The following is a 214,197-nucleotide window of genomic DNA, read 5'->3' on the forward strand; positions in this document are numbered from 1 at the left end:
TCCATCCATCCATCCATCCATCCATCCATCCATCCATCTATCTATCTATCTATCTATCTATCTATCTATCTATCTATCTATCTATCTATAGTAGGCCATCCATCCATCCATCCATCCATCCATCCATCCATCCATCCATCCATCCATCCATCCATCCATCCATCCATCCATCCATCCATCCATCCATCCATCCATCTATCTATCTATCTATCTATCTATCTATCTATCTATCTATCTATCTATCTATCTATCTATCTATCTATCTATCTATCGTAGGCTATCCATCCATCCATCTATCTAATCTCTGTCCGTCCATCCAGTGCCCTGACATTTTATCCTACCCATCAGATTATGCTACCAACACTGTATTCGAATGGTTCTGAGGTTGGCGTTAGGGATAAGGTAGGTTAGGGCAATATTACAGCTTCATATTCACTATTCCACATTAAAATTAACACTGTTAGCAAAATCTGATGGGTAGCATATTTTGTCATCAAAATGTGCTACCTACTTTTTCAATGGGAGGCAGGACAATTTGACAAGGTAGGACAAATCAACAGAACACTGTCCGTCCATCCATCCATCCATCCATCCATCTAGTATTTTAGATATCAATTTTCACTTTTGTTGGTTTCCCGTCACTGATAAACTGAGAATATCATAAGCTTTTTCTTACTATTGTTTTGTTTTTATAGGTTTAGCCTTGCAAAATTAAAAACTTGACCACTGGGGTACCCCTTGATGGCATGTTCAAAATGTCAATGATCTTTAAATCTATTGTCTGAGTGACATAGAGGTCCATGGGAAGCAGGACCTCCACTCCAGAGGGACAGAATTCAAAAGGTCACATATGGTTTGGAGACTGAAGTGTGATGAGAACTGCTGCAGGGTGCATGCGTGTGTATGACCGAGGGAAGTGAGGGTGTGTGAGAGGTTGGGGTTGAATGGGGATTATGGGAGTGTATTTGTTTGTATGCGAGAGTGTGTGCGCACAGTCACATCCCCAGTGTTTCCCCAGAGAGCAGAAGGAGGCAGCCCTAACCCAGCCTCTCCCCCATTAAGCACAGGAAGCAGCCCATGTGTGAGCCATCAAAGGCCCTGTGGTGACACCCAGAGCCTGGGACGAGGTGCTGTGGCTGGGGACAGAGAGATGCAGTTGAGGCTGAAGGATTATGGAGGCCAGGGGGTCAAAACAACCTCTTTGAGAAAGTTTCAGTTTCCCATAACTAAGCTGAGAATCAGCGGTTTCCACACGTATGCGTCTATGTGGTGTACGTCATCAAATGAAAGACTGAAGCCTACAGAGACACTGGTCAATATTAGAGTAATTAAGCTTGTCCAATCATGTTTTATTGTTTATCTAAGCACTACTGGAAAATGCATTTTAAGCCAAACGTTGTGTTATGGGACATGGAAGCTACTTTCTGGCTGGTCTACACTGGTTCAAACAGCTCATTGGCTGATGGATACTAGAAGACCATTTTGGAACTTTTGTCAAAAAAAGCAGGACCCTTGTTTAACACCTTTGTATAAACCAGTTACTAACCTGCTAAGGCTATTATTGCCAGGATCAACTAACATCACCCAACAAATGCTTTGACCACATAGATCACCTTAAACCAGATAATGGGCTTCAATAGATTAGCTTAATTGAATCATCTTGAATCAGCCCAAATCCGTTGACAAACTGCTCCAACCAGCAATTTGACCAACTTGGAGAAGCTACAAATGAACTTGAACCAGCAAATGACGACCTCCAACAAACTCATAACTGCTAATAAATGACCAACCTGGACAAGCTGAGGTTCACACTGAACCAGCTAGTGGCCAGCATGACCAGATTAAGCTAGCTATTGACCTGCTAAGACTAGATAATAACCAGCTTCAAACAGCAAACATCCAACTTCAACCATCTAATAACCAGTATGACCAAACTAATGACCAACTTCAACCAGATTAAGACCTGCTCAAATCAGTTAATGAGTTAATGGTCAGTTAGCCAGCTTCTATAAGCTCAAATCAGCTAACAACCAGCTCAAACCAGTTATTGACTAGCTTGGAGAAGCTGAAAATGAACTTAAAACAGCTAATGACCTCCCCAAACAAACTCTTAACCAGTTTCAACCAACAAATGAACAACCTGGACAAGCTGAAATCCATGCTGAACCAGCAAATAACCATCTTGAGTTGGATGTCCAGCTTCAACCACTTAATACCCAGCATGACCAAACTAATGACCAGCTTCTACCAGATTAAGACCGGCTTGAATGAGTTAATGGACAGTTAGCCAACTTCAATAAGCTGAAATCAGCTAATAACCAGCTTAAACCAGTTATTGACCAGCTTGGAGAAGTTGAAAATGAACTTGAAACAGCTAATGACCTCCTCAAAAAACTCCTATCCAATTTCAACCAACAAATGACCAGTCTGGACAAGCTGAAGTCCATACTGAACCAGCTAATAACCAGCTTGAGTTGGAAGTCCTGCTTCAACCACTTAATACCCAGCATGGCCAAACAAATGACCAGCTTCAATCAGATAAAGACCTGCTTAATCAGGTAATGATCAGCTTGGATCAGCTAATTACATGGCTAATGAAAACATCATAACCAACTCAAACCAACCAATGGCCCACAAGACAAGTAGAGGGTTAGATTGAACTAGATTGACTAGATTTGAAAGCTACCAATTTATTATAGACTTTCCAACAGGTTTGACATTTTAAAAACGAGTTTCTTAGAAGACTCATAGCTCTGTCATTCAGTGTGTTGAGAATCATAACCTTCAGTGACATTGATTCAGTGACTGAGACCCTGGGAAACCTTTATGACACAAAAAATGAAATGAATCTTTGAAGTCCTGACCAAACAAACATTCACGTCTTTCCCTCTGTTGTTGGAAATCCTCAAATCGCTAGTGAAATCAAAGACAGAAATCAAACGTCCCATGTAGCATTTGAGTTTGTGTTGTCACTTGGCTCAGTGTTCAGGGTTCACTAAGGTGGTTAGAAAAGCACAGGAAGTCTTCTACACGTCCCAAACATCATGTGTATATAGTCAATAATTTAACATAAATACAGAGAGACAGATGAAGAGCAAAGATGAGAAAGTAACAGCTGAAAAAGTGGGAGCATGAAAGTGCACACGTACCGCCATTACATAAACAATCTCTCCCTTTCGCTCTCTGTAAACTGTCACAGTATAATCGTGAGGTGCTTTCACATAAACAGCTCTACAATAAACAGACCCGACCGAAATATTAGTTCAAACAATGATTAAAGGGACAATTCACCCAAAAGATTCTGTAATTATTTACTCGTCCTCCACTTGCTCTGAACCTGCTAGAATTTCTTTCTCTTGTTGAACACAGAAGAAGACATTTTGAAGATTGTTGGAAAGCAGCAGCCATTGACTTCCATAGTAGCTATATTTTGTTCTTACTTTGAATGTCAATGGCTACCTGTCTCCAACATTCAACAGAATAATAAATGGTGGCTAAATTAAATGTATTTTTTATCCCTATAAACACTTGCACTGCACTTGCAAACCTTCATTTCTTCTATTGTGTGCATGTTAGCATTATGCTAAATTGTAGCATTTCCCCTCAGACAGCCCTTAATCCATTTGTTTTTGATTTGAATATGTATAGTGACTATGGTACTGGTGAGACAAGATGGCTGAAAAAGAGAGACTAAAAATGGAAAGCACTACACATATTTTTATCTAAGCACTTGATCATTGAAACTAGCAGCTTTACCACCCAAGTGCACTTAAAAATGTTCACAGCAAGGGCTTTATGTTTGTGAGCGGGACTTTCTTAATATAGGCTAGAAAACAGCCAATATGTAGTTAAACAGCTTGAACTCGAACTTGAACTAACTACATTTTTAAATAAGATGTTATATTAAGTTTGCTATTAGTTTTTCTCAGTCGCTTTTGCATTTCTTCCATCACGATTTACATTTGCACAACAGTTAATGCATTTCCCAAAACAGTTAGTCATTTGTGCACATCAATGATCATAGTGGCAGTTTCTCATTCCTTTCAACAAATTGCAAATGCTTTTGGACATGCATCAATTGCTTTCATACAACTCTGCTGTTTTATGACAATATCATTTGCTTATGTCATGTCAGTCAAAATTAATTAAACTTGTGAATGCTGAATAGTCATTCCATATAAAACTAATAGTCCTCATTTCATTACTTGAGTCATTGCATACACAAATGTTGAACTAGTTGTCAAAATCTGTCAAGCAAATTTGATTAAAAAAATTGAATCATTTTTTTCTGAAAATATCTTTTAAATTAAACAATTTCATGAAGGATTTACAGACCTGTGTATGTTGTTGGTTCAGTTCCAATATGTACTGCAATATTGTTTACAGTTGTGCACAGCTCTACCCAAAGTTTATGTTTGTTTTAAATAAGGGCGTATGTATTCTTTTGCACAATGCTCTGAATAAATTAGAATTGTAAAAAGCAAATGCAGTAAAAATGTGAAACATACATATTCAGTGTCTTGTACTTAGTTACCTCACTAACTTTACTGTAGTTCAAATGGCTGTGCCAATAGTATAGTGCTGTCTTGATCATTTTCAGGAAGTGTTCTTGATGACACTGACACTTTCATTGACATGAATCCTGCTATTGAGGAATGAGCTATCCATTTTGTGCAAGTGACAGGCTTTTGCAGGTTATCAACTGGGTTTTGCAGTCTAATTGTTTTGAGAAATGCATTAACTCTTGTGCAAATGTAAATAGTGTTGTGAGAAATGCACCAAAGCGACTAAGAAAAACTTTAAAAGTCTGCATTGCTGACATTTTTAAATGGCGTTACGCTGTCACCTAGTGGTTTGACAGTCAAAGTACACGTACGTTGCTTGTAATTTTTTATGTTACGAATACATTTCTAACAATATTTCCAATCTGTGTTAGTTTCGTATTGGAATGAATTTTATAATTAATTTTGTTTTGTATTAAAGTGTAGGATACATTTTAATTTTGCCATCATTCCATAAACTGTTTAACTTAAAAAAAAAAATAGTTTGGAGGGTGAAGATTTCTGTATGGTTAATAAGAAAAATAAAGCTTACATACTCACCCCAGTATATTTCAACAAATTACTTAATCGCATTTACTTGAAGATGTAATAATGATAATAATTACTATAAAATAAAAATATTATATTACTATAATCTAGTCTCAAAAATCATAAAGTGAGGTGGGTCAGATTCTGAGTCTTATAATCGGTTATGACTAACCTAAAATTTACCACTACTGTAGGTGACAGTTTTGATTTCACAAAAAGACTGACAACAAACACATTTGTTAGAGGTCTAGTGTCCTTGCTTAATTAAACTTGAGTGTAATGCTCTATTTTTATTGGTATAGGCAGCATATTAAATAACGTACAATGTTTTAATATTCATTTAATTGTCTGGAAAGCAGATGTTTTGAGCATTAATGTATAAGGAAACTGAAATGGAAACAAATTCATTTAAACACTTTTGTAACAGTCCCTTTATGTGTTTAGCAGATGTTTGATATCTCCCTGCCTGTACTCTCAGAAATAATGAAAGATGTCATTGTTGTCATCTTTTTTTTTTAAGTACACCTTCTTACTTCTTATCTACTACTATGTACACTTTAGGTGATCATAGCCTACTGTGCAGTTCTAAGTGTGCTCCATGCAGGTAAGTGGGCTTGACAAACCACCTGTAGGATACACTCTTTCCTCTCTATGCACCAGGCACTTTAATAAAAACACTTTTATGTTCTGTACATTTGTTTGTACAGCTACAATTTTTATGTTTAATATTTTGTTCTGTTTTAGCTATATTCTTCATATCTAACGTTTTAAATATTTTAAAATTGGTCTTGTTTTCTATAGCTATAGCTTCTATTTCTATATCTAAAATCATCTGTGAATCTTATTTTTTATTTACTTATTTTTTTGTTTTTTTTAGAACACAGGCATTTGCATAAGCATTTCACTGCATTTCGTACTGTCTATGTGACAAATAAAATGAGATTTTAAAGATGTAGCCCACCTTAAAACAGATTCAGCAAATATGCTTCCTGTAATGGTCGTGGTTGTGTTTTAACTGCACTTTGATCAGTCTGTACTTCAGTCAGATTGACAAATAAATAAACAGAGAGAGAGGGAGAGAGATAACCTGTGCTGCAGTGGACTGTGTGGATTAGATGTGCTCTAAAATTGAGGTATGGTATTTAAACTTAGTTGTGTTATTTGTTATTATAAAGATTTTTTTAAAGCCTTAGGAGTTAAATAATCTGTATATCTTATTGACACTAATCTGTCAGTATAGTACAATTATGAATTAAATATCAGTTTGGGCAATATTTATTACATTTTATGTTTTGAAAAAATTATCCGTCATATTGTCTGCATCAAATTCTGACCCTATCACCCAAATGTTGCAGCAATAACAGGCATGCTTTTTACAGGAGTGGCACAAACGTGATCTTCGGCTGCTGTAGTCTATGCCTGATGTGGAAAAAAGTGCTGGGCCTTGCTTGTATATTAATTTCATATAAATTACTGCACTCTGTGTCATATTTACTGCTCTTAAAATGTCTGTGTACAGATTCAATGCAGAAAACAAAATCAGAGCATAGGTTATCATACTTGGTCTTTGAATCATGTTTAAAAATTCACTAAAGAGAAATTTAAAGAATGCAACAATATTTAATGTGTTCCTCATCATTTTTATAGTTTAAAAAAAAAAAAAAAAAACGTATTCCAATTTTGGTTCTTGCAACACATTTCAAAAAAAGTTGGAGCAGTAAAGCATTTACCACTTTGTAATGTTGCCATTCCTTTTCACAACACTGAAATGATGTCTAGTAACTGTAGACACCAAGTGATGAAGTGTTTCACGTGAAATTTTGTCCCATAATACTTCCTGCAAACATGTCTTAACGTGGGCAAGAGTATGGAATCTTTCTTGATGCATTTTGCGCTACAAAATTAAATTAAATTCAATTCACCTTTATTTCTGTAGCGCTTTTACAATGTAGATTGTGTCAAAACAGCTTCACATAGAAGATTATAGTCAATTGAAACAGTGTCAGTTCAGTTTTCAGAGTTTAAGTTCAGTTTAGCTCAGTTCAGTGTGTTTTAATATTCAATACTGAGAGTCCAAACACTGAGGAGCAAATCCATCGATGTGCAGCTCTACAGATCCCGAACCATGCAAGCCAGTGACAACAGCGGCGAGGAAAAAACTTTTCGGCGAAAGTGAAGAATTAAAAAACCTCGAGAGAAACCAGGCTCAATTGTGCAGGACCATTTCTCCTCTGGCCAAACGTCTTGTGCAATGTTGCAGTCTAGGCGCTGAAGGCTGGAAAATGCTGGACGTCAGCAAAGACTCGTCTGTCCCTGGAGCGTCACAGGAATCAGTCACATGCTCTCCACTCCTCCAAGATCACCACAGCAGCTGCTCAGGAAACGGCCTGGTCCAGGATTATGGAAACCTTGGGATCATCACGTCACTGGTCTTGGATCGCATCAGTAGCGCTGCATAGTCTCCGGGGGCCTCGGGATGAGTATCCCCAGGTGGAAATAGAGAATAATTAGTGTAGCTGCTGTTCATAGTGTATATAAACGAGATGCAAAAACCTGCGTGCAGCACATTCATGCGTCATACTGCTATGTGATGCATTGAGTGTATGCTTTACTAAAAATATAGGTCTTTAATCTAGTTTTGAACTGCGAGAGTGTGTCTGAACCTCGGACATTATCAGGAAGAAAATATGTCACATTCTCTACTGAAGACTTGTTGGGACTGCAGACATGTCAGTCAAGTACCTGTATCCTCTTCTTTGAAGCCAGGACTTTGTAATGTGTGCAGAATGTGGTTTTGCGTTGTCTTGTTGAAATATGGATGGAATCAATGGAAAAGAAGGCAGCATATTGTTCTCCAAAATCTCTATAAACTTTTCAGCATTAATGGTGCTTCACAAAAGTGCAAGTTACCTTCGCCAAGGGTACTGACACAACCCTATACCATGTTAGATGCTGGCTTTTGGACTTGTTGCTGGTAACAGTCTGGATGATTCTTTTCTTCTTTGGTCTGGAGCCTACGCAGTCCATTTATTCCAAAAAATACCTTAAATACTGATTCATCTGACCACAGTACACGTTTCCCCTGTGTGATGGTCCATCCCAGATGCTTCCGAGCCCAGAGAAGTCGACTGCACTTCTGGACACTGTTAACATAGGGATTCCTTTTGGCACAGTACAGATTTAACTGCCATTTGTGGATGTAACTACGTATTATGGTACAGCCTATGTGGTGATATCGCTTATAGATGAATGAGGATTCTTGATGCAGTGCTGCCTGAAGAATCAGAGATCACGGTTGTTCAGGTCCTTCTCTTTTACACACTGACTTTTCTCCAGATTTCTTGAAACTTTTAATTACATTATGCACTGTTGAAGGTGAAATATCCAAAGGTCTTACCATCTTTCTTTGGGGATTTTTTAAACATTTCAATAATTTTCTTATGTATTTGTTGGCAAACTGGCAATCCTCGGCCCATCTTTGTTTCTAAATGACTAGACTTTTCTTGGATGCTGCTTTTGTACCCATATATAATTACAGTCACCTGTTGACATCACCTATTTCAAATTGCATCGTTATTTAATCAATTTACCTGATTACCAGCCATAAATTTCTTATGTCCCATTTTTTTTTTGCAATGTGTTGTAGGTCTGAATGACAGGAAAGGATGTATATTTACAAATGAAATGAAGTTGACCGGACAAAATATGAAATATTTGATGTTCATATTGTCTGTAATGAAAACAACTTTTTCTGAACTTTTTCTGTGATTCGCAATCTTTCCCACTCTAAATGCAGAAGCTTTTTGCTTGCTGATAGTTTTTGTGAAATTACCAACAATTGCTTGAAATTAGATGCCAACTTGGAGGTAAAATGACTACTACATTGTGTAAATGATCCAAGACGCACTCTGGGAGAATAACTGATGTGTCTCTGACTGTGAGTTCTGACTAAAATATACATTGGTGATACCCTAGAGCCAATGAGAGAGCAAGAAATTTCGGTAATCCCAACTATCCTTATGGTTCAGCAATGACTTTCTGCTCTTCTCTTATGTGCTTATATGTCTTGTTTTTCTCTTTCTTTCTTTTCAAAAGATGAAGTGGACGTTGCTGGCAGCTTTGTCTCTACTGCTGTGTTTTGGCTCATCTTGCTGTGATGATGCTCAAGAACAGTTCTTGTCTCCTACTATCATCAATAATGTGGTCCAGGACCCTCAAACCGGCCGAATCTACCTTGGAGCTGTCAATGGGATCTTTCAGCTGAACCATAATCTACAGGAGGAGAGCAGAGCAGACACAGGCCCTAAGAAAGACAACCCACAATGCGCTCCACCGATCACTGCGCAGTGCACCGATGCGAAGGAAATGGACAACATTAACAAACTCCTTCTGGTTAACTCGGCCAATGGCACCTTGATTGTTTGTGGAAGCCTTTTCAGGGGCATCTGCTCTTTGGTAAACCTCAACAATGTGAATAAACCGGTGTACTACAGTGACACCAAAGGAGAGAAGACTTACGTTGCAAGCACTGAGGAATTGGTCACTGTGGTGGGGGTCATTTCTTATTTTACGGACACTAATACTAATGCTAACCTCAGTGTGTTTCTAGTGGGAAAGGGCTATGGAAGTTCGGACAGCTCAAAGCTCATTAGCACTCGGTTGCTGGAGGAACATGGAGAAATGGATGTTTTTGAGAACATGGTTGAAGCTTCCACTATTCAAACGAGTCCGTTTATCCATCGGTACCACCATGATTTTCGCTACATGTTTAAAGATAATGGCTACATCTACTTTCTGTTCTCCCGCACTCCTGGCACTAGCGACAGCAGGAAGATTACGTTTATAGCACGACTTTGCGAGAATGACCATCATTATTATTCTTACACAGAACTTCAACTCAGCTGTACCATTAGCACTGAACAACAAGAGAACACATTCAACAAAGTCCAAGCAGCGTATCTGGCTAAACCTGGAAAGGTTTTGGCTCAGAATATCGCCTCATCAAATTCAAATGATAAGGTTCTGTTTGGAGTTTTCAGTGCAGATAAGGAGGATGGGCGGTCAGCATTGTGCATGTACCCTCTTAGCAGCATTAATGCCAGGTTTGAGGAGGTGATTGAGTCCTGCTACACAGGAGAGGTTCTGGAGGATGACAAACCAAAAACTGTTTATTCACCCTACAACTCCAAGAATGAAGCCATCTGCAAGACCAAAAGAGATGTGAGTTGTGGATTTTCTTCAGCTCTGCTTCTATGATTTGTGTTTTTATAGCTAGTCTGATTCTGGTGTCTTTTTGCCCAACAGAAGAATATGGCTAAGACATATACATGTGGTGCAGAGTTCCTGCCCTCTCCACTAGCCAGTAAACCTGAGTATGCTTTAGCCGTCAAGCCCATCTACACCAGCAATGACATGCTGACAGCTGTAGCTGTGGCGGTGGAGAACGAACACACTGTGGCATTCTTGGGAACCAGTGGAGCAGATGTCTTAAAGGTGAGGTTATTGCAGGGTTTGGTATTTACATTTTCTTTTTCACAGGGCCCTTGAGGTTTGACTGGCTGTGGTGGTCTGTTTTAGTTGTTGATGATTTGGGCTGGTAACCAAAAGGTTGTTCATTCAGACCCATAAATGGGTTTAAACTTGAGGAGTACTGAACTCCAACTCCATATGAAACAGTGTTTTCCTGCAAGTCCCTTCAGATAAAAGTCTTTTTCCTTGCAGGTGCATCTTGACCCAAACCACACTGACTTTTACAACAGAATTCCAGGGGAACGTGCAGATGGTGCGGTGAACAAAAACCTCTTATTTGATACAAGTTTGGATCACCTCTACATCACCACTGGCAAAAAGGTTTGTTTATGAACACAACCACAATGTATAGATCATGTTAAGTCAACAGGGAAACCTGTTTTGGCTAACCAAACTCAAAGAATTTTTTTCAATGCAAATGATATGTTGCTGCGTTCCTAGCCCTTCTAAATCATTTGCTGACAACACTTTTTGGGGGCAACTTTTTGAGCAATGCTGCCAGCCAATACTGCAGAGTGATGTTGCTTGGCTACTGTCCTTTTGACAGTGGTCAAAAAACTGTATCTGGATACACTTGCCCTGTGTCTAACTCAGTTACCCATTGATGGTATTGCTCAACATTGCTGTAGTCTAAAAGTTGCCAAGAGTATCATCACCAATAATCTTTGTTAATGACAACAATTATAACATTTAATGTCTTTTGCTTCTTAACGGAATCCACACTTGCTTCCTCCATTTTTTTGTAGATCTCCAAAATGCCAGTGCAGGCCTGTGAGAAGAAAAAAGACTGTCGCTCATGTTTGTCCCAACGGGACCCATATTGTGGCTGGTGTGTTGAGGAGTGCCGGTAAGTCTGTTAGAATGATTTTTGTGCCAATCAAATCACTCACTATTCTCCAGGACTGGACAACTAATAACACACTTCAGCAGAGTTGGATATTTCTACTGTCAAATAAACTCAAACCCATGGTCCCCATGGGTCATGTGACTTCTATTAGACTATTTTTTAAGAACTGGACATTGTTTAGAGATCTCATTTTGAAATAGTTCATTCTCAAAAATACTGAAACATCTAGGTATTGTGTGTTAAATTGTTGTGAGTGCTATGCCCTGCTGAACGGAGCACGGCTCATTGCTTATGTTTGTCTGCTTTTCTCTTACAGTTGTACCAGGAAAAAGAATTGTCACAAAGGTGAAGGACAGAATGTCTGGTTGTGGGGTTTAGATCAAACATGTCCCATCAATATCTGCATTGCAAAATGAATCTCCAAATGGGACGAGCACCCCTCCTATACTGGGAGGGACTTAAAAAGCAAGTAGGCTGTACTATAAATAGGTGGAACCTTGCAGTATTACTCAATTGCTATGTTTGAATATGCCAGTAGTTACTCAAAGCACTTTTTTACAGATATATAATTTAGGAGTATGTCCAGCAGCAATCCATACTTATTTTAAGTGCTTTATTTTTTTCTTTTCTTTTTTACATACTTTTAATTGTTAATAGATGAGACATACAGTACAAAAATCTGCAGAGTCCACAGTATTGAGAACAACTGATGTAGTGTGGAAGAAAAGATCTAGAGAGGATGATATTACATTGGAAAGACAAGAAAGGAAATGTATTTTGCTTTAGTGCCACCTGGCAGATGAGTTGGTGCCTCTCAAGAAGTAGTAAATGTAATAAAGACATGTAAATCAGAAAAGTGTAGAGGTTTTACCAGAACAGAAGACCTCTGAGTTGATGCCATGGAGTGTTCGTCCATTTGCTGAGCAAATAAAAAATTGCTGAAAAAATTATTATGGTCTATTTATTTACTATGATTTTGTATATTGAGTAATGGATTGCAAGATCTTGGAAGACACATTGCAGATCTGATGATAAAAACAAACTAAACATTTATCCCATAACTTGGATTACTTTTTGGAAAAAAAAAACAAAAAGAAAACTGTATTGCATAATGATATTTAGACTGAATTTTTTTTTTTTTTTTATCTGAGAAAGCTCACACATTACAGTCATGGTGCCGCCAACTGTGATTGTGAACCAGTTAAAATGCCTATTAAGTTTAAATATCAAAATCCCCTGGATGCTGGTACAGCCTTGATACGCCAACCCCTTTGGAGCTGGTTCCAACCTCTATTAGCTCTATAATTACACATATTTTAAGATAACAATGCAGGCCTTTAGCCACCCTGGTGAAAGGGGTCATCCTTTTTTCTAAAATATTTACCTTTTTGCAGTTATATACCTCATTTTTTATTTGATTATGAAAATAAAATACATTTTAAGCACTATTTTTACCTGGATTAGCTTGTCTGATGGTCATCATAACCACACATTTTGATGTACCAAAAATATTTCCTAGATTTAGAATAAAGAAATATCAAAAATTAATCATTTTTAAAATACAAATACATTACATCAAATATCACTAGAAAAATGTCTGTTTTAAATTAAAAACAAGCCTATTGTCATTTATTAAGCACATTGTAAATAACACTGGCCAGCACATTCAACTTTCCTCAGTGAGAAATTGGCCATTTGAATAATAACAATAAAAAAATACAATAATGTAGAGCTTCACAATTTTTCTAGCCTCTCTTGTAAAAAGTACATTTGAAAATTCTTGGATAACAACAATTGTATTCAAGTTAATTGTAATTCGATTGGTTTTCAATGGGTTGTTTTCACTATTTATGATGGAAAAGCAGTCAAAATAGGATAAATGAGCTTATGTATGGGACAAATTCTGGACCTTTGTCAGTGAGGGGTGGGTCTTTCGAATCACCCGAACCCCCCTGGCTACTGGCCTGCAATGTGTGACATTTTAATCAGAGCAGCCCATGTTTTCATCACTCTGAATTCTGTAATTCTAATGGCAAGGAATCACAGATCTCATAGAATTAGCAGTTTACACATTGCAATTACAAGTTACTGTATATGAGGGTGTGAATTCTGTTCACTAGTCAAAATGTCCTAATTATGGTAATGTTATAGCAACATTTAATAACAGAGGTTGAAAAAACAATCAAAACTTTAAATTCAGCTACAACGATTGGGATAAAAGCGACTTCTATGATCACAGAGTTGAGTAAAACAACAAAAATAAAAGCAAGACTCTCCTGAAAAAAAATTGGAAATGGTATATTGTTTGTCTGTTGATCTCTGTTCTTTTGATTTCCATTGGTGTCATTTTTAAATGAAAATATAGTGCCACCTATTGGTAATAAACTTTGTAGTTTATTACTACAAATTAATTTATAAATTAATAAGAATGTATGCAAAAAAGTAAATAATAATAATGATATATCTAATTATAATAGTTATAGAATATATAGTTAAGCTCTGCTTACAGAGTGATGGAAACGCCAAGGTCACTTTTAATTATACTAGAGCTAAAACAAGAACGGAAGTTTCAAAAACACAATTATTTGCTCACATTTCTCCACCAAAACCAATGTTCTTGTTAGCTGGTTATTCAGCGTACCATAGCCGAGGCAATTTGTTATCCTGGGGACAGTAGCACAAAACCATTATGAAAAAATGTGTTATTTCCAACTTCTGAAGGTTATCTGGAAGAGCATTGCCCCAATTACAATTTCAGAACTTCCTATTGCATTTTTCCGCTCTGTGAAGCCTATTATTTGATGCCAACCAGCCGTAAAACCACAGAAATGAATGAATCTGATGGAATCACATACTGATGTAATAGATTATAAAATCAGGTTTTAATCATTCGAACAAACAAAAGCTGTTTGTGTGATTGCGTGTGTGTTGATGTGTGCGTTTGCACCACTCGCAATTAATCAATCAAAGCAGAATTATTGAAAGCTAAGAATGGATGTGGCTCTTGAAAGGACTGTACAGTAATGATTGGAATAATGTTGTCTGAATATTTGTATTGTTTGCATCGGGAATAATCTGGGAATGTGATCAAGAATACTGGACACTTTGGCACAGTGTATTCATCATAGGGCCACTCTCATTCTTCATTAGCAGCTTCATTAGTGTTTGCACATCTCTGATCACCAGTAATCGGGTTGATAATGAGAACCGTTATTTCACAAGCTCAAGTTGGCGGCAGTAAGAATTAAGGATTGTTTTGACTTTGTTATATATTTTTAATAAACATATCTTAACACAGTATTGATGTAGGCCCTCTTGAGAAGCAAAATTAGGTAAGACTGACTAATTGGTTTAAAGAAATCTTAACCGGCTGGCAATTTTTACATTTACATTTATAGGGTGTAAGTTTACATATAAGTAATATATTTTTTGAAATATTATTTTTCTAAAATTGTATTATCCTTTTATTGCATTAATTATTTACATTAAAACATCCAAGGGGTGTCACGGTGGTGCAGTGGGTAGCACAATCCCCTCAAGAAGGTCGCATGTTTGAGCCCTGCCTGGGTCAGATGGCATTTCTGTTTGGAATTTGCATGTTCTCCCCATGTTTGCGTGGGTTTCCAGGTGCTCTGGTTTCTCCCACAGTCCAAAGACATGTGGTATAGGTTAATTGCACATAGTGTAAATTGGCATAGACTAAATTGACCATAGTGTATGTGCGAATGCATGAGTGTATGGGTGTTTCCCAGTGTTGGGTTGCGGCTGGAAGAGCATCCGCTGCGTGAAACATGAGCTGAAAAAGTTGGTGGTTCATTCCGCTGTGGCAGATTGAGCCTATTAAAAGGGGTGGGGGTTTTTTCTCAAAAAGTGGAGCTTTTTGCAGTTATTCTCCTTAATTTCTATTAAATTGCGAGGTTCAAATGCTGCATTTTAGTGACATTTTAAGCAGTAATTTTTGCTGCATTAGCTTGTTGGATTGTGATCATAACCACACTTTTTGATTGCAACAAAAATATTTCCTACATTTTTGTCAAAGTGCTTACCATACTATTTTTCCACAAAGTGTTTATTTAGAAATGTGGTTTTAAGTTATTACAGTTTTATAAATATTATGAGATTAAAAATGTTCATTAAAATTTTTGAATAAAGAGGTATGAAAAAATCCTTATTTTTAAAATACAAATTTATTATCATGCATCATAAAAAACCCCAATTAGGAATATGTTGAAACCTATTAAAAACCAACTAAAACACATTAAAAACTGTAGCCTGTAGGTAAATAACAAACTGGCCAGCTCATTTCCTCAGTCAAAATTTGTAAATTTGAATAATTAAAAATTTAATTTGTCTCAACTCTCTGAGTTGAGAGTTATTACAGTTTTATATATAATGTAAAGAGATTAGAATTTCAGAAATATGAAAATATACTTATTTTGAAATGCTAAGTTATTATCATCCATCATAAAAAACAAACAACAAAAAAGTGGGAATTTGTTAAAACTTGTTTTAAATTAGAAACTGTAGCCTATAGGCAAATAACAAACTGTCCGGCTCATTTCCTTAGTCAAAATTTGTCCATTTAAATATTAAAAGTCTTCTTCTATCTTTTATTGGTTATTGTTATTGTCTTCTTCTATTGCTTATTTTCACAATTTATGATGGCATACTGTCAAAAATGGGACAAATGAGCTCATATAGACCATTTCAATGTAGCGATGTCATTGGCTCATGAACATTTCCTGCTGGTTACCAAACAATTTTATAACTGTAAAAATTTAATCATATCTAAATGTTAAAACAGCTACCATAACATTATTTAGCAATATGTGGACCTTTTCGGATTCTTGGAAGATATGGAAATTCAAAATGTAATACAGGAAATACATTAAGACCATTGTTATCGTTTACATCCCTCAAAATGGTCCATAGGGGCCAAATTCTGGACTTTGTCAGAAGGAGGAGGGTCTTTCGAACCCCACGGACCATCCCCTGACAGGCCTGGTGCTACAACTGCAGTATATATTCTATTAATTTATATAGTTTTTAAAAAATGATTATGAATTTGATATTTTTAAACTCAGAATTGAACAAATTTTACCCTTGATTCGTTCCCTAAAGAGGCCTCGTCATGTGGCAGGGGTGCAGGATTCTGGGTGATGATCCCCAGGACTGGAGGGACTGATGGCGAGAGCACCAGATGGCTCATTAGTGGAACTGCACCAAACTGGCACTGCAGGGAATACCGGATACCATCCACCGAGCTACACCAACATCTCCTGACGACAAATTATTCGAGTATATGAAATTTATAAACAGCCCCACAGGCTTGTGCATGAACTACTCTCTCAGTCTCTACCACACACACACACAGGACCATGTCAGTCACACAAGCACATAAACACACACCTTTTTGATTAGAGCTCCGTCTATGCAATAACTCATATTGACAGCCACCCGACCAACTTGGCGCGGTGCAACAGGGAAGCAAATCTAATCATCGCGCGCGCGCTAAAAATAACTCCTTTATTTCTCGCTACCGCTCACTTTTGTTCATGTTTATCTCCCCCTCCCACTTCACGGCTCCTTCTGTTTGCTGTCTCACGGCATATTGTCTTCTTCTGCCAACTGACAGCGCAACTGTTTCTCCTCATCTGTCTTTGCCGCCATTCTGGATCAAGTGCCAACTTCAGCTGCTCACCGACGGATGCTGGTAACGTCTGTTTCTTGTTCCTCGAATGTTATTGTCACTGATTATGTAAAATGGTACTTTATGGGACTGAATGTCTCATGGTGAGGGTTAAATAGCTTAAAAGTTCCCCTGAGATTATTGACTTTATTTGGGGTTGAAAATAATATTTAAACAGTAGAGGGCGCCACATGAATGTGTTGGTATACAACACAGTTCAAAAAATTAACCATGGTTTACTTGTTATATACACTCTTAACTACAAAGAATCAGGTATATTTAAAGTGTTGTCATCACAGACTAAGCTTTTTTTTTGTTCCCCAAAGAAATATTTATTTTAAAAGTTCTTCAAATAACATTTTTATACTATGCGATATATGCGATACTAAGTTCCAATATATAGAAACTTTCATTGAATTAAAAGTTTTCAAGAATGATAAAAGTTCTTCATTAAACCATCAATGGCAATAAACAATCTCCAGTTGTAAGAGTGTAGATTAAATGTATCCATTTTCTTCAGTTTTAGCAATATGTTGATATATTTTCCAAATTTATCTTATGGCAAGTGACTCAGTGAATTAGGCTTTATATAGGCTTTATATGAGTAACTTCTATTAAAATGTAAACAACAGGCTTCTAGATTATCCACCTCGAAGTTCAACCATCAAATATTAAAAGAAAATTAAAATTAGCAATATTAAATATTAAAATTAATAAATTATTTTCAGCTGGCCAAAGCCTAACCCCACAGATTCCAGAAAACCCACATTAAAAAAAATACTATAGTAATTTATAATAAATACTAAAGTGTTTTCGAACCATTAAGTACTTGAATTAATATGTTGTGATAATTCAGTTGCTATGATAATACATCAACTATAGTAATTCATTTATTTATTCATTCATCTATTAATTTTACTTCGGCTTAGTCCCTTTATCAGGGATTACCACAGCAGAATGAACCACCAACTTATCCAGCATATGTTTTATGCAGCGGATGCCCTTACAACTACAAACCAGTATCGGGAAACACCCATACACTCTCATATCACACACATACATACATTACGGCCAATTTAGCTTATTCAATTCACCTATGCCACATGTCTTTGAACTTGTAGGGGAATCCGGAGTGCCCGGAGGAAACCCACGCGAACACAGGGAGAACATGCAAAAACTTCACACAAAAACATCAACTGACCCAGCCGGGCTCGAACCAGCAACCTTCTTGCTGTGAGGTGACATTGCTAACTGCTGAATCACTGTGCCACCACAACTTTAAACAAATGACTTAATAATACTGTAGTGTTCTATGACTACAAGGTATATTTTATTACAAAACACCACAGTTTACTGTAGTAAAAACTAAAGTATACTACTGTATATATGACAGTTTAGTAGTTCACTAGTTAAACTACAGTATGCTGTAGGTTTCATTAACAAAGTGTTGTAAGAACTATAATATATAATACACTTTTATTATAACATGGTTTAAAAACACTATAGTATTTATTATAAACTACTATAGTATTTTTTAATGTGGAAAGTTATTCCACAGGATGTATTGTCAGAAGCCACGATATTTATTTTGTTTTACAGTATTATACCTGATATAAAAAAAAACACGCTAATTTTTACTGAGGACCACTGTTTCACTTGAAACCTTTATTCAATATTTCACACTTAGATATTGCTTGATGCTAATAGCAATAGATAATTGAGCCCAGGGCTCCCGCCTGGTCAATAAGCACATAAGGGGGTCCAAGATCAGGTAGGTCTCGAGGGCTCCCCCTGGTAAATGGAGAGGGAGATGGAGTGGAAGGGGGGATTCTTCCCAAAATTAAGATAAGGTATAGGGCGAAACCTGTCTATTTATTGAAAGCTTGAATCAATTGCTGATTACAGATGAGAGGCCAGCCTTGATCAATCATACACTGTAAAAAATAAATCCGTAAAGTTTACGGTAAAAAACAGCAGCTGTGGTTGCCAGTACTTTACCGTTAAAAATACGGTACAAACCGTAAAAGTAATTTCTCATTTTTACAGTGAACTACCGTATTTCATTAATTTAGAGGTAATATGTCTGTATTTTGAATTAACAACATCTACACATCTTTTGTTACACAGTTAGACAAGTTAACAGCCATATGCAGGTGGTGATGAATAAGTTACATAATGAACGAATTCTTTTCACAAATAACTTTTCCCACAAGCAGAAAAGTGCATTAGTATATAGAAGGTGCTCCATTTAGAAGGTGTGTCATTCACACAGATGCACCAGTATGGTATCATGCATAAAATGAAAGTCATGAAATAAACATTGTTTATCAACATTAGATGTAGCATAAATCTCTAATGTACATCACTGATGGGGAAACAACTAAAAAGATCCATAGTAATGTCAAAAAAAGCATAAAAAGTGATGTGCCATACAGGGTATTCTGGAAAAGTCAATTTACGGTTATTCGCAGTATATATTAAGGAAACATACCGTTAACCAGGTTATGGATTTTTACAGTAGCATTTTTACAGTTTTTTTTACCGTTAAAATCACGGCCATTATTAACAGTGTATCACATGCTCCTCTCGAAATTTGTTTGTAAAACTTCACTTCATGTTCTACTGAAGAAGGCGACAAAAAAACAAAACAAAAAAACCCCAGCTACACATTGAATGACCTGAGGGTGTGTAAATTAACAGAAAATTTTCATTTCAGGTTGAATTACCCCTTTAACAGCCAATCTTTACTTCAAAAAAGCCTCTATAAAAAGAGTCAAATTGTCTACAAAAACGGCATGTGAGTCAAAATCAATATCCGTCATTCATATCAGCAGTGCTCAAAACGTGACCAGTGAAGTACAAAACGACCCGTTCCGCTTGTCCTCTCTTGTTTCTGATGATTCACTCATCTATTTCCAATCATTTAGCGAAAGAAGTGTGACAGTTCCACTCGGAGCATCAGAAAAATCAGGGATATTTGGGACAAAACAGGAACAATGCTTGCAGATGACAGCCGGGCACAATGCCATCTCATTTCTCCTGACAGCTATCATTATTTTCCCATATTTTTTTCTTTTCATCTCTGCGCATGTTATATTTCTCACGTTTTGCTCATTTCTGCATTTTTACATATTTGAACGAAGCATTTTAGGGGCGAAGGAGAGCGAATAAATGAAAAAAAAAAGCATCTCTGTCCCTACAGGCCTCGGGGCAAAGACCGCACTCTTTTCCTTCAGACAGACTCATTTCCATAGTCATGAATTATTCAAATCATTCAGCTTTGACACTCAGTCCAACTACAACACACACACTTTCACTGCAATAACACACACCGGGGTCCAAAACAACATTTTTTAAAGAGACACCGCATTAATGATGTTGCTGGTGTTATCCAGACTGTCCTCTAAAGGGGAAGCTTCAAACACACCGTGAGAGCTCGGCGACCTGTGGATGACAAGAGAATTTGGGGGGTTTATGAAGGTCAAGCTGTTGAATATTGTAGCTCTAATCGTGGATGGTTTGTAAAAGCTTTTGAAGGTTTAACCGTCAGGAGTTGAGATGGTGGAAGTTTTATAAATCGATTGCTTTAATTAGTTTTGCAGTATTTTGGACGCAGTTTTTTTTTCATTCATAGTTTTATTTTAAGGTTTTTTAAGTACAACAATACAAACATACTACATTGTCTCAGAATATATACACTTTGCAGGTAAATATAATATGAATTGCCATACATGTGGGTTCAGCTGTTAGAGATACAAAATGTAGTGTATGTAGTCATCAGGTAGTGTGCCAGTCAGTTTTTATGAGGGTGCTGGATTTGGATTGAGCACATTTCAGGTCTAAATATCTGAGAAAGGGTTCCCAGGTAGCAAAAAGTTTACCGTTAGAATTGGACCTCATAAATCGGAGCCTTTCCAAGTGGATAACGGAGGCCATATGCATTAACCAGATTCGGAGGTAAAGGAGATTTCCAGTCTTTTAGTATTAGCCGCTTGGCCACAGTCATGCCTAGAGTGAGTGCTTGTTGGAGATGTTTTGGAAGAGTGAGGAAGTGTTCTGAAATACCAAAAATAACAAGCTCTGTGTCTGGTTGGAGGGATACATTATAGGCCTTGGAGAATAAATCAAAAATGTTTGTCCAAAAATCGAACAAAGAGGGGCAAAACCAAAACACATGAGCTGTGGTGTCCTCTGTAATTTTACACTTGTCACACATAAGTGAAATAGAGGAAACAGTTTTGTGTAATTTGGTTTTGGTATAGGGCAGGCGATGAATGACTTTGAACTTTATTAACTGTGCCTACTGTTTACCGAAGAGGACTGTACTGCAGTTAGGCACTTATCCCATTGTTCTTCTGATATCTTAGTTCCAAGTTCACCCCTTCAAGCCAGTTTAAATTTCTCATTAGAAATTGAGACAACATTTTCATTTATACAGTTAAAGTCAAAATTATTAGCCCTCCTGTGAATTTTATTAAATTTTTCTCAAATATTTCCCAAATTATGTTCAACAAAGCAAGTTTTTCTATATTCAATATTTTTTCTTCTTATTTGTTTCATTTTGGCTACAATCAAAGCAGTTTAGATTTTTTTAAACCATTCTAAGGTCTATATTAGCCCCCTTAAGCAATTTTTTTTTTTTGATTGTCTACCACGGTGTTTCCCAACCCTGTTCCTGGAGGCACACCAACAGGATGTCTCCCTTTTCTGACCCATTAACTTCAGGTGTTGGAGACTCTTCTGATGTTATGATAAGTTGATTCAGGTGTGTTTGATTTGGAAGAGGTTGAAAATGTGTACTGTTGGTGTGCCTTCAGGAACAGGGTTGGGAAACACTGGTCTACCAAACAAACAATTGTTATACAATGATTTGCCTAATTATCCTAGCTTGCCAAGTTAACCTAATTAAGCTTGTTAAGCCTTTAAATTGCAGTTTAAGCTGAATACTAGTGGCTTGAAAAATATCTAGTAAAATATTATGTCATCATGACAAAGATTAAATAAATCTGTTATTAGAAATGAGTTATTAAAACTATTATGTTTAGGAATGTGTTTCTAAATCTTCTTTCCATTAAACAGATTTTAGGGAAAACATACAGGCTGTATATTAATAATAAATGTATAATAATTCTGACTTCAGCTGTATATTGGATTTTTTTTTCTTTTTACAATACCAGTTCTGTCTACAGCCAGTTCTGTCTATTTTGAAGCTTTTTTGTGCGGCTCTTGTGTATTTATGCTTGGGCAATATTCCATGCAAATTTAGCACATCAATAAAGTACTTTGAATACAAGTGGTATTTTTTTTTTTTTTTTGGTTTATTTATTTTTTTTTTTTGACAATTTTTTTCAGATTAGTATTATTTGTATTCATATTTATTGTAATTTTTGCTTAGTTGATCATTTTACTAACATTAGAGCTTATTAGCCCCCTTTGATTTTTTTTTTCTTTTTTAAATATTTTTCAAATGATGTTTAAGAGCAAGGAAATTTTCACAGTATGTCTGATAATATTTTTTCTTCTAGAAAAAGTCTTATTTGTTTTATTTTGGCTAGAATAAAAGCAGTTTTTAAATTTTTTCATGATGTTAGTTAACCTTAGTTAACCTAATTAACCTAGTTAAGCCTTTAAACGTCACTTTAAGCTGTATAGAAGTGTCTTGAAAAATATCTAGTCAAATATTATTTACTGTCATCATGGCAAAGATAAAATAAATCAGTTATTAGAAATGAGTTATTAAAACTATTATGTTTAGAAATGTGTTGAAAAAATCTCTCCGTTAAACAGAAATTAGGGAAAAAATGAACAGGGGGGCTAATAATTCAGGGGGGCTAATAATTCTGACTTCAACTGTAAATTGCAGTTATTATTTTATTCACAATGCTAGCGTTTTGTTTATTTTTTTGTTGTTTTTTGTTATATTATATTTTCTTTCTCTTTTTTGTTACTATTTTATTTATTTATTTTGTATGAATTGATGCTTTGAGAATATTGAATGCAAAGTATTTATCATTTTGTGATTACATATTTATATTTACATACAGTATTGCTATTTTATTTTATTTTATTTTCATTCATTCATTTTCCTTCGGCTTAGTGCCTTTATTCATCAGGGGTCAGCACAGTGGGATGAACCGCCAGAATATGTTTTACACAGCAGATGCCCTTCCAGCTGCAACCAAGTACTGGGAAAAATTGATACACACTCATTCAAACACATATGCACTACGGCCAATTTAGTTTATTCAATTTACCTATAGCGCATGTCTTTTGATTGTGGGGGAAACCAACACAGGGAAAACATGCAAACTCCACAAAAAAATGCAAACTTTTTGTGCCACAGTGTCGCATTTAATTTAATTTAATTTAATTTAATTTAATTTAATTTAATTTAATTTAATTTTATTTTATTTTATTTTATTTTATTTTATTTTATTTTATTTTATTCATTGAATTGTCTTTATTTATTTTTGGAAAGATTTGTGAAACTGTTATTATTATAAACCTGTATTATTCACAATTCTCATATACTCAACCAAATATTAATCTTCAAAACGGGCAGCCGTAAAAATCAAAAACACTGGAATAATAATGAAAGAGGTGGGCTTAAGTATATTGTCGCAACACTATTTTCCAAGTCCATCCTTAATATCTGTCCTTTGATTATGATTTACAATTGGTCTGGCCTTAATCTCAGTCTCAGCATGAGCCAGATTACGGCAAATCTGTGATTTACTGTAGGAGGGAGAGGAAAAGATCAGTCCTTTATTCCAGCTCAGGCTTCGCAGCAGGGGCCCACGGGGGGCCTTAAGGGTGTTTGAAGCAAGGTTAAAGCAAACCACTATTTCTGAATCCCACTTCCACCCTGGAAAAATGCAGTTTCAAGCATTTTATTCTAGGCCGTAAAGGCAGGATGGATCTAGGATCTGCCAATGAAAGAGAAACTTCAAACAAACCGGGGGCTAAACAAAAAAGTTTTATCTGCAAAAATGTCTCATCACTATCAGAGATGAAAAAGTAGAGACGAATCCTACTCCAGACTCAGCAGCCATGAAAGAGGCAACACACACACACACACACACACACACACACACAGAAAGAAAAAAAATTTATTTGGGTTTCCTGAAAATGTATTGTTTTATACTTTATTATGTTAATTTATCATGTCATAATTTTTGTGTATTTATTTAAATATAGCCATACTATAAAACATTACACCAATTAAATTAACTTGCGGTTATTGTATTATTATGATTATTATTATTATTATTATTAATAAATTAAAAATAATAAAATAAATAATAATACAATAAGGCGACATGGTGACGCAGTAGGTAGTGCTGTTGCCTTACAGCAAGAAGGTTGCTGGATCGAGCCTCGGCTGGGTCGGTTGGTGTTTCTGTGTGGAGTTTGCATGTTCTCCCTGCGTTCACGTGGGTTTCCTCCGGGTGCTCCGGTTTCCACCATGCACAGTCCAAAGACATGTGGTACAGGTGAATTGGGTAGGCTAAATTGTGCGTAGTGTATGAGTGTGGGTGAGTGTGTATGGATGTTTCCCAGAGATGGGTTGCAGCTGGAAGGGCATCTGCTGCGTAAAACATGTGATGGATAAGTTGGCGGTTCATTCCGCTATGGTGACCCCGGATTAATAAAGGGACTAAGACGAAAAGAAAATGAATGAATAAATAATAAAAGTAATAATAATTGTATTTTTTATTGTAGTTTTTACACATTAACTTTACTAAAACTGAATTTTCAACATATTTTATTCATTCATTTTCTTTTCGGCTTAGTCCCTTTATTATTCAGAGGTTGCCACAGTGGAATGAACCACCAACTTATCCAGCATATGTTTAACACAGCGGATGCCCTTCCAGCTGAGATATTTTATTTGTACTATAAAAATAATATTTATTTATTTATTTATTTATTTATTTATTTATTATTATTTTATCATTGGATTGGATAATATAACATGCAATTTCACGCCCCCCAAAAAACTTGAATGTAAATTGAGAGAGAGAGAGAGAGAGAGAGAGAGAGAGAGAGAGAGAGAGAGAGAGAGAGAGAGACCACCAGTGTAATAGAAAGAGCGCGCGTGAAGGCGAGAGCGCGCTCGAGTGCTCCCCCTGGTCAGTCGGGCAGGTCCAGATGAGTCCAGTGTCCTCAAACATCAGCCGCGGGCTCTTCTGCTCCTCCGAAATCCCTCAAAAACTCACACAGGTACCCGTGAACATCCACACTTCACGCGCACCTGGCGGCTTTCTGAAGCTCAGCCTATAGGGCGTGGAAAAAAGACAGGAATTGTTTTCGACGATTGGATTCCCAACATCGCCCATAGTTCCTCGGATTTCCCTTAACAAAGTGAACTGCCTCCCCGGCTTTTCTCAAGGAATACGCTTTTATTTTTTCCTCCTGCTTCGGCGATCTTGTTTTTGGGAGACGAATAATGTAAAGCTTCATCGCGATCGGACTCTTGCAGTTTAAAGGACAAGAAATCTTGATCCGCCGTCGCGAGTTGTTTCTCGGAAAGGTAAGTGTGGAACTTTCGGTTTGTTTTAAGATGCGTGGTTTACATTTCTCCGTCGCAAGTGTTTGTAAACGTTTGAAACTAACATATAAACGCCTCGTTTTCTTTAGTCTCGCGCTTTTCTCGATCACACTTTTGCTGTTATCGCTACAATTGTGACATTCTTTCAAATTAAAGCAGATTGAAGCAGTGATTTGTGAAAAGTGGACTCACGGGCATCGCGTTTAAAGCTTTGCTACGCTTATAACAAACAATCGTAGAGTGTTATTGATGTGCAACTTTTGTAAGGCATTGTTTCAGGTATCAGTTGATTGCTTAAATATGTAAATAAGCGATAAATCACGAGTGGGAGTCGCGAGAATGTGCAAAGATAAACGAAGTCGATTAAATCGTTTACCCGAATGTACCGCGTGGGTAAAATGCTACTGACATTATTTACCATGGTGTTTACATGGTCATAATACATACTATTATGCTTTTGGATTGTCAGAAAAACATGATACTTTTTTTTGCCAGTGTCATGTTGGCTTCTGTGCAGGGTTTATGAACCAGATTTGCCTCCAATTCCTTGAGGTCTTGCAGAAACAGGATTTTCGGGTTTTACACATGTTTGCATGTTGTTGATAACTCAAACTGTTTTCCTTCTCTGTTTGCTTTTTGTAGCAGGATGTTTGCTCCTAACACACTGTGCTGATGCCAGACATATGCTGTCTTAAAGAGCTAGTTCACCCAAAAAATAGCCTTTAGGTCATCTATGCTGTGGTTGATGTTTATCATCATAAGTAGGGCAGAAGACCCTTAGAATGCAGTTTGAGAGTCAAAAATCTAATTCATACCAATCACTTATGATAATACACATGCGACTACAATTCAAGAGGACTAATTGCAGATTATGTTTGCAAATATTGGTAGTTTCACTTTATAAGACATGTATTGTCATGCCATGGGTATTAAAGTGCCCCGAATATGAATTATGATAAGCCATAGCTTCGTTTTGGGAGTCCCCTACAACAGGTATCCATGCAACATAATAAAACACTTTCATTGTCTTATAATAGGCATTGGTCTTTAATATTCGAGCATTTTAAGCACACTTGCAGGCAATGTTTTGTTTAGATGTCAAAGCAAAATGGCTGATGATTCGTGTGCATGACATATTATCGACTCTATCGAATTTTGAGAGTCAATGACTTTCTACACAGTACACTTCCAGATTTAAACCTCAGCTGGTTGAAAAGGAAATTTTCCAAAATCCATCATATGGACACTTTTTATTTTGTTGTCTAGTTGACTTTCATTTTCAACGAATTTCCAATTAAAACCTTTTAATATGTTCTGCTGACGAAAAAAGTAAACTACATTTTGAATAGAATATCTTGCACAATCCTGCCAAAGATGGTCTTTAGGGATGTAAAACCAGGTTTAATGATGGGATGTTGTGTTCGATTGTCCGTGAACCGTTTGTCACAGCCTGTGTGTGTGTGTGTGTGTGTGTGTGTGTATGTAAAGCTATCTCTGTTCCTGTCGTCGTCATCTGAAGAGTTTCACTTACATTCATTTCGTTTTCTCCTGGCTTGTTTATTCTTCCAATTACACCCAGCTCTCATATTATACAAGCTGTTGTGATAAAATCAACTGTAATGAGGTAATCAAATTTCCCTCTCCTCTGTAATAGGATGGCTGCGTTGTTGTTTATATCGCGTTGAAGTTTAGTGCTGGCAAATGTTACACGACTAATCATCATTTTGAATGTTTGTTTATATGTTAAAGCATTACTAAACTGCTGTATCTTTTACTGGAAGTTTCAAGTGCATGTCTCTAGATTGGCAGCAATGCTCAAAAGCTCACCTGGATGGTTATTTCAGATAGAGAAAGCGACGCCAGATGGCATTTAGTACTAATGCACAATGTTTCTTGGAAATTTCTTCATTTATTTTTTGTGCATAAAGAGGTTAGTTCACCCCAAAATGAAAGTTTAATTGTCCAAGCCCATGAGAAATCTTTGAAACACAGATGGCAATGTATTAAATCAAATCTGAAAGCTTTCTGTTCTACACTCAGAAGAGATAAAAGTAAATATCCATGTGAATCAACCAGTTTAATCAAAGAGTTCTGAAGAGACAGGGTAGCATTATAAGATGAACATAATTCAGGATTTATTTAGTTTTGAGTTAATAGACGTTCATCAGAGGGGGAAAAAAAGTCTTAGATTTGATTTGAAAAATCATTCATGAAAACAAACGGAAGTCTTGTGTGTTTGGACCAACGTGAGGGTGAGTAAATGATGACAGATTTTTCATTTTGGGGTGAGCTAACACATTTAATCCACTTTAATCCTCACTATCTTATCCTAAACCCTAGGTATACCAATGATGTGAAAAAATATTATCAGGAGTGATTTGTGATTGCATTAGTTTTTAAGTTCTTGCACTGATTTGATGACTATAATTAGGCGAATATTAGCTCAGTTGAAGGGTATTATTAACAATTAACTTTCTATTAGCCTGACTTCTTAGGGTGTCACATTAAAATAAAGTCAAGTAGTAACTACACTGTAAAAAAAAAAAGCGTATATTAGCTGTTTTACGTATTTTGTGATTCATATTTTTATTTTTCCCCATTTATTTATGCTTTTGAGTTGCATTATGGTATCATGATCATTCTTCCAGCAATTCTTAACCTTGAAAAGTTCAAAAAAGTGACTTATTAATATTTTTAATACTTTAAAGCAATGTATTGTCTGTATTGGTGTTGTATTTTAATGTACAAAACCCAGTAATAAACTTCCAGTACATTTTTCTGTTATTTATTTATTTATTTATTTTATTTTTCCATTAAATTATATTATTTTAAACGACTAAAATGTCAATAAAAGTCACTTTGTTAAACTGTACAGTTGAATTTCAGCATCAAAAGTTGACAAAAGTCGACTAAGCAGAGATTAAAGACCCATAATGCAATACACAACCATAAATAAATGGAAAACACTTAAAATACGGAAACAGTAAATAAACAGATATTTTTTACAGTGTACTTTGTGGAAAAATCTAGAAACTGAAGCCAGTTTATTATCAAATTGGTTGTTATTCATAATGGAATACACATAAATGGGCACAAAACTTAGTTCGGATTCCTTCCTATGAGAGTGACCGGGCTGCTTGAGCAGGAAGTCATCCGGCCCCCTCAAGGTTAAAGGTCAATGGTCAAAAACAGAGAGAGTGAGTGCGCTCTTTTACCCCCTCTTTCTTCCTCGATTCTTCATCTTCTATGAGCAATGACTGTGTTTATTTGTGTTTCTTGATGAGGAACACGCATGCAGTACACAGTGGCCTCATTCATGCACTTTCCGAGGATTTTTAGTGTTTGTATTTGTAGACTTCACATTCTGTAAGTCTTGATTAAAGAATTATGATAATCATGTGAAACTCTCTCTCTGTCTTCCTGTTTTGAGTTGCTGACTTGTGTCTCAACAGGTTCTTTGGTTGGCGATATCAGAGTGTTGATTGTTATACTAGTGATAGTGCTGAATAATTGGTGTTTGTGTGTGATTTCTGTTGGCTGTGTGTAGTACAGTATGACTCTGTGTTTGTGGTTTCGTTGTTCTTGTTCATCCTGCGCTGGGCCTCTTGTAGAAGCCCATCTGTGGTCTTGATGTTCACTCAGTCACTCTCACTTCCTGCGCAGCCCACTCATTTATGAGCTAATCACAATGGCCTTTCTCTCTGTCATTTTGTTATTATGATATACTGTATCGGTGCTGGATTTACAGAAGAAGAAATATTAGTTGTTGTATATTTTCTGTAGTTATTAATTTCCTGTACACTGTAAAAAGTGATTCGTTACTTAAAGCAATTAAACCAACTGCCTTAAAAGCAACAAATTAACATTATATATTACCAGCTTTTCTTTATCTAGCAAAATGACATACAGTAAAATAAATCTGCTCTTCCGGATCCAGTGTGTCTTCTAAATTCAATACAGGCTATAATTGGAGATTTTATAGACCTAATAAAGCACTAAATATGTAATATTGTGATAATTACAGTAATTATGCTTTGTGCTCTGTGTATGTGTGTGAATGCAAGAGTTGCGGTTGGAACGGTATTCACTGCGTAAAACATATGCTAGATAAGTTGATGGTTCATTTGGCTGTGGCAGCCCCTGATTAATAAAGGGACTAAGCCGAAAATAAATTGAATGAATGAACATAAAACAATTACGTTTTCCCAAAAAATCTCCAGAATTGTGTTGATACAGCTCATTTTAAATCAGAAGTTTAAACAAGCAGCGAAATAATTTGAGTGCAACAGTGATTTAATATAAAGCTTTTAGATATTGCTTGACGCTATTATTTGCTCTCGGGAGAGAACCCTGAGCTCGGAGATAGTTGAGCCCAGGGCTCCCACCTGGTCAATAAGCTATAAGGGGGTCTGAGATCAGGTAGGTCTTGAGAGCTCCTCCTGGTAAAGAAGAAAAAGGAGGAGATGGGGTGGAAGGAGGGATTCATCCAAAACAAAGATAAGGTAGTTGGGCGAAATCTGTCTATTTATTGAAGGCTTGAATCAATCTGATTGGATTATTGCTGATTACAGATAAGAGACCAGCTGCAATCAATCACATCACGTGCTCCTCTTCGAAATGAGTTTGTAAAACTTCACTGCATGCTTTTTTATTTTAATTCTTTTAAATGTTAGTCTTAAGGATATCTATAGAAATATTTGAAGGGAAATGTTTGAAAAGCTCTTCTAGAAAAAGTTTTAGAATATTTATCATCAATCACACTAAAAGACTGTAAAAAACTTTTCAGTGTTGTTATTTTATTTATAATTTTGTTTACAATGAATGTTTATTAAGAAACCGATATGATTGCATGTTATATGTTGTATGTTTAGTATAGGTTTTGCCATGAATATAGCAAATGTTGCTGATATGACATTAAAACGAATGAATGAATAAATAAGGATATCTAAAAGCTAATGTGGTTCAAAAACAGAATACATTTAAAAGACAGAATTTGCGTTTAAAAGACCATTGTATTTACTATACAAACATCCAAATATTTCCAGGAGGCATGAGTATATAATTATTTCCAATATAGCATCGGTATAAGTTTCTGACGGTATAATAACCTTGGATAAAAATATCACGGATTCATGGTATTGTGATTACTGCTCTAAAATAAGTTTTTTTTAAATGTCTGGGTTAAAAAAAATTGCCCCCGTTGAACAAAATACATTTTATTTTAGGAAACACAGATTTCTTTACAAACGCATTAAAAACATCTTACATATACCTTAGGAATGGTTTAACAGAAAATTCTAAAACCTTGACTTTTCCAAACCGTGGTAAACCTTGAAACCGGTTATAGTCCCATGCCTAATTTCGAGTGAACATGTTGTTTTTTGGGTGAGCTATTTGTAAGTTTATACCTTTTTAAAATCATTTGAATGATTCATGAACAAAGCATTTAGGCTGGTTTTGTGAACTGATCGACCGTTTAATTGAAAAGATCTGACTCCGAGCAATGAACTCTCAATAAGACCTCAAATATGGTTCATGCCTGGGTTATAGTGACCTTTTCTGTGTTATTTAATGCAGAATATTTTTTAAAGGTCAATTTTAATTGTAAATTGAGTCTTTGTTATCATCTGACACAGAAACAGCTCATGTACTTGAATCACATTTCAAAATATAAACACACACACAATGATAATAATATGAATCTAGAGGTAAGGTCAGTTAACCTTTGCAATTGTGTATGCCCCAGAACAGCCTTTTGCAAGTTGCCCTTCTCTGTCAGCTTTTTTTTTTCCCCACGCAATTGAAGAAAGCATCTTGTCAGTTTGAGAAAAGCACTTGAGCTCCTCATATACGGTGACGCTAATGGATTTCTATGGGCGCTAATTTAGGCCTATGTCACGCTAATGGATCTGCACTAGTAGGTTGTGTTGAGAATAATGAAAAAGCCACACAAAGGCTGATGTCTATCGAGAAGCCGTTGCTTCACCGCAATATGCAACCTCGATTTCTCTCTCTCCACTTTTATTTAATTCCGAATGTGGCTTTCGGGCATCATATTTAATTATTGGGAATGAGGTGGAGAGGAAGTGTTAGATGGAGACATGTCAGGGCATGTTATGGTGTCCCAACAGCTCGCGTCTTCAGGGGTTAAAGAAGGCAGATTTGGTTTCTCACATATCTTTTCCGCATTATCATGGGACAAAGGTTATGTTTATTTCAGACTTCCGTTTACACTGTTGGCCTGGCGGTTTCATGTTCATCGTGAGAGATATTATGTTGGAGGATCATGGGAATTTATGCTTTCGCTTCTCTTAAATGTAGTTTATATGCGGTCTCATGCTTCAGCGGTCATTGATTTGTGTATGGATAACCGCACAGGTGTCCTTCCCTACTGAGAAGACATAGATCTGCTTTTATTTTTTTTGGAAAGAGTTCTACTCTTTTTCGCTCTGAGTTAGTGCTCGATCAATATGAGATTTTCAACAGCTGATACCCAGAAAGTACTGCAGCTGATTTAATGCTAATACAGTACACGGGCAAATGGGACAATATAGGTGCCATATAGATGGCTTGCATGCATTTTATTGGTCTTTTATTTGGATGGATGTCAGCTGGTGTTTGATATTTAATCCAATCCAAATTGTATGCAAAATAAATCTGAAGGAGCATTGCATAGTCTTCATCATATTAACAATTCAATAAAATGTATCTTTTTTTATATCGTATGCTGCTTATTTTCTCTTAATGTACTTTAAATTCTGCTGTGTCTCACCAAATCTTATTTCTATTCAAGTCGATTCTGGTCAACAACAATCCCAACTCAACATTGCAGATCTTGCTATGTGACTATTGTGGATGCATGCATTGCAATATCGATGCTCAAACAATATATTGTGGGTTCTTAATTTTAATGTTTGAATGTTTAAATCTAACATTATAATTTGTACAACCTGCATTTATTTTTAGTCTCATTTTTTTAATATAAATGAATCAGTTATTTACTCATAAAACTTTTTTCAAAAACTTCATTTTTGAAGAATTATTCAGTGGCTCATTTTTGATGACAAAAACCTATTGGTTAAACAATGTAATTACTGCCTGTCAGGTTAAATACATATAATGGCGATTTTAATCTTTACCATAAACATCAGTGGTTCTATTTAAGCTATAAACCGTCATCACGGTACTTCTGCGTTATTGGACTGTTTGTAAAATAAAGACTTAATCTCTCTTTAGATTATTTGCATTTTTCAAACACTGATTTGAATGCAGCGATTCCAGTAATTAATAAACGTATGCAAATAATTTATAATTTATGTTGCGTGGGTGTTGAGATCCCGATCTTTTAATCATTAATCGTGCTTACGCTGAATGCAGTAAAGCAGGCTAAACAAGTAATGACAGAAAACACCTTTAATAACCTAAGATACCCACCACATCTCGAATAACCTAGCAAAACTTCTTCCATCATTATTATATTTTACAGGCAAGCCTAAATGCTTTCATATATGTGATTCAAATGATGCGAGAGGCGATCTCTCTGTGATCCTTACAAATTTAGTAAAGCAGGGCTTGCAAAATCTGGTAGCCCGATGTCCCGGGGCTATTGTTTTTTTTTCGGGCTGCCCGGTGGGCCAGTGGGAGAAAAAAATATATTTTAGTACCTTTACATTCTATCACAAAGTGGATAATGTTGTTTGTGCTGTGCGGCTGACACAGCAGCAGTAAACCCAATTGATAATAAAGGAGAAAAGCCACAATATTATCAACTACCTCCCAAATAATGCAGTGTTTTTGTCAGTTTAATCGCTTGTTCTGTACTGAATGCGTGGCACCGAAACACACAAACACTCGTCACTCACTCAGAAATCGCACTGACATAAGATTCAGATACAGAAATCGCCTAAGATATTTTAATAGCAGAAAGAGCTAAGTTTTAAATGTAATGCGAGATGTTGAAAGTGCATGCTAGAGCGCTCGCCGATCAAGCACACGTGCTTAAGAAAGACCGAATACACGTTATAAGTATTTTCTGTTTGGGCTACTTTTTATATTCAAACTACCAAAGCTGAAAAGTGCCTGCACAAAGGGCTATCGGGAATTTCGAAATTTTGCAAGCCCTGTAACGTAAAGAAAAATGTATTAATCTGTGGGTCACGTGTGTTCTGAACGAATCACGAATCAACCGTGATCCGTTACACCCCTAAAGTATATGGTATTTTTATATATCATTAACTCTAATGTCTTACAGGCTTACATAAATGCCTATGGTACCTAACCTTACATCCTAAAGTAAATTTTTAGACTACAAAAATCCATGGAAGGAAAGAAAAGTCGAGCTTTCTGCACTCTGTGTTAAGGTCAGACTCCTCAACACCTCTGTTTTGTTTGTGCTAGTTTCTGACAAACTGGATCTGCATATGGCCCTCAATACAATGACTCAATGAACAGGCATGCCTGCGTTTTTTCAATATACCAATACTTGTCACATCCGTAAGTGTGACTTTGGCATGTGTACGAGGGGAGCCATTGTGTCTAAATTTAGTTGATCATTTTAATTAGTAACTCTGTATCAGCGTCACGAAGAGGGAGATTGAGATTGAGTGAATTGTCACAGTAATGTTTCTGGTCTATTTCAGGGTTCACATGGAACGGCCTTTTTGCTTTTAAACGCTTTGTTTAGGAGACTGTCACCAACCACAGATCCATTAGCTGGCCTTGTGTGGTGTTTTGGCAGGTGTGTACATTTCTGTCAAACTGGGAAAAGTGTATGTGTGAGTGTGTGGCCAAACATGTGGGTGGTGTCAGCAGGTGTCAAAGAGTGTATGCGGTGAGATCACACTTCTTCTTCTGAGTGACAGCTGTAAATCTCCTGAGGACACACACACACACGCATATGATGCCACTTCCCCCAAATCTCCTACCGGGTCTCACAACACATATGGAGCCCCCCTGCGAACATGGCAACCTGTCGTCCTGTCTGGCTGTCTCTCTTTTTTCATAGATAATGTCGGACAAAAGCTCATAATGAACCCAAGTGGCCATTAAGATGATTGATTGCCGCATTCATTCATCTATTCACCACCTTTGTTGCCCTAGAAAAGTGTATTTAACACCGTGATCTGTAGCTCGAAAAGATGATACTGATATAATCATGATCACTATTATAGGGCTGTTATAGGCATTATAGTAGAATTTCAAAGTAAAATTGATTTGCTTTTGTCATTTATTTTACTCACACTTGTGTTGTTAAAAACCCAGACTTTTGTCTATCTTCGGAACAAAAAAATAATCTGAGATGGAGAAAGAAAAAGATAAATCTATATCAGAGTTGTAGACTTATTTTAAGGTGGAAAAAAGCAGTAAATTGTTAGGTGCACCTCCCTTTTTTCAGTTTGTACTGTTGGGTTCTTGTCAAATGCAAACAGGCTCACAATGTGCTGTTTTGTTAAATTCCCAAGGCTATAATCCAGGGCTTCAGACTAACATTTATGAGAAGTTCCAAGTTCTACAGATGGTGGCACCAGCACATACTACTACTACTACTACTGCGACTATTATAACAAATGTTGTATTAGAAGTGCAGAGTAGCAGGAAAGTGAGATGCGGATGCAGATGTTATTTGATTTTTATTAACAAAAACATTGCCATCTGATAAAATTGTAGCTACTTTATCTTTAATGTTTTTTGTAGCTCATCAAACACTGTAAAAAATCCATAAGTTAGCAGTTTTCCATATTTTGTGATAAATGTTTTAAATTTTTCCCCATTAATTTATGCTTTTGAATTGTATTATGGGACCTTGATCTTGTTTCCAATAACTTATAGCCTTGAAATGTTTGAAAAAATGACTTATGAACAGTTTTTTTTGTTTAAAGTGATATATTTACTGGGTTGGTATATTAAGCTGTAAATACATTGTAATAAACTGCCAGTACATTTTTTTTGTTTTGTTATACACACAATTCTTTATACATTATATATTCTTATACATTATATTATTTCTAACTACTAGCTCACTTTTGTTAACTGTACAGTTGAATTTTCAACATCAAAAGACGACAGAGCACAGACCAACGTCCCATAATGCAATACACAACCGTCAAATAAACAAAAAACACAAAATATGGAAACTGTTAGGAATATATATGTGTAGCATATATCTGCCATAGTAACAAAGTCCATCTAAAATGTTCTATTGTATTTGCTATGAAAGAATGTTTAGTATCTGAACAACAAGGAATATGACTGAATGCCAGAATTGTTGCAATTATATCCCAGTACTCAATATTAATATGATGCAAAAAATATCACATTTCTCCCTTGTGGCTGAAACTAGTGGCATTGTTTGTTTCCGCATTTGGTATATTCATGTTTCGATGCATAATAAAATGGCAATGCTCCAAAGTTTTTTAGCGGTGCCAACACAAACCCCTTACTGGCAGGAAAAATGGTTGCAAAATATTAATCTAACATTTAGGTTAAAAGAGACATTTTGTTTTTATTTCATTTTTTTATTGAACAGGTTGAATTTGAATAGATTTTAATTATTATTTATTGAAAGATCGTACCAAAATACAATAACGTAATGAACATTATGTTTCCTTCTTACTCTTTTTGCCATATAAACACCAAGTTCCAACCAACAAGGCAGCTTTTTTTGATGAAAAAAAAAGGCATTTACACATTTCAAGATCTGATGCTAGACATTATTACCTTGAGGTTACCGTGGTGAAGGCAGTTCCCTGCCGAAACGCGTAGGCTTTTTAAGATTTAACCATGTGAATAAAGGCTTTTTAAAATTTTCACTTTTCTTCAAGTGCCTTGGACTGATTTCTGTTGTTGTTTTGATGTATCCCTTACCCAAAAAGCACCGACCATTTATTTGAGTTACCCCCTTGAGCGCTTTTTGTTAGTTTTTTTTTGGATTATTACAAAGGTTTTTATGATAATAATACAAAATTTTTACAGTTATATTCCATTTTACCAAAACAAACCACACAGGATAACCAGAGATGCAAAATTAAAAAAAATAAAAATAAAAAAATTATATATATATATATATATATATATATATATATATATATATATATATATATATATATATATATATATATATATATATATATATATATATATATATATATATATATATATAAAATATACATTTTTATTTACAGTTACATTTTTCGGGGTGAATTGACTTCTAATTGAAGGACCAACATCATTAGATTACATTCAAAATATTGTCAAGGATATGCAAATGTCCAGACAAAACTTTTGATTGACGTGAGGGCTTGTAAAAGATGACAGAATCACTTCGGGGTTAACTAACCCTTTAAAGTTTATCATTTGCCCGGTAATAAAATGTCCCTATCGCTTTTTGTACTCAGTCGGTGAGCTCCTCGGGGTCAGGTTACGCTTCTATGAACGCCAAATCTCTTTCAGCCCGAAACATGAGGACTTTGACCCTGGTTTTACAACGTTACACAATCCTAACAAAAGTCCATTGACTGCGCAGTTATTGAACAAGGTGCTTGTCCTCACAGACTCGCTCTGTTTCAGGAAGCCTTCAAGATTGAAACTATTGCTGTTTTGAAGACCCTCCAACCGAGTTCTCCCTTCCAGCTTGCTTTCCATTCAGCGTCCTGAAAAAAAAACAAAACAAAAACAAGGACATGTTCTCCTCGCTGTCTGCCAGGAGACAGAGAGAGGTGGCAGCATCCATTCAGCTCTGCCCTAATGTCAGTCAAGTGCTTCTCATTTGCAGAACTTCAAAGCTTTTCTGCATTTAGCTCCGTCTGATTTTGGATGATGAATGCGATTGTGTAACAGTGCGACTGGATGAACCGCACAGGAACCCAACAGGAGCCGCAGCCGTGCAAAAATGGCACGCACGGTTTATATAAACACATCTCATGTAGGTCTAAATCTTGAATACACACAAACATTTGGAAGCGTCCCATGGTCTTCGGCTCCGGCCAAAAATGAGGCCCATGTGAACTGACGTGTGGCTGATTCACAGGGGCATTTGTATATAGCTTTTCCAGTTTTATGAAGTCGTTTTTAAACATCGGCGGATGAATTTGTGCTGCATCATTTTGGTCTCAAAATGGTATCTTTTAGGATTTTGCCAGAGTTTAATGTTTAGCCAGAGTTTAGTGCAGATTAATTTGACATTATACATGATTTGTTTGTGATACTGTGCTTGGAGAGTTTTTCTTAGAGTTATGATGCTGAAATTGCCACATGTAATGTTGTAGCAAAGTCCCTTTAAGGCAAGTCATTTTACTCGGTCGCCATCTTTGTAGTGCCTCTTGGACTGGAATCACCAATGTAAGTAAACAACAACTGTCCCATAAACTTTGTTTCTAAATGTTGGAATCAAACAAAATCAGCTTTTTTTTTTTCAGGTTGCCAAAGCTAATGCGCATGCGCACTCGAAAGGAACAAGATCACGACTCTACTTCATTTATGGCCGTGTTACACATTATCATCCTCTGAATAATGCTTCGTCAGATTGCGCTGGTCTTCACAAGTAATTCACAACTTGGTCTTGATGGCAGATCTCTTCCAGAAATGACAGAGACTTGTTTACAAGTTTGTGGGTGTTTGAGTAGTTGCTGTCATGGATGTGCGTTTGATAGGACGGACTGTACCTCACATTCATTTCATACAGATTACAAAACCAAAAACTTTTGTTTTTAAGTGTACTGTCTCAGAAATAAAGGTACGTGAGCTGTCACTGGGGTGGTACCTTTTCAAAAGGTACAAATTTGTAGCTAAAAGTTGCATGATAATACCTCGAGGGTACTTAAAGTACAAAAGTGTTCATCTTAAAAATTTTAGGTACTAATACATACTTTTGAGGTACCAATATGGACCCTTTAAGTACAAATGTGTACCTTTTGAAAAGGTACCACCCCAGTGACAGCTCGCGTACCTTTAATTCTGAGAGTTGGTTCGTTTATAAGTACAGATTCCAAGCTTTATGTGGATATATTTCATATGTCTGTGAAGCAAATATTCTCTGAGATTCCAGTGCGTTTGTTAATTACAAAAACTATCATAAAAGCATGTCAGAGAAACGTCAGTCTATAACGATCGATGATTGGCTCCTGTACTAGTAGGCGGGGCTTCATTTACCATTTTGACCGTTTCAGATTTCTAAACTATACAAGTGATATGTCTTGTGTATTTTTTAGTCTTTGGTTGGAGTTATAAACCGAGATTGATTTATCTGTCTGCCATGATAATTTGCATTTATTTTTTTTATGATTTCTTTCATCAGTTATTTTCATAATTTTTAAATTCCATCATTTATTTTATTATTCATTTGTATTTTAAAGTTTATTGTTAATTTCCATAATAAAAAAAATACTTTCATTTTTTTCAACTTTATATATTATAATGTTGTCTTTTATTTCATTATATTTAAATTAGCTTCTTTTGTCATTTATTTTCATCATTTTTATTTTTTCCTAAAGAATGTAAATGATTTCTTTCACCATTTTCAGAAAATTTCTATTCATTTTATTTTGTTATTTTACTATTTTGACATCTGTTTTCCCAATGTTTTCAGAATTTATCATTATTATCATGGTTTGCCACATTATTAAGAAATATTTTGTATATCTTCATACAGAATATAATATTTCTTGTTGTTTATTTCCAATAGTTTTTTAACAAATTATTCATGACTTTTTCCATTTTTTTGCGTCAGTTGCTTTTGTAAATTGTATTCTTGTCATATGTATCATTTTTCATAATTTGCGCATAATTATATAATTTATCCTAAAAATAAGTACTATATTTTCAACACACAAATAAAAGTCTGGTGTCTTCTATATTATAGTGACCCTACAACTTTTTTTGTATACTTTTATTTATCATTTTGCTGGTGTGTGTTAACATTTAAAGCGTTTTTCTTTTTTGTACCCTCATGAAAAAGCTGCTTAAAGACCTGTTAGTTGGCCTTTTGTGTGTGTGATATGTACCGGTGAATTGCTCCTCGATAACATTGACACAGCAGGATTTAATTCCTCCACGGGCATCAGCGGTGCTGCTGTTAATCCTCAAACAGTCCAATTTCCTCACACTGAGCTTTAATTTTAATTATCATCTTTAAAATACTGCTAATATTTCGCCCTGCTGTGCTGCGCCAATAGCCCTGAGCTGTAGGATATTTCCTCTTCCCTTTTTTCTTGGGATCAGTAATATTAATAACTGAAACGGGCTGCTCGGAGCGTGATGATACGTGCGTTTGAATGGAAAAGTTTACATTTTTTTGGTTTTGTTGACTGCGAGAGACGCTAATAACTCCAAGCATGGAATGACTGGATTAGTGTTTGTTTAAGTGTCTTCTCACATGTTTATCTTGGGGAATGTGGGGGAAGAAGCGCACATGAATAACAGCTGGAGACGAAGGTCATTTAAACCTTAGCTGTCAGATCGTGAAGTATTGAGGAGATTGAGTCACAGCAGGCCTGAATGTCATGGTCACAGATGATTTTTATCTCTGCGTGCCGACGGAAGGGAAACTCCTGACTGGAATGTTCTTTCAACATTCTGGAAGTTTGGGAAAGAGATGAAATAAGGCAGCAGTTAGCGTGAGTCATCTTCTCAACTTTATTTCTAAAGCACTTTCAAAGAACTAATCACAATAGGTATCAAAGTGCTGTACATAAAAGTGCAAACTACATACACACATACAATTTACAACACATGATTAAAAGCTAATGAAAAAATGTGATTTCAATGAGATTTGTAATGTCTCCAAAGTAGATGTTCTTAAGGACCATGGTAAATCTTTTGCAAAGTAGGAGCTGTCATGGAAAAAGCGCAATCACTTCGACATTTCAAGCATGATTGTGGAACTTTCAGCCATTGTTGATTCTTAGAGTGAAGAGATGTCAAGAGTTGATTTAAGCTAATTAGGTCAGAAATAGGGCTGCACAATATATAGCGAATCCGCAATAGTCACATCGCAGGATCTATAATGTGGAGTCAGGATTATAGTTAACCAGGTATTATTGTGGAGTAATTTTAGTTTAACCATAAAAAAAGTGAAAGTTTTATCAGTTGTCTGTGTTTTTAAACATTTTAAGTGAGTTTAAAGCATGTGGGCACAAGGGATTATTGCATTTTGTAGCTTTAAAATTAAAATAATTGTAATTTTATTAATAAAATAAATTATTTGATTTAATTATTTCTGGAGTCAGATCTGAGTTTCAGTAGTCATGTCAAAGCAGTAAGTAAATCAGCATACTATCATCTCAAAAACATTATAGATGCTTTGTTTCCAGTGAGGACTTAGAGAAACTTGTTCATGCTTTTATCACCAGCAGGGTGGATTACTCATCTACTCATCTCAGGGTGGCACTCATCTACAAAATCATCCCATTCAATATAAATGTATTAATTGTTTAAAAATAGAGCTATTTAAGTTATTTGGTGAAATATTGCAATTTAAATCGCAGAAAAGAAATCTATCGCAATGTACATTTTTTTTCTCTCTGACTGGTCTTCTCGACTATTGCTTATCATTCCCTGAATTGTTAAGCTCGTCTTATGTGACTATTAAATAAGTGGTAAATTGAAAGTACAGGTGAATTTTGTGCAATTGTAGTGAGCATAGTGTTCATTTTAAGTCCTTTGTTTATTAGAAAATAATAAGGAACCCCAAAAAAGCTGGGATGTTGAAACACACTTAATGCATGTATGTTCATCTTTCTACGGCAAGCCTTAATGGGCAAAATACATTATACACACACACACACACACTCAACTACGACATTCAAAGTAAAGCCATTTACAGACAATTACAGTGTTCTGTATGGGGAATTGCACATGGTGCGCTGTATACAGGATAGACGACTCAGACAGTAGTGAATGAAGTCTAGTTGTTAAGTTAATGTCATGGCACACACACAGAGGAACATATACGTCAGTCTGCACAGACTACAAAACATCTCCATTTGAATTGTACATTGAATTTGAAGAACCTGTTTGACAGACTTCATGTTAGAAGGCTTTCTTGAGCTGTCAGATGCAGCTTTTTGGCTGGCCGAGCTATAGTAAACAAAAGGGTATTGGTTATTTCTTTTTAAAACAGGAGGGGCTACTCTGTCTCTGCCTGGCTTTTGTGTTTCAATTGAAATTGCGTCACACATTGAACAAAACTGTGCATTCCAAGACACTTCAAGAGACATTTAAGACTGACTAATCTTTAATAAGAGAAGGCATCAGCTGTAGTCAACATTAAAATTGTTTAGCTTTACACACATCCTTATTTTGAAGCTTTATCGATTATCTATAAACTTTTAAAATGGAGATGGGTAGAGCGAGATGTAGCACTGCTAACTTGGGAAGTGAACGACTTGTTAACTGATTGACCTCCACTTGCCTCTAGTTGCATTTAATGGCCAGTAAATCACCCCATGCTCCCTGCAGAGTGACCTAGCACAGTTATGGACTTCCAGGAGTGTGTGATAAGTATGTGGTGCAGTGTTCATTTTGACACATCAATGCTGCACACACACAGAGCGCGCGGGTCAGAAATGATAGCGCGGGCCACAAAGTAACTTGCTTTCAGCACGTTCGGTGAATAAAATCTAAAAATAATTTGTGTATGTGGGGCAAAGATGAAAAGGGTATTTTAAGTGTCAGAATAAGCGTCAAATACATGGTTGAATTTTTTTGGCCCGCACACTAGGATGTATTCTGATCCAAAAACTGACTTTCATCCCTTTTTAACATCATTTATTGAAGTTGCCATTTTAAAATGTCATGCAGTTATCAAAAAAGTATAAATAAATAAGGCATGCTTAGTTTAAAAATCATTTAAAATAGTAAATTTAAGCATCATTGTGCAGCCTTAAAATGCTAAATGATATTTTAAATTACTTTTTACATTTTACATTTTGACACTTTAAAACATTTTTTTGTATGATCATATTGATCAAAATAAGCATTCTGTTTTAATTTTTACATAATTTTTTCAAGATTTAAGATAAGCCTTTTGTGTCTTCAGAATGTGTCTGTAAAGTTTCAGCTCAAAACACCCATCAGATTATTTATTATACCTTTTTGAACATTGGGATTTTCTGCTCTGAACACACTCTAGCCTTTTTTGCTGCCTGTGCCTTTAACGCAGGTTCTCCCGGCCCACCGTTCCCACGTGCCCATCAGAGTGTGCCTCAATCTCCGCCTCAGCTGCATCATATAAACAGCACAGTGACAATCATGAAGGAAGCAGATCTCATGTAACGTTTGTGAGAAATACTACAGTAAGAACATTCCCAATGATTATTTGATGTATTTGTTGTGGAGTTAATTTAAGCCTTTCTGCAATGATGAGCTGAACAGTTTTTTTTAATCCAGATTGATTTGCACACGTACTGTCTTGTTGATTTGATTATACTACAGAGACCTATTAATACGCGTCTGTCAATCAGTTCGGTGGGCGGGGAAACCACACTCCTATGTCACGTTGCGGTTGGCCTCAAAATAGAAGGGGTTTGGATCTTCTTTTAACGTCAGGAAAATAAAAAAAAGAGACTTATTGTGTTTATATCACCCCAATATGACTGTGGATGCACTATACCTACACACAGTTCTGTCCAAACAGCTTCCAAAAGATGATTTTCATCATAGGTGGCCTTTAAAGTAGCACTTGCATTTAATATGCTGTAATAAATGCCGTTTGGACATTTTATTTTATGTGCACACAAAAATGGAGGTCTAATCTTTCTATATATAATTTTTTTTGGATATACCTTAGCAACTGCAGATAGTATATCCTGCATAGAGATGTCTATGTCAATTCCTTGATGTCTTTATTCACTATGCACAAATCTGGCTCGCTCTTCAAATCCAATCTGTCATCTGACTTATTGCATGGTCATTATGCAAGTGATGAAATCTGTTGGTTGAGACAGCGCAATTAATATCTGATGGATTTTCATTAGTTGCTCTGGTAATGATGTAAGTGTCGTCATACTGCCAAGAGACTTTCTTACAGCAACTGAGGGCTTTATGTGTATGACGTTACATGTTCTGTCCTAGATGAAGTGTAAAACACTACTTGAAAACCTCATTCTTCATTCACTGAGACTCTTTTCAAAGTACTGAAGATATTAATTGAATCTCAAACCACATACGGATGTATCTTGGATCCGATTTTAATGGATTTGAGTGCCAAAAAAATGAACAGCAATGGCAGTAAATGAAATTCGTGTCTTATTATATGGTTAGATAAATGATAGCACATGTCTTTACAGCAAGCCACATGATTGTATATTGTTTAACGGTATAATTTGAGTTCGTAGCACGTAGCAACGGTACAGGATGGGTTACGTGCGCAAGTTTAATACTTAGGTTTGTGGTTTGTTCAAATCCCTTATCCTGTATATGAGTAGCATTAGCAGTGATGCGTTGGTTTCGATCTCTGCCCTCTAGAGCTCTCAATCTACTCTGGCATTTCCAAGTTGAGCTAGGTGGGAAATTTTGTTCTTAACACACACACACACATACAGTACACTGTCTGTTTCCCATCAGCTCCAGAGATCGAGTCAGCAGATAACGTACAGGGTGTGAGAAAGAGAAATACGAGTATATGCGTAAAATGGAGAGTTAACCAATTTCACGTATAGATGCTCATACATAAACAGCATAATTCTGTTGCGTGAATGCGTTTGGCGTATGTTAGCATGTGTTGGAGTCTCTGTTTCAGCTCACGAGCTTAATTTCCTGTGCCCTGGCTCACTGCCCGCCCGATGTTGGCTGGGTGCCTTTCGCCTTCCTTCTTTCCCTCTCCTCTGCTCTCTGTTATTCCCTTTCTCTTTCTCTTCGCTTAGTTCCAGCTCTGACCACAGCAGCTTTCCCAGAATTCCCTGACAGCGTCCCGGCGTTCATCAAAGTGGCCTACTGCATCAGGATCTGGCTATTAAACAGAAACAAATGTCACAGTCCTGCTCTCGAAGGCCTGACCTCATCTCTTCCTTCTCACATACACGAAGACGAGATACAGTATGACTGACTCATTCAGCAAAAACCCAGCAACGGTTTGTTTGTACATACAAAGCTTGACCTCCTACTTCATTACACATCATTAAAAGTGCTTATGATAGTCTTTCTCTAGTTCTCTGATAGTTTCCTTATTTTGCATTCCTTCCTTATCAGGGTTTTCTCCATTGCACTGTTTGTACCTCATGCCACTTGTGTGGTAAAACACTTTGCTAGTTTTGGCTGCCCTTTCTAAATCGTTCCTGCATTCAGTGTAGCTTGGACACAGGAATAATGCTTCGTTGTTGAAGAAACCACACGTTCTGTCATTTTAATGACCAAAATAGCTCAAGAAATGTCAGATTTGTTTTTTCTTTTTGGAATCTTTACACTACACAAGTATGTCAATTTGATTATTTATTCTGCTCATGTGTTGATGAGGAACTATTGCATGCTTTTAGCATTGGTCTTCATCCAACTGTTTTTTATCACTGGTTATTTTTGTCGTTTGGTCATAAAAAGAGCCTATTGTTGTGACCGTTTGTACAGAATCTTGATGAGGAGGTTACTTAGCCTTTCAGTATTTTCCCATTCAAACTATGAACTGGTTTATTGTTGACGACATAAGACAAAGGCCCTATTCACACCTGGTATTCGGGCTGCACGATATTGGAAAAATTTGGGATTGCAGCATTTTATTTTTCTGTGATTTTTAAATATTGCAATATGAATACAGTTTCACAAGATGCTTGAATAGCTCTACTTGACAGTTTTATGGGGAGTCTAACAGTATTCGAGTACAGAAATCGAACAGATCACAATGCAAAAAATGCTTTTCTTTATTTGTCCCATTTCTAGTCCAAATATCTAAATCAGAGGTGCCCAAACCTTTTTATTAAGGGCCAAAAACCAAACTTGATTGAAGCTAGTGGGTCGAAGGTAAATAAAATTGCCATGGGTAAATTCCTGATTTATTTAAGTATAGTTAAAAATAACTAGAAAAATTGCTTGATATTAACTAATACAGTATTTTTTTGAATTTTATAATAAACTTACAGTAAAAACAAAACAATCTCATTTATAACAATTACTCAAGTTTTTGTCTTGACTTGCTTGCCAATGTCTTCTGCATAGTCCTTTATCTGTTGTATGACAGTATATTTAAAAAAATCTGCGGTGAAAGGGAACTCGTACTAACAAAAAAATGTTATGTCAAATTAGAAATGATGATATGTTAAAGGCATTCGCCCCAACCCGCTCCATCATTCTGACTAAGTTGGCATGGTGGGCCAAATCAAAGGTTACAATGGGCCAACTTCAGTCCACAGGGCCCTAGTTTTGGCATCTCTGATCTAAATGCTTAGATCAAGTTAAAAAAATTTTGTTTCACCTTCAGAAGAAAGAAGTCAGAATTAAGGGTTTTTCTTTAAAAACTAAGCAAAATTATCTGCCAATGGGGTGAGTAAAGTCTTATTTTCATTATGACACGTAGATATTTGGACTAGAAACGAGACAAAAACTTGATGTAAGAAAAAACTTTTTGGGGGGGATAAATTGTGTAAATATTGTACAACTAATCTTTGTTATACCTCCAAACATCATTATTTGAACCCAAATATTTTACACTCTCTTGAAATGCTCAGTCATAGTCCTTACAACACATGCTAATTATAAACTTTCGCTCTATTATGGTTAAACTTAACAGTGACTTTACAAGTTAGATGTGTTCTGTAGCTCCTAATCAAATATAATTCAGACTCAACATTGCAAATCTTGCAGTGTGAATATTTCGAATACGCACGTTGCAATATCAATGCTGAAACGATATATTGTCTAGCCCTACCTTGTATTAAGATGCGTTTAGATTTGGTTTTCTACAGAATATTAACACAAGTGATCACGAGTCCGATTTAAACAAATGTTAGTAATTCAATTCATCTTTATTTCTATAGCGCTTTTACAATGTAGATTGTGTCAAAGCAGCTTAACATAGATGTTCTAGTAAATTGAAACCGTGCCAGTCCAGTTTTCAAAGTTCAGTTTAGTTCAGTGTGGTTTAAATTTCACTGCCGGAAGTCCAAACACTGAACAGCCAATCCATCGATGCACAGCTCCAGAGATCAAGCAAGCCATTGGTAACAGTGGCGAGGAACAAACTTCACCAATTGTCGAAAGTGAAGGAAAAAACCTTGAGAGAAACCAGGCTTAGTTGGTCACGAACATATTTCCTCTGGCCAAACCTTTTTTTGCAGAGCTGCAGTCTATATGCAGTCTTTGCATCTCAGCTGGCCGCCTTTCAGTTTTAACATGCATTTTCAGTGATCAGATCAGTGTAAAGGGGGCAAAGTAACCTGCTTAAATTGTAAAATACTGGTATTTTAAGATTTTTAAGCCTTAGTTAGACTTTGCAACCGAATAGTCAACAATATTACACAAGCATTTTACATGCGTCAAAAGTGTCTTGCACAGTAACTCAGGGCCTTGCCAAATGTTTGATTAGTTATCCATCATTTTATAGCCTGCTTTTTCTAACAAAAGACATCTGGCTTAATTGAAGATGGCACTCTGAACGCAAAGTAACAAAAGAACGTGTGTTTAACTCGTAAACAGGACTGTCTCCATCCATTAGCAAAGCATTCACGTCTTCCCTATAGAGCATGTTTCCATCTATAAAGTGTTCACTAGTTGGAATGTCTCATATTTCCCCACCCCCTCTCTCTGGTTCTCTCTCTGCGCTCTTTCTTCTCAGCATGCTGTCTCACTAGTAGGCCTTAAAGAGCTGAGCTGACTGTAAATTCCTCAGTTTAACGCATGTAATTAGTTGCACAGTCCAAGTAACGGAAAGTACCTCACATATCAGAGCGTGAGGTTTTGCTTTTATTTTTGGACATCATAGCGGATTGATGCTGCAGTTACTGTGACCTGGGATCAGGGCCGGCGGATCTAAAGCATCTCTCATCTTCCAAACCGCCTTCAGCAGAGACATCCCTCAGATGTCAAACAAACTGACAGCTACTCGGGATTATTCGACAAACAGCCAAACAACAATCGCTAGGACTCGTGCTCGAATGCGTAAACAATAAAACGAGATGGTGTGTTGCCTTTGCATTGCCATTCCTCCTTTTCCGCCTGAGCGTTGACTAAGCGCTTGAACGACCTCTGGATCATCGGCTGTTATCAGGCAGTGGCCGCTGTGCATTCCTGGGAGATAAGAGCTCCAGCCGGCTTGTGTCAACACCAAGTGTGTGTGCAACTGTGTCCGCGACCGCTTCTATTCGTTTGTAGCATGGCCTACTTACCCTTCCTGTGTAATGAATGCGGCAGTCACATCAAGCCCAGCAAGAAAACAGACCTGTTTCTGTACAGTCTCATCTCTCAGGGCTGATGGGAGATTATTATAAGGAGTGTTTCGGAGCAACTCAGGGCCCAGATCTGGAATTATGCATGAGGGTCGGCAAACCGGTTGCCCTCTGAGCCAGTTTTAATCAATTATGGAACCACTCTGTGTGTGTGTGTGTGTGTGTGTTATGAATCGTCAGACCCTATGCTCTCTTGGGACACGCACAGATACTCTTGCTTCACAGATTGGACCCCATGGCTCTTTCATAACCCTTCTGTCTTGTGATCAATAATGTAATTCAGTGTGTTTGGTATGAGTCGGAATCCAATCTTACCTGCTCCGGACCGGCTTAACAAGGTTCTGCTGTGGTGTCCTTGAGCCATGATGTCGGTGTGGGACAAATGGAGTGGGATTGGGAGAACCACAGCAGGCCAGAGTCTCATTAATACTTGAGTAGTAGGTGGTAATAGTTGCAGGCTTTGTGATATGACAAATCGAGTAAGGACAATCATCCAAAACACATATATGCTTGAGTCTTCTTAATGCATTTTACATTACTTTTTTTTCAAGTGTAGTCAGTTTTAAAGCAGAGCTTGGGTGATGCCCAACACTTTTTTAATGCTTTTTTTATTATATTAATGCGATGTTTGTAAGTGGGGAAGAACTAGAACAATTAATTCTGAATTGCTTTAGTTTTAAGTAGCCTAGGTTAGGTTACTTACTGTATGTTACTGTTAAAACAGATAGCTGGATAGACAGATGCATAGATGGATGGATGGATGGATGTATGGATTGATGGATGGATGGATTGATGGAAAGATGCATGGATAAATATATTGATAGATGGATGGATGTATGGATGGATGGATTGATATATAGATGGATTGATGGAAATATGGATGGATGGATATATTGATGGATGGATATATTGATATATGGATGAATATATGGATGGATGGATGGATGTATAGATGGATAGATGTGTATATATAGATGGATGGATGGATGGATGGATATACAGATGCATGCATATAAATGGATGGATATATGGATGGATGGATATATGTAGAGATGGATGACTATATGGATGGATGTGACTGAAGCCACACAAATAAGAGGGTCTATTCAAACTGCATAATTCGATGGTGAAAATTTGGTCCAGCTTTGTCAACACACTTTTAGATTCCCACTCTTGCACATTTCTGCTGTGTGATTGGCTCTAAGATCAATATAGTGTAAAAAGTCCAGAGCTTATCACCGTTATTGACATAAACTTTATTACGATTTGATATAATATTGTTTATCTGCCCAGCCCTACTATGAGGTATCTTTTAAAATTTGATTATTCAGTTACTATATAATTGAATACAGATCGACTAGGGAATCATCCCAATCAATCTAAAATTATAATTCTTTCCAAATAGTTATTCAACAAATCTAGTGAAATTGTATAGCTATCGCAATATATATCGCAGATTAGAAAAAATAGCGCAATGTAAAATTTTTCCAATATCTTGCAGCCCTATTAAGTTATACTCTGGAAAATGGATGTTGGAGAGAAAGGTTGTTCCAGGAACATGTACTGCTTACCTCTGCCATTTGGCTTTATGTGGTTTTTGAGATGCTGTGCAGTGCATTGTGGGAAGAAAAAGACGATGCTGCCTTACCGTCTCTGCTTCTCATGTTCTCACACTGTGACATAAGTAATATGCAGTTAGTCTCAACTATATTAGCTCAGAGTGTCTCTCTCTCTCTCTCCCCATCTCTAGAATTGCTGAGATAAGAGCATCTGCAGGTACGAGGTGTGTGTGTGTGTGTGTGGAGGGCGAGAGTGCTGGAGTGATTAGAGGCTGATGTACCCTGTCTGTTCCATTATACACACTGACCTCACACACAACCACACACACATACAATCACACGCACGCACGCACTCACGCACACACACTCAAATCAATTCTCCTCACACCAACTGGAGCCTTAACCGGATTTGTGATGATGGTGTCTGTCTCATCACACCACACCACTTCTCCGCTTGAGTTCTTTCCTAGTGCCTTTCAAAACCTTCATCAGCGTCGTCATCCTCCTCCGACCTGTAACAACGCTTTGGTCAGACCTACGAAGATTCAGCCCAGGCTCAAAAAAAGTACATGCCTGTGGAGAAACGTTTGCAAAAATAATCACATGTTTCTCATTGAATGTTGCATGTTACTATTGTCATGATAACACAATTATGACTTCTATATATACCTTTTTTTCAAAAAATTACAATACTGATACTGAATCAATACTGATAGGCAAGGCAAGTTTATTTATATAGCACATTTCATACACCATGATAATTCACTGTTTACACTGTCAGGTCTTGATGCCCAATTTCAATTTGTTTTCTATATTGGATTGTTTTTGCCTTTCCATTTACACGTTCTTTTAATTGTGACCCATATCTGATTTACAGCTACTAAATACCATCATGGTAACACACGACACTAAAGCAATTCAATAAACTTTATCAACATTAGCTGTAATATAAAACTCTAATGTACATCACTGGTGAGGGGAAAAAAAAAAACTACAGTAATTCCAGCAAAATAACATAACATGTGAAGTGTCATGCATGGAATCCCCAGAAAGTCAGTTTATGTTTTTTACTGTACAGCAATATTAAGGAAACTTACTGTTAATCCTAATACTGTTACCACAAGGAACCATAAGTCTTCATTATTGATAATCTGCCCTGTAATTAGAGTGTGCGTGAAAGGATGTTTTACTGCCTCTAGTGTTCATTTCTCCTGAAAACTGCTGCAAATTGTTTGCCTGGGAAGAGTTTGTTTTTGGAGAAAAATTTGGCATGTTTTTCTAGGGAGCCTGAGTCGCAGAGATTAGTCTCCTTTACTCAGTGCTGTTTTTATAAGTTTTTACCATAAATTTTTCCCTCCATTTTTTAAAGAAACTCCCTAGACTGCCAGACACGTTTAAATTTCTCCTGCACTCAAGAAATTAAATTATTATATATATTTTTGTGAACCTGGAACCAGTGGGCAGTGAGATTAGTCTCCACGCTTGTCAGATCTGTCAGCTTTCAGACTTCTCTATTAGGAAAAGTTCTAGAGCTCTCAGCAGGATTTCTAGCTCCACCTCCCTCTGGCTCCACCTTTGACCTCTCTGTCTCTCCTCATTGATTTGATAGTCACAATTGTGGTGTGTTCATTCTGTAATTGCAGGGCTTGTCTTTTTTCTCTCTCCGAATAGCGTGGAAGGTCGTCTTATAGACCTGCGAGGAATGCGATCAGCTCGGATCACTCCCACATGCTATTGTACGCTTGACGCGTAGCAGTCGGGTCATGAAGAGGAACACAGGCAGAGAGGTGTGTTTTGGGGCAGTGAGCTTCTTTTCAATGGCATGCGTTCACTGGCTGCATTCCACAGTCGCACTTGTCATTTCCTGCAATTATGCTTCTTTAGAGAGAGGCTGCATTTCACAGGTTTTAACTCTCCTCTTCAGTGTCATTGAAGCTTTATGCACTCAAACATGCACCTTCAGCGGCTCCGTCTCTCTCATTAATGCCAGCCGGTTCTCTTTTTATATATTCACACTCATGCACTTTAGTCTTTCATGTTCAGTTATGAACTCGTTATTCATTTTCTGACGCTCTTAGTGTAAAGATGTTCAGGAATTTTAATGAAAATAAAATTGCCTATAAACCTATATAAAAGTTAACTGTATGTTACCTTATTACGCATTAATGTTCAGACCTTTGGGTTTGGTTATGTTTATGCATTTATTTGATCCAAAATACAGCAGAAATTTGAAATGGGAAATATTTTTCATGTCTCAATTTTGGGTTAACTTTCTAAACAAATTTCATGGCTTTTTTCATGGCTTTAAACACAGTTGTATGGCAAAATAGTGTGAATATAGCAAGCCTGCAGTGGTAAAAATTTATAAGTTACATTTTTTATAATCACACTTCATAAAAACAGTCTGCAGAAACACTTTGATTGACATTCTCCCTTTGTACGTGTCATCAGAATTGGAAAGCCCCGCCCATTAGTGTTGATCTCTCCCTCATTAGAATAAACAGACCTAAATGAGAAGCAGCCGTCCACCATTAAACAGTTTTCACACCAGTTAGCATGCACGAATAAATCGTGTTATTGGTGTGCAAATAGACACGTGAACATTTTGAGTGTACTCACTTCATTTGTGCATCAAAATCGTCAAATTCGCTTCATTCGCTCGTCAAATTAGTTTCATTCGCATGTCAAATTTGCTTCATTCATGTGTCAAATTTGCTTCATTCGCAGGTAAATTCACTTCATTTGCACGTCAAATTTACTTAATTCACAGCTCAAATTTGCTTCATTCGCGCCTCAAATTTGCTTCATTGTATCGTCAAATTTACTTTACAACAGACGTGGATTCGCATCATGGGCAAGGCTACTTTCTGCCACTCTAGCTTCATTGCTAAATGGCTAACATGGATTTTATTGAAAGGGCAGCTGTGTTTATGTGCTTTAGGAAGGCTGAAAAACAGCTTAGATTCCTTCGCCGTTGTGTCTGAGTCCACTAGATCCTAGTTGCGTCTTTGCATTGACCTAACATGTAAATCACTCGCGCTTGATGCTTCATCCGTGTCTTGTGTGAACGCAGCAATTGAGTTTTCACACCTCCTGAAGCTAATGTCAGCGACTAAGGAGATTATAAATGTGGTTTTGACCATCGTCTGAGCCACTTCTTCTTTTACATTTTCAGTTTTTTTACAGAGATATCGTTAGTACTGTTTTGAATCTGGCGATATGCTGACTCATAGGGTGTCTATAGCGCCGCCCTCTTTTGAAAAGGGCACAATCTCATTTGAACTTAAAGCGACAGTCAACAAAATGGCACAATTTGAATCAAAACCTAAAAGCAGCATTTAATAGAGTTATTTGTGATGCATTTTGAGCTGAAACTTCACATACATACTCTAGGGATATCAGAGACTTATTTTACATCTTGTTAAAAGGGATATAGTAGGCCCCCTTTAAGAGTTGTGAGATGTTTCGTGAGAAAGGTTATTGCACTCATTTATACTGTAGTGGAATTTCGTATTTGTCTACAAAGAATTTCTGGATATTTTTATTATGCAGACTAGATTAAAAAAGAAAAAACATTGTGGGCCTATTATTATTTTTCTGTCTGCCTGTCTCTGTTGAGTTTAAGCAGCAGATGCAGTTTTGTAAACTGTGGAAAGAGTCTAAAAATGACTTTCCAGTAACCGAATGGCACGCCACGAGTGTTGCTTTTGTCTACTAAAAACGCTGCCAAATCCACCAGACATGACACTGGGTTCTGTGTTATGTTTGTATTATAACACCGATTCTGTATTATATTAGCGCTTGAATAGCAGATTATTGAAACAAACCACTGAGGGACTTGATATCAAGCACATTGTGTTCATTTCTGGCCTGGACAGACTGAAAACCGCACACAAAAAATGTCTACATTGTTTCTCTCCAAATGGAAATTCAATCTCTTCACTGTTTATCTTTCAAAGTTAACATTAAAGCACAATGGCTAGGAAAAGAGAAGTGTTTATTCCAGACGCAGGTATAAAATAAAGTCTATTTTATAGACACTAATGGCACTACTGGCACTAATGATGAAGTTGAGGATGGATGAACGCGTTCAGACAAATCAACACGGTTTTTGCGGGGTAAGACGGAGTGTGAGGTCTTCACCGTTCACCTGCAGAGCTAATCATGTGTCGCAATAACAAGACGTTCACAGCACACACACTTGAAGAGGCAGACGTGCTGAGTCCGGCCCTCTGTCAGATATTACTGTACATCTGATTGAGGCTGATTCATGTCAGTACCATTAATGACTTTGTGAATCATGTTTCCCCAGGGCTATGATAGCTTGCTTGATTGCACTCTAGAGTGTGTGTATGTGTGTGTGTGACTCTCTTTTTAAACAGGGATGTGGGTGGAAGCCATTAGCAGGTGTGACTATGCCTTACTGCTTTAATGGACCATCGAGAAACCAATGACAACCTGTTTTCTTTGTGTGCATGTATTTATGGATATTTTACCATTACCGGTGACGCTTTGAGATACAGCTCAATGGTCAATATATTTGCAGCACAAATGTTTATTGGATTTCTTTTCATTTTGGTTCTGATCATCCTCGTTTTCAGTTTTTTTTTTAAATAATGTTATTATTTGGATGATAGAAAGGCATAGCCAGGACACATTTCACACATAATTTGACAAAAATATTATAAAAAATAGTTTTTTATTTTTTATTTATATTATTTATTGCATATAAAATGTATATAAATAGGCTGTTAAATATAGAATAAATTCTATAAATTATAAATACAGTGCACAGCATGATTAAATACATCCCTTTTTAATATTTTTATTCTTTTCTCAGTAAATATATACATTATATTTTGGTGTATTTAGACAAAACAGCTTTAATAAACACCTAGAACCTAAAGTACGTTGTTGAACTGTAATGTTGGCTTGAGAAGGCCAATGTGACTGCGCTAGGACTGGGAGTTGGCAGGAAGCACAGTGGTTGCTAAGTGGTTGCTAGGCAGTTGCTAAAATGTTTGTGGCATTGCTAGGTGGTTGCTAAGCAGTTGCTAACATAAAGTGGGTTGCTAAATGTCAACCCTCATGTACATGTTTGATCAAACCCTAATACTAAGTAAGCATTATTAATAGCATGTAGCTAATCGTTATTAGCATTTAGCTAAGTATTGTTATCATGCGTAGTACACAGGAAGTCTCATTTTGCTAGCATGAGTCAATCGAGCCAATACACAGGTTCCTACGATGTTCTGATGTAGAGATAGCAACAAAACAGGCTAACCTAGCAACCATTTAAAATGATTCTATGTTGACAATTGACTGCTTAGTGATGATACATCAAAGCTTCTTGTCAAAATGAGTGATATAAATCAACCGCGAAGCCTCTGACAGTCATAAACTGGACTTAGACATTATGTAAAAATGGCTTGCCATATTTCAGTGAAAATATAATGCTTTAGATTTGTGAAAGTGATGCATGCAAAAATGGCTTGCCATATCAGTAAAAAAATGTCTTTTTGTAAAAATGACTTGCTACATCAGTAAAAAATGAACCTTTTGTAAAAATGGCTTGCTATATCAGTAAAAAGTATGGAGTTTATGGCTTGCCATATTTTGAGAAAAAAAATTCTTAAATTATTTATTGGAAAACTGTAAGTCTGATAAACCTGAAAAGATATAGCAACATCTTTTAACATATCTAACATATTTTTTATTCAAAAGCAAAAAGTCTGATTGGCATGAGGAGATCAATCTTGAATGTAGATGGCACATTTTGACCAAAATTTGGCCTAGGGGAGATACGTTGGGTTTCGAGGACAGAGTAGTATAACAATATGTGTATGTCTTCTCAAGCCAACATAATTATTTATATTCATTAAAATACGAGTTTGGTCACCTAACATCTTTAGGAATAGACAAACGACAGTTTCAACTATATTTTATTGTATTTTTTGGTTCTAAACATTATAAATAATACAATTACACTTGGCAAGGAGTGCAAACTAAAGTTGTGCAGATGCAAAACAGTATATAGTGCAAAAGTGACAGTGTCTTAATAATATACAGGGAGGTATTTTTTAATTTATTTAATTTTATTTAGGTAATTTAATTTATTTAGGTATTTATTTAATTTATTTATTTGTAAAAAAAGTTGTAAGAAATTCCTGAATTATGTTAATAATAATAATTAAAAAAATAATACGTATCCTCCATCATATTATCTGCACGGTTCATTTACTACACAAATGACATTTGCTCAGGAGTGCATGTGGTCACATGTTATTGTGACCTGAATTCACACTAACCTCCTCTGTCTCACAAACACACCCTTCACAAAAGACACTGGGCATGTTTCGCTGCTCCGTGCAACGATTTTTCGGCATTCGTGTCCCAGCATGCAGGCGCTCTCCATGTCCATTACACCAGCAGAACTGAGCTCCACACACTCATCTCTGCTTAACCGCCTCATTTTAATACTCTACCACCATGTGTCTGACAGCCAGAGGCCAAAACAATCTGTATTGTTATTTCAGAGAGGCTAAATGTTGTCTGCCAGCCATATTTAACCCTGAAGTGAGTGCACATGGTGTTTGTGTAGATGATAAACTAAATCTAAGGATTGAGAATTAAAGTTAGTGCAGTTGTATGGTAAAGAAACATAAACATCTGGCTAAGTAATAGGGTGAAGGCCAAGTAATATAATGCATTCATTTTGATTTCAATACATTTCGGTTTAGTTCAAGAACATTGGAGCTACATTAAAATTTAGTTTTTATAAAAAACTTCATGTGATGTAATACAATGTGGTCAATGATGTACTTTTACAGCAGATTCTAAAAGTAAAAACCTCTTTCATTTTCTCCATAAGAAAATTGATTTTAAACAATAACTAATAAACCTTTAGAGACAAATGCTGTACACAAATTCCACCAATCACAGAGTAAAACATGCTAAAATGCTTTCTGATTCAAAATAAAATTTGTAATGTTGGGAGTTTTCTCAAAGCTGGTTGGTTTGGTTAAAGACTTTGGTTCTAGAATGTTACGCTCATTCAATGCATTGACATTTTTGTAGAGTTGTCGAAAGTATCGACTCCAGTACCAAATGATACAAAATCTTTTAAAAACGTTATTTTCCTACTAGCGTTTGAGCACATTTTAGCACATTCTTAAACACTGCTGAATGGTAATTTAGTTCACACACTCAACCAATGTGACTGCAAACACGAACACAGATAGACGGACACTAGAGCATTTGAAAGCTGCGTTTATCAGCTTATCCGTCTATGAGCAAATCTATGATGGATCAGCTGATAGATGCGGCTTTCAAACGCTCCAGTGTCCATATATCATTATCCAACCATTGTTTTTTGTGTCTGAATCTTGTGCAAAGCCCTGTAAAAACTCAAGTTATAACAAGTTTAACTTGCTTCGCATTACCTTGTGTTTTTATTTTCAATTTATATTCACTTCCTTGCTTTGTTTTGGATTGGTGGAAAAGCATATTGTGAGTGAAAAGCCATTTAGGACTAGCAACATGTTTTACATCATGGTTTTTCATAGAATACATTCCCACAAGACCATTTTTATTTTGTGCAATTGCACTGTTTGCTAATTTTCATTTTAACCTGCAAATTATTAATAAAAAACCGACATTGTGGCAAAACATCACATTCAAATTAATTGATAAAATTTGAAAATAGCCCAGCATTAAAAAAATGTATTAAAGGGAAGTGTAAATGAACAGCTAAGGATATCTAGCCTTTCTTATGTGACTCAGTGTGTGTGTGTGTGTGTGTGTGTGTGCGCGTGTGTGTGTGTGTGTGTGTGTGTGTGTGTGTGTGTGTGTGTGTGTGTTTTCTTTCCTCCAATGCCTTGGCCTTAATTAGTTAGTGGCCGGCTCACAGCCCGGGACAGAATGTGAGATATTTAATAAGAGCCCAACAATGGAATGGCGCTTGTGGCAGGCAGCCGGCCAGGAGGCCAAATTATTGAAGTGGCTTTGCGAACTTGATTATGTAAATGAACTCAGAGTGTTCATGCGTGTGTGTGTGTGAGAGAGACTGGTTGGGGAGGAGGTGCAAGACAGGAGGCCAATGAAAAGTCTAATGCATTACACTGCATTTCTGAATCCAGTAAATTGAGTTTCGCCAGCACTGTAAGTCACTCTGCAAGATGTAATTTAATATTTGTCATAAATGATCAGGTGAACAACTGCCTTATGCCTTTACCACACTATAGCTAGTATTATTCACACACTATCCGCACTAAGGAGTATACAATCCAAAGAACAGTGTATTAAAAACTGTATGGTGCTAGGGTTATGCAACCTTTTTTTCCCTTCTAATGGAATTTTGAAGTGCCGAGCATGTTTTTCTTTAGGACTAATATTGCCCATAACCCCTGGGGCAACGGAATGGGAGGAGATTTTGATGAGGAATGCGAGACCATAACTGTTGCTGCTGTATTTAAAGTGCACCCGGCTACACTAACCAGATGTGAAACAAAACTAAATCAAACGATTCATATAATATTGCTAATATTCATTCAGTCAGTTTCTTCTTAGCTTAGTCCCTTTATTAATCTGGGATCGCAACAGCGGATTGAACAGCCAATTTATCCAGCGTATGTTTTACTCAGTGGATGCCCTTTCAGCTGCAACCCATCACTGGGAGAGATCCATACACACTCATTTACACACATACACTACGGACAATTAAGCTTACCCAATTCATCTATACCACATGTCTTTGGACTTGTGGGGGAAACCGGAGCACCCGGAGGAAACCCACGTGAAAACGGGAAGAACATGCAAATTCCACACAGAAATGGCAACTGACCCAGCCGAGGCTCGAACCAGCGACTTTCTTGCTGTGAGGCGATTGTGCTGACCACTGCGCCACCATGCTGCCCTATTCCTAATCTATAGTACATAATATTCTTAATATATAATGCTCTCATTAACGACCATTTACAGGACATTTGTCAATCAATTGGTTTATACATCTGCAGATTTGCAAATTTACATTTGTAGAGTGATTTTGAAACTAAATTGTGAAATATTACAATTTATTACATGTATAACAATATATTTATTACATAACAACAACAACAGCAGCAGTAATAATAATAATAATTATTATTATTAATATTATTGTTATTATTATTATTATTATTATTTTAATAATAATTTATCAAGCTCAGAAAGCCAGAAAATAGGATATTTTAGATTCATGCATTAGGCCTTAATATAATAAACCTGCCGCATTTTATGTTGTGTTTGTTATTTACCTTTTGATTATCATTAAAAACAACAACAAATTATATTGTGGCTATTAATATACTGATTATTAATGAAAGAACACACAGAAAAGATGCATCAAGAATCACTTTATAATCACATATAGATTTTAGAGGCTAGTGCATATTCATTTTTGAATTATTCTATGATGCTTCATAAAAAGGCAGTGTGTTTGGCTGGAAACTAATGCTACCAGATAGGAAATAATGAATAGCTCTGTGGTATTAAAACTGACTCTGGTGCACGATAAACAATCATACGTTTAATATATGAAGTGGAGCATGACCACACACTGTATCTCTTTTCAGAATCATGGTCTGCTGCATTTCCCTGTTGTCCTCAATCTCAGACAGATCAGATCATAGGCTAACAAGTAATAGTGTAGTGTCTGTAGACTAATGGCCTTTTCATAAGGTCACGTATTGAGGTATGCACATTTTTTGTCTCCACTCACCTGCTTGCTCTTGAAGGTCAGGTAAATGATAAATGGAGTGTTGACACGTTGGCAAAGCAACTAAAGCTGTGGATGATCACATGACCGTAGCTAGAGCGAATCAGAGTCCTTCATCCGCGTCTAATGCAAAGCATCTGTTTAATCAACAGTAGCTTCAGCTCTCAAAAGACCTTACTAAATAAGATATGCATGTACATGGTAACCTTGGTAAATATGAGCAAAAATAAATAAAATCATTTGTTGTTTAACTTTAAGTTCTTTGATTTTGAATTTCTTTCAGACTGTTTGTGATGATGAAGGTCATGTCAAATTGTAGTTTTGGGAACTTTTTTGTACCCGAGAATCATCTTCCAGATTATGCAGATTCTTGCAGATTTTGTTGGCCATGCAAATCATCTTCCTAACTGTTATCATTATCAGTGATCTAGCGGCTGCAGATCGCTGACGGACTACAAATCTGCCATTACATGGACTACAACTCCAAGTATGCACCACACACACCGGTTCCTGATCCAGTCTGATTACAAACTCGCACAGCTGAAGCTGCTTAAGCACTCATTACATAGACCATTTATACAGCACACACACACCGACATTGCTGAGTCTTGTTGTTACCTGTACACATTATGAAGTGTTACTCCTTGCCTTGTTTTTTGATGGTAGCCGCCTGGACCGACCTCTTTGCCTGTTTTTACTTCTGTTTTTGAATGTCTGCATAATACTGTTTGCTCCTGTGATCGACACTTGCCTGCATGACCATTGCTTGTATAAAAAATACTCTGCAATTGGATATTCACCTGCGTTGTCACATCCGTATTGTTACACTAACAGTGTTTTAGGAATGAAGGACACACAGCCTCTTCCAGGCTAATTCATAATAGCATGTATTGTGCAATTTCAGTGTTTTTGCTGTTTTCTTATAACCATTTTCCATTTCGTGAAGCTCAAAATCCTTTTGGCGCAAATTCAGAACTCTGTTCTTTTGGTTTTCCCCATTGTGATGAAAGTAAATGAGTTTGGCCTGTGTTTTACCTCATATTTATACCTCTGTGAAACAGGGGGTCATGGCTGAACAATTTCCTGTTCCTAGTCAAACAGGTGTGCTAAAAAATAAAGCAAAATGTCAATTTACCTCCAAAATATTTTGCTCATATTTATTCATGGAGGCGCCAATAATTTTGGCACACATATTTAACAAAGAAATATTTTTTTGTGGGATAAACCTACACTTTGTTTCCAGTTGGATTTTATTTGTTCATGTTTTGAGTAAAAGTTCATTTTTTTAACAGCTTCATTTGCTCTTATTTACCAACATTAGTAGAAGCAATGCAGAGGAAACTGTCGAGTTGAAAGCATGCCTTGATTTCTCCCTGCATGCGCTTGCTTGCCTGAGTGTATAATGTTGTTGAATTAAGCTCTTTGTGCCTGTGATGCATTTTTTTTGTTTATTAACAATAGCCGCTGAGTATATGAACCTCTTGAGCCACCGGATTCGCTAGCCAAACAATGACTGTGGATGAGCAGAAGGCTGAAAGAGGCCGTGATAGAGCAGAAACAGAAGTAAACACTGCAAGTATGGACTGTCCTGGATTACTGCCAAATCCACAAGTTCTGATAGCTTCCAGAAGAAATCTCCAGAATGCATTTACATGACCGGGAAATACTCACTGCAACCACAGCTATACACATACAGATCTAGATGCATCTTCATGTGTGTAAACAAGTGGGATTTACCTGTTAATTTACCATATTAGTCATGAACATGTGCCTTGTAGCTGGAGTGAACACCCGTCTTGGGTCAGTAGTAGGCAGCTAAATACTGGTGTAAATGGGATTTCATCCTACATTTTGAAGGTAGACTGCATGTTATCACATTAGACTAGTTGTTTTAATGGTAAGTCATGCTGAAGGATCGCCTACTTGCCTTTCAGTCATCCAATTTTACTCTTTTATTACAATAACATTATGAAAGTTGCTCATTCATTACTTGTTTATATATTAAAATATATGTATTTTTCAAATATAATTTATTCCTATGAAGGCAAAGCTGTTTTTTATTCTTGGAACCATTACTCTCTTGAGGGCCATTCAGGATTCTTTTCCGACTTACGCTAGTGTTAATTATAGAGGTGATTGACAAAATGATATTCTGAAAATGCCAGCAGTTGGCAGCAAGTAAGTGTATTACTAAACGAGTCTTTTATTTTACTGATTCATTTGAATCGATGATTCGTTTAGTAAGATTTGCTACTGAATGCATTGAATCTAGCCATTCGCAAATGACATGAGATCATCGTATTCAATATTACTGATATATAACGTTAACATATTCAGTGTAGGCCTAACATGCAACAGCTATAAATTGAAGTCGAGTCTGGTGGTCACCACAAATTGATTCGCTTCATGCTGTGCAATGTGACCGTTTTACCACGGATTATAAGAGCAAAATTTAACGGATGACATGCTAAGATGCCCAAGTATGATGACATTCTGAATATTTGTGCCTGTCTGTCAAGATAAAACCGCTTAAAACTTACTATGATGTTATTTTAATGACAAATGTCTAATAATGCTGCTATAACTATTTTATTTGATATAAAATAATAATTAATAATGAAGCTTCTTGAGTTTGTTCAGTAACGTTTTGATTGGTGGATTAAAAAAAAAAAATGCGATTGGCTAAACATAAATCCTCCAAAAAAAAAATGTGTACGAATCATGTCCTGCCTGGAAGGTCTCAAAAATACCGCACACAAATTCAAAGGACTCACATTCAGTGGTTCATAAATACATCTAACATAATTTATAAATGCATGAGGAAAGTAATCCAAGAACATTCAAAATAAGGCTTCCTGTTACAATATATGTATTTTTTTAAATGTAATTTATTGCTATGAAGGCCTTGGACCCATTACTTCTCTCTTGAGGGCCATTCAGGAATCTTTTCTGACTTATGCTAGTGTTAATTATTCATTTCTTTGAAGTATTCATTAAAAAAGAAAATCATCTTATGTATGCTTACATTTATTAAAGTATCATAGCATTCATGTTACGTTTGCGTCAGATCAGTTTGAGTCAATGCAGTGTTATTTGTACGATTTGTAGTTCCTGTCAGTGTAGAATGTTCAGTTTATATTATAATAACGACAAAGGCGTCTGGAATTTTTCTCGGTGTATAAGACAACTAATAGGACAACATTTGCTTGTATTTGTGTGTGTGTGTGTGTGTGTGTGTGTGTGCGTGTGTGTGTGTGTGTGTGTGTGTGTGTACTGTACATACATGCTATGGGATACTTAAGAATACTGAAGACTTCCAAATGATTAATAAATACTTTCCGTTTAATATTTATTTTAATTGTTGTTTTAACAATGTTTGAGCTTATGTTAAGTATATCAAACACTTGCAATAAGAATACAGTATAATTAAGAAATATTACACAAGCAAACATAAGCAGTTTTTTTTTTCATTTAATATCATTTTATTCCAGTCAGGATGCTTCCATAGAAGGACTTAAGTTTCTTGACCCACATTCATGCACCATTCCTGTACTTTCCCTGACCTTGCCTTCAAAATGACCCCTCGACTTGCTGGATACAAATACCAACTTTTAATTGGCTTTAGGGCAAGAGTCCTGGAGTTTGACTGACAGGGCTTTGAAGCGAATTTTCCTCTCTTAACACAGTGATTAATGCTTGGAAAAAACCACCATGCAGCACCTGGACATATCTGGTCTATCTGAGGTCCGGAAAGCAGAAAGAAAGGGCAAGTCAGAGAAAGGGATTGTGGAAAGTAGGACTTGGGAGAAAGAGAAGTGAAGGGAGATTGTGGGGAGTACAGAAAGAGGAAGTATATGAAAGAGGAAAGTGTGTGAGCGACCCAAATAAATAAATAAATAAAGTCTCTGGAGAATCTCAGTCAAGTCTTGTTTCTGTGAAAGAGAACTTGTGCCTTTGGGGAATTTGATTGACAGTTCCTGAAGACTGTCCGCGTATCTTTATCATGCTTGCAGACTGAACACAAGAATATACTTTGTTTTGTGACATCACTGCGCACCACGTGATTCGGTTGGTTATTAATAGGTTATGTAACAGGTTTTTTTCTCTGGCCAAAGATTTCTCAAGGCTGCTGACAACTTTTAGAAACTGCATATTTGGGATTTTTTAAATTAACTTTACATATATTTAGTGTAAATAATATTTCTTTTGTTGATATATTATTTATTTATTATATACAATATTGTTACATTCCCCTGCAGAACGTAATTTGGGGTTATAGTATTGGTGTGCATTTGTTAGTTTGTTAGTTGGCTGTGTCATTTTTACGCCTGTCTTACAAGTACAATCGGCATTGGAGGATCTGCATTTCGTGCTGATGATGTTAGTCGAATTAGTCGAAATCGAATCGCAATCGTGATTTGAAACGTTACGATTAGCTAATCGCAAGCGACTGCGATATGAATATATATTATTTCATTTCTCACACCCAGGGCAGATGCATGACTGCCATCTGTGTGTGTCACTTTCATTACGCCTAATCAGAATAGTGCAACAGAACTAAGCAGAACTCCCACAATAAAAAAAAACCAAACAAACAGGAAAGCACAAACGAGTGGGATGATGACGTCTGCCGCTTCAAAAGCATTATTAGACAAATTAATATCAAAGAAAATAAGCACGTCGGTATCATGGAAATATTTTGGTTTCAAAGTTCAAAAACGGGTCATTTGCAAGAGCTGTCGCAGAGTTGTTGCCAGCACAAGGAAATACAACAACCAGCACTTAAAAAATCCCCACAGGCGGCTATATGAGGAGTGTGATTGAAGCTTAACCAAAAAATCAAATCGTAAATCAAATCGAAATCAAAATAATCTGTCAAAAAAAAATCACAATTAGATATTTTCCCCAGATCGCACAGCCCTATTGGTCGCTAATGCTGGATTCATGCCACCAAATTGCTGGTCGGTGGAGTGTTTAAAAAGCTGGCCCAAACTGCAATGGCAATCTCTCTCCTTCTCTCTTGCACGCTTTCGCTTTCACTCTTTCTTTGATTTCTGTGGGTCTCTGTAAGGACAGTCTCTTTTGCTAGGTCTAGTCTGAGAGAATGCTCTCGTCTAAAATCTTTTGAGATTTCAATGTCAATGTGTTTGTTAGTGAACCAGTTAACTGATACACTTTTCAGTTGTTTCTTTCTCCGTCACGTTAGGGATGTGTGATTAATCGAAATCACAACACGATTTGAAACGTTGCAATTAGCTAATTGCAAGTGGCTACGATAAGAATTATATATGTATTATATAATTTCCCCCAGCCAGAGCAAATGAGTGACTGCCGTCTGTGTGTGACAGTCTTACCAGTCAATACTTTCAATCTGCTATATCTGAATTATGCAACTGAACTATACAAAACGTCCACAATAAAAAAACAAACAAACATGGACAAAAAGCGTAGACAAGTGGGATGATGCCGTTTGCTGTTTCAGAAGCATTAATAGACGGATTTCAAAGAAAAACATCAGTAATATGGAAATATTTGGTTTCAAAGTCACAGACACCGAACAAAAACTGGTCATTTGTAGGGGCTGTCATAGAATTGTCGCCACAACATGAGGAAATACAACAACCAACACCTAAAAATGCACCACGGGCTTTGAGGTGATATGAGGAGTATCTTGCTAAAAAGTCAACAAAGTATTGCCAGTGACACTCAATCTAGTAGCAGGCAACAGCAAAGTACAATTTCATAGTTGTGTCAGCCATGTTAGTTTGCTGAGTGTTCTATATTTTTATAAATATAATTTTTTTTGTTACTATAATAAGCTACAACTTGTTTACAGAAAGGTAAAGTTATTTTATTTGTGTTTACTGCTTGCTCTTAAAAAAAAAAGGAATATTTAAAAATAAATTTGAATAAATCAAATCGAAATCGCAATATCTGTCAAAAGAAAATCGCAACTAGATATTTTCCCCAAATCGCACAGCCTTAGGTCATGCACACACTAAACTATTATGTTATGTCAAAATACCCGTAGTTTAATATTAACATCTAAAAGGACGTAAGAATATATATTATTTTGCATGTACAACTATTTTAGTATTTGTAACTCGTTTTTGTCATTTCTTTTAATTTATAAATTTTATATTAATTAGATTTTTTTTGATTATTTGAAATTTATTTGGAATTTTTTATGCTTTTTTAAATTTTATATTTCAAAGAGTTCACCTCAACTAACCTTCCATCTAATTTGCCACTTAAAAATAAAGCTGATCCTTATTTGTCCCCTTTGTTGTCCTTGTAACCCAAGACGCACCGATTCAGTGACCTGACAAGAAGCCCAGAATGAACTCCAACCGCACACTTCCACCCAATAAAAAGTGCTAAAGCCTAAATCTCCTTCATACACAGCCAGTTCACACTCTCGGTGTCCAATGATCCTGCATTTGAGCTCATTAAGTTTCTTGGGGCCAATCGGAAATCAATGGAACCAAGCCATTGTGGACGAACTTTTTCTTTTAAGTCCAATTTATGTCCTCCTCTCTGAGTTTCCCAGACATCTCTCTCGCTTTCATAATGGAGGGAAAATGAGCACGTTCAGGTGCAGAAACCAAATGAACAAAGAGTTCCCTCCTGGAGCTGAAATACACACGTACGTTCGCTCGCTCTCATTAGCTCTCAGTGGCGCTTTTGTCTTTTAATCAATGCAGAGAACATAACTACAATTAGCAGCTTTCCCGTATCGATCCCAGCTGAATTAACCAGCGAGAATGGCAAGATGAAGAGTTCCTCACGGGTGTTCTCCATCATCTGCGTGCGTTGCTTGCGAATGTATTCGTGTTTGTGGATGCTGTTTGTCAAGTGAGCGGCGTACTGTAGTGCAAACTTATGAGTGTGCGTTGTCATCGGCGCGGCAAACACTTCATCAGAGAGACGTGGCTAAACAGTGATGAATGTGTGTATGCTCTCTGCTTTGCTTTGATTGAACGCCCCGCTCCAAAACAGGGGGCGCACGCACACCCGCACACTTTATGACAGTCGAGATGGAAAACTGCAGTTTGAGATGTAATGAGGAAATTCAGGGACAGACACGCACCCAAAGACCGCAGACCGGAGAGACGCTGTTGACTTAACTACAATTTTCAGAAGCGTGACAGACACACGTCTTCAAAGTGCTGCAACTTTTCCAGTAACAAGCTGCTTGGCTAAGCTAAACAGCACATCGGTGTTCTTGATTGCTAATGAATGAGTTGAAAGTGTAATCAAACATGCTTTATTAGAGTGTGTTTTCTTCATTTTGTTTAAATTATCACTTCATCAATTTTTCTTGGTAGAAAAAAAAAAAGTCTATTTTCACTCTTAGCAATGTAATGCTAACTTTAGTTTGATGCTGTTCATGCTAATTCATGTTACTGACATTGTTTTTATAATAGAATAATTTGTCTTCTAATGATTCAGACTATTATTCAGACTTATTTTTATTTAACATAGCTCTAGTAACCTCATTTTTGTTAGTAGCTGCAGCTAAAATGGTTTTAAATTAGTAAACTACTACTAGCTACTAACGAAAAGCAGCTTATTTACAAACTATGTAAAATAAAAATATGATGTGAAAAACAAATCTGAATCAGATAAATTATTTCAAAAAGCTACCAATGCTGCTAATGTCAATTAGCATAAACAGCATCAAGCTAAAGTTAGCATTTTATTGCTTAAATAGTCAAAATAGAAGAAAAGTTCAGTAAGCTCATTTTTGTTAGTAGGTAGCAAACTACTCATTTAAAACAGTTTTTAAAAAAATCACATTAGAATCAACTTTACCGGTTACAATCTATAGGCCACTCTTTATCACGTTTAACTTATTATAAACAAGCTGGCGGTTGTTTGATGTTAGATTATGCTAATTCGACATTCTTGTAGCTCTTAGTATTTGAATTATTTATCTGCCAATGATTTTAATATCCTGCCATAATTTATTGTAATATACTGCCATCTTACAAAGATTGAGTTATCTGCTAGTAGTTTAAAAAAAGACAAAAAAAGAAAAGGTACTTAAAAGTATATTCCCTGCTGAAAAAAACAGCGTATGCTAGTAAGGTATGTTTTGATGCTAGTATGCTGGTCTTGCTGATTTAAATGCTGTTTTTGCTGGTCTCAATGCACTGAAACCAGCAAGACCAGTACTGGGAAACATCCATACAAATACACTACGGCCAATTTAGTTTATTCAATTCACCTGTATCGCATGTTTTTGGACTGTAGGGGAAACCGGAGCACCCGGAGTAATCCCACAAGAACACAGGGAGAACAGGCAAACTCCACACAGAAACGGCAACTGTGCCAGCCGAGACTCGAACCAGCAACCTTCTTCTGTGAGGCGACAGTGCTAACCACTGAGCCACCGTGTCACCCATTTCTAAAATGCAACATTTAATTGTATTTGAAATGAGAAACTTAGCAAGATACAGCTTTAGTTTTCCCTGCACTGTACACAAGCCAGATACTTTGAGATGCTAATGCTGTATGTAACGCAGACAAACTCGCTTTGCTATCTGTACACGTACAACTGGCTCATGCAATACCCTCCAGTGTCATTGCTTTTTGTTCTTCCTCAAGTTCATAAAAACTGCATTTTTAATAAGTTGTTTGCACTTAGTGTTAGACACGACCGCACTGCTGTTTTTAATTAATAACCTCAGTCTTCCCAACCAAGTGGAACACAAACGACACTAACACACGCAGAGAGAAGGAAGATAGATGAACCCTGGGTTAGAGGCAAATACACTTCCTGTGGTTATGTTGAAGGTTTTATCTGTCTGAGAAGTTTTCACTTTTATCAGTCTATAATTCAGTCAGAGTGGCAGATAAATACAGAGAGAGACAGGAATGGAGATAACCAGCGCTGCGGCGAAGCATGTGGATGGGCTGTGCTCTAAAAATTGAGCCGTGATGGAAATAATTACAGTCAAAGAGATAAATGTGCTTTTGTCTTTTTCTGTTTGCTGATTTTGACTTTTAAAGGAACCTGTTGATGGACTTACCAACTTGTGAATGAATTGGAGATTATCAACATTACAGTTCTGGGTTAGTAGTACATTAGCCATTTAATTATTTTAATTCCAAATCTTAAATCTTGAAAATAACCCTTTATTTATTGTTTTCTATGTATATTTCTGCAAGTAATATAAAGGGCTCTATTTTAGCGATCTAGGTGCAAAGTCTAAAGCACATGGCACAAATGCATTAAGGGTGTGTCCGAATCCACTTGTGCTATTTTAAGGATGGAAAAATATGCTTTGCACCACTAACAGTGTTGTGCTTATTCTCTTAATAAGTTATAGATGTTTTGAACATAATATGCATTAAACTAATCCAAGTCTACATTTCCCTTTTAGAGTCAGTTGCATCACGCCATGGCGCATTTGCTATTAACATGGCGGACTTTGTAAGTGGAAAAACTGAACGCTTCACTAGCGAGAAAAAAGTTAAACAGAGCATCTGCAGCAAGCATAAAGAATTAGCCTCCACCATTTTGTCTCTTTACTTTTATTCTTTACTTCTTTACTTTCGTAGAGTAAGGAAACGGTGTTGTACGCACTCCACTAAAGACATCCATTAGCCTACGTATTTAATTTAGTTTATTAAGAGCAAATAAATAAACAATAATAACAAAGTGTGGGCAAAAAATTGTTATTATAGTGACTCATATAGTGACGCATACGTCTCCAAAACCCAAAGGGTGGGCAAATCTAAACTTGTTTTTTTTTAAACCAATTTTAATATGCCTATAATAAATAATACTGATAATAATAACAGCATTATACAAATGCAAGTTGTCATGAATAAACTGAAAAATCCCCCCTGAGATAAGGCCTGGAGGCAGTGGTTTTTATATTTATGTTGAAATGAATCATTTTTGTAACGTTTTAATCCTTAAATTTTTTTTTCAGATGTAAAGATATTTGTGTATTACTGTACATCCTCTGTGTATTAAGCAATGTATAAGTGTTTGGACCTGCATAGGCACATAACTAACGCGCTCTGTGCTGGACTTTAGACCAAAAAATATAACAAAACAATATTTGAAAGAGTAAAACTTGATAAAACACTGCATAATCTTTTATATAAAAGGAAATTTGATAAAACTGTGATAAAATGTGATTTAAAATGCAGTTAAAATACAGCAGAACTTTATTTCTGACATTTTCTGCTGGTAAATCAGCAAGTATCAGACAATTGCAAAAAAAAAAACAAAAAAAACAATTGCAAATGAAATACAGGCATCGGCATACACCAGGGTTTTCAGACCTGTCCTTGAGTGCATTATGGGTAATCTCTAGCCATTGAGTTTACATCAGTTGTACACTCGCTCATTATTGGAATGCATTATGGGATTGAATGAGTGCCCTCAGTAACATCCACTATGGTTTTGGACTTCTACAAATGCCTGTTCTCTCCAATAATTATACCCGATATAAGGCTGATGGGGGGGTTTGGGACACAACCGTAACTATGGACTTCAAACTGTGACCCCTATGTGGGGAGCTGTTCTAATGCTTCTGTGCGCTTGAATACTTGAAAGCAAACAGGAAGTGTGTCTGTGGAAATCTCTTAGGCCTTTTTGTCTCAACCTTTTGCCCCTGATCCTCAGGCAGTGGGGTGAATCTCATCCTCTCTGTACTTCTCAAATGAGACGGAGCTCTCTTGGTGGTTAATTGGGCAGGTTTTGCTCAAGGCTGCCTTATATGTGGCTTTCTGAGACACACACATTTGTTTTCTGTCATGGCAGGGACTCCATTGATTTTTCTACTGAGCTAATGGTATTTTTCTGGCTGCTGAGCATCACGAAAATCACTCCGCGTTTTCATGAAGACTTTGTTTAGTATGTTTATGAAGCTGCTTTCCTCATGGGGCCCATTGGCGAGCTTGATGATTTCGGATTTTACGATCGCTTTGGGGACGTTTAGACCTTTCGTTGAGGGCTAAATCTTGACACACGCACACACAGGCGTATTGAAAGAATAATGGGAAAATTGGTGTTTAAGATGCTCTGTTGATCTGCTGTCTAATAATGTTTTGGTTCTCAATAGTTGCTGCTCTATTGCAGGATGCATTCATACACTGTAAAAAACGTCAGCGATTTCAACATTAAAAAACTGTAAAAATGCTACAGTAAAAATTTAAAACCTTGTTCAATAGTGAGTTTCATTATTATATACAGTAAATAACCGTAGATTCACTTTTCCAGAATTCCCTGCATGAAACTTTACTTTTTATGCTTTTTTTTTTTTGACATTTCTATGGTTGTTTTTTCTCTTGAGTCAGAGTTTTATGTTACATCTAATCTTGATAAATAATGCTTATTGCGGTGTTTGTTATCATGAAGAAGTTTAGCAGTTGTGTAAATTACACTTAAGCGCCTTCTGTAAATTAGTGTGTGTCTCTGTTTGCGGGAAATGCTGGTTGTGAAGAGCACTGGTTCATCATATTACTTTCTCATCAATGCCTGCTTACGGTTGTGTTTTTGTATGTGTGACAAAGTTAAGTTATGATGTTAGTACTTTAAAACATTGGTGTATGACTTTTTTTTTAATGGTTAAATTCCAGCAACCACAGCTGCTGTTTTTTTTATCGTAAATTTGGAAAGTGTCATGGTTTGTGGTGGTTCCCCCCCCCTTTTCAAAAGTTCAGCCTTTTCCTAACCTGGGGTAATTTCTAGCAGAACATTTGCTTGTCATTTGATATGGATTGCATTCAATCCCACAAGCCTCTTTGTATGAGATGTGTTTCTGCATGTCTGCTTACATGTCTGTTTCCATCTTATCTTAAGCTTTGGAATATGAATATTTTGCCTGAGAAAAAGAGTTCTATGAATATAGTATAATATGGAACCCATATATTGCACCAAAACCAAAAGTTATAGTTACTTGTAGGATGTTATAGTGCTAGTAAATTATAGTGCTAGTAAGATGTACCTAATAAAGTGTATACGAGTGTATATGAATAACATATAAAATGTGAAGAAATTAAAGATTATTTATCAATGTTAAAAATAGTGATAACATACAACATTTTATGAACATTAGTATTAACAGTTTTGCAGATTTTGAAGTTTTGATGTTCTGACAATCAAAAACCACCATCATTTTCATTCTCTTCAAACGAAACGTGCTGAAAGCGAAGCATCTTGTTTATGTGAAATCAGTACTTGGATCAAGCTGACGTGGCCCTCTGAAGTCTTTATACTCCACCGAAATAGCAGAAACGTCAAACCTGGTCTGAGATCAGTGTTAAAGGGCAGCATCTTGCTCCAGCAGGCTGTCAGGCTTGTTGTTTTGGCCTGAGGGAAACACGATCAGCCGTTTGCTCTGCCGACATGCACTGCTCTACAATCTTGAAGCTGACAGCTCGTTTTCGCAAGCATTTACACACGTGTGGCTAGTTAAGCGTGGGACTTGAGCGGTTTTGTAAGATGAGAAACGTTGCCATAGCACCACTTCCTGATGCAAGCTCTCGGTAGCTGCTCTTTTCATGCCTTTTTAAGTTTAATTCTTGATGTTAATTCTCAAAAGAGCAATAATGTCGTCATTTCTCTCAATACTGAGTTAATGCATGTGCCTGGCGTGAGTCATCCGTTATTCCAAAGAACTACAAATTGTCTTCGTAAATTAGGCAATCAATCAATCCAGAAGAATCTTGAATTTGCTTAAAAGAAAATTATGTATGATTCCGCTGGAAAAAAAAAAGTCATAATATATGGAAGCAAAATGGGTTATGAATGCGGTTTCATGTTGACTTCAAAGAGAAGTTCATCCAAAAATAAAAGGAAATTGGCATAATTTATTCACCCTCATGTTGTTCCAGACCTATTTGACTTTGTATGACAAAAAAAGAGAGAGAAAAGAGAAATGTGCATCAGTTTTTTTTTTGTGTGTGTTTGTTTTGCATGCAAATACAATGGATGTGGATTTCAGCTTTGTAGTTTTAAACATACTGTACTAAAGCAAAATTTTTTTAAGTTGTTATTTTTTAATGTAATACTTAATATTCCATAAAGATGTACAGTAAGTAACTAAAGGGCACAGAATATATTGCTTCAAAAGATTTATATTTCAAACAAATGCTGTTTTTCTACATTTATTTGAATCCTGTAATAATCTTGGATATATCATGGAAGTTATTTTTATATTTTATCAATTTACTGGTTTTACTGTATTTTTGATAAAAAAAAAAAATGCAGCCTTAGTGAGCACAAGAGACTATAATCATTTTAAAATGCATTACCAACCCCAAACCTTTAAACTGTGCAGTATATTTTCCTATTTTTATTCTCAAGCTGCTGTTTTACATTTTAGAAGTGGATTAGATCAATTGTTTTGCATCATTTTGCATCATTTCATGGAATTTCATATCAGAAAGTCAGTCAAAATTTGTTTAGGGAGAGAGTTAATGGTTTTACATTCAATATTTTAATTAGTTATATTAACCAAATAGATTTGTGTTGGGACCAGATGATTTTGGTTTTACAAAACAAGACAAAAAAAAAATGACCACTTACCAAGAGTAAACACGTCAAACTTAATGAAACATTTGAGGGCTCATGGAATTATCTTAAAGGCAGAGAGGAATGCGCTGTCTTTGAAAGCTTGCGACATCATCTGGCACTTTCAGAGTGCATTTACATGGACACCAATACTCCGATTTTAATATGATTAAGACAATACTCTAATTAAGAGTCTACCATTTAAACAGTGATTTTTTTTGAATACCTTAAAGGACCTTAAAGGAGTCATGAAATGCGATGGTTTTTCTTTCCATTCGGCATGTGGTATCAAATTGCATTAAAATGAAAGTCTAAAGATTAAAAATGAAACATACGAAATTAGATGAGACTCTGGAGGGAACGCTAGATAGCGTGGTAATGCGACATTAATTGTTTTATGCTGAAACGTTCCTTCTAAAAGTCCTTTCTTGGTCTTATCCATATTTCTTTGCACGTTGAACACACGACAACCACAACGTCGACCACGACAGGAAATAAAAAAAAAAACTGCAAATGCGTTAATTGCGTTATTTTTTTTTTTTTTTTACATGTTATATATACTCACACATACACGCGCGCACGCACACACACACACACACACACACACACACACACACACACACACACACACACACACACAATTCCTTTGTTGTCCCAAAACAAATCGATTAAGTTAATTTTTTGTACAAATTTAACTGTTATACCCCCAAAAACCCAAGAATTGTGTTGAATCGGCTCATTTTAAATATTTAGATTGAACAAGCAGCAAAAATAACATTATTGAGTTTAAGCATGGAACGATAACCATTTTCAAGGTATACCATGGTTTGAAAAAGTCAAGGTTTTAAAACCGCCTGAAATTTTCTGCTATACTGTTCCTAAGGTAGTGGTAAGGTGGTTCCTAAGGTGTAGGATTTTTCTTTTTTTAATATTTAATTAATTTATTTTTTTATACTTTTCTTAGGGTTATTTAGGACAACAGTACCTCCAGCAGAAAAGATATCCAAAGATGCTATTTTAAATTGTAAAGAAATCTGTTTTTGAAACATATGAAGACAACAGAAGTCAAAGATTCATTTTAATTATTTACGTTTACTACTCTAATAATTATAACATTTTCTCAAAATATAATATATTGTGTTCAAAGGGGAAAAAAGTTTTAGTTTTTTACCCAAACATTTAAAAAGATTATATTTTAGAGGAGTTATCACAATACCGTGAAACCGTTAAACAGTGCTATTTTTTATCCAAGGTTATCATACTGCAGAATCTTATGTCGGTCCATGCCTAATTGATTGTCGAAAATAATTATACATATTATAATGTTTTAAATGATTTTAAACAATATACAAAAAGTTGTATAAAGAGCATATATTTGTGCAAATATGTTTTTAAGAAAATGTTTCCCTGGCTGTTGTTTATGTGTGTTTTAATAACTAATGTTTCACTGATATAAGAGCTTCTTTTAGCAATAAAACGTGCATTAAAGGTGAATTGGGAAGGCTAAATTGTCCGTAGTGTATGAGTTTGAGTAAGTGTGTATGGATGTTTCCAAGAGACGGGCTGCGGCTGGAAATGCATCCGCTGCATAAAACATGTGCTGGATAAGTTGGCGGTTCATTCCGCTTTGGCGACCCTGGATTAATAAAGGGACTAAGCTGAAAAGAAAATGAATGAATGAACACTTTTAGATCAAAAACTATTGAGTCCTAATTTAGGACTGACATTTGAATTGACATTTCACATTTTTTACGATTTGAATGAAAAATCGGCAAGTTAGCAGCTACTTTAGGCCTTAAGATATTCCGCGAGTACGTCTCCAGATCTACAAGTATCGAGAAACGTGCAGTGAAATGTCTGCGGCACTGCTGCTGTCTTTCAATACCTGAAAGTTCACTGTGTTCTTCCAGCATTATGGGATTGAGCTTCCCTATGTAGGTCAGGAAGAGTTTTGTCAGCCGATTTTTGCACGACTTCTTAAAAGCTCTTGTTTGCGAGCTTTGATTTTTATTTTTTTTACAGAAGCAGCAGGTAAACGGACTAGATCTGTTCCGCGCGCCTCCTGCAGTCTGTTTACTGGAGATTTAATAAAGAGTAATGGAGTGTAAGATGTAAGAAATGTGCTTTTGAAACGTTTCAATTTTAGTCTGTGCCAAGCCAATGATCTGCTAATGGAAGACGCTTTGATTTCCACACCTGAACCCTGTAATTCTGCTGTTTTGAAGAGTGCGAATATATGTGTGTGTGTGTGCGTGAGGTGTATTGTTAGTCTTATCCGAGGCATGGAGGTTTGATTAGACTGGTGTGCGCAGATGGGCTCTTCAGTGTGATTACAATGCTTTTCATTAGATTTCATCACGTCTCCTCTTTTTTTTCTCCTGTCTTTGACATCTCTTATCTTTCTCTTGATTAATCACGGGAGGTGGATGTGACTGCAGTCGAGAGGTAATTGCATCGCAGGTGTGTTGATATGGGGATGTTATGGATTTGTTGTTGATGTCGTTTTTTTTTTTGTTTGTTTGTTTTAGAGGTAGATTGTCAGAAATTCTCTGCTCTCATGACCGTCGCTGTTAGTTGTCTGATTCTGAATTTTTTGCTCTGCTGTGACTTCACTTGGACTACAGGTTTCCAGTGAGCTGTAGTTCACTCCCAAATTGTAATTTTATTTTATTTTACTTTAAAAGCCCATTAAATGAAAATAAACTAATCTTAGATGTTAGTTTTAAGGACATCTATATGTTGGTGTGCTCCAAAAGATTCACGTTTAGAAGATGTAAAACTGATATAAACCTGTTAAGCTTACAGTTTGTCACCTTCGTTTTTTTCATGTCACCTCTTCAGTTTCTCATCAAAGCTTGACCAATCAAATGCTCTCTAGTGTCTGACGTGTCCCGCCCCCTTCAAGACGCTTTGCTGTGGGCCACTCTACATCCCACCCTCTCTTAATTTTTCAGTTGACATTACGTCAAACATCAAATTAAATTGCACATTTCAAAGCACTTTACGGGACTTTTAATTTTGTTTTCTGTCACAGTGGAAATACTTTCTAAAAAATACATTTAGTTTGACCTGTCTTTGTTCTGTGGAACATGAAACATGATTTAAAAAAAGTTTTATTTAATTAATTTTTTCTAGTTTTCAGTCATTTAATTTCAGTAAATTTACATATTTATTCTTATTTTATTGACCGTAAATTGCCTTTTAATATTTTAAAAGAATATTTTAGTTTAATTTAGTTAAAAGTTAAGTATTTTCTAGTTTTAAGTGAGTAATTCTTTCCCACTTATTTATTCTTATTTAATTGACTGACTTTCCCATTTAGATAATAGTACAGTACTAATTAGGACTTTACAGTACTAAAATGTATAGTACCGTTATACAACATATATTTTAGCTTGAATTTTATTAAACTTGTTTGTTTTGTTTTATAAAACTTTTTTTTTTTAATTTTGAGAACAGACAAACCTCATTCACTCATATTTTTAATAGTTTCCTTTATTCATAAGACATATAGACGATTATTTACAACTTTCTTGTCTCTACAATGAACATCAGTGTGTGCAAACAGAATGTCTTAATGTCTTGCATTTAAAAAAACAACAACTACATTTTAGGCCTTAAAAAAATCTTACATTTACTGAAATAATGTGTTGTAGGCTGTAAGTAATTTTAAACCGGTATTAATTTTCTACTCAATCTGGCCGTCTACCATCCAATCATCAACAATCCATCTCAATAGAACTTTTGAACTCCATTTACCAATATGGTTAATTATATTCCTTACATTAAAATGTGTGTAAAAGTTTTCAATGTGTTTATACTGTAGCTACTAGGTGACATTGACCTGGACAGACTATTATGCATACATTTAGTTTATTATAGTTTTTAGAACTTGTATTTTTTGTAATTGGGCCTTATGTTAAAAAAAGTGCATGCATGCAACTAGAAATGGCTTGTTTTGACATACTATTTTTTTTAATTGGCTAAGAAATACCTTAATTAGACTTTTTTTTTTGGATGATGTAAAAAACAAAATCTGTAAAGTAAAATCTATTTAATTGGCCCAGTCGGGTCATTAGAAAAAAAAATCCTTTTAGCCCTGTATAAGTCTGAAATGTCATTCATAATGGTCTTAAAGTCTTAAATTTGGCTTGAAGCAACCTGCAGAAACCACACTGGCTTTTCCTCAATGGATATACATATTAAATAAATACCTTTACCTTTCCATTAACATCTAACTCCCATATTATAGTAAATCTAGAAGTGACCAATACGAATAATTCAAATACCTTTCGCTCCAAGCATATCCCACAACTTCGCTTCACTTCATCTAACAAATACATAATTGTTCACATATGCTTAAAAGACAGGATGAGCATTTTCTTCAAACCTTCTTAAAAAAACAGTTCTTTTGTCACCCGACTTCTCAGTATAATAAACACTGACAGTCTGCTTCCTATCGCATTATATGTCATTACAAATGCAGTAAGCGAGAACGGCAGAGCTATTAATGCTTCAATAGCCCTAACAAATAGAGCTCAGATCTGTGTGTTACAGCAACAATAAGAGAAAAGATCCTAATCGAACCGGAATCCGGCTTCAGATTTCATGATCTGCTTTGTTATTCATCGCAAATATGATTTCCATTGAGGCTTTTTTTTTTCTCCATGATTCTTGCCGGTCGGATTGTGTTTCTTGGCTGGTTTTCAGTATATTGTGGACCTGTGTGTTTGTAATGTAATTGTAATCTCTGTTCTTCATAAATGTCAGCGATTAAAACGGCTGCTGGAATTGTTTCATGGATCACTTGCTGCTTGATGACTCTAATCAGCTTTTTTCAGTTCATTAGGAGGTGGAAGAGTTTCAACTCTGGGCAATCGGTGGGAGATTCAGAGCCACTGAGTGTTCTCGAGACCCTGATTCTTGCTTTATCATGCTGCGGTCATTCAATTAAAATGTGTTAGTACAGTTCAGATGTGAAGAGCAGGTCTTATAGTCCAGTTCCAGTTTTGTAAATCCATCGGTTTGTTTGTTCATTTGTTTGTTTGTTCTGAATTAAATCTGAGATTTTTATAAAGACAGATCATCATTTTATTGAATGCTCATACAGTTGAGGTCAGAATTATTACCCTTTTTGAACTTTCTTTTCTTTTTAAATTATTTCCTCAAATGATTTGAGACACAGTATGTCTGATAATATTTTTTCTTCTGGAAAAAGTCTTATTTGTTTTATTTCGACTAGAAAAAAAGCAGTTTTTAATTTGTTAAAAACCATTTGAAGGTCAAAATTATTAGCCTCTTTAAGCTATATGTTTATTCGATAGTCTACAGAAGAAACCATAGTTATACAATAACTTGCCTAATTACCCTAACCTGCCTAGTTAACCTTATTAACTTAGTTAAGTTTTATTTTATTTTAAAGGAATGTAAAAATATTAGAAACCACAAATATAGGATTTGATTTTGTTTTTTGATTTTATTTCTATTAATTTTATGTGAAAATATTTCAAAATACTATACTTTATTATATTTTAATTTGAATTATGTGAAAAATATTACAAGCTTGGTTTTGTTTTAATGAACTGGATGGGGAAAATATTAGAAGTATATTAATAAATAAAAGTGTTCAAATGTTGATTTTCTTTCCTTTTAAATGTGAAAATATTGTAAATGAAAGATTTTTATTTTCATTTGAATTGTGTGACAAATGTTAGAGTTTTTAAAAACCATTGACTTAATTGGTTTGTGTTGGCACATAAAAGAATTGTGTGGAATCCAGATTTTTTTTTTTGCAGTTGCAGAATTTACAGTTTACAAAGTATTCATTTGAGTTTACAGAACGTTTGTTTTTATTTTCATTTGAATTAAATGTGAAATGTGAAATTAAATGTAAAAAATAGTAGGACGACATTAGCAAGTAACAATATTAAAGTGATAACACATTTGTCTATTTATTTATTTTGTTATATTATATTTTTTACTAAACATTTCAATTATTTTCACAATTCTACTGAAAGCAATAGAGCGCTCCTAATTCTGTTGAACTCAACAACATACCAATGTGGTTTCAATCGATTCAGAAACATTCTGTCTCTGACACTGATTTATTCTTAGTCAATCACTCATGAATCATTCAAGTGCTTATTGAATTAATCCAACTCAGTCACCCAAATGTAAGATACTTTAGTTTTGCATTTCCAAATACGTCCTTATGAGTCTCACTCCTAGTATTACATGGAAAAACATTAGTCAGATCTGATGCAAAAATGACAGTAAAGGTCAGAATTTGTATTCTATTCTTTACTGTTAACTGTCAAGTGTTTTTTTTTTTCTTTTAGCAGTGAACAGAAATATACATACATAGTTTTATTACGCTCAAAAAGTATTTATGTATTCTGATTGCATGTAAAATTTCCATTACATACTTGTAAAAGTCCAGTGAAATAAAATAATGCTTTTAAAACATTAGCATCAGTATTTTAGTCTTCAATGATATCTATAAACTATTGTGGTACAAAACAATGACAAAATGTGCCTTTAGAAGATATAAAACCATTATAAACATGTAAAGCTTGTAGTTTGTCACTTCCTAAATGAATTTACGTTTTTATTCATGTCACCTCTCTTCAAATCTTGACCAATCAAATGCTCTCTAGTAACTGATAGGCCCTACCTCCTTCTCATTTGCTTTTCATTTGTTGCGCTTGATTCAGCCATTCTCATTGGCAGAGTGGTGATGAAGTGAAACGCTATTGGTTGTTTATTTTTTAAAGGGGAGGAGCTACTATATGTCCCCCCTTTTTTTCGTGCTTCGGTTGGGATTATGCCAAACATATTAAAAATGTGCACGGGAACTTAAACGTTTTAATTAGAAACTTTGTGATTGATATTTGTTAGTTAAACATAAATTAAACTAATAAGAACAAGATGTATGCAATAATATTATCAATAAATCCAATATGTTTCTTATTAATTCGTCTATTGTGTGCAGTATGGAGCTGCATCAATTTTGCCCCCGAATATGATTAATTAATTTATTCATTCATTTTCTTTTCAGCTTAGTCCCTATTATTAATCCAGGGTCGCCACAGCAGAATGAACCGCCAACTTATCCAGCACATTTTTACGCAGCGGATGCCCTTCCAGCTGCAACCCATCTCTGGGAAACATCCATACACACTCATTCACACTCATACACTACGGACAATTTAGCCTATCAAATTCACCTGTACCGCATGTCTTTGGACTGTGAGGGAAACCGGAGCACCCGGAGGAAACCCACGCGAACGCAGGGAGAACATCCAAACACCACACAGAAATGCCTGACCCAGCCGAGGCTCGAAACAGTGACCCTCTTACTGTGAGGCAACAGCACTACCTACTGCGTCGCCCCAATTTTGCCCCCGAATATTAAGTAAATCAATCTCATAGAATTGAACTAATTGCATCTGGCTTTTTCTACAGTTAAATATATTTATACTATAATATAATATATTTAAACCAATTAAATCTAATAGTATTCAATTTTTAACAGATTTAGATTGATTCTAAGACATCTGACAACATGTATATTAAAAAGAGACATAATAAATAAACTCAACAGGTTACAAACAGTTAATGATGAACTTCATTGGGTTTTTTTTTTTTCTTTTCTGGTGTGTATATATGATATGATATTATATATGAGAAATAGAGCTGTGTCTGACCTTTACTTGCGCTCACCCATGATCTCTACATGCAACCTTTAAGTCAATCTCAGCTGAACGGAGATATTAAATTATGAAAATGATCTAATTATTGACTTGAGCTCTGCCCCCTTGTCTTTTTCATATTAATGAAAATGCTAAGTTGTGTCCTCAGCTCAGCGGGTGATGCTGATCTCAGCTGTCCTCAATCCACTTCCAGCAGTTTTAAACGGGAACGGAATCAATTACTAAAGAAAATAACCAGGTTTAAAGAGTTCATCCAAAACTGAAAATTCTCTCGTCATTCATTCATTTTGACTTTCTTTCTTCTGTTGAACACCAAAGGGTATTCTAAAAGATGTTGGAAACCATTGACTTCCATAGTTTTTGTTTTTCCTATCATAGAAGTCAAAGGTTACCAATTTCCAAGCATTCTTCAAAATATCTTCTTTTGTGTTCAACAGAATAAAGAAACTGAAAAAGTTTTGGATTACTCTTGAGGTAGAGTAATAATAAGTCTAAATATTTGGGTGATCTGTCCCTTTATCGTTGTTTTTTTTATAAGGGACTGCTATTTCCACTAAAATAAATCCATATACAAACTGAGAATGTAGTCTTACCATATTCTGTACACAACGATGGTCCATACAGATTACCATTTAACACCCATCTCTGAGTAAATACTTACAGGTCATAGATGAGCTAAATATCTGTGTAATCTTTGTGTCTCACTCTTTCACCCTCAAGCACAACAGAGACTCTCCTACCAAATGTTTCCGAAAAAAATCTGTAAGTTTGATATGTCCACCAAGCTAGGCAAGCTAAAGGTGTGTGTCGCTTGAGAGGGGAGACATTTAGAGCAAGAAAAACATGCGTTTAAATGTAATTTATGTATAACACAGTATTGCACTGTTTTTGAAATGAAATGAATATCATGTCATCACAAATTGTTAAATAAATTACCTTCTGTTGAATAAATGCTCTGAAATGGGAATATTTAAACGTCAGTTGTGAGTGATGATAACTGCGTTGCCACTCTCCGCCCGAGAGAGCCTGAGAGACAGGCTGCAAACACTATTTGCTCATCATCTTTGTGCACTGATGATGTTTACATTCATAAAAGGTCAGATAAGTTAGCGTTAACTTGCATGAATTTAATGTTTTAATATTTTAAATTGTCACGCTGTAATAAGCATGATCTAAAACTTAAATGATTGTAAGGTTCTTTCATTGCTAACTTTCATAAACATTAAATTTAACAATAACAAAGTTAAACACAATAATAGTATATTCTGACATAAGTTTTTAATAAGACTTCCAACATTGACTATTTTTGTCGGTGAAATATTGTTATGCGCCCTGTACGGAACACTATTTTAAATGTGTACGGAACACTGCTAACATCCATCATCTTCTGTACACATGCAAAGGCGGTACTTTTCTCCCCTCTTTTCTCAAAAACATATGAGTCAAAATTGCATTGTGCAGTAGGTATTCATCCGGAGAATGAATACACAAACATGATTATATGGCTTTCGATGACGGAGGAGTGGTCGTTTGAGTGCGCGGAAGAGCGAAAAGTGTACAAAACATGGTTAGTCTACGTTAGACAGGGTATCTGCGGGGTCTTAAAATGTCTTAAATTTTAAAAACAAAATTTTAGACCCTAAAAAGTCTTAAATTCGCTGAAACATTGTCTTGTAGGTGTTAAATCATTTCAAATGCGTCTTAATTTTCCAATGTCCATGTAAAGCTACCCAATCATGCCAACACTTGTATGCACTATACAGTCACCAACAATACATCTCCATAAAACTTTTAACAAAACTATTCAACTCTATTTAACAATATAGTTCCTCACAATAACATTTGTAATTTCTCCATGTATCTATAGACCATATGCGAGGAGGATGCTGATTTGGAAAGACTGTTGTACATTTAGTTTATTAGACTATTTAAAGCTTGTCAAAGAAAAGTATGCATGGCTTGCTTGTTTTGACACATTATTGAAGTATTATTCAAAGTAATTAGAATTTTTTTTAATGGGGCAAGTAAAAATCCTTACTGTTTAACCCTCTATAAGTCTGAAATTTCATTCATAATAGTGTTAAAATGTTTTTAAAAAAGTCTTAAATTTGACTTTGTGAAATCTGAAGATAGAAATGTTTGTTTATAATGGCTTTATTAACTTTTATTATAGTGTTGTTTCATGAATATAATAGAAAATTGATACCTTTGCATAGTAGACCTACTTGTGTTACTTTTTGATTTCTATGACATTATCAATGGTGCATAATTTAAATAAAACATTATTTCAGGTTACTAATTGATGTTTAAGTGAGCATTTTATTTTATGTTAATTGTGTAATTGTAATATGACCGTTTAAGTTAAGACCTGTGTAAATATTTTTATTATATTATATTTAAAATTTTTCATGTTAATGCTATTTTAAGTTTTTTAATAACAATGTTTATACATTTATTGGAATGATCTAATTTATTAATTATTATATTTAATGAATGCATTTCATTTTATTTAAATAAATTTTGTTTCATATATTTATTTTAGAGTATATTTGGCTTAATTGTTTATTTTTTAGTTTTTTAGTTAACAGTGTGTTTTAGAGAGCTAAGATATGCAGTAACACGTTTTGCTTTATTTTACTTGATTATCTGACATTTAGCTGATTTACAGTTAACACTTGATAATCAACTGCAAAAGAAAATACATAAATAATAGGTTGGCTAAATAGATTACAATGTTTTTAAAGTATGTTTTACAGGAAAATACTTATCTGTTCATTTCAAGGCTTAATTTATTTAATTACATTTTATTAGTAATTTCTGCAATTCATCTTTCTTTTCATTGAGCAGTTAGCTTAAATGTGTTTAGAATTTGCTCTGCATTAATATTTGTAGCCTTTTTTTTTATTCTCCATGATCAGGATGACCTTGCAGTTCTTCAACAAACTTGAGCTTTTTCTTTCAGAAGCTAATCTGACTCAAGTTTTGCAGTTTTTCCTGACACAGATTAGGGCAGTATATTATGTTGGCAAACCGGTTGTGGATCGCAGGGCATCTTTTAGCCCAGACGAAGTGCTTTTCATGCTCTGAGACAGCAGAAAAATTTCGGGACATTATCCGGGGCGATGTTGTGTGGTTACCAAAGTTCGCTCTTAACAAAGCATCTGTCCCATTTAAGTTGTACTTTCATTTCTCTTCTGGACATCTTACAAATCAATTAGTTTTTTCATCTTTTTATATTTAAATCTATTTGTATTTGTATCTTAATAGATTTCTGTAGTTATTTGTTACTTTGTGTATTTTTTATGTCAAAGTATTTTAAATGTGAAAATGAATTCAGTTCCTTTTTCTCGAGAATGCAACAGCATGCGACTAGTTTAGTTTCAAAAGATTGAGAAACACATGACACATATGAGCGGTTATTTTTATGAAATCACTTGTGCTATAAAAAGTGCCATAAACGGAAGCAATAAAAATGGCTCATCTTTCGGTTGAATGCAAGAACATGCCGCCAGTATCGTTACAAAAGAGTCAAAACACATGACTTGGAGATGTTATTTATTTTTACTTATTCATTGTTTTTTTTTTTTTTTTTTTTTTTTTTTTTTTAATAATACAGTTTGGAGTTCCTGTTTGAATTTTATTTTATTTTATATTTAATTACATTTTTTATTTGCATTTATTTTATTTTGATTTTATTTATTTATTTTTAACATTCCATGTTGGAACTCCTATTAGATTGTCATTTATTTATTCATTGTTTTTTTTTATAGTTTTTTTTTTAATAATACACTTTGGAATTTCCACGTTGAAATTTGTAACTTTTATTTAATTTTGATTTATTTTCTTCTACATTGGAATTCCTTTTGGATAATTTATTTATTTATTTTTATTTACACTTTGAAATTCCTGTTGGAATTTGTAACTTTATTGAATTTTCTTTTTTTTATTTATGTCCTTTTATTTATTTATTTTTTATTAAAACAATAACTTTGGAATTTATTCTATTCTATTCTATTCTATTTTATTCATCCATGTTGCAACACTTTGTGATTTTTAATTGGGACAATTCCATCCTGTTTCTGCTCTCCAGGGTTCAGGAGGGGCCCTTTATTAAAATCCAGCTAGTTTCTAGTCCTCCAGCTGCAGTCCTCCATGGAGACGAGACCAATATCCACAGAAACTAAAGGAAGAATTACAATTAAACGCGACATGAAACCCAGATGCACAAAAAAAATCTCCACCTCCACCTCCGCACACAGCTGTCTTTGGAGAACATGTCATTTGGGACTGTTTAATCTACACACCTACGTTCAATCACACACACCTATATCCCATTCACACGCGAGCACACATTTACAACAGCTAACGCTAACACTAAAAGGCTCGCTTTTGCGAAACAAATTGCTCTCCGCCCATGTACACCTGGCTGTCAGGTGCAATGTCGGAGTCATTCACAGGGAGACATTTGTATTCATTTGTGCGATGAGAAAAGCTCTATTATGAGTGAGGTGAATGAAGGAGGCTGCGTTTGACAGCTCGGGGTAATGACTAGCCTCAGCCCTCTTTCCTAGCGACAGGTTCATTACATTACCCCATGTCTCGAATCATCGTCTGATCTGCCATGTTGTAATAAAGATGAATATCTCCCCATTTCAATTTTGCCTCATAAATTGCACATGGAGCTGGAATGGCAGCTGTTTTTGCGTCTTTCTTTTTTTCCCCTTCGACATCGTGGCCTCTTTTGGTTCCAACAAAGACATTGAGCTGCCGGCGTTGAGGTATGACTATTTAAGCAGTTCTGGATTTGCATTGATGACGGTGGTAATGTGAATAGATTGACTTGTCTGAACAACTGCATATTGAGATGAAAACCAAATGGCGCATGTAGGAACCGGACGCTTTGCTTTGCGAGCTAAAGACCGGTTGTTATTGTTGGTGATTAAATTCTTGCTCTTTGAGGGAGATGTCTCTGTGTTTGTGTGTGTGTTCACTCCCTGTTTCAGCCTTCACAAACTTTTATAGCCAAGAAAGTGCCCTATTTGATGTTTGTAAATGTGTTACTATCTCAGATCTCTGTGCACCGGGGAAATGCTCTCTCTTTTTTTTGTTTAGTGGAAAAACGCTGTTAAATCTGACCTTTGCACTCCCTGCGGTCTTCGTCTTTCTGCTGTAGACGAGACAGACGTGGCCTGTCAAATCTCTGCCCTTTTTAAGAGTTCTTGAATTTGGTTGGGATGTGCAGGGTTTGCTTTGTTACAGCTGAAAATGATTGCGGTTTCTGTATAAATTTGATGGAATTAGGGTGAAAGGTGCATTAAAATGCATACCTCCATACATAAACTTGTTAAAATGTAACAAAATACACACTTAACCAGTCATCAAATGCAAGGAAATTAATAGCACGATGCTCAAAAAGGATAAAAAATGATCACAAAGACTGCTTAGAAGTTATATTATCATGTAATCTGACATTTTTTTGTGTTTTTTGTGAACAGCTCACAACAGAACTTTTTATAAAACAGTTCGGTCTGGTTCTCGAATCTGATTGGCTGATAGCCGTGCGATATCAGAGCTCTTTCAGCGTCTTCACTCTTGTGTATTACTCCACCCAAATAGAGTGACAGCAGGTCAATAAACTCACTACAGTTTGACAAATATTGCAGCTGTTGGACAACATAATGTACTTTTGAGGCTTTTTTTTAGGCAAGAATGTAGTTGTTTAGATTACAACTATGCAGTTTATTTATAAGGATAGTGCTTATTTAAATATTATAATTATAAAATAAATAAATATTTATAATTTCAGAGAGACAGTACATCGGCGGCAGAGCAGAGCAAAGGCGGTTGACAATGTCCATTCACAAGATGGCGACAGAGACCGCGTGATAAGCCCTTAGAGGAGAAAAACTCGTAGTTTCAAACTACAGCTGATCAAATCATTATAAAATTGGTGAGTGACATTCTAAGTCGATTTTTCTCTTTTGTTTGTTGTAGTGCTGTATTTGTACCATAGTAATTGTAGTGTATTGAGTGTGAGATAGGACTCTCATATCAGGAATGTGTGTATTTTGTGTTGACCACTCTTTGTATAACCCTCAGTTACTTTTTGGTTAGCCATCTGTTTGTTTCTAATGAGTCTCCAGTTTTCGTTACTGCAGACTAGTTCAGTAAACAGAAAGAAAGAAGAAATGCCCGCATGTGTTTAGTGTTTTTCCTTATCACAAACACAACAGTAACCTGGAATTGTTTGCTTTGCTTTGGCTTGTTTGGGATTGATTATTGTGATCCCCCGATTGCAACAGATAAATACTGGGAAATGTCTCTAGACTGATGGCATTTCATGTCGTTCAGCCTTATAATCTTAAAATATTAGCAAATTACCCGTTTTGTCATCACTTTAAACATTACGCTAGAGAATCATTCAAATACTAGCTCTAAAGTGACATTGGTGAATTAGCAACGGTTTCTGCTGTTCTGCTGCAGATGTGAAACTGAATGGTGGAGGAAAGTAGTCCCCCGAACAAAAACATTTTTAGACTCTCCATTTGATTTATATTTGATTTTGATTTATATTTACATACACTATTATGCCATCAAACTGTTGTATAAATGCAATATCACACGAGTATCAGTGCGATATGGCTGTTTATCGTCGCTGGTGGGACACTAAGGCACATGCCTCCCAGCAGTGTCGATATACACCCACATCGCACTGCTACTTGTGTGATATTGCTCATTTATCAGCATGGTTTGTCAATTTTAAAAAAGAAGAGAAGTGCTAAAATGCTAAAACATGCTAGCAGTGTAAACAAGTTAGCACTGTTAAGTCATGCTAGCAACTTTAAAACATTAGAAATATGCTAGCAATGTGTAAAACGTTAGAAGTGTTGAATTAAGTTACTATCTCTGAGAGGTGCAGAATTTATCTGTAGAATAAAACCTCATGGCCTGGTGATGAGGAGTGAAGGAAAGAGAGAAATGTGGTAAAACAGAGAAGTATGAACACATGTTAAGCATGCTGAAACAGAAGGACGAAGTAACATGTTAACATGTTAGCAGCTTATTAAAACGTGCTAGCTGAAACATTAGTTACATGCCAGCAGTGCGGAAAACAAGTTAGCTGTGTGCTAAGTCAGGTTAGAAACATGTAAACATGCATAAACCTTTTAACTTTGTTAGTTAGCAGTCTGTTAGCAATTTAGTTAACGTTTATAACTTTAAAGCTAGACTTTCTCAAGCAGACGTCAATGTTTTTGTAAAGACATTTCTTTATTAATGTGATTGTGAATTGGAAATTTGAATAAGAGCTCTCATTTGAAAGCTTTAAATACCCTCCAATAATGTAAAACATGCTTATATACAAAATTTAAATGAAGCAAGACAACATACAATTACTAAACTACTTACTTTAAACCCTTCATAATATTTACCCCATATACTTCCATTGTTAAAATATTACTGTATCTTGTTTATGGTAAATATAAATGCAGTTCTCAAAGGAAAACTGCATGAGTTGCAAACATTTGTGAATGCTAAATATCTTAACACTAGAAAAAGAAGAAGACTAATTGTTAAAAAGCTAGTCAACGACTCATCTCACCATTAATGGCTGATGTGGAAGAGTTTGAGAACTGAGTCTGAGAGCTCTTTTACTCATGTGTTGAGACTGGATCGTCCCGTCTCCTTGCCCCTCCTCTCCTGGCACCGAGACCCCAAACAGACCACAGAGGAATCTCAAACATCCTGAACACAACCAGATGTGTAACCTCAGCCCCCAGCCCTCGTCTTCCTTCCCTCATCTCTCTCTCTCCCCCTCTCCCACCCTCTCCCTCTCCCCTTCCTCCCAGTCAGTCTATTCCTCTTTTTTGGGCCTTGACCTTACAATTCTGGGCCTCTTATGAAAACAAACCATTGAGTCGTAGTGAAGCCTGTGGGTCACTGCCGCTTTAAGGCACTGAGATCTGGCTTGACCTCCAATCAGACACCCTGAATCTGTTTTCTGTTTAGTATGACTGTCTTTTTTCATCTTTTCTTTTTCCTGTTTCTTTTTTGATGTCCTAAAATTGCTGATCTTCGACCGATGAGCAAAATCGATGGATATTTTTTGCATTGATTTTGCAATTTTCATTAAACAATGTGGAATTGATGTACTGTAGTTAAATTGAGATACAAGTTTTGTTTTTACTGGCGGATGAAAGCAATTAGGTGCAGTACTAAAGAATGAGATCAATGGTGATCATGAAATTAGTCTCATTGATTTCATCAGTAACTCTGTAAAAAGCAATTCGTTGACTTAGTGACAAAACCTGTTGCTTTTAAAGAGATTAGTTAACTTTACTTAAAGTGAGTACACCAGCTGCCTTAAACTGATTAAGCAAATAAATTGCGCAAAATTAAAATAAGTCAACTTAATACTTTCTAGTTACAATGGTTTTTACTCACTTTTTAAAGTTACTAATCACTTTTTACACTGTATTGAATAAATATTAATAAAAAAATGTAAAAGGTTGCCAAAAAGTTTTTCCTTTTATGGATACAATCATTTTGCGAATATAGATGTTTATTTTATGCACCCAATGTTAATCTACGGCTTGGGCTGAAATCGTATACGTCCATACTATATAGTACGCTAAAAATAGTATGCGAGCAGAGCAGTATGTCCGAATTCATAGAATGTGTAAAGTACCTGGATGACCTAATACTTCCGGCAAGATTCTGAAGTGTGCATCCGATGCATGCTACGCTGTTCCATGACGCACTGCGAGAGAGTTCATAAATGGGAGTGAAGCGATGCAACTGACGCGGGTAGGTCACATGATCATGACAAGATGGTGGATGTAGTACGTCTGAGTTCCATTCATACTACTCGCGTTCATACTGTATAGAACATACTTTTCTAATGGTCGAGTAGTAAATTTCAAATTAAATTCAGTACCTACTGAGTAGTGGGCGATTTTGGACGCAGCCAGATAGATATTTTTTAATAATTGTTTAATTTGTAAGCAGTTTGGACCTATATAGTTTGATGCTATAACAATAATATAATAGTACTAAAATACTGAGCCATGTGTTATAATGTGTATAACTTTGAATCACATTTAGGATTGCAGTTGCACAATTGCTCAGATTGAAAAACAAGCTTCATTGCATTTTTAACTAAATAAAAGTTTTAAGGCTTCTGATTTTGGTTTTGAATGGTGGAGATGTGCGTTGAGTGACTCCTAAAGTCCTAAATAAGTTAGATTTATTAACCGATTTATTAACTAAATTATTTATTTATTTTTGGTACAATATTAATTTTGACATTCTCAATTAATTATGTATGTGACGCTGTAAAAAAGAAAATTACAAAAATTCATGACAGCATTTTTATTTTACTTATACTAAATTAGTTAATCAGGTATGACTGATTTAAGTTGAGACTATTTGCGCCCACAGATCTACCACTCACTGAAATTTTCTTATTTTTGAACCATTCTCTCTAAACCCTAAAGATGGCTGTGCATGAAAATCCCAGTAGATCAGCAGTTTCTGAAATATTCAGACCAGCCTGTCTGGCACCAACAACCATGCCACGTTCAAAGTTACTTAAATCACCTTTCTTCCCCATTCTGATGCTCAGTTGTAACTCCAGCAGATCATCTTGACTAGTCTACATGCCTAAATGCACTGAGTTGCTGCCATGCGATTGGCTGATTAGAAATTTGCTTTAATGAGCAGTTGGACTGGTGTACCTAATAAAGTGGCCATTTAATGTGTGTATACATTTAATTTTCTTTTTGGCTTCGTCACCACAGAATAAACTGCCATGTGTGTCTGTATGTATATCATATATTTAATAAATACAGATTTAATTAATTTTTTTATTTTTTACAGTGTGTACATAACATTGTTGAAATTGCAATTACAGTTTTATCATACAACATACCGTAAATATATCACTCTCTTATTACACACTTAAAATTTCTCAAAAAAAAAAGTTGCAACAACCTGAAACGAAGCATCCATATTTTTGAGTTGAGTCTTAATGTGAAACATGATGCTTAAAAATCAATATTTAATGACATGCTACTGAAATTGAACATGCAGGGGGAAAAGAGGCATATGAATGACCGTTCCAGTTCTGTGGCTCCTTCTGCACACTCGTATATTCTGTGTGGGTTGGAGCATGAGGTCTTTAGTCTGAGCCCAGAGCTTTAAAGCTGCCATAATACCCATCTGTAATCTCTCCGTTTGTTCTCTCCCTCTCTCTTCAGTTGTTTTATTTAGTTATATTTTTTTACTTGCTTTATTATCCTTCCCTCAATCTCTGCCTCTCTCACTGAAAAGCCAGCATGCATGTGTTATCGGGGGTTAGTTTCCGTTAATTAGGAGTCATGTGGTCATTGCTCTCTTTCCTTCACTTCTCACCAGGCCATGAGGCTTTATTCTGCGGATCATTTCTGCACTTCCTGTCCTCTCAGGCATGACAGGCTTTTTTCCTCTGAACATCCAGCTCACCAAAACCTTGACCTATTGATTTGAAGACATCTCAAAAAGGCCTCACACACAAAAAAAAAAGTAGCTTTGAGTGCAGAGGAGAGATGTGGGTTGTCGAAGGTGGATTTGGGGTTGCTGATGTTGATTTGATGTCGACATGCAGTCAGAAACTCAACTGCTGGCTGACAATGTAAAGAAGAAGAGCTAAAATAAGGATGGAAATATACAGGGATATTGAAGAATATAATGTAATGTAACATAATTTAATATAATATAATATAATATAATATAATATAATATAATATAATATAATAAAATAAAATAAAATAAAATAAAATAAAATAAATATAATATAATATAATATAATATAATATAATATAATTAAATATAATATAATTAAATATAATATAATATAATATAATAAATATATAATAATATAATATAATATAAAATAATAAAATAAATATATAATAATATAATATAATATAATATAATATAATATAATATAATATAATATAATATAATTAAATATAATATAATTAAATATAATATAATATAATATAATAAATATATAATAATATAATATAATATAAAATAATAAAATAAATATATAATAATATAATATAATATAATATAATATAATATAATATAATATAATATAATATAATATAATATAAAATATTAAAATAAATATATAATAATATAATATAATATAATAATACCTTTTTGCATCATAGGTTTTTTATGTTAATATATTATTAATATTTCCACAATTAATGCATTTATTTTATATTACCATCATAACACTAACTGAAGAGTTGAAGTGAAAATAATAATATATATTACAATTAATGTAGTGGGATATTAGTTATTATTTTAAATAATGTTTAATTGTATAATATAATATAATAATACCTTTTTGCATCATAGCTTGTTTTTTATATTAATATAATATTAAATTTCCGCAATAATGGGATATTATTATTTTACATCATAATATAATATAATATAATATAATATAATATAATATAATATAATATAATATAATATAATATAATATAATATAATATAATATAATAATACATTTTTGCATCATAGCTTGTTTTATTATATTATTTTCTATTAATATTTCCACAGTTAATGCATTTATTTTATATTACCATCAGAACACTAAGTAAAGAGTTGAAGTGAATATAATAAAATATAATAAAATTAACGTAACAGGATATTAATTATTATTTTACATAATGTTTAATTGTATAATATATTGTAATATATTATACCTTTTTATATTAATATAATATTAGTATTTCCACAGTTAATGCATTTATTTTAAAATATAATAAAATTATTGTAATGGGGTGTTAATTATTATTTTGCATAATATAATATAATATAATATAATATAATATAATATAATATAATATAATAATACCTTTTTACGTCATAACTTGTTTTGAATATTTTTTACATTATAATTTATTATATTATAATGGAAATATCTCTTTGACGACCAACTTTATATTGTTTGTTTTAAATATAACTATAATATGAATACTTCCATAGGTAATATCATATTCATGTCATCAGCATAACGCTAAGTGAAGAGTTGAAGTGAAAAGATATTTTTATATATTATACCTTTTTAGATATTTTTTGTTTTTTGTTTTATATTACCTAATATTACTATTTCCATAGTTAATGCATTAATTTTATATAACCATCATCTCACTTGAATGGTTGAAGTATAGATAATAAAATATAATACAGTTAATGTAATGGAATATTAATTATTATTTTACATCATAATGTTTTATAATATGATATGGCATAGTATATTAGCTAGCTTTTTACATCATAACTAGGTGTAAATATTTTTTTTATATTATAATTTATTGTATCATAATGGAAATATCTCCTTAATGACCAATTATATTATATTATATTATATTATATTATATTATATTATATTATATTATATTATATTATATTATATCATATTATATTATATTATATTATATTATATTATATTATATTATATTATATTATATTATAAAATTTACTGAAGTAGTTGCTGATAGTACTATATATGACATTTAAAATAAGAGTTTTTACTAGTGGTTTCAGGCTTTGACACCCTATATATTTTTCAAAAGTGAGTCTGTCATTGTCACACTCCTCAACAATTTCAGTATGTCTGTTATGGAGCTCTGTCGCTCTCACTCCCCTCTCCTCTCCCTCTTTCACTCAACTTCTTTCATGTTTGGAACATGAAAGTGAAGTCAAAATTAATTGGGTTTGGGTCTGACCGCCGCGTCGGGCCTGACTGACTGTCACCAACTCAAGCAATCTCCAGTACCCTTTAAAATATGCAAATACCTCTCGTTTCGTTGGACTCAACTGGTTAATATGTACACATTTTCAGTATAGTAAACTCCAGATTGTAAAGATATCAGCGCATATATAAAGATTTTTAGTTTGAGTTCAGTTTGAGTGTTAGATCTTCAATCTAAACCCCTCAAGATCTTATTTTAGATCTCTAATATTGTTCTTGGACACTTTTGGGAATGCTTTTCTCTTTGCTCTTGCCTCTCTCTTTCTCTGTGACAAGGCATGTGTGAATATTTCCGCACGTCGGTGACTCTGCTTGGCATAAGAGCCTCTGTCATGCCCAGCGGAGCGTAATGGCGTCTACTAGGCTTGTTGGTTATCGAGGCTCAGAGTGTTTGCAAGTGTGGGTGTTGGTGTAATACATGTGTTTGCGTATGGAAAGTACTGTTTACAGCTCTTCATTCACCCCCACCCACACAGGCTGACATTAGTTGCGTGTATAATTGCAAAAAAGTTGGTTAAAAAGGTCATTAGCGAGCTTAATGTTCATAAAAAGGTGCTTCACTTCATTTTTAATGCCCTTTTGTGTGGGATAGCAAATATATTAATGATCAAAGGTTCTGAAACCTAGTTAGCTGCCTACTTGGATGACATTTCTGCACACTAAAGCCATTTCAGATTATGTAGCCTCATAAAATATCAAATTTATGGCAGTATTAGGTGTTTTTAGGCAGATTAGACGACTTGTGTTCAGAAAATGATGTTGTTAGCTTAGCAAAATGCTAATCAGTTTGGAGTCTCTTGTACTCTTTGTGAAAGACGTTGTGAGTTGCTGCCTTTGTCAAGTGTTTGAAATCAGCGAAGTATGAGGAACATTTCATGTAGTGTTCTGTCATACTAGTTTGTAGTTTGTGTAGGCAGTAGACAGCAGAGTGGCTCATTAGTTTGTACTTGCACAGCACAAAAAGTAGAAGTGCGGTCTAATTAAAATGTCCATCTGAGAGTCAAATTCGTACTTCCGATTTTATTTAAGATTCAGTAATTATAATTATGCCTGTATAATCAAGAGTTACAAAAGCTTTCCCCCTTCAGGAAACAAGCAGTCACACCCTTCATTAGAGAAGAGTTTAATATCTAAAAAAACACTAACTGACTAACAATGCCATTGAATCTGTAGAGTGTTTTAGATGGGATGTGTTTTTCCATTCTCATTTGTGTGAAGTAATGTTTTTTCTTGTCTTGAACTTTAGTTCAGTTTCCAGTTAGCAAATGTAAATGTGCGTAAGCTCTGCTATAAGTGGAGAACTCTAATAGCATGTATAATCAGTATCCTAAGGGAAATGTTGCATTAAAAATGGCACTAACAATATAAAATATAATTTAATACATAATATAATGTAATATATAATATAATGTAATATATAATATAATATAATATAATATATAATGTAATGTAATGTATTCGTAACATAAATGTGTTATTAGTACTTCAATTACATTAACATTGTTACATTTTATAGATTATACTGTAGCTAATGCATGTTAATCACATATACCAGGGATTACCAATCTTGTTCCTGGAGGTCCGGTGCCCTGCAGGGTTTAGCTCCAACTTGCCTCAACACACCTGCCTGGGTGTTTCAAATATACCTAAGACATTGATTAGCTTGTTCAGGTGTGTTTGATTAGGGTTGGAGCTAAAATCTGCAGGACACTGGACCTCCAGGAACAAGTTTGGTGTTCCCCGACATATACTATCACATATACTATATTTTGGAATGCAGTATATTTATTCTTGTTAGTGTAAACAGTCCTCATGAAACAAACTAAACACGCTAGGGCTGCACAATGGATCGTTTCAGCATCGATATCGCAATGTGTGCATCGGCAATAGTTAAATCGCAGGTTTTGCAATGTTAAATCAGTATTATTGACCAGAATTTGGAAAACATTTGTGGGATTTTTGCAACATTAAACCATAAAGTTACCAAAACACTTATGTATGTGTGTTTTTATCATTTAATTCGGTTTAAAAATATTCAGACCTAAGAAATTTGGATTTTTAAATAAAGATTAGTTGCATTTATGTATATGATAAAAACTATGACATAGGTCTCTAACTGGATTCCTGGTGGCCCGCAGCTCTGCACAGTTTTGCTCCAACCCTAATAAAACACAGCTGATTCAACTAATCAAGGTGTTCAAGACTACTATTAAGCTGGTGCGAGTTGGAGGTGGTCGGAGCTAAACTATGCAGAGCTGCGGCCCTCCAGGAATTGAGTTTGAGACCACTGGAATATGGTGTTATTTTACATTTGATTATTAAATGTTGCTAGATTTTATGAAAATCATAAAGCACTGTATATTTTATTTGTACAGTATTGTTGCTTTATTTTTATGTTTGTGATTTGGTTTATAATGTTTTACATGGATACACTCTCAAAATCTCAGTCAAAATCACATTCAAAATCATCCCAATGTGTCAAAAATGATTAGTTCTTTCCAAATAGACATATTAATTTCAACTGGTCGCAATATATATCGTAGAAAAATACTAATTAATACTAAAGGTAAATTTGTTTAGAAATAAAATCACTTCACATTTTTCTGCTTCATTTTTTCTTTTGAAAGAAACATTTTAGGTACCATCCTAAAACGTTCCACAATCCTAGAGCGGTCTTTTTGTATTCAGTGACAACCTTCGGAATGATTTTAGATCAACTTCCCAATTTATTCCACTCCAACTTTTTAGTATGAGCAGAGCGCTGCACACTCCAGGCAGGAAATGAAGACAAGGATCATTTCCTTTCTGTGATATAGCATACTACACTCAGGGAACACATAAGGAGCCACTCTTTATTTCCACCAGTGTCTGCTGAACTCATTTTAAAGCCCCAGGCCGCTGTATTGTTTTCTGTCAGGTACCACAACTCCTCACTCAATTCAAATGTATTACATGCTGTTCGCCCTTGGGACTTGAAATATGACCAGTTAAAGATCCTTTTTAAAGGCCGTGCCTTCCAGTTCCAGACTAACTTCAGCGTCTGGCCTGAAATAGGGTTAGGCCAAGCGTCATTATGTTGCAGTCTGGACTCATAAACCCTGGAGAAGATCTCTAAGGAACTTCAGACTTAGTTCTGCCACTGATGCTCACTGAATCCAGGTCGGTTTAATGCAGAGAGCAGAGGGTCGGCCTTCCTAGAAGACTCTGTTCTGTTGCCCGAGGCTTTTCCTCCAGCTAGAGTTATTCAAGCATCTAGTACACGGGCTGTTGAAATACTGTGGGATTGTGTGGATTTGGTGGCAGAGCTTGTCTTGGTGCAAATGGAGCTTATTTCTTTGTTTAATCTGGTGTGATATTGCAATGCTATTAAAGCTTTGTTTGGATGGCAAAATTAAAACAACAGATGCTTAACAATGTGCTTAATGTAATTAGTGGAATTGCTAGGATTGGGAATCGTTTAGGTTTTTTTTAAATAGTGGTGTAAAATACTTCTAAATCGGTAATGTCTGAATTAATATGTTAGCTGTACAGTGTAGAAAAGCAATTTATAGTAAATAAGTACACTTTAAAACTCCAAAATTTAAGGTAACTCAAACCATTTATAAATAGCAATTTGTTTTATATTTAAACTGCCCCTCCTCAAGTCTCGAGGACATCAAAACGCATATCATTTCATGCACTTTAAATCTCAGGGACAGTTTCATCTCGGCTAAATTGTAAAAAGCTTGATTTTATAGTGCATTGAATTTGTTGATCCTACTTGAGGGAGCTGTCAGTAAACCCGCCCACATTTTTGACGTATGCTTTTATCATACAGAGACGGGGAGCCAAAATCTATACCCCAGGCTTCTCTAGAGTCAAATACAATAATCTCTTGTCTTTCATTTATGTTTCAGAAAAATGTCATACAAGTATATAAAGGGTATTAGATGAAAACAAAGTAGGCGGAATGATCAGAATTTTTAAGATGAGAATATTTTTCACTACCAAACCTCTACAATTCCAATAGGACTTTAACCACTTTAGAGGCTTCCCCTGAATCCCTACATACTGCTCCAACTGTGAGAACAGAAAAGTGTGCTTAGTGTACGTCATGTTTTTACTCCAGTTTTTTTTTTTGGCATTTGAAATGTAAATGTCCATGCAGTGGTGCAAAAAGGTATGTTGAGATTGTGGCAATATTTTATTACATATGTTTATGCGCATATCTGTTTGAAAGGCACTAACCTGCTACTGCTTTATCGCATTAATAAAAAAATCATATCTTTATTTTGCATTATACTTTAATACTTTAAATCTAAACCCTAAAGGTTAAAGAGATTAAATTATTTACTAAGCAGTACTTAATCCAGTTTACATTATTTTTACACCACTTTGAGCTTTAGTTCAACCTGAGCAACACCAAAGCTGATGAGCTAACAATGAAATAGATTTTACACCATGTTAAAATGCACTTTAATTAAAGTATTTTGAGGTTGAAATGCAAATAATGCTACCCGTACTAGTCATAATATATTTACTGCCGTTTTCCAGTGAGTCTACACTCACTGATGTCACTGATGTTTAGTTTGTACTGCAGCAGATTGTCTTGACCATGTCTACATGCCTAAATGCAACGAGTTGCTGCCATGTGATTGGCTGATTTTATATATATATATATATATATATATATATATATATATATATATATATATATATATATATATATATATATATATATATATATTTGTGTTAACAAGCAGTTTGACAGGTGTACCTAATAAAGTGGTCAGTAAGTGTATGTGTGTGTAAGTTATTACATATTATAGAACATTTTGGGTTGGATTATAATAATGACATCGGTGGCAAAAATAATATTAATTTATAAAATCACTCGTATTGAGAGTCTAAAAATATTTCTGTCTAGTTTGATAGCTTCTACAGAAATGCATCGTTAAGTGGGATTTTTCAGCTTTAGTCAAACCCTGCTTTTGGTGGATCTCAGGTTACGCTAATGAATACCTGGTTCTATATTTAAGGTGGATTATTCTGCGTTTGCTTTGTTCTGTTTGTCAACTATAAAAAAGAAAAAAAAAGTGGGATAAGGGTGTTCTCTGCAAATATCAAAGATTCATAGAGCTCGCGAGTAAACAGAGAGAGTTTCTGCCTGTTCTGTGTAAATGATCATTATGATGAAGGCTTGTTTCTGCACCACAGGAAAGCTCAGAGGGCATTACCACACCAGACATGATCATTCACCAAACACAATCTAAAATAGAGCTGGCAAGAAAACCATGCCACCTGTAAACCTTATTTTTATTTTTTTTGGTGGCAGATGGAACAGAACATAGTTTGTGGGAAAAGAGTACCAAGCCCTTCTGTTGCATATTGGCCATCTGTGAGTGTGTGTTTTTGGAGCATATGGGCTTACAGAGTAGACATTTCTGGAAAGTCACGCAGAGATCTGGTGAAACGACAGAGCGATTTTGTAAGACGTTAAGAGTTCAATGTGAAATCTATTATAGGCGGTGTTCTTTTAGTTTATGCAGCAGTTCTGAGTGTTTACTTTAAAAACTGAAAGGTCAGAGTTTGTATAACTTAACGTCACCACCCCCCCCAGATTGATTTGTTTCTTTTCATTCTGGAGCTCATTTCATATGTAATACTAAACAGCCCTAAAATATGACAGAAATGTTCTCATGGCCAGCCTAACTTGTTTACATACTCTACGCAGACATGGATCAGATTCTTTTGAAGCAAACTTACTGGGTTAATGGTCTCGAGGGCTGGTATGTGTTACAATTTTTCATTCGCATGCCTTTATTGATGTTGAAGATAGCCAAATAAACTGTCTAGTTGGAGTTTTGATCTAAAACTAATCAGCAAACAGCATTTCTGAGCTCTTAATTGCCTGTGGGAGGTTCATGCTAGCATATGATATCATTAAATGTTTGATGCCTCAGGAAATGTGACATTGCTCATTTATAAACAACTGTTTCATTGATTAAAACTTGCACAGTTACAAGAATAGGTTGCTGTTTCGGGTTTTTTTTTTTAGGTAATAATGCTAACGGGCTAATGCTAATGTTTTTTCCCCCCATAAATTGCTGCCCTAAAAACATATCCGCTTTATCAATGTAAAAATAAACAAGCTTAAAGACCGCTTCTGAATGCTGGTTTGTTTTAGCCAGTAGTCTAAACATGCCTACTCTCAAGTTTCAATCAATCAGTCCAATAAATGACTCCTTTCCAGCTCATTTCAAAGGTAAATTGAGTACCTGCTGATGGAATAGACTTTCTACGAGTTGTTGGTCTTCCTCCTACTTATGCATACCTGTCAAGCAAGACCGAGAGTGTGTGTTGGATCCCGATCAGGATCTTGAGATGATTCTTTCCAATGAAAATAAAATGCAGGAAATGAAAACACATCTGCTTCAAATTCCCACATCAACCAGCCTTAAAGGATCAGTTCACCTCCCAAAAATAAAAATCCAGACAGTATTTATTCACCCTTATAGCATGCTGTCTTTTTTTTTGTAGTGGAACATAAAAGTAGAGATTTTGAAGAATGTTCATGCAGCTCTTTTTTGCATTCGGGCATAAGAAACTGTGCTGTTGGTAACTCTAACAAATGAACAATGATTCATTTTATTGAATTGTTTAACAAACGAAGACTACGCAATACTTTTTTTACGTTTTATTATTCAATTACTGCATACTTGAATACAGTTTGATGACTCTGAAAAATGTAAATACTGTTCATTTAATTAGTATCGTTTTCTATATTAAACTTATCTTTGCTCATAGATTATTATATTTTATGCACTCCCCTACAGAATCATCCAAATAGTTATTCAACTCATCTAGTGAAATTGCATTCATATCGCAATATATATCGCAAAATAAAAAATATCGCAATATAACCACAGATACAGCAGCGTTTTAAAGCCGCTATTCATCAGCGGATCGCTCGTATGTCAGCTTATAGACAAACTGGCTCATCGACGTGACTTTGAAATGCTCCAGTGTCTCTGTATTTGTATTTACGCACAGTAAACAGCGGTGAGTTCGGTGAATTGATGACCTTCATGGCCAATCACAGTCATTTCTGTTGAGCATGTGAACACAATGGCAAATCAACGTTTTTTAAGAACGTGTTCAGTAACGCTGAAATGTCAGCGGGTAATGGACTGTTTAAAAACTTCAGTTTCAATTGGTACCGAATTCCAGTATCGTGACAACACCATCGCAAAGTTAGATGTTTCCAATATCATGCAGCCTACTAAACACCATAAAGTTGTGCCTCGATCTCTTAATTTCAAGTCTTTCTTTAGATCAGTGTTTATTTTCTGATACCTCAGAAACTTTATTTTTTAAATACTGCGCACAATATGTAGTTTCAGTATCAATATTGCAAGTTGGGATTATTAATCAGGAACCACAGCTCACAGAGTCACACCTCAAAGTGAAAGATTTTCATTTGGATATGCTTTTCTATGTACGATTAAACATTTAAACCATTCGGACATAAGACTTTATAAAGTGTGTATACCTTTAACGCATATTAATTAATTTATACAGTACAATGAAGACATACAGTGTTATTTTACATTTGATTATTCAGTTTGTGTATCTATAGACTCCACAGAAAACCTAGGCTATTGTATTCATTTAAGCTTGTAATTAGTTTCATATATTTTATCCAGATGCTCTCCCCTACAAAATCATCTCAATCAATGTAAAATTATGAATTGTTTACAAATAGTTACTTAAATCACCTTGTGACTTTATTAATATCACAATATATAAATATTGCATTTTTTTCACCAATATCAATATACAGTAAAGGACTATTCAGTTACCTTGAAATTTCAGAATGTACCCAGTAGACACTGATGTTGCATAAGATGTTATTATTAGGTTAGATTTAGGTCACCAGCATCTAAGGACAACATTATTTTGATGTCCAATAATGTCGTGAAATGACTTGGATATTTGGTTGATTTTTAGGTTGTGGCCAAAATCCAACATCGAGCCGACATCTTAAACCAACATGAAATACTGACATTTATTCGTCAGGTATGGCAACCAAAATCCAACAACGTCTGATAGACGTCATAGTGGTAACATCCACATAACATCAAGCTGTAACATCATTACACTTTGATGATTGGTTGATTTTAGGTTGGACGTTGAACATTAATGTCGGCCTGCCATTGAGTTCTGAGGTCAACCTGATTTTCATTTCCAACCAAAATGCACTGTCCCACGATGTTGGGTTACAAGTTCAATCTGACGTCACATTGACGTCCTGTGGCTTCTGGGTAGGTTGCTCTCTAATTTTAATCTGACTCGTTTGCTAAATTCCAAATGGGAGTTTCGTTTAGTGTTTTCCGCAGAAGACATTCATGCAGATTTTGACTGTTCTGTGGGCTGTTAACCTCAGGGAAGTGCAGAACTGAAACTCGAACTCGTATTTATAACTATGACTCATTTTGCGAAGTCTCTTAAAGCAATGTGAATGAAGACAGTTTAGTGTTCCTGAGAACATCCGAGTGCCGCTGAACATTCCAGAGATTGAAGGATAGTCGTAGAAATTTGGAAGGCGAAAAATAATGACAGATTCTTCTCTACAGCATATTTTTCCCTCTCTTTAACACAGCCTGCTTATGCCAGGGAAAGGTGCCAGCTGACATTTCTCCCTTACGTTTCATTCTCTCGTTTTCACAAGCATGGTGAGGAGAACATGTGTTTAACAGATAGTATGCGGCCTGCCATTGCATGACAGCAAAGCAGGGATGGTGGTTAGCGTGTGCTGTGAGCCATGGTTTGATGTCACTGCTTAAACAAAGCCAAAGATGCCTCACCTAGTCAATGCTGTCAGCTGCCGTTTCACAAGAAATGGATGGTGAAATGGTTTTTGCAGCCCTATAATTCCTTTTACACACGTATACACGCACACACACACTATTACTAACTCCTCTCTCTGTCAATTTTCAGTTTGTCGGTCTCTCCCATGAAATTAAATTGCTTTCTCTGCCACTGTGGAGCATTTCCATGGGTACCATCAAGCGTTTTATTTTGGGAATTGGTCTCTGAACATCCTCCAATAAGGCACCGTTCCTTATCCACATCTCCACACAAACGATATTGAAAAGTAGGATTTGCCGTCGGTGTTGGAGACGCTGACTCTCTCGGCATCGGTCACAGGTCTCGGGCTCGTTGTCCTCTTGTGTTAAACCGTGTCGAGTCGCCGGGTTCTGGGTTGTTGTTGCCATGGGAGCAGGTTTCCAAGCGATGCTGCCAGCTCTTTGCAGTGGGTGTGTGAGAAAGCGGGCATCATTGGAGTCAGGCCCGCTCTCTCATTTTTTTTTTTTTTCCCCTCAGTCTCTGATGGCATGTCTTGATATGAGTCTTTAATGCCCCAGTTCCCATATGCGTCTAGTTTACTTTCATATTCTACCATAGGAGTTGTGCCCTCACATATTCACACACACTCAAACTGCTCTCTGTGGATCAACAGTGCCTATTATTGATGTGTGTGTTGGGGTCCTTAGTCAGTAGAATGTTGTTTTATGATGTTCATTTCCAGAGTAAACATCAAACGTTTCTTTCCACTTTCCAGAAAAAGGATCTTGCTGGCGTGCCATTTATTTATTTATTTATTTATTTATTTTTATATGTATTTATTTATTTGTATAAGTATTTCATTCATTTTCTTTTCGGCTTAGTCCCTTTATTAATCTGGGGTCGCCACAGCGGAATGAACCGCCAACTTATCCAGCATATGTTTTACGCAGCGGATGCCCTTCCAGCTGCAACCCATCACTGGGAAACCCACACACACTTATTCACACACACACTCATACACTATGGACAAATTAGCCTTCCCAATTCACCTGTACCGCATGTCTTTGGACTGTGGGGGGAAACCGGAGCACACGGAGGAAACCCACGCCAACACAGGGAGAACATGCAAACTCCACACAGAAACGCCAACTGACCCAGCCGAGGCTCGAACCAGTGACCTTCTTGCTGTGAGGCGACAGCACTACCTACTGCACCACTGCGTTGCCCGTATATGTATTTATTTATATTTATTTATTATGAATATTTATTTATTTTTCAGATATTTAATTATTTATCCTTATTTATTTATTTATTTATTTATTCATTTTTATATTTATTTATATTTATTTTTATATTTATTTTCATTTATTCATTTTTATATTTATTTATTTATTTATTTATATTTAATAATTGATTGATTTATTTTTGTATTTATTGATTTATTTAGTTTTATTTATTTTTGTATATATTTATTTTTATATTTATTTATTTTATATTTATTTATGATATTTTTATATTTATTTATATGTATTTATTTTTATATTTATTTATTTACTTATTTATATTTATTTATTTTCGGATTTATTTTGTATTTATTTTTATATCGTCTTTTATTTTAGAACATTTATTTTAGAATGTATCTTTTGTAACATCATAAATAATATTATATCACACTACTGCCATTTTTAATCAGCTTGAATGCATTCTTGGCCTTGCTGAATGCGATTTATTTATTTATTTATTTATTTTTCAAAAAAGTGTTAATATATATATATTTTTTTTATACCAGACAAACTTGTTTTACGGAAGTTTAGATAAGCTTACTGGAAAACAAGACCAAAGGTTTGATGAAAGTGATATACCGCAAGCCGTCGGCTGTTACAAGCTCAGTCATGTCTTTACAGGTCAACAAGGTCTGTGATTTTTCTCCGTGTGTGTGTTTTCTCACTGTTATCACATTCTCACGCACACGAACCTGTAAAAAACGTAGTCTCTGAACCATGCGGTAGCTTCATCAATTCTTGCGGCAGTATCACATTTATCACAATGTTTGTATGTGTGTGTCTGTACGCTTTTGTGTGTTTGTGGCTTACAGATTGAGTGCCTGGGAGCCAAAAAGCCCCAGATATGGAGTGGCCAGTTGAGGCAGGAAACATAGAGTTCTCTAATGGTATGTGGGGCTGGTTTTTGGTTCATAAACCTCTGCTGTCAGATGTGCTTTATGAGAGAGACTGAGATCGCTTTTGAAGAAGGAATTGGTGTTAATAGGCTCTTATATGACTTTTATATGACAGACACGGTGCAGGTGCCGATGACAGAGCCAGTCGATGTCTTAAATATGCGAAAATGTGTTTTTGAGATGTAAAATTTATCTGTAACCAACTGATATCTGTTTGTCTCTCTCTGTCTGTTTTGCTGTTTGTCCTTTCTATCATTCATCCATCATTCCATCAACTCTTTCATTCTATGCATCTTCTATATTTAAAACTTTCTTACTTTCTATCGTTCTCTTTTTTTTTTTCATTTGTCCATCCATCCATCCTATTCTTTCTGTCATTCCATCCATCTGTCAAATTGTCTGTCCATCTGTCATTCCATCCATCCATCATTCCATCCATATATCCATCGGTACGTCATTCCATCCATCGATCTGTCATTCCATCCATCCATTCATCCATCCTTCCTTCTTTCCATTCCATCCAACCATTCATCCATCCGTCATTTCATCCATCCATCTGTCGATCTGTCATTCCATCCATCCATCCATCCATCCATCCATCCATCCATCATTCCAGCCATATATCCATCGGTACGTCATTCCATCCATCGATCTGTCATTCCATCCATTCATCCATCCACCCATCCATCCTTCTTTCCATTCCATCCCTCATTCCATCCATCCATCCCTCATTCCATCCATTCATCCATCCGTCGTTCCACCCATTCATCCATCCATCTGTCGATCCGTCATTCCATCCATCCATCCAACGATCCATCATTCCATCCATATATCCATCGGTACGTCATTCCATCCATCGATCTGTCATTCCCTCCATTCATCCATCCATCCATCCATCCATCCATCCTTCTTTCCATTCCATCCATCTATCATTAATTCCATCCATTCATCCATCCGTCGTTCCACCCATTCATCCATCCGTCATTTCATCCATCCATCTGTCGATCCGTCTTTCCATCCATCCATCTGTCGATCCGTCTTTCCATCCATCCATCTGTCGATCCATTATTTCATCCATCCACCCATCAGTCATTCCATCCATCCATCCATCCTGTTCTTTCTCTAATTCCATCCATCCTATTCTTTGTCATTCCATCCATCCATCCCTCCCTCTGTGATTCTATTTGTAAATCTATTCTTCTGTCACTTTGTATATTGTTCATCCATCGATCCTTAGACGTGGTATTTTATCATTCTATCCATCTATTGTTCTGTTCCCCTCTACTATCATCTGTTCGTATGTCCTTCCATTGTTTTGTCTGTCATTCTATTTTAGCTATTATTCATCTATTCATCCATTGTTTAATCACTCATACCCTCTGCTCTCCTTTCTGTTGTTCTATCCATTCATCCACCTATCATTCTATTCCATTTATCAATCCATTGTTTAATCATTCATATCTTCTACATCCATCCATATATGCAAACACACTTTCTTTAGCTCTAAAAATACTAGTGGAAAAATGGTAACCGTATACCCTGAAAGGTCAGAGGTCGCTCACAAAAGGTCAGAGTCCTGTTTTGAAAAATGTCTGGAATTCAGTGAATGCGAGGGTCTGAAGCTCAAGCTCGTTGGCAGTATTGTGTTGATGCTGTCATTTGTAACATTAGCTTCTGCTGTCCTGCCCAGTTTATACTCACTCACACCCAGTGTGTGTGTGAGAGAGCAAGAGAGCGCACGTTTGTGTGTGTGTGTGTGTGTGTCTATTCACAGACTTTAGTGGCTCCATCAGTGCTTCCAGAGTCAACGTAAATCTCTGTTGTGTGTTTTATGCATATGTGTGTTTATAAAGAGCGTCTGGTGGTCCACAATTGCTTACAGACCAAGTCTCTGTGTGTGTGTTCTTCATCATAAAGGTCAACCTGTGGTTCTGTGGTCGCTTCCAGACAGAGTTTGACTGTTTTGACTCTGTGTGATTGTGTGTGTGTGTGTGTCATTACTTCCAGCCGTAAAGTTTCCCAGAGTCTCCGAAACACATTCTGGCTGCAGATCTTTCCCATCATCACATCATACTCACCCTCATTCAGCAGAATTCAGCTCTTCCTCCTCCCTCTGGTTCTGGATGGATTGATGCTCGGTACGAGGGAACGCCAGCAAAGGATCTGCATTTTTAACTTCCGACCCTAACGTTTCTTTCATCTGTCGATCAGCGCTGCGCGGTTGCGGTGTGTGTGTTTAATGAGTGGTAACTACAGTTTTTGAAGTTTTTGCCAGTTTTTCAGTGGGTTTTGGAACAGCGTTGTGTTGTGCACAGGGAGCGGACCAGCTCTTACTGCGGGACAGATTACCGAAACAGCGCTCAGTTTCCTTCTGGAAAATATTTTTAGGAACCTTCAGGTTCTGGCACGTAATGCTTTCGAAGTTTTGAACCAATTTTGGACAATTTATGTCTGATTACAGACAGACTTTGTTCCTCACATAGGTTTTTTCTGACTTGCTGGATCTTAAATACCTCAACACTTAGTTGATGGAAAACCCCCTTTTGGACTTTCTGCTGTTTGTTGATAAAAGCAAAGTGTGTGTGTGTGTGTGTGTGTGTGTGTGTGTGTGTGTGTTTCGTCTACATGCACAGATCAAATGATACAGATTGGCTGGAGAAGAAACAAAAGACTTGCCTTTTGGCCATGAACCTGTGTGTGCATGTACTGTATGTGCGTGTGATTGAGAAGGAAAGCGACAGAAAGGGATCAGAATTCAGAAACACGACTGCACACATCTGCTTCTCATTGCTCAGTCTAGAGACCAGCCAAAAAGTTCTGGTGGTTGGCAACTTAGGCGCACTGAAACACTGAATGAGAACATGCACTGGGATCATGACGGTGAAATGGAGCGTGAAGCCCACCTCTCTGCCCACACCCAAATCCCTCTGACCCCTGACACCGAGCCTCTGAAATCATCAAACAGCCCAGAGCAAGCGTGCCATATGTGAAATACATCAGAATGAATGGACACGCACATTCTGATGAGATGATGTTGGGAGAAGATGATGTAGATGAAGTATAAAATAAGTAATATTACACTGTAAAACCCAACTTTATCAAATGAAATGAGTGTAGTTAACTCAATTTACTGAAAGTTAATTCTACTTGTTTGAAAAGTTTTGAACTCTTTTGTTGAAGGTAGTGAGTTAAATACCTCATTACTTCACACATACGAGTTCACAGTACTCGTATAGATTCGTTTTTTTTTTTAACTCAAGTTTGAAAGTCAGTAAGTTGAGGAAACCGATTGCTACAAACCATTTGAGTTTTACAGTACTCAGTTGGTTTGAGTTCTCTTCATTTATTGGGTTTTACTGTGCTTAAATTGCTTCGTTTACTCAAATGGATTAAGTTCACAGTACTCATTAGGATTAGTTTTTGAACTTAAATGGTTTTTTGCAATCGGTTTCTTCAAACGGTTTGAGTTACCTTAACTTTTTGGGTTTTACAGTGTATAAATATATTTTATACATTACTTGTTTGTATATTGTTATAGATTTTATCGTATGTATTTGATCCTAATAAATGTGTTAGTAATGCAGTTTTACAGTGTAAAAATGTAATTGTTACACATATACAGTGTTGGGTTAAAGCATTATAAGTAATGCACGTTACATAATATTACTTTTTTAAATAACAAGTTACGCATTACTTTTTAAAAATAAGTAACATTATTTGAGCTACTTAAAAAAAAAAAAGTAACGCAAAGGAAAAAACTTTACCAATCTGTGAAGGTGAAGAAAAAACCTTGAGAGAACCAGGCTCAGATGGGCACGACCATATCTCCACTGGCCAAACGTTTTGTGCAGAGCTGCAGTCCAAGTGCCATTAAATATCTTAATTTAAGAGACAACACTTCTCCACCACTGATGAGTTTTACAGCAATCCATATTTTAGGTGTATTACAGTAAGGGAAGCCCATTCAAGTGGTGATCAAACACGTAGATGGAATGAAATTATTTAGTTTGTTTAAAAGTGGAGGCTTGGTTCTATATTATGTTGTACAAAATGCTCATATTCGTAGCAGAAAATATTCCGTTGGTCATCAAATTTAGGTGAAAATCATCAAAAATGGATGGTGGCTTGTGGTGAAAGAGTTAAAAAAAAAAAGTCTCTTACATGAGGTTGAGGTTATGTGTTAGCATTGCAGCATACTATTAAAGAAGAAAATTAGTGAACATGCCAAGTATTCTAGACAGTTCTCGGTACACTGGTACTGGATTGAGATCATTGTAGCAGATTCATAGGAGTTGCCGTCTGTGAGCTCATCTTATTACCACAGTGTTCGCAAGACAGACAGGTGTGTGAGTCTGCAGACACGCATAAATGCTCTTCCGCTGATGCATGCAGAGACTGAGCTGGAGTGTGTAAGTGTGGACTCTTAAGACTCTTCAGGGACTCTTCATCTGTGACGATAACACTAATGAAACATGTCTGTCGTTTACCCTCATCTGTAAACCGCAATCTCTCCGGGTTAAAGCCGGCCATTCCACTCTTGCTGGAGATTACTGTCATTTTTGTAACAGTCGCACACCAATATTTTCCTCTCAGATGGCCTGACCACAAAGAGTCTGATAGCAAATTGAGTCAGATTCTTTCTTTCTTTTTTTTTCTTTCAGTATCGACTTGTTTGTAGTGTTTTGACATCTGGAGTTAGGTATTGTATTGGTTACACTGTATGCTTTATTAGGCTCACTTTGCTGTAGCCTTGGTCTAGCCGGGGTCTGAAGGCTTTTCTGTTGTTCTTTGCTGTTTGCGACACCCACTTTTGGGAAAATAGGCCATGCCCAATCAAAGTTCCTTGTGCATGTGATTCAGCTCGCATGTACACACATTCACACTCACGGATATGCTAAATCATTCCTCTAGTATTACTCACTCATTGACGACACACCCAGTGCTTGATTGCATTCACTTTATTTTCAATATTCAGTGGTTTAAAGTATGATTAACTGTTATAAAACTGTAATCCATAATAAAATCTCTGATGCTAAAGTATTTGTCTATCTTTTGTGTAGTTTTGAAACCACTTGTAGATTTTTTCCCACAGCACAGTATTATCAATTCTGTGACAAATAATCACAGAAGAACTGATATGACAGTTCTTTGCAACTGTTGAATATAAATCCTGGTGTTTAGAGTAGCAATCAATATTGAGTAAATCACCTTGCATCAATTATGCTAAGTCACTTGGTGGCATTTAATCATTCCTTCGAGAGATTTGTTTACAAAGATGCTTCATCCAGTAATGAAACAAGTGAAGTGTTTGTAAAAAAGATGTAAACGTTTTCTTGAAGATATTATTTAAAAAAAAAAGCTGGTTCATCCAATACTCAAACAACTGAATTCTTTAAGTCTGTCATTAATCCAATGGATTCGTTCACAAACTCTGATTCATTCAGTAATGTGAAGCGTTTGTGAAACTTTTGCGACATTTATTGAAGAAATTTTAAATAAAATGCTGGTTCATCAAGCACTGAAACAAGTGAAGTCTTTGACTTCATTTTATTCATTCAATAGATTCATTCAAAAACTGATTCATTCATCAAACAATTAAAGTTTTTGTGAAACATTTGAAATGTTAAAGAATTTTTATTATGAAATGCTGGTTCATCCAACACTGAAATGACTAAAGTGTTTAAGTCAGTCATTATTTCAATGGATTCATTCACAAACGCTGATTCATTTAGTAATGAAACAAGTGAAGTGCTTGTGAAAGATTTATTGATGAAATTAGTTACAAAATGCTGGGTCGTCCAACACTGAAACGACTGAAGTCTTTGAGTCAATCATTGAATCAGTCATTCAGTAGATTCATTCAAAAGTTGATTCATTCAGTAATGAAACAAGTGAAGTGCTTGTGAAAGATTTATTGAGGAAATTAGTTACAAAATGCTGGGTCGTCCAACACTGAAACGACTGAAGTCGTTGAGTCAATCATTGAATCATTCATTCAGTAGATTCATTCAAAAGTTGATTCATTCAATAATGAAACAAGTGAAGTGTTTGTGAAACTTTTGTGACATTTTGTTAAAGAAATGAGTAAAAAAATGCTGCATCATCAACACTGAAAGGACTGTTTTATGAGTCATTGAATTATTCATGAGATTTGTTCAGAAATTCTGATTCATCCAGGCATGAAACAAAGGAGTTCTTTGAGTTTGAATTCCAGAAACCTGTTAATTTTCAGTAATTAAAAGTAATAAAGTGAAATTTTAATCACTGAATTTGAATAGTTTAAAATCAATAATTTAAATACATTTCTTAAATAATAATTTTTTTTAAAAGACTACAGCGGTTAACATCTGCTCTGAATCTCTAGTAAATTGCAGGTTATTTTGTTTTGTTGTCAGTTCTAAAATTATAGTGGGAGAATCACAGTCTTTGTTAAAAAACCAAACCTTCACAGTTTATTCATAATCGAGCAGCTCTCGTTTAAACCAAAATCCCAGTCAATTGCAGTCCAAATTATGGCTTTTTAATTCTCTCATAGGTTTCATCACAAACGTAGCTTTTAAATAATTGAATTGGGTTGCAGAATGGGCTAAACCGAGCCATAATTGACTTTGGCCTTGTCTGAGTGTGTGGCACTGAATTAGAAATGTGCTTATTGGGGTTTTTGTGTGTGTGTGTCTGTGCTTCTCCATCCCTTCCATTGTAATAATGGCCTTTATTCTCTCTTTCTTTCTTGTAGCGTGTCTGCAGCAGTTCTCAAGAGGATCAGCGGAAACACAAGAGGAGGAGGAGGGCTGAGAGAGAGCGAGAGATAGAGGGGGAAAGTCAAAAAGTAAGTGGCAAATATGGAGATCTAGGGCTGTGTTTGGCAGTGAGGAGTCGAGATGGTCTGGTTTATCCACATTTTGTTTCTAAATTCTTTAATATGTTGAGCTTTAAAAGGGATAAATACGGAGATGCGACTTTGCAGAAGGGTTTTGGCGTGCTGACAGCATGCTGTGCTTTAGACTGTCAGTGCTATAAACTCTTGCAGAGAAGTTTAAAGAGGCGCCTTTTAAAACGTCACTTCTGTGTCCATCTGAAAAATCACTTTTACACATTCAACATCTTCAGGAATGCATTTCAGTTGAACTTAATTCACCTGCTGTGAGAAACGTGTAAAGACTGTAATGGTTTTGTGCTGTATAGTTGAATGTTTAAGTTGTTTTGCATGCGCATCAAGGTGTTTGTATCTTGTGGATTTAGCACTGTGTTTTTAAGATGACATGTCAAGAATAAAAAGTAGTGACGCTCATTATATTGGAACTAAATTGGATGTAGCACCATTACAGATTTGCTTATACAAACATTAGTCGATATTCAATGTACTCTATGTCTGAAATTGAAACGTATATGCTATTTTTACCCTATGATTAAATTAGATTTCATAATTTAATGCTTAGTTATTTTTTAAATGACTAACAAATTAATATCGCTGTAATACTTAGATAATGTCGAGTCGTTTGGTGTAATGCTGATACACTATATGAGCAGTTCCAGCGTTATGGATGTGACATTTGCAGTAAAATCTCAACACATAAATTCACTTAGAAAGTGTATGTTAACATTATATTGAAACATCTGTTCATATTTTCCAAATCTGCTAACCACAGCGTTAAGGGATCAGGAAAATATCAAGCTGTAAACATTTTTGTAGATTTGAAATGAGGAAAATAAACATGCGGCCAAAAAAAGTCAGCGAGTTTACATTATACAACATACTTTGTTGAAATTCTGTGAATTAAACTGCACATCCCAAAAGAAAAGATGCTCATTAAAAAAGGATAGGAGTTGGCTGTCTATAGAACACAAATGATTGATGGTCAGACTTTGTTTCGATGGTCCGTTTGTTGAATTTAAGTTACATTGCATCTACATGCCAACTAATTCCCATCAGATTATAAGTAGACTGTTAGGTTGTGGTCAGAGTAAGTTGACATGTACTTCCAAAATATCTTATAGTCAGTTAAATGTCTGTTTAGGAGCAGTATCAACAGATATTAAGCAGACAGTCTACTACTACTCAAATGGACTATCAAAATAAAGTGTTACCTGATTGATTTGATTTGATTCATTTATGAGAGAAAACGTCATTATGTATGTGATACCTCTCCATTATGAATGTGACAGATGTGAAATTGGCACTTGTGTGACTTTGGTAAATCAAATATAATAGTTTGAAAACATTGACCGAGATATTTTTGAATATTTTTAAAGTACTGTAAAATACTTGCTTACACTAAAAATGTAGAAATACTTGTGTGGTTGATATTTGTGTGGAATTGCTTAAATATTTTTTTCTTTTTGAAAGAAGTTAATGACTTTCTCAAGAAAACGACTATTAAATTAATCAGACTTGAGTTTGAAAAGCAAAACATTTCTAATAGCAAACAGTTGTTAAAGGCGTTGACATTTTTATCCATACAAGAATTCTGGAAGACGTAAGACGTAACAGAAGTAATTTGTTTTAGGTTAGACCAAACTTTTATTTTGATGGTCTGTTATGAAGACACACTTTGTGTGTTTTCACCATATAACTTTAATTTTTCATATATAATCTTAGCCAAATTTTGTGACATTAAGTGTTTCTATAGTTTTATTTCCATTCAAAAATGTGAATTAACTTTATGCACAAAACTGGATTATGCCATAAAATATGTGCGAATAAAGCAGCGTTTCCATCCAACGAGTCAAAGTGAACAGAGTAGTCACTTCCTAATTAACCAAATTTGCTGCGATAGGAGAAGCTGCATGAATCTTTTCTTGATTTAATAAATGACTTGTCCCCCAGAAGGCAATCCTGACATGCAATGAACGTGTGGTGGCTTTTGAAGATGTGAGATGCGGAGCACAGCCGCACTTGATTCTAGAGGTCATTAATAATATAAAAACACTAACACTGAAACGGTTAAGGCATTTTAGAATGACCAAAACAACATTTCAGATGTTTTACAGTGCGCTCAGCCTGCTGGTTTGCCCATTCACACATATTTTTATCATCACATGATCTCTTATGACAAAATCACATCACATTTTTTAATGCGCATACTGGAATTTATTCGGTAAAAGTGTTTCCATCATAGTTTATGAGCATCTTTTCTTATTAAAAAAAAAGGTTTATCCTACTCAGTTATGTGCACATGTTTTCCAAGCACATTTTCAAAATTTATGCGCATCTTGGCATTTCCATCAACCGTTTTTAATGCGCATCTCCAAAATGCACATAAAAATAGGTGGATGGAAACGTAGCTTATGACTGGATTCCACAATTCCATTCATATTTTCCACATCTCATGAATCACACAGCAGGAAGGCCAGTTAATCGGATAATTATTCACAAAACCCACCTAGTTGATTATTTTTCACCATTAAAGAGTCATTTAACAGGATAAAAAGCTTTCATAAATGATAGGTGGAGGGAAAAAAATGTGTAATAAAGAAGATAATTTCTCACAGGATTGTCTTGACCGTTTTTCCGGCCACTCCCTGATCTCCTGCCTTTCTCACATCTGTTATTGGCTGCCTCGACCTGTTGTCCTTTAATAAAGGATCGGCTCTGTGCTCCTTTTTTTATACAAATAAGGTCAATGAAACATGAAACCAGAAAAAGAAGCGCACTCTAAACACACTCTGTCTTTCCATCCTTACCTTATTGCATTAATATTGGAGCCTGCAGCAGTCTGCTCTTTTTCATGAGGCGGTGAGGAAATTCTGATTGCGAGGCAGATTACAAGCTGCACTTGATTTCACTATGAGATCCCGACACCTCTTTTTTTTTTTCTTTTCTTCTTCTTTTTGCCGGTTATTAAGCAAGAATGGTGGACACTGAGTTCCTATTACTGAAAGAAAATATTAGCTCCACGTACATAAAGAGAGAGCGAGACCTTGGAAAAACGTTGCTCTGCTATCGCAAACCATTTTTCATAAACCCTCAATGCGGTATTTGCCTCATTCGCTGACAGTGATTAATAGCTCCTGTCAGTCACGTCTCCATTATAATAAGTGTATGTGTATGCGTTTGTTTTTTTGTTTTTTTCACTAGGTGATTAAACCCAGGATGTCTGTCTGTGATATTATGCTTAAATGGTATTTGGAAAGTCGAACACTTACCGGACACAATTAGCCATTTCTTTCTTTGTGAGTCTATACACTTTAAAAAAAATGCTGGGATCCATACAATTTCTTCATGTTGTCTCAACACAAATCAATCAACTTAACTCAATCGTTTTTACAAATTTAAGTGTATTGAACAGAAAACAATTAAGTTGTTAATAAAATCATCTGGATTGGAAAATAAATAATTCTTGCAGGACTTTCAGAGTTCATCAAGATTCTTTGGATTAATCTTCAATGCTGCCGCCTTTATTATATCCCAGTCATGCTCAATAATGTTTATATCTGGTGACTGGACTGGCCAATCCTGGAGCACCTTGACCTTCTTTGCTTTCAGAAACTTTGATGTGAAGGCTGAAGTATATGAAGGAGCACCATCCTTCTGAAGTATTTGCCCTCTCCTGTGGTTTGTAATGTAATGGGTGGCACAAATGTCTTGATTCCTCAGGCTGTTGATGTTACCATCCACTCTGCAGATCTCTTGGGGATACTAAATGTAACCCCAAACCATGATTTTTTTTTTTCACCAAAGTTGCCTGATTTCTATAAGATTCTTGGGTCCATGCAGGTTCCAATAGGTCTTTTGCAGTATTTGTGATGATTGGAATGCAGTTCAACAGATGATTCATCAGAAAAATCTACCTTCTGCCGCTCTTCCAAACCATCAACTAGAAGTAAAGTTATTAATTGTTGCTCTTACAACTGGGATCGATGACAAGACTTTTTTAAGATAGTGTTTATTTATTTATTTTTTTTTTAAGTAGGCTGTGGCTTTAAATGACACTTAGTTTGTTTTAGTGTGCCAAGAAAATCATTTCACCACCACCAACATCCTGAACGATTCAAAAATACATTATGGTTTCATATTTTTAAGTTGTTTAGGCCGAAAATCTGAGCCTACCATCTGAATGCTGCAGCTGAAATTGATAATGACCAGTGTTTTATTGACCAGTTTTGGTGAATTTTTGTTACATTTTTTTGTTTTTGGTGGACTGGAGTGTCATTGGTGTGCTCTTCTTCTGCTGCTGGAGCTCATCTGCTTAATGGTTGAGTTGTGTTGTGTGTTCAGAGATGCTCCTCTGTAGACTTTGGCTGTAAACAAGGGGTAATTTGTGATACCGCTGTGTCACTGAGCTTAAACCGGTCTAGTCATTTTCCTCTGGCCTCTGGCATCAACATGGCATTTTCACCCAAATACTGTAACTGCCACTTGCTGGATGTTTGCTTTTTTTCTGACTATTCTCTGTAAACTCTAGATATGGTTGCACACGGAAATTTCAGTAGATCAGCAGCTCATTGTTAAAATAATTATCTCTGCCTTGATTTTTTTTGTTTGTTGTTGAATTAAATGAACTTTTCAAGTCATCTCAGCTTACATCAAACAAACTGACCGACTTTAAACTTTTAAAAACTTTAGCTTAAAACCTGATTGACTTATTAAAATAAGTTAAAGCAACATAAAAATATGTCTTGTCTTGACTTTTTGTCATTTGTTTTTACAGAGTATTTTTTTGCTTTTTTAATTATATTTAGAAAATTTTATTTCTCTGAGCTAAATTTTCCTTTACATTACTTGTGTATTATTATTATTATTATTATTATTATTATTATTATTATTATTATTATTATTATTATTATTATTAATTTTGCCACACAATTAATTTATCATTTAATAATTGTTTTATTAATTTTAATAATTTTATTTAAACTCATGCATATTTGGATTTTATTTTGCAACTTTGTCATTGTTTAATTTAATTAGTGTTATCTTAAAAACAATACTCATTTAATTCAGGAATTATAAAAAAAAAATTACAATAAATTACTGACTCCAGAATTGCCACAGTATTATGCTGTATAAAAGATTTAACGTTGAAACAGCTCTAATACTTAAATAAGTTATAGGAGATGCATCTTGATGTTATTTAAGTTGACATGGCTTGTAAGGTTAATTTGATTCAAGTTAAACATTAATTTTATTTTAGTGCATGTGCCATTCTTAAATTATATTTGAAATGATTGAGTTTAAATGCCCAGCAGGATCTTTTTTTATGGGTAGCAGTACAATTTCTTATCCGAGATTAATAAAAGTGGATTGTTATTTACATTTCATTGACTTAACTTGTAGTGGTCAGTTTGGCGGTGGGGCTACCTGCTTTTTCAACCAATTACAGATGAGTGTCCTGAAACCTGACGTCAAATGTTTATGTAAATACATTATCCAAGTACACTGTAAAAATGATATGATCAGTAAGTCATGACAACATATTTTTTATGTGAATTAAAACATATTAAACTAAGTTAATAATGTTTCAACATAGTCAGTTTCATGTAATGAAAGTTAAAATGACTCCTAAGGTTAATTGAATTCAATTTAAATTACATTGCTGCTTTAAATGTAGTTTTTACTGTGTATTATTCTAATATAGACACAAATACACACTCTTACACACGTACACACAACATGATCATTCTAAAAAAAGCCTTTAGCAATTTATTCCAGAAATGTGTTCTTCTCATGCTTTATGAATCAGACTCAGTGTTTGTAAATCTAATTGTAAACATGACTATTCGATTAGCATAGATTTATCCTTCTGACAACCGCAAAAAAAAAGAAATGTTTGTTTGTGAGCCAGATCACATGACCCGCGTTGCCCAAACCGCCCTACTTCAGGCTAAAGAGCTTCAATCTGCCCCCTCTTGATGAATGTTTAACAGCAAACAGTTCGTTATGAATATCAATACGCAGACGTAAACGAGCGAGCAAGTGATTATTTCAAACATGTCTTCGTTTGCCTCCGGAGTCTCCAAAGCTTGTGTGGATTTGACTGTGCAAGTACAGAGAAAATTGCAGGTCTTCTTGTGATTGCTTGTTGTCAGCCACCGGGCCTCACATCATTTACCGGAGAGGTCAAACCGCCGTCACCTCCTGTCCAACATACTTATTTGCCGGAGGTCTTGTCGTTATTAGTTTTAATGGTTTATTCAAACAGCTGTGTTGAACGAAAGGTCTTTAGGGCCCCTTTTAAAGTTGAAATGTCAGGGAACCCTGTTTAAACAGGAGCCTGAATTTTTTTCCGAGATGTTGGAGCCCTGAGGGCATGTAATAGCAAAATTTACATGAAGTTAACTTTAAGTGCTCGGGAAACTGCTGCTCATTCACACCCCAGAGTCACACGCACACACGCACACACACACACACACACACGCACGCACACTTTTAATGTGATGAGGCTCAGTGACTGGTGTGTTGTGCTTGGAGCACTGCCATACACTCGTTTGCTTTGCGTGTGTGTGAGCAGATTGCAAAAATCAACACTTGAGATGCAAGTTTATGCGTCTATTTATGCTTATGCATTGATTTGCTTATTGTTATGTTTATTAAATTAATTTCTTCACTATTTTTTGCATTGTATAATCACTTTTTTGTGTAAAAAGTTCAAACTATTTCCTTTTAAAATGTGTTTTGTTGTGATTATTTCTTATTATTTGTATTTTGCATTCTTTGATTAACTTGTTTGCATTGATTTATTTAATTAATTACTTATTTACAAAGATTGTTTCAGTTGGATTTGTGTTGTACTAATATTTTGAACAGTAAATCTTCTCATTTGCCATTGGCAAGGTTAAAAAGGTTAATTTTGGGCTTTATGTGTGTGTGTGTGTGTGCGCTGATTTCTGCCAGCCCAGTCTATTTGTTAGGAGCTCTGTTGCACAGTCGTAGTTTAGCCAAGAGACTCTGATAGAGTGAAACTCTGCAGTCAAGAGCTGCTGAATTTACGACCCTTGTGTAATAATAAGCAATGGAGTCAGATATATGACCCCTTGCTGAAATTATCGACCCTCTGCTGTGGAAGAGTTATAGGCGGTCTCACCTGTCCTCCCACCAGTTCATAATCTCTAAGAGTGCGGACGGGACACTGCGAAAAATCGCCCGTTTTCAGGAAATAGACCCAAAGCTTGCTCATAAACTCAGTGGAAGATGCTATCAGGAAAGCCTCGTGCTGCTCTGTCTTCCATTTGAAAACCTAGAGAAACAGATGCATGAACTGTTTAGAGACCTTTAAAGATAGAACGCTAACTTAAATACATCCTTAAATGTGAATGATTTGGAACGCTCTGCATATTCAGTGTCTCATATAATGCCTTTCTTGTTTTACGGTTGAGATTGTTGTTAGCATGTTGCTAAGCTAAAACATAAAAACGTATCCGCTTGTTAGGTGTGATGTCACACGAAGCGGCTTCCAGGTCCAAGTGTATCGAACTGTATGGGGAGGCTCATCAAATGGTAATAATAAACGTTTACAAACCGCTGTAATACTTTCGAAAATCACGATCGCAATATATACGTCCATGCCTAATATCCGATGGCCAGAAATTGATTAAATTTTTTTTTATATATAAATTGTACTAATTTTGGCATTTATGATGCAGCAAGTCCAGAGACTGTTGTGTACACCATGATTTTATATAAAATTTACTTTAATGTGTGATATGACTAAAAAGTGGTTATAAACGAATATTTTCTCAATTCAAATGAGTAGCAGCCAGGACCCGGAATATGTCACAGATACGTCACGACTTAACAAGCAGATACTCTACACAGTGAGGTACAGTATTCAATTTCGACTCGTTGTCATTTTTATGTTGGACATTTTTATATGTTTGTTATATTCTAGATTATATTGTTTTTTTTTTATTATTGTATCAGTAGTAGACAAAAGTACACTGTAAAAAAATCATATCTTATTAACCTAACTTATAATACTTGGTTTTTTTTTGTGGATTTATTTAAGTTTTATGTACTTATTTAGAAAAGTTCAGCTAACTAGAATGAAGATTTCAAAACCGCATTCAACGAGTTCAGCTAATAAAGTAAAATTTACAATTAAATAAAACAACAACCTAAAAACGGCCACATGGAAATTTTTTACACCGGTCTCTGTCACTGTAAAAACCTTTTATGATCAGTAAGTCATGACAACATATGTTTTTCTGTTAATCAAAGCTTGTTAAACTCAGTTAACCATGTTTCAAGCTAAGTTATAAATGCTTTTCTATAGTAGTTAATTGTAATTTAAGCAAAATGACTTTTAACAGCCTAAACATTGAGGGCAACCATTTAACTTTCCAATCTGTTTTTCGATTTAATCTAAAACATTAAACAAGACCAAAAACATGTACGAAAAATTCCTGAAGAATAAAAATAGTTAACCAAAATTTAAACAGTTTCTTGAAAAATAATGAACATCCATCAGTAAGTACTTTTTACCTTTCAAAAATTTGTAAATGACTTCATTTTAAACAAAAATGATGTTAATCTAAGGTGTCACATCGAGTTTCTGGAGGGCCCCAGCTCTAAGTAGGTATCGCTGCAGCCCGGAGACTGGATTACACCGCAAATAGGTTGGGTGACCTCCAAGTTGGAGGGACTTGCGCCACAAATAGGTTGGGTGACCTCCAAGTGGGAGGAACTTACACCACCAGTAGGTTAAGTGTAGGTGGAGTAGATATTAATAAAACACATCAGGTTACTGTGAGGTTGGGTTTAGGGTTAAGGTAGCTGTAGACGTTAATAAAACAAAACAGTTTACTGTGAGGTTGGGTAAATGTAAGGCGTAGACATTCATAAAGCACAATATTGGACTCCGTGTCATGTACCAGACATTAAATAAAGAAAAACACCATGTTTGTACAGCCCACTTGGAGCTCAAGGCCCACCCATTTGGAGCTGCCTCCCACCTCCGTTTATACCCTCTGCACAATTTAGTTTCAACCCTAATGAACACAACTGATCAAACTAATTGAGTCCTTCAGGCTTGTTAGAAACCTATAGGTAAGTATGTTGAAGCAGGGTTGGAACTAAACTGTGCAGAGTTGCGGTTCTCCAGGACCTGGATTTGACACCTGATCTGAGGTATCTTTACTTTTACTCAAGTGCTTGATTAATAGTCCTCATCAAACAAACCAGAAAACTGAACTACATATTAACACTAAAATAGAATTGCCATCTTTACACAGTCTTTAGGTCGATCCATTAATATGCCACCTCAGTAGGCATGCAGCTTTTCAGCTTTCTGATCAGAGCGAGAGTGGGTTTGATGGATATATTTGCTCCCTCAGCAGTAATAGTTGTGATCTGTCCCAGAAGTCTGCAGTGCTGTAATCTATTCCGCGATCCACAATCTCAGAGAGGCCGAGACATGACATGCCAGTGGAGGAGATGGAGCACTCCACCAGCTTCCGACAGGCAGAGCAAGTTGTTTTCCACACAATCCTAACAGAAGGAAATGCTCTTTAGCTTCTGATCTGAGTTCAGTCGCCATGAAGTTTCCCAGACCCATATTCGGAGTCGATCTTGCATCATGCTTCGATTTAAAGCTTTCAGGGCACCAAACGGAGGGAGAGCATCAAAATCTGGTCATGCCTGGCAGGGGTAATTTGACCCAGAGGAGCTGACAGAAAGATTGCAAGCAGAGCGAGCAGGAGAGAGGTGAATAAGTGAAGGAGGATGAATGGGTAAATGAATTAGAGCTGCTTTCTGTCTGAGCAATTGCGAATTGTGAAACATGTTCTCCATGGTGAGCCAAAGATTAGACTGTATGCTTCAGTCTTCTTTGAGAGAATTTAGTTTTCATCCACTTGTATGCATTTAGCGTGCATCACCATTTTTCACTCTTTGCTCACTCTTTGCATTGTTCATTATTTTTGTTTAACTAAATATCTCTTCTTTTTTTATAGCTTTTAAAAGTTAAAACATTGGTATCTTGTCTTCTGAAAATGAATAGAAACTTGTAGAATAGAAACTTGATGAGTTGTCATTTTATTCAGTAATTCAACATTTTCAGCACCTTTTTTACCAACTGCCCGCAGAAAAAGTGATTGACAGGTACAATATTACAATATACTATACAATAATTATTTATAAAGCACATTTATCTTTATCTTTAACTTATCTTTATTTACTTATGATTTGGTTATGGGTAAAACAAAGACCATGTGGGTCAGGTCGAAAAAGTGGCTAATCATTGTGACCTTAATATGGGTTTTAAAAAATTAAACACTGCTTTTATTCTAGCTAAAATAAAATAAATATTACTTTCTCCAGAAGAAAAAATATTATCAGACATACTGTGAAAATTCCTTTGTTCTGTTAAACATAATTATTATAATTTTTTTAATGTTTTATTTATACATTGTGAAACATTACAAAAATTTACAAAGACATAGACATGTAACAATAAGCAAATGCACTGAAGAGTATTTTGAGCAAATAGTAAGAATATAAATAAATAAACAATAATAAATAAAAATAAGATATTGAAAATAAATAGATAAATAAAATAAAAAAACAACAACACTAGTGCAATCTTATATACATAAAAAACAAGTCTACAATGTGTTGACCAGAAGTAGTTTCCTATAAAAGCTGGGCATTAGGGGGTGGGGACTCAATCAGAAGGAGCAGGGTCAAGCTGAAGAGTTTGGACATATTTTCGAAGGGGTTCCCACAAATGAATAAAAATAGTGCTAGTTCGGTGAAGAGAGTACCTAATTTTTTCTAATTTCATAAAATAAAGAACATTTCTTATCCAACAAGAGTGAGAAGGAGGGTGAGGGCTCTTCCAGTTCAGAAGAATTAATCGCCTAGATAGAAGGGTTAAGAAAGCTACAAAGTCTTGTTAAACATAATTTTGGAAATATTTTAAAAGGAAAAAAAAAAAATCAAAGGGGGGCTATTAATTCTGACTTCAACTGTATACATTGTAATGTCAGTTGTCTTTTATTACAATAGCTGTATGAATTATACATAATAAATATAATTAAAATTAAATCCAGCTATTGAGTTTGTATCTATATACAAATGTTAAGAAAACTTAAACATTGCTGACTTATCTTGCTAAAAGGCAATTTTCTTTAAAATGTACATATGTGTACATAAATAGTCCAAGTGCACATGTAAGACTACTTGTGAACCCTGTTTTATTTTTAGACAGTTTATTATCACTTTCATAATATCCAGTACAAGCGTTTATAATGCTCATCATCAGTTGCTAGGCGATGAGATCAAGAACAAGATCATTCCTCTGCAGGCTCGGTTTGACATCGCTTCGATTAGATGACATGAGAAAGCACTATATATATATTTAACTTAACAGAAAATGTCTTATTTAGTCGTTTCAGCTGGTGTATGGTGTCATGACAGGCCGTACGACTTCTCAAAGTAAACATCTTTTCTGTCAACAAGTGACTCAATGAATGCGAGCATTAAGGTCGAGGGTCGTGAGAGCGAACTTCTGGAAATCACCAGGCTTCCGTTCGACTTTTTGGATGCAGACTTTGGCCTCCAAACGAGGTTTTAATTGACTTGTAAAATTCTTGTGTGCTTGTTTGAGTTTTTTTTCCCCATTTGACTTGCAGTCACATCGCTTCTTGACATTATGACAAGTGCCTTTCCATTTCCCCCCCCTCTTTTTCCTTTGACGAAAACAGACAGGTATGACACTTAACGATTGTGTTGACCTTTCACTATGTCACTTGGTATTTTGATGATAATACGGTTGTGTTCTCTCGCTGTGACATTGTCTTTCTTGAAGCTCCTGAGAAACAATTAGCTGTCAGATGCGGTGAAACTAGCCGAGCCCCAAGCCTCCCGCTGAGGAGTTTCAGCCCTGACAGAGTATTGATTCTCCTTCCTCTCCCATCCTCTTCCTCCTGCTATCTCAGACGTACATCTTTCCCTCCTTTCGCTCTTTCCACTGGATAGCAAGTTAAAACTGCAGAAGCGAGGACAAATCTCTTCAGTATGCTCTCTTATTCTGTCTCACTTTCTCTCTGAATGATCTATTGTTTCTTTAGAAATGATTTTCTTAGGCTGGGAAAGAGAGAGTGTGCGATTCGGGCACTTTGTCAGATATATTAAAAGAAAAAGTTATGAGAGCTGAGGCAGAGGAAGACGGATCCTTTCGCTTACTCGACAGAAGTGCAGTTATTCTGCTAGTCATCATTTCCGGAGCTTTGACAGATGTCTGAGTGTTCAACCGCAAGCTGTCATTAAAGCGGGAAAAAAGGCAGAATGCAAATACAAAGACATTCATATCAACATTTTTATATCAGCTTTGATTGATATATAATGGAATACTTTGTAATTTGATATTAAATTGTGTCCGAGTGTATAGTTTGGCATAGTTGTGATTTTAAGAATTGAATCTATACATTTATTTCTATATCTATATATTTATTACTATTTATTTCTATATATTTATTTATACAATAGTTCTCTCTGGTTCTCGATTCTGATTGGCTGGTAGCCGTGCAATATTATGCAATATCAGAACTCGTACAGCCTCTTTACTCTTGTGTATTACTCCGCCCACATAGAGTGACAGCAGGTCAATAAACTCACTACAGTTTGACAAATATTGCAGCTGTTGGACAACATAATGTACTTTTGAGGCTTTTTAGGCAAGAATGTAGTTGTTTAGATTGTAACTATGCAGTTTATTTATAAGGATAGTGCCTATTTTAAATATTTATAAATTCGGAGATGCATCCATCAGCTTGCCATTGAGCAGAGCAAAGACAGTTGACGTTTAAAATGTAGTTCAGTGACCATATAATTTTATGTGGGGGTGTGTTTGATGCATTGCTCCTTCTTCCTTCACTTTTTTTTTGCATTAATCAATGTTTTCAAATCCCCATTAGCACTGGCACAAGACTTTTTCAAATCGTAAAATTTCTATAAGAAATAGCAGTGAGACAAAAAAAGCCAGCATAACCCGTCTTGCTACCTCCAACTGTCTATTAAAAAATGATGCTGCTCGCCGAGAGCTGCAGGCTGCATGTGTTAAACCATCCGCCTGCTTCCCAAGGTTCGCTTAAACCAGAGAATCTTCTTTATTCATCAATGCGCTGTGTGTGTCCACCATCACACCTAGCGCGATCACGTTTTCCATGCCTTTTATTAAATTGAATCCATACTCATCCATTTCATTTTTATATGAAGTATAGATCGTAACGCAAGCCCACAGGTCAATGCCAGATGGAGACTCGCCGCATGCATATATTCTCATTGCTGATTGGATCACAGGCCAGATTTCATTGCAGTCAAACTCTGTGAGCTTAATCCATGCGTGTGTGAGAGCATGCGGACAAATCCGTGCACATTCTGATTATAGTAATTGTACATTAATGGATATCACTGCCAGCACCAGGCTGAACTTTACTGCAGTCGTCACGCTTTAATCTCCAGTGCAATGCGTCACCTCTCTCTTTACCTGTATGTGAAATGTCTCGCACTTTCTTTCTTTCTATCTGCTAAGTTGTTCCTGCATTATTCCCTATAAGCTGAAGTGCTTTCTCAACAGCCTATTAAGAAATTATCAGAGCATTGCAGCCGGAACAGAATCCCACGCAGTCAGTACAGAGCTTCAGGCGACTTGCAAAATGCCCTGCTTTCTTGTATCTGCTGCATGGATCAGCAGCAGGGTGTTTGGACCGCATCAAATGTAAAGTAGGCAATTGCCACCCTCAAACTAGCTCTTTCTCATTATCTCTTGCTTATCTGGGTCAAAATGATTCGAATATTCACAGTTTGAACTCTCTTTTGTCATGCTTGTTTACGTTCCATCAAGGTGGTTGTGTGCGCTGCTATTCTGTGTTATGTTCAAGTCGAAATTTCCAACGTTCCATTTGAAAGTGTGGATTAGAATGGGTTTGTAGTTGAAATTTCATTATGGAGACTCCACTGGAGTATTCAGACTTGTGCTTTTATGCTTTTAAGAAAATATAGCAAGACTCAGGGAGCTACTTAAGTGTAAATATGAACTTTTTAAGCAAATAAAACACCAAGTAAATGTTAATACTGAATCCTACGTTTTGATTCTGCACTTGTAAAGCCAGTGCTGTCACTTGCTTAAAGTGAATCTTGAATTGGAAATAAAAACTAGTTGGTATTTTGTTAAATGAACGTGACTCAAATATTAAAAATGTTAACTTTTTGTTGTTGTTGTTGTGCTCGTTTACATTCTGTCAAGGTGGTGATTTGGGTTTACTTGTCCTTCACTGTATTCAAGTCATATTTTATTTCAGATTGTTCATCTGTTTTGTATTCTAGTTGGATTTTTTTAGCATTCTGTTTAAGAATGTGGAATATAATAGACTCAAAATCAATATTCCATCATCATCATAATTGGAATAATTGATTTGGAACTTGATTCAGAAGTGTTTGTATGCTTTCAAGCATATATAGCAGGACTCTGGGAACTACTTTAGGGTAATTATGAACTTTTTTAAGCAAATAAAAACACCAGGTTAGCATTGATGCCTCATAGTGAAGCCTCTGTTCTGACTCTACACTTGTAGTGCAACTGTTAGCTTTGCCATTTGCTTGAAATTAGTCAGTGAAAATGAATACTAGTTGGCAGATTCTGGATGAACATTAATTAAATATTCAAGATTTATCCTTTATTATTTACTTTTTTTTATTTGTGCTCATTTGTAAATTGTGCTAAGTAGGCTTTATTGTATTTAATTTAAAGTTTCTAGTATTCTATTATATAATAGGCTTTAAATAATCAAAATTGGAATAATTGATTTGGAACTTGATGCAGAAGTGTTTGTATGCTTTCAAGCATATATAGCAAAACTCAGGGAACTACTTTAGGGTAAATATAAATTTTTTAGGCAAATGAAAACACCAAGCAAGCATTGATGCATCATAATGAATCCTCTGTTTTGAATCTACCTGTGTAGAGCAAGTGCTAGTATTGCTATTTGCTTGAAATTAGTCAATGAAAATGAATACTAGTTGGCATTATCTGGATGAACATGAATCATTTGCATAAATTATTACATGAATCATGCTTATTTACATTAGGGCTCCATGATATTGGAAAAAACTAGCATTGCAATATTTTTATTCAATGCGATATAAATTTCACCAGATGACTCGAACGGCTTGTTAGGAATTCATAATTTTAGATTGGTTTGGATAATTCTGTAGAGTTTATCTGCATAAAATATCCTTTTCAAGAGTGTATCTGCATAAAATACCATTTAAAAAAAATTACAAGCATACTGTAGTTAAATACAACAGACAAAAGATGCAAATAAACAATAATTTATCATTTTCTGGAGTGTCAAACAGTATTTAGAAGCAGAAAATCAATAATAATAATAATAATAATAATAATAATAATAATAATAATAATAATAATAACAATAATATTACTTATTATTATTATTATCATTATTATAATTATAATAATTATAAAAATAACACTATCATTTTGAGTAAATAATTATATAAAGTTCAACTAATCTGTAAGCTACAAACGTTTGTACCAAATGGCTCAAGTTTGCTTCAAATTCTTACTGTCAGGCCTTAAAAACACATGCAAATAATAAACTTTAACTCAAAGGTTAGCATTTGAAATGACTTTAGCCTACTATATTGTTAACTGTAATGTCTGGTCAACTATAATCCCAACTACGTTGCAAATCCCTGCAATGTTACTATTTAGGACTCGCACATTGCGATAACAATGCTGAAACAATATATTGTGCAGCCCTAATTTACATCCTATATTAGGCTCGGTGATTTCCAAAAATCTAATTACTTTTATTAAACTATTATAATTAACATATTTCTTCCATAACCTACAGAAGATAAAAATAGTAGTTAATAGTAACTTTAAAAAACAACATGTAAATAAAAAGCTATCAGCCTTTCTATTTGATCCGCCCGCCACATTGGATTGTGACCCCTGAGGAGATTACATTATAATTAAGGCGCGGAAATAACATCAGATTTAACAGATTGATTTTATGGCACCAGATTAAATTTAACATCAAAACATCAAAAATAAATACAGGCCATGACTGAACATGGAGGATGGTCTCCGAATGGAGGTCCCCAAAATTACACCAAGATTAGACTTGGGCCGATTAGTGTGTGTACACCATTGTGTGCAAGGTTTGTATATTTATAACCACCTACGAGGATAGTGGGGATCGTGAGTCACTGGCATTGTTATTTTAGGGGTCGCGGGCTGAAAAGTTTGGGAACCCCTGCATTATTGTATTTGATTTAAAGTTTTTAACGTTCTAACATCCATGTGCTTGACATTAAAGTTAGATTTTTCAACATCCCATTTAATAATGTGGATTAGAAAAGGCTTGAAATCATCAGAATTGGAATGATTGATTTGGAACTTGATTTAGAAGTGCTTTAATGCTTTCAGGTATATAAATCAGCACTCAGTGGCCTACTGTACATCACTCACAGCAAACATAAAAACATCAAAAAGCAAAAGTTAATACAATAATATTCCATTTAGAAAGCAAATAAATTCAAAGACTCCCCTTTTGATAATTGCACACCCGCAGAGCAAGTCCTGGCATTGCAGATTTGTTTCTGTGCCATGCATTATACAAAAGAATGTTATGTGGTGGGAAGCCTGAGATATTAAATAGGAATATTGCATATCCAACGTTCAAAGGAAGGCGGCATTATTTCTCCAGTTCGTTTGGGGAATTCGAGAAGAATGTGTATTGTAATAGAGATTAGAGATTTTCCACTTGCCTCATCACATGAGCTAGCATTAGCGATTAGCCTACTCACACATGGCTTAAGCAGCACAATGGCTCAAACTAAAATAACCACTTGCGTCTTTCATTTACAGTTACGGCTAAAGGCAGCAGATATTATTACTCATTTAGGATGGCTTGTGGGTTCCAGCCAGTTCTTTGGAGACGTATGTGGCTGGGATTTTTTGGAGAAAGAAGGTGGCATGGGGAGTTTTACTTGGTTTTGCTGTCTAAATCGCATTGACTCATCCACAAGCTGATTTTCATCCTTTATGCCAAGAAAAGTGTGTGAAAGGAAAATGCTGGAAAAACCAGGTCAGACCAGCTTAAGGTGGTCAAGCTAGTCAAACAGTACAATATAGTTAAGTTTGGGGTGCGTTTTATAAAACCGCTATGCTACAGTGCAAATATACCCATATTTTCTTAATTTATAAAGCAACAAATTTGAGATCTTTGTATTTTGAATATTTTTTATTAAATGTTTTTTCTTTCTCTATTTGAATAAAACACAGTATTGTTTTTATTGAATTGTATTATTATTCATTCATTTTCTTTTCAGCATAGTCCCTTTATTAATCTGAGGTCGCCACAGCGGAATGAACCGCCAACTTATCCAGCATATGTTTTACGCAGCAGATGCCCTTCCAGCTGTAACCCATCACTGGGAAACATCCATACTCTCCCATACACACACATACACTACTGACAATTTTAGCCTACCCAATTCACCTACAGCGCATGTCTTTAGACTTATCTTATCTTATCTTATCTTATCTTATCTTATCTTATCTTATCTTATCTTATCTTATCTTATCTTATCTTATCTCATCTTATCTCATCTTATCTCATCTTATCTCATCTTATCTCATCTTATCTCATCTTATCTCATCTTATCTCATCTTATCTCATCTTATCTTATCGGTTCTTATCGGTTCTTATCGGTTCTTATCTTATCTTATCAGTTCTTATCGGTAGCCAGAGATCGGTATCGGCCGATAATTACATTTCATGACTTGATCGGTAGTTGCTAATCTATTTGATCTCATGAATCGATTTGTTTGTTTACGAGTTTATAAGTAACTTGAGTATTTAATAATATAACTTATTGTAATATACTTATTATAACAAACAGTATATCGACAAATTTCCTTTTAGTAAAGAAGTAATGGATTTATAGGTGTGCATTTTAACTTCTTATGTATCAAATATGCGCTCCAAACTTGATTGAGACATGTTGAATTCTTCTTTTATCATTTGCAATGTTTCCAATTTGCTTTGTTAGTGATTTTTCTTATAATTTTTTCATCTGTTTCATCTATTTTCTGTGAAGCTGCTTCTAATCATAACATGTCCACACTAAATGGTTATAAGAGACATTATATGCAATATAATGGAATTAAATGCAACATCTTTAATGTATTCTCTTCGTTAAGGAGAGATATCCACTTAAAGTCCTCAAGAAATCAAATCTAACCATATGATTTTGTTAGCTCACATTGCCAGTTTTGGTGTTGAACAATTCATCTGTTCAGGTCATTAAGAAAAATAAAAGGTTTGTCTTTCTAATCTTTAATTGAAATCTTTGATTTTGAGGTAATAGATGTTGCTAACAAACTTAACCATGCTGGTTCAACTGTCAGTTTTGACAACAAACAGAAATGGTGAGTCTGTTAGGTTGTTGTAACTCTTCTGAACCCCCTTTCCTGATCTTTCTGAATAAAATGCCTACATTACATCCATTAAGCTTGCAGTAGAAAAAACAAGTCACACCAACTGTTTTCTCATTTAATATTCTCATTTATATTTCTCTAGGAACTGCGTCACAGTACTATTATATTATATTATATTATATTATATTATATTATATTATATTATATTATATTATATTATATTATATTATATTATATTATATTATATTATATTATATTATACTATATTATACTATATTATACTATATTATATTATATTATGTTACATTATATTATATTACATAAGGCACTCTCTTTTTGTTTCTATGTGCAATCTCTGCATATTTGTGACCTGTCACACGTTATAGATTACCGTTAGATTTAATTATGGTGATGTGTTTATGAAGTAGGCAAGACTTTCACATAACTCTCCAAACAGACATTATTTCATTTACACATAAATACACAGACACACACACACACACACACACACATACACATACACACACATACACAAACACACATATATATATATATATATATATATATATATATATATATATATATATATATATATATATATATACATATATATACAAATACACACACAAACACACACAACAACAAAATGCAACTCTGCATTCTTGTTCCAAACATGTCAGTTTCTCTGATTGTGTAATCCATCCTGCTGGCTGAACCGGTTCTTCACTAAACCATTCAAGCTTGTGAGACGCGAGTCATAAATTAAGAAATTGCATTTCATACAGCCGCCTGCTTATCTTGCTCAAGTATAAAATGAAAGTGTGTTAGGAGTGTATTGTTTAATTCCTTAACTCCCTGGCTGCTCAAACTCACAGCGTTATTAAAAACGAGAAAAAAAGTTCTAAGCAACACTCAATCATTTTCAAGCAGATAACTTAGAAAAAAACCCTCAATCTAAATCTATTGGATGCATTCACAAAAACTCTCACGTAACGCTTTTCCAGAAATCACTTTCTCTTGATTTACCAGAACAAAACCCCGAAAGCCACACGCATCGACTTGTTGCTACCACAAAAAGCAATCTCCAGCTGGTGATTTTTATGAGTATGAACAAATGAAATGTGTTTTAAAGCAGCGGTTTTAATTTTGCTGTTCTCCTGCAATCCGGAGGCACATTGGTGGGCATAAAAGTGAGATGTGCATGACAGAAAAGATCAACACACACTCTGGAAGAGTTAATGCAAGACGGACTGATAGATGGAGAACAAGGGCGCACTGGAGATTGAAAGAGCAATGTGCTCTCCGGATGATGAAACGTGTGTGTCATCCTAAAAAAAGATTGTGTCTTGAAACAGTGGCATGGGTCTTCAGGAGTTTCAGGCAATGAATCTTGTGTATGCGTGTCCCCATCATGAAATGAAAATGGGCCTCCAACTTGAAATATTTAATGAATTTAAGCCAAAATCGATAGCAGAAGCTTATATATGATTATTAATGTGTCACTTAGTTAATTTAAAGGTTTCCAGTTTAGATTTGGAGGTCTCATACAGTATTTTTACTATAAATCTGAGGTCAAAAAACACTTTAATTGGTGCCATGTGATACCACCCTTTGACGATATGTACTATAAGTCTCTGGTGACTAGGGCTGGGCGATTAATCAAAATGAAATTGGCAAAAGCACATCTTTGTCATGCACATCTTGTCAGGGAAGCAATATTATATAAAATATTATAAATCTATGGTCAAAAAATACTTTAATCTCTGAAGACAATGGCTGTGGGATTAATCGAAAGTAAATCGCAAACGCAATTGAGAAAATCTACGATTTGTCATGCACATCTTGTCAGGGAAGCACAGTTCTGTGATTAGTAGTAAATCCCTAATTACTTCATATGCTTTACATTTGGATTTGTAAAACTTTTTCAGACTGTAACATTCACAAACAGAAGTAAATATAACAGAGGTAATATCTGATGAAGTGTAATGGGATGCTTTTGAAAATCTAAAACAGCAGAGATTTGCTTGAAGTTTTGGTTTAGAGATTAAAGCTCCATATAAAAGCAGTCCCTGATGGAGAAAAAAAGAATGTGTGTTTCTGCAGCAAACGTAGGAATTGCATAAGAAAGCGAGTGTTAACAGAAACTTTGAGTCTGTCTTATGTCTGCTAGATAAAATGTTGCCTTCACTGAAGCGCACACACACATACACTCACAAATCCTATCTCTCAAAACACAGCAGCCGACATCTAAATGCTGTAATTGGTATTGCATTGATAATGTAGCACGTTCACCTTTTAGAGGACCATAAATCAGCAAACATCTCCCTAACAGCGCTCGACATCAATCATCTGCTGTTTGTTTTCGACACGAGCAAACACACTCCCATTGAATGCTCATCGCTTGTTTTTAAAGGGCTTCCATAATGCTTTTCTGGATGTGCTCGTGGGTGGCTTTTTTGCTGGTCCAATTATGAAACACTTGAAAATCAGAATCAGCGCTCTGAGTGTGTAGAACTGACTGATTAAGGTGTGTGAGGGTCAGCTTTTGCCTACACCGAAGGGAACAAATGTCCCCACAAGGATAATAAACGCTGAAATCACCTACATTGTGGTGCGCCCGCGAGGAATACAGCTTTCTGAAACATGCTAAATGTTTTAATTACAATGTAAAAAAATGCATAAAAAGGTTTCAGTGAGAGGTCGATTTAGGAGTAGGGGGTGGAAAATATCATTAGCTCAGTGTAAAAACACTAGAAGTCAGTGGAAAGCTTTCATTGCAATGTATGTACATTTGGGTTTCAGCACTTCTGCGAGGATGCATTTGGTGCAGTTAGTAGATAGTGTATATATATATATATATATATATATATATATATATATATATATATATATATATATATATATATATATATATATATATATATATATATATATATATATATTATACAGTTGAAGCCTGAATTATTAGCCGCCCTGTTTTTTTTTTCCCCCAATTTCTGTTTAACGGAATGTTTTTCTAAACATTTCTATAATAGTTTTAGCAACTCATTTCTAGGGCCAGACGGAATCTGCGGATGTATTTTGCTATTTCTGTGGAAAACTTAGAGATCTGTGGATTTCTGCAGAATTATTTTGGGAGTATCATAACTAAAACCTTAATATATAAAATAAAAAATAATAACTTTTTGCCTTTTATTTAATGTTTAAAATGGAAATCCAATTAGATCCACTTTATTTGGTAAACAAAGCAAGTCTCTCATATATCTACTGAAAGACAGAAAATATTACTCTACACACTGCATTGTACATAAATCAGATGAACATTTTCATATTAGTCAATAATATTACTGTAATTAATTTAAAAACTGAATAAATTGACACATTTACTGAAGCAAATAAACAGAATTAATGATAGGCTAAAAATCTGCAGAATTCTGCAGAAAATCTGTGGAATTCTGTGCGCACAGATTTCATTTCTGTATAATCTGTATAATCTGCTAAAAATTTGACTATCTTAAGTATTTTTATTATATATAAGTGTGTATATCTATATAGTCCCTCTGTATATATATATATATATATATATATATATATATATATATATATATATATATATATATATATATATATATATATATATATATTAGCGCTTCAGCGCTTATTCAAAATAAAGATGTATTTAAATGATTTCTCACTGGTTAATTGTTTGTTAAACCCACAGTCAAACATGAATAGTGGCCATTAGTTATGAATGTTTTGAAAGAAAATATAAGGTTTTGGCCTGTGTGACAATATACATTTATTACATCTGAGCAATGGGAGACGATGGCATGCACAGCAGAACATTTCTGATTTGTTTATCATTTTTCATCCCTTTCGAACTAATGCTCCCAAGATGATCACAAGTCATTCTTGCAATTTCAACAAATCTTCATTTATATTAGCCAACTACATACATTAACTTGCTGACATATTTAAATCGGCATCATTCACAACAGCACATCATAGAGATCCAGATGTTTGAGCTTGTAAGTCACATGCACATGATCACCATCAGCATAGGCAAACAAATGCTTTGTAGACTGGTTTAAGACCTTCAGGTCATGTTTATTAGTGAAGTATGTATGGGTTCTCCATTGTTACATGATACTTATCTAACAGTAAACATTTACATTCATGCATTTAGCTGACTTTAAAAAGAGAAGCAAAGCAATTCTTTCATGAGCCAAAAAATAAACACAATGCTAGGTTTAATAGACAACTAGATTAAGACTTGAGCAAAAAAAAAGAGCATGGCGTGTGTGTGCATGCACATTTTTAAAGTGTTAACAGTGTTAAAGGGATGTTAAGTGCTTGTGTCAGGTGTCTTAAGCTGCTTCTTGAAAGATTATAGATGTTTTCAGCAGTTCAGGTGGAGGTTGGCAGCCCAAAGCTGTTTTTGTTGACCGACTTTGAGGATACAGTGCAAAGATGTACATTTATGTTGAGCCAAGTAACAACATCTCCAAAAATGGAACTGAAATATTCTGATTTCAATTGGTTTAAGATGAAATATTGTTATATTTAATGCTATACATTAAGATAATTACAATCGTAGGTGAAACCATGCATTTACCATGATGAAATGTAACTGTGTGGCCTGAATGCATTAAGAATAAATACAAACCACCAAATGTTGCAGCTTAATAACAGTACAGTACTTACTTAAATTCCTTAGTCTTTACAATTTCATTACTTCATGTCTACATATTTAATATATAGGCACAGTCTACATAATACAGTGTATACCTTTTATTCCTGCCTCAGAATCATGCTGCAGTTACTGGTATACCAGTAAATCCATGGTAAATTCAATGGATGGCCTTGTAATAGGATCATTAATGGCAGAGGTTTTCTCCTGTTTGTCAGTGCCATTGAAAACGTCACTGCTGATTCATCTGGCTTTAAACTAAATCACAAACACATTTGTGTTTGGAGTTGGTCTCGGGATTGATTTGACACTTAAGTGCATGTAACAGCAAAATTAATACTTTTTTCATGACAGAAATAGTAATATTGGAGAATTTGGTTTGCAGCTGAGTTTTGTAAATATTTGCAATTTTTTTGTGACAGTCTGTTTAATTTGATCAAATTTTGTTTTATTTTAATAATTATTTAAAAACTGTATAGTTTTGGAGGATTTGCATAAATGTTTTATAAATATTAGTACATATTGATTTATAAATGCGACCTTTTTTATTGATTTGTATCATATTTTAGTTTCAAAAGAGATATATTTATTATTATTATCATTTATTATTATTATTATTATTATTATTATTATTATTATTATTATTATTATTATTATTATCATTATTATTATTATTATTATTGTAAGCTCCACCCTGTTGGCCCAATGAAGGTGTCCACTAGTGGATGAAGGTTCACTGCATGTTCAGCCTTTCCAGTTCACAATGTTGTTTTAGTCTAACTTTACCTCATATATGACTCCAATTTGAATGTGACTTGGTTTAGAATATTAATATATTTATCTTTCGTTTTATCTGACTATAATTATGAACCCATAAGAAGATTATATCAATATAAAACTTAGATGAATGTTTGAACTTTTTGTCTTCACTCGTAACTATTACATTTGTTTATTCGGATGCTCATGTCGCTCAGAGAAATCACCTTGACTGATGATGTCCCTCCCGGTCATACTCTCGTCAGTCTTATTAAACAGAGGTAATTGACTGATACTTTTAGATGGCCGCTTCTGGACTTGCTCATTCTAAAGTATTTTTGATTAGTCTCTATAGATGTACACCCTTGAGTTATTTCTGATTATTTCTAATCAGAGGTCAAGGCCATTATTATAAATGTAAACAACTACTGTTCTCTATAATAATTTTGGTTTAGCCTAGCTCATGGTTTCCCATGTACACTTAATTTAGAATAATATTGCTTTCAAACAAGGGTCAGGCACCCTATCTAGGTTAGTCGTGCAACACCTTGTTGCCCCAGACAGGAATAACTCCTTTTTCACCTAAGTATACTTGAATCAATATCAAGAGTCAGTCAGATCTCTAAAATACAGTTAGTGTGCCCGATGCTCCATCTCAACTGGACTTTAGTCCATCTACTGACCTGACACAGGAATTGCGGAAACAAGAATACATCATAATCTACTTAAAAGAGTAATTACTGAGTAAGCAGAATGCATTCAAACATAACAATAAATACAAGACATCAAATTCTAAGGTCAAAAGATGCATACCTGACCATTAAGTCTCGCTAACATTTAGTAGAGCTATACACATTATATCACATTTATCAACAAAAGTTAGATCACAAATTATTATAATTTTTTTTTTCATGAAGCCCTAAACAACAAATCCTCCCTTGTAATAACATATTTAATTCAGAAGAAAGCGAATATATCTTTATCCAATGAAGTGCTCAAATTAAACAGTCTGGGAATGAAAACAGAGCAAGGTTTAGTTGGGAACGACAATGAGAACTGACCACAAGACTAGTTATTAGTGGGATTTCCTGTTTAAAGCCCCTGTGACATTAAGTGGGTCATACAGTGGAGGATTTGTGAAGTATTAATGCTTGCAGCTGTGGTTATTGGAATTTATTCATTATGGAAATTACGGAGGCTTTTTAAACCCTCTGTAATGAGTGTAGTGGCATGAGGCTTCCGCTGTCCGAGCACAAGCACTAACAATATGATGAATAATGAGGGAGACAGTGAATAATTTGCCCTCTAAAAAAAAGTGTTTTACAGTCTTCCATAATCCACTGAGTTCACCCGATCAACTAAATGGTGGAGAGTTAGAATTAGAAGATTTCAGATGCAGAAGCATGTACAGTTGAAATCAGAATTATTAAACCCCCTTTGAATTTTTTTTCTTTATTAAATATTTCCCAACTGATGTTTAACAGAGCAAGGAAATTTTCACAGTATGTCTGATTATATTTTTTCTTATAGGGAAAATCTTATTTGCTTTATTCGGCTAGAATAAAAGCAGTTTTTAGTTTTTTAAAAAACATTTTATGGTAAAAATTATTAGCCCCTTTAAGCGATATTTTTTTCGATAGTCTGCAGAACAAACCATCGTTATACAATAACTTGCCTAATTTTGGGGGAATTTCAGAGGTTTTTGCATCTGAACTTTTCATTTGGTCATATTTCAGGGCTTTATTGTCCCATATTGAATGCTGAAACCATATATATTATGAGGACGAGCCAGCTATCTCCAAGTGGAAATCGTTTAATTAAAAAAACATTAAAGAATGCAATCATTAAAACACTAAATGATTTGCATGACGAAGCTGAATTCAAAGAACTTTTATTTAACAGGCATTTACTTGTTTTGGTTTCATAATTATTTCATTAAATAAATATTAATATTTCAGTATTGAGCAATTAATGCTATTTAGCTTTTGGTTTGTTTTATTTTTGTATTTTGTTCATACAGAACCAGTCATATTTGAGTATTTGAATTGCAGATAAGTTTTATAAATATTTGTGAATAGTTTGTTTTATTTATGTGACAGTCTGTTTGTTTAATTCAGTTTAATTGTACTTTTTATTTGAGTAATTGAGGAGGTTGTGAGTTTATAGATTTTAGGGTTTTGCATAAATGTTTTTTTAAATATTAGCAATTATTTATTGATGTATTTGACTTTGTTTTGCAGTTAGAAATATTTTAGTTTCAAGAAATATACAGTTGAAGTCAGATTTATTAGCCCCCCTGTTTATTTTTTCCCCCAATTTCTGGTTAACGAAGATGAATTTTTTTTCAAAACATTTCTAAACATGTCCGTTTTAATAACTCATTTCTAATAACTGATTCATTTTGTCTTTGCCATCATGACAGTAAATAATATTTTACTAGATATTTTTCTTGACACTTCTATTCAGCTTAAAGAGACGTTTAAAGACTTAACTAAGTTAATTAGGTTAACTAGGCAGGTTAGGGTAATTAGGCAAGTTATTATATAACGATGGTTTGTTCGGTTGACTATCGAAAAAATATATGGTTTAAAGGGGCTAATAATTTTGACCTTAAAATGGCTTTTAAAAAATTAAAGAACTGCTTTTATTCTAGCCGAAATAAAACAAATAAGACTTTCTCCAGAAGAAAAAATATTATCAGACATACTGTGAAAATTTCCTTGCTCTGTTAAACATCATTTAGGAAATATTTAAAAAAGAAAAGGTTTAATAATTCTGATTTCAATTGTATGTATTATTATTGTTATTATTATAATTTTTATTGAAACAAATTATTTAGCTGCATGAATAAAATCTATAATACCATATGTAAATATTATGATATATAAACAATTACAAAAACAATAAGCTAATATATTGATATGAATTTAATGTTCCTTTTAAAAACACATTTAGGTTAATGCTTGTATATAAATGCATTTATTGATAGCAAGTAAGCATTGCATTGAATTCAAGCACACAAATATATTTTATTAAAAATGCACATTTCTAAAGTAGTTAATTTTTCACCGATAAAGAGGTTTTGGCTGGTTTAACAAGTAACACAAGGGGCAACTGCTCCTTTCTTTTCCGTTAATTAATTGAAGACTATCAGCCATTGTTCTGTAATCTCAAAATATCCACTGGTTATTTGACCTTGTGCGATATGTCGTTCCATCACTAGTCAGCGGTTTTACAAATAATTTCAGCTCTGAGCAAATTGAATTGACCCCCTTTGCGATCCTTCTGACAGATTCCCATTGTATTATTTGCTCCCAAAAACCCTCTTTAGCAGTAATAATCACTTTCCCCCTCTCTCTATCTCTTTCTCCATCTCTCTGAAGACCAGCGAATCTGTCAGCCCTGCTAAAGTTATTGACTTTTACCCACAATTCTGTGCAATGGGAAGACTTTTTTTTTTTGTGTGGAAAGACTCACCTAATAAGGTGTGTGTTTGTGTATGTGTGTGTGTTAGTGTTGGCCTGCGGCATCGGAGTCTTGGCTAATTAAACCCCAGTGTAATTTATTAATACAATGTGTTCTGGATGGAGCTGCTGGTTGTGTGTTTAAGTGAGTGCAATTAGGAAACCTATCAAGTGGAAAAGATACGTTATCTCTGCAGTAAACTCCATCGCTGGAGGGAAAACGGAGAGAGAGAGGGATGAGGAAGGAGGGATAGATAATGCAGGAAGCTTTTCTTTGCTTCATTGAATCCGAGAAAACTCTTCAAGTCCCAAACTAGTCAACAAATTTACACTGCACCCTTTGTAAACTATACATGGTTGCGGCAGAAAATAAATATGCTGTTTTATGGTAATATTACACCCTGAAAGCCTATAAACATCCAAGATTATCAACATTAAGTAGTGATTTTTAATAAAAATGTTAAATATTTAAAAGTAGAGCAACTTTAATAATAACTGTCAAGGAAAGATACTATTGGAATCACTTTAAAAATGTTTTATATTAAATAGTATTAGTGATAAAGCAGCAGGCAACCAGTGTTCCAGGCTTATAAACCAAACCCAGAATAATGATTAATAGTGATTAAATGCACACACATACATGTTTATACTTTAGGTTTATTTGCATATATATTAATAATTATAAATTGTTTTATGTTGTATGCAAATATTTTAGGTTCAAATATAAATGAGCATTTTCTGTGCATGTATACACATATATGCATGGATGTGTGTATTTATATGAACATAATAAATATACGCAGTACACCAATTATGTAAACTAAAACTTTTATTTAGGATGAGGTTAGTAGCAATTCATTGCTAAACGGCACTAATTTATTTACAGCTGAATGAATGTTCATTACTACCCTTAATGCACAGTTATTGAGTATTTAGTTCAGTATTTTTTGGTGTATAACAACGTTTTAGCACTGTTTTGCACTTTATTTATATGTGAATTGTTTCAATTAATCATTAAACAGCAATACTTTTATTTACAGCCAACTGAATGTTACCCTTAATACATCATTACTGACTTTTTATGTCAGTATTTTTTGGTTTATAACTATATTTTAACACTGTTTTCCACTTTTATTTAAATGTAATTAGTTGCAATTAACCGTTAAACAGCATTAATTTTATTTACAGCCAATTAAATGTTCATTACTACCTTTAATGCATCATTACTGACTTTTTATGTCAGTATTTTTTGGTTTATAACAATATTTTAACACTATTTTGCACTTTTATTTACATGTGAATTGTTTCAATTAATCATTAAACAGCACTAATTTTATTTACAGTCGAATGAATGTTCATTACTACCCTTAATGCACTGTTATTAAATTTTCAAGTCAGCATTTTTTGATTTATAACTATATTTTAACACTCTTTTGTACTTTTATTTATATGTAATTAGTTGCAATTAATCTTTAAATTGCAATAATTTTATTTACTGCCCATTGAATGTTCATTACTACCTTAAATGCACCATTTACTCACTTTTTTATGTCAGTATGTTTTGGTTTATAACTGTTTTAACACTGTTTTGCAATTTTATTTAAATGCAATTTGTTTCAATTAATTATTAATCAGCACTGATTTTATTTACAGCCAAATGAATGTTCATTACAACCCTTAATGCACTGTTAATGACTTTATCAGTATTTTTTGGTTTTATAATATATTTTAACACTGTTTTGCACTTTAATTAGTTGCAATTAATCGAACAGCACTAATTTTATTTACAGACAAATTAATGTTCATGACTACCCTTAATGCACCATTACGTCAGTACATTTTGGTTTATATTTTAATACTGTTTCACACAGTATATATGTTTACTGTTTTTCTGGCTGGATTGGGCCTGTCAGAGATAAATATGACTATTTTAAACATGCCAACTTTCTGGAAAATTTGCTTCGGCTGGTAAACGTCTTCAAACTATCATTGGTCCATTGTTTATGTAATGTTATAATGTAATAATGTAAAGTGTGGCTTTAAATCTTCGACGTCTGTGGCTTTTCAATCTTCTTGAGTTCATTTCCTCTGTTCAGTCTGTTGAGGTCAGACATACAGTACGCTGTCTGAGGCAAAACAAACAATGAACATGAACTGTGCTGACTATATCAAGGCCTGTAGGGTTGTAGGAAATGTCCATGCACATATCCATTAAGAGCCCTAGCAGACATTTACAAGTACCTTTAAATAAAACGAATACATTATTTCTTATTGTTAATATTTCATAGCTGTGTTCTTAATTATATGTACCTTCAACTTCAATTTACAGTGAGTCAATAAAGGACTCAACAGTCTTTTTTTTGCAGACAAATATCCATTCTTTTCCACACAGTATCATTTTGGTAATATCATGAGCATGAGTAAATCATTATTTATTGCATCGCCCCTTTAATTAGCATCAGTGTCTGCCTGTATACTTTCCTTCATCTACCAACTCATTTGTTTCTTCACCCGTCCATTCATTCATTTGACTTCTCTCTTCTTCCTCCATCTGAATGCTTGTTTTTGCTCTCCTAGCTGGCAAGTGGCTCCAAATTTGCCGGCTTGTAGTCTGGAATGTGGATGGCTGTGTTATTTTACACTCCCATCAGGGGCACGATCCCACCAACGGACACACACTCGCATACACACACACAAAGACGGCCTTGTCGCGGCGGTGCCGAGTCGTACTTGGCTTCCTCAGTCTCTAATTGTCTCTCTCCTTCCCTTCCTCTCAGTCTTTTGTTAACATGCTAGCACACGCGCACAATCGCTCACAGCCAGCGCTAAGTGGTTACCGTCTACCCTAGCATTACTTCAAGGGTACTCAGAAGCCAACCGTTCTTTAGCTATTCAATTTTTGGTATATTATCACGGACCCGGCAGATAAAAAAGTCCTTAAAATGCTGCAGAGTGCACTCTCACACACACATGCATGCTGAACTATTCATATTCACGTCCAGGTTTCATTCCTGCTAGCTGGAGTTGTGCTAACTTTTTGTGTGTGCATATTTGAGGTAATGGCTCGGGGGATCCTCTCTGTATTCTTAGCTTGTTGAAGGCACCCGAGTGGAGAGAATTATAGATTCGGCACAATGAGCAGTCAAATTTAATCAACATGCCTGCTGTTCTCTGGGAGCCGCTGGGAGAGATGACACAGCTCTACGCCGCTGCCTGCGTGTGTCTGTGTTCATACGTGCATGAGTTTGTTTCTTGACTTGCAGAAGGAGAAGGAGACAAACTTGTCCACTTTTGTTATTTACGTGTGAATGGGGGAGAATCGGTGTTGCGGTGAAAGGACAGATCGGATTAGACTGTAGGTTAGATTTTATGATTGAAAAATTGCAATTTGCTATCAAAACTTTGGGTTTATTTTGGGTTTTTTTTTTCAACATTAAGAAATCTGTTGAATTAATTTAAGGTTAATTATATGTTATTAATCATAATAATGTGCTTAATAATTGACTGATTTATACTAGTGAACTAAAATCAAAACTTTCCGCTTAGGGCTGCTGGGTAGGGTTTACATTATTTTGTCAATTGAGTTCCACTTTAATGGAAATATATATTACAAACTTGATTAATCTAACCATTTAGCAGAAAGCTGCATGTTTTACTATAGATTTTAGACCTAGGGTGCCGCCATCTTGGAATATCGCTGTGTCTGACATCACATGGTTGGTTCCGTTCCCTCAGCTGAACAGATATAGTAATGGACTGAACACGGAAACTGTAAAGCCTAATTTAACCCAATGTGTAAAGTTGTAGACGTGGAGCTAGTGCAAATACAAACATCAAATGTGTGTCTAATATAAAAACATATATTTATTCTATTTTTCTTTTTTCCCCGATCATTTGATGCGCTTTGTCAACTCTCTGTATTAAGCTGCCTGATTGCCTGTAGGTTTCATTAATATTTTAGGTTTCATATATTTCATTAAAGTGGAATCCAAAGTCGAAATGATGTAAACTTGACTGAGTGCTTCATTTCCTCTTTAAACTGGAACATAAAGTCCACACTAGGGGCTTAGTAACTACTTGCTAGTTTGTACCTAAATTTGGTCTCGCCGTAGTTAGTAGATTGTAAGCTCTCAACAAAAAATGCGTAGTCTCATTGAATGACGTAATATCTAATAAAAACCATTTAAATCTTTAAACTGCTTTAAAATTCTGCAACTAATGCAAAACTGTCCTATGAAAAAGAAATTATAAATGACATTTTATAACACATTAAATTACAGTCAGTCACTAATAACAAACGACGCACACATTTGTATCGCGAGCTCCTCAATGTAAACTAATCTTGTCATCATCGCCCTTTCTACCGTTATACATGGGGGGAGACTGCTGTAAATAATTAGTTGGAACGTAGCATTACGTTTAAACTAAGTTCAGTGGTGCAACACAAAAATATTTAGTAATGTCTAAGTTGTAACTTTGTTCCTTTAAGTTACAACTAAGCTCTGTTTTAATTTACGCACTGCTGGTGCCCACTACCGGCCCCTGGATACTGGGAAAATAGGTGCTATGCAAAACTGTTGAGTATTGTGATAGCGATATTTCTTGCGAAATTACATGTCCTTACGGAAATGCAATTTCTAACAAATGTCTAATTAAAGTGCTTTTTATCATGAATAAAATGTAATGATCATGCTAAAATAAATTGCTAATAGATCATTTCTGATCAAATAAAATCTAATGTTTATAATTTTATAAACTGAGTTTTCCCGGCTTTCGTTTGTCAAAAAATCTCTGTCTACATGAAAACGGCAAAACGCATTGTGGTGCATGTTAATGACATGCCGAACCAACAGGTGGCAATAATGACACTTATGCTGGGTTCACACTAAACGGACAATTAAGTATATTTGGCGAGTAAATTGTGAGTAAAACATGAGAACAGAGGCAGATTACCGCCCTGTGGTGTGTACGCTAAACGTACGATATATCTTTGCCCCAAACTTGCATAATTTGCCTCATTAGCGTTTTCCATGTTTGGTGTGAACCCAGCCATGTTGGCCAATCTCAAGTAGAAAACAGCAAGCACGCTGATATCATGAGGTAAAATCTCTGGTCGGAGTTTTCAAAAAGTTTCAGTTTCATCCGATACTTCGTATTTGTGTGGACAAACAGCAAAACAACGCAGAAAACACTCTAGAAAAGATGGCCTAATTCAGATTTTTAAAAGTCCCAAAGTGCAAAAAATCGTACTTTAAAACACTTTGAAAAGGTGAAAAACTGGCAGATAATCTGATTCTTATTGGTTGTCGTTTTTCTCTCATGCCTCTACTCGGTCGTTAGTATTTATTCAGCTCTGCATCCACACAGCACCAACTGGGGAGGCAGAAATAAAGTTGGCACCATCTAATCAACATAAACACGAAAAAAAAAAGGAAAAACAACATATCCAGTCAACACACATAAATTGAATGGATTGCACTTTTTTGTGATATTTATATTGTGTATATAATTATCGATTGTTTTTACTTTATTGTGCAGCCCTAAATAAATAACATATGAAATTGTATTTTTTTTCCAAATAACATCAAGTCAATGTTATTTTAATAATTAACAATTTTAACACAAGCAAAATAAATAAACAAACAATAAATAGATTTAATATTAAATAGGTTTTTAAGTTCGATGTATCCAACAAAAAATATTAAAGCAAAGGCATTAAATGAAAGGAACTTCTTTTAGCTTGGTTTATAGTCACTGAACTATAAGAGTAACATATAATGTGTAATAATACTTATTAATACATTAACAAATAAATAATGTAATTGTCCCAGGAAAATAACCTTGGAAATTACCCCCACAAAATGTACCCCTAAAAATTAATATGCTTTTATATGATCAACTATGTTGTTTAGAAAAATGGTGCTTACTTTCAAGTAGAATATTTCAAGATTTCCAAATGGTCTAGAATACAACATGAATTCCTAAATATCACTTTTGAGAGATTAATGAGGATGGGCTGATAAATCAGGACATTAATGAATTCTGTCTTTTAACAAGAGTCGTTTAGATTACATTAGCATAACAGTCTCTCCATCCCCACGATCTCCAGCGTGCACGTCCCGCTCCGCTTTGATCCCTGCTCGTGTAACGGCACTTGATGCGTTGCTGACAAATTGCATCAAAATTGTTTTCGAGGAGATTTCTGAAACTAAACTGCATTTGGGCATTCTGCGCTCGAACCTGGCTTATGAAAGCCGGCCTGCGTGTTTTTCCCTCACTTTCATCTCTCATTCAGTGGCTCTTCTCTCTGCGTCTGACAGCTGTTGAATGGAGTGATTATCTGCAGCTCTAGTGATTGAGAGCAGAAAAGCAGAGATTGTGATAGAGATGTTTCAGGAGCTCTTATGAGGAACAGGGCAACTTCTGCAGTTGTGTGATAAGGGATGGACGATATGGACTTAAAGCTATGTAAATATTTTTCTGGTATTTATTGTAATAATATCAATGCTAAATGATAATTCATATGTATAAACAGAGAGACAATAAAGTGCTGAATCTTTAAAAATTTTTATTATTTCTTACTTTTGTCTTTGTTTTTGCTAAAATAAGGTTATATAGTGGGTTTTATTCATACTGGAGAGGCTAAAGAGGGCCTTGCTCAAAAACAGAAAGACAGTCTAAAGTAATTCGTCTATTATTTGTAGTGAAGGAAAAATAAGATTTAAACTGATCAAGCATGTATACAGTACAGACAAGAATGTGGCGATATGTTTCATCTGTAATCTTTAACCCATCCTGGCTATTTTTATATAAATGAAATATCTTTGAATGCAAGCTTTCTTTCACACTACACTGTTAACAAGTTCCTGTAGAATATACAAGAACTCTCTGGTAGCAGTTCGCCAGTTACTTACTGTGAATAAATTACAGTAAAAATACTGCATTTACTTTTACAGCACCATTTATCTTGCTGTAGATGTATTTATAGCATTGCATATCTGTAAAATATACAGTAGTTTTCACAATGCAACTTAAAATACAGTTACATACGTACTGTATGACCCTCCTACAGTAAAATACAGTTTACATTACAGGTAAATACTGTGTAATGTACAGTATACTTTTAATTTGTTCGTCAAATTTTAACAAATGAACATTTTTTTTTTCCAAAAAATTTAATTTTTATGACTAGTTTCTGTGATTTATTTATTTTTGTGTGTTTGTGTGTGTGTGTGTGTGTGGTTTCCACAATGAATCATAAGGTGCTACAGTACTAATCAACACAGCCTTCATCACTGTATAGAATACTATATACATACTGTACAGCAGTATGATTTCATTCTTTGTTCTATGATTTATTTGACTACTTCTGGCCACAAAAGGAAGCTATTTTAAACAGTGGCTGAAGTCATGAACTGAATTTGGGGTAAAAGTAACTAAAGAAGCTAATACACATGTAAAATAGTGTTGCATTTAAACTGCAGTAGTACATTAAATGGATAGTTCACTCAAAAATGAATATTTCCTCATAATTTACTCACTTTCAATTGGTTCTTAACTTTCATGAATTAATTTTATGTCTTTAAACGATATTCTGAAGAATGTTGAAAAAAAGTCACATTCTGTTTTGTTTTTTTCCAGCATTCTTCGAACAAATCAAATCAAATCACTTTTATTGTCACATCAGCAGCAGCACGTGTACTACAGTATGATGAGTGAAAAGCTTAGGTGCTGGCACCAGAACACACTCCAAAAAACTGAACAATACAACACATATCAATACAAAACAAAACAATTAGCAATGTTGACAGTAATACGTAAGAGACAATAAATATGTGAAAGACAATAAATGCTTCACTGCACACATGTAGGCACAGATAGACAAGTACACAGTCAAAAGGTGTACACATAGTCTGATATATCAGTCTCTGATATCTTCTGTTGTGTTCAACACAAGAAAGAAACTCAAACAGGTTTGGAACAAGTGCAGGATGAGTAAACCATGACAACATTTTTTTTATTTCTTTATCGCTGTGTACACCCCTCAATAACCAGTTCCAGATTGCGATGTCTGATTGTAGGTTTTATCGTTATTATCGTGGGAAAGAAAATATTATATATAAATAAATTACCAGTATATTGCAAACTTAAAGATATCAAGCATCCCTAGTCGTGAAGGGACAAACACAATCTAGCTGTTATTAGCAGAGAGGTTAGATGCTCTTTATCCGTTTGTTTGTCCCTGCCGTCCTCTTGGTGACCATCAGAGTCCTGAACCAGTTCAGTTGCAGCCGGAGTAATTACCTTAACCTTTGCACTCATCTCTCATTTGATTGGGACCAGCTGGGTGGTGAACACACTCTCCTTCACTTTCTCTTCTTCACACACAAACACACACACGTTAGACAAGGGCATTCTTGCTATTAACCTCAATCTGTAAGTGCCTCAGTGCAGCTTTGCTCAATCGTAAACACTTTAATTGTCTGTCCTGCTTGTTAAAGTGTGTCTCGATTCCCCTTCATTTTCTAGTCAAGCACAGAACCAGGGATATGAGATGTGTGTTTGAAAAGATATGCATTTACATGAATTCGTTGTTTAGTTGTGGCATTACAAATCATGTAGCTTAGATTCTTTTGTGGAGGAAAAGGGAAATGTTGAGGAATGTGCTGGATGGGTTGTGCTGAAATTGATGGGTTGTTACTTCACAGATGTAAAAATGCTGTTTTATTTCTAAGATCTTTTAATTTTAGGAGTGTTTCTGCACAGAAAAAAAGCAAATCCTTTTAGGTTTAAGTGATAATGATAATTATTTTTTATTCTGATCACTTAATCACAAGAACAAAAAGCTTAAAAATATTTAAATGTTAAATGAATTTAAACATGTTACAAAAATTAAAAGGGAATAGTAATTATCAATGGTCAAATGATCATTTATGATATTGGTAATAGACAGAGTTGGGTAAGTTACTTTAAAAAAGTAATAGATTACAAATTACTGACGACTACTGAAAAAAATCAATCTGATTACATTACTAATTACTGAATTTAAAAAGTAATCAGAAGAAGGTCACTGGCTCGAGCCTCGGCTGGGTCAGTTGGCGTTTCTGTGTGGAGTTTGCATGTTCTCCCCGCGTTCACGTGAGTTTCCTCCAGGTGCTCCGGTTTCCCCCATAGTCCAAAGACATGCGTTACAGGTGAATTAGGGAAGGCTAAATTGTCTGTAGTGTATGAGTGTGAATGTGTATGGATGTTTCCCAGAGTTGGTTTGCACCTGGAAGGGCATCTGCTCGTAAAACATATGCTGGATAAGTTGGCGGTTCATTCTGCTGTGGCGACCCCAGATTAATTAAGAGACTAAGCCAAAAAGAAAATGAATGAATGAATGAAAAAGTAATTAGATTACTAATTACTTTACTTTGAAGTTACTTTTAAAACATATGAAATATACCCATAAAAATACTAAATGAACTACAGCTCTTTCAGTAATTTAATATTCACCGAGAAACATCACAATGGGTTGATCACAGCAGCTTGACATGTTCAAAAGACTTAAAGAAATAGTTCACCCAAAATTTAAAATTCTTTCATCATTCACTTGTTTCAAACCTGTTTGTCTTTTATTGAACACAAAAGAAGACATTCAGAAGAAAACTGGATACCTGTAACCACTGACATCCATAGTATGAAAAAGCACTGCAGTGTTTGGGAGTTCTGTGTTTGTCTGAGGTAATTAGTCTACCGAAATGTGTATATTCCTTACAAAGTATAAAGCTTATCGGTCAGTTCTTGTCGTGTGACTCGTGATTTTCAATTTGCGTGTATGGAAAATGTGTGCCTGCGCAATATCAGGCTATCAGCGGGGTCTTAACGTCTTAAAATGTCTTAAATTTCAAAAGCAAAATTTTAGGCCTTAAATATCTATAAACGTTTCATAGAAACAACCTGAATGAATTTTTCATGTCTTTTGAACTCATGAAAGGTTTCTGTAAAGAATCATAGTGTAACTTGGTTAGTTTTAATCAAAACATTGATACATTTCAGCCTATTAGAATATATTTTCAAACTCAAACTTAAATATCTCGTTCTCCACTGTCTGATGTTTGGTTAAGATTATATGTTGGACCCTTTTGAACCTTAATTGTGACACTGAACAGTCTCATTGACTCACATATGCTCCATGCCAATGAAGTCCACTAAATATGCCATTGGGACAGTGCCAATGTGAGAGGCAGGTCTTCCAGGAGCCTGGAATCGCTTCCTTTTACATATTCAGAGAGCTCTTTCAATACCGGCCCACTTTTTTACCTGTGCATGTCCAGCCACTCGTGCTCCCTCTGATCCCAGCCTTAATTAGTCTGCCGGTCTCAGCCGTCAATCATTCAGAGCCGTCTGTGGAGACAGTCATTGAAAAGCAAAAGGGAGAGGCGGCCATGACAGGAGGGCAGAACCTGGCATCCGCTCTGCATCACCAAACAGCAAGTTTTAAAGGTGAAGTGGGGGATTTCAATGCCACTAGTATCAGCAGACGGATTCGCTAAAATAATGGCTGTTTTCAAACCAAGCAGCTCTATAACTTCTATTAGCTCTGTTGAAAATGTAAGCTTTTTAGGAGCTTTTTCAAGAACTGGATATATTGGAAATATTTCAATCAGTTATAAACATATAATCAGTTTTATGTGCATTTGTTTTGGTTGAAGGAATATTGCAGTGACATCCATCACACCAGTATCTGCTACTGAACCGTACTAACCAACCAAACATTAGTCTGAGCCTCAGAACTCACGCCCACAAACCGCTGGCTGAACATCTGATGCATATGGCACACAAATTTAGAAACACTTGAGGAGTTTTGAAGTCGTCATCTGATTACAAAAATTCTACAGAATTTCCATGAAATGTGTGAGTTGCATTCTTTAATAGTCTGCCTGGAAAACATGATGGCAGACCTTTATATGGAAGAAACAAGTCATTGTGTTTATACAGTAGCTGTGACACAGCGATTATCATGATCGACTAAATGTAGGTGCCTATAGATGCCTTAAAACACGTCCACGATTTTTACATCTTGATATGTTCTATTCTAGGAACGTTTTGTCAGTTTTGTGGCCATAAATGTGACTGAACAAAACAAACTATGAATGGCTGATTTACATGTCATGTGAAATCAAAATTTACAATGTTTATTTTGCTAGGACACATTGATATTCTATTGGTGAACAATTAATCCATGCAAGTTAATTAACTGAAAAAAAGAGTGTTTTGGTGATCTTCAATCAAAGTCTGACCCTTTGTTTTCACGTTTAGAGTGGTGGTCCTTCTTTGATTACATTATTTTCTGCCACAATCTTATCCATGCAGTACTTAAGGCTGATTTATACTTCTGCATCAAACGCACGTGTAAGGTCCGGCGCAGCATTTGCGTGGTCGAATAGCCTTCGCCGTGGCTGATGCTGACGGTGAAGTGTATCTCCAAAAAATGGAACTACACGTCAACACTTAGTGCAAGCTCTGTCTTGGATTAGTCCCGGCGACTAGCATGGGTGGTGCTGAGAGCCGCAAGCCTGATGGAGTGAGTGTCTAGTCACGTGAAGGAGCTGCAGATGGAGACTTTTGTTTTGTTTTTACCTTTATGATTAAAGTTGTTGAACGTCCGCCGGTCCCCACCTCTGAATAAACATGTTTTTGCTACATGTAGCGTTCAGAAAAAAAATAAATAAATACCCGCAAAGAAACTCGACACAGAGGAACAAAAACCTACTGCCAGCTAGCGTTTCGGAAGTGTTATTGCAGAGCAACACTTGTCAATCACTCGACGCAGATGTATAAATCAGCCTTTACTGTTAGTTTTCTATGGGTGCACTCACATTATGCTACCCGAACCGTGCCCAGGTTTCTCAGGTTCGTTTGGGTGCGCGTACACTTGTAGTGCGAGTGCAAAGTGTGCCTGAACCTAAAAACTAAAGACATGACGTCAGCTTTAAGGCACTGTTTCCTATGGATTTGTTAGTCATTCTTACTTTTCAATGAATACAAACTGTTATAGTTTATTAAAGGTGCAAACTACTCGCTGCATGTCAGCTGCACCTTCAGCAAACCTTAGTCACATCATCGATGACGTAAGCGTGCTTGGGTTCGGAAGACAAAATGCAGTGTGAGTGCAGGCCTTAGGGGGAGAGGGAACAACGGGGGACTTCAGCACGGTTCAAGGCAACTATACCTAGTGTAGAGTACGCCCTATGAGAGAATAATGCACAAAAAGAAAGCCCAACCCCCCTACTCAATAGTCTGCTTCAGTTGTAACTACTGAAAGCAACATAATATAATGAAAATCTCAGCAACTTTGAAGAAGAGTGCCAACCTTCTGGATTGTGCCTGAATGTCTGGTTACAGGAGACTAACTAAACTTTACCCTGTTGTTACAGATATTATCTGTATTTGGTTAGACAGATAGATAGCTTTAGCCCAGACTAACACCATTAGTTGGGTCAGTGTTGTTTTGTTTCAATGGTCCCAATCCTCAAACAAACGGCAATGTTTTTTGATTGTGCTGCAGAGCTACTTTTTAAGGAAACTGTCCTTTGAATGACTTTTGCTAGATTGCAGGAAAAGACAAATATTTGAACACACATCACCTTTAAGGCAGAATTAAATTACGAATATATGAGGGAATATTGTAAAAGATGGATGAGTTAGCTGAACTTGACTGTGATAAAAGTGAAACAAGCTGCAATAAAGGGTCAAAAAGAGTTTGTACGCGAGAGGGGAAATCTGCTAGGGTGTTTCAGATGTGATGTGGGGTTTACTATTAACTCAGCAGGAAGTTTCAGTGTAATGCCCCTCAGTGTAAGTAGTACTGCTGGGTCAGCACTTGTCTGCTTGTGTACCGACCTACCAGTCATGTTGCTTTTTAACACAGAGAGAAGGAATGACACTGGTGCCGCTTATCCAAACTGTAATACACACTCCCACAACATGAGCTTAAACATTGTTCCTGTTCATACTTCTGCTGCACTGTGAGTTCACTTACAGGTAGCTCAAGTTGAGATAGTCCTGAGGTAATTTAGAAGAAATGTGTTTGGTTTGGCTCCGGCTCAGCAAAGAATCTCGAAATAGAGGAAATGCCGTCTGAGTCATGCCCTTAGTTGTAAATCCAAGGAACACAGCGATAAAGATACACAAAACAACACTTCCTACGCATTTTTGAGAAGAGCTGTTTTGAAGGGTGAGTGGTGGTCACATGACTAGGTCTCAGTGGAGCCAGATGTAGGCAGGATGTTTTGAAAATGTGAACTTATTTGTGTATGAGAGTAGAGAAGACTAGATTTTAATGTAAGTCACATTTAGAGGACTTGTGTGAAACTTGTTGCTGTAATGTTACAGTGTTTGGGGTTGGTGTTCAGTATGACTAGAAACGTCCAGGCAAGTATGTTTGGAGAAAGTTAGAGCTAAACTCTGTAGGATGTTGGCCATGAAGAAGCAGGATTGGAGGTGGTGTTATGTCTGCTCCAAATGAAAATGGGTAACCCTGCAGGTTTCGGTTTAAGAAGGTCATTGGTATAGCCTCGCGAGCATTAGAGTGCAATTGCGCTTCAGGCATCCAGAGTCCCGTCTTGTGAACCTTTCGCAATCCCATCCCCCTCTCTCTCCAACTTAGTTGTTTGGAGAAAAATTGCTGACCTTAAAGTAGCTAGAATCACTTCAGGTACAATAAAATGAAAGAGTAAAGGACATACTGCAGAGGTATGCGAGTATCGAGTCTAGTTTGGGACTTGCTTCAGTTTTCCTGGATGAGAACTCAAAAAATCACACATAAATTAAACTGTCTAAGAAATATTTGTATTAAATGTTTCCAAAGTAATTTTTTAATTACTCAAAAGTGTTGGTTGAACTTTATTACTTGTGATTAAGCCAGAGAAAGAGCTTACAATAGAAAGACTTGCATCAGCCAGTTCCACTAATCACTGATATTTGTGTGAACATGCAAATTCAAGGAAGCGTGTCATGAGGCACACTGCATTCTTCTGAAATCACATGACTTGCTTAGTCAGAGCCTAGTGCCAAACTCAGCACAAATATCAAGTCTGTACAGAAAGACTGGGATTATTGTTCTTGTTAATAATATGACCTTCTGGATGAAAGGGGAGGGGGGACTGGGATAATCATAATGAAACTCGTTTACGTGCCAAAAATTCTCCTTCCTGACAAGACATGCATTCTGAATCAGCAGCCGGAAAAACACGGCTCCTGTTAACGGTTAACACCAGACGCTCACACGCTCACATACACACAAGCATAATTTAACACACTCCCCTTAAAGTAACCTCTAATCTCATTGCAAACCCTGCACGCTGGAGTTCTGACAGACGCTAAGTAAAGAGAAAAGACCCGTCACTGCTGCCCTGCCTCATGTAGTGTCTCTGGAGTGCCGTCATTAAAGCCAATAAGAGCTGTAATATCCGCTAAACTCTTAGCATGAATTCTTTATGAGCTCTGGGCGTGGGATCGCGGTGTCTAAGAGACTCCTGCCATTCGATTTGCAGTGGAAGTATGTGCTTTGGCAATCTAAACATCACAGTCATTTATGTGGATGTCCACTCCAGAGGATTGTCACCATGTTTATGCAAATAAGACTGGGAATTCTGGGCAGTGTTTGGAATTAAAGTGGTGAGGAACAGTCAGGAAGCATGGGGATTGTTTCATATTCCCTTCCTCTTTTAGATCATGAAACTCATAAACGGATAAAATTAGCCCAGGAATGTCCATGCAAAGAGTGACTGTGATTAGATCTTCCTGTTTAACACAATAACTTTACATGCCGTTCTAGTCATCATAGGAGTTGTTTACAGGAAGGAGGACAGAATTGTTTGGCCCAGCTTCTGAGGTTGTAATCACAATTCACTGAGCCACCGTCTGTTCAGGCTGCCCTGCGATTCCTTTGATGAGTGTTTGACTTCCGCCTCAGTGTTTTTAGGTCCTGCAGAAGTGCTGAAGGGATGGATGAAAAAGAGAAATATAAAGGAGTGCAGGGGTGGAGGACAAGCCTCTTTAGAAATGCTTCGCTTGTATCAGCGTGTCAAATCATGCAGCCGTCTGCAACCCTACTGAGGGAAGGCTAGATCGATTTTTCTTTTAACTTGGTCTTTGTTGATAGCCCTTCTGACTAGTGCTGACTTAACTATAGTATAATGATGCATGCCAAAGAATTTCAGGTTGTAAAAAGACGGCAGTTTTCAAGTGCATTTTTCATTAGTGCTTCATTTCAAGGCAAGGATCTATATTTGGCAAATGAAAGTGTCTAGGATAACAGAACATTGTGTCAGATTCTAAGTTCTTAGAAATGTTAAATTTGTGTAGATGTGTAGATCTTAATTAGAAAAGCATTTAAACAACTGATTGTATTTTGAGAAATTAAAACATGTTTTAATTGTTTGAGAGGCTTGTAGATCCAGACAGGTTTGTTGACAAATTATGCAAAGGCTACTTTACTCTTCTCATATGTTTTTTTGTTTTTTTTTTCTCTTTCTTCAAGATATGGCGTGGAGGGCCCTGGCAGCTTTGTCTCTACTGCTGTGTTTTGGCTCATCTTGCTGTGATGATGCTCAAGAACAGTTCTCGTCTCCAACCATCATCAATAATGTGGTCCAGGACCCTCAAACCGGCAGGATCTACCTTGGAGCTGTCAATGGGATCTTTCAGCTGAACCATAATCTACAGGAGGAGAGCAGAGCAGACACAGGCCCTAAGAAAGACAACCCACAATGCACTCCACCGATCACTGCGCAGTGCACCGATGCGAAGGAAATGGACAACATTAACAAACTCCTTCTGGTTAACTCCGCCAATGGCACCTTGATTGTTTGTGGAAGCCTTTTCAGGGGCATCTGCTCTTTGGTAAACCTCAACAGTGTGAATAAACCGGTGTACTACAGTGACACCAAAGGAGAGAAAACATACGTTGCAAGCACTGAGGAATTGGTCACTGTGGTGGGGGTCATTTCTTATTTTACGGACACTAATACTAATGCTAACCTCAGTGTGTTTCTAGTGGGAAAGGGCTATGGAAGTTCGGACAGCTCAAAGCTCATTAGCACTCGGTTGCTGCAGGAACATGGAGAAATGGATGTTTTTGAGAACATGGTTGAAGCTTCCACTGTTCAAACGAGTCCGTTTGTCCATCGGAACCACCACGATTTTCGCTACATGTTTAAAGATAATAACTACATCTACTTTCTGTTCTCCCGCACTCCTGGCACTAGCGACAGCAGGAAGATTACGTTTATAGCACGCCTTTGCGAGAACGACCATCATTATTATTCTTACACAGAACTTCAGCTCAACTGCACCGTTAGAACTGAGCAACAAGAGAACACATTCAACAAAGTCCAAGCAGCGTATCTGGCTAAACCTGGAAAGGTTTTGGCTCAGAATATCGCCTCATCAAATTCAAATGATAAGGTTCTGTTTGGAGTGTTCAGTGCAGATGAGGAGGATGGGCGGTCAGCATTGTGCATGTACCCTCTTAGCAGCATTAATGCCAGGTTTGAGGAGGTGATTGAGTCCTGCTACACAGGAGAGGTTCTGGAGGATGACAAACCAAAGACTGTTTATTCACCCTACAACTCCAAGAATGAAGCCATCTGCAAGACCAAAAGAGATGTGAGTTGTGGATTTTCTTCAGCTCTGCTTCTATGATTTGTGTTTTTATAGCTAGTCTGATTGTGGTGTCTTTTTGCACAACAGAAGCACATGGTGAAGAAATATAAATGTGGCGCAGAGTTCCTGCCATCTCCACTAGCCAGTAAACCTGAATATGCTTTAGCTGTCAAGCCCATCTACACCAGGAATGACATGCTGACAGCTGTAGCTGTGGCGGTGGAGAACGAACACACTGTGGCATTCTTGGGAACCAGTGGTGCAGACGTATTGAAGGTGAGTCCCATTGCAAGGTCTGCTTTCTGTTCTTTAAATTTCACTTAAGCCCTTGAGGTTTGACTGGCTGTGGTGGTAGGAACTAGTGGTTAAAGATATGGGCTGGTAACCAAAAGGTTGTCAGTTCAAACCCAAGAATGGATGATTTATGAGGTACAGTATAACCACTTTAGCAGTGCATTTTACTCTAGGACTTGCTCTTGCTGTACTTCCCCATAATACAGTACTGGTTTTTACTTATGTGCCAAATAAATGAACAAACTTTTTGCTCGCAGGTTCATCTTGACCCAAACCACACTGACTTTTACAACAGAATTCCAGGGGAGCGTGCAGATGGCGGGGTTAACAAAAACCTCTTATTTGATTCAACTTTGGATCACCTGTATATCACCACTGGCAAAAAGGTTTGCTTATGAACGCATTCACAACGTATCGATAACATTAAGTCAACCGGATCACCCATTGGTTAAAATCTTTTTGAAAAATGTAGACTTGACAAGCTCAATGGATTTTTTTGTGTGAAATGGCACAAATGCCTAGAAACTTCACATAGCTCTGTAAAATGCTTAGACTTCGTAATCTGCCACATAAATGTGATAGCAGACTGTTGTCAAATTTTTTTCACCAACCACAAGACTTTAAGGTGCTCTCATCCTGTCAATCATTTTACATGTTTACACAGTGGCTGTACTAGAAGCAGGAATATAATAGTGTAGTAGTTAAAGTAAATGCTGTAAGCTCCTTTATACACCAGATTAGTTTGTCATACACACATTAGATTTTACGTTTCTTAGGCTACATGCTCATCACAATAATGTAGTCAAAAATGCTGTCACCTTGTTAGTAAACAGTACCTGTTTGGGTGTGATGACTAGTATGCATTTCAACTTTTGGATGAATGTTCACTTTTGTTTGTAATTTGAAGTCAATTTTGCGCAATGTGACGATAAAGTATGGAAACACTTGAGCAAAAACAACACTGTGTGCTCCAATATTTTTATGTAAATTTGGTTTTTGCTTTTTTAATCCACACTTCCCTAAACAAGTACTACGTTTACATTTACATTTGGGGGTTCGGTGTCTTGCTCAAGGCAATCACCTCAACTGTGGTGTTAAGGTGGATGTTTTATTCACTCTCCCCACCAACAATTCCTGCTGGTGCCGGGACTTGAACCTGTGACCTTTGGATTTCAAGTTTAACTCTCTCAAAAGTTTTCGTTTTCAGTTGTTTACACAGACATGACAATGGCAGATTTTCCAGAAAAAAACAATATCAGGGTGTCCGTGGGGTATTAAAAATTAGTATAAGTTGATACATCAATGTATAGAAATATAAGGCCCTTAAAAATTATTAAAAAGTCTTAAATGCTATTTTACAAGGTATTACATTTTATATCACTTTTGATTATGCATCAAGTTTGCCAGATTTAAATCTGCGAATATCAGGATGCTGTGTAGTTTATGAAATCAATGAAATCCTGCTAGATTTGACATCATGCTGCTTTGTTTTCTGCAGTAACCAAGGCAACACCATTATTTCTGCAGTTCTATAGGTGCCAACCTGCTGAATATTTCTTCAGTATATGAATAATGTTTCAGTTTTGGATTAGTTTTTTACATTAATATTTAGTAAATATACTGTCAGTTAAAATCTCGCCAGTGTTTCCGGTTGAAATCTAAGCTGCATCCCAACTGGCACACTATACACTATACACTATGCACTTATGCACTATGCACTTACACACTCAACAGCATAGTATATGTATGTAGTGTCATCCCAAATCGAACACTAATGTTTTATTAGTAAGCGGAAATTCAAACCGTTTCCCTGATGACGTTTGGCGGTTGCTAAATTAGTGAAATAAATGACCAAACTACCAAGTAAAACCTGCCATTAGTATAACCGCATTCACCATCGGGAGGCGCTATAATATATGTAAATATATAATATACTTTGACCAGGGATACAGTCAGCCAGTGCAGTTGGCCATCTATAGTAAAAGGCAACATTTTGTGTCTGCCGGTTTGTTTACTTACGGGAGTCCCATTAGCATTTTCCTGCACGTTAATTCTGACCAATTGAAAAGCAGTTTAGGAAATACTGTACACTCAAAAACATCTGGCCAATGAGTGATGTGGGTTTTGTCACATGACTGCATTTTGGTTCTTTTCAACTGGTTCAGACTAAAGCAATCAGTGTGGTGTGAAAAGGACCCAAAACGGCAGAAAAAAGCTACATTGTATCATTTGTTACACTTAATCCTGACCAAATGAACCGAACCACAGATGTGAAAGCGCCCTTAAAAAAGGTCTTAAAAAGTTTCACTCTTTGATTCTTGTATATACTATGAATATAGTGTAAACGATCAGGTAAAATATAATTTGTAAGATAAATGGCCCCTTAAGAAACAACATACTACCACAAAGTTTTGGTTATCAGGTGCAATTACATTCATACATTTCATGTCCTTTGGGTCCTAAAGGTCAAACTTTCTGTTGTTCTTTGAAAGTTTAGACATAGTAATGTGAGTTTTAATGCCAAATAACAGTCTTGAATCACAGATCACATCTTAAACTAAAGGGACATTTACACCATCTTCATTGTTTTGCTTTTGTTTTTTCCCTGTAGATCTCCAAAGTGCCAGTGCAGGCCTGTGAGCACAGAGAAGATTGTCACTCATGTGTTTCCCAGCGGGACCCATATTGCGGCTGGTGTGTGTTGGAGGGCCGGTAAGTCTGTTAAGAGTGATTTTATCACCAATCAAACCATTGTTTGGGCATTCCAGTCCACTAAAAGACTGGACAACTAATAACACACTCCAACAGATTTTGATATGTCCACTGTCAAATAAACTAAGACATATGCCTCCTTCGGCTCATCTCCATTAAAGTACATTTTAAAACAGGAAAGTGTTTTGATGTCTTATTTTGAAGTTGTTTATTCTCTAATATATGGTGTGATCTGTTTTTTTCTGATTTAGCAAATGCTCTGTAGTAGCTATGTGTGCAGTCCAGTTAAAGCAAATGCAGCACGGCTCATTACACACATTCGTCTGCTTTTCTCTTGCAGCTGCACCAGGAAAAAGGATTGTCGAAAAGGAGATGGAGAAAACGCCTGGTTGTGGAGTCCAAAACAAACATGTGTAACTATTCAGTCCTTTGAGCCCCCCAACATCAGCTGCAAGAAAACAGATAGTACACAGGTACTAAAGCAAAACACACACGCACATACACACACACACACACACACACACACACACACTGTGATACACTTTCAAACTCTAACCTCTTAAGGATTGACTCAGTATTGATATTTGCTGGCTGTAACAGATCCAGTCTGCGAATCTAATCCCTTTTTCATGAGCTGACATGACAGAGCTACTAAACAAGGCACCTGAAACTATCGCACCAGACCACATGAGCGCATCATGCATTTCTAATACGTCTCAGAAGAAGCTCAAGTGGTCATGGTTGATTGAAGAAGCTTCCTGGATCCGTAATTAACTTCCTGAATCAGTTGGAATGAGTAAAAGCTGTGTGACTCCCGACTCATTTCCTGAGATCAATATTATTTCATTTTTCATAATGCACAAGTATGGGGTTCCCACAGTCAAGAAAAACCTGGAAATATTGTGGAATTTAATAAAAAAATCATTTTAGTACATGATAAAATAAGGAAATGTATTATATTTATTTATATGTATTAAGTTGATTCTTTTAAAACATATTACTACTCTTAAAATGTATAGTTATGTTCATTATAATATAATAATAATATAAAAATGTTGTTGTGTATGTCGTATTTTGGATGTTTTATGATTGTTGATGATAAATGTTGAATAATAATAATAAAAATAATTATAATGATTATTATTATTATTATTGTATTTTCATATGTTTTAAAAAGTAGACCCATAATAATTGTACTATTACTACTTCTAAAGCATCAATAATAATAATAATAATAATAATAAGTTAGAATTATTGTTGTTGTAGTTTTATTATTATTATTATCAGTAGTAGTAGTAGTAATGTTGTTGTAGTTTTCTGTATGTTTTGACAAGTACCTTACTATTTTTACTACTACAGCAATATAACACAATAATAATAATAGCATTGTCAACATCTTTAAAAATTATACATTAAAATAGGGCTGGGCGATATTGCAAAAATAAATTATTGCAGTATTATTATTATTATTATTATTATTATTATTATTGTATTTTTGTGCATTTTAAAAAGTGGACCCATAATAATTGTATTATTACTACTTCTAAAGCATCAATAATAATAATAATAATAATAATAAATAGTATTATTATTATTATTATTGCTGTTGTTTTATTATTATTATTATTTTTGTTATTATTATTAATAATGTTGTTGTTGTTGTGGTTTTCTGTATGTTTTGACAAGTATACTCTACTATTTTTACTACTACAGCAATAATAATAATAATAACACAAACAACAATAATAATAACATTAATAATAATAATAGCATTGTCAACATGTTTAAAAATTGTACATTAAAATAGGGCTGGGCGAAATTGCAAAAAAATTATCACAATATCATGTTTCATATAATTTGATATCGATAATTATTGAATATTTTATAACAATTGTGTTTAAGAGACTCTTAAACTTGATAAATAAAATGTTACAAAGTGTGTGTAATAGTAAAGCTTAACACTGAGCAATCAGAACCTTTAAGGTAAGAATAATATGATACAGTAAACATCAGACTCTGTCATCAGTCAACAAAAAAATGCACGCGCGTAACTTGTGCGCCACTTGCAAAACATGTGCGTGTTGCTTTTATGTCCCGCAAGTCGCGCACCTCCATTGGAAATGACAAACTTACACCCAAAGCTTATTGCCACTGCTCAGCATCCACATTTTTATAAAACTGGAGCGCTTCGTACTGAAACTACATACCAAATCTTTTTTTTTATCGATATTGGTGTTCGGTCAATAAATATCAATACCGATTTTATCACCCAGCCCTACATTAAAACTTTACATTTAATAACCATTAGTAAACTCATAGACATTTCATAAACACAGTGTTTAAAAGGTTTGATGAATGTATCCATGTTTGTTCTGCCTTTTAATCTGTATGTTCTTCCTTAAACTCATAGGTGGTGATCAACATCCCGTCTCTCCCGAGCATCAGCAGTCCTGATAGGCTGGAGTGTGTGTTTGACGACGACTACAGGAGTGATGCAATGATGGAGGACACTCGGGTGACCTGCTACCTCCCCACCTCGGACTACATCCCACCAACACCTGAGACACAAGGTGACAAAGCATCCTGATCCCCTTTAACTTTAATAATCACCCACTGTCAGGCTGTCCTCTCGATGCCTGCTTTACCTCACGAATAACCAGATGGTGTTTATTCACAGAATGCCTTAAAATGACGTCATGCATGAATGACTTTTCATGTTTGTAATTTGCTACTATTGTGGGTTTTAATTTGGGACTGATCAGATATAACTGTTGCACTGAAGACGAATTTATGAACAGATTTCTTGGTTTAAGTTGTTGATTGTGTATTGTAGCCAAGTTTAATATTGGCTGTGTAATTTACTGCTGCCTACAATATGAAATAGTGGGTGACTGATTTGGAAATTTTAATCGCAGGTGACAATATTTAGAAAGCATTATGGCCAATTGGCTGATTTGAAGTTCATATTAAATTAAACTACCTTTATGAAATGTAATGTAAACAAAAATTAAATGTACTTTATATTATTTATGTTATTTTTGTTATGTTAAAATGATTTGGGTCCATCTGGTCTCCTCTTTAGCTTTGTTGCACTTCAAGACCCAGCTGTAACAAATGGGGGCTCGTCCGGGATGAACAATTTTCATAATTCATAAAGTTGGTCAAATTAAATAAACTTTTTGTGCTTAATATTTACATGAATTAATGAAGTTTGCCCTGCACGCTTGTGGTATTTAAAAAATAATTTTTTGGTGCGTTAATCGTGTCAATACTATTGTTCAAAAAGGTCATGATTCGCATTCATCAAATAATTGCTTCATACAGTTTTTATTTTACGTTCTTCGGGTAATACCAAAAGCACAAACGTTTCAGCACAATGCCTTCCTTGGGTGTGTGCTTAATATTTATGAAATATTCTAATGTTAATTAAAAAATATTTACTAGTTAATTTGTCATTTGTTAATTAATAATAATTAAGCATTATGGCCGATTGTCTGATATAAAGTTGATATTAGATAAAATTATTTTTATTAAATTTAATGTCAACAAAAGTTAAATGTAACTTTATATTATCTATGTTGTTTTTATTATCATAAAATAAATAATTTTTGTCAGCTATGATGCCTTTCTTGTCTCCTCTTTATTGTAGTTTAAGAGCCGGCTATAAGAAATGGGGGCTCGTCTGGAATGAGCTATTTTTACAATTCAGAAAATTGGTCAAACTAAATAAAAAAAAAAATGTTGTGCTTCATATTTATGAAATATTCTCAGAGGTAATTAAAATATTTACTAGTTAATTTATTAATTATTTTTATTGATTATTATTAGAAAGCATTGTGGCCAGTTGTCTGATATTAAGTTTTTTGTTTGTTTTTTTTTGGTGTGTTAAAATAAATACTTTGGTTAGCTATGGGCCCATCTGGTCTACTCTTTGTTGCAGTTTAAGAGCTGGCTATAACAAATGGGGGCTCGTCCGGGATGAACAATTTTCATAATTCATAAAATTGGTCAAATTAAATGATCAGTTCTTTTATGCTTAATATTTATGAAATATTCTATGAGGCACTTCAAAAATGATTTCATTTCAGAATTGTCTTTTAATTTTTTTTATTCTTTCTTCCATTTTCAGCACAACAATTTGCTAACATTACAGGTTGTTGTGTTGGCTCTGCAAAGTATTTATATTGTTTTCTGTCCTATCAGAATAAAATATAACAAAATAAAATGCATTTTAATCAAAACTGTTATCTTTAATTGGATTTTTCACTCACCTGAATGATCCCTTCTGCTGATTACAGGTTAAAGATTGAATTTATGATTAATGAACAAATCAATACTCATAATGTCAAAAATATATGTGTAATAGTCTGTGATATATTGGTCTCCCACTAATATGATTACCCCTTATGCATTTGTGCAGATTTTGTGGCAGTGCCATTGAAAATCACTGTGAATGACAAGATTGACGTGGCATCAAGTGCGTTTGAGTTTTACAACTGTGCTGCCGTGGTGAAAAAATCAGAAAATACACCGTGAGTATCCATTCTTATTAAGTTGAGCTTCACTTTAGTCACTGTTTCTGATTGGTCGCCGATGTGTTTGTGCAGGTGCATTGCATGTGTAACCAGTAAGTGGGGCTGTCAGTGGAATATTCAGGATCACACATGCAGTGATAAAGATGACTCTGTCCATGGGAGTCATATAATCGGAAACAAGGAGGTGAGTCATGAATTTATAAAGTAATATACCGGTTTATGCTGTATTCGGGGATTATTATTGCTTTAGAGGCAAAATATAAAATAACAGTGTTTATTATTGTTGCAGGCTGAACTATGTCCTCAGTTTGGGATTCCTGAGCCTCTGCGTATTCCTGTTGGTTATAAAACCCCCATCACATTTACTGGCAAAAATCTGCAAAAATATTCGGTAAAAATATATGCATTACTAATACTTTTGCATTGTGTTGTTGCATGCAGAATATAAATGTATGTTAACGTATATTAATTATTATTATTATTATTATTATTATTATTAGTAGTAGTAGTAGTAGTAGTATTATTGTTATTATATTATAATAAATAATATTGAGAACATTTTTTATTTCATTATTATAATACAAATGTTTCTGTAATTTATGTAATAGAAAAGTATCAGAAATGTTGATTTATATATTTATATGTTGATAAAATAATAAATTATTCTTTAATTTAATTTAGTTAGAAGAACCTCTGATGACATTTTATTAAATAAGTATTATGACTTACCATTTTTTACATTTTAGTATATTTTGCATTGTTTTTACAGTGGGCAGTAGAACAATTTTACCCATAATTTGACATTGTTTTCACGAAAGTTGGTTAAAACAACAAAATTTGACATTTAAATTACATTTAGTATGCTTTTTGTATATAAAATCACAATAAAATTTAAAGCAGACATCAAAATGGGACTATATATATATATATATATATATATATATATATATATATATATATACACACACACAGATTAATCGCAATCAGTGACCAATCAAAATATAGAAATTCAGCAAACAATACAATAAAGTTAAATAAATCCACCTAATATCTTAATCTTTCAAATTAAACATCTGTTTTTGAGAGTTTTTCTGAACTGCACAACTCGCTCTTCATCTCTCTCAGGGCAAAACCTTTCAGATCGGCACCGAGCTCATGAAACAGGTGGGCGAAGTGACTGTGGAGGCCGATGGGTTAAAGTACAGATTTGAGGGATACGAGGTCAGTACATTACACTCCTCTATTACCTCCTTCTCTATCATTGATTTCTTTCTGGAAGTTTGAGCACCAGCAAATATAATGGCATTCAGCGTTATTGAGCCGCATGTGTGTGTGTGTTGGGTTTAGTCCTGTGTGGGTGTAGAAAACACATAGCCATCAGGTTCACAAAGACATCACGTTGGCAGGGGAGAATTTGCGACGACACACAGTTGTTCCGTGTGTTTTTATGCATGTTTAATGACACGTTTTCCTCTGTTTCTTGCCAGTTTGCGTATGACAAAGAGCCAGAGGTGAATGTGACGTTCTACATAAAGGATAAAGACACGGATAGGAAGATTGACAGCACCCTGAGAGGTACATTTAAATGAGTTGTTCTCAGAGCCAAGAAAGCAAATCTTCAAGATCAGGAAAAGACTGTGTGTGAATATCTGATGAATATGTTAAAATAAGAAGATTAGCATATGTTGTGTATTTTTTATTAAGATTGCTCTCATGAATCTTGTTTTTGTATCTGACTAAAGGTGTTTTAGATGTTTAGCCAATGAGCCTCTTTTTATATAGTATTTTATTTTAGATGGAGGAAATGCATATCAGGGTTATTATTGAAAATAATGTTTCAGCTCTTTATTTTTTTTCTCCAAGTAAACTATTGTTTGCAAAGTTAATTTGTTTCAACTTAGATTTTCCCCCAATTTCTGTTTAAAGAAGAGAATATTTTTTCAACACATTTCAAAACATAATAGTTTTAATATCTAATTTCTTTTAACTAATTTATTTTATCTTTGTCATGATGACAGTACACAATATTTTACTAGATGTTTTTCAAGACACTTCTATACAGCTTAAAGTGACATTTAAAGGCTTAACTAGGTTAATTAGGTTAACTAGGCAGGTTAGGGTAATTAGGCAAGTTATTGTATAACTATGGTTTCTTCTGTAGACTATCGAATAAATATATAGCTTAAAGGGGCTAATAATTTTGACCTTCAAATGGTTTTTAAAAAAATTAAAAACTGCTTTTATTCTAGCTGAAATAAAACAAATAAGACTTTCCCCAGAAGAAAAAATAATATCAGACATACTGTGAAAATTTCCTTGATCTTAAACATCATTTGGGAAATATTAAAAAAAAAAAAAAAGTATATACAGCTGAAGTCAGTATTGGGGGAAAAATAAACATGGGGCAAATAATTCAGGGGGGGCTAATAAATCTGTCAGAATTATTAGCCCCCCTGAATTATTAGCCCCCCCCCCCCCCCCCCCATAAATACATACATGCATACATAGAAAAATGTATAAAATGCAAAAAACAAACATTTTAGCTAGCATTAAAACTAAATACGATGCAAAAACAAACATTTTTAGCTAGCATTCAAGCAAAATAAAATGCAAAAACAAACATTTTTAGTATTAAAACTAAATTTTACAAAAATTTCAATGGAAACATTGTATTAATTAAAAAATTAATACAATATAAATACTAATAGATCTACTAGAACTCCTATGGTGCTGTGTTTTAGGTATGGGCCGGTATAAGATTCTGACGGTATGATTACCTTGGATAAAACAACTTTTATTCCCCCTTTGAACACAATATATTTTATTTTGAAAAACATTTAAAGGATTTTGGAACAATAAACATGTTGGGCTGAATAATTCAAATGAATCGTTGACTTCTGTCTTCATTAGTTTCAAAAACACAGATTTCTTTCAAATTTAAAACGACATCTTTGGATATGTTTTCTGCTGGATACTGTTGTCCTAAAAAACAAACAAACAAAAAAAAAACGTAAAAAAAAACGAACGTTCATATACCGTAGGAATGGAATAACAGAAAATTTTGAAGGTATTAAAACCTTGACTTTTCCAAACTGCGGTAAACCTTGAAAACGGTTATCGTCCCATGCCTACTGTGTATGTTTATTTGTTACTATTATAAAAGTTATACAATATTGAACAATATTTTATGTCAGTTTAATATAGTGAAAATAATTATAAAAAAATTATAGCAGCTAATTTTCTACAGTGTACTTATTATTGTGTTTCTGTCAGACTTCATAATCTGAACAATGCCACAAAAACAGTGTTGATCTCAGTTGGACAGTTTTGTGACAGCATCAACAAAAATGCAATCTTTGCACTAAATGTGACTAATAAATCACCACATACAACAATAAACAGCCAAATTTGCATAACATATAATTTTCGAAAACACAGCAGTGTCTAACAAAATGTTTATTTCTCTACAAAACAAAAAAGACTCTGGGAACTTTCTGGAGCTGTACTTTGTTGAAGATGATGAATTCAGTGTCAGTTCTGTGAATAGTTTTCTTTTCTTTTTTTCCCCCAGTGGTTCTCTACAACTGTTCGGTTAGGCGTGAGGACTGCAGTCTGTGTAAAAATGCAGACCAGAATTATAGCTGCGTGTGGTGCGACACTACAAAATCCTGCATCTACACAAGCCTGTGTCGCAATGAACTGGCACAGTGTCCTCCTCCAAAGATCACCGAAGTAAGTGTTTTAGAAGTGCCCTTGGCATGCTATCTTAGCTTTGAAGCTCATCTGCTATAGGTTTACATCCATCCAAGGTCAAAAACAGTTGCGTTTGCCACAATATACACTACAGAAGCAGCTCAGTTTCCAAACTGTTTGTTTAAGCATCCAGTCTCTTTAGCTCTTCTCTGCTATTATTGGTCAGGTGGCTTTGTCTATTTTGATTGGTCAACCATCAGAAAGCCATTATACCTATTGGAATTTCAGCTCTGGAAACTTCAACAGCACTTTTATGTGTGTTGAACATCAATTTAAACAACGTTATCATCTTTTACCTTTAATTATAGCTTTCCTCTCTAATGTCATCTTCTGAGTTTAAAATCTACATTGGGGCGGCGCCACTGGTGATGACGTACAGTTGCATAGGACTAAGTATTTTAATGACACACTGGTGTCTAATTATTATTCATGAGACTGAGTTTTCTTACATTTTGAGCACTGCTGATTGGCTGTTGTATTCCAGTGCTCGACAGATACACTGTAAGTTGGGAAAACATGAAGGAATTAAGTTAGCGTGCTCATTTTAATTAGTTTTTACTCATTGAAGTGGATTGAACATAAAACAATTACGTTGTCACCAAAAACCTTAAGATTTATGCTGTCAACAAACAACAAACATATTTGGTTGAGTGTATGATTGGGATTGCTAATGATCACCGGTTTTGAAGAGCACTTACATGGAGCTTTTGAAAGCCGCGTCTATCAGCTGAGCCGTCTGTGGATTCAGATGCTGACAAACACGACTTTCAAACGTTGAAAAATGAGAACTTTTCTGTCACTTCATAGCAGGAATGTGTGTGTTTAAATAAAAAAAGCATAGCTCTTTAAATATAAAAGAGTCAGTATGGGCCATTGGCAGATGACTGTTCGCTCACCAGAGCTAGATCTGGTAAATGTGGCTGACAGCTTTCATAGAGTATTGTGCAAACTGCAATACATGCTTTATTAAACTCTTCTTAAAAATAAATTTAACAATGTGTGTGCACATGTATGGTATAACAAATGCCAAACAAATGGCAAAATATTGCCCAATAGAGACAAGTTTTGCTCAGCTATAGTTGTGAAAAAAAAATCTGAGGGAACTGACTGGGATTGCTGAAAACCCATTTCAGAGAGTACAAAATCAATTTGATCTTTTTGGAAACAACTTCTGCTTGATCTTTGAAACTTCACAGACCATTTACATTCTCAAACTGCCATATTACACACTACATAAAAGATAGTATCTTAAAAATAGCATAATGGACACTTAAACTATGCTAACGCTATCAATGCGTGCCATTTATAACATTTATTGTCACAAGCCAAACTCAAAATGCATGGGAATGGCGTGACGTCAGCCATTCCCAGTTCAAATGCAGTTCATAAGTTTCCACTCTTCATCTTCTCTCTCATCTTCACTAGAAAACGCCATTTCTTTTCATCCTCCTCTCCATTTTTCATGCCTAAATGATGTATAGATGGTGCTGGTAGTCTCTCACTCTGGTGTTTTGTTCAAATCATCTGAGACTCTAATGACCGCGCCGCCTGCGCCTGATGCTGTTTTATTATTTGTCATCTGGCAAATGATTTTCTGCAAAGCAGCTGGATCACTCAAGGGCAAAATAGTTATGGGTGATCTTTGTAACTCTCAAGTTTATATTTTCAAGTGTTACAGGCCTGTTTTAAAGCTGATGTTACTTTTATTCTAGATTGTTCCGCGTTATGGGCCAATGAACGGAGGCATCCCCGTCACAATAAAAGGCTCAAATTTGGGCATCAAGGAGGAGGACATTATGAGAATCACTGTGGCTAGAGTTCCATGCATTCATCAGCCAGAGCTATACTCGGTTTCTACTAGGTAATGCAAGAAAACCTTATTGTTGCAGAGTGCAGTATATACTGAGCATTAAGTTAGCGTTTTAATCGTTTCATATAGGGTATGTACACAACCAGTCAAAAGTTAAGTTAATTGTTCAGTTAAATGTTTTTAAAAAAAAAGGATTTTTCGCCAAGGCTGGATTTATTTGAATAAAATAAAAAACATAGTGAAATATGCAAAGTTGTGAAAGAGCTTATTAGATTTTTATTCATTGACTGGTTGAAAATTGTAATTATTCCTTTAAGTTTAAGCTGAATTTTCAGCATCGATATTTCAGGCTTTAGTTTTGCATGATCCTTCAGAAGTCATTGTACTGTAAAATGGTCTGTTGCTAAAGACAAAATATTATTATTATTATTATTATTATTATTATTATTATTATTATTATTATTATTATTATTATTATTATTATTATTATTATTATTATTATTATTATTATTATTATTATTATTATTATTATTAGTGGTGGTGGTGGTGGTGAAATCTGTTGTATCATTTATAAGTACCAATTAAAATGTGTTCACTTTTATTTATGATGATTGAAGGACACATTAAATTGTTTGAATATGAAAGTAAAATAATATAAAGACATTTATAATGTTAATATAAAATGAATATTTCAAAATATTAGTAATATTTCACATTTGTACAGTTTTTTTTCTGCATTTTTTATCATACAAATACAACCTTAGTGAGCAGAATAGGCCTCTTTTAAAAACGATAATATAATTGTTCTGATTACAAACTTTGACCAGTGAGTGAATGTTAAATCTTGTTTAAACATGGTCTTGAGATGTATTTTGGTTGGATAAGTAGATGAAGTAGGTGAAAAGCTGGAAGATCTGTTTAGTGACAGTCTTGTGTTCTCTTTGTGTTTTAGTGTTGTGTGTGAAATCGGCCCTTTCCCCTCACCTCCTGAAGATCTGCCGAATCCACCCAGCCAAACCGGGCTGGTGGAGGTAGCGGTGAAAGGAGGAAGAACGGGAGTGTCTGACGTGGAATTCACATACAGGGTAAATGCTTCCTCTCTCATCAAGACTTTGTTAATATTTGTTTTTAAAAAGTCTATTATGTTCATCAATACTTTATTTTAATACATAATAAATTGTATTCATTCCTGTGATTCAAAGCTGAAATATCAGCACCATTACTTTGTTTTCATTGTCACATAATATTTCATAAATGATTTAACTGACAGTTATTTTTAATTCTCAGATTTCGAAACGGTTGTGCTTAATATCAATGTTTTAAAACATGTATGTACAGACAGTGATTTATGTATAAACTTCAATAGAAAATACAATAGAAATATAGTCTGCTTACTTTCACATTTTAATGCATCTCTGCTGAATGAAAGTATTTATTTCTTTTTAAAAACCAAAAGCTTTCTGACCATCATTCTGACAATCATTCTAAAAGTACTGTATATACTAGTCAATATTACATATTCACAGAATTGAAATATATTTTATCTTTTTTCCCAAACACTGTTTGTGTGAACATAGTCTAATTAATATTTAATGAAGTTTGACTGATTTCGGCTAGAAGGGAGTTGTAAACAAGCGCACGTTAACAGAAAGTTTTGTTTTTCTTCCAATCCCAATCAAGGATCCAATCCCAGAGGCTGTGTTCCCTGCTAAAGGCCCTGCAGCTGGAGGAACCGTCATCACAATCACAGGACGGAACCTCGACTCGGCCAGTAAAGATGACATCAGCATCACAGTGGACAAAGAGCCATGTGAAGTGTGAGTTACAGACCACATTTTAGCATTGAACTTTACACTGTGCTCCATTTGAATACACACAGATAGTCAAAATACACATCAGTAACTTACATTTCATAAATTTTCATTATTTGAAGAGCAAGGTTTTCATGTTTGTTTTCGAATGTTTAGGTTGACGTTTGGGCATGAGATCACCTGCAAGACTGGCCCATATAAAATCCAAAAGGTTCCCTCGGGAAAGTTGCCTGTTATCGTGAAGTATGGCAAGTACACTGTTAAGACGGTCAATGCATTTGAATACTCGCCTGATCCCAAAGTTTCTGATTATCTTCCACGGTCCAGCTTTGTTTGGTAAGTTCCATTTTTAAGCCTCGCTCACACATGCTCACGAATATCTAAAACTAAAATACAAATAATAAAAACTGCATTACAAAAATGACTAATAAAGACTAATAATTAAAATTGAAATTGAAAGTATTCAAATTAATTTAAGTAATTCAAACTTAATTAAACTAGAATATCATATTATCGATGCTACAATAACAAGATTATAAGAAATCCAATTACTGTACAAAAAGGTGAACTCAATAGTAGTAGTTTCAGCAGTTTTTTAAGGAAAAATGCTAGATGCCGACCCAAGAAATGTTTTAAACCGTAATATTGTGATGTACAGTTTTCATTAACATGATCCTTCAGAAATATTTACTGTTTGACTGTTCAAGAAACATTTTTTTATTGTTATCAATGTTAAAAAAGTTGTGCTTATTGTCAGTGTTTTTAAAGCCATTTTAAGCCAAGCTCACTTTAAATTGTGATCATGCTTTTATTTGAAGGTTCAGAGGTGAGATTATATAGTGTTAAATGTTCATTTGTGTATGTGTGTTGTTATTTTTCTCAGCGGTGGTCGCAGGATCTTAGTGATGGGCTCTGGATTTGATCAGGTTCAGAGAGCCACCATGCGAGTGCTGCCCTCTTCTGACGAGTTTGATGTCAAGTCCAGCAATGTGGAGGTGCGTGGCATGTTCGTGATGGTAATTTTAGGACTCCTCTGTGATAAAGTTGATGGTCTTTTACAATATAAGCAGTTGTATTTGAAGTTGCGTAGGTGATTCACCAAACATTTTCACCTAAAATTAAATATATTTGCAAAAAACATGAAAATTTGCTCATTCTTGTTTAATTACAAAAAAAAATATGCAACTACTTTTTTAGAATAATGCTGTTTTGTTAAATAAAATTAATTTGAGATGAAGTTATATAAATATCATTTAGATCAGGAGTGTCCAAACTAGTGTCCTGAAGATTTTAGCCCCAACTTGCCTCAACACACCTGCATGGATATTTCTAGAAAGCCTATAGAGCTTGATTAGCTAGCTCAGGTGTGTCTGATTGGGGTTGAAACTAAACTTTGCAGGACACCAGCCCTCCAGGGCCGAGTTTGGACATCCCTGATTTAGATTTTTTGACTTGGCTAAAATTAAAATTTGACTTGACTAATTAAAATTAAGGAAGTGTTTAATGATTGTCAAAATTGACATAAATAATGAAAGTCAAATATAAATTGAAAAAAATAATAGTTAAAGAACATGGAAACAGTTGCTAAGGCTAAAGTTTTAAGAAAATATACAATGTAAAATAGAAATATTTACTTTATTAATAAAAATTGATAAATAATATAATAATAAATAATAAAACTAATTTGTGATGCTATTTGTACATGGAACCCCCCATAAAATAGTATGCAGAAGTATTTTCGCCATGTAAAATATTATGAATTACTGTAATTGTCTGGAAATAATACTAAAATTATGGATTGAATGTTATTTTTCGGTGGAACATAAAAGTAATCAATATTTTCCAGGCTCCAAAATGGATACAAAAGCAAAATAAACCTTTATGCTTTTATTTTGAAATTATAATCTGAATGAGAAACAGGTTGAAATTTGTGTTATTTATTTATTTTTTTAATCTCTTTAATTTTGTATTACCATAACATGTTTCTTGTGACTTCCTTTGAAAAGTTCAGGTTTCCTATTTTTGTTCTGTCAGATGTTATTGATTGGCTCTTGTGAAATGTCAGCGTTTCATTTTTATGTAATTTCCTTTTTTTTTTTATCAAATGTCTGGCTTTCATAAGCCACTGCTCAGTTTCACTTTCTCTATTTTTCATATTTCCTTTCCCTCCGTTCACCTCCTCTTAATGATAATAAGCAACATTCATCAAGTGTCTGACATCCTGCTGTCTTTCTGTCTTTTTTTAGTGCTCAGACATTTGTGAAGTGCTTTATACAGAGATAAACTGACTTGTTTTCTTTTGTGCAGTTTGCTCAAGAAGTGGAAAAGAAGAACGAGACAACGCTGGAGTTTCTCTCTCCGGTTGTGAATAAGACATACATCAACCTGTCCTTAAGAACCGTCATCCAGCTGGACAACCTGGTGCTCAATCTGACAGATTTCGTTTACCATCTGGACCCACACTTCGATAAACTCAAAGATAAAGCCATAACGGAGAGCAGCATCATCAACATTAATGCAAGTATTTTTGATCACAGATTTTATAGGATATTATATTATATTATATTATATTATATTATATTATATTATATTATATTATATTATATTATATTATATTATATTATATTATATTAAGAAGAGGTGTAAATGGATGCCTGTTATAAAAAAATCACAATTAGCTCTTTAATGTCTTAATTGGATGTTGTAAACGGTTATTGTATATAAAGAATAAAAATCAGTGTAATATTTGAGACCTTATAGAAGCTTTTTTTCCAGAGTAATGAAAATATAGTCAAAATTTTAAAATTGTTAAAAATGATAGCACAATTAGTAGAAAAAAGAGATTATTTTGAATTATTTATATTACTTTTTAAGGATATTAAATATATTTTGAAGATAAATTAAAAGCTCAGGATTTCAAGAAAATTTTGAGAGATACGTTCCCGTTTTGGAGATAAAAAAATAGAACAGAATCATGCTTGTGAGATAAACTGTCAAAATTTCCATGAAGGAAACTAAGAAATCAACAAAAAATAACAAAGCATGATGTAAGTTAAATTCTGAGTGGAACAAAAATCTGAATTGTCACGTGTAACTAAAAATATTAATAAATAAAGTATTTAAACTTGCATTAAATAATGCAATGTGACATTTCTCAAAGGAAAAAGGTAGAATTTCTAGATGTAAACTAGCATGATCACATCTGGACCCACACTACGATAAAATCAAAGATAAAGCCATAACGGAGGGCAGCATCATCAACATTAATGCAAGTATTTTTCATCACAGATTTTATGGGATAGATACTAAGAAGGAAGTGGGAATGGATGTTAGAAAAATAAAATCTCCTAATTCAATGTTGGAACAAAGGTTACTGTAAATAAAGAACGAAAATCTGTTTAATATTTTTTTTTTTTTTATAAAAGTTCTGTTTCAGAGTAGTAAAAAAATCTAAATCTTAAAATGTTTAAGTATGAATGCACAGTTAGTAGAAAAAAAAGATGTAAATTGTGAGATAATATGAATTATATATTTGATTTTTGTTAGGATATTAAATATATTTTGAGGGAAATTAAAAAGTCAGGATTTCAAGAATATGAGACTACGGAATCATGCTTGAGATAAACGGTCAGAATTTCCATGAAGGAAACTAAGAAATCAACAAAAAATAAAGTATGATGTAAATTATATTTTGAGTAGGGAAAAAAATCTGAATTGTGATGTGTAACTAAAAATATTAATAAATAAAGTATTTAAACTTGTATTAAACAATGCAGTGTGAGATTTCTCAGGGGAGAAAGGTAGAATTGCTAGATGTAAACTTAAAATTCAAAGAAAAAGAAATTCAACAAAATTCAAAATTCTGACAAAAATACTCCCCAAAATTATATTAAATTTAATTTAAAGATTCAAAGTCAGCATTCAAATAAACAATTCTAAATTTCAAAATTCTGTCAACTTAAATAAATGTAAAAAAAAGTCAGTATTATGAGGTAAATTCAGAATTGTGTGAAAGAAAAAAAACATCCTAATTCCATTTCTGAGACAGAAAACTTTCAAATTTGATGACATGTCAATAAACCTCCACACTATTCTATGTTTTCAGGGCAAAGGTTTTTCCAAAGCTATGACTGCCAAAGAGGCGCAGGCGTTTGTGGGTGACGAGTCGTGTCTGGTGACAATCCTGGAGGATGATAAACTGTTCCTGGTGGCCCCGTCCAGCCCTCCAAAATCCACCTCCAGACGCCATCGAAGAGACACCAGCTCAGATGCCTTGGAGCTGCTGGTCAGAAACCCACTTTAATCAAGTTATTCTGACAAAGCTCAACCTGCGCTCAACATCTCTGCTCTTAATTTTCAGATCAAGTTTGGAAATGGAGAGTGGAATGTAGGCTCTGTGCGATTCGAGAGGAAATACGAGGTTCCCCTTTACATCATCATTCCCACTGTTCTCATTCCCATGGTGCTCTTCATTGCAGTGTCCATTTATTGCTACAGGTAACAAACCGCAAAGTTCAGCAGACTGTAATAATGTGAACTTAATAACTTTGATTTCAGAGCTCTGGTGTGCTGAGAAGTGCACACGCTTGGATATATTTCTTAAGAATATATATATAATATCATTCTATAAACTACTGATGATATTAATTTAACATTTAAAATTAAAATGTTGCAATTTAGAGCAGTTCCTCTAAACCAGGGGTGGGTAAACTCGGTCCTGGAGGGCCGGTGTCCTACACAGTTTAGCTCCAACTCTAATCAAACACACCTGCTTGTATATTTCTTGTGATCTTGAAGACGGTGATTAGAATGTTCAGGTGTGTTTGATTAGTGTTGGAGCTAAACTATGTAGGACACCGACCCTCCAGGACAGAGTTTGCCCACCCCTGCAACGTTCCTGGAGGACCACCAGCACTGCATGTTTTGTATGTCTTCTTTGTCTACAGGTCTTTCAGTCTCTTCTAATGAGCTGATGATCTGAATCAGGTGTGTTTGGTTAAGGAGACATGGAAATTAGCAGAGCTGGTGATCCACCAGGACTGTGGTTGAGAAACACTGTTTTACAGGATATTTGTATGATAAATCAGAATTGTGCCATTCATTTAAAAATGCTTATATTTGAGTATACTATTTATATAAGTACTAATGTTATTATTTTAGTGGAATACAGAGCGGATTTTTCAGTTAACAAGTGGAGTTATTCATTATTCTGATTTTTGGATAGAAAAAAGCTTCAAATTTGACAAAAAAAAACTTATTTGAAAGTCTTTTGAATAAAACAAATATTAAAATTCTGCTCAAAGCCATTCCTATAAATCCAGAGAAAGAGAGAATTTTCAAGTGGTCTCTTAATATTTTATTCCATAGTTGTATTCTCTGGATTTCGTGTTCGATTACAAAGAAATAAAGCTATTTTAATCCGTTAGTAATTAATAATAACCTAAATATTTAAACAACTGTAAATTGAAGAGGTGAAAATTTACTTGGATTAACATCCAGAAGTTTTTAAAATAATACACATTAAATTAGATTTGAAATAAATGAGAAATAATGTTTGTATTTTCATTTATCAGGAGGAAAAGCCAGCAGGCAGAACGAGAATATGAGAAGATCAAAAATCAGCTTGCAAATTTGGAGGATAGTGTTCGTGATCGCTGTAAAAAGGAGTTCACAGGTGAGATCTGAAACTTTTCATATCTATGGCTTTTTCTTCTCAAATAGTTAATAATTTTATTTAAGAATCTTAAGAGATTTGACAGATTTTTGTAATATAAAGTAGTTTTTCTCTCTTGTTTCTTTGCCTATTATTAGCTTTTTAGAAGAACAGCCTATATTTTTAACCAAGCTTCAATTTATATATTACACAATTGTCTGTTTTCATAGATCTAATGATAGAGATGGAGGACCACACTAGTGATCTGAGTGAAGCTCGAATCCCATTCCTGGACTATAAGAACTACACCGACCGCGTTTTCTTCCTGCCCTCTAAAGACGGAGCCAATGATGTCATGATTACCGGCAAGCTGGATATCCCAGAAAACCGCAGAGCCATCGTAGATCAGGCACTCAACCAGTTCTCCAACCTCCTGAACAGCAAAACCTTCCTCATCAATGTGAGAGACTTTACGTAAAATAGTGATGCTTCGATGTTGATTTAGTTTTTTGGGGGCTTATTTTGTTTGCTGATTTTATTTATTTTTTATTTTATTTTATAATTTTTTTACAAGCAAATTGCCTGATTCTGTTTTCAATTTGTAGCTCATTCGTTTAAATTGTATTTGCATACCAAATATTAATTAGTGTATAATTTCAAAATGTTATGTCAAAAGTTAATAATTGATCAGTTTGGTTATATGAGTTTATGCTACATAAAACATTCCTGTACGAAACAAAAACAGTAGGCAGGCTGAAAAAAAATGCTAATTCACTTTTTCCCAGTAGGTGGCGCATATAACAGTAGAAATAGCAGCGTTTATTTTGTTATTGTTGTAAAATAAAGCAGCTGCGCTGATATTTGATGTTTAATTTTGAGATTATCAAAAAATAACATCTGACATTTTCTGAAAAAAGGTTCCCCTTTTAGATTCTAAACCTTTTAAACAACAAAAAAGTTTTTGTTTGTTTATTTATTATACTTTTTGTGTCACATCTTATTGAAGTAATTGTTGTCACAATTACAATAACAATTGTTATTATTATGTAATGCATTATGTAATGTGTTTTTATCTATATTAATCTTGTCATAAAATACCCATAACTTGCTGATGTGGTAATAAACAAACAAACAAACAAACAGACAAACAAACATAGCTTTAGATAAATGGCTTCACGGGTTAAATTAACACATACTAACATAAGACTCTATAGAGGTTAACTAACCTATCACCAATGTACTCTGAGGTAACTACAATGTAACACAATTTAACTTAATATACAATTATATCCCCTGTAAAGTATTTATGAACGCAGTAATTTTGTATTTATTTATTTTGTATTATTTTTCTTTTTTTATTTATAAATTTGTATATTATCCTTTTTTATTTATTTATTTCTTCATCTGTATGGGGTTCAATTGTTGGGGAAGGGGTTGTTCTGAAAAACAAGAAAAATCCTAAATAAAAAGTTTCATAAAACAAATAAACATAAAACTCTGAGTTATAATAATATCAAAAAAATAACTGAAGTATTATTATTTAATTATTAATTCAATCTTTTTAGTGAACATTGAAAACGGTGTTAAATCACAAAAGTGTGAAACATTAGGAAGGTCAATATTTGCTGAATTTGTTAAAGTTAGCTTGGCATATGCTTCATTTTCGGCAATGAAAACAAATAAAATGTCAGATTATGATTTCCGGCTGGCAGATCTCCAACATAATGTTAAGTCTGCTCTGCTTACTAATGCATTTGTTGTATTCTCTGACTTGTTTTCTGTGCACTGTAGTTTATTCGTACCCTGGAGGGTCGGCAGGAGTTCAATGCCAGGAATAAAGTTTACTTCGCCTCCTTGTTGACGGTGGCGCTGCATGGCAAGTTGGAGTACTACACTGACATCATGAGGACTCTTCTGCTGGAGCTCATGGAGGAATATGTTCACAGCAAGAACCCCAAACTCATGCTCCGCAGGTCAGAACCCATGCCGGCTCATGTGTCGATGTTACATTTATAATGCAAAGAAGTGCTTCTAAAGTGGCACTTACTGTACAGTAGGTGTTGTTATTTATTATTTTATTTATTTATTTATGCTTTACTATATATATATTTATTTATTATTATTATTATTATTTATAATTTTTTTTCTATTTATTTATTTAATTATTTATTTATACTTTTAATTTATCTATTAATTTATTAATTTGATTAGTTCCATCACAAACTTCATCAAGTATCGTCATAAATCAAAAAAAGCAAAACTTTTCATAAATCCTCGAACCGTTTTCTGAGAAATTGCTTGTACCTGACAACATATTTTCGGTCTGTTTAGATCCGAGACAGTTGTGGAGAGGATGTTGTGCAACTGGATGTCGATTTGTCTCTACCAGTTCCTGAAGGTGAGCAATTGTGCTTAGGCTAGAAAGGCAGAAGATGTTTTCCGCAGGTGAAGTCTGACTCATGTGTTTTCACAGGACTCAGCCGGCGAGCCGCTCTATAAGCTCTTTAAGGCCATTAAACACCAGGTGGAAAAAGGCCCTGTTGATGCCAAGATGAAGAAAGCCAAGTACACTCTCAACGACACAGGGCTTCTGGGAGATGATGTTGAGTACAGCATTTTGGTGAGTACTGTAATTTCTCATAATGCAATTACCTGGAAGACATATTTTGTGCCTAATGTCTGTTTACCCCCTAATATTCCTGAAATAGTGGGTAAGGGAGCCGTTCAGCAGAAAGCTTGTTAATAGAGAACGGCTCTCGCTGTAGGAAAGTGGAGAGACGGTGTTAGTGTGTCCATCATTGTTCTCCTAACACCGTTTCATTGGCCTGCAGTGAGTCTGTAATCTCATTGCCGAGCGTAACACTGCTCCTCAGGGACTGAGCAGCCATTATGCGCTGGAGGAAAACACTCTGCCGAGAACCATTCATGAAATCTCGGGAAAACAAACAAAACGACTGGTTAATTTCGCTAACTTGCATCAGAGATTTACACCTACAGTATGTAATTGACTTGTAATTATTGTTGGGTATTTAGGTTATTTATAATGCTAGTCGATACTATTAATACTGTAATTCCAAGCTGAAATATTTCTGGATGTTCTTGGCCGAAAATCAGTCTAATCAATAATTATTCATTATTTTATTAAGTAATATAAAAGTAATTTTGTAAGACTTTTTTAAATTTAGCTCAGTAACTTGAATTATACTGTTTAAAACATAAACAAACCAACAAAACAACCAGATTATATTGAGAGTAAAGTTTTATTGACAGTGACCGAATCGAGAGGTGCCGTGACAGTACAGTAGTGCTGTTGCAAGCAGTAGGAACGAGATAAGTTATTCTACAGAGAAATGTCCTGCCTGCTTGATAATTGAGCAGACTTTGTTTTTCTAGTACGTGCGGTTATGCATATGTTAAACATAAATGTACATGAGTGGAATAGCCACAGAGCCGAATATTGCTTATGTTCAAAATAATTTCAACTTCTACCACAGCACAAACTAGTCAGCAGTGTGTTCCACTGTTCTCGTGCTTTGGTCAACAAACTGCATAGTGTTTTTCCGGGACATTTTGTTTTTTCGGGACGGTTTATTTTCAGTCATTTCTTTTACTTACTCCTGAAAACCCATTTAAATTTCATTTTTTGAGGCCAGAAATTTGTACTGATAGTAATGGTGCCTGATTCAGTACGGATATTTTTGTGGACGATCAAAGTATAACAAATTGTACTGTATATGCACACAGTTTAATAAAAATGTGCTGTGCATCTACAGTAAGCTGATTTATCAATAATTACATGTTTCATTAGTTTCATAATAGTTTCAGTAGTGGGTGACGCGGTGATGCAGTAGGTAGTGCTGTCGCACAGCAAGAAGGTCGCTGATTCGAGCCTCGGCTGGGTCAGTTGGCATTTCTGTGTGGAGTTTGCATGTTCTCCCGCAATACGCGTGGGTTTCCTCCGGGTGCTCCGGTTTCCCCCTCAAGTCCAAAGACATGCGGTACAGGTGAATTGGGTAAGCTAAAATTCTTCGTAGTGTATGTATGCGAATGAGAGAGTGTGGGTGTTTCCCAGTGATGGGTTTCAGCTGGAAGGGCATCCTCTGCGTAAAACATATGCTGGATATGTTGGCGGTTCATTCCGCTGTGGCGACCCCAGATTAATAAAGGGACTAAGCCGAAAAGAAAATGAATGAATTAGTTTCATTAGTAGGGCTGCACAATATATTGTTTCATCAACAATATTGCAATGTGAACATCCGCAATAGTCACATCGCAAGATATGCAATGTTGAATCTGAATTATAGTTGAACAGGCATTGTATTTAATTCAACTACACAATATTATCTAATTACTGTATTTATATGAAATTTAAACAATTTATGCACAAAAAAAATGCTTTTCTTACTTACAATTTTGTTTTATTTCTAGTCCATATATCTACATTTAAAGCAAAAACAAGATTATTTCACTTACTCCACTGGCAGATAATTTAGCATGCTTTAACTCTTAATTTTGACTTATTTTTCTTTTAAAGTTGTAAACAAAACCAAATTTTTACTTGCTTTGAGAACTTTTTGATATTTAAAAATGAGACAAAGTTGTTTTTTTTGCATTGTGATTATTTAATTTATGTCCTTGAATACTGTTACCACAGAAAAAAATCAAATAGTGCTATTTAAACTGTATTCATATTGCAATATTTATCACAGAATAATAAAACATCCGATTTTTCTAATATCGTGCAGCTCTATTCATTAGCTGTGTTTCCATCACTATGTTTGAATGCACATTTTGATGTATCGCATGAGAAATTAATGATGGAAATGGCAAAACTAAAAAACAAATCCCTTAATTTGCAACTAAAAAAGGTTGTTTTTTTTTACACTTACATGAGGTGGTTTTGGTTTTGTGCAAAAAAGTATATGTGAATCATGGGAGATTGAAACTCATTTGCAGAATAAACTCTGATGTTGCAAACATCACAATCAGCTGTCACAACATGCTTGCCCTGTTTAACGTTCGTTTACTAGGCAACCAATATTAAAGTCAGCTGCTCTAACAACTTGATGTTTTTTTTTTTTTGTCAACTTTGAAAAGATTTGCTTCATGTTATGATGGAAACTCAGCTCTTGATTTGCAAAAGTCAGGCCAAGGTTTCGTTGTATAAAGAAAGTCTGGGTTAATGCATCTACGGTCAAACGTATGTTTATTCAGAAACAATCAGCGTTTCACACTTTTCTCACACCGTCAGTTTATTCACTGTAGTTTAGAAATTGTGAATAAAATATAACAAGGAATCAGAGTTCAACTTTAAGAACAAATTCATCTTAATGTCAGATAGGAAGGTACGGTATTTATTGGATACAATTCAGACAACTATGACAATATATACATGACTACCAATACTTTTTTGTCCACCCTTGGCCTCAAAGACTGAAAAACATCAAAAATATTTCATGCTTTATTAGAATATAAGAATTTTTAGAAAATTTCAGGCTTATAAATCCTGAAAAGCTTCCAAACCAGGTAAGATTTAGCAGACTTGCTCCAGCAACTCTTTCAGTTCCTATTGCTTTTTAGTCCACTCTATGAAGTGTGTTTGAGTATAATGTCACAGCTTACTTTATTTCACAATCCTCACATCAATTAACTAGAAAAAACACCCACAAGTAATAAAATGTAAAAAAAAAAAAGGATTTTTTTTCTGAATTTTTATTTTTGGAATTGATTGTATGTATCCAAACCTACTGAAATGAAAGATTTGAGCATTTCCTCCGTAAACTAAGGCTTTTTCAATCTGTTCAGACCCTGCAGGTACTGGTTCATGGCGAGGGTCCGGACGTGACCCCGGTCAAAGTACTAAACTGCGACACCATCTCGCAGGTGAAGGAGAAGATCATCGAGCAGGTGTACAGGAATCTGCCTTATTCCCAGAGGCCCGTGGTGGACAGCGTCGCTCTGGGTTAGCATGAGTTTTGAGTTTTTTCAACCATACGACACTTGTGATTGATTACAACTGTAAGATTTTCCAAATCCTCCAACTTTATGGAAGCATCACGCTTAAACAGCTCTTTTTATTAACAGCGCAGTGCGTTTAAGAGTAGTGGAGGAGGCCGATGTGCTCTGAACAGATAGTGGGTTTGATTAATGGTGGGATTTTGTGCACGTTGGTCGCTTCTTAATGAGTTGCTCTTGCAAATGTGCTGAATTGTTAAAGTCGATGTCTCGCTTCATCCATCAGACAGATGAATCTGGTTACAAGGAGTGTATGGGGGGTGGGGGGGGGGTTTTCTTCTTCTCAAGTTGTTAGGTGTAGTATGCTCCAGGTTTTTTTGGTTGTTGTTGGTTTGTGTTGTGAATTGCACTTCTTGTTGCCACAGAGTGGCGTCCTGGTTCTACAGGGCAGATTTTGTCTGATCTGGACTTGACCTCACAGAAGGAGGGAAGGTGGAAACGGATCAACACACTGGCACATTATAATGTGAGTGTTTGCATATACATTACTGTATAACATGTTTGTATATCAATAATAATGTGTTTGTATATCAATTATAATGTGTGCTGCATGTACATTACAATATAACATGTTTGTATATCAATTATGATGTGAGTGTTTGTATATAGTTGAAGTCAGAATTATTAGCCCCCCTGTTTATTTTTTACCAAATTTCTGTTTATTGGAGAGAAAAAAATATTTTTTTTTCAACACATTTCTAAACATAATAGTTTTAATAACTCATTTCTGATAACTGATTTATTTTATCTTTGCCATGATTACAGTAAATAATATTTGACAAATGCAACCAGTGACATTTAAAGGCTTAACTAGGTTAATTAGGTTAACTAGGCAGGATAGGGTAATTAGGAAAGTTATTGTATAATGATGGTTTGTTCTATAGACTAGCTAATAATTTTGACCTTAAATGATTTAAAATAAAATAAAATGTGCTTTTATTCTTGCTGAAATAAAACAAATAAGACTTTCTCCAGAGAAATACTGTGAAAATTTCCATACTCTGTTAAACATCATTTGGGAAATATTTAAAAAAGAACAAAAATTCAAAGGGGGGCTAATAATTCTGACTTTAACTGTACAGTACATTATAACATGTTTGTATTTCAATTATAATGATAATAATGTGAGTGTTGCTGGAAATGTACAGTAATTTAATGTTTATTTGTGATTAATTTGAAAGATAATTTTAATATGAATGTTTGTTTAGTAATACAGTTAAATGATATTTGATTTCAAATCGTAGTTCATGTATTTTGTTGGTTTTATTTGATGTGGTTTTATTTTACTGCTTTGTATTCCTTGCTTAATTAATTTGGATTTAATAGGATCTACCTCAGATTTTATCATCTCATGTTTATTACTCTTTATCTCATCTTTAAATCTGCATTTTTATACTCATATTTCACCTAATTTCTGGCTAAATCCTTATTTTTAAATTATATAATCAGATGTTGTTTTTCAAACAAATTAAATTTTTTGTTATTAATAACTTTTTTTTAACATCTTTTTTAAAATTCATTCAAATTGTTTAATTGTATTTAGTTTTAGTTTATTTAAATCTCATTTTATTTGTGTATGAATGTTAACAAATCTGGACCATTTTATAATGACATTACTTAATATGAGTCTGAATTATCAAAAACATTTAAAACAGGTCTCAAACACACCTGGTCCAACTAATTCAGGTGTTCAAGAGTAGTCTTGACCAACTTAATTAGTTGCATCAGGTGTGTTTGATCAGGGTTAGAGCAAAACTGTGCAGAGCTGCGGCCCTCCAGGAATTGAGTTTGAGACCTATGATTTACAATATATAATTAGGCTTTATTTAAAACCTATTATAGTGTTTTCTTTTGCCTCTTTTAGTTCATTAAAGGCCATTGTTTTGTTTTTATTTTGCCTATTTATTATATTTATTAATTTTAGATTCTAGTCAACTTTTTAGGGATTTGATAGATTTTTTATATCTCCGATTTGTTTTACTTTTCATGTTTTTCCCCCATCATGGGACTTTGTTTTTGTTTTCAAGCTCTATTAGATTGATTGGCACTGTGTGCTTAATAGTTTATCGTGTTTTTTTTATCGATTGAACACAGTGCATAATTTAGATAAAAAGAGATCTTCCTTGGTAGCCCTTCTTTAGTCAGCTGCAGGGATTTATTATATTATTTTACTCTGTTTTGTTGTGCCATTCTAATTTTAGTAAACCGCAGTGCTTTATTTTTATTTTGTTGTAATCTTATTTGAAAGTTTTTATTTTATTTCATTCAACCACAAGGCTTTAGAATGTGTTTTATTTTATCGATTGCTACTTTGTACTTAATAATATATTGCTTGCTTTATTTTATTGATTGTACTCTGTGCTTAATGTACATGAAAGCCGATTCAAGTTGAGTTTTAACTTGTGTTTAATGTTGCTGACTAATCTGGCAAGTTTTTATATTAATATTTTATTTAATGTTTTATAAACAATATGGACAAAATTAATGCTATTCTGCATGATATTTTTTTTAATTCACATTTATTTTATTTTATTGCAGAACTTTTATTTATTTATTTTTGTTGTTGTTGTATTTTTTTAAGTGTTTTCTTACTTTTTAAATTAGAATCACACTGTATTTTTGTGTGATGATATGTGCAATAAATAACATATTTTAAGTAAAGTAACATGTTTTAATTTAGAAACTATGCTTTTGTATTATTACTAGTTGATATTTAAAGTAATGTGTGTGTTGCATCAGGTGCGAGACGGAGCCACCCTGGTCTTATCCAGAGTCCTGCACACCCAGCAGTCCTTCGACCAGAACATGGACAACCATGAAGAAAGTGAGTCCCTCAAAATATCACAAGATCCTCATTGACCCCTGTTGATTCTATTTAACCAGCCAAACAAATCGCCAGCTAGATCTGAAGTCAAAGTAATAGGAGAATGAGTGTGTTGAAGAGCAGTCAGACATGGTTATTTTGTGTGGAGCAGGAAATGCTTTGCTGGAGGATGATAAAGTGTTTCACCTGGTGAGACCAGCGGATGAGCTGGAGGAGGTCAAATCTAAAAGAGGGAGCATGAAGGACAAGGCCACCACCAAAGCCATCACTGAGATCTACCTGACAAGGCTGCTGTCCATGAAGGTCAGCCAGCTGCTTGTTTTGTTTTTGTTTTCTTTTGTGTTTTTGTTTGTTTTTTGTTTTGTTTTGTGTTTTGTTTTGCTTTTTGTTTGTGTTTTTTGTCTTGTTTTGTGTTTTTTTGTTTTGTTTTGCATTTAATTTTGTGTTTTGTGTGTTTTTTGTGTTTTGTTATGCTTTCATTTTTGCTTCGTTTTGTTTTTGTGTGTTTTTTGTTGTTGTTGTGTTTCGTTTTTTCGTTTTATGTTTTTTTTGGGGGGGTTGTTTGTGTTTTGTTTGTCTTTTCTTTGTTTTATATTTTGTTTAGTTTTATTTATAGTTTTATTTATTTATTTAATTTATTTATTTATTATTTTTTGTTTGTTTTGTTTTTAAATTATTAATAAACAACATTTTTCCAGTAATTATGCCTGTAAATGTAGTTTTTCATTCCAATGTACTTCATTTTGTGTTTTGTCTTTTTTTATTTATGTATACTATATTAAGTAGACAATTAATTCCATCTGTGAATAGTAATGTAATTGTCATTTTATTGTATTATTATTTTTTGTTTGAGCGAGAAAGTTTTAAAATGGCACAAGCATATTATTGATAATATCAAAACTTGTTTTTCATTGTTTTGTAGTGTTTGTTTTTGTTTTCATTGAATTATGTTGTGCTTGTGTTTGTAGGGAACGCTGCAGCAGTTTGTGGATGATTTCTTTCGCAGTGTGTTGTGTTCAGGGACTGTGGTTCCTCCAGCCGTCAAGTATTTCTTTGACTTCTTGGATGAACAAGCCCAAAAACATGACAACGTTGATGATGAGACCATCCACATATGGAAGACCAACAGGTGAGAATCACTTAATGGTTCTGAAAAATATTTACAATATATAGACTTACTGTACATCGAGTATGAAAGCAAAACGGTTCTTTTTTGATAACTATTGATATGACTTTTTAAAAATTTGGACATATTTAATGTTGTAGGTTTAGTTGATTATATTTTTCAGTCCTAAAACATGTGTATTGAAGAAATGTAGTAGTTTTATTTAGTTTTAATTTAAAAAAACAAATAAAATAATGCACAATATTATTTTATGATGATGATATTTAACACATTATTCAATCATTTTACCTATAAATATTGATAATGCCCATTTTTTTTCTTTTGTTGATCTTATAAAGATTTGTTTTCTTTGGAATTCCATTTAAAAATATTATTAATAATAATAGAAATAATCCTTTTTGCTACTATTATTTCATTTTTTTGTTTTGTTTTTGTTTAGTTTTTTAGTTAATGCTGATGATGATCCTTTTTTTAAATAGATGAATATGTGGATGGATGGATGGATAGGTAAATGGATAGATAGATAGATAGATAGATAGATAGATAGATAGATAGATAGATAGATAGATAGATAGATAGATAGATAGATAGATAGATAGATAGATAGATAGATAGATAGATAGATAGATAGATAGATGGATGGATGGATGGATGGATGGATGGATGGATGGATGGATGGATGGATGGATGGATGGATGGATGGATGGATAGACACAGACAGACAGACAGATAGATAGATAGATAGATAGATAGATAGATAGATAGACTGATAGATAGATAGATTGATTGATTATTACTGTTTTTCCATATAATAAAGTCTGTGTGTTTGTGTATGTTTTTTCAGTCTTCCTCTTCGTTTCTGGGTGAACATCTTGAAGAATCCTCACTTCATATTTGATGTTCACCTGACTGAAGTAGTGGACGCGTCTCTGTCCGTCATCGCTCAGACCTTCATGGACGCCTGCACTAAAACTGAGCACAAACTGACGCGGGTGAACAGAAACACTTCATCATTTATCAGCTTCATCTTCCTCTCTTCTTCTTTTTCTTAGTCACATGTTTTCTCTTCTGATGTCTTGTTTCACAGGAGTCTCCCAGTAACAAACTGCTTTATGCAAAGGAAATCTCCACATACAAGAAGATGGTTGATGAGTAGGTTTTTAGTGTTGTGTGGGTTATTTTTATTGTGTGTTCATACAGTAAACTAACCAGTGGTGTTTTCTGTGCTCTTCAGTTATTATAAAGGCATTCGGCAGATGGTTCCAGTCAGTGACCAAGACATGAACACACACCTCGCAGAGATTTCACGGGTAAGTGCATTTAATTGTACTTTATTTTATTTTAATTTAGATTTTTTTTCAGTACATTTTTTTTTATTATTGTTTTAATTAATTTTTATTTTGTTTTATTCAATGGAATTTTATTTCACTTTGCGTTTGTTTAGCTTATTTGATTACAATTTATTTAATTTGACTTAATTGAATTTTGGTTACCTTTAATATTAATTTCATACATTTTTAGCTTTGATTTTGATGTTTTTTTTTCTTTCAATTTTGTTTATTTTTAATATTTGTTCTCATATTTTTTAACACTTGTAATGTTTATTTTCATTAAATTACTTAGTTTTATATTCATATTTTTTCTGTCATTTAATTTCATTTAGTTTTATCATTTTACATTTATAACGTTTGTATATATTGTTTGTTTAGACTTTAAAAATGGTTTTAATATTAACTTTGTAATTTATATATTGTCATTTTTATTTTTATTTTGCCATTTTAAAATGATTGAGATTTATTAATTGTAATTTTTCATTAATTTAGGTTTTACTTGTCTATTTGTTGTTGCCTGTTTAACTTATTTTAATATTATTTGATGTATTATTTTTATTTATTTCTCTTATTTAATTTTATATTAAGTCATTTTTAAATATTTTTTTACATTTATCATATTATATTGATGTATGTCTTTTATTGTTTATTTATATGGTCTTTTATAATTTTATATGTTGTAATTTTTTACTTTATTTTATCATTTCAAAATGCATGTTATCACAAACTACAGATGTTAACTGTCTGCATTTCTCCAGTCTCACACAGATAAGTTGAACACCCAGGCTGCACTGCACCAGCTCTACCAGTATGCCAGCAAGTACTATGATGGGGTAAGTATTACTACACATTACAGCATATGATTAAAACAACACTCGTTTCCCTACTCACTCAAATACTGCTCCAAATCTCTCTTAAAAACACCACAAACCTTCTATCCATTTCTTCTCAGATCATCTCATCGCTGGAGGAGGATCCTGCCGCCCAGAGCAAACAACTGACCCTCAGACTGCAACAAATCGCCGCCGCGCTGGAGAATAAAGTCACCGACCTTTAGTGCCACTAAATCCAAGACAAAGCTCAATTTACTGGGCTTAAAAAAACCAAGACGTTTTTCTTGAGGACTCTTAAGTATAATAGAGCCTCCGAGTGAAAGGAAAAGGAAGCAAACGAATCATTTTGGATTCAGAGGGACCAATATAAACTCTGAGCTGAGGAGAATAATAGTAGAAAAACACTCACAATGGTACTTCTCAGATCAGCACCTGCACAACGAAAAAAACCCAGCATTTATTTCGATTTTTTTTTTCGTCCCGCTAGGCTAATAATCAGATGTTCGGTATATTCTTCCTGTGTAGATGAATTTAAAATAGTATTATATGTAAATATATTTTTACACTCGAGGCTGCGAAACGGAACGGATTGATTGTTGTTTGTTTTTCCGCTTCGTTTTCCTGTTCAGTTTGTGGTATTACGATGTCGCATCCTGTGTGCTCGCCGATTCAGTTTGCGGTGCGTATGTTGTCACATCCTGTGTGCTCGCGGTTCGGTTTGTGGTTTTAACGATGTCACATCTTGCTCGCTATTCAGGTTGTGGTTTGTATGATGTCACATCCTGTGGGCTCGCGGTTCAGTTTGTGGTTTGTATCGGTGTTTGTGATGCTGACGTCCAAACCAGTGCTTATTTTGTCCCTCACAAGTATTTTAAGCATATTTTTTATCATACAGCAATGTCAGATTTAGCACAGAGGCCAAGCGACTGTAATCGATACACGCTCAGAACAAAGGCTTAAGGTACTTTTACATGCCTTTTGCTTTTGCGTCTTATCCTGCGGTTGCATTTTCTTTTGTATCATCTTTGATTTCGTATATATATGTGCACTTTGACACGTGCTTGCCTTATTTTATGACACAATTATGAGTTTGTATTTTAAATCGACACAATCGGATTCAATCAAGGATGCTTTTCTTAAAAAGAAATATGTTTTATTGTTTTGGGTTGAGAACTATCCTGTTAATGTGATGAAATGAGATGCGAACGATCACAGCGTTTGCCTTAATAGCAATAGTTTGGACTGAGAGCGACTCGTATGCCAATTAAATCATGACATTAGTTTTTATTTAGCTCATTATCGGTACTATTCTCTTTTTTTTAAAGATATTTTTTATTTAGAGCTCACCAAAGTTGAAATAAATCTTTTCGCAGCTGTCCGCAACCATCTAAAGCTTCTGTTGTTTTATATATATATAAATGTATATCAAATGATCTAGTTAAACGTGTAATTTAATTCATTGAAGTAAAGAAAATCTGAAAGATATAATGGTAAGGCAGCTTGATGGTAAGTCTGTCGTCTAACGTTTTTATTTGGTCGTTTATGAATGGTACGGTTTGCCCACCTGTTTGTTTGGACTCAAATGTGCCAAAAGGATTTTGTTTTTATTCCTGAACTTCATTAGTGTGAGTGACTAGTGTTGCCTTTTTGGTAGGCGGTGTCAAAGAGTCACACTGCGGCCAATCAGAGGCTGGCACCGCCCATTCTGAGCATGATGGACACAGCAGGAAACGCCTTTGAACTGTAAATATAAGCCCGACTGCCAAGATTTTCCTATTCTTTCTCTCTCTCTCGCTCCTCCTGCCAGTTCTCCTGTGTTGTCTAGCTATGAGCGTGTCAATAGCTTATTGTAAAGCTTCTTGTTTGCCTTCCTTTACCAGGTAGTGCCTTACAAAATATGAGTAATAATGATCAATTTTGTGGTGATTGTGTCTGCATTAAAATTTGCAATAGGGACTTTAGTTATGTTTCTGTTTCTGTTTGTGTGTGTGTGTGTGTGTGTGCTGAAATTCAAGCATCTTTATATTTTCGGTCAACAAAAATACCACTAAAGAAGTCGGTTTTAACTGTACATGTGAGCAATGAGTGGAAAAAGAGAATATTTTGAATTGTTTGTGTACTAGATCTGCTGATTGATGGGAAGTCTGCAATTATGGTAAAGAGAGGACTGCGTAGCCCCTTCTATTTCCATCAAACCCCCTCCACGCTGTTAACCATTTTGGCTTATTTTCGAGTAGACTTTAATTGTTGTTTTCTCTGAATGCTCCTGCCTGAAGGCCCAAGAGCTAAACTAGATGTATCTCGTTTAACTCCAACATAAAGACGAGCCCGTGACGCCATTTACTGCAGGACAACAAGCTAAGGACATCGAATTAGGATGTTGTTTGTTCACTTTCCTCTGAGGCTGTATTCAGGCACATTTCTCCTTGGGTTCTTGCCACTTAAATCCTTTTTTGGCCATTTTGTTTCACAAATATGAGGCTAATCCTCGTTTATTTACTTAAATTAGCATCAGACGTTTGTTAGCAGTTTTAGCACACTGCCCTCTGCTGCTCAAGTGATTTAATACACCTGTTATCAACTAAAAAAAGAACAGGAACAAGTATTGCTTGTGTTTCTTTGATATGCTTCTGTAATGGGTAAAGTTGAAAACATATCCACCTTTTTCCCCCCTGACTAAGAATAGCACAGACTAGCTTAGGGTCTAATTGAAGCTAGTCTGGTCTGATGACTGTATACCATTAACTGTTCTCAGGAAGTTCTAAATGTAAGTGGAGGCACATGCTGAAGGGAAGTAATAGTTGTGAAAAGGCCAAGTGTGTGACTCATTACCAGAGAGAGGGAGAAATAACAAAACAAGCTATATGCTATAAACGTATCCTCCTTAGAAGTGTGAAAGCAACTGAATTTGCATATGCAATGAATAATTTACACATTCTCAAGTTTTAAAGTGTACCTGTGTTTCTCCTGAATGTCTCGGGTTGGTTTTGTCTTGGCGTTTTATCAATAGAGTGTTCTGTCTTGCTCTTCTTTGTTCTGTTCCACACGACTCAGAGATCCATGTATAATTAGTCTATGTCCTCACCTGCCTGCTAAACTGACAGGGAAAAAAGCTGAGAGCATGGATACTGAGACATTTACTGTGGATGTGACGCCATATAAGCTACTATCCGTGTTTAATAGGTATACCTTGCTAGAACCAAACCCCATTATACCTTCAGAACTTACTTACTTTTCCGCATCATGGATTCAGCAAGGCACTGAAAAGCGTTCCTTAGAGTTTTTGGTCCATATAAAGAAGATGTCATTTAGACATTCATGATACAAATGTCCCATTCCAGCACATCCCAAAAGATGTTTTTGGATTGAGATTTGGAAATCTCAGAGTTGCTCATCTCAGCCATGGTATTGAGAAGGCAGATTATTCACTCTCGCAACCAACAATCCCTGCCGAACTGTCGATACTTGATCCTGTGACCTTCCGATCACAAGTTTAACTCTCCAACCGTTAGCTGCTCTAAGACAACAGAGGGCGTAAGAACGATGATTGTCCGTCGTGGAGGAGGTGCAGGTCCAACTAGGTCACCATACAAGCTTCAGACTAACTTAAAGGATCAATGCAGAACCACATCTTTCTCTGGACTCTTTGCTGGAATCAGTCTTGCAATCTTGAATCATCAGTGAACATGACAGCCATCTGCTCCATATACAGGCCGGATCCAAGATTATGTGAACCCCTGTAATCAGATCTGCTCAACTGACACCAAGTGTGCCCAAAAATAGCCAACACGTTATTACTTGTTGATAACAAAGTAGATAGATCTTGACCATCTTAAAGTGTAGCTGGCAGTGTGAGTGTTTAACAAGTCTTAAGTCTCATTGTGGAGATTTGCATGGACACTTTGGTGTTTATTTTTATGAATACCATTATTGAATAGTTGCAGAAGTGACCTCTCACAAGTACAAACCAGACTTCAGAGTATGCCAAAAGGCGATTGTGTGAAGGCTACATTGTGCCTAGCACATAAACCTGACGCATAAGTATAAATTGAAGGTAACCATGTGGAAAGCACAAGCCAGTTCCTCTCTAAATGTGCTTGCTCTTACCGCAAGTCTACCTTTGAAATATGAACTTCAGTGTGCTAAAGACAAAATATACACATGTCTTGTACTGCTTTCTTCAAGTGAGACTTTCTGGCATGAATCAAGTACCAAGTAATGGTACTGTGCTTCGTGCAAGGGAAAGACAAGCCTGATCAGGTTGACCCATACTGAAATGTACAGTACAGTGGATATAAGACATTTAATGAACTTTCTTCCCCATTCTGATGCTTGATATAAACACAACCCCAAGAGCATTGAGCCGCTTGCAAATATTTATTCAGACAGTCATTTGCAAGCAGATGTAGCAAACAAAGTAGTCACTAGTTATGTTTCCATCCAAAAATGCGAATTAACTTTGAGCAAAACTGTAATATTGTGTAAAAGATATGCGAATAAAGCAGCATTTCCATCCAACGAGTCAAAGCGGACAAAATCGCCAAAATATCAATAGTAAAAATGTAATTTGCTGCGATAGGAGAAGCTGCGTGAATCTTTTCTTCGTTTAATAAATGACTTTGATTTGAAGGCTTAAGACGCAGAGCACCGACGATCTTGATTCTGGAGGTCATTAATTAACATAATAATGAGCAAAACAACATTTCAGATGTTTTACAGTGTGCTCAGCCTGCTGGTTTGTCCATTCGCACACATTTTAATCATCACATGATATATTAAAACAAAATCACATGACCTTTTTTAATGTGCATACTTGAATTTGTTAGGTAAAAGTGTTTCCATCGTAGTTTATGCATCTTTTCTTATTGACTAAAAACATTATCCTACTCAGTTATGCGCATACATTTTAGTATGCGCATTTTCAAAATGTATGCGCATCATGGCGTTTCCGTCAACCATTTTTTTATGCGCATCTCCAAAATGTGCATAAAAATAGGTGGATGGAAATGTAGCTAATGAAACATTTGGTAGGGCACTATTTGAAGGCACTGACATTTGTAGTGCACACTCTCGAGTGCACTCATTCAATCCCACAATGCACCACAATGAAAGGTGTACAACCTAACAGCACTGTCGAAGGAATGCCCACAAGACAAGATGGCATGCACAGAGCAATCCTATGTATTGAAGCTTCTGAACAATCTATTACCTAATTGCTAATTTAAGTTTTGTATTCATCACTGAACTCACATTTTTTTCGTTACTGTAATATCTCCATTCAGTTTCTAAATATATTTACTTGTTTTCATTCACTCCAAGTGAACTGCCTCAAGGCTGATTTATACTTCTGCGTCAAGCGCATGTGTATGCTCCCGCGCAGCCTTCGCGCTAATGTGCAACTCTCAAAAAATGTAACTACACATCGCAATGATGCATAGCGCAAGCACTGTGATTGGTTGGGTTGGTAACTGTGACCAGTGTGGGCGGGGCAGAGAGCTGTGCAAACCTGATGGAGCGAGTGTTTGCAAGTGTCAAATCCTGTAAAGTCGCTCTAGATGAAAACAGCTTTTGTGTTTACCTTATGATTAAAGCTGTTGCACATCCGCTGGTTCCTGCTTCTGAATGAGCGAGTTTTAGCTACTTGTACATTTAAGGTAGTGTTCAGAAAAAACAAAACACTCGCGAAGAAACACGGCGCAGAGGAATATAAAAACAGACTGTAAGCTAATGTTTCGGAAGTGTTATTGCAAAGCAACATAAACACCACGCAAAACTTTAAATGCCGACTATGCGCAAGGCGGGCGCCTTGGGTCTCGCTGATCACTTGGCGCAGAAGTATAAACCAGCCTTAAATGGACTAATAGGAATAGTAAATGAGGTTATAGGGCCCATTATTGGATTAAGTGATTTCATGCCCCTCCCATTAACTAAAAGTTTGCTCAGTTCCCCGTTAAAGAGCCCCTGATCTAAAGGCAATGTGGATTTGTCCTCTGCATTTTTATTATTATAATTAGCATTGCCTTTTTAACAGTTACACACACACACACACACCTACACACACAATCTGTTACCTGGGCAACCCTAGCAGGGTGGAGGAATACCTATTACCACCTCCATCTCCCCCTCCCTTCTCTCTCTGTCTCTCTCTGCTCTCCCCCTCCTCTCTCTCTCTCTCTCTTTCCTCCAGTATAATTGTCCTGCCTCTCTCTGAGAGACTCAAGGGATGGTGCAGGAAGTATAGCAGCTCAGACACATTCAGGCTGCACTTCCGTCATCCTCACTCTCTCCTCATCCCTCCATCCCTCTCCTGACTAATTCCAGTATTCTAGTCCTCTTTACCCCCTGCCATCCCCCCTCAACCTCGTCCATCTCTTGCCTTCACATCCCTTTGGTTCACTTCAGCAAAGTTTCAACCATGGGCTGTGGAAATTCCACTGCTGCCAGCACAACCGCAGGTACGTCTGAAGCTTTCTTGCATTTATTTGTATGTCTCTAAGTCTGTGTGTTGTTGTTTTTTGACGCTAGTCCATTCAATTTAATGCAAAACTTATTGTTGTGAGGTTGACGTTATAAACGAATTTCTGTCAGAACTAAATCATTCACATCGAGCCACTTTAAATCGAGGCAATGCTAGATTTGTTGAATACACTGTGCCTGGAGCTCCATTCAGACTCAATGATATTCATGAATAGGGTTTGTTTACACCACTAGGAAGGGATTGCATGTGGTCTGTGAAGCTCTTACGAGACTGACGTGTCTCTCCTGGCTGGACGTGTGTTTGTGTGTGCGTGCGTGTGTGTGAACGTTCTGTCCTCAGTCATTTTTGTCAAATCAGGAGAGTTAGACGACAATCTGAACAGAGCGGTTTGGCACTGTATGAGTCATTTCACATGGGTTTACACACACACACACACGCACGCACGCACACACATAAACGAGCTGTGGCAGGAATGGGCATGAATCAATATGAACCCTTTTGTGAGGGTCTTGAAACACTGTCATTTTGAATATCATTGTGTAAGCCTCGTGGGGACATGAAAAGATGTTATTTGCATTGTTAATCAGCCTTGTGTCTGCAGGAATTCCATGAATGGGTGATGTATAAATATAGTCATGTTGATTGTTGTTTTATACAGCTGTTGTTCAGATAGATAGATAGATAGATAGATAGATAGATAGATAGATAGATAGATAGATAGATAGATAGATAGATAGATAGATAGATAGATAGATAGATAGATAGATAGATAGATAGATAGAGAGAGAACGCTATGATTGAGAACAGATATATTCTGCTATTATAAATTGTTCTTGTCTACCATCACATATGCTATTAATAGATGCCTAACCACCTGTCAGTTAACTTTAAGAACTCTACTTGCGTGCACACACACACACATACATTAGTGTTCGCTTGATGACTCATAGTTTGATTGACCAGGCGTTGGACAAAGCTTTGCCATACCAAATGACAAATCTGCCTGACAACACCTTTCTTGTTGCTTTATTACAGTGTAATAACATAATAATGAGAAGGTAATTACTTAATATTAATGCGTTAAGTGGCTTAATCTTATTTATGAGAGGAGTAAAAAATATGATTTAGTCTATTATCCAGCTATGTGCATACATAACTCTATTGTAATTTAGATATTTTCCCCAGAAATACGCTTTTTAGAGTGCTTTCGTATTTGTTGGGATTAAAAATTAAGTTTTTTCACCAAGTATTAGTTTCTTGGCCCTTTTGAAGTATTAAACAAATATTGGTGTTTTCTTTTTCAAAAAATAAACATAAGCTCGTCTCAAAACACCTCCTTTTTATTATTTAATGGCAAAAAAGTCTCTAGATCATAACAGTATTTAAAATTTAGATGAAGTTTTATTGGTAATTTACAATATAAACCTAATTACGTACTACTCATACGCACAAACCATAAATAGCAAATTCCCATTCTTTTCCTATAACTGTAAATTTAATCAAGCAACATGTGGCATGACTAATTGGTTTGTTTGTTTGTTTCCACAGGTCCAGCTGAGTCAGCCAAAGATGTGTGAGTATCACCAGCACAACAACAATATATCATGACAACTCCTGTTGTCTTCACAAGGACACCATAATTATTCAAACAGAAGGTTTGACTGCATTACGGATCCATATCACTTCACAGAATAATTTCAGCTATTTCTGAGATCCTCACAACATCAAAACAACTAAAATACACAAAGGCATTGGCTAACAAACACAGACTTTTCAATGCTTTTATCAAGAAATATTCCACTGAATTACTGAAAGCATTTATTTTGTTCCCTTCTCACTCTCCCATACAAATGCGCACACAGTCAGGTGCATAAATATTGGCACAAATAATGCTCATTGTAATTAGGATAATGAGGGAATAACACACAAATGGCCATGGAACAGCTTGGAGAAGTCAATTGTCCCATTACTTTTGGTCCCTTAACAAGTGGGAGGCACGTATGCAAACTGTTGTAATTCCTACATCGTTCACCTGATTTGGATGTAAATACCTCCGAATGAAAGCTGGCAGTCTGCAGTTCAAGCACATAGTGTTCGTTGTTTGTTGTGTTGATGTCCCAATATTTATGGGCCTGACTGTAGATACAGCAGACAAAGAAGTCTATTTTTAACACCACACTTAAAATTCGCTGTGTGTTCGAGTACTATACACGTTTTATTTACTTGACCTGACTGATGCTCCTAAATTTAGATCTCAAGAGTTTCAGATTTTCTTAAAAAGTGCTGAAAGTTTAAAAATGACAAATATATAATGCTTGCTATACAAGAATTGTTGTTTTTTTATTTGTGTTTGTCTCATTGAGACAGACTTCATTAGCACTGTAGAAAAAAATGATAAAAATAAATGAAAGCGGCATCTTTATAAGCCAAAAATATGAATGAATGAAACTAAAAGAGGGAATTGTGTGCATGCAAACACTGCAGAACCTTATATTTGCTCTTCTTTTATTAAGTGGTACTTGTTAAATAAAATGCTAAGGATGTTATTATCAATATCAGCTACTATAAATAATTCAGCTACCAGTTTTCATTCAGAAATGTTATTCCACAAGACATGTAATTGATTTTATGGTTCCTGCATAACAACTCTGGCAATACAATCTTATACAGACACAAACTTAACCAAAAATAAGTGTTATGTCAGCTCTGCTTCACAACTTTAATCATAATTTCTTTCTCCTATTTTGTGTTTGAAAATCTAAATGATATTTCTCAGTTACATCGCTGCTCTTGAAACACTTAAACTTACTATTTTGTCACTACTTGGGGAAAAAAAAACATTATTATTTATATATTGTCTACAGATCTAAAATGTTTTAACATCAAGGCCATAGAAGAACCATTTTTGGTTTCCTAAAGAACCTTTCAGGAGTTCTTAAAAGATTTTTTTTGTCAAGAACATTTGGTCACACTTTATTTTGATGGTCTGTTTGTTGAAATTAAGTTACATTGCAAACTACATGGCAACTAATTCTCGTTAGATTATAAGTAGACTGTAAGTAGTTAGTTAAATGTCTGTAAAAGGAGCAGTGTCAACAGATACTAATCTACTACTACTCTTCTGATACTCAAATGGACCATTAAAATAAAGTGTTACCGAACATCTCAACAAAAAATAACTCTATAAAGTGACTTGTGAAATTTAAATGTTCTGCAAGATTATGAGGATGCAGTGTGTAAACCTTCAACTCATCATTATACGTTGCACAATAGAGTAGCTTGGCCCTCTCTGTTGGATAGAAGAAAAGCATGTTGGTATCTGATTGTTCACAAGGCCATCTCTTGGGATGCTGCCTTCATATCTCTGCTGTATATACAACAGAAAACTTTGAAGAACTATTTCCTCTATTCTCAGAATTTCTATAACCTCTCTGTTCCTTTTGTTCAAACTGAATTGGGTGAGAAGGCTTTTATGTATACAGCTCAGTCTGCCTGGAATCTTCTTCAATCTAAATTCAAATTACAAAACAAATTGATACCGTTGAACCATTTTAAAAGCATTCAGCAAATGAAAGGTGATTCTTTGATTTGTTTTAAGTGTTCTCAATCTGTAAGTAAACCCAGAACCCCAGGATGCTCATGTGTATGAGATTATCTTATTATTAATCTTAGAGAGTCTTTTCAGTTTAAATAAAAGTCCAATAAAAATTAATCAACAAGCAAGGCTCGAGTTGAGGTTCTACACAGTTTTATGGACAAATTCTGAAAAGTGTCTTAATTAAATCATCTAGACCAGGGATGCCCATACTCGGTCCTGGAGGGTCGATGTCCTGCAGATTTTAGTTCCAACTTGCTTCAACACACCTGCACGGATGTTTCTAGGAAGCCTAGTAGAGCTTGATTAGCTAGCCCAGGGTTTTCTGATTGGGGTTGGAACTAAACTTTGCAGAACACTAGCAGTTCAAGATCAAGTTTGGGCACCTCTGATCTAGACCATATATTCAGTTATGTAATTGCAGTATGTAAGTGGGGCAATTAGCTTCAGGCTGAAATATGGCACACACTAGTACAGCTATCTTTATGGGGACCGAAAATGTCCACACAAAGTCCAAACTGACTGGTATTGCTATACATAAGTGGACCATTCTTCCCCATAATGTAAAGGGAAAAGTACACACACACATGCACACTTGTACAGCTATCTTTATGGGAACCAAAAAATGTCCCCACAAGCTCACACTTTACTGATATTCCTTTACATGTGTAGACATTTGGTCCTTTCAACATAAGGAATACAAAGTACACACACATGCACACTTGCCACAGCCATACCACCCTGCAGCTAAAAACTGGTTACTCACGGAAGCTAAACGGGGCTGAGCCTGGTCAGTACCTGGATGGGAGACCACATGGGAAAACTAGGTTGCTGTTGGATGTGGTGTTAGTGAGGCTAGCAGGGGGTGCCCAACTTGTGGTCTGTGGGAGTCCTAATGCCCCAGTACAGTGAAGGGGACACACTGACTCTCTGTGGTCATTAAAAATCCCATGGCACTTCTAGTAAAGAGTAGAGGGGGTAACCACGGTGTTTTGACCAAATTCCCTCCATTGGCCCCTCCCCATCCACTGAATTGGCTCTATCACTGTCTCTCCACTCCCCCTCTAGCTGGTGTGTGGTGAGCACACTGGTGGAGTTGTCCTGTGGCTGCCGTCACATCATCCAAGTGGATGCTGCACACTGGTAGTGGTGGTGTGGGGAGACCCCCACAATAAATAGACCATACACAATAAATGTACTTTATAAATACACATTACTTACTTACTTTTACAGCTATCTTTATGGGGACCCAATGGCCCCCAAAAGGTCAAACTTTACTGGTATTGCTATACATGAGTTGACGCTTGGTCCCTACAACATAACGAATACAAAGTATGTACACACACACATGCACACTTGTACAGCTATTTTTATGGAGACCAAAAAATGTCCCACAAGGTCAAACTTTACTGATATTCCTATACATGAGTAGTTATTTGGTTCCCACAACATAAGGAATACAAAGAACGTGCACACACATGCACACTTGTACTGCTATCTTTATAGGGAACAAAAATGTCACCAAAAGGTCAAACTTTACTAAGTTTTCTATACATGAGTGGACATTTGGTCCCCACATTGTAAGGAATACAAGATACGCACACTCACACACAATTGAACAACTATTCCTTACATATATTACAGAAGTATTCATAAAATAGCTATAATCGCTTTGTTATTGTGCTTAAACTACCCTAGTCATTTATTTAGTGTATTTTCTTCATCTTTTTTTCCCTCGTCATTTGTTCAAAGACTTTGACTTCAGAGGGGGAGAATAAGATAAACAGGAGGGAAGCCTCACAGTGTCCTTCAGTTTTTAGAACCGCTTGTCAATCAGTTTCCCTTCTGAGAAAAAAATCTAGCCGGCTTTGAACGCTGCCTGTCATTTTCCTAAACAGTTCTGGGAAATTCATCTCCCACATATGAACAACAAGCACCCACACAGCAGGAGAGTCTCACGCTTGGATATCAAGGTCTCGACTGCCGCTACAAACACACATTCAGTACACATTCATCATCTCTGTAAACATAACATAGTTTATACATGGCCACACGTCTCTTTTAAAAGCAATATTTTGTTTCCAAGGATGATGATCTGTACTGTAAAAAAATAATCTGTTAATTAACAGTTTCCGTATTTAAGTGTTTTCCGTTTATTTACGGTTGTGAATTGCATTATGGGATGTCAATCTGTGCTCTGTCGACTTTTGATGTTGAAAATTCAACTCTACAGTTTAACAAAGTGACTTTTATTAATGTTTTAGTAGTTTGAAATATTAAAATAAATGTATATAGAGCAATAAGACTGTAAAATAACTGAATAATGTACTGGCAGCTTATTACAAGGTTTTTGTAGCGTAATATACAACACCAACCTGGACAATATATGACTTTAAACTATTAAAAATGACAATAAATGTCACCTTTTTCAACTTTTCCTGCTTAAAAGTTTCCTGCCCTATAATGCAATTCAAAAGCATAGGAAAAAATAAAAACATGACTCACAAAATACAGAAAACTGCTAATTTACAGATGTTTTTCACAGTGTAGTAGCAAACTGATGCCATTTTAAGCCAAATGTAGGTAGGTTTTGTAGGTTTTAAATATCATTTTAAAAGGTCCATATTTAACCCTCAATTACCTCAATTTTCTTTTTAAAATGTATTTTTTTAGAGTAAAATAATGCCTCAAAACCGTAATTTCACGCATGATCTTGCAGGGCTACAATGAATTGTGTGCGATACCCAAAACAATTTGTTCAGTCAAATGAAGCGACTAAAAGTAACACAAAAGGCCTATTTGATTTGATTGGATTTGATTTATATAACAGAATAATCATTGAACACAATTATTAAAACACAAATCCATCTCATCATAACCAACAAAACATACGCATATCTTTATAAACCACTAAATAACAAATAATTTGAATCAGTACAAAATGGAGCGTGATGAAACACAAGCTTCTGATTTTTTTCACTGTTTTTAACAGTTTTGAAGTGATTTATTTATTTATTTATTTTTCCACCTCTTGAATTAGCCCGTCGAATCATTTCTTGGTTCTCTCTGTGGTTCTGGGTTCACAGGCAAGACGATTCCTCCATGGACGAGGAAAAGAGGAGAAACTATGGCGGAGTGTACGTGGGTATCCCTGCAGACCTCAGTAATGAGACTTCCGGACAAACAGCCTCCACACATAAAGGTGACACACAGAACCAACTGTAACGGAACTAGCACAATGTCAGCCATATTGTTAGATTTGGCTATTCTATACAGTGATCTATTTGATGTTGACTGCTTTGGTTATTTGTAAAGAAGCAAAATGATTTGGGATGCAAGAAAATACTCTTTTAGTCACACTTTAGTTGAGAGTATGATTCTCAATATTAATAAAACAATAACTATGATTTTTGGCTCAAAAATGCTAATTTGCTGCTTATGAATAGTTATTAAGGCATTAGTTGGGTATAGAGTTTAAGTACAGTAGGTTTAGGGTTGTAGAATAAATAAGATTATAAAGAATATGAACTTTATTAGTACATATAAGTCACTTATAGTTACCAGTGCTCACTAAGTAATAGTGATAATTGGAATTACTTCAACTAAAGTTTTAAAGTGTAAGGGTACAGGTGATTTGGGTAGGCTAAGTTGTCCGTAGTGTATGGGTGCGAAGGAGTGTGTATGGATGTTACCCAGAGATGGGTTGCGGCTGGAAGGGCATCCGCTGCGTAAAACATGTGCTGGATAAGTTGGCGGTTCATTCCGCTGTGTGACCCCGGATTAATAAAGGGACTAAGCCAAAATGAATATGAATGAATGAAATGTTACTATTGTTTTTAGGCAATGCTTTTTTGTGTAAAGTCTCCATTGTGGGATTTTCAGCACGAGTCAAATGCACAACTTTGATAACCATTGTTTATTTACACTCTTGTTTCTGAAAGGTGGTCACTAGCTCCACCTTCATGATGACATCATGTGAGACATTACTGAATGATGATTGGTTGGGAAGCAACATGTAGTCTGAGATGAGATCATTTGAGCTAGAATCTGGCACAGTGGCTATCAAAATTTAATAAAAATGTTGTGTAGTCTCAACCCATATCAGTTATACTGGTTTCTACTGTATTCAATTGTAAGTAGTGGTAGTATTAGCTGCTGTATTGTTCATAATAGATGAAGCAAATAGTAAAATTACAAATAGTGACCATGTTAAAATGAACAAAAAACACAATTTGTTTTTACTTTTTTAAGTTTAACAAATATTTAGGGTATAATGTTCAGAATTTTTCACCTTCAGATAAAAGTCTCTTATTCATACTGCTGTGATTTGACAGTACAGATGTATGTACACTACATGTACACTATGTCATTAAAATATGAACATTAATTTTACCCCAGTATTTTCAGTGGAGTTTCTGCGCTAGCCTGCTGATCCTGACCGCGCGTGCATTTTATTACATTACAACTTCGATGCTGTAAAAGAAGCTGTATAAAATTGAAAAAAAAAGTCACATAAACCTTTCACCGGAAGTTTACCGGTATGGGAAGAAACACTAGCTGTGCAAATACCCCATATTACTTCATAAATAGTTTACCAGCATTTTTTGACACCTAATGTACTCTGTATATACAAAAAACATGTTCTGGTCTAAGTCTGTTAATCTGATGCTGTTCTAAATGTGGTATTTACATAGCCTGAACTTAAAAATAAATGCAGGAAATGAGATAAAAAATAAGATGTATACAGGTGTAAGGGAGAAGGAAGTGTTAGTGTGAATGCGGTGAGAATGAAGTTTGTTCAGTGCTACATCGATCACCTCTTCCTGAAACTCATTACTCGCACAATGAAACCAATTTCCTCAATTCTCTCTGGTCTCATGTCAAGAACTAACAGAGACACGGAGACTTCTAAAAATAAAATCTGAAATTAAAGCAATGCATTATGTTTAGGACTGTAGTGTGAGCGAGGACGCTTTGTGTGTGAGTCTGCATGTGTGTGTTCCTGGATCTCTGGGATGTGATAATTGGAGGAGCATCCAGGGAAAGAGGAAACTGCTGAGTGCTAAAATGATTGCTAACGAAGCTCAGTGTTTGTGTGTGAAGGATATTGTTAGCTAACAAATCTTTGTACACTTGAAATAAAGCTGAAATAAAATAAATACCAGGTGAGAAGCCAAGAAATAAAATAAATCCTACTTAAATCTACAGTGTATCAAGAAATGCAAAAAGATGAAAATTGTAATGTGAAGTAAATCTGCTACAGTATTCTGGATTATAGTTTATCATCTGACTTAACCATGTTTTTTTCTTAGCAGAATAATGATATTCAGAGCTGGATGCACATATGAAGGTAAGTCAGTGTTTGCTTTTTACACTATTGATAACACAAGATCTGTTTGTTTTTGCACCGTGTTTAGACATTTAAAATGTATTTTTAGCCCTAAATTAAGAATGAAAGGAATTTAAGAGGATTTATGCAATGCTGCTTGGAGTTTGTTTCATCGTTTGAATCAGACTTTGTTGAAAATGCTCTGTGAAATAAAATGAGGTGAAAACTTAACATAAAGAACAGAACATAAAGAAATAAGGACCTTTTTGAGGACCTAAAGAAATCCCCTTTATATGACATTTGTTCATATACTGTAAGTAGTTGATTGAATCTATTAAAATTAGTGCTGTCAAACGATTTAATCCATCCAAGATAAAAGTTTGTATATACAGTTGAAGTCAAAATTATTAGCCCCCCTGAATTTCTAAACATAATAGTTTTAATAACTGATTTATTTAATCTTTGCCATGATGACAGTACATAATATTTGACTAGATATTTTTCAAGACACTTCTACACAGCTTAAAGTGACATTTAAATGCTTAACTAGGTTAACTAGGCAGGTTAGGGTAATTAGGCAAGTTATTATATAACGATGGTTTGTTCTGTAGACTATCAAAAAATAAAAAAAATAGCTTAAAGGGGCTGATAATTTTGACCTTAAAATGTTTTTTTAAAAATTAAAAACTGCTTTTAATCTAGCTGAAATAAACTTTCTCCAGAAGAAAAAATATTATCAGACATACTGTGAAAATTTCCTTGCTCTGTTAAACATCATTTGGGAAATATTTAAAAAAGAAAAATAAATTCAAAGAGGGGCTAATAATTCTGACTTCAACTGTACATGCGTGCTGTTGCATATTTATGTATATATGTATAAATAAACACACATACTGTACATAAAATGCTAAAGAAATATATTTACATATATATTTCGATTTATATATCATTTGTATTTTATTTATATAAACAAATCTTTTATACAATATAGTCATGCAGATGTGTATATCCACAAAAATAAACTGTAACGTCAAATTTTGTAAATATAAACTTTTATTTTGGATGTGATTAATCTCGATTGTATGCATCAAGTTCATTACAAAACATGTATACATATTTAACCACATAATTCAGCAGTGCTTCATTAGAGTGGGCAGAGCTCACTTTGTTCAATAGGACTCTCTGATTGGTGAAATTTTCAGCATGAATTCTCTGAACTATTAAACAAACAAAAAAATCAGTTTGGAGCAAATAAATGTATTGTTTACATATAAGCCGAACGTTTTTAAACTGATTTTGTATTAGCTTGTAAATTAACTGATCTTATTTAACTTACAGGGCTGTCCGGAGGGAAATCTTGGCTGAAAAGTGCTGCGTGATAATCTCGAAAGGACGCAATTTTCATCATTGCTGATTGGCTCGTTGGGACATAACCGAATCCTCTGAGAGCCAATCATGCAAGTGAACTCCCTGGAAACTGAAACTGCAATTAGTTCTGCTGACGAGGTCAGAGGTCACAGATGACATTGAGTTTATTAGCAGCAACACGACGAATTTCAGGGCACCGGCACTTTGTTTCTCAGGACAACAAACACACAAACGTTATCGACAATCACAGAGCAATGAAGATACTGGAAGTGAACTCTGAGCTCGAACCTTTCACATCACATGTTTATTAATGGGATTCAGAAGAGTCATTACACACTCGTGAGTCTGGGTTTTTGTTCTTTTACCCTTTTAACATTATTCAAAACACCTCAGAAGCACTTGACAGGAAAGCTTGTGTATAAATGAGTTTGCAACATGACTACAGAGGTACATGAAGTGCCTTTAACACACTCTCAAAAAGAGTTTTTTCACAGTGATGCCATAGAACAGTGTGTCAAACTCCTGGAGGGCCGCAGCCCTGCACCGTTTAGTTCCAACCCTGCTTCAACACACTTACCTATAGGTTTCAAACACTCCTAAAGGACTCAATTAATTTGATCAAGTGTTTAATTAGAATTAGAACTAAACTGTGCAGAGCTGCGGCCCTCCAGGAACGGAATTTGACACCTGTGCCATAGAAGAACCATTTTTGGTTCCCCAAAGTACACTTTAAAAAAATATCCATAAATTGAGTTTGGATGTTGTTATCCAGTAAGTTTTTTCAATTGTTTATGCTTTTGAATTGCATTATGGGAACTTGATTTTTCCTCCAATAACTTTTGATGATCAAAATTGGAAAATATGCCTTTTATTGATATTTTAATAGTTTAAAGTGACATTGTTTGGGTCGGTGTTGTAAATAACGCTATACAAACCTGGTTATAAGCTGCTTTTAGTTCTTTTTCGGTTATTTTACGGACATAATTCTAGGGCTGGGCGATTAATTTAAATGTAATCTAAATCGACATTCAGAACCTATAATCGATCAAAACCATGCTCTGTTAAGTCTTATTTATAAGGTAAGTCTGCGTCGAGTGCACAGGTATTGTCTGACACAGCCTTCACATTGCCACATTCCCGTGAAAAATTTAACTACATGTCTTATGTTTGCATTACATTAAGGATGATTGGAAGCTGCGCCAGAGATGGCTTGAGACAGCATATTTTCTATCACAATAAAATTATTATTTACAGTAAAATATTTGTTTACAGAAGATTCAAGAAATGCACAGTTTAAACTATTACAGGATATACAATAATTATTTTATTTATGCCTATTTTCATTGAAAATTATTTATTTGAAGTTTTTAATTAGAAAATAGTGCCTGTTCGATTTAGGCAATGTGTGTTTTAACTTTAGTTGTTCAATATTGATGTTCCAAAAACAAATCATAGATAGTAGATAGCGATCAATATCCCTCAATAATTTCAAAATCAAGTAACGCACCCTTAATTCAGAAATCTCCTACTTGTAATATGTGAGCATATTTACAGTACAAAACCTGTCAGTGAACTATGAGGGCAAAAAAAATTAAATAAGCAAATAAAATAATCGTTAATTAATCGTAATTGAGTTAAAATGTTCAATTAATGGAGATTTAGACTTTAGGCCAAATCGCCCAACCCTATGTAATTCTCTATGTTCTAATACCATGTGTTGGTTTAAACTGTTAAAATGTCAATATACATGTAAGTCCTTTTTATTAAACTGCACAGTTGAATTGTCAGTATCACAAGCTTACAAAGCAGAGATCAAGTTACCATAATACAGTTCATAACCGTAAATAACCTGTGAATGACAAAATATGGAACCTGTTAATTAACAGATATTTTTTATACAGTGTACATAGGTTTTCCTAAAATATAGAAGCTTTTTCCACTGTGAACCTTTTGTGGAATGAACAATTTTCAATGATGTTTAAGAATCTTCATGGAATTATTGAACCTTTATTTTTAAGAGTGCATAAATGAGCTTGTACCTGCTAGTAGGTGATGATCAGTGAGGTGAGTGTATTTATTTTTAGATCCATTTTTTGTTCAAGCTTCCTACTGTTATCCGGAGGTGAAATCAAGGGTTATGTGTTTGTGATTGGGTTTAAGGTCTCTCCATCTCCGGTAATCCAATTAGAGTGACCCAGTGCAAGTCTCTGAAGAACCAGTTTTAAAAATGACCTGTGAAAGTAGGCCAGCACTCGCACTTTTCAGCATCAGGTCAGCTGGAACACACACATGCTCTCCAGCGACGCTGCATGGGGAAAAGACATGAGGAGGGAAAGACAGAGACTGATAGAGAGGGAGGCAGACGGTGGCACAGCGGGCATTTCTTGAGGGACGGCGGGATGAAAGCTGACACTGTGACTCAGGTTCTGCCAACTCACTTTCTCTGGCTTATTTAAGGGATTGTTCTCCTTTGGCTTATTTATACACCATCAGATTGTACCTTTTTTCTCTTGTGGAAGCCAAAAGCAAGATTTGGAAGACTGTATTGGTCATGTTAACAGGGGCGTAGCAACCAGCGGGATTAAGAAGATACGTCCCTCTTACTTTTACATACAGACCATTTAGAAGCAGGTGATTATTAATTATATACACGTAAACTTTTGGATCTCATACAACTGAATATATATATATATATATATATATATATATATATATATATATATATATATATATATATATATATATATATATATATATATATATACATATACATATATATATATATACATATACATATATATATACATATACATATATACATATATACATATACATATACATATATATACATATACATATACATGATTTTTTCCCCAATTTCTGTTTAACGGAGAGAGGATTTTTTCAACACATTTCTAAACATAGTTTTAATAAGTCATCTCTAATAACTGATTTATTTTATCTTTGCCATGATGACAGTACAACTGTATATGTAAAATGATCAGTCATATTTGCGAGAATGATTTGTTGACAGTGTAATAGACGTCATTTTTAGCAGACACTTTGCTTGTATTCAACATTCCATGTATATAAAATCCCTTTTGTAAATGTAGTTTAATAGAGATGCCAAAATGTGTCTGACCGCTGTATAGAAAGAGAATATATTGTAATAGAATAATAAATTGTACGTAAAAAAAAACACTAATGTGAGTTGTTTGTGTTGTATTTTTGGATCCTAATGGGATTTAATGTTTTTGTACAGTTTGCACTCATTCTCTCTCACACACACTTGTACAGTGTGTGGCATCTTATTCACACATCACAGATGAAAGATGCTTTAAATGAGAGTGTTTCTCAGGTGCAGCTTCACATGTAAAGCAGCTGTTTCCTTGAAATTATTTTCTATAAAACCATTTTCTGTGCTGCTTGAGTGCCTCTTGTACCTCCAGAGACATTTCTGGATTGACCATTCTAAGACAAAATGTCAAGTTCGCCTGTTCTGTTAATGTTTTTTTTTTTCCTCTTTCTCTATTCATTATTTATTTGAAAAATAGATCGATTTTAGATAGCAGGGTTTCAAAGTTGCACCACTATGGTTCTGTTAAAACATCCCTCTTTTTGTTTGAGCATCTGAGCAGAACCATCGATTCATTTAATTATATTTTTTTAGCAGGACGTGTTATTTTCCTTTCATTTAAAACATTTTAACAGCTAGTAACATAAATAATGTGCTATATCAATAAAGGAAACTTAAAAACAAATCTGAATTCAAATTCCACCTTTTTAGGCAATTAGCAAGAGCATGATGCAACGTTTAAAGCTTATTACTAACATATATGCTGCCTTTTATTACAGGTCATCTTGACATTGGAGTGCATTTCTTTTCTCTCTCATGTACTTTGAATCTCTTTCCCTTGCACTTGTTCTGTAATGGTTGCAATCTCTTGTAGAGGAGAAAATTGTTCTGTGGGAAGCAGGCTCAATTAGCTCTTTCTCTTCTTTTCAGATTTGCTTATTATAGTAAATGAATTAATATGGTGACAAGTTTCCAGTGCTGTATTTCATTACATATTGCTGCTAGTGTTGTTATATATATATATCAGTCCCTTCAGGTTGTATGTAGATGTGTTTCTATGGTTCCCAAAATTTTCAGCCCATGACCCCCAAAATAACAATTCCAGTGACTCACAACCCCCACTATGCACAGAGTGGGTTATTAACATACAAACATTGCACACAACGGTGCACACACAAAGATAGGAACTATATAAACATGAGCATATTGACGACACAAGAAAGTGTAACAGTCTACCATATACTTTTTTAAGTCAGTATTCATTTAATTTAATATTAAATGGCTTTTTATTTGTATGTTGTTTTTTTATGTAATTATTAAATACTATTTTTATCTTCTGTAGGTTATAAATAAAATATGGTAGTTCTAATAGTTTAATAACATGTATACATTTTTGGAAATTATCAAGCAACCCCCCTCATTGTCTTGCGACCCCCACTTTTGGGTTTAAGGTTAGGCTCATGGGAAGGTTTATGGTTTGTTAAAATGACAATACACTCTCAGAAAAAAAAGGTACACTGTGGTACAAATAATGTTCTTTAAGGAACAGTTTTGTACCTTTGTAAAAGTTGTACCTTTTATGGGACAGAAAAGACCTCTTATGATACTGTTCTGTACCGTTTATGGTATACTGAAATGAAGGTACACAATTGTTCTCATAAAAAAAGTACATAAGTGTTGGACAATTCCTTCTTTATTACAATATCTATGAAATAAATATGACTGGAAAGGCAAAGTGTATAAAATATTTTATAAAATATCTCCATATTAAAAAATGAATCATCATTTAAATGCATATGTTTAATGAAACTCATAAACTTTAATCATTAAGTTTGGTAATACAAAACTATAGGCATTGTAAACTAAATATTTCAGGCATTTTTAATAAACATTTGGTAATCATTTTCTGATAAATTCAGTTTCATTTTTGATATCTGCACCTTTTGATGTTTGCTTTCCACTACGCACATGAGCTGGCAAAAGTCCTGCATATGCAGAGTGTTTATGAAGACATTTTACTGTTGCAAAACTAATCAAACATTGTGCATATCTTGTTACAATACTTTTGCATAATTCTATTTCTGTTTTCAAATTAAGTAAATTAAACGAACTTTTAAGTGATTACAAAGCTATTGTGTGAAAATATGAGAGAAAAAGTTTTATATTGTACATGGGAGAATGTATTTCTGTAACGGTTTTGTAAGTGTTGTGAAATGTTTAGCAAAAAATTGAGCTTTTGATTTATGTTAAAGTATTTTTTATTATTTATTGCAAATAGAAAAGGTGCATTTACACAGAAAGAAACTTAAAAAAAGCATTGTTCAATAATGTATTTGATGATTTATATTTACTGAAAATAAATTGACACATTTTGGATAGAGCAAAATGCCTTTAAATAGTTCTTGAAGGAACACATTTGACACTGTTAAGGTACAAAGTGTCTTGTCACTGTTGTGGTACCTTCATTGATCACATTTGTACTTTTGATGAAGGTACAATATTGTAATCTACTGGTACATTTTGGTTTCCCATGGTACAAATCATGTCCTTTAAGGTAGAAACTGCAATGGCAAATTAGTTTCTTTGTCTTAAGGTGCAATTCTGTTCCATAAAAAGGTACTGCCCCAGTGACGAGGGTTTGTGCCTTCCTTGGGATAACATTGTACTATTTTTTTGGGAGAGAGTGTAGTATGTATATGCAAAACAGGACTGCAAAATAAAGTGCTACTGACATATGCTGATCATAATATTTAATCTTCTTGCTCTTTTGTTTTTAACAGAGTTTAATACTTAAACATTATATTGTCATGATGATAAATCCTGAAGGATAGTGTAGAAACAGTGTTCACCCTGGAGCTTTTAATACATTTCACAAACAATAACAAATGAATAGTAAAAGACTGAATTCAAGTTTTAAAGCAGAATAAAGTGAGAAGGTATTTTCTTGTAAAACATACTGCTGTCGTAGTTCTTTTTACAGTGCTGTAACTTGAAAAAGTCAACAATAATAATGCAAATTCAATTTATTTTTAAGTAATTGTGGTTTTAGATCTTTTAAAATATTGTCAAAACAATATATACACTCTAAGCTTTGCCTTTTATTATTGTTCCTGATTTTTTATATAAATGACATATAAGCTACACTTTAATTTGTGTCTATTATGCATTACTTTCCCTCGCACTTTTATTGTGTATATGCTATGTACATTTAACTTTTATTTTATAAAATGTAGACCTATATAACACAATAACATGTACAGTAGAATGTTATTTAATGCTATGTTAAAGAAAAATACATTATTTGCAACAGGCAATTGATAGCGGGCATTGTTTGCTATTGTATGTGACTACACTAACCGATTTCTTCGGTCTCTGCTTTTCCCCGAGAGAGCTGTTTTCTGGTTAGCGGGAGGTCTGAGTGTCTCTGCGGGGTCTCGAGGCTCACAGGCGCGGCTGATGATTCACCGAAACTCACAGGTATACAACCTTCCTCCAACTTAACTAAACACAATTGCACACATTTTTTTTCCTGACATTTTGATATATTAGTGTCAACAAATTAATATCCATAAATATTAATTTAAATGTTCTCAAATGAGGCGATATTTAAAATATAATACTAATTACAGTTCGAGCAATTACACCTTTCCGCCATAAGATGGTGCCACAGTGCTGTTTTCAAACATCACCGTTAACCTTGATTAAAATAATCATTATGGGCTGCAGTGGGCCTCCTGTCAGGAATAACATTTAAGGATAGACAGTTGACTGTTCAGTGATTTAAACCCTTTCTTGGTTGTTGAACGACATGCTGTGGAGGTTTGGTAAGGAATAAGTGTCCTGTATGTCAGATTTTTGTCTGTAATTGGCCATTTTGGTGTCCTGAGTGAAGGCCTCCAGCTGTATTATTATTATTATTTCGTTCTAACCCACATAGAAGAGCACCAGCAGCCCAAGAGACACAGTGAGAGAGAGAGAACGATGTGGCCCTCAAAATAGACACGGGTAGAGTTAAATTTGGTTTTTGAGGTTATGTCTTCCCTGATTGAAAAGCGACGGATGGAGATGTTGAGCTGCTCTGTTTACCCATTTAATAGCAGACCTTATTTTGTTCATGTTAGTAAGACTGCACTTGTTTTAAGCTTGTTTTCCTCATCTTGCGCCGTGCATAAAACATACAAATACTCAGTAGGGGATTTTTGTTTGTTTATTTTTATTCACGGAGGATGGAAAATGAGATTCATAGGTAACTAAACCCATCTAATTTATAAAAAAAAAATGTAAATTGTAGCTTAAAATGTCAAAAATGTTAACCGACTTAAAATATTCTCTGGTGCTATTCAGTTATTTACGCACATGATTCAAAAAATCTATAACAAAAGCTTTGGAAACAAAAGGGATAAATATAAATGACTACTTCATAAATGTAATTAATATATAATACTCTAAAAACCCTGATCTAATATACTGATATAAAAAAAGAAGAAAAAATACAGCTAGTGCTTAAATAAATGTTTTTCCTTTTATAATGTTTATTTGTGTCGTTTTGCACTATTTTATTTAGTTTAATAGAGCTTTTGGCTTATGTTGGATTGTTAATTGGGCTTTTGGTTTATGTTGGATTGTTAATTGAATGCCTGATTTGTGAGCTCAGTGACTAATAGTAAGAATTTTCTTAGTGTTTTATATGATTATTTATTGTGTTTTGTTTCCTTAGTCACCCACAAGTGTGCAGTCATTGTATTTAGTATATTTCTGTCCACAGTTTTGTCAGGACAGTCATGCATTGTTGTTTTGAGAATGTCAGTCCATCATCTGAGCAGCACTTGTAGTTGAATCTGCTTGAGAATAAAACGTGCAGCGCTCTTGAAAACAAGGGTTGACGAGTTCATTTTGCATTGTTGCTATTTTCAGGAAAGCATTCATTAAGGGCTTCATTTGTTCAGATGTTCAGAGCCTCAAAACAGCCAGTCACACTAGTCACAGATAACACACAAACCCTGTTAGCTTCCAATCTTGACTGACTAGCTATCAACTTTAATAGTTCAGTTTTCTTCTTTCTTTCTTTCTTTCTTTTTTCTTTCTTTCTTTCTTTCTTTCTTTCTTTTTTTTCTTTCTTTCTTTCTTTCTTTCTTTCTTTTAAATCTATTTTTGGAGAGATTGTGTTTAGAAAGTTGGCACATGTAGCTGGAAAGCTTTTAAAATAATATCCATATATTTTTTTAATGAAAATGACTTCTTAAAATTATTTCCAATGTGACTCCTCTGGCCTTCTTAATGATAACGAGAAATGGAGAGAGGAAGAGAGAGAGGTCAATACATTTCTTCCTAAATAAGCCAGTACACTGAAAAAAATAATTTCAATAATTCTTTCCTAAGGTAAGTGGGTTGTAAACAACTTATTTGGGCTGAATTTAAGCAAACAAATTAAGTTGAGCATTTCTAAATGTAATTTGTTTGTTAAAAATCAGCAAATATAGTTTGCTTGCAACAATTGTGCAGAAATATTGTTTTTCAGTGTAGAGTCTGTAGGCTGGAGGAGCATCTGTCGGCTGAATATGCAGAGGTTAATCAAGACTCAAATATAATGATAATACCAAATACATGATTCAACTATGTAAGAAAAAAAAAGTCATACAGATAATATTTTTAGGCTAGTTGTTGGCTTGATGTAGATAAAGCCGGTTGATTATCTAATGTTGTTTTAGTTAAAAATAAAAAATAGATGCATAGATGGATGGATGGATAGATAGGTTGGTAGGTAGGTAAATGGGTAGCAAACATTAATTAATGAAATAAAATGTAAATATTGGATGCAAAACTACTTTTGTGAAAAAAAAAAAAAAATCTATGAAAACAGTAAAAACGCCTTTGCTACCAAGCACATTAACTGAAACTAAAATGAAAAATAACAACTACACACTAAATAAACGTATTGATAATTGAAAAACACTAAAATTACCCAAACATGTACTGTGGGATTTCATTGTATGAACTTTAATCTGACATTTAATCTGACATTTAATAAATGTAACAAAATTCCATCCTTAATACTGATGATTGCAGAAATGCTCCTTATTTACAAAACCTATATATAATTTTTTTTTTAACAAAGCATCAAAATGTGTGAGATGTGAAAAAAGGCAAAATATTTTAACATTTGGACGCTAATATAACTTCATGCTTTAACAAAAATATTTTTGACACCTGGTTAAATCACTTTTTAAA

The 214,197-nt window shown here is 35.0% G+C and overlaps 3 protein-coding genes across 4 annotated transcripts; all 3 read left to right on the plus strand.

The window, feature by feature from the left end:
- The first annotated feature begins 6,141 nt into the window (after positions 1-6,141).
- On the plus strand, positions 6,142-12,416 carry LOC130223079 (plexin-B2-like). The gene is made up of 6 exons (XM_056455783.1): positions 6,142-6,223; positions 9,186-10,310; positions 10,395-10,583; positions 10,812-10,940; positions 11,366-11,466; positions 11,783-12,416. The coding sequence occupies exons 1-6, from the start codon at positions 6,206-6,208 to the stop codon at positions 11,880-11,882; spliced, it is 1,662 nt and encodes a 553-aa protein (XP_056311758.1). The 5' UTR covers positions 6,142-6,205; the 3' UTR covers positions 11,883-12,416.
- Positions 12,417-25,285: 12,869 nt separating this feature from the next.
- On the plus strand, positions 25,286-190,084 carry plxnb2a.1 (plexin b2a, tandem duplicate 1). 2 transcript variants are annotated; one of them, XM_056455782.1, is made up of 38 exons: positions 25,286-25,688; positions 86,439-86,582; positions 111,191-111,283; positions 154,303-155,429; positions 155,514-155,702; positions 155,978-156,106; positions 158,332-158,432; positions 158,773-158,905; positions 160,843-161,002; positions 162,853-162,964; positions 163,040-163,151; positions 163,257-163,358; positions 164,093-164,188; positions 164,455-164,542; positions 166,539-166,699; positions 168,433-168,581; positions 169,483-169,615; positions 170,211-170,347; positions 170,498-170,677; positions 171,225-171,336; positions 172,649-172,858; positions 174,447-174,626; positions 174,702-174,838; positions 175,915-176,015; positions 176,225-176,454; positions 177,786-177,967; positions 178,326-178,392; positions 178,468-178,614; positions 181,800-181,956; positions 182,375-182,475; positions 184,749-184,833; positions 184,985-185,136; positions 185,802-185,962; positions 186,804-186,951; positions 187,047-187,111; positions 187,194-187,269; positions 188,049-188,123; positions 188,243-190,084. In XM_056455782.1, the coding sequence occupies exons 4-38, from the start codon at positions 154,305-154,307 to the stop codon at positions 188,345-188,347; spliced, it is 5,598 nt and encodes a 1,865-aa protein (XP_056311757.1). In that variant the 5' UTR covers positions 25,286-25,688; positions 86,439-86,582; positions 111,191-111,283; positions 154,303-154,304; the 3' UTR covers positions 188,348-190,084. The 2 variants fall into 2 exon arrangements, with proteins under 2 accessions (XP_056311757.1, XP_056311756.1); XM_056455781.1 differs by lacking the exon at positions 86,439-86,582.
- A 4,273-nt stretch (positions 190,085-194,357) lies between these two features.
- On the plus strand, positions 194,358-205,492 carry si:dkey-261e22.4 (overexpressed in colon carcinoma 1 protein homolog). The gene is made up of 5 exons (XM_056455082.1): positions 194,358-194,578; positions 196,150-196,174; positions 201,283-201,398; positions 203,512-203,546; positions 204,864-205,492. Exons 1-4 carry the CDS (start codon positions 194,539-194,541, stop codon positions 203,514-203,516), a joined length of 186 nt encoding a protein of 61 aa, XP_056311057.1. The 5' UTR covers positions 194,358-194,538; the 3' UTR covers positions 203,517-203,546; positions 204,864-205,492.
- Positions 205,493-214,197: the final 8,705 nt, after the last annotated feature.

The sequence above is a fragment of the Danio aesculapii genome, chromosome 4, assembly GCF_903798145.1.
Source record: "Danio aesculapii chromosome 4, fDanAes4.1, whole genome shotgun sequence".
In the NCBI taxonomy this organism is placed as follows: Eukaryota; Metazoa; Chordata; class Actinopteri; order Cypriniformes; family Danionidae; genus Danio; species Danio aesculapii.

What these genes read in the sequence shown, in the direction of transcription:
- si:dkey-261e22.4 (XM_056455082.1), top strand. Translation starts at nt 194,539, where the DNA reads ATGGGCTGTGGAAATTCCACTGCTGCCAGCACAACCGCAG. An exon ending in TGCTGCCAGCACAACCGCAG is followed by an intron (nt 194,579 to 196,149) that starts GTACGTCTGAAG and finishes TTGTTTCCACAG; the next exon opens with GTCCAGCTGAGTCAGCCAAA. An exon ending in GCTGAGTCAGCCAAAGATGT is followed by an intron (nt 196,175 to 201,282) that starts GTGAGTATCACC and finishes CTGGGTTCACAG; the next exon opens with GCAAGACGATTCCTCCATGG.
- plxnb2a.1 (XM_056455782.1), top strand. Translation starts at nt 154,305, where the DNA reads ATGGCGTGGAGGGCCCTGGCAGCTTTGTCTCTACTGCTGTGTTTTGGC. An exon ending in GTGGTGCAGACGTATTGAAG is followed by an intron (nt 155,703 to 155,977) that starts GTGAGTCCCATT and finishes TTTTGCTCGCAG; the next exon opens with GTTCATCTTGACCCAAACCA. An exon ending in CCACGGTCCAGCTTTGTTTG is followed by an intron (nt 170,678 to 171,224) that starts GTAAGTTCCATT and finishes TATTTTTCTCAG; the next exon opens with CGGTGGTCGCAGGATCTTAG.
- LOC130223079 (XM_056455783.1), top strand. An exon ending in ACATCACCACTGGCAAAAAG is followed by an intron (nt 10,941 to 11,365) that starts GTTTGTTTATGA and finishes ATTTTTTTGTAG; the next exon opens with ATCTCCAAAATGCCAGTGCA. An exon ending in TGGTGTGTTGAGGAGTGCCG is followed by an intron (nt 11,467 to 11,782) that starts GTAAGTCTGTTA and finishes TTTCTCTTACAG; the next exon opens with TTGTACCAGGAAAAAGAATT.